Below are 288,358 nucleotides of genomic sequence, written 5' to 3' on the forward strand. Positions count from 1 at the left end.
GTGCTACCATTAAGGCTCATCCCATTTGACGGGGACTATTTCTCAAAAGATTTACATTTCTGATATGAGACTTAACTGAAACAGAAGCAACGAAGACTTTATAATTACAATACTTCTTCTTCCTCTTAATTTACAAGAACAGACAGCTGCTTTATCTAAATAGAGCAAAACTAAACCTAATACATGCAAACACCATCAGCATTTAACCGACGTAATATTTTCAAATCAGCTTAGTATCCAACTAAAAAGTTTCCAAAGCAGTCACTAGAGACAAATTTCATTGAGCCCTGCAGTAATCACTGATCTTTTATTTAATTACAGTCCCCTTCCTTTGCCTCATCTTACAGCAGCCTTCAAATCTAAATATATGTCATCAATATATATTGGTTCATCTCCTCCCCCTTCTCGATGTAAACGGCGTTCACGCCGCCGTCGTGCCAGTACAGCTCAGCGTCTGTGCGTCACACACTCAGCCCAAACGTTCTGAACACGGACTTCATGACTTATCCACCACTGTGAGTAGCATTGTTTGGCCCTCCGTGGATATTGTGTTGCCTAACTCAGACAATTCTGCCACTTTGTGTTTGGACTCTAGAGACACTATACAGCGAGGCACCTCCGTGTCAGATTATTCACCAGTTGCTCTCGCTAGTAATCTTTGTGTTTTTGAGCCCTCAGATTCTTGTAATGCTCGCAGTGATCTCCCCGAGTTAACTAATATGAATGCTTCACCTGTAGAGTTAGACTGTTATTCCACACCAGACTCACCTACATACTGCTACCAGCATGGTAGCCTCGCAGAACTGCTTTAATCAGCCTGTACATTCTGAGGTTTCCGGGAAACTGATCTGCAGTATGTCCACGCATGAAACAACACAAAAACCAGCCCAGACACAACAGCATAATTTGATCATCAACAAAGTACAATGTGCAGTAGTAGCAACAACACTCATGGTTTAGTGTTATTAACCATGATAACGGCAGCAGGTATAAAAGGCATAACATGACAGAGGTCGCCTTCCTCAGCATCGTCCTGTTATAAAGTCTAAAAGCTGCCGAGACCTCCCTGAAATCTGACCAGCAGCTGTAACCAAGTCTGGTCAACTTGTTAACACACTTGTTCTGTACAGGCCAGCTTCGACAAACTTTAACCGCCAACTTCACAGAGCTGACATTTTAGGAGATATAAATAACACAAACTCTTGCACGCCTGTTCTCTGAGCGTTGGAATGGGCTTCAATATTCTCAAAGCCCTCTTCATTATATTTTTATGGATTAATAATTTAAGAGAAAAAAAATGCTGGAAAAAAAAAATGTTTCTGTGTGAATGTTCTGGTCAGGATCCAAAGAGTTTAACACAGTGCAAATAAAAGCAACAAGTAATCAAGTGCTATGTGCGCAATTACCGATTAAGGGCTTCACCAAAGACCGTACATACTGGTGAGCTGTTAGTTTAGGTTTTCTACAGTAATATTAATAATTTCCTATCAATGATATAACAGCAGAAACTAGTTTGACATGATTTGAGCTTATGCGCCCACACCATTACAGCCACCACCTGCCGGTTTGATCTGTGCGTTCATCCTACCATCCAAATGTCTGCTGAGCCATTATGAGCCTCAGTTTCCTGTTCTTAGCCGACAGGAGTGGCACCCGGTGTGGTCTCCTGCTGCTGCAGCCTGTCAGCTTCAAGGCTTGGTGTGTTTTCCAAACACATATCCTTCTGCATACCCTGATTAAACTGTTGCATTTCTAGCAGCTTGAAGAAGTCAATCCTTTCTTCTCTGACATCAACAAGACATTTGCACCCAGAGAACTGCAGCCCACTGAATATTTGTTTCTTTCTGACACATCGACAGTTTGTGAAGGACTCAGACCAGCCTATCTGGCACCAACAACGATGACACGTTCAAAGTCGTTTAAATCTTCATTTTATTTCTCATTCTGATGCTCAGCTTGGACTTCAGCAGGTCCTCTTCACCACGTCTATGTGTCTGCATGCATGAAGTTTGCATGTTAATTGTTCAGATTGAACAACATCAAACTAAACAAACACACAAGACTACAGTGAACCACTGTAAATGTTTCATGTGCTTAAAAAGGTTTTTCACAGGCGGACTGTTTTCATTCTCTCTGGTGGGCGCGCGCGCACACACACACACACACACACACACACACACACACACACACACACACACACACACACACACACACACACACACACACACACACACACACAGAGAGAGGGAGAGCATGATTGCAGCAATTGTCTCAGAGAGCACATGGATGACTCATTCAAAGCTCCACTCTCTTGTATCTGCGCAAGCACACGCACACACACACACACACACACACACGCACGCACACACGACGAGATAATGGGATGTCATCCAGCCTCCGTTGCCCCATGTGCCCTTTCTGCAGTGACAGAACAGCTGGGCCATTTAACACACTTGTGTGCTTTTCCAAGCCTTCTGACTGGTTCAACATGGCCAAAGCTTCCTAAACTCAACACAAAAACACAACTGCTCAGTTATTGTGCTTGCCACGCTAACAAACCACTGACCTGACTGACTAATGCTGGCTTTGCGTTCTATACATCACTGCATGACGTGAGGAGACTATCAATGATGGAGCATAATAAGCATGACTCAGACTCCCTGTCTGCCTGTGGAAGAGCTGAATGGAGGGGACAAAGGTTCTCAGGTGAGGCTGAGAATTCATCTTTGTCTCTTTCCCTCCTCCCTCAAACTTCTTTTTCCATCTTTCCCGTTCCCTAAACCGCAGCTGAAATCTGATTTTGTAATTCCTGTTCCTCTTCAAACTCATCCTCTGCACTACATCTTCACACTTAGAGGAATCAGCGTGTGGCCACATCAATAAATATCTGTATTGTGTCAGTGCATTTCAGACAACAGTCAACATGCAGGACCAATGTTATGCATCATCTCTACAGCTGTATCTCAACAGTCGCCTTATGACTTAGTAAAGTTTTTTTTAATCTAAGCCACAATGTAACATTGCTTAGTCCAGACCTCCAACTACCAGTTCTCAGATTAAATGTAGTTTTACGTCACAGCACCTTGGTGGGGACTATCCGGTTGTTCAGTCTGACGTCACTAGCCGTGTCTGGACCTAAACTCCGCTGCAGGTCCATATATGAAACGATCACTATGGCATTACTGAGAGTTGAAAAACTGTCTAAAGTCTTTCATCTTTAATAAAATGATCAGCGTTCTGCTCTACCAGGTGTAACAGTTGAGTTTAACATCCAGGCATCCATGAAAACGGAATTTATGATATTTAACGGAGTTAGAAGTTAGCAGGGAGTTAGCTCACTAGCTTCTATCTAAATACAGTATAGCATGTCCTGACTGCAGGGTTTTGGAAACAAATTAAAACGTACAGCTCTGCTATCACTTCCAACATAAATGAAGACAGAAAACTAAACAGCAGTGACGTTTGTAGGGTTACTGAAGTTGGGCTAGCTGGTATATAATGATGTGCTACGTGACCGCTAGCGACACAGCTATGTTAGCATAATATAAACAAGCTAACTTTTTTTCCACTGGATGAAAGTTAACGTGAGTGTTCTCGGTGGTCAGGAACAAATGTAATCGCATGGCAGGATGCTGTAAAAGGACCAAACTTCAGCCAGGAGAACAACTGAGATAATCCATCCACAATACGAGGTTAGTCATTCATATACTGCTGCATGGGCTGGGCTGTAGTTACATCCTAAGGTTTTAAAAACTGAGCTTAAATAAATAATTAGCGGTAATAAAAGCCGAGGGAGGTCAACAGGGATCACTGACTGTTTTAGGAGCTTTTTGAGATCAAATAGAAGAAAATACATAACATTAAACATGTTAACAACACAAAAGCCATATTAAACGCAGACTACTTTAGGCCTGGAAGTAGGATTCGTCGCGTCATCACTGAACAACCGGATAGTTTTAGCCACAACATGTTAGACAACAATCTAATAACAAATAAATAAAAATAAAAGAGACATGCAACACCCTTGACATTAACCATGATCAAATGAAACATCTGAAAGCTCTGCAAGGAATTTAATCCAGTACAGTAACCCCTCTCTGCATGTTTGAAATTAAAAATTAAACAAGGCTTTTGTAAAGAATTAAAGAATGTCTGCCTCCTTCCAACCATAAAACTTTTGTGCAGTCAACCAAATGTCTAACACTATGGAGATATTCTCAGTAATGAAACTCTGTATATGTCACAGTGACATTTTGTACTCACCATTGTTCTGTAAGAAAAGGTTGGATGGACTTCAAAGTTAAACCATCTCACGTTATCCATTTATAAAGCTCTACCACCAAAGTTCAATCTATAATTCACGTTCGTCTAAACTCCCAACCATAAATGTCCTGATTTGCACACTTATCACACTTATTAAGCGAAATGGTTGAGATAAGTTTCAACTCCTCAGTCTCTTAGAGACTTTAATTATTTATTTTTTTTAACAAGCTTTGAATAATTGTGTGCTCTGTTATCCTGCATCCGTTTCTTGTTCTCGAAACTGTTCCATCACTCTCATTAGACTCTTTCGAGTCCTGAAAGCTCCAGTCAGTCACTCATGCAGCATAAATTAATGAATGCTAGCCCGACTTAATTTTAGGTTCCTGGACAGCCTCTGATGTACTAGAAGACTAGGTGGTGCAATTGTTTACCGGCAAATTGCCATTTTTTGTTTTTTCTTTTCATGTTTTTTTTTTTTTTTTTTTTTTTTTTTTTTAAAAGGAAGACATATGTAACCCATGTCAAGTATTGCGAACATATCTTAAAATAAGACAAGATTGAACAAGAACATGGGACAGGTGGGCTAATCTGATGAATATTAGCTGGCTTTAATGTTAGTGGAACACATCGACTCGATCTTCAAAAAGTGATTTACGCTGATTAAAGCTAAGCACGATCAGTTCCATGATCACAGCTATAAACAAACCCTGCATTCGATGTCGTACATTCAAGCTGTCGTTTGCTGTACTGAAGAAAGAAAGAGGAAAAAAAAAGACCAAAGAAAAGACAGCAGATGCAACGCACGACCTTTGAATCTCTCAGGAGTGAAGGATGGAGACCTCCTAAATGAAAAATTCACAGTCCTACTAAATTATTATTCTGAGCAGGACCCAAACAAAAGTAGTAAACTTTCTCTATAGCAAACTACATCTGCAGGTGGAGGCTATGTTCTCACAGGTGAAACACACGAGAATCTCACTGAGCTTAAAATTAATCTCGTAGAGCTCAGTTGAGCTTTGTTCACAGATCTGTTCAGAACATGTTCATGACCTAGGTGCTCTGTCAGTTTAGGCACATCAGAGCCTTGAGCTAACTGCCAATGTCAACATGCTGGTTATATTCTCTTTAGTGTAATGTGTTAGCATGCTAACTATTAGCACAAGCACAAAGTATTACTGTAGCTGACAGGAATGGCAGATTTTCGACTGCTAAACGTGACATTGGTGCAAAATGAAAGATCACACTTGTCAAAATTCACCATAGAGAATATAAACGTACCAGATTTTATACCAAACCATCCGATCCAACAGCTACAGAGATATTTCAGTGACAAATGAAAAGGTCAGGAGCTTCCCAAAGTCATTGATACAGTGTCCTGGAACCCTAAAAGTCTCAACAAGATTTCATAACGATGGACACCGAGACATTTCAGTGACAGAGCAACACTGTTTTCCATCCTTTCCTGGAGTCATACTAGAAAAATCTATATTTTGAACATTTTATCATCTCACAGCACATGATTTCGAAATACTAGAAGACGTTTTACTCAAGTTTTTAGGCAGATGGCCCTAAATGTCGACTTTGTTTCTATTATAGCCATCAAGCTAAATGTTAAGGACCACTTAAAGGCACCATCAAAATGTGACACAGCCACTGATAATTTGTCATATTTAACTTTCAATTGTTTAAAGCAATAAACCTCAGTGTGGCTAGAAAGTAGTGTGATGTTTCTTTGTTAAGATTTATTGAAGCATTTAATGACCTTTACTGCATAGCGCTCCTTCCATCTCTCCCTAATCTTCTGTCTGGCTCCACTCTGTATCATTTAATAAGGCAGAAATGTCATTCAAATGTCAGTTAGTGATACCTATAAGAAATGAAAAATATAAAACTAAAGGGGGTAGGGGTGGGGGGTGAAACAAACAAACAAAAAAACGACTCACCATTATATTCTCATCTGTAGGAGAAGCTTGTTTTGTTTCCTTCTTTTATTCTTCTCCGTCACCATACGGATATGTTCTGTGTTTACTTCGTTCGGGCATATAACGCTCTGTTACATCTGACAGTCAGTTCTTTATTTTTTGCATCTTCCTGCAGAGTAGTAAGAGAACATGAGGCTCCCAATACTTTCTCCTCTTCCTGGGGTAGCTTCACTACTCCAGCTGTCCCACAGAGACGTCCAAACTCAAGGCGGTGGGGGTACTTCCAAAGCCGTCCCCTGAGCGATTGCTGATTTCTGCTACTGCTCAGATCTTGAGGCTTGTGTATGATGTGACTTTGCTGAGGATCAGATGAACTGAAGTTTTGTGCAAGTACCTGGCTACTGTTGCTATACTCGTGCCTTTAAGGCAATTGGAAGATTCCAGAGTGAGAAGTCTACTGCGTGGCTTAAAGCATCAGGTTAGTGAGCATGTGTCGCCTGCTGGGTAGATTAAAGCACCAGGATAGTGAGTCGTGACTGAAAGTTTACTTCTGTTTCCTGACTATCCAGAAGTTGTGTTTGCTGAGGTATACAGTTGTCTGCCTGAAGTAGAAAGTGTGAGCTTAATGAGGGTTTTCCTTTAGGTAAGAAGCAGACCAGGTTTGTGTTGATCGGTTCTATTTAGGCCGTGAACAGGTAAGGGCTGGCAGGTGGTTACAGGTCAAAGGTCTTTGCTCACGTCACGGTTGCACTGAGATCTTGAGAGGCAATACTGGTTGTCACGGTAACAACAGCGGCAGGTCACGGGTGTATTATTGCTTCGTGTTCCAGTCACTGGGCTGGCTGTTTCAGTGGTGGAGGTAGACAGTGGGAGAGGATCCCTGAGGTAAAATGGAAAAACACTGCAATGAGAAGAAGATGAGGAACTAATCATGGAAAGTAAACGGATGTTTCTTCCTTTTCTATTTCCCTTCGAGGTAGAAAGCAGATGTGGTTTTCTCTGACTGGAACCAATGACGGGAGGTAAAACTGTGCTGTCAAGTCTAATCTTCTACACTGGTAAAGAATGCTGGTGGCCAGAGTCTGAAACAAGTCGAATCTTGCCCTCTCATTCAGAGTGGATAGGGTCATTTAGGGGCTTCGCCTATGGAAGAAAAAAAGAAAAGAAAAACAAGTTAGAGAGGCAACCACATTGTGTTGGCAGAGGAAAAGACAGGCAAAAGTCAGTAGGGTCTGGACAAGATTTCCCTCTTGATCACAGCAACAGAGGACCTCACAAAGGCTACATTTACACAGCAAAGGCCCACAATCGGTTGGCAAGTGCTTGCTGGCGGTCGCTGGGTACACAAAAAACCTCCTTGTGATTACTTTGATCCATTTTTAAAGATTTTTTTTCTACAACCTTTTTTCCCTTGCCGAAAACAAGACAGCGATTATTCTCCTAAAACCTGAACTCATGGTATGCATTTCTAATTTCTCTTTGTCGGCTTTATAGTGTTCGATAGAACAGCCGTCCCCAACCCCCGGGCCATGGCCTGATACCAGTCCTTGAGTCGTTTGGTACCGGGCCGCAAGAGTTGAGGCTCGGGTGTGAAATTTATGGTTTCGGGGTTTTTAATCAGTTTTTATCATTTAGGTTTCCCTGGGTCTTTTCCTGTGTGTTATGAACAAATTTTGGTACAGGTACTGGTTTTATTTTGTTGTATTTATCGGTGACGCCTTAAAGGCCGGTCCATAAAATATTGTTGGACATAAACCGGTCCGTGGGGACCATAAAGTCACATTTGAGTAATGATGTGCAAAACTCTATATTTGGTGTCTGAACACAGCAGAATTTTTCCTGAGCACAAAAACAACAACTGTGAAACAACAACTGTGCCCCTTTGAGCCATATGGCTCATTTGAAAGAGCAAAATTTAGTTTGTGGTCTAGACAACCCAAAATGTCATGTCCCCATATGTGGACGGCAGTCCTAGGAGGTTAAGTAAAAACACTTGGACACATTTTGCATTTGATGCCAAGAACAATACGACTCTGTATAAACCACATGGAGCAACTTTTACCGGTAAAAACACAACAAACCTTAAATTTTAGTCAAATGAATCAACTTGTGATTTAGTCTACAAGAATCTTATGATATTTTATTTAATTAACAAGACTAAAATTACCAGAGTTTAGATGACAAAATTGGTTTTTATTTTACCTTTGTTTATACAGGTAGCCCCATTTAGACTCGATGTCTCATTTACAAGAGAGACAAACGTATTAAATGACAACAAAAATACAACAGCAATTAAATAGGAAATATAAAAAAAAAAGAAGAGTCTAATGTTTACACAGTCATTTCAGAAACAGGAATACGTTCCTAGTGATGATTTTACAGGGTCATTTGAACGTCTTTTACATCTGCAAGTGAAATCAGCTGAGAGCTGCAAATCCTTCTGTAATGTTTTCCATGAACATGGAGCAGAAAAGGAGAATCCTGTTTTCCAAGTTCTGTACAAACTGATGGAACGATGAATGTAATGAAGAGACTGCAGACTATGACTAAGATGTTTATGTAACATGTAATCTGATATATAAGCAGGGAGTAAATCACAAATAGATTTATAGATTATACCAGTGAATCATCCTGCATAAGGCCAACGAGGGCCAGCCAGAAAATATAAAGTACAGTGATGTGTTAAAGGTTTACAACCAGTCATAAATCATAAAGTGTCCCGTGATAAACAGAGTCCGAAAGATGGTGAGAATGAGCAAAGGTGTTCGTGTAAATTATATCACCGTAATCTAGGACGGGTAAAAAAGTGGTAGCAACAAGCCTTTTTCCTGCGGTGAAAGAGAAACAATAGATTTCAGAAAAAGAGGCCCAACTTCAAGTTTCCTTAACAGGTGCTCAATGTGTGGCTTAATGGAAAGATTATCATCAATCACAATACGCAAGTATTTGCATGAGGTCACAGTTTCAATAGATGCCTTGAGCAGATACAAAAGAGGGAAGTGCTGCAGGCTGAAGAGCATTTAAAAGCAGTCTGACAGAGGTGAGAGTGTACACAATCAGCTAGTTGTAACTGTTCAAAAACCATGTGGACGGAGGAAGGAGACAAATTTCCACAGTCGCCTGCGCTTTTCATAAAACTAAACTTTTACTTTGAAGGCAAACGGTCTTCAGGTTCACTGCAGCTTAGAGACCAGTTTGCAAGGCGGGCAACCTCAGCAACCAGCTACTGACCAAAGCAATTGCAGGGAGGGTTTTGGGACAGACCTGTATACCTCCTTGCAACCAATTTCATGCTAGCAGCTGCAATCAACCTTGAGCAAACTCTTTACTCAAAGACCAGCAGTGCTAGGCCTGTGTGACCAGGGATTAGACAGATTATCGGGGCAACCCATGAGCTGCTGCTATGGTTGAGGATTAGGTCTGTACAGGTGAAGAATCTTCTTGGGAAAGATCACAGCAGTGATGTCACCCAATGTATAAAATGAAAAACTAGACTCAGATGTTAAAGTCACATTTTGTTGACCCAGCCATCATTTTTGACCATTTCTAAGAATTTTTTTTTGCAAAGTGCTTTAAGTCAAATGGATTTTAAAAAAAGAACACTTTTTTAAATTACAAATTAGAGAAAGATCACCATCAAAGGTCAGGACTCTTATTTGCTACAATTTGCTTTTTGCCAAATTAATATTCTCTCATGTTAAGATTTGGCAACAACTATTCAGATCGATAAATATTTGTTTTGGCTCTTGTTCGGCTGTGCATTGAGCTTGATTCTTAGAGCAACAAACAGAGCAAATCTTTTTGTCAGAAGTTACTGTGGCAATAGGCAGAAAGGCCCATTAGCAGATTCTGGGGTCTTAAAGAGGTCAAGAGTGGCTCACATGCAATTTAGCACTGCTGGATGCTTTCATTTGATTCTAGCTGAAGTGTAATATCGCACCATCCTCTGCAAGTCTGCGTGCATTACAATGAGTGTGGCCACAGGGCTGGTTATGCAAGTCGTGCAATCAGTTGCTTAGTTACTTTTTCAAATAAAGAATCCCAGTGTAAAGGCAGTGTTTCTGACTCAGTCTGTTTGGAGGTTCTATAGTTTTGTCATTTCTAATGAGTTTTTAATTTTATTTCATTTGTTTTTAATTCATTCTTCTGTCAGTTTAGTTTTTATTGTTTCAAAAGGTTTCGTTTTAGCTTCGTTTTAATCGTTTCAGAGTTTATATTTGTCTTTTTAAATTGATCTTTTTAGGGGTGGCAGTATCTCAGGAGGTAGAGCAGATCATCTACTAATTGGAAGTTTGGCAGTTCGACATTTGTGTGAATGAGACAAGTTGTATAAAATCGTCTTTGTGCTCAGTGAGAGTCGAAAAGCACTATATAAGAACCAGTCCATTTAATTGTTACTGTGTGAAGGGCCTACAGGAAAATCAGCACAGGTATTACTACTCTATTTGAAAGAAGCTGGCTCAGTCTTGTAGACATCCAGAGTCTCAAACACATCTGTCACCGACTCGGTGACGTAAAATGTATAATAATAGTTTAACCAAAGTAACAGATTTCCTCTATATTTCTATTTTTAGTTAGTTAGTTGTACTTTTTTTTCCAAACGTCTGAATGTTTTCTCACATCTAGTTTTAGTCAACTATGATAACCCTGCTACGTGCCTGTGGAGCGTATCCAGTTGTGAGCTTGAAGAGCTCCATGTGGGTGCTACAGTTACCTTTCAGCCAAAGTGTGGGGGAGGAGGTGTTACCAGTATAGCTCACAATACAATGAGGTAAAGGTACAGTAGGCTACACTCCATAACTCCAACCCATAATCCAGATAAGCACTTCATTGTCAGTTTGTGTCGGTGGCCCTGTGTAAACCCCTGAGTTGCTTGTACAGCAGGAAGGCGCGCTGGGAGTGGCAGAGTACTTCACGGAAACGCTCTCAAGCATAATCAAGACGCTTCAACACTGGCTGCATTTACATACATTTGTTCATGTCAGACATGTTAAACAAGAACAGTGATTCATGCACAGCAGAAAAAAACCAAAGCAGCAGTATGCAATGACGTGCTTCCTTACACGTCAGCGCTTCTCTGTAGTGTCGATAGAGCTCATAACCAACAAATGCATGGAGGTCATTTTGCATCTGCTAGAGCTACAGGACTTATTTAGTATGCAAAGCAGCTACTGGGTGGAAAGTCTATTATAGGCACCCCCATTTAAATGCACACACACACACACACACACACACACACACACACCCTGTTAATCTCCCTCCATCTGTGCGAGCTGGCCTCGGGTTCTCTGTCAGACACACATCTCATTGTGTGACTATCTGGCTCATTTAGACTCATGCAAGTCAACTTCATGCTAAAGACACATATCACCTCTTCTCTCCAGAGAAAATGTGAAAGTCGAGCCTCATTTTATTTTTTCTATTGAGGGTCCTCCATCAGACTGTAGCTGGATCACACATGTTAGCTTAAAGATAGCAGCACACAGATTAAAATGACAGCCTTTAATTGTTTAGTAGTATTTGTATTACCTTTATATTTTTCAAGGCTCTTGTTCACATAAAATAAACCAATTAAAGAGCGTTGTATATTCAGATACCTACACAGAAGGAAACCCCACACAGAAAAGCTCCAGCCTCCAGCAGGTTCCTCTCATGTATAAAAATTTCTATATTAGTGGTTTTCAAATATGTAAAGGTGTGCCCTGTGCATTTATGTCTGCAGAAACAATGCGATCTCACAGCAGTTCCTGAAATAAACACAGTCCCTATCTTGCTTCTGAACACAGAAACACACAGAAACATCTGGATGTTTATCTGTGTCCCTCAGTGAGTTTGTCTGTCCAGCATGGATCCACTGATGTAAATAAATAAAATCATAAATTTCTTTTTTTTTTTTCCCCCCCTTCTTTCTTTTCTCTCGCTAACTTCCCCTCGTTGGACAATAAAGTATTGAATTGAATGAACGGTGCTGTTGTGGAGGGTAAGCAGCACCAAGTTCCTGGGTGTGCACATCTCTTCTGGTCAGCAAAGCCCAACAGTCAGGGACTCTACTTCCTCTGCAAACTGAGGACAGCGAGAGCATCAACCTCCACTATCAGCAGCTTCTACAGAGATCAAAGAAAGAAAGATTTCAGAGGGGCTCATTTCACCCCCCAAACCAGATTTTTAAGTTTGAGTCATACACATCGCTGAGTTTCACCCTGCATTTGTAATCACTCTCAGTGCATTATTAATGTAAGCTGCATTGCTTGGCTAGGTTCAGGCATTAAAAACAACTTTACTAGGTTTTGAGGTCAAATGCACCTCTTGCTACATCTTACCAAGGTGTAGGCAAACACGAGATATACTTCCATCTCAAATCTACTGCTAAGAAATTTGGGAAACAGATTTGTTTTTCGTGACCTTTTCATGTACTGACAGGAAATAGCCTGCAACATGCAACAGCACCAAGTCTTCTTTAGATATACTGAAGATATTTTTGATTGCATATTTGTAGCATCTGTACCAAGCATAACACTCATGGTATTAATACTGTTGGTTCACACCAGGAAGGTCGTGGGTTCAAATCCATGATGTGGTTGGGCCTATCAGTGTGCAGTTTGCATGTTCTTCCACACAGGGTCTCACTGGGGACTCCAACTTCCTCCCACAGTCCAGAGACCGGTGTTAATTTTGTTGACCCACAGTTTTCATCAATGACCATTTTTCACCCTGACAAGAACGAGATGACAACTAAAGAAATAACAGAACAGAAACTATGATGAAATGTATTGGCACTTTCATCAGTGAATAAAAACAAAAATTTATGGTGCGATTAGATCTGTGTAGAAAAGCGGTGCACGTTTGGAAGTGAGCCGAGCAGAACGGCGAGGTTAGACGCCCGCTGATCTGCGCGGAGGAAACGGTACAATTGTTCTGATGCTTCTTGTTTCTCATAAAAACACAACCAAACGTCAACACAGGAAGAGAAGAGTCAGACAAACGCACAACACATTTCGTATTTGATGTCACGAAAAATAAAACACCTGGTAAAATGGTGGAGCAACTCCCACTCACAAACTCTTACAGTTAATTGAATCCACTCAGATTTAGTCTACAATAATCCTACAATATTTAGTCAAATGCTGAAATTCTAACTAAAACTAAAAGATGACTCAACATAAGATAAGATAAGATAAGATAGAACTTTATTAATCCCTCGGGTGGGTTCCTCTGGGAAATTCGATTTCCAAAAAAGCACAGCACCGACAGAAGTTACAGAATGTATATATATATATATATATATATATATATATATATATATATATATATATATATATATATATATATATATATATATATATATATATATATATATATAAATACAGAGACAATATAAATAAAATATACGAAGGGGATAAATAGAATAAATAGGAATTAAAAATAAATAAATAAATAAATACAATAAAAATAAAAAAAATAAAAATTTGCTGCCAACATTTGCTGCCACAGACATGCAGTTAATGGGTTTAGGTTAACTGGTGATTGTAAATTACCCACAATTGTTACTGGACTCCAGACTCCCATAACCCTGAATTGGAAAAGCATAAGAAAATGGAGATGAATGTGATTTGTGCAGGTTTAATGATAAGTTGTGTCAACACAAAAATACTGAGGCACATGTGGACTTGCTGTGTGCCTCAGCACATCAACTTGGAAACCACCATGAACTAGTTTTGCCATGGTTCATGGTCCATCGCTGGTACGCTCTACTCTCATGATGGAAGAGAGCGTTTAAAAAACAACCTCTGCTTTTGCTCACATTACTGCAGAAGGCTTAATTACCCAGCAGCAGGAAACATGAAATGAAAGAGACACCAAGATTAATCCTGTAAAGACGGAAGGAGGCAAAAGCAGGCGTGAGGGAAGAGCGAGCTGATGAGTCATTCTGTACAAAGGAGGAAAAATGGCTTCCTTCCAGCAACAGTTACACTGACAGATGTACAGTACAAACGGCACTAAATTTTTTACAGCAAAATAATGCAGGGTAAATGGGTTAATATCTCAGCGTCTGCTAGACTGATTGTGAAAGAAAAAGACAGCTGATGAAATGAAGTAGATTTATGTTTCAGAGGGAGAGATTCCCCTTTGTCTTCAGTGAGTTCCTGTCTCTTATTTAGCATCAAGAACTATTGTGGACTTAGAGTGAGCCCCAGATATACTATTCTTATTCTCTTGACTAATATTTGCTAAAAGCTACAGTACCCAGCAGAAACGGTTAAGGGGCTTTCAGGGTGAAATCCTTTTGTTTCAGTAAACAACAGGCCACATCACCAAAACTGTAACTACTTTGTATAGAAATACAGATTATGGCAAACAGAACAAGAGAAGCTTTTCCTCAAGCCATCGACTGACTGTCACAGAGTTACACTTCTACTGCTCAGAGTGTCACTGTGGCAGAGTCAGCACACCTCTTTCGTCTCACTATCTGGCAGCAGTCGGTGATAAGCTCACACTGTATTTGAGTCTTTCTCACGACTCTTACAGTTTTGGATGTGGGCGGATTTGGAGCCTAGAAAAAGCCCACTGCTCTGCCTACGTATCCTCGTGAGTGGATGTCAGGCCCCTGCAGAGCAAAATTGAGTATTTTGGTCTAATTCGGGACTGCAATCTCCTCTGCTTCACCGAGACATGGCTGAACCCAGCGGTGCCGGACCACGCCATCCAGCCAGCCGAGTTCTTCTCCGTTCACCGCATGGACGGGACACGGGACTCGGGGAAGTCTAGGGGAGGCGGCGTGTGTTTAATGGTGAACAACAATTGGTGCAACAGTGCGAACGTTGTTCCTCTCACACGCTCCTGCACACCAAATCTGGAACTACTGTCCATCATGTGTCGTCCTTTTTATCTACCTCGAGAGTTTACATCGGTCATTATAAGTGTCGTTTATATTCCACCACAAGCGGACGCGGCGCTTATTGTAACGGGGGACTTTAATAGCGCCAACCTCAAACGCGCAGCGCCGAACTTTTATCAACACATCACCTGCCCCACCAGAGGTGAAAGGACACTGGACCACTGCTACACTACGGTCAAGGACGGCTACAAGGCACAATCTCGCCCTCCGTTTGGCAAATCCGATCACGCCACCATCTTCCTCATGCCAAAATACAAACAAAGGCTGAAACAGGAAGTTCCGGTTCAGAGGAAGGTCGCGTGCGGGACGGATCAATCGGTGGCCGCGTTACAGGACGCACTCGACGACGTAGACTGGGACATGTTCAGAAACAGCTCCGATGATGACGTCAACGTGTTTACAGAAGCGGTTGTGGGATTCATCGGGAAACTAGCGGATGATACCGTGGAGACAAAGACTATCACAATGTTTCCCAACCAGAAGCCGTGGGTGGATAAAACCATCCGCGACACTCTGAGATCCCGCACCGCTGCCTACAACACGGGACTCACGACGGGGGACATGGACCCGTACAAAGCCGCGTCATATAACGTGCGGAAGGCGGTGAAAGAGGCGAAGCAGCGCTACGGGAGGAAACTAGAGTCACAACTCCAACAGAGTGACTCTAGGAGCCTGTGGCGGGGACTAAGGACAATAACGGACTATAAAGCACCAACAACCGGTATGACGAACGCGGCCGTGACTCTGGCAGACGAGCTGAACACTTTCTATGCTCACTTCGAGGCTGCAGCTAAGGTCTCCAACAATGCTAGTGTTAGCGGCGCTAACGGCTGCAGACAGGAAGATACTGCCAGCACCGGAAACGTGCTCGTCATCTCCGAGCATGAAGTAAGGAGAGCCTTCAAGAGAGTGAACACCAGGAAAGCAGCAGGACCAGACGGCATCCCAGGTCGTATCCTCAGAGACTGCGCATACCAGCTAGCTCCTGTGTTCACTGAGATATTCAACATCTCTTTATCTCAGTCGGTGATCCCCACATGCTTCAAAGAGTCCATCATTGTTCCTGTCCCGAAGAAACCCCACCCTGCTTCTCTCAATGACTACCGCCCTGTAGCCCTCACCTCAGTAGTGATGAAGTGTTTTGAACGCCTGGTCAGAGACTTCATCATTTCTTCACTACCAGACACACTGGACCCACTACAGTTTGCTTACCATCCAAATCGTTCCACAGACGATGCCATCTCTCATCTCCTCCACACATCACTCACTCACTTGGACACTAGAAGGGGGAATTATGTTAAAATGCTCTTCATAGACTACAGCTCTGCATTTAACACCATAATTCCCTCCACACTCACCACCAAGCTGGAGCATCTGGGACTCAGCTCATCTATGTGTCTGTGGATCTCCAACTTCCTAACTGGCAGACCACAGGCAGTAAGGATGGGCGGACATGTCTCAGCCTCCACCACTCTCAGCACTGGAGCCCCCCAGGGGTGTGTTCTGAGCCCCCTGCTGTACTCTTTGTACACATATGACTGTGTGGCCACTACCAGCTCCACCACCATCATCAAGTTGCTGACGACACCGTCGTGGTGGGCCTGATCTCTGATAACAACGAGACGGCCTACCTGAAGGAGATTAGGAATCTGGAGAACTGGTGAAAGCGATTCCGCTCCCTGAAGACCAACACAGAGAGACTGAGGAGGAGCTTCTTCCCGCAGGCGATACGGTCTCTCAATCACACCACCACACAGTACTGACCCACACATACAGTTCTTAAACACACACTGGACATTCTGGACATTGTTTTCACTTCATCACTTAAATCACTTTAAGCATATTTGCACTGCACAAGACACTAAATAATGTGGATTGCACAACACTGGACATTATATTCTTCATTTCCAGTTAATACTTGTACAGCTGCTGTTATTGTGTATATATATATTTATATTTCTTCATACATTCTTATATATTTCTATACTGTGTATTTTGTTGTACAGTTATTTTATTTTCAACTTTAATTTATATATTTTATCTTATTCCTTCCTTGTTAAATTTACCCTTTTTAATTTTCATATTTATTTCCTTTCTTTTTTTCTTTAGGTCACGAGCAGTTGTCTAAGCATTTCACTGCATATCGTACTGTGTATAACTGTGTACGTGACAAATAAAATTTGAATTTGAATTTGGATGCCTCCCCTGCACCCTGGTGACACACCTTTACTCCAAGGCCCTGCATGTGTGGGTGATTGTGGTGGAGCGGAAAGAGGGAGGCAGCTGGAGATGGGGAGGGAAGGGAGAGGCAAGTGACCCCTCCCTGGGGCCAGCTCCCCCGCTGACCCCAGTGGGCACCCCCACACTCTGCAACCCGCCAGCGAAAGGGGGCCCAGGCCCATTCGGACCGGGGCCCAGTTTAGCAGCGCCGCCCAGACTCACAGAGCCCGGGACAGCCCACCCGAACCCACCACAGAGAAAACTGCACCCACCCCGTCATCCACTCATCTTCCAGACTACACAAGACAACAGACGCCCAGGCTGAGATCTTCCTCCACCTCTCCTATATCTCCCACTCCTGCAGAGAGTTCCTGAAGAGAGGAGACCTCCTGCAAGATGTGACAATCTCCCCCACCAGTTGAAGAGCCCCCCAGGTGGCTCGATGCACTGGCGGCACCCTGCGCCAGGGCTGGGTCCCCATACACCCACCCGCCCACAACCCTGGCGACACACCAACCAGGACCCAAGCCCCCAAGGCCCACCCAGGGCCCCAGCCCAGAGACTGAGCACCCCCTGAACCCCACGCCCATCCAGGACCCACCCAGGGGCAGCCAGGCTACCAGGTCAGTAACCCACGTCCGTCAGCACAGATCCTCCCCTAGCCCCGCTGCACGCAGCCACGAGGAAACCGTCACCTAAGAGCCAACAGAGCCCTTAAAGGGCCATGACCGCAACTAGGGCTGCACGATTAATTGTTAGAAAATCGCGATCTCGATTCATACTTATGTGCGATCTCATTTCCAAATGACAACAATTTTTAAAAAAAAAGAAAAAGAAAAAAAGACGACGACTATTGTACTGCATTTTGATCCGGGACGTAATCTGCATGAAAACAAGCGCTCACTCTTCCTGCTCAACAAATGACAAGGGCGGAGCCTTATACCACGTGATACAGAAGCTGTGCCGTGTGATGCTAAAATTAGCAGGGAAAAAACAACGGAGAGCACGTCAGGGATGACGAGAAAGTGACAGGAGAAAATCCGTCCCAGTCAACCACCCAAACATCAATAACGGGAACCTTATACAGCGCTTCCCTATACCCGTCGAACTCCCACAGGCACAAAGAAATTACGGAGGCTATCACTTATCACCTGACCAAAGATATGGCTCCCATCAACACTGTGCAAAACGAGGGATTTAGGAAAATGATCAACACCCTAGACAAACGCTACACAGTGCCGTCCCGCAACTATTTTTCTATTGTTGCACTACCTGCTCTATACACGCAGCGTCGAGCAACGGTGGAGACGGAATTTCAAGCAGTACAACATTTTGCGGCAACGACAAAACGTGAGACATTTGTTGTTTTTATGTTTATTTATTGTTTTTATGTTCAGTCTCAACTGTTACGAAGTTGATGTGCAGTTAATAAGTGCAATAAATATTTATACTGGAAAAGAAAATCGTGAGAGAATCGTGATCTCAATTCTAAGCAAAAAAACCGTGATTCTCATTTTATGCAAAATCGTGCAGCCCTAACCGCAACCCCGGGTTGAGTCCCCCAAGGAAGATGCTCCTGGGAACCCCCCGACGCCCCAAGCCTGTCCCTACCCCCACACCAATCACAACAGCGAAGGTGGGACCAAACTATGACCCCCCACCCCCACTAGGTGATGGATGATCTGATGTGGTGGCAGAGGCTGTATCAAGACTAATGTAATCTAATAGATAAAAATAATCTTAATTCTAGAAATTATTTTTCCAGTTCATGAGGACTGTTTTCTTGGCTATGCATAGGGCAGTGAAAACCATATGGGCGATATTCTTTTCTGAAGTGACATTATCTAAGCTGCCCAACAAACACACTAAGGGGGAAGTTGGAATGTTACATTTCAGACACTTCGATAAGTCTTCACATATCTCGCGCCAAAACTTCTGAACTGGTGGACAGAACCAAAGAGCGTGGATATAATTGTCCGGTGAATTGGTTTGGCAGTGTGAGCAGTTGTTGGTAGACGTAAAGCCCATCTTGAACATCCGATGACCTGTATAGTGCACTCTATGTAATATTTTGTATTGAATTAATTGAAGACTGGGATTTCTGATTAGATGAAAGGTTTTTAAGCAAGTCTGAGACCAGAAGTTTAGGTCTAAGTTAACTGATAAATCCGCTTCCCATTTTGCAATAGGAAGTGATATTGATTCATCTGTTTTAGAAAGTGTTCTGTATATTTTGGATAGTAATTTGGGGGTTTTAAGAGTAAGAAATTGAACCACACTTGGTGGTGTTTGTAGTTCAACTTGACCTGGTTTAAATTTCTTTTTTACTATGGATTTAATTTGTTGATATTCTAAAAATCTTTTCTTGTTGATCCCATATTGTGTAACTAGTCCGTCAAATGAAATAAATTCTGTTCCTTCTAGTATATGTTCTAAATATTTGATTCCTTTACCACTCCAATCTGGAAAGTTTATCATATTATTGTTTTGTAATATGTCAGGGTTGTTCCAGATAGGTGTACGTTTGCATGGGATTAATGAAGACGCCGTCAATTTTAGAAACTCCCACCATGCTGTCAGAGAAGAGCTGATGTTGATGCTTTTAAAGCATTCATGTCGTTGGATGTTTGAGCTGATAAATGGTAGGTCTGAGATCTCTAGATTATTGCAAAGTGCTTGTTCTACATCTAGCCAAGGTTCATCTAAGAGGGTATGTTTTAGCCATCTTGGGATAAACTGAAGCCTGTTGGCTAAGAAGTAGTGCTGAAAGTTAGGCAGTTCTAATCCTCCTTTATCCTTGGTCTTTTGTAGTGTTTTTAAGCTTATACGTGGGGGTTTATCTTTCCTTGCCATTTTTTCTCTCTAACGTGAAACCCATCTCTCCATGTGCCGCCTGACAACGGAGGTAGTTTTTCCTCAAGGTGACTTCTGGGGGAAGCCCATTGAAAATAAGGAGGAAACAACTCATAGGTAGGAGTGTTGGGGTTGAATTCAGAAAGGTACACAGCACCTCACCACCAACTGAGCATATCTCATAACAGGAAGCTACATTTCTGAGGAATTATGAGAAGTCAGTAAAGTTTCCATTTCAACAACATTATTAGAAATGTGAAAACTGATGCCCAGATAAGCTGTGTTTTTTATAATAACAACAACAACAACTTCTTTCAAAAACTGTCCAAATACTTTTGGAAGGTAGTGTAACCTGCTAGACTTGTCATTTCTAACAGTGCAGCGATGTATTGTGTAATTTCTGTCATGGACAGATTTATACATGGAGTGTACAAAAGGATTACTGAACTAATAATCACTGATAACGTAACCTTGCATAGACTCAAACTCCATTATTTGCTTAGACTGTAATGACAATTCGTTGCTTACATTCTGAACCAGAGTCAGAGGTCAATATTTGCTGAGTGACGAGTTTTCATGCAGACAGAAAGCTGGTTTCACGTAGCTTTCTCCATCTGTGCCTCCATTAGAACAGAATAGTTATACAAGCAGCCCAAAGCAGGACAAACATACACGCGTACAGTAAGGGGACAGCCACACACAGATGTGTGTGCTCCACACCATTATACACATATACTGACACTGGGCCCCTCGTCAAACTGAGTGTAGTGTGTATGATACTGGATGCTTCACCAGCATCCAGATCAAAACAGAGAGCAGAGCCGCCAGGCAGAAAGATGAGAAAGGAGGAGAGGCAGGAGAGCCAAAGGATGGGCGGATCATTTGGCCCTCCTAACGGGAACAAGAAGAAAACAAGCAGTACATGCCTGGAACAAGAAACAGAGGTAAGGATGAGGAGGACGAGGGGGAAAATAGAGTGGACATAGATATAAAATGTATATGAATTAGCTGGAGAGGTTCTTCTAATGGTTGCATACAGTGGGGCAAAAAAGTATTTAGTCAGCCACCGATTGTGCAAGTTCCCCCACCTAAAATGATGACAGAGGTCAGTAATTTGCACCAGAGGTACACTTCAACTGTGAGAGACAGAATGTGAAAAAAAAATCCATGAATCCACATGGTAGGATTTGTAAAGAATTTATTCGTAAATCAGGGTGGAAAATAAGTATTTGGTCAATAACAAAAATACAACTCAATACTTTGTAACATAACCTTTGTTGGCAATAACAGAGGTCAAACATTTACTATAGGTCTTTACCAGGTTTGCACACACAGTAGCTGGTATTTTGGCCCATTCCTCCATGCAGATCTTCTCGAGAGCAGTGATGTTTTGGGGCTGTCGCCGAGCAACACGGACTTTCAACTCCCGCCACAGATTTTCTATGGGGTTGAGGTCTGGAGACTGGCTAGGCCACTCCAGGACTTTCAAATGCTTCTTACGGAGCCACTCCTTTGTTGCCCGGGCGGTGTGTTTTGGATCATTGTCATGTTGGAAGACCCAGCCTCGTTTCATCTTCAAAGTTCTCACTGATGGAAGGAGGTTTTGGCTCAAAATCTCACGATACATGGCCCCATTCATTCTGTCCTTAACACGGATCAGTCGTCCTGTCCCCTTGGCAGAAAAACAGCCCCATAGCATGATGTTTCCACCCCCATGCTTCACAGTAGGTATGGTGTTCTTGGGATGCAACTCAGTATTCTTCTTCCTCCAAACACGACGAGTTGAGTTTATACCAAAAAGTTCTACTTTGGTTTCATCTGACCACATGACATTCTCCCAATCCTCTGCTGTATCATCCATGTGCTCTCTGGCAAACTTCAGACGGGCCTGGACATGCACTGGCTTCAGCAGCGGAACACGTCTGGCACTGCGGGATTTGATTCCCTGCCGTTGTAGTGTGTTACTGATGGTGACCTTTGTTACTTTGGTCCCAGCTCTCTGCAGGTCATTCACCAGGTGTGGTTCTGGGATCTTTGCTCACCGTTCTCATGATCATTTTGACCCCACGGGATGAGATCTTGCGTGGAGCCCCAGATCGAGGGAGATTATCAGTGGTCTTGTATGTCTTCCATTTTCTGATGATTGCTCCCACAGTTGATTTTTTTCACACCAAGCTGCTTGCCTATTGTAGATTCACTCTTCCCAGTCTGGTGCAGGTCTACAATACTTTTCCTGGTGTCCTTCGAAAGCTCTTTGGTCTTGGCCATGGCGGAGTTTGGAGTCTGACTGTTTGAGGCTGTGGACAGGTGTCTTTTATACAGATGATGAGTTCAAACAGGTGCCATTCATACAGGTAACGAGTGGGGGACAGAAAAGCTTCTTACAGAAGACGTTACAGGTCTGTGAGAGCCAGAGATTTTCCTTGTTTGAGGTGACCAAATACTTATTTTCCACCCTGATTTACGAATAAATTCTTTACAAATCCTACCATGTGGATTCATGGATTTTTCTTTCACATTCTGTCTCTCACAGTTGAAGTGTACCTCTGGTGCAAATTACTGACCTCTGTCATCATTTTAAGTGGGGGAACTTGCACAATCGGTGGCTGACTAAATACTTTTTTGCCCCACTGTAGCAACTATTTGAAAACAGAGCTCAAGCTGCCAAAAGGGGAATAACATACAGCTCTCCTTTCCAAACGCTCAAAGGCAAAATAATTCTCCCAAATGTGCAACACACACACACGTTAGCTTGCACATGCAAATCCTACAAAGCTTCCAGATGTGGATGAAGACAAAAAACAAACATATTATGACCATCTACCAAATATTGTTTCTTTGTAGACTGGAATTTTTCTTTTGGAAAGTGAAAAGATGCTCAGTTGGATTGAGATCTGGGAATTTGGAAGTGAAGTCAACACCTCAAACTCGTTGCTCTGCTCCTAAAACCATTCCTGAACATTTTTGCTCTGTGTCAGGGTCCCTTTACTGCTGAAAGAGGCCACAGCCATGAGGAAATACAATATGCATGAAAGGTTGCACATCACCTACAACAACACTAGGTGCTAGGTGGTAACAAAGCAACATCCACAATTCTGTGTTATTGTCGAAAAAATATATTGTTTTTGTGCTTTAAAGTGGTATAAAAATTTGATCCAGACATACAAGGAAATTACAAAAAGGGTAAGTATGAACTAAAGCTGTACTACTTTAAAGGGTTGCTCACTCACCTTTATACTACAACTGCTACTACCAGTACTGATTCATTTCTCATATCCATTGACCTGTTCAGACCTCATACTTCCCGGCTGAATGCTGGGATGACCTTTCCAGGTAGCTTTGGGCTTAAGGGGTTAAGGCGTGTACGAAAAGTTATCTCATTTAGCTCTGAGGCAACATCAATGACGTTTTATTAAATGCAAATATGCCCTTCTGTAATTTACCAAGTGGAACGTGGCTGTGATCCTCTCGAGAGCCAAGGCTGAGTTCCACTCAGCCAGTCATTTTCTCTCCACAGCATAAATAATGGCAAGGAGCGGGTGCCACATCAGTCTCGTTTGTGGAACATTTTTTGCTTTAAATGGGTTTTTAAAGTGCCGTCGCTTTGGTGTGAAGAAAAAAAATGCATAAAGGGAACAGTTAGAAGCCCTCAGAAAGAGGCGGCTTTTTGACATGCCCGAGATAATGAGACTGCACTTTGTAGGGTGGGAGCACTTCATCTCTGTCTGCTTCTTAAGTGTCACTCTGACACTCACACAGCCGAGGGGAAAAAACAGCCACAAAAAGTCTCACGTCGAGCCATGATGAAAGCGCTTTTAGAACGATCGCTCATCAGATCTGTTCCCATTTTCCGAACGGATCAAGCCACACTGAAATCCATTTTATTTTCCTTGTTCTGCGCTCGGTGAAGCATTCTCTCCACAGGAAGCTCATTGAAGTCACACAAGGTGTCAAAGCAGTGTCACTATGAAAGCTCGCTGCTCCTGGTTAAGCCATCATTTAAAAAGAAACATAAAAAGGAAAAATATAACCTTAACTTACCCTTTCTTACCCTGAACAAAAAAACAAACTATCAGATTCTTGAATCGTGCACACCGGCCAATTTTGTTCTTGCTGCTGTTATGAAACAGAATGACTCCGCTCTTACTCTGTATAGAGAAACATGCTTAGCTCCGAGTGGATGATGGAAATAAGCAGGAGACATTGTGACTACAGAAACTGAAACAATAATCTCAGTCTTCCACAGCATGTCTTCATCCTGTCTTCCTTCTCTCACCCCAGCAGTCGCAGCAGATGGCCCCGCCCCTCCCTGAGCCTGGTTCTGCTGGAGGTTTCTTCCTGTTAAAAGGGAGTTTTTCTTTCCCGCTGTCACCAAAGTGCTTGCTCATAGGGGGTCATATGATTGTTGGGTTTTTCTCTGTATGTATTATTGTAGGGTCTACCTTACAATATAAAGCACCTTGAGGCGACTGTTGTTGTGATTTGGAGCTGTATGAATAAAACTGCATTGAATTGAATTGAATACCAGAGATGATGGAATGGCACAATAATCATTAGTGAGACGATCTAAGTGGTTACAGAGTTAAGCTCCTCTCACTGTTGATGCAAGCAAATGAAGTGAGCTACCTACCAACACAGCTTCCCCCTGCAATGTCTACAACTGCCCAAGTTTCAGCTACAAAGCAATGCACAACAAGAAAATCTCTTCATATGTAGATGGGACTTTAGTTTAGGGCTCTTGACACGTTACTGGCTGGGTTTATACCTCTCACCAACCCTGAAGCAGTTTCCCATGGCATTTGCAGAAATGACCTGGTAGTGCTATATGGAAGGGTGCAATTGACTGAATCATTTGGGAAAAGTTCAAAGACGATGAGCTCTTTTAAAAATAATTGCACTTTGATAGGTAAGAATCCAGAGTCATTAGCAAACAACAGAGTCCTTAAATGGTCACCTTAATGTGCTTTGACCTGAAGCTCAGTTTAATGGACATGGCAGTTTCGTAAGCAAATACCAGCACTGTTTCAAAATGGAAGCACCAATAAAAACTTTTTCACCTTCACTTAACTCATCAAGAAACCAAACCCAAAACCTCCACACCATGATCTCCATTTATGCAGAGTTCAACTAACTGCTAATCTGCTGCCATAAAATCCATAAAAATTGTATTTAAAATCCAGATGAAGATCATATCCCTTTCCATTCTCAGACACCATTTTCTGTTTTGTTTATCATTTTTAGAGCTGATGGCAAACAGGAACAGTCACAGACATTACTCTGATTACAGAGTCAGTATAATGTACTGTATAATACAATGGAAAACTGCAGTGATAGCACTGCTGATACAGCTGCTGTCATTAATTCAGTGACTGATTAACTTGCTGTCACAGATAAGGTGCCCTGAGAAAAATCTTCAGTTAGGCAGCTTTACATAACATTACTGAGGTCTTTTTGATACTGAGCTACATTAGAGGGCGATATCTGAAACATCAAAGCAAATCAAATCTTCTACTTCCATCCAATGCATCTATGTCAATGTGTTCGATGACTTTTCTCAGCAAGCCCAGGGAACTGTTCATGAAACAGGGCAGCTTCTCTGTCTCTTGTCATGTCCAATCTCTCACAAGCCAACTCTGAAAAATCCTATTCAGGACCGAGCAGTGAAGCGTCAGTGTTTTCAAACAGCCAATGACCCACTTACGATGTCTGACTTATTAGCTTCACTACTCTGTGTGTTGTCTTTTCCACCTATGAATGCGTCTTTAACAACAGCACAGCAATACGTCTTTGTTTAACGTGACAACTCAGCCGAGTTTGATACTGTCCAAGCAACTGTCCAATCACAGCTGGACAGATGTAACCAGAAAAGGCATCAATATCAACAATCAAAGGTTGACTGCAGCCTGATGACATATTCTCTCTGATAGCTTAAGGAAAAGGAAAAATAAGTTTAAAAAAAAAAAAAAAAGAGATGCAAAAGCTAAAAGGAGGACAGTTCTCATGACAGTGATTTTTTCTTTTCTTTTAGGGTTGGGGGCCTTACCCTTAGATGGGAACAAGGCTTTTCTTGTGGTGCACTTCACCCGTATCATCTGGGCTTTAAGCCAGTATCCAGATCTACCCCGCAGCATTTTATGGTTTTGTAAACAAGGCCTGGAACAGATGAGCAGGCATCGCTCAAAGACACTGGATACCCAGATCTGCTTCATTAATTCTTCATGCTGCTGAATGTTTTTTTTTTTTTAAATGAGCTGGGCTGTTTGTTGTGTTGTCAAAGCATTTGGCGCCTCAGTCACAACTCGTCCAAGCGCAGAAAAATATGGCACGATGAGTCTGATGAGCACAAACGTTTTAAGGGAAACTACGACACGTGACGACGTAAAGCTGTCGGTTCTTACTCACTCACAGGGATATGGAAGCAAAGGAGCATGACATCTCACTGAGCTTTTATTTATCTGCAAGGTAAATGTCAGTGTAGCGGCTTTGAAACAATCGCTGGCTGTGCTTAGATGGTGCAAACAGACTAAGGTTACAGGCTCAGCAATAAGAAGCATAGACAAACATTTCTTTCAACTTTCATATATTTCTGCATGATATCAAGAAATGCAAATAATGTTTCATCTTGTCAGCACTCATCAATGGGGGTTTTTAAAATCCCCTTTTCTTAAAAAAATTAATAAGTAAAAAAAAAAAAAAAAAAAAGGACAGTCAGCGAGGAAGTGCAGAGGATTAGAAGGTGGTTGGTCCAGGTGGCATGCCTTCAGAGGTATCGGGTGTCTAGGACAGAGGACAGTGGACAGAAGGAGCTGCACTGTGTATTTGTGGATCAACAGAAAGCGTATGATAGGGTGCCAAGACAGGAAGTGTGGTACTGCATGATTGGCAGAGAAGTATGTGAAGGTGGGGCAGGACGGATACACTGGTGAGGCGTGCGGTAGGAGTGACTGATGGATTCAAGGCGGTGGGATCACATCAGGGATCGGCTGTGAGCCCCTTCTTACTTGCAGTGGTGATGGACAGGCTGACTGATGAGGTCAGGCAAGGCTCTCTGTGGACTATGATAGCAGACAACATTGTGATCAGTGAGAGTAGAAAGCAGGTGGAAAAGAGCCTGGAGAGGATGGGGTATGATCTGGAGAGAAGAAGAATGAAAGTCAGTAAAAGCAAGACAGACTACAGGAGTAAATAAAAGTGAGACAGGTGAAGCTGTAAGGAGTAGAGACAGAGTGGGTGGATGAGTTTGTACACCTTAGGACAACTGTCTAAAGTAACAGACTGTGCACAATAGAGGACAGGAAGAGTGTGAGCAAGGTGGAGATGAGTGTCAGAGGTTTATTTGTGACTGAAGGATGGCAGCAGAGTGAATACGAAGGTTTGCAAGATGGTGCTGAGACCTGCTGCGATGTGTACTTTGGAGACTGTGTTGCTGACATAAAGACAGCAGGCCGAGGTGGAGATGCTCAGATTTTCATTGGCAGTGAGAAGAATGGACAGATTTAGAAATGAGTACATCAGAGAAACCGCTCAGGGTGAGCAGTTTGGAGGTAAGGCTGAGATGCTTTGGACATGTGCAGGGGAGGGATGGTGGATATATCAGATACAGGATGCTGAATATGGAGCTGCCTGGCAGGAGGAGAAGAGGAGGGACTCAGATGAGCTTTGTGGATGTAGTGAAGGAGGAAATGCAGAGGAAAGATGGGACAGGGCAGAAGCAGATGATGTATTGTGGCAACCCATAGTCAGCTCAAAGAAGAAGAAATCAGGAAGGGCTAAATCCTTTTTCATGGCACAGTAAATGTACTTCTTTAATTTGATACACATTGATAAAAAAAACACATGATGTTATTATAACGCACATGGAAAGTTGTATTCCATAAAATAATCTGTTATGGAAATATTCTATTATCAAAATCTAATTATTTACAGCTATTAATGTCGGTACATGCTGAAACACAGTACCCTGATTAGCATGTGAATAAAACCTCAATGGAACAACGTGTAATAGACTGTAATTGTATCTAATTAGTTATTATGCTAATGCAATAGCTAGCCTTCCAGACTAGCCACTGCAGACATGCATATTCTCTCATTTTCACAGCTCGGCGTTGGCTCTGGTGCTACTCAGTGCTTCTTTTAGAACAAACGCAAAATAAACAAAATGACAATGAACAAAAGTTTCACACCTCAAGCTGCTATTCCACTTTATTTTCACATTCATGGACTGTTTATGCTTATTAATATTTGAGACTCCCCAGATACCCCGAGAAAAAAGCAACTAGCCAGAGAAAACAAACAAGTAGGGCTGTTTGATATAACGATATATATCAGATGATGATATAAAAACGTCTATTGTTTCATTTTACGCTATCGTTTGTTTCGTGGTGTCGCAAAATAAACTGTTTACGATATTTTTTCATCGTTCTGATGGTCACTGCAGTGGTTATATTAATGTCTTAAAGTTCTCTCCTTCTCTTATATTTAATATAACCACACTACGGACGGACAAGCACCTGTTTTTATGCGCTGTCGTTAGCAACAGCGACGGTGACACCTTTGCGTGTCCGCTTGTTTATGTTCCACACAAACCTTTCACAATCAAGCTCAAGATCCTGTTGAGACTTTTCAAAATAAACTGAATCACGTGAAAGAGCAGATTATTTACAGATGAGAAGTAAAAAAAGAGCCGTCAGGTGCTAAAAAATAAACCTTAGACTCAAACGTTAGAACAGGCTTTTCCCCGCAGCACGCCGTGTAATAAATACAAAGAAAACGGCGGCCGTTACAACTTATGTCTAAAAATGTGTCGTTTCATGCATCGGTTAAAACACTCGACTCCAGCTACACGACGCGCAGCTGGAAACACTTCACGCAAGTCGAGCTGCCCGAGATTCACAGAATTTACAGAAAATGTTAAATTTTTGTGATTTATATCGTTATCGGACGATAGATGTCTGATATCGGGATATGAGATTTTGGTCATATCGCACAGCCCTACAAACAAGCTCATCTTTTTTAATTTGCTAATTGTTTCTCTGGGTTCATCTCAATCTCACACTGAGATTGCACATGCTGACTAACAGCTGAGATGATTAATATTTATGAGGCAGCCCCGGAAAAAAAAAAAAAAAAAATCACCGACATGGACATATCAAGTGGCAATACTGTCAATTTCACAAGCGGCAGCCCCTTCTGATATTCTACGAGACCAACAGGTCGTCTTTTCCTGTTCTCGGGTCTCTGGTGACAGCAGATCATTTATATTAGAGCCACATGCGCTGCTCTGTTCTGGTGTTTGCCAGCTGTTTCCAATTTCACAAGCAACCAGGAAAATGGATCCAAATTGTAGCAATCAAAGACGCGCCTGAAGCCGCAAAAGTCACTGCTGAGGATTTAGAATGTGGAGAGATGGAAAGGACTGTCAGCCTGAGTCAGATAGGCTTTCTGATACGCAGCCATGTATCTAGCAATGATCACAGTCTGTCGCTGCAAATAAAAACAACACCAAGAAGCAAAGGACAAAAATACCTAAATACAAAACAACCCCAAAACCCAACCTGTTTCAACGAAGTTTCCATTGGTGTGTTGAAAGATGTAAAATCCATCCAAAAGACAAACATGCGTCTACTCAGAAAAGCACAAAGTCTGATGCTTTTGTTTTACACAGCGGCTGTCAAACGCAGTTTAGGGCCCATACAGCCCAAGAGTGTCGGACCAGTAAACCGCCGTAAAGCCCCCACTCCTCAAAAGGACAACAAAAAGTTGTTGTTTTTCCAGTGGTCCAGCTTGACTCCTTTACTGACCTGATTCTGGCCCCCGAGCTTCAGACCAGTCCCGCGGCTGAACTGGAGTGCCAGTATAAGATAAATAAGGATTATTTTGAGCCGTGACTCATGCAAAGCTACTCTAGTAGAGTTCAAATGTTAAAAAAAACAAAACAAAAAACTTACAGCCAGAAATGAGTACAATAGGTCCTTTTCCATTGCTCATTAAGTCAAGAACTAAAATTATTTTCCTTCCTGGAAAATAAACATTTTTGCTCTGTTAGGACCCCCACGGTGTGACCCTCCCTCCCCCACCACCACTCTAAAAGCATGCTGGGAGAAACCAGCAGGTTTCCCCTGAGGATATTCTGATGCACAGCTGGGGTAAGGCCCTAATCACATCACACACTGGAAGCAGAGAAATGTGAATGAGGATATCACCCATGGGCAGAAGCTGTCTTCAGCGGCTCTGATCTCCTGTGTGAACAAGTGTGCAAATACGCGTTTTGTTCGAACGATTCTCTGTTGAGATTGTTTTTATTTTTGTTAAAACTGCTCGGGAAATGTGAGGGATTACTGAATAACACACCAGCTCATGCAACTGAAATCCCTCAGGTAAAAAACGATTACAGGGATTCTGTTCAGCGGTTTCACGCAGAATGCTGATGTACTCTGGAGCTGCCTGTGAATGACAAAATAGTGAGAAACCCCCGAGATCTGTCAACACAACAAATGGTTTTCCTGCAACTGTGGTGTGATGGAGTCAATGTGGCTGCGACAAGGAGTTTTTCTTTCCCCTGTTTTGGCAGCAAACTGGATCAGATTTGGATAATGAGGTAAATAAGATGCACAGATAATAAAAACAAATCTCATATCTACTCTTTAGCCAATCAGCTGGCGATGGGGGGCATCATCACATGACCTTTGGATGAACTCATACACAGCACACAGTCTGCTAAACATATTAGGCTAAATGAACAATACATCAAACATGCTGAAGTATACCAATTCTCACGAGTGTGGAAAAAAAGTCAAAGTCTTATCATAATGAAGTCAATTTGCAGTTGTACAGCATGTAAAATCTTCTCCAGCTTGTGCAGAAAGCACCCTGCTGATATTTGGCATTCATGAAAACGCTTCAAAGGCATTACCAGCTTCCAGCGAGTGACTGTAAAGCTTCATCTAATTTATGTCCAATGTGAGAAAACCCAGATGGATTTTAATCAGTCTTCTTTGGTAAAGCTATACGTGGTGAAAGGTGCAAATGAAAAATGTAAATGAATCAAAATTTCAATCTAAATGAGAGTCATGCAAAATGGCTACAGGGAAACGATCAGAGTATAAACAAATCACACCATCAAGCTGATCTCCAAGTTTGTTTTACATTTCTTTAGTTTTGTGAGTAAAGACAGATTATTTCAGACTAAAATAATTCAGCATCTTTGACATTTATATATTTGTACAACAAATTCAAAGATAACCGGCTTTAACTCTCTCTCCCGGAAACACAACATGTAACAGCCTCCCCTGTTCCCGTTCTGATACCTCAGTATTTGTCAATAAAGTTGTGGTTTGTTGACCATTACTCATAGTTTCTGGATTTTTCCAAGGGTGGCTGCATAGGCAGAGACCAGCCTCACTAATTTCTAACAGCTGATACAAACCCAGTCATGTTGTACTATGAGCAGGTCTGAAATATGACAGCAACTGTTTAGCTCAGAAATCAGCTTCTGGGGTTACTCATAGTAGGCTTTCAAGGGGTAATGAGTTAAACCCCATCAAAACCAGTAAACAAAATGAGAAATATAGCCACAATTACAAAAGCCCCGTCCATGCCGGCATACAAATTTTATATGTCACATACACAGTACAACATATAGTGAAATGCTTGTGTCCTGAACTGCGGACAGGCTGCAGACATACAGGCTCCATTCCAGGGCTGTTTTGTTTTTTTGCATGGGGGGGTCTAGCCAGGACCCTTACTGGATACCAGGTGGGAATCGAACTTGCGATCCTCGCTCCAGAGGCGTGTAGTTTTATCCAGCCGCATGATGCAATATATAACTCTGCAGCAGCTGCACTTAACAGACAATGAATTCTGTCTTTGCTTCACTGTGGATCAACTAAAAGTATAGAAAGCCGAGACGGTCAGAGGGCAGTTTAAGTTGTGAGCAGGATGTGCCCCCATTAGCAGGCCATTATAGGTGGAGGCTGGGCAGCATGGGTGAAGACAAAGAATCTGAAGAAGCTGTAAAAAGGAGCACCTGACAAGCTTTATGACGTACTCTGTGAGTAATGGGTTTTTTTAATGTAAAAAACAACAAAAAAACTCTTGCAGTGAGCACTTTGTGTGGAAATGAATGAACTCTTTGACATCCAGGTAGTTAAAGGTAGTTCTAAGGTAGTTACCATGACCATTAGAGAGCGCAGCCGTCTGCATATGTGGTGACCTTCAAAGGTTTTTGAAACATGTGCCTGAGAGTAAAGTAGGCCATGCTTTCATTTCTCCACACTTGGTAAAACACAAAAAAATGTCATTATGAATGTGCAGTAGCACCTGTTCTTTGATATAGGCTGAAGTATTTCTGTCACTGGGTCAGGGTCTGAATCCTCACAACCAAAATACGCAACACTAAAGGACACTGGAGGTTGAGAGCAGAATAAATCTTACAGTCTGTGTTTATAGATGACAAATTTGAAACTACCATCTGTCAGCATCATAAACAGTGTAGAACTAATTGTACTGTGTTTCTGTAGTATAGGTTTCTTAAATATAGACCAACTTGTTATTGATCTAGCTTTCTGAGCAAGCTTGGACTGATATCTGATCCAAATGTCCCTACAAATAACATTTTTGCTGTTATGTTACAAAAGAAAAACTTGCAGACAGTTTCCTTAACTAATCAGCAAGAAAGGTCCGTCTATCCTGTACCTTTGGTTTGATTGAGCTCAGGATGCAAAAGACTGTCACAGCTTTAAAAGCATTCACAGAAGCCTTGCTGCTCCCCCTGATGTGCCTCACTCCCTACTGTGAGAGGTGCAGGCAGCTGGGCCCCACCTACTTTGAATACAAACACCAGTAATTCTTATTGTAAACTGTTTCAAATACAGCAAGTCATTTGGTGAAAAGTCTTATTATAACTTATACTACACACTGATCAGGCGATCAGGTGAATGGAATAACAGTGATTATCTCTTCGTTGAAGCACCTGTTAGTGGGTGGGATGTATTAAGTGAACATTTTGTCCTCAGACTTGACGTGTTAGAAGGAGAACAAATGGCAAAGTATGCAGATTTGTGCGAGTCGGGCCAGATTGTGATGACTAGGCAACTGGGTCAAAGCATCTCCAAATCTGCAGGTCTTGTGGGGTATTCCCACTCTGCGTTGGTCAGTATTTATCAAAAGTGGCACAGTGGTGAACCAGCAACAGGGTCATGGTGGAGCAAAGGCTGGCCTCTGTGGTCCAATCCAACAGACGAGTTAGGCTTCAGACTACACAGCACATCAGAGTTTGTTGTGTATGGGGTTGCGTAGCCGTAGACCAGTCAGGGTGTCCATGCTGACTACTGCTCGCCACTGAGAGCACCAAAAATGGGCACATGAGCATCACAACTGGACCACGGAGCAATGAGGGAAGATGGCTTTGTCTGATTGAACACTCTTGCTAACATCTTGGTGCCAGATACCACAGGACACCTTCACAGATCTGGTGGAGTCCATGCCTTGGAGGTCAGAGCTGGTCTGGCAGCAAAAGGGTGACCGACACGACATTAGGCAGGTGGTCATAATGTTATCAGGGTATATTTAAATTGAGGCCTACTCTGTTCTGTGCTGGGGCCTTGCTCACCCTGTCTACTGCTTTCAATGCATGCAAACAAAACCAAAAAGAAACAACCAACACCATCACACACACTTTATATGTCAACTGTGGCTTTGCTTGATATTTATAAATGTACTTGACTGTGGTGCTTCCCTGTTCAGCCAGTCCAACTGTGCCTTAAAGGGGAAGAGTTCCAAACCACATCTGCATGACCACAGTGCAGCAGGTTCTGCATAAAGCATGAGCCACACAGCTGGGTTGCTGTTACAAGGTGGTGAGTGAGCGTTTTCAAGGCCAACCCTAATTACATTTGACTCCTGAATAACGCTGGCACATCAGTTGGTTGAGATTTTGGTTGCTTGTGAGGAAATTAGGATAATGAGAAGGCAGGAAGGGCTGAACGTGTGTTGTAAATGTGCATCATGGGGGACTCAGTGGTGTGAAAATGATTTGAGGCTATGTGAGAACTAAAATTAGAAATCACATCAACTACACAGTATGTCAGATCACAATATGTCCTGTTGTGGGGAATCGCATCAGAGAACATCTGGCTGAGTGTTGCTGCTGCACTGCTCTCTGTGCTTTGCCTTCCCCACAGTCACTCAGCAGAGCTAACGAGGAGGTACAAGAGCAGGCGGAAATTTACAGCACACAGAGAAAGATAAGGAATCCATACTGTGTAGACTCTAACAGTTTGATTACCTTCAACCTTTATATTATTGTATGAGTTGTGTTGCACTGCAAAACACCTTTCCTCTTATCACAATTACAGTCTCTCTTCCTTTTTATCACACCTTAAAAAAAAGTTAATATACAGATTTGAGAGTTTATTCTTGTTTAGCAGACATTCACTTTTTAAAGAAAACCTATTCTGCTTATTTGCCAAAAAAGCTACAGTGTATGCAGACAAGCTAATGTAACAAATGTAACAAAGACTTTTTTGGGGGGAACCAAATGAAAAGCAGCTGAGTTTGATTTTGCTTTGTATGTTAACACTGCAACACGAGCATGCTCTTTATGCTGCAGCAGATTCTGTCCTCATTATTGCAGAAAAGAAAAAATCTCCCAAACACTAAAAAGGCAAAGAATCTCACAAAAAAGCACATCTCACAATCTAATGAAAAAGTTCTCTCTGAGACCTTTCAGTGGCAGAAACGTTTCTCAGTTGTAGTCTGAACATGCTCAGCCCTCTGCCCTGAAGGCGTCACAGGGCAGAGCTGACCAAAAAACCCTGAGTTCACTTACAGGTTCTGCTGGAAACCACCAATCATAGCAGCAGCCTGTGTCACAGATACAGGCGACATAAAAAGAGCTGCTGACAATTATGTGTTTTATTTAAACGTTCTTTAACCTGCTTTTCCTTAGTTTTATGCAATTTCACTCCTGAGCCTGGGCTCTGCAGCATACATAGTAGGAATGACTTTAACATCCAGGTGCACGGTTTGAGAACATCTTTAACATTATAAAGAAAACACTTCAACAAAATTACAGAACAGCACTGTGTTGGTGCAATTACTGGCACACAAAGTATGAGTAATTAAACCACCTGCATGAATTTGAGTGAACGGTTCAGCTATGAAGACGAAATAACAGATAACCCACCTGGTGCAATGGAGGGGGAGGCCGGCTTTCTTCACCAACATATTTACTGGAAAACATCATGTGGCAAAGCGTCTTCCTTCACAGAAACTCTGGGAAAAAAAAGAAAAAAAAAATGCGTTAAACAGAAATATTTCAAGATGATTATTTCTATTAACAAATATTATACAACACCAGTCTTTATGCTTACATTTATATAGGACTGAATCACAATAACAGTCACCTCCAAGGTGCTTTTTACTGTAAGGTAAAGACCCTAAAATAATATAGACAATAATACTGTCGCCAAGTAAGCACTTGGTGACAGTAGGAAGGAAAAACTCCCTTTAACAGTAAGAAACCTCGAGCAGAACCAGGCTCGGAGCGGGGCAGGTAACTAGTTTGGCCAGCTTAGTCTTCTTTGTTTCAGTATTTCCAGATGGCTTGCTTGTCATTTCTGAGGCTAGCAGGAGAAAAACTCTTCGCTCGTGAAGTTCTAATATTCTTTGCATGTTCTTCGGGTAAATTACCTACCATAAAATGCACAATAATGATCAATAATAAGAGAAGCACATACAGGGATGTCCCCTCTGCTGGCACTGACACTCCCGCTTTGCACCAGCCTGTTTTGTTTTTACCACCACGCATGTGTTAATGAATTAGAATCATTCAAAACAAACAGGAAATCTGAATACAACCTGCATGCTTCCAACCTTCCAATGCATACTTGTCTATATAAGGAACAACATTTACCTTGAGGTGAAGTGGCGAAAGCAGTGAGTATGTTGCAAGTTCAATTGTTCTTAATAACAACTTAGCATGTCCAGTGTTCCCAATCAGCAAAGACAAACCATAAGGCAGGAAGAAGACGCCAAAATGCACCAAACATCAGACAGATGAGTCCGTCCACAACACGAGGACAGTCAATGATATTTTGCAGCATGGTTTGAATTACTTGCAGTGAAGAAATCCTGATCTTTCAAGAGTTAAAATATTTGGTGTCTGGGACCCCGTAAACCCACGCTGGGTAGAATACACCGTCAGTCTTTTCACAGACTAGTTTAAAGTTGTGCTACACATGCATAGAGATATAAAAACCTTATTATTAGCTTACAGTATTATGTTTAATGCTATGTAGGCCAGTAACAGACAGCTAGTGTCAAGTTACAAAAAGCAGTGAGGCTTAAATACTTTCAGTTTGACGTTTTCTTATGTGAAACTGAGCCGTTTGATTATAATTTGGATTTTTTTAAATCACTGAATTTACCAGAAAGCACTGCCTCTAATTAAGTTTTAATTAAGTTTCATTAAATTTCTGTGACTCTGGAGAAAATATAGGTCACCACTGTGTGTGTGTGTACACGATTAACTAAGCTGTTTTTGTTTAAAATGGAGAAAAAAAGCCTGATCCATTGATCATCTGGATGTTAACACTCTTTATTACAGGTTGTGCCTCAAGCCCGATAACATGGCTCTGATATCAGGGAGCATTACCAGCCACCTTAACACTTTTCTCCTGAGTCTTCCCTTTGAATAGCTGCTGCCGGCGTCGAGCCAAAGTGCTTAATGAAAGCGGAAAAACACATTGAATCTACAAACGGGTGAACTGGCAGCAGCTCAATATATTGCATAGGTGAGAAGACGTGCAAAGCTGCTGGCCTATGGCAATTCCTGAACTATAAAGACAGCACTGTCAGGCTGAACAGCCAGACTGTTAAAATACTACAACACACTCCTTTTAGTGTATAATAACTGAGTAAGATCAATGTAAGAACTGGTGGACAGATGGAACCAAGCACAGCAATGACTCTATGAATGATCTTTGAATAGAGCTGAAATAATTAGTGACCCTAAAATATCCATCAGTGTTCCTATGGTGCAGCCGATAACATTCACTAAATCCAGCAGAGTACAGCAGTTCTTTGAGTTGGGGCTGGAAATAGCAGGGGAGCTACCCCAAATCCTTCCAGCACTGTGGATCCACGTACAGAGCACGATCTTTCCTGCACTTATTTCATCTCCTCCCATTTTGATCTCCCAGCTGTGCAGTCAGTTTCTCTCTCTCTCTCTCTCTCTCTCTCTCTCTCTCTCTCGTTGTGTCTCTGATATTGAAAACACCAAACTTCCTGAAAAATATTCTTTCAAGACTCACAGTGTGAACTTTACTGTATAGGACTGCTCAAACCCTCAGAGGGAGGAGCAAAGGCCTCAGAGAGTCTTGTACTGTTGATCTAATCCCTGGGCAACTTCCTGTTGTGGCCACTCCTGACACCATTCTTTGTTCCAGAGAGTGAATGTGGGCGTGTGCATGTGGCACAAAAGACAAAAGCCGGTTATAAAATCTCTCTCATCTCACTAAGATTTTGTCTTTCTTCTCTCCCCTGAAAGAATACAAAGCCCTTGAGAGCTGCAACTGCAAGAAAGAGCAACTGTGCTGCAACAGATCCAAGGATGGAGGGAGAAGACTGATCACAGAAACAGGCCAATCAGAGCAGTTCAAAGGGGAACAGAACCGCACTGGTGATCGGGACTGTCACATGACAACTGGACGATGAAATGAATGACTGACAAAAATGCCCCCGTCTGACCAATCACTGTGTAACAGCAAATGTGGAAACACACGGACAAGATGCATGATTTCCCCGAGGCTTCAGGTGATTAAAGTGAGCAAAATATTAGGTGTGGCACAAAAGCAGACAAACATTTGTCGTGTTCAGCTCCTTCGTGGCTATCGGTGTTGAAAGATTTAATCATAATTGACCTTATTAAGATCAGATGGTGGCGTGCTAAATTATAAGCCAAAACTAGCACGTTCAACCATTAGCTGGATCCATGTTTGCTAATCAGTACAAGGCAGCACACTAAATAGTAGAATTGTGTTCAGTACCTCGTAGCAAACCATGTTTGTGTCAGAAAATTACAAAACAAACCCCTAAAAAAGCTTCAAAAGGCAGCATCACAGCAAACACGGTTAAGAGATAAAACTTAGCAGACAGAACTGTTTTGTTCTTCTACAAAACCATAAAAATGTACTTTGATGTAAAGATTTAATATTGGCACTGACTCACTCATGGAGCCAGTCACCAGTGGCCATTACAGGAAGTTAAATCTTCTTTAGCACTACCATAATAAATAGGTAATTGTAACACAGTCTGAACAAAGTACTATTTATAAAAGCTGAAGCCTTAAATATAAAGGGTCGTTCTTGAAAAATCTTAAAAATCTTTGGTGCAGGACAACCAAGGATGAAGGTTTCTACTCTGAGTCTTTAATAACCTTTAACCGTTTTCTATAGTTCCAAATTAACAAGTGAAAACTATTTAGGAAAGAATCGTCTTCTTACTGGGGCGCACTCTGGCGTCAGTTTGTGTTTCAACAAACTATTGTGTGATTGCTATGTGACAGGTTCTGATTTCCAAGCTAAGCTAATCCAATAACTCACTACACACCTCTCTGTGCTGACAAAACTGGGTGGTTGTAAACCAAGTAAACACCAATAAAGATTAAATCAAGGTTCAGCCATTTTTATTTGGGAGCAATTCCCCTGGGTGCCAAATACTGTAACATCGGGAAAGAGTATCCATAACTAACAATAAGTCCCTTTTTTAAGGTTTGTGTTAAACAACCCAGCTTCATACTACTGTTACACCCCGGCCTAGGCAACCGGAGTGCAACACGAAAAAAGTAAAAATAAAGGAAAAAAAAAAAAAAAAAAAAAAAAAAAAAAACACACAAAAACCCCCCACTAAAGCTCACCACCAAAATCCCGAAACGAAAGTATCGACAAATCTATTTACAACAAACTATTTATTTACAACAAAACACCAAACTATTTACAACACGGGGGAGATCGCGACCATGACATACTGAAACACAAGGCTTAAATACATAGAAGGAGCAATCAGGGAATGGACCACAGGAGGGAAACACAGCTGGGGCAAATTAGACCTGACGAGACAAGGAAACGTAAACTGAACACACTAAGATAACACAGACTTTCAAAGTAAAGCAGGAAATACATGACAGTCACGCAAAAAAACAAAAAACTGACAACACCGAAACGTAACATTTCCCCCCCACCCAAAAATCAAACATGTAACCCCAAGTGAAAAGTTTGATCCAGACAGATGAAGCCGATGAAGGCTGGAGCGGTCCCACGGACCCTCCAGCAGACGATGAAGGCTGGAGCGGCCCCTCGGACCCTCCAGCGGAGACGGACGGCGGAAGCGAAGGCAGACGAAGCTGATGAAGGCTGGAGCGGTCCCACTGACCCTCCAGCAGACAACGAAGGCTGGAGCGGTCCCTCGGACCCTCCAGCGAAGGCGGATGAAGGCTGGAGCGGTCCCACGGACCCTCCAGCAGACGACAAAGGCTGGGGCGGTCCCACGGACCCTCCAGCGACGGCGGATGAAAACAGACAAAGCTGATGGAGGCTGGAGCGGTCCCACGGACCCTCCAGCAGACGACGAAGACTGGTGCGGTCCCCCGGACCCTCCAGCAAAGGCGGATGAAGGCTGGAGCGGTCCCTCGGACCCTCCAGCAAAGGCGGATGGCTGAAGCGAAGGCAGACGAAGCTGATGAAGGCTGGAGCGGCCCCACCGACCCTCCAGCAGACGACGAAGGCTGGAGCGGCCCCACCGACCCTCCAGCAGACGACGAAGGCTGGAGCGGTCCCACAGACCCTCCAGCGAAGGCGGATGAAGGCTGGAGCGGTCCCTCGGACCCTCCAGCAGACGACAAAGGCTAGGGCGGTCCCTGGACCCCCCAGCGAAGGCAATCCCGGACGAGCCCCCATATGTTACACCCTAGCCTAAGCAACTGGCGTGCAACGCAGGAAAATAAAAATAAGGAAAAAACACACGACAAAAAAACCCACTAAGGCTCTCCACCAAATTCCCAAAACGGAAGTGTCTCAAAACGAAAGTATTGACAAAACCCATTTACAGCTATTTACAACAAACTATTTATTTACAACACGGGGGGAGATCGCGACCATGACACACTGAAACACAGGGTTTAAATACCTAGAGGGAGCAATCAGGAAAATGGACAACAAGAGGGAAACACAGCTGGGGCAACTCAGAACTGACGAGACAGGGAAACGTAAACTGAAAAGACTAAGATAACACAGACTTTCAAAGTAAAACAGGAAACACATAACAGTCACGCCAAAAACAACACACTGACAACACCGAAACGTAACAGTTCCCCCCCACCCAAAAATCAAACATTTAACACCAAGTGAAAAGTTTGATCCAGACAGACGAAGCCGATGAAGGCTGGAGCGGTCCCACTGACCCTCCAGCAGACGACGAAGGCTGGAGCGGTCCCACGGACCCTCCAGCGAAGGCGGATGAAGGCTGGAGCGGTCCCACGGACCCTCCAGCGACGACAAAGGCTGGGGCGGTCCCACGGACCCTCCCCTCAGCGAAGGCAGACGAAGCTGATGAAGGCTGGAGCGGTCCCACTGACCCTCCAGCAGACGACGAAGGCTGGAGCGGTCCCACCGACCCTCCAGCGAAGGCGGATGAAGGCTGGAGCGGTCCCACGGACCCTCCAGCGACGACAAAGGCTGGGGCGGTCCCACGGACCCTCCAGCAGACGACGAAGGCTGGAGCGGTCCCTCGGACCCTCCAGCAAAGGCGGATGAAGGCTGGAGCGGTCCCTCGGACCCTCCAGCGGAGACGGACAGCTGAAGCGAAGGCAGACGAAGATGATGAAGGCTGGAGCGGTCCCACTGACCCTCCAGCAGACGACGAAGGCTGGAGCGGTCCCTCGGACCCTCCAGCGAAGGCGGATGAAGGCTGGAGCGGTCCCACGGACCCTCCAGCGACGACAAAGGCTGGGGCGGTCCCCGGACCCCCCAGCGAAGGCAATCCCGGACGAGCCCCCATATGTTACACCCCGGCCTAGGCAACCGGAGTGCAACACGAAAAAAGTAAAAATAAAGGAAAAAAAAAAAACACACACACACAAAAACCCCCCACTAAAGCTCACCACCAAAATCCCGAAACGAAAGTATCGACAAATCTATTTACAACAAACTATTTATTTACAACAAAACACCAAACTATTTACAACACGGGGGAGATCGCGACCATGACATACTGAAACACAAGGCTTAAATACATAGAAGGAGCAATCAGGGAATGGACCACAGGAGGGAAACACAGCTGGGGCAAATTAGACCTGACGAGACAAGGAAACGTAAACTGAACACACTAAGATAACACAGACTTTCAAAGTAAAGCAGGAAATACATGACAGTCACCCAAAAAAACAAAAAACTGACAACACCGAAACGTAACACTACTAGCACCTAGTTTCATTTATTTATGTGTTTCATTACAATAGGCAAAAAGGTGGGCTGTGCTCACATTTTTCCACAGCTAACACCACTGGTACTCAACTCACGGTGAATAGCACTGGTATAGAAACTCCAGTTAGAGAGAGTTTCCTCAAACAAAGGTCCAGACTATCATAAAGGCCAACGTGCATTTCATTTCAGTGCAGTATATTTTGTATCAGTATCTTTATGGAGTCAACAACTGGTTGTCAAGCACAAACAATAAAGCAGAGTTCAACAGTGGGTGTTTGTAGCTTCTGTTAAACAGAAGCTGCAGGTTCCTGCTTTAACAGAAAAGTATGACTTCAAAGAAAGCTGTGGAAAAGCTTTCTTTCTTTTCAATAATCACCAGAGTCTGTGTGTGAACACCCACAGAACACAACGAGAACATTACAGCTATTTTTGTAAAAGGTGCGCTCACACTAACAAGTGCTTACAGTTCTTATATCATAGGACAAAACTGAAGACTTCAAATCCTCCATCCATCCATTCGCTTCCACTTATCCTTTTCAGGGTCACATGGGGCGCTGGAGCCTATCCCAGCTGTATTAGGGCGAGAGGTAAGGTACACCCTGGGCTGGTCGCCAATCTGTCGTGGGGCTAACTCATAGACGGAGACAACCAGTCTTGCTCACATTCACTCCTGCATTCACACCTATGGGCAATTTAGAGTTTCCAATTAACCTTTCCCCACTAACTGCATGTCTTTGGACTGTGGGAGGAAGCTGGAGTACCCGGGGAGAACCCACCCAAACACGGGGAGAACATGAAGACTCCACACAGAAAGACCCTGTTTTTGACTTCTTAATGCATTTCAAGTCCAAGCAGAGCTGGACCAAACACATCTCCACACTTTGTAAGGCCTCTTTGACCAAAACGCAGAGCAACGCCGTGTTGCAGTCCACAATTAGCAACCTCAACTCACCCAAGATGACTTGGGCGGAGCTGAACCACAGGGTTTAAGAAAAGCACTCATCGAGAGCTCAGACTAAATGGGAACTGTTGGGAAAGAATTCCAAGGTAATGACATGTTAAATTTATTATCCTGGGAGAACCCGGTAAGGGTCAAAGGTGAAACTGCTCTACTTAGAAGGCTCCAAGTCAACACAAACATGCCTTCTTTGTATACACACTTTGTGTACTACATTTCATATTTATCATTGTAAAGTCTTCACTGCTGTTTTACCAAAAAAAAAATGCTTTGAATAAACTTGTGTCCAAACTTTGGACTGTAAATGCACCAGTCAGTCAGGATTTAAGATTAGCAGATTTATCAGTGTTACTGTACAAGCTGGTAAATAAGCAACAACAGCTGCAGTACAAAATGCCAAACTAGGATTGATGAAGTTTAGAAAAATGTTTCCACACAGATTTTTACTTGCGCTGCTGCCCAGGTATGATAATGGCTGCCAAAGTTTATTTGGCAGCCCCTTTTTCCCCTTTATCCTTCCAAGAGAACGAAGCCATCTGCAGTATGTTAGTGTTTCCCTTCAACAGGTTTGTATGAGAAAGTTAAGCTGGAGGTTTATATGGTTTCTTATACGAGGGATTAACATTCTGCGTATTAATCGTCTGACCGTGTCATGTTACACTCCTTTCTCTGAATACAAAAACAGCTTACATGTGAATGCTGCTCCATTACAGCAAGGAACATAATCACATTTATTCTGGTCTATATTCAATTCAGTTGTTTTAAATAATTACTTATTAACATTATTTTTATAAACATCACAGAGTAAAAATTAATAAATCGGCCCGAGTTTTGCCTTAATCGTGTGTCGTGCATGGTGAAGTATACGTGGGATAACGAGACGCGATTAACACCTCACGACCAGCAATCGTATGGTTGCAAGAAAATCAAACCTGTTTGAAATCCTGTCGCCTGTCGTGAGGGTGTCAACGCAACCTCTCACACTGCGCACGCGCAAACACAAGAATGAAAGTGAAAAAGAGAGCAGCACTGCAGCGTGTGATCTGGACACAAGCGATGGAGGCACAACTTGTAGAACTTTGGCAATTTCATCCGAGCCTTTTCGATGTGGCCTCACAAAATGATCACGACCACAACAACCGTGAAAATAGTTGGATGGACATTGCTGCTCAATCACAGCTGCCTGGTCAATGTTTTCGTTAGCAATTTAGCAAAGCTGATGGTGGTGGTGTGTCTGTGTGAGTGAAAGACAGAGAGGAAGATTTTGGATAAGCTTCATGTTATAGACGCACAGTTTGAGCACTCAGGTCACATCAGAGCATCAGGTCATATAGAGCGAGACTGCATCGTGACCTACGAACTTCTAACCCCTGCGATTCAATTGTACAGTTTCAGCAGGAGCTGAATAACGCCACTGAAAAAAAACAAAACAAAAGCTCGCAGAGTGTATGCCCAGCTTTAGGAGGTGATTTGGAAAGATCTTGGTGGTTCTTGTTGATCAAAGTTCTTGTTTTTTAGCGATTCCAGCTGAAGTAAACCACTGACAACTTTTGGGGTTGAGAAAAAGCACGCTGCTGTAAAGAAATGGAAGCATTTCATTTATTGACAATAAAACATACAAAGAGCTTTGCAGTTAAAACGAACTCCAAAGAATGATTGCATAGGTGAAATTGGACTTTATCAGCCAGCTGTATCTGCATGTACGTTTAGACTGAGGACAACTGAAACATTCACGGTCTCTAAATAAAAGCCCACAAATGCTTCTAGAGGTCCCAGAAAGAGTACACTAAGAATCAGAGCTGCTAATGACTAACAACGGCTGCCAAGGAGGTTGTGTCTTTGGTACGTGTATGTCATTCTGATCAACGTTGTACGGGTGTGGAGTGGGTCACGGTAACAATTTGCCACATCCACCAAGCTCTTCATGATCGACTTATTTATTGATCAAATATCGACAAAAAGTCTTAGAACTTGGAAACTGTGATTCTTACAAGTGTGGTGTGTATCGTAAACATACAGAACGCACTGTATAAAGATCTAAAATATGTCGCCTTAGACCTCTCACCTCTCCTTCCAGGTGAATACACTGACCTGAAGGTTAAAGTGACCATAATGCTATAGGGAGCCATTTAAAACAGCTTTAGTGCCGCTGCTTGCACTAAAATGTCGACAGAGAGTTCCCAGAGAAGACAGGCTAGTTTACCCAGGTTGAATTACAATTGCAGAGGGCAAAACTGGCTCAAGTTGTCACTTTTTCTTGACATTTTCTTGCCTGAAACACATCAGCCACCCAAATACTACTTGCAGTGAAATTCTAAATGTCCATCTGATTCTAAAAGCACTTAAACAATAGTTCTGTGGTCCATGTTGACACTTAACCCCACCCCTCCAACGCACACGCTCGTCTACATCTGTGTGATGCGAGCGTGCCGAGGGACCTCTGAGGACTGGGGCAACGGCTGCCTCCACACATTATGTAACCAAGCTCAGACAAACACACTCAGCAACCCTCACGCTGAGCCTGGATCAGTGGGTGAAGGGTTGACGGGCAGTGGAGGGGATGCCACTTTCTCCTCACCCTGCCTGCACCCCATTCTTGCTACACATTAACTCTGAACCTCAGAAAAGGACGCAGGCCTTGCATTAGAGGAGGGAGAATGAGGATGTCAAAAAGAGGTCACCTGCAGCTGCTGGCAGGGATTAAAGCTTTGTATGTGTACGCATGCTTAAAACCCCTGGGGCAACCTGGGACCATTTCGTGGCCTTTGCGTTTTACGTTTCCACGCCATTTCCACTGTGTTTAATGGAGTATAGCCAAACTTTCTAACATGAATTTTTTTCCCATTTTATTTTGAAATTCAGTCGGAGTTTTTAAAATGAGCTTAAATGGCTGAATAAAAGGCATACATCCACTATCGAACCTCGTGGCCGATTTGTGCCCCATTGAAACCCTTTATAAACGCTATTTTTCACTGCAGGATTTATACCGTTAACATCTGGGTGATGGCTTAGGTTTCGTTTTTGTTTTGGAGAAGAGGCCTTAGAATTGTAATTTTTTTATTTGTCCACCGGGTGGTGCCCTTGCTCCACATTTGACCCGGGGCTGGAAAACAGCGGGCTGCTTAAAGAGACCTGCGGGAAATGACGCCTCTTTTCCGGCGTGCTGCAGCGGCTTCGCCCGCTGATCGGGCGGGACAATTTTCGGCCCCAGGACCGTTTGAGGTTGGATTTTTTTTTTTTAATCAACAGGAAATGACGTATTTGTTGTGACGTGGTACCGGATGTGTGTGTTGGAAAAAGGGGTCCGACGCAACATGCCCCGGTCATCGTCGCGAGTCAACCCGGGAGCATGCACCGATTCCGGGCTAGAGGAGAAGCATTTGCCGCCTGGAGACCATTTTCTGGTCCTGAAAAAAAAAATAAAAGGCGATCGAAATGACTGTTTGTGCCAATCTTTAGTCCATCTAAAGGCCTAATTATAATAACAATCAAATATTACTTCAAATGTTTTTTTGGGAAAATATTTAGTTTTTTAGTTTTTTTTTTAGTTTTTTTGTAATTTAAAGGGTTAAAACAACGAAAATATAATTAAAACTTTATATGAATATTTCAGGGAGAAGTAGTTTTAAAAGACTGACCAATTTAAAGTGAAAAAAAAATTAATATTTAATATTTTTATTGCACTTTTTGGGCGTGGTCGATAGTGTGCATTTTATGAAATGCGCTCCTGGAAAAAAAATAAAAGGCGATCGAAATGACTCTTGGTGCCAATCTTTAGTCCATCTAAAGGCCTAATTATAATAACAATTGAATATTACCTCAAATGTTTTTTTTGGAAAATATTCAAGTTTTTTGTTTTTTGGGGCTAAAAAAACAGGGCGCTCATGTAATAAAACTGGGATTTAAAGGGTTAAAACAATGAAAATATAATTAAAACTTGACATGGATATTTTAAGCAGAAGTAGTTTTAAAAGATTGACTAATTTAAAGTAGAAAAAAATATTGATATATAACATTTTTAGAGCACTTTTGGGGCGGGACCATTTTTTGGTCCCGAGGTTCACGAAAGGGTGGGATTTTGAGGTTGCCCCAGGGTTAAACTTACATGGCCTTTCTTTGCTTTGTAATTCCTTCCATCCACTCGTTCATTGTAATTCCCTTACAAGGACTAAGAACAGCAATATTCCTTAAAGAAAAAAACAACTCTTTATAAAATGAAATCCTCTGAGTTGCCTTGTACACAGAAAATATATATGAAAGGCACCCTTGAAATGATTTATTAAGCTGTGGCACTGAGGTTCAGCTAGAGCTGAGGGGAAACTCTTAAAGCTGAATACATTTTCAAACGGCTGCTGAAAACTAATAAAAAACACCAGCTACCAAACTCATAACTTAAGGAACTCAAGAGTGCTTCCTATGTAATTGTATGTAGGTCTGGATTTTGCACTCTGGGGAAATACTAAAGGGGGGGTCCACATTAATTTGTTTCATACGCAGCTGTGGCTCTGACAGTGTTTTATTTAAAATGATAAATGAATAAAGATGTGGGGAAAATGTCTCTTTGCTTCCATTTATTCATCACTACACACTGAAGGAGTGTTCTGTGCAGACTCTCGATGCTGGACGAAATCTTACAAGTAAGGAAACTTTCTTTGCCAGAACCCTGAAGCCAGTTTATTGGCTGCTGTTGCTCAGAGTTTTTTGTTTTTTCCCCTATAGTCCTTCAGTCCTTCATCACTGTCTTTGTACAAGCTCCCATTCAGCCCTACAAATTTATGAAAATGGACGCAGACACAGAAGTATCTGCTGTCACACACATGAAGTTGAGAGACATCCTATTCTTAATCCACAGGGTTTAATATGATGTCAGCCCACCCTTTGCAGCTATAACAGCTTTGACTTTCCACAAGGTTAGGAGTGTTTTGTGGAATTCATAACCATTGTTCCAGAGGTGCATTTGTAAGGGGATGACGAGAAGGCCTGGCTCACAGTCTCCACTCTAATATATCAAAGGTGTTCATTCAGGTTGAGGTCAGGACTAGGGATGGCACCGGTTCTGACATAAACGGTAGTAACCAGACCAAAAAGCAGCGCACATTTCGGTGCTTTATTTCGGTGCTTTTTTTTCCTGAGCTGTGATACACTTTAGATTCTAGCCAATCATTTTACGTTTCTGAGGATAGTAGGCGGAGCCAGGTACGTACGTTCTTTTAGAGCAGAGCTACAGATTAAAAATGTCCAAGGCGAAGCGGTCAAAAGTCTGGCTGTACTTCACAGCAAAAGATGCAAACTCAGCAGCAACAAGTGCTTTAAGCTGATACTGTGATACTGTCAAAGGAGGTAACACCTCAAATCCCATGAAACACCTGACGACGCATAGCGTTTTTTTAAAAGCTGAGAAATGCGCCGTATTTAATAGCTTGCTGCAAGACCTCACACCGAGCACATCTACTGCGGGTGGGTTGCCAGTTATCGGACCCGGAGTTCGCAACATCCCCCAAGAACCCGAAGAATAGAGTCGTGGCCCCTAGCCCTGCCAGTGTAGCAGAAATGATGAGGATATTGATGGCAGCAGCCGTTCTTCTCTGCGTGAGTAGCTTCATGTTGTTCGTGTGTAATTTACGTTGAGTAGGCTAACCACGTTATTACATTAATGCATGTAAGGTGAACTAGCAAACATCATCATAGCTACATGCGGCTGTCTTCTTGTTTGATGGCAGATACTCCCTTCACCCTGGCCAGAAGGGCTAAAATGACCAAAGAAGAAGTGGAAAACAGTTAAACATGAGAGGTTTTGGACAAAGTTTGCATTTTTTCCATTGATTAAGCACTGCTTCCAGCCAAGAGTGATACCATATATGCCCCATAGCTGCAGAAAAGGCTAACATTGTTATCTTTTTACAAAAACCAGCTGAACATGAGAGGTTTTTGGACCAATTTTGTGTTCTCCATTCTTTAAGCACCGGTTTGAGCACCGGCACAGTTTCAAAAGTACCGGTTTGGCACCGGTATCGGATAAAACCTGAACGATACCCATCCCTAGTCAGGAGTCTGTGCAGGCCAGTCAAGTTCTCCTACACCAAACTCACTCATCCATCTTTATGGGCCATCCCCAAACTGTTCCCACTAAGTTGGGGGGATGAAATGAAGCATTAAGAGTTACTTTCACTGGAACAAAGGGACCAAAAAACAACCCCACACCATAATTCCCCCTCTACCAAACTTTACACTTGGCCTAGTGCAGTCACACAAGTATTGTTCTCATGGCAACCGCCAAACCCAGACTGCCAGATGGAGAAGTGTCATATGTTATTCCAGAGAACACGTCTCCACTGCTCTAGAGTCCAGTGGTGGTGTGCTTTACACCACTGCAGCTGACGCTTTGCGTTGTGCTTGGTGATGTAAGGCTTGGATGCAGCCGCTCAGCTGTGGAAACCCATTCCACGAAGCTCTCTAAACACTGTTCTTGACCTAATCTGAAGGCCACATGAACTTTGGAGGTCTGTAGCGACTGACTGTCACTGAGTGCACTGACCGGACATGTTGCACAGTTAGCATCCGATCATAGTACCACACTGGATTTCACTGAGCTCCTTAGAGCAGCACATTCCTTCATAAATGCCTAGGTGCTTGATTTTATACACCTGTGGTCGAGGAACTGGAACACATGACTTCAATGATTTGGATGGGCGAGTTGATTAAATATACTGTAATATGATTTTAATGATGATATTATGGTGGAGGAATATCATCTTAATTCTTCCACTATAACAACCTCAGATGCTTCTAAGACATACACATTTGGATTATGTTAAGGCTTTAAGTCAGAGGTGGCTGCTGTGATTGACAGTTGTGCCAAAACAGGCAGCTGTAGCCAGGAGCTTCTGCTAGGCACTGAATAGTCAGTGAAGCAGGTAACTTTACAAAGTTATGAATCACTGAGTAGCTCAAGGTGGATGTTAAATTACAGATAGAAGAATAATACTGTGCAAATGTGTAAACCACAGTGAAGTAGTTTATACATTTGCGAAACAAGTAAAAGATCCAGGAGGAGACAAATCCCCAGAACGGCATCTGGCTAAAAAAGAAGAAGAAAAAAAGACCTCACACATGTGGAGCTACCTGCTGTGCAAGCCCCTTATGAATCAGCAAGCAGCCAAAAATCAGCTTTTACTGAATTTTTCAAAGATTAGGATTACAATTTATTAAAAAACTAGAGCCATGTATCTGTATATGCCCTAGTTAGTTGCAGCACTCAAACCAGGGGTATCAAACATACCATTCCAGCCCACCATAAAAGCTTTGGAAAATGTAAAGGAGTGCATAGATTTTACACTTTTAACAGCATTTACATAAGTATGACAGCCCCCCCCCCCCCCCCCCCCCAAAAAAAAAGTAATTAAGTAATGGATAAACAACAAAATAACAAATAAGTTCCTGTTTTCCATCATCTGCTATAGAATTAACTGTTTTCTTTTAATAGTGAGTCCACAGTTTGTTTGTTTGGAAGAAAAGGGCATTTTCTTTAATTTTATGAAACCTTCCTATTTTCAGCTGCGAGTACTCCAGTTTCATCATGCAGGCTGTAAGTGGCAAACGATAGAAAAGGAGTTTGACATCCCTGACTTAAACCAAGGTGTCTGGAACTACAAGTCTGGACAGAAAATGAATGACTGAGCCCCCCTTGACTGGTCCACATGCTTAGCAAACACTCAGTCATATGAATAGGAATGGCAATAAGAATTGTGAGGCCGTACATTAACGACACACCCACCCACACCCTTACTGCAGAGAAGTACAACAGACTGGTGCTAATACCTATATGTGCAGCTCAGTGCATAATGGCATAAACTCATATACTAGGCCTCTCCCTATAGAAGCAGCTATTGGCTGGGAGCCACATTTCATACATGACACCGCCCTATGACACAGGTATGACTCTGAATCCTCCAGCAGCTTTTCAGGCAAACTTTGGCACGCAAGCGCCCACGGACAGACCGACCTATGGGCACATGTCACAGCAAAGGAGCGAGCAGTGACGGTGGAGATTACACTACAGACACACACAGACACTACATAGTTGTCACATCTTCCCTCGTTCACCTCTGACTGCAGAATGTAGAGTAACTCGTTTCACACAGTGCGGTGGCAGTAAGAGGAAGCCGGTGTAGGTGAACCTGGGGACGTCACAGAGCTGCAGTGCACCGGCCACACGACGACGGCGTTTCCCTGTAGCTGGAGTACAGCAGGCCGGCGCAGCGCCGGGGTTGACGTGAGGACAGCGCTCACCTTGCACCGGCGTCCCCGAGCAGAAGCTTTCAGCCTGTTTTCGCTGAAAGTGTCAAACTGTCTCACTCAGCAGCACTCCACCGCTCAAATAAAAGCGCCTCCCGGTAGCGTCCACGTAAAACCGCTGAACGAGGAGCGGCAGTTATCTCGTGAAGAAACAAGCTCAACAAACACGTTAAAAAAATCAAATAAAAGCTGCTTTACCGACTCGAGCCGGCGTCAGCTAATGCCTCTCCCTCCGGTGTTAGCCTCCTCTACCGGTCCGCTTTCAGGTGCCTGGAGACGGGAGAGCAACGTCCGCTAGCCGGTACTGTCAAAGTCATGGCCACGGTGTGCACAGGGAACCCCACGGCGTTTACTAGTTCTCTATGCTCGGTCCTCCCCCATGCCTGTACAGTACGGGTGAACGCGGGTCCGCAGCCTACGAGGGTGGCTCTACACCGAGGGTCTGCAGCACCCTCTAGCGGACGGATGTGAACATCCAGCGCGGAGGGTTATATATTGCACAAAACCTGGATAACAATAATACTGTTTTGTTTTTTACTTCATTAACACTAAATAAAGTATAAACGTCCGATAATATCAATATTTCTGTTTTGTTAAAATCAGCCCTTGTTCTCAATGGAGGCACAGTCATACTGAGAGGAAGAACATATATCAAAACTTACAAAAAGCTTGAAAACCAACACCAACTTACCAGATCCACTCCCTGTAAAGCTGAATGATGAAGGTATTTCTTTTAATTTGACACTTATTTCAATTTTTAAAAAATCAAGAAGATCATCTGCACTGCAAACGGAAAGACAAAAAATGTTTGCATCCCTGTCACAGTTTCTGTTTCTTTCTCCAACCTGACAGCGCATGCTGCCTTTCTCCTCCCCTTTAGGGTGGAGTTGTATACTTTCCCGCTCCTCAGTCGTAGCACCTGTTTGCCATCAAGTTTATCCACTTCAGTGCAAACAGACCAGCTGCTAGTGTTGCACCAGTGAGCTACATACTGAGCCGAGAGGATAGAAACTAATGCTCAGTTCCGATTTTTTTTGTCTGCTTGTTCACACTACAAATAAAATGTGACAGCAAACGCGCGGAATCAAAGCGACCGCATGCGCAAAAGAAGACGTCACGCACAACGCGCTCTGTTTAGACCCAGATCAAACAGTATTGTTTGACTGATGGCCTTAATATAAAGACTTGTTTCGGACTTTAAGTTTACCAATTTTACTTTAAGTTATAAAGTTATTTTGTTATTTACATATGGCCTAATGATGATCCTTATTGCTGTTTTAGAGAGGAGCAGGGCTTCAAAGGAAATGTTCACGTTTTCTTCAACGCTGTCTTCCCAACATCTACACAGGATGGCCAGGAAGCGTTCGCGATGTCTTCTCGGGCGCTGATAATTGGCGTCTGTCTCGTGTCAGTGACGTAAAAGATGGATTTAATGCGACATGACCATCAAACAGCAGTCGCTTTCTAAAACATCAGATATGTATCGGATTCAGTACCACATACGAAAGTGACCCAGATCGGATTTGAAAATATCGGATTTGTGCCGTTCACACTGTCATAGCATGATCGGATATGGGTCGCATAGGGTCAAAAAAGTCGGATTTGATGCGCTTTCGCCTGGTAGCCTAAGTATTGATATTTGGATCGTTCTGTCCACGTCTACACCTGCTAGTGGTAATCAGAAATAATTGTCCGTGTCCCTGTGTTACTTACCTTCATGCTTAGTTTTGTGTGTAAATGTAAAGGCTGTGAAACTTGACACCAGTCTCTGTTGGTTTTGCGTTTGGGTCCACCTTTGCTGACTGGCCTCACAGCCTTGACAGTGACTGCTGACATATTCAACTAAGAAGTGCATCTGCTGCATCAGACTAGCTCAGTTTTGAATTACTGCTTGGCCTTGAAAATTCAGTTTTTTGTAGGTTTAGCGTAAAACAAAATAGTTTTACAGCAAATTCAAAATAAAAAGCTTTAAAATGAATTTCCTTTTAAACAATCCACACACTTGCTTACCTTATAAAAAGGTTTGCTATTAATATACATTGTTACTATTCATTCCTACAGGCAAAGGGCTGGCATTTTTAAAGCACTTTCAGTTTTGGGTTTAATTTTGTTGTTTTTTTGGCCTACTTGAGGTTTGACTTATTTCACATCTGTACATAGAGCCGACTTCTAATCATGGAGACCTCAGGAACCCTTTTCATATGAAGTAACATTGCTAAGACACAAGGCAACTTGGCAAAATATACATTTCTCATTCAACTTAAAGGAAGCAGTAAAACCTTCTTAATATAAGCAAGATAAATATTTCCTGTTCTGCCCAAACACAGATTGCTAGACATGGTGCATGGACCTTAAAAAGGTGAACTTAGTTATCTGCAGGTAGTGGTGGCTGTAGCTCAGATAGTAGAGCAGGTCTCCTACTAACCGGAAGTTTGGTGGTTTGATCCCAGTCTGCATGCCAAGTATAGTGACCCCATGTTGCTCTCTGATGCATCCGTCGGTGTGTGAATGTTAGACAAGAAGTGCGTAGAAAAAAAAGAAGTCCATGGGTAAAGGTGCAAGTTGTGTAAAGGGCTTTGAGTGCTCAGAGTAGAAAAATGCTATTTAAGAACCAGTCCATTTAATAATTAGCCTTGGATGATACAAATCTGTAGATTGTATCAATATTGACAGTAACAGACTTTTGCTGTTGTTTTATTTTAGACTTTTAGAGAGTGTACCAGAGTGCTGAAGACCGAAGAGGACCAAGGATTTATCTGACATGAACTTCCTTCCCTTGTGTCTCGGCCAGTAGCTTAAAAAGATATGCTAATCTGACTGCACCCTATTTAAACTGAATGAGTACCAAATATAACACCAACTGTAACAGCAGGTCACATTTTTAAATACACACATATAAGAAAATTATTGATACATTTAGTTACAATTCATCAGTTTGGAGACTCTTCAGTGCAAATCAGTGGGGAGGAACTCTCACTGACAGGTGTGAGAACACAGGCCACTGTAGCTGTTCACTGCTGGGCTTGGCCTCTGCTAAGCCCAGCAGTGAGTTACTGAACTGGGCTGTTGGTACCTTGTGGAGCATGTTAACTGAATTATCCATGATGGATAACAGTTCCACTACCTCACAAGTGTCCAGTTGTCAGCCAGTCACAGAACCAGCCATCCTAATCAGTTTAATCAGTCTATTGGTGTTACCAGCTCTGATGCTGCTTCCCCTACAGACCACAGCAAAGTATACTTCCATCAGTCTGTCGCACTCACCACGTGTCTTTGTTTCTGCGTCTGTAAAGTTTATAGATACTAGCCGAGCAAGCTACTGTTAGCTAATAACCTAGCATTTCACTCGTTGGAGTAAAAGTGGTTCTGGCTTAAATAACAAACAAAGCATACTAGCAAAAAGGTGTGACGTCCTGGAGAAACTAATACATAATGCAACAGTGGCTTTGTCCATCTTTTATATACAGTCTGTGTTTTCACATATATTACAAGTCTGTGACAGTGTAGCTGAGGACTCTTTCTTACTCAGCTTGCACATTTTAGTTTATTTCATATTCCAAGTTCTATTATATTAAGTATGTTTTCACTTCCCATTGATTTAGCTAAAGTTTTGTTTGTTTTTTGACACTTTGGCTTAGCAAATGTCTAACAATTCCTAAAATTTATAGTGCTCAGCTAAATAATTTGGAATTATTGTAAAGATGTTTCTTTTGTTTGTTTTACAGATATTATAATGCTTTCATAACATCATTGGTCTTTACAGGAAGCCAATTAGTTGAATGAGTTAGTAACTAATCACTGATGTCTGCTAATCCTGTCGTTGACATTTAAGCCAGAATATTCTAAACTACGGAATCTTTAGTGTCCAATTATATGTGAACACAGAAGGGTAGCGCTGTCTCATACGCAGTCATTTCAATAAAAATATAAACATTTTATAGTAATTTTCATGTAATATTCACTTTGTTAATTCAAAATGCATCTACAGGATCTCAGAGCCTTTTGTTCTGGACGGCACATAGAAAAGAAATGACACCATTTCCTGTGCATATGTGCTCTTTTTTTATTGCAATATCTGCATGTTGACATATATTTACACTCACACACGCACATACGCTCACGATGCCAATGGTCAAACAGAACAAGAACTTTTTACTTTGAAGCACTGAACACATGACATGAGAAAACAAACGTAGCAAATTAACCAGCAGCTTTCTACACTTCACATGCAGAGACTGAAACGCACACGCACAATCCCATTCGACACTCCACGCACACACTCACACGCGCACGAGTTCCCACAAAGGACCACCAAGAGACGTAGTCAAGGTCTGGATGTTCAGAGTGCAGGATATATTTATAGATTTGTTTTTAACACTGATGATGCCAGAACTATAAGAGCTAAACTGAACTGTACTGTACACAACACAGACAGGCCGGCCATCAATCCAACATTTACTTTCACTATTACACTAATCTGGTAAAGTCAACATCTCCATAGCAACAGGGAAGAAGAGTGATACTGATACATTTTGAAGTAGTCTTAAGTTCATGATAATCTTCGTTATATCTATGTATACTATTTACAGAACATAAACATACTTTATATTTAAAGGGATTACATTTACACATGGAACATCATCTTTTTTTAACTACTATTAAATATTCACTAAAAGCCTCTTTGTGATCACATCTTGATATTCAAAAGGCTTCGGCATTTTTGCATGTGCTCCGTTTGATACTGCTTGTGAGGATACACATAATAACAATAATTACCTGCAGCCAGACGAGAGGTATGCAACAAATACAACAAAGACTAGCTTAAAAACATAGATGACTTAAATTCTTAACTCTTCTTTTTTTCTTTTTATACACACAATTCACATAACACCACTTTTTTTGTTACAATGATCTATTGATTTTTCAGGTTTTTGTTTTTTTTACAGATAATATTTTTTAACAGTACGACTTCCAGTGTTTTACTCTGATATGTGTACTTGATGATGAGAATGCCGAGTAGGAGGGAAGTGATTCTGTGGTATTGCCTACAGATACATGCCGAGTTATAGAGGAACCTGTTTGTTCCTCTCTTGGACCAGGTATGTAGTTACATAGATAAATGCATCGATGGATTCGAGGAAGATCTCTTCTTTTCCTGCTCTTCTTCCTTATTTCTGGGTGGCGTGTCTATTGTCGTGTGTTTGGTTTGCTCCTCTGGTTGGCTCTACTCATAGAAGCTCCGATCACTACAAAAGGGAAAAGTGGGAAAAGAAGGCAAGCTGTCTTACAGGTTGGTTTGCATCCATCAACACACTTCCCATTTTAGACTGAACCGTTTTAGCAACCCCCACCATAACACTAGAGTCGTTGTTTGGTATGAGCAGGCTTTAACAGGGTCCTAAACAAGAAACTGTCAGTGAAAGATGGCGGTAGCGTACGCTCCTTTATCTTCTTTCTCAGCTTCCTTGTAAAGACTGTAATTTACAAAATAAACATCATAATGTATTCGATAAGCTGAGCTGATAAACCCAAGAGGACAGTGTTTACTGAGGTCATAGATTAAGTGACTTGGTTTCAACGTAACTTTATTCTTTCATGAGTTATTTACAAGTTTCTCTTTGTTCACAGCCATTGACATGTCGAAGAGGTTAACACGTGAGGAGCGGATCGAAATTGTGTTGATATCTGGTGAACGCAGTAACCGGGTCATTGCAGCAGATTTCAATGCAAGACACCGAGACCACCCATCTCCCATGCTACAGTTAGCAAACTGTCAAACATCCCTTCAGCGGATATTAGCTACTCACAAATGGCACCCTTACAAACTCCAGCTACTGCAGCATCTCAACGAGGATGACCCAGATCAGCGCGGAGAATTTGCAGAATGGGCAAAACAAAAATTGGAACAGGACCCTCAGTTCACGCAGAAGATTTTGTTCAGTGATGAGACAAACTTCTATGTGAGTGTTGAAGTTAATAAACAAAATCACCACTATTCAGTTTTTCAGTTTTCAGTTTTATTTGTCATATGGAAGTTAGCACAGGGTCAACATTGCAATGAAATGTATTTGATGAGCAGCAATCACTCAGCAGCATGATACAGTAGGAGAAAATATAATAAAATAAAATAATAAAGAAAATAGAAAAATAGTAAGGAGCAAATATTAGAGAGACATGGTAAAAGAGAAAAGATGACTAAATATATATGTATCTATAAATATAAATATATGTACACTAGTGATTAAATAAGAAAATCTTGAAAAGAAATATGACGGGAGGGCAGATGGGATACTGCACAGGAATGAGCAGCAGAAAATTACAGTATTGCACTTTTAAATATAAATATCAATGACAATAAAGTGGAGTGACCAGTGCAGATTAAACAGAGTACTTGTGAAGCTGCAGGGTAGCTTCTGAGTGCTGTGTTGTGTGTGTTTAAGTGTTGTGGTTGAGGTGTCGTATGGCTTGGTGGTAGAAACTGTTTTTGAGTCTTGTAGTCTGAGCAGACAGGCTCCTGTAACGTCTGCCAGATGGTAACAAGGAGAAGAGCTGATGTGCTGGGTGGCTGTGGTCCTTGATGATGCTGTGTGCTTTACGGAGGCATCGCTGGAGATAAATGTCCTGAATGGCAGGAAGCCTCGTGCCAGTGATGTGCTCTGCTGCCTTCACCACCCTCTGTAGTGATTTACGGCTGCTGGCAGAGCAGCTTCTGTACCAAACTGTGATGCAGCTCGTCAGCAAGCTCTCGATTGCACACCTGTAAAAATTTGAGGTGATGTTGGAGTTCATGCCAAACTTCCTCAGCCTCCTCAGGAAGTAAAGCCGCTGGCGAGCTTTCCTGATAGCAGCGTCTGTGTGAAGGGTCCAGGAGAAGTCCTCAGTGATGTTGATTCCAAGGAACTTGAAGCTGCTGACCCTTTCGACCTTGACACCGTTGATATGGATGGGCTGGTGTTCTCTGACTGGGCGTTTCCGGTAGTCCACTATCATCTCTCTAGTTTTGCTGATGTTGAGAGTCAGGTTATTTTCCAGGCACCACTCGTACAGCGCCATCACCTCCTCTCTATAGGCCGTCTCATCGTTGTCTGTGATGAGGCCTATGATGGTTGTGTCATCCGCAAACTTGATGATGATGTTGGACTCTTGTTTAGCAACACAGTCGTGTGTGAGCAGGGAATATAGGAGGGGGCTAAGCACACAACCCTGTGGCGTACCTGTGTTTAGGATGAGTGATGAGGAGGTGTGCTTAGCAACTCTCACCACCTGGGGCCTGTTTGTGAGGAAGTTTAGAATCCATCTGCAGATCGGTGTTCCCAGCCCAAGGTCGACGAGCTTCGTGGCAAGTTTTGAGGGGATGATGGTGTTAAATGCCGAGCTGTAGTCGATGAAGAGCATCCTTGCATATGCATTCCCTTTCTCCAGGTGAGTGAGGGTGGTGTGCGTTGCCAGGGCGATGGCATCCTCCGTGGCTCTGTTTGTCCGATAGGCAAACTGAAGAGGGTCCAGTGTGTCAGGGAGGGAGGAGCAGATGTGACCTTTGACCAGCCGCTCCAGGCACTTCATGATGACGGATGTCAGTGCAACAGGACGGTAGTCATTCAGACAGGAGACCACTGATTTTTTGGGAACGGGAATGATGGTGGATGCTTTGAGGGACGTGGGGACCACTGACTGCCTCAGGGAGAGGTTGAAGATGTTGGTGAACACCTCTGCCAGCTGGTCGGCACACACTCTGAGTAGCCGGCCTGGGATGCCGTCTGGTCCTGGAGCTTTGTGAGGATTGACCTTTTTAAAAGTCCATCTCACAGCTTCTGTTTTCAGAGTTAGAGTTGCAGCCTCACTGTCCTCCTGAGGGTAGAGGATCTGCTCTCTGTTGTCTGCGTCAAAACGAGCATAGAAGTTGTTGAGCTCATCTGCAAGAGATGCAGCGGGCTGAACACTGCCTGTGTTGACCTTCTTGTAGTCAGTGATGCAGTGCAGTCCATTCCACAGTCGCCTGGTGTCAAAGCTGTGGTAGCTGGACTCCATTTTGTCCCTGTAGTCCTTTCTGGCCTTTTTTATGGACTTTCGGAGGTCGTACCTGGCTGCTTTATATGCATCAGCGTCCCCGGAGTTAAAGGCAGAGGTCCGCACTTTTAGCTTGGCGCGAACGTCTTTATTTACCCAGGGTTTCTGATTTGGATATATGCAGACAGGGGTTTTTGTGATGGTATCATCCATGCACTTTCCAATATATCCAATGACAGAGTCTGTGAGTTCATTGATGTTGCCATCAGCTGCATCCACAAATATCTGCCAGTCAGTTGTGTCAAAGCAGTCCTGCAGGACCTCCTCAGCCTCACTGTCCCGTTTGTAAATAACCCTGGAAGCTGGTTTTTCCTGTTTCAGTCTTTGTCTGTATGCAGGCAGCAGCAGTATGGAACAATGGTCTGCCTTACCAAAAGCTGGGTGGGGGAGGTGTTTGTAGCACTCTTTGAATGGAGTGTAACAATGGTCCAGTGTTTGATCACGTCTTGTGGGGAAGGAGATGTGCTGATAGTATTTGGGGAGAACCTTCTTCATGTTGGCTCTGTTGAAGTCTCCCAGCACAATAAAGGCAGCTTATGGATTTTTGTTCTCAAGTCCAATAATGATGTCATACAGTTCGTCCATAGCTTTAGCTTTATCAGCATGTGGGGGAATGTAAACAGCTGAGAGGAGAACTGAGCTGATCTCCCTCGGGAGGTAAAAAGGCCTGACTTTAATGGTCAGCAGCTCGAGGCTCTGAGAGCAGTAAGTTTTTAAGATACACACATCTCTAGCCCACAACGAGTTAACCATAAGGCACACCCCTCCTCCCCTTTTCTTGCCTGAGTCCTTCGTTCGGTCTCCCCGGTAAACAGTGAATCCATCCGGCGTGATGGCGCAGTCGGGGACGCTGGGCTCCAGCCATGTCTCTGTGAAGGTCAGAACACAGCAGTTCCTGGTGTCTTGTTGGTGTTTAATCCGTGCACGCAGCTCGTCAAGTTTGTTGTCCAGAGACTGGAGATTCGCGAGCAGGATGCTGGGCAGAGGTGGCTTGCTGTTTCTCGGCACAAAACTCCAGCGCGTTTCCCCCTCTTTGTTTTACCTCGACGTCGCGCAAGTAAAGAAAGGATCCCAGACAGCAGAGCGTCCACGGAGTCGAAACCCGCTGTAAAGTCCGAACTGGCTGACGAACGTAGCTCCAGAAGCGTTTGTCTGTCATACCGAGTGTATGATCGCGCTGTGCGCACAGAAATTGAAAGCAGTACAAAATAAATAATAACATTTTTGCTGAGATGACTGGGAGCTCTCGTCGGTGCAGCCATCTTACGGCGCAACCGGAATTATGAGTCTGACACTAACCTACATTGGATGGATCCCTCCAAGACTGTTGGAACAACAAAAGTGATGGTTTGGTGTGGTATATGGGGTACAACAATAGTGGGTCCATTCTTCAATGGAAACCTCAAGGCCACTGGATATTTGAAATTGCTACATGATGATGTGTTTCCTTCTTTATGTGTCACGATCCTGGGTCTTAGGAGCCAGTGTTTTGAGTTTTAGTTCATTTTGATGTTTATAGTAGAGATGGCACGATACCACTTTTTTATGTCCGATACCGATACCGATATCATAAATTTGGATATCTGCCGATACCGATATGAATCCGATATAGTGTTTTTTAATCAACAAAACAGTTTTTTTAAATATCTTGCTGCATTTTGTATAAGTTCATACTCAAGTTTAAAACAACAACTACACTAAAGCTATTCTGTTATACCTATATGCAAAAAAAAAAAATATTTCATAGTTCAGCAATACTGATCAATCTAATAAACTTAAACCTACACCATCCTCCCTATTCTGGTATTTTAAAGAGTACTTAGCATAAATATTAAGCAACCTAACTAATAGGGTTCCAACTCCCAGCAACAACAAAAATAAAAAAATAAAAAATAGGGAACCACCCCTCACGCTCCACCTCATGATGCTTAATCGACGTAATCAACCTTAATTTGATGCAGTGTGAAAAAAAATACACAGAAATCAATTATTTTTCAAGAAATATTAAATAGATTCAACATCTTTCTTCAACAAAATTGCAGACTGCACAGATGGTACCTTCCCAAAGGAAAAAGTACTATAGCTTACTAGGGTATATATATTAGACTTAATAGTTACTATATACAGTAATTGACTTCTATTCATTTTACATCAAATTAAAACTTTGGGTGTAAGATTCGGATAATTATTTATTAAAAGCTCGACATTTTAAATGAGAATAAGAAAGAAAAGTATGTCTTTGTGCCCCCTTTTCCCTGTTAATGCCCTATCGGCCCCCCTGGCTAAACTTTGCTAGATCCGCCCCTGCACAGTTACCAGCCGTCAGCTATGTAGAAAAAGATCCTCGAGTAGAAAGTAATAATAAATAAATTCTAACAACAGCTGATCAAGCTTAAACGTGCTGCTGTTGTTCAGCCGCTGGTTTCCTCTTTCTGGTGCAAAGTGGGCCAAAAACAAAGAAGAGACACGGACTCGCGACAGAAAAGCCGATCAGCTGATCATTGATCAGTTTCATGATTGAAGTAGCAGCCAGAAGAGGCAGTCGCTCCATATATCGTTTGTTAAGCTTAACGCAGGAATGCTTTACAAACATTCAGAGATGGACTTACACACTTGCTTTACTTCTCTCGGGGATAACTTTGTCGGAGATGAAATGCCGGGTTGCTAGCGAAGCTCCACATGCTATCCAGACCACCGACAGGTCCTGCATGCCACAGCCGCTCTATCACGTGATGCATACTGCTCCAACGTGCTAACGTTCTGAGGTGAGTTACGGCGTGTTGCAAGTTTTGTGAGGTGCTTTCGTGATATTTAATGGATCGGATTACATTTTTTATTTTTCTCCGATATCCGATCCAGTAATTTAGGTCAGTATCGGACCGATACCGATACGTAATATCGGATCGGTCCATCTCTAGTTTATAGTATGTTAAGCTCTTTAGGTCTCCTATGTTCATTTGCTTATTAGTTCCCCCTTGTGTTTCCAACCCATGTTAAGTCTCCCCTGCTCTTCATGTGTTTCATGTCTGTGTCTTACGTTGTCAAGTTCTGGTTATCATGTCTGCGTCTCACTTTGTTTCCTATTTTATTTGGAAGAGATCCTGTGCTTTTATATCATGGTTTATGTTTTGAGTCCTTTGATGTACTGTTTCTTGTTTCCCTGGATCTCAGTTATGGTTATCTTAGGTTTAGCTCTTTGGCTTTGCTATATGGCTTCCCTGTGTTCCATGTTATGTCCACTGTGATGTTTTGTACCATGTTTCAGGTTCCTATGTTCTGTCTCCCCAGTTGCTGTTAAGTTTGCGTGTTTTAGAATTCAGTCAGTGTGTTTCCTGTTTTACTTTGAAGGTCCATGCCTCATGTGAGTGTTTCTAGTTTTGCGTCTGTTTTTGAGTTTACGTTTTGTCTCCGTGAGTTTGCGTTTGGGTCCTCTCCTGCCTGCCACACAGCCGAATCATGACATTATGCACTGAAGCTGGCACGTTCCCTGAGTTTTTCCAGCAAGATGGTGCACCACCACATTATGGGTGCCAGGTCCGAGCATTCCTAGATGAACAGTTTCCTGGAAAGTGGATTGGTCATCGTGGGCCAGTTGAATGGCCCCCAAGGTCTCCCGATCTGACCCCCTTAGACTTTTATCTTTGGGGTCATCTGAAGGCAATTGTCTATGGTGTGAAGATACGAGATGTGCAGCACCTGAAACTACGGATACTGGATGCCTATGCTGGCATTTCTCCTGCGGTGTTGCTATCAGGATGTGAAGAGTGGGAGAAGAGGGTTGCATTGACAATCCAACACAATGGGCAGCACTTTGAACACATTTTATAAGTGGTCAGAAACTTGTAAATAACTCATGAATAAGAATAAAGTTACGTTGAAACCAAGCACACCATTGTTTTTCTTGTGACATTACCAATAAGTTTGATGTGTCACATGGCCCTCTTCCTATTGAAAAAACAAACGTTGTATCCAAGATGGCCGACTTCTAAATGGCCACCATGGTCACCGCCCATCTTGAGGAGTTTGCCCCCTCACATAATATCAGCAACTATTCCCATGTTATTACAGTGTATCCATATAAATGGCCCACCCTGTATAAAAACTAAAACATGCAAACAAACTTAAACTCTGAATCAAAGATTAATAAGCATGAACTAAGGCACCATGGGATAGTGAAATAAAATAAAGGGGTAGTAAAACTTCATGCATGACATTTAGAATGTCATGTTAGGCTGATGAGATAATGTTTATATATGTGGATAAAAAAAATGACGTGCTGATGATATAATGAATGAAAAATCGGGAACATTTTAAGTTAAACTATTTAATTAACAATAATTCCTTTTCTTTTACAAATTACAACCTTTAATCCATTATAAATAATAATCACTGGGAGCTCTCTTCTATATCTTTCAATATATTTTTTATGTTATGTCTATATGTTTTTTTTGGTTTTACAACAACCTTAATATAGCCAATTTTAGCTAAAATAAACTATACATGCTAATGTGAATGTTGTAATATTTGGCCATTAATTACCATTTCTATGTAAAAATGCTAATACCTTATTAGCAAGCTACAGCTTCATATTCTAGTTTCATCGCTTTGTTGTTCACCTTACCAGTACACAGCGAGAGCGACCAACAGCTTATATTCGGATTTGGTCACCTTCATTCAACCTGGTGATTGCAGAATAAAGCCATTAGTGTTAGTAAGTGTTGAAAAAGGAGTAGCTGATTGTTAGCCTTTTTGTGCTACTGGCACAATAGGAGCATCTACTATATCTGTTATATCTGGGAATACAAGATTGAACCTTTTAAAACAAATTGTGTTCTTGGCTATTGTAAATTAGATGTGTTAAGTGTACTCTTTCAGTGATGCTACCAACATCCTGATACTCTATTTTAAAAAAGGGGTAAACATATGAAAGGAAAGGAGATAATGATAAAAATAAGAAGGTTTAGGCTGATGAGAGATGATGGTAGGTAATGAAAGTTAATGAAATTGTTGCAGAGCAGTTGTACTCACGCCCCCTCGTCTCTAAGCAGAGACAAGAATTTGGTCACTCTGTAATCTGGATCCATCTAGAGACAACAAAATAAAGACGGAGAGGAACTGAAGAGTGGTAGAAATAGAAGGAAAAGGTTCACACTGAATCATACAGTCACATCTCATATTTCCTAACGACATTAGGCAGTGACACTAGGATGCTCCATTACATCCCTAGAACTCTTTCTAAGGCTCTAGTCACTATGCTAGTCAATTCTAGCTTGATTGTATTTGTAATAACCTGATAAATACTGAACAGTTAAAATAGTTTTGGGCCACAAATTGTCTCCAGGAATGTCATCTTTTGGAAAATATAGCAAACAACACAATTTAGATGGGTACACAAGCCCTCTCAAGGTCTAGTAAATGGACCAGTTAGAATTTCTATTGCTAGTTCCCAAACTACTGCCTATCACCAAGCAAACTTTAAACCATCAGTCAACTCGTCTGTCACACTACAGCTCACACACAAAACTTTTTCAATATGTCGCCTTGCTTCTCTACCTGCATTGACATCTCGATGAGCACGAGGAGTTTCTTAATACCTATCCAGACCCGCTTTCCTTTGAGTTGATGTGCGATGCTGGCCCGCTCTTTGTCTGTGAAGCTTCCCAGTAGCTGCAAAGACAATAAAGCCAATTCAAGCAGCACTTAAAGTCTCTGGTATAAGTTATGGAAAAACATGCTTTTATTTCAGCTTTAGCAGCTAGGCTTTTATTTTCAGTTAAATAGGTTTTTCACCACAAGATTTCTTGTTTTTGTATGCGCATGCATTTATCCTTTTGGGAATGGGGTGGTTATGTATAATTCAGCACCTTCACCTCTGAGTGCTAGTTTAAGTGCACAATTATGATTATTTTTATCTTTAAGCAATAAAACATGCATGCTGACCTATTCTAAAATGAACGTGATTTTTTTCTGTTGTCTGTACTGTATGTTGTGGCCATTTGTGCGTCTGAAACGATGGGGCCATCTTACCTCTAAGGCATCGATTAGCTGGTCCCCAGTAGAGATGTTGGGGATATGGATGGTGGTGCTAAAAGCATCTAACATCTCCATCTCCTGTAGGACGTCCTTCCTGCTGGTGGTGCCGATGATGAGCAGCTTCCGGCCCTGCAGGAGGTTTAAATTACTTGTTTCTGTAGGTTGATTACAACATAAATTACGGCAAATTATCCAGTTATTTTCTGTGCTTATGAATGATTAATTTCTTCATTAAAGGTCTTACAAGCCCTGTGTGGACTTTATTTTTACAAAAGGTTTTTCTTGTTATTAGTAAATTTACTACCATATCTCATGTCACAAAACTTTTCAGAAAAACAAACACAGTTATGTCCATCAGTACCTACAGAGAGCAGGGCGATATGACCAAAAATATTTATCACAATATATATTTGAAAATTTGCGATAACGATATAACTGACGATATAATTGATGCGAGACAAAATTCAACTCCACAACTTTACTAGCGCAAAAAAACATCCATTTATTTTCACTTAAACAAGCAGCTGTTTTTTAAGCATTAAAGCTATATAACAATTTAACAGTGCAAATGTAAATTCCTTGCTGAAAGTTTAACCAAAAGGCATTTCCAGTCGAAATGGGCTGACATATCCTGAGTATAACCATGTATAATATCTACTGAAGTTAAAAAGAGGTGCTTTGCTACATTAAACTGCAGTGTGCCAAATAAAAAAGTCAAATACGTATTTCTCGGACCATAAGGTGCACGGGATTATAAGGCACATTAAGCGAAACAAAGCAGTCAGATAAATCAAACTTTATTCAACTCATTCTTCTTGCTTCCTCCACTTCCGTACCATTAATTCATTAATGCTGTATTCTATCACAGCTGCTCTATTCCTTCAGTAACTCTACAAACGTCACTGCTGTTTAGTTTCCTGTCTTCATTTATGTTGGAAATGATAGCAGAGCTGTACGTTTGAATTTTTTCAGAAATCTCTTAGTCAGAACATGCTATATCATGTTTAGGTAACTAGCAAAACTAGCGCGCTAAGTTCCGCTAGCTTCCTGCTAACTTCTAACTCCGTTAAATGTAATAAATTCTGTTTTCATGGATGCCTGGCTGTTAAACTTCATAGCCGCACCTGGTAAAGCAGCAATGCTGATCGTTTTATTAAAGATGAAAGAATTTAGATAGTTTTTAACTCTCAGTGATGCTGTGTGTTCGTTTGACTTTGGGGCCTGAAGGGGCGGAGTTTAGGACCCAGTTTACTCCCAGATTTACGAGCACCTTAGTTCGACAAATACGGCAATCCGGTTGTTCAGTCTGACGTCACTAGCCGTGTCTGGGTCTAAACTCCGCTGCAGGTCCATATATCAAACGATCACTGTGGCATTACTGAGAGTTGAAAAACTGTCTAAAGTCTTTCATCTTTAATAAAATGATCAGCGTTCTGCTCTACCAGGTGTAACAATTGAGTTTAACATCCAGGCATCCATGAAAACGGAATTTATGACATTTAACGGAGTTAGAAGTTAGCAGGGAGTTAGCTCGCTAGCTTCTATCTAAATACAATATAGCATGTCCTGACTGCGGGGTTTTGGAAACAAATTAAAACGTACAGCTCTGTTATCACTTCCAGCATAAATGAAGACAGAAAACTAAACAGCAGTGATGTTTGTAGGGTTACTGAAGTTGGGCTAGCTGGTATATAATGATGTGCTGCGTGACCGCTAGCGACACAGCTACGTTAGCATAATATAAACAAGCTAACTTTTTTTTCCACTCGATAAAAGTTACCGTGAGTGTGCTCGGTGGTCAGGAACAAATGTAATTGCATGGCAGGATGCTGTAAAAGGACCAAACTTCAGCCAGGAGAACAACTGAGATAATCCATCCACAATACGAGGTTAGTCATTCATATACTGCTGCATGGGCTGGGCTGTAGTTACATCCTAAGGTTTTAAAAACTGAGCTTAAATAAATGATTAGTGGTAATAAAAGCCGAGGGAGGCCAACAGTGATCACTGACTGTTTTAGGAGCTTTTTGAGATCAAATAGAAGAAAATACATAACATTAAACATGTTAACAACACAAAAGCCATATTAAACACAGACTACTTTAGGCCCGGAAGTAGGATTCGTCGCGTTATCACTGAACAACCGGATAACGACGGCCGCTTGCATGTTCTACAAAAAATGTGCTTTGTTTTGTATCTGACAAACACCAAACCAGTTCCACATCACTGATCTTGCACCATTTTTACAAACCAAATTCTGGTTCATCCGTTTCACTCAACAATCGGCGCGTTTTACTCATATTCTATATTCTATATTTATCTGTTCTTTGCTAAGCTGTAACCTAGCTTAGCTTAGCACAAAGCCTATTAATGGGGGAAATTAGCTAGCACTTCTATTGAAAACTAATCAAATCCACATGCCAGTACTTCTCTTGCTAACTGGCAAACAATGAATTTTAGAAGGATAAGTGGCATAAAGTGGTGTAACCTACCTACTGGACAGCGACGGACTCATTTTTACTGCCCGTTTTTGAGTATTTATGCTAAACTAAGAAAATTAGCTAGCTAGCTGAAGATACAGATGAACTTTTCTACCTGTATGCACGAAACTAACTAATTTCGCTGACATTGGATTTGCTTTATATTTTTCTTATTATCACCAGAATATCATAGAAAGACCAGAACTACGTATAAGGAAACATACATGTTGGTGCCACAAAGACTATAGACAATAGAGATAATGTCACTCCATTCTTTATAAAACTAGAGATATCATTATTGTAGTATTGCAATAAATAAATATTGCGACATTTGATTCACAGCTTATTTCTTTGCTAGAACAAGTGGACAAGAATCACAAGTAAGTGTAGTTTTGTTTGTTCTATTATTTTCAAACTAATAATAGTAATAATGCACATTTGGTGCTTTAGTGAAATAGTTTGGGGGGTTTTCTGGGGGGTTTTGGCTTGCATCTCCTTACACTAAAGCTGCTGAAAAAAATGGGCTTGTTGAAATCTCAGGGGGTTTTAAGTTATCCACAGAAGGATACGGTAGCTAATCCATCACAGAGCTAAAACATATAGACATACATATAGAACATATATTTGTTCACAACATTAAAGTGTGTATACAGTTTTCAGATGAACTCTGACCTTGGGTGGAGCTTTCTTGAGTAGCACCAGCAGAGCTTGAAGGACCAGATTTGAGAAACGTGGACCGATGGGCACATAGTCCAGCAAACGCTCAATGTCATCCACCACAACACAGCTCAGCTGAGACTTATAAGCATCATCAAAGACCTGAAACAAAGAGAGGAAGAGTGAAGACAGAAAGGCATTAATGCATGAGAAACGACAAGAAAACCTACAATTTTAAATGTAAACATCTGATTATTTAATGAACTGGTGTAAAGTCAAAAAGACACTGCTGCATTTACCTTTTTGATTGCCTGGCACTTGGAGATCTCTGAGTGTCCAATCATCTTGTCTGGAGAGCAAATCTTAATGAAGGGGAACTGTGAGTCCTCTGCAATCTTAGCTGCCAGGGCTGTCTTTCCACTGTGGGGTGGGCCTGTTGGAATGCAAAGGGGAAGGTACAGTTTGCTACTGATGGATGGACATTTTTCTATTAATACTCCTCGCAGGGGTACTAGCTGGACGTGTTTCTGACTAATTACCCTCCAGTAAAACAGCAACAAGTGGTGTGCGATCACTGTTCTTGGTCTGCTGTACCAGCAGCTCTCCATCATCCAGAACATGAGTGACTGGGTCGCCCCATTTTATGATGCCATTCATGATGTAGCTGGAGTAGTCCTCCTGGTTGGTACCAAATGCCTTAGAAAATTTAAAGAAGAAGTATTAGGAACATTGTTTTGCCTTTTTCATATCACTGGATTGAACTGTATTCATAACATAAGCTCATGACATCATCTCTGAAAACAGCAGAGACATACTGGTTTGATGTCATTGTTGAGGGATCCCATGAAGTCATCTCTGGTGACCTGCAGCTTCTCTGCCCTTTCCATGTCCACCTCAACTGTAGAGGTAGCCTGGAGATGAAATCATCACATTTAAATTATGACAAATTAATGGGGCAATGTCAATTCAATCCCCTGTCACTACTAATCTGAAATATCTACAAAAAACAAAAGTCAGTAAGTTTCAGATGAGCATAAAATCGACTAAGGAAAGCAGAGGAGCTAGTGTACAGCTGTCGATTTACTGGTTGATCTATGCTCCTACCCTCATCTATGGCCTTGAGCTGTGGGTAGTAGACGAAAGAATGAGGTCACTGAAATTAACCTCCACTGAAGTGTGTCTGGGCTCTCCCTTAGAGACAGTAATATATATGCATTGGGTGATATAAACAATGCATTGATGCCCTAAAGCAGGGATGTCGAACTCCAGGCCTTGAGGGCCGGTGTCCTGGAGGTTTTAGATGTGTCCTTGATCCAACACAGCTGATTTAAATGGCTAAATTACCTCTTCAACATGTCTTGAAGTTCTCCAGAGGCCTGGTAATGCACTAATCATTTGATTCAGGTGTGTCGACCCAGGGTGATATCTAAAACCTGCAGGACACCGGCCCTCGAGGCCTGGAGTTCAACACCCCTGCCCTGAAGTGCATCAGTTGCTGTGGTTTGCAGTAAACTGCATTTCTTGAACAGAGATGCGCAGCAGCAAATCAGTAATTAAAATGAACTAATGAGAAAGAAAATCATAACTACCTAAATTGGCAGAAAGCATATTTGTGCCATCCACTAACTTGGAGGAGGCGGGGTTTATGACCTATACTGCTGCCAGGCACCAAAACTGACGTGACATCTTTGCTTCAGTTTTGGGGAGATGCTGTTGTCCATGGTTTTTACAGCCACTGATATTTAAATCTGATATCTGATCTGTGTTTTAGATGAAAACTATTCACGTGGATGGTGTTTCTGCTTCGTCATTACACTGACACAGCGCTATGTATGCTTTGTGTATTAGGAAGTGCCTTGTGACCTTGATGTGCCGGTTCATGGCGGTTGACTGCGCAGCCCTGACCAGACCCTCCAGCTCTGCACCGCTGTAGTTCTTAGTTTCTGCTGCCAGTTCCTTGACGTTGACGTCGGAAGCGAGAAGGTTGAAGCTTCGCATCTTGTTGGTGTGGATGTTTAGGATCTGGACGCGTCCCTTTTCATCAGGAAGACCTAGAGATTAGAATGAGGGTTAAAAAAAAAGAGTAGGAAAGTTCATTAGCATACAGGCTTCTATTCAAAAACATTCGAGCTGAGCTTCCAACTAGCACTAGCCGTAGACAGTATAAAAGATGGATATAGCTTCTGGGTATTAAAATGGAAGCCAACATTCAAATCCCTTAAATGTGTATTATTTGCTCCCACCAGGGAGCAATGTCGGAGGTTACAAGAAGAACTGCAAGTCTTTGGGAGAACAACCTTCCTACTGAGTTCATGGTCTCAGTCACTCATACTGAATTAAAAATTAAGTCGGTTTTATAAGTCTTGGTCATACTCTTGTTACATCCAAGATGGCAACAGTAACAATACTCATTTTGTTGCTTGAGAAAGGGTCATCAAAAACTAGTGGGTGAAAGCACAGTAGCTACTGTCTCTGGGCACTAGCTTGCTTTATGTGCTAATATTAACTAGCTAACAGAAATGCTTTAGCTACTGATTAGAGACACTTTAATGAAGCTTATGCCCCAAACTTCATATTTTTTACGGAGCTGACTGAATTACATGGGTGCTACTGAGTACCACTTCACACTAAATCCATTGGTATCAAATTTTAGCAGCAGAGAGAGTTTGTATTTTGCATTAGACCCTGTGCACGAGAAAATGCTAACTTCCTGTTTTAAGACCGGATGTAGGGTTGTACATTTTCGGTAGCTTTATTTTGCAGTCAATCGCTACTGCGAAGGTGGACTCCAAAATCATGTCCAAAATACGAAAACGGAAAGATTACGTTAAGTTACAAAGAGCAGAGGGTGGGAACACTCACCATTGCTGTGTCATAAAAAAATCGAATGATCAATTTTGATGTTTGAAGAGCGTAGGTCGATTGTTTGTTTACATCAGCGGTCTCCAACCTTTTTTGCGCCACAGACCGGTTTATGCCCGACAATATTTTCACGGGCCGGCCTTTAAGGTGTCGCGGATAAATACAACAAAATAAAACTAGTACTGGTACCGAAAAAAAGAAGATTTATTCATAACACACATGAAAAGACCCAGGAAAACCAAGTTAACGATAAAAACGATAACAAAATAACGCTGAAAACCGATAAAAACCCTGAAAACCAAACATTTTACACCTGAGCCTCAACTCTCGCGGCCCGGTACCAAACGACTCACGGACCGGTACCGGTCCGAGGCCCGGGGGTTGGCGACCGCTGGTTTACATCACTCAACACAAGCAGAACTGCATTACTGCATGCAGAAGACACATCGTCCACATTCAGGAGCACATCTCTGTATAGTGACAGTTCTTATGATTTAATCAGGCAAATGTCCAGCATTCAAACTACAGGTGAACAATAGTCAAAGCCATATGTTTCCCCGTTATATCGATATCAGTACACACCTACACAGCATGTCAACAAACTGGACATGCTAAAGGAAGGTAGAAGTTATCGTTTTTTTTTGTTTTTTTTACCATACCACACAGGTGTGTGTGTGTATATATATATATATATATATATATATATATATATATATATATATATATGGTGCATTGAGGTGCAATTAAGCTTAAACTGTCATTATTATTTATAGAAAAACAAATATACTGTAGGTTTATTTCTCAAATAAATGTTTGGAACTGAAAACAGGTTTTGATCTTTGGTTTCATTCTGTAATAGACTCTTCTTTTTTTTTTTAACGAAGGTTTGAACTTTGAAAGAGTTTAAACAAGAGAGAAAAGTGTGAAACTGTTCATGCATGTCTAAGAAAAGTGTATAAAGTGTGTAGTGATGGGTTTTAGTCTTAAAACATCTAAAATAATTGTAAAAAATAAAGCTGGCTACTTCGCAGATTTCACCTGTCGCTGGTTATTTTTAGAACATAACACCTGCGATAAACGAGGGAACTCTATATATAAAATACCAAGAAATTTCAATCCTTTCTCTCTTTTGCTCTGAGGCGCGAGGGAAAAATATCGACAAGTCGATGAACATCATCTATAGATATATCCGGTAAATGCTCAAGACATCTTGAGAAATGTAAATTGCCGCTTGATTCGTCCATTTGGTTGACTTTTTTTGGAAAACCCCACGGTAAACAAGCTGCGAATATCACACCGGAAACGGAGCGCCCTACAGGAGTTTCCCCACCGGAAGTAGCATATGCTAAGGCGCACATAGTCTATTGCTCAATAAAAAAAAAAGGTAAAAAATTAGCAGCAGAGTACATCTGAGTTAAAGGGAGAAAGAAAGGCAGACCATGTGACATCACTCCAGGGCAAGCTGAAAGCAGTCTCACGTGTGGTTACACTTTTCAAAACCGAGTGTGTAGTGCAAAATACGAAAGCTGACCATGGCAACACATCTAATCTGTGGAAACACTGAGTTCACCGAAGGACCTGCTGCTAACTGTAGTATGTCTGATGCTAACTAGATTTATAAAGAGGGGTGTAGTAGGATCATGGCCATGAGCTATAGACAGGAGAAACAGGGACTACTTTTTCTGGATAAAGTTGTTCCATTTGGCATGCACACTGTGTTCTGTGGATTGTTCAGAGTAACAAAGACGCTGTTTTTTGGAAGAGGAGCTGCGGTTGGATTTTCAAAATGTTATTCAATTAAATGGAAAAAAAAAGGGTATGTTAACGTGGCATGCCTCTACATACCATCAGGAGAAAGCCAGGACAGTACGCTTATTTAAAGAAGAAACATTTTTTCCAACACTGATTTTCCTGACACAATATGTACTTTGTACTGTGACGTCTTATAGGCCGAGTATAATAAAATGTGTTTGTGTCATTCAGAAGCTTAAAGGTGGTTGCCTTATTTTCCATTTACCTCAATGATTGGATAAGCCCGGGTTTACAGTAATACCACTACTGCAGCCTCAAAACTACAAACTCTGAAATAATCCACGTGTAATCCAGTTTATATGCCAGAAAAATATCACCATGGTTCTGCTGTGGAAATGATGCTATTTGGATTTAGCTGACATTTTAATGGTTTGGATTAATGGTGCCCCACCTTATAGCAAGCCATTCAAACGAGCACACTGCATCACATTTTATTCCACGTGTGCCTGAGACTTGTACCCAAATGAGGATCAAGTATTTAGAGAGAAAATGCAATCTCACCGATTTCCATTTTCACCTCAAACCTGCCGGGTCTCATCAGGGCGTCATCTATCAAGTCAGGCCTGTTGGTCATACCTGGAGAGAAGGAGCGAAGGCAAGATAACTGTGAACCCAGAAGAATTCATGCTGTTAAAGATGCTACACTGCATTAACTAAATTTATTGTTTAATATGGATAAAATGGTTTTCCCAGCTTTCATGGAAATAAAAAAATGATTGTTGTTGACTCATATAGGCCTCTTATGTGTTCGAACGTAAGGGACTCCTGCTCTCCAACCATTACATATATTTTAAAGCTAACAATGGGTTCAGTCATTTCCTCTGATGCTACTTACCAATGACCAAGATGTTGTTAAGCTGCTCCACGCCGTCAATCTTGGACAGAAGCTGGTTGACAACAGTGTCGTGCACGCCTGTGCTGCTGGCGCCCGTTCCTCTCTGCTTGCAGATGGCGTCCAGCTCGTCAAAGATAATGATGTGAAGGCCACTGTTAGCGCCCAGCTGAAAGTCCGAATAACTTTGTAAGTTGTGTATTTATTTTTAGCTTAATACAAGTACAGAAAAAAACACCAAGTATTACTTACCCTCTTCTGTTCCTCCTCAGCCTCGGCGAACAGTTTGCGGATGTTAGCCTCAGACTCTCCCACGTACTTGTTCAGGATCTCTGGGCCGTTGACGACCTTCGGCTCGCGGGCGTTGAGCATCTTGCCAATCTGCCTGGCCATCAGCGTTTTGCCACATCCTGGTGGTCCAAACAGCATGATGCCCTTCACGTGCTTGCAGCCTGGAAGAAGGAAAGTTGACGGCATGATGAATGTTAAAGGGACAGAGGCAGAGAGGAAAAAGGAAAGAAGAAGAATCAGAAAGAAGAAAAGGCAGACGTAAAATTAAAGAAAAAGATGGGGCAGGAAAGACAATGGGAATGACACTGAAGATGTCAGATGATGCCAGACATGCTATGAAGTTGTCCAATGTGTTCAGTGCCACAGGGAGGAGACTAGATTCATAAAATGGGCTGTAAAATCAATATAAATGCTTATTTTCTGTGTGTATCATGAATAAAATAAAGGGTATGGTACAGGTACTGTGGCTTTGTTCTTTCACTCTGTTATTGCAGTATATATTATTTTTATTAGCATGGGGAATACACACAGTACATACAACATGCTGAGGTTTTCCCAGCAATGTTTGATCCATAACAAGTCACAAGCTGCTTATGTTGCATTTTTTAGGTCTTGCAAAAACAATAGAAACAGATACATTTTCTCACCATCAGCCCATTAAGGTATGGGGAACAGAGGTTAAGATGCAAGAAATACTCCAAGAAAGACAATCACTCTAGCTTAGTACAAATGAGAGAATGGTTCCTCACCCATCTGCTCCACAATGTCAGGGGGAAAGACTCGGGAGGCAAAGGCTCTGCGGAAAATGTCTGAGAATTCCTTGTCCAGACCACCAATTCCCATCTTTTCAAAGTTCCAGTCTGGGTTGATGATTGTCTGTCGTGCCTCCTTGGTCTTTGCCTTGCCTGTTAAAACATAAAGTGGAACGATTCTCAGATATAAGGAAAAGTCAGTGAGGAAAAAAAGCATTGAAGCTTTTCTTGTGGGCAGAGGTGCTGCATAGAAAATGCTTTTTTCCGAGAATGTGTTCTTGCTGCCATCTTGTGGAGCACTTGTATTTATACCGACATGAATTGTTAGTACAGCTTGAATTTGCCTGTGTTTGCAAAGCTTTTTTTTTGTTCATGCTTGCTATGAGCAGACTACAAGACAGAACGTACCGACTAGTGTGAGGGATGAATTCTCAGCCTTCTCAAAAATCACCTGGCTGTTGCCGACCATCAGACCGACGTCGATCTGTCAGAGATCAGAGTTAGGGTCAATACTTCTTATGTGAAAATTGGCACATTATAGGAAGCATAAGGATTCGCTTGTATTTTAGTCACATGCTAAATAATCATGGTTTCACAAACTAGAAGATGTTGCTTTTCAAATCAACTGCTGCCTCTAAATTTTGGTTGGGGTAGGGTTAATGTCCACTGTTTTTAAACAATTTTGCCTATGAAGCATGTGGCTTAACTGTCTGAGGTCTAAGTAGTCATCAGTGATGCTATCAGAACATATTATTTAAACTCTTTTTAAAAACTCCTGAGTTTTAGGGTTACAGTTGGACGTTAGGGCTGGGGCTGTTACTGATGCCAATGCAGACCTTACAAGTTTAAAAAGCTATATTTCGATTGGTATTAGGACATCTGCCAGGATAAAATCTTGATGTGTTGTATTTATTTACTTTTCAAATCTGTGGTGATTATTGACACAAATTGCCATCCATTACCCAGAGATCACTCTTCTTCCATTTATCTTTTACATTTTCTGATAATACATCCGTGCCTCTCCTCCCATTAAAACAGTAGCTGGGAGAGATCTCCTGAATGTCAGTATTCTGTGATATCCGGTGGAGACAACATAAGAGCGTAAAAGCACAGATACAGACAGATAAATACAGCAATTACAGCACATAAAAGACATCATACAAACAATAAGTGGATTACGCTTCACATGAATCCAAACAGGAAGCCAAAGTCAAAGAAAAAAAGTCCTTATTCTTTGTTATGTTGAGTTACATGCTTGATAAAGGTCTAACCCAGGGGTCGGCAAGTGTATTTTATTTATGTTAGTTCTTTTTAACTTGTAGTTCTAAATTGGGAGATTATTGTGATTTTGAAACATAAAAATAAAATTATATTCTATTATTTTTTCATTGCTCAAAATAAGCGTCACACTCGCGGAAGCCGTTCAGGAGCAGAAGTCTTATTGTAAACATATCACGGCAGACCTGACGATGTTTGCATGAACACGCTTTTCAGCATCTCTATATTAACCACTTTTCACACACGGTTGCTGTAGGCATACAGCCGGCTGTAGCTTTGCAGCTCACAGCCCAACACACACCAACGCAACAGCAGAGAGAGCACAGACGTTAAAGCGGCGAGGCGTGATTGCGGGTGCCGCTCAGGTGCGTCCCACTCCCCTGCAGAGGCGCTGCAGACCACGCCCCGCTACACACATTAACCTGGTAAAATACATATTTAGGCAGAATGTTGCAAATATCTATTTTTAATTTTTTATCAGCATAGTGCTTTTTTTTCCTAATATTTTTAAAAGTCGGGTCAAGGCTCCAAAAGCACAAAGGTGATATAACAGTTTTTGTTTGCTGGATCATTTTAGTTCAGCATCTTTCCTTTTGTTATATTTCTTTAAGAGTTCAAAATGTGTTAATTACATAAATAAAACGTAATTTTCTCTGTAGCACTTCATGGATTTCATAAGCAACACACCTTAGTTGTTCACACAAAGCATAAAAGTAAAAAACAATATATACAGTGTTATCTTCATTTTAGATGTCAGAAAGTATTTGAGGCTCCCAGTGTTTTCTTTTTCGGCTCTTTGGGTGTTAAAGGTTGCTGACCCCTGGTCTAACCATGAGGTAAATTCATGTACCTGCTTTGTGTACCAGCGCAAGCGTTAGCTAACAGGCTTAGCTTAGCGACCATAGCCTATCAGTAACATAGGACAGCGTTAACAGTTCAGATCATAGGGAACTTTATTAGTTTCATTTTTGAACTTGCTAGCAATTCTGTGGTTGTTGTACAGGTTCCCACAAACCTGCCCCAGTGATTACATATAGTTTTACCTTCGGGCACTATCAAAACAACTTTGTTCTAGAATTGCTTTTGTTTTTAAAAGATGTACTTTCCAAAAACACATGTAGTAAATGTGCTAAAGGTAGAAGCCATACAGCAGCTCTCTTGTGTCTTCAGCAACTTCTTGCTTGCACTGGTGCATTTTTTCAGAGTCACTGTGGTAACATTTATTACAATATATCTTCATATCTAATGGTTTCCTGTCAGAGTCAGATCTTTAGCTTTGACTCTCCAGCACCTGTAGCTACACTTTATCTCAAAGACATGGAGACGTGATATAGAATCAGCTGGATTCATGCATGTTTTACTTTGCCTCCCTCCCTTTATTCCCAACCAGTCATGACAGATGGCTGCTGCTCTTTGACCCTGGTTCTGCTGAAGGTTTCTTCCAGTTAAAATCGAGTTTTTCCTTTCCACTTTAACCAAGTGCTTGCTCAAAGGGGGTCGTCTGATTGTTAGGGTTGCTTCTGTATTACTGTAGGGTCTTTACCTTGTGGTAAAAAACCCACCTTGACATAACAGCTGTTATGATTTGGTAATATATAAATAAAACTGGATTGAATATAAACGTCATGTATATTCACTCAGAGTCTTATGACATCAAAAAAGATCCCATTACAAAAACCCTGTTGGTGACAAAGGTCGGGAATGACCATGTCTCATTTTTTTCCTTTTTTTTGCATTTCCAAATAACAACAGTGGAAGCTCATTTTCCTCCTCAGTCACCTGGTCTATGAGCAGAGCTACTATGGCAGCGGTAAGTTCCAATTTGGGAATAATCACAGGTTTGAGTTTATTAATTGCTTAACTCTTCAAGGATCTTTGTGTCCCATCCAAGCCTCATTCATGTTAGTTTTTGTGGGATTAGCTTTAATGTGGATGACAATGAATAATAAATGGAGCTCACATCAAAAGTGAACTCTCCTGGCGAGAGTTTTGTCTCTTAAATTGAATTTAAATTGAAACAGGTTTGTTTCAGTATATCATTGTATGGCTGGAGATCTTTCAACAGGTCTGGCATCCCCAAGTCCAGATACTTGTTCTTCTTTATTATCGTCTCTTTAGGTACTGAAAGGTTAATGGTTCTGCTTTTACTGAGCAAGGTGTTTAACTTGAAATCATTGTTACAACACAGTGTTAATCGTGTGCAAGTTTCAGTTCCTCCCCTTCATCCACTACTTATTTATGAAGATGCCCAGTTAAAAATGATTTAATGCTTTTCTATTTATTCAATCCACACTGTCTTGTGCACATTACAGGGAAAAGGTCTGCACACTATAAACAGGACAGGATATGACACCAGAGCTGCAGCATCTTCTACTTTTCTAACACACAGTTGTGATCGCCACAAGAATCTGAGAAGAATCTGGGTGAGTTGTATGGCTTTGCAATATACTTCAGTCACTATCTTGGGGCAATAGGTGCAGCTGTGGGGCAGTAGGTGCAGTGGGTCAGAGTGTTGTTGGGGAAGAAAGTCGACCCAATATTGCCCCAGTGTGTCACGAGTGTGAACAGGTGAATGTGACTTGTAGTTTAAGACATTTTCAAACCAAAAAGTCTAGAAAAAAAAGTAAAAGAATTTAAATGCACTACATTTAATTCAATAACTGCTGTTCTGCAGAAACACTTTAATTTTAAAGCTTTGTTTAGCGCTTTGTTTTCTCTCAGTGAGATCCTCTTTCATTTCATGGAGGGTTTGGAATATCATGCAAATCTTTATGTCCCTAAATAGCCACTCCTGCTGTTACAGTTTCCAGCTCAAGTTGTTACTTCTTAGCTTTTAGAACAGCTTTTTCAGAACGTTTTGGTGTAAGCCTGGCAGCTTGTGACAGTTATTCAACCTTTGACTTGTTTTGCAGTAGTAATGCAAGACCAGGAAGATTGTGATGGCCTCAGTGAACACAGTGAATCATCACTCTTTATATGTGAAATACAGCTTTGAGGTGTAACATTCTCTCTAATGTGTTTACAAAGGAAACTCAACAATTCATTTAGACACCTTATCCATAAATTCTCGCAGCGCTGTCACTGCGGGGTTTGACTACAGCTTGACGAGATGAAGTCCCCCATCTTTCTTGGAAATAAAGTTAAAAGGGATTTTTTTTGCATAATTTGCAAACAACACAGATTTTTGATTAAAACAACAAACTTTGCACTTCTTCATGCTTTCAGTCTCTGCACAATTCAGTTTGTCTATTCTATTTGTCTAACTATATTTGTGCACACTGTATTAAGATAAAAGTACGTAAAAAAATCATCATTCCAAAAACATAACCTCCTTTGTAGAGGAGGAGGTAATATTATGAGTAGGGCTTCATTTCTCAAATGCAAATCAATTTCAAGCTTCCTCCCTGGAGTTTAATTATGAAAGCGTAATGCGTTAGTCCAGCACAAACAACAAAGTCCCGCAGGTGCCAGGACTGACTCACATCCAGACTCCCGTCCCCACTAAACGAGCCCTAACCGCAGGCACTTCCAGTAACAACCAGGCTGTTACTGCTCAGTTCCTGTTTTTTACCAATGAGCGATTTCCAAGCTGTATAACTCAGAGCCTCTACATCAAAACCCTGATTTACTTTACTTTCCCTGGGATAATTTGGCTGATCTTGTTATTGTGACTCAGTACCTTTTGCGGTTTCTTTCCAGACGCTGGTTCTCCTTTGAGGATGCTGGCATCCATGGCCTCAATATCCTTTACCACCAAGCCAAACAGCTTGTCACAGAAACTAAACACTAGCTGAAAGACAGGAAAGCAGATGATGGTACATCAAAAGTCAAATGTTATGCCTCTGAATATCGATGTGTGTGTGAGTCTGACACTTTGAGGCATGGAAATAAAAACCTGCTGGGTGACAGAGAAGGCCTGGTTGTTGAACTGCTGGATGAACTCGGCGGCCATCTTGTCTGAGTCGTAGGGAGAGGAGTCAGTACTCTTCTTCTGCAGGAAGTCGATTTCGATTGTCATGGCGCCAATGCACTGCTTGGACTTGTCAAAATTGTAGTTGGCCACTGATTGGACAAACAAGGCTACAATTACTATCATATTTAGGTTAATGAGTCAAAATCTGCTTTGGATTTTTATAACAAACCCTAAAAAACAATGAATCTAAAAGTAAAAGCTGTAGATGTATGTAACACATGAGGATATAAATGAACAACTAATAATAAACCATTACAGAAGAGATTCTAATAGATCTTTTAAATAGGAACAATTTGCAGTATTTGACATTATTAATAGTTTGCAAAGCCCCATCCTAAAGGTAAACTGTCCAATTTTAACTGTAGCAATTAAGCTACATGCTTAGGCATTAAAGCCCAAGTGGCCTGCACAAGAAATTAAAGCAAAGATTTAAAAATGTATTCGTCTTATACTTCTCAAATATGGGAAAAAAGCACAAGAAGTTAATGAAAGTTTTTCATTTATTTTTTCAACACGTGTCACAGTTCTTAACTGTTTATCTTTAACAAGCTAACAGGCCAATGCTACTATATAACTGCCTCAGTGATTTCTAGAACTACATAATAATAATAATAAATGCAAGAATATCTGTAACAATCTAATAGGACAACTGCTATTAAGCTAACATTATTAGCTCTGGGAGCTCAAGGAGCTTTTAAAAAAAGGACGTTTAACATCACATGCTTCTAATTTCAGCATAAAATACATCTTAAGGAACTGCAGTGCAGACACCACCCTGTCCTGCACTTTATTGTGTGCCTGAGATTACTTACATTACCCGAGAAAAGTCTGCAAAACCAACGTAGTTCATTTGAAAATGCAATATGTAATCTTCGTGCCTAACATATTATATTTGAATAAAATGGAGTTTTACATTAATGACTCGCTGTCTTGAAAAGTCAGTATTTATCACAGAAAGTAAACTGTCTTAATTTACGAGTGCATCTATATGCAGCAGCTGAAAGCTTGAAAACAGTAACTACAGAGGTTTTGAGTTGGTATTCTTAAACATCAAAATCAGCAATCAGAGAAGCGCATTTCATACCTTCCACCTCCTGCCCTATGGAGAGACCAGCCCATTTCCTCTACAGGAGAGAAAAAACCAAGAAGAAAAGCCTGAGCATGTGGCTAACACGTACTTAACAAGTCTGTGAGTTTTTGCATGTGTGTACCTGTGGCAGGCTGAAGGCGATGCTTCCTGCAGCCACAGTGTGGTGGGTCTTGACTGTAAACACAAACTTGTGGTTGGGTGTGGTCTTCACACTCACATGTCTGTGGAGAGAGATTGGATTACAATTTTTATCTTACATTACATGTTTATAGTTATAGCTATAGTTTATAGTTATTGCTCAAGTTGAAGCTGAAGGTGTCTTTAAGGTTATTTAGATTTTTTGAGATAGCAACTCTGAGATAGCAAAAGAATGGAGCCCATGGCCTCCAAGCCTGGAGGATCCCAGCTCTGCCACCTCACATGAACTTGTTAACAGTCAGACATTAAACGGTGCTGTTAGGACTGTGGGCTGGTTGGAGCTTCTCTTTCTCTTGCAGCAGGTAGAACTGTGGGCAGAGCTGTATTTCCAGTGCTTGCTCCCGCACTCCTGTTTGTCATTCTCCTTTATCCCTACCGGATATTTAAGTAGTGGCTGTGGCAGCAGTTCTCTACAAGATCATTGTCTCCATTACAGGGATAACTTGGCCAACCTCAGTGTGACTTAATCCTTTTTATTCCCAGCTGATCTTCTTAATGGTTCTTGGACTTCTCACCTTCACGTGAATTCTTTCTTCACCTGCCCTCTGGAAAAACTGAGGCACTGCAGGATATCTACTTACCTTGGAATCCTTTGGATCATACCTGTCTGCCCACTCTCCACCGCATTCCTTCAAACCTCAGCCTGTTCACCTTCAGTCAACCCTCTCCTGTGCCCTTGGTGCTCACTTATACAAGCAAGCCTCTATTACGATGACTATTGGCTGACACATTGCATCCCTTTACTCCGTCTATCACTAAGAGCAATCTGCCCTCTCAGTCTAAACCAGCCAAGCGCTTTTCTCTTGTGCATTGTAAATAAATAAAGGTTGCAGATGCTGAAATATGCAATTATTGTACAGTGGGATGCAAAAGTTTGGGCAACCTTGTTAATAGTCATTATTTTCCTGTATAAATCGTTGGTTGTTACAATAAAAAATGTCAGTTAAATATATCATATAGGAGACACACACAGTGATATTTGAGAAGTGAAATGAAGTTCATTGGATTTACAGAAAGTGTGCAATAATTGTTTAAACAAAATCAGGCAGCTGCATAAATTTGGGCACTGTTGTCATTTTATTGATTCCAAACCCTTTAGGACTGATTATTGGAACTCAAATTGGCTTGGTAACCTCAGTGTGTCATGGTCCTGGGCCATGTGGGCCCAGTATTCTCAGTTTTTGTGTGTTTTGTATTTTATTCCCTAGTTATGCCTTGGTTCCTAGGATTATTTAGTTAAAATGTTCCTTATTTGGTTACCTCCTGTGTGCCCCTGTGTATCTGTGAGCCCTCGTCTCTCCTTGTGTTTTATTCTGTTTTCCCCAGCCTGTTATGTCTGTGTTTTCCCCGCGCTCTCTCTCCTCCTGTCTGAACCTCTGTACTTCCTGTTTTACTTTGCCCGTTTCCCGTCAGTGTTGCGTTCACTCCTGCCGTGTCTTGTTATGACTATCAGTGTCACCTGTGTTCCCCGTGTGCTCCAACTTCCCTCGTTAACCCTCTGTGTATTTATGTCTGCGTCTCCCTCAGTTCTGTGTCGCGTTCTCCCTCATGGCCGTGTGTGTTCCTCAGCGAGCTTTGTATTTAGTTTCCCAGTTTAGTTTTGTATTTCCTACGTTCTGCCTCTCCAGCATTAAAGCTGTGATTTTTGAGTTCATCCCCGAGTCTGTGAGTTTTGCAATTTGGGTCCTCCTCCTGCCACACAGCGATCCATGACACAGTGACCCCTGACCTACATATACAGGTGAACAGAGTCAGTTGTAAGTTTCCCTCCTCTTTTAATTTTCTCTGAAGAGTAGCAACATGGGGGTCTCAAAACAACTCTCAAATGACCTGAAGACAAAGATTATTCACCATCATGGTTTAGGGGAAGGATATAGAAAGCCGTCTGTTTCCACAGTTAGGAACATATTGAGGAAAATGGGAGACCACAGGCTCAGTTCAAGTTAAGGCTGGAAGTGGCAGACCAAGAAAAATCTCGGATAGACAGAAGCGACGGTGAGAACAGTCAGAATCAACCCACAGACCAGCACCAAAGACCTACAACATCATCTTGCAGCAGATGGAGTCGCTGTGCATCGTTCAACCATTCGGCGCACTTTACACAAGGAGATGCTGTACGTGAGAGTGATGCAGAGGAAGCCTTTTCTCTGCCCACAGCACAAACAGGGCTGCTTGAGGTTTGCTAAAGCACATTTGGACAAACCAGCTTCATTCTGGAATAAGGTGCTGTGGGCTGATGAAATGAAAAGTTATTTGGGCATAACAAGGGGTGTTATGCATGGAGGAAAAAGAAAAACACCTGCTACCTACAGTAAAATATGGTGCTGGTTCCATCATGCTGTGGGGCTGCGTGGCCAGTGCAGGGACTGGGAATCTTGTCAAAGTTGAGGGACACATGGATTCCACTCAGTATCAGCAGATTCTGGAGACCAATGTCCAGGAATCAGTGACAAAGCTGAAGCTGCGCCGGGGCTGGATCTTTCAACAAGACAATGACCTGAAACACTGCTGAAAATCCACTAAGGCATTCATGCAGAGGAACAAGTACAACGTTCTGGAACGGCCATCTCAGCCCAGACCTGAATATTATTGAACATCTGTTGTGTGAGTTAAAGAGTGCTGTCCATGCTCATAAGCCATCAAACCTGAATGAACTAGAGATGTTTTGTAAAGAGGAAAGGTCCAAAATACCTTCAACCACAATCCAGACTCTCATTGGAACCTACAGGAAGCGTTTAGAGGCTGGAATTTCTGCAAAAGGCGGATCTACTAAATATTGATTTCATTTCTTTTTATGTGGTGCCCAAATTTATGCACCTGCCCGATTTTGTTTAAACAATTATTGCACACTTTCTGTAAATCCAATAAACTTCATTTCACTTCTTAAATATCACTGTGTGTGTCTCCTATATCATATATTTTATATTAGGGCGATCCTGGCTCAAGAGTTGGCAGTTCGCCTTGTAATCGGAAGGTTGCCGGTTCGAGTCCCGGCTTGGACAGTCTCGGTCGTTGTGTCCTTTGGCAAGACTCTTCACCCGTTGCCTACTGGTGGTGGTCAGAGGGCAGCCTCGCCTCTGTCAGTGCGCCCCAGGGTGGCTGTGGCTACAATGTAGCTTGCCATCACCAGTGTGTGTGTGTAAATGGGTGGACGACTGGATATGTAAAGCGCTATATAAATACAGGCCATGTACCATATTTAACTGACATTTTATTGTAACAACCAACGATTTATACAGGAAAATAATGACTATGAACAAGGCTGCCCAAACTTTTGCATCCCACTATATATGTCAAAAAGCATAGTATGATTCACTGGTATCTAGCTTATCTGTATGTGGTTTGTGATTTTTTTTTTCTTTAATTTTCTTTTTTTTAATTTATTGCTTCTGCTGAACTGATCTGCTGTCTCTCACTTTAAAATGCCAAATGCAGCAAGAATCACATGACAGGCGAAGGGTTGAAATGCTTATCAAGAAGTGCAAAATGATGCAAACACACACAAAAAATGAATATAAGGAGGACTGTGAAGAATGCCTCAATGCCACCCAACAAGACTGAGGTGAGTGTGACAATAAGAGACAAAATTACGCACGAAACAACGCAGCTGTATCTGCTGTGTTTGACACTCGACATTCCCACTGTTGTGGATTTCACTGGCAATAATTACAGACCCCAAAATACAAAGAAAACCTCCCCTAGTTTCATTACGTGGTCAACAGTCATTGACAGAGAAGAACTTGGACCATAAATCAGGGAGCATCACCAGCTCCAGCGCCCTGGCCTTTACCTTCCATGTTCTCACACTTTTAGGTATCTCTTGATAGAGCAGCCTTATTGGTTCACCACACACAACCAACAAATGGGAAGAGTCTTTCATGTACTACAGATTCTTCATTGTTTTACTTATGAAGCCCTGCGACAGACTGGCGACCTGTCCAGGGTGTAGCCTGCCTCTCGCCCTAAGACAACTGGGATAGGCTCCGGCCCCCAGCGACCCTGAAAAAGGATAGGGGGAAGCGAATGGATGGATGGACTGCGGATCACATCAGATGTTACCCTTTTTAAAAGCAACACAATGAACCGTGTATTAGATGTGTAGATTTTAACCTTCTGAGTTCTGAGTCATCACAGGGTTGGAATCCACACCTATGATAACCTCAGAAGCTCCAGGATAGCCCCAAAGTGAAGACCTGTACAGGATGTGACCCACCTCTTGCCCCATGGCAGACAACAGAATCTTCAGTTTGACCTGAGTGCAGATTTTCATCAGATTCCTGCAGCTTTACTTATCATTGTTCCATAATAAAGTGAAATGATAATCATCCGCTGCAAGTCACTCCATCAGATCACCGACTGTCGTCTCCAGGATGAATAATGGGTGATAAAGTGGGCGGTCAGGTGGGTATTTGGAAAACTGATTGGAGAGATGCCCGGGTGTGTGCTCAGATTGATAAATGCGACGGTGATTAGGTAATAGGAAGTACTCACTGTCCTGACTGCAGATCCTTCTCACTCACCACGGCACAGTTAGTCAGCGACAGCTCGTCTGTCGGGCATCGTGCCGCTTGCATGGTCTGCAGAGAGAAAGATAGCAGAGGAAGGACAGAGATGCAAAGAACCATAATTGTTTGAGAGATACTGGGAATGACCACACACATTTTATTCCAGTACACTTTTTTATATTCTTTTAACTTGGGATTGTTATAAGAATTTCCTCCTAGCGGGCACTGAGCCTGTGAAATGTCATGTAAGGAGGAAAAATAAACACAATGTATTATAAACTGAATTTTTGAAATATAGGACACTGCCGTGATATTTTTCTATTCAGTTGTAACATTACTGACATGATAGCTCAAGTAGATGCATTCCACCTGTTAGAAACAAGGTGGTCCAACCTGAGATACCCACTATTAGATACACAAACAAACTTTATTTGTCACGTACACAATCATACAGAGTACAACATGTAGTGAAATGCTTGTGTCCAAGATGAAGACCTAGCTGCGCCATTCCAGGGCTTGGTTTTTTTAGCATGGGGGATCTAGCCAGGACCCTTACTGGATACCAGGTGGGAATTGAACATGCGATTACCACTCCAAAAGGTGTGTAGTCTTACCACTACACTATCCAGCTGCTGAGACACCGTGCTAATACCAGGTCGGACACCCCCTTTGCCTTCAGAATCACCTTAATTCTTCATGGCACAAATTCAAACATCCCTCAGAGATTTCGGTGCAACATTCTCAGATGATTTGAGCTTTTTGACGTGGGACATTATCCTGCTGGAAGACGATGGGTCCACTCTTTTCATAAATTGGTGGACGTGGTCAGCAACAATACTCGGGTGGACTGTAGTGTTTAACTGATGCTTATTTGGTCCTAAGGGGCCCAAAGCCCCCACATCATTACAGCCTGAACTGTTGGTGCAAACCAGGATGGATGGATCCTTGTATTCACATGTTTACATGTTTCTGAATTCCCCATCTGAACATAACAGCAGAAATCGAGACTCATCAGATCATTTTCTATTGTCCAGTTGTGAGCCTGTGTGAACTGCAGCTTCATTTTCATCTTCTTGGCTGACGGGAGTGAGGAGGAGACAGAGTATAGGGAACTGTTGGACCACACTGTGCAGTGGGGTGGTACCTCCTCCAAAATGTGGCAGAGACAAAGGAAATGGTGATAACTTTTAGGACAAAGTGAACACATTTCCATTCTGGGAGAAGACGTAGCATTAATGGAGAGCTACAGATACATGAGCATTCACCTCAACAAATGACCATCTTCGTAGGAAGAGATAGCTGGTGTTGTCTTAAGTTGCAATGCATCTGACTTCTCACATTTCACCACAGACATCATTTAAATGTCACAGCTTACCTGAGTGTTGTTGCTGACCATGTCAATTTCTTTCTGACTTCAGTATACCCATTTTCTGATGGATGCTTCCAGCTGGACAACACACCTTCCCACAAAGCTCCAATCATCTCAAACTAGTTCTCACTCAAACAGTGAATTCGAGCCTCTACAGTTATGAAATCCCAATATTCTGTAGAACACCTTCAGGATGTGGAAGAATGAGAAATTTTGATTTGCAACCAACAAATGAGCACACGCTTTTCTTTTTGTCTCATTTTTCTTCACAATATTCATGACAGCCAGTCTCATCATCGTCTAAGGGTGTCCTGCTGCTTTACATTCAGTCCATGTCAAATCTCAACCAACCTTCCAACTCAAGAGAGGAATTTTCTGAGTATGAATCCCTTCTTTCAGTTCATCCACTTTTCCACTGACACAGCAGCGAACACACTGACACACTCTCATTTGAACACAAATTGAAATCCTTTGCAGAACAACCACGTCTGCCACACTGAACAAAAGTAGGCAGATAGAGAAATTCCATTGCACATTGCTGCAGCATGACCACATGAAGTGGTAGCCATGGTTACTGCATTAAGTGACGACGGAGAGTGATAAATGAGTTTTGCTTTTCTGTAGGGGTGGGTTTTAATAATCGATTCATCGATTAAAATCGATTCTGGCTTGGATAACGTGATATCGTTTCATTAAATCCTGAATCGATTTTTTTATATATAAATGTATTTTGCCCAAAATTCCAGAATCTCAGGTGAAACGTCACAAAATTTTGACAACCACCAAACATTTAAAACAGTAAATGAGAGCAGGAGCACGGCTTCTGCACAAAGACGTAAACACAAAGCGCGGACCCGCCGATGGATCAGAATCAGTGAGATGTCGCCTTTCTCACCCGACGGCACGGACACGGTCGGGGCTGAAAGCTGACAGCTCGCTGATTCTGATGTTTCGGCGGGTCCGCGCTTTGTGTTTACGCCCTTCTGAACAAATTTAAACTTTTTAAAATTATACAAAATGCAAAACGCTGTGTCTGTAATAAAACTGCTGTAACTTCAGAGGTGATGTTCATATGTTGATTAATGGTTTTCTTTCGTTTTTGATCTACTGCAGAATATTTTTTATAAAATCCCAGAACAGGAAAATCACCTTCATGTTTTTCTGTGTTTTATCTTCAGCTACTTTGAAACAAAAGCATCTGCTGTGATGCTCACACCTTTGATAAAGTCTGGAAAGTGTCAGCTTCCTTATTATAGATACAAAAATATGTAAATGTACTGATCTGAATTATAATATTTCTGACTGTCTGAGGCAAAATTTCCCAGATTCAAATCGAATTGAATCAAATTGAATTGAATCGATTCAGGACCTTGTGAATCGAATCGATTCTAGAAGTCAGTGACGATACCCAGCCCTACTTTTCTGCTATGTGAATCCCTCGGCGGGAGCACAGGCTACAGATCTGCGCTCACTGTGAACACATGCTTTTTGTTTTTACTGAAGCTCTTCATTCTTAGAAGTTTGTGACGTATGCTGAGGAAACTTGGTCCTTTGAAGCAAATATCCCAGTTTCAGTGGTGAGGTCTTATGTTCAGATGTCTATGGGAGCCATATTTTGTGGACAGCAATGGGTACCTGGTACATTTTAAGCTGCAGAAGATTTAAGGAGACACCTTTGTCATCCATCACGTCTTGGTGCTTAGATCAATTTTGGTTGCTTTTTGCCAACTGCAGTTAACAAGGAGGCTGACAAATCTGAAAAAGAAAATTCAGGTGGGTGGGTGCTATGCTGCTAGCAACGTAATGTGAGCAGCTGCAGGGACCCAGTGGAGAGGAATGAAACACAGAGCGTGATGTGAGCTGGTTTAAGACAGAGCATTTTATTGTATTATTCCCCCTTTTCCTTTAATGTAAGAAGTGATATAATCAAGTGGCACAAAGAACATAAGCAATATTAGCATTTCAAAATTTCAAAGTCTTTCACTGGCAAAGAAATCACATTTATGCACACGGGTACACTGTACTGCCAAACATCTTAAACTCTGGCCACGATTTCAGTCGAATGATTGGTTAACAGCATTTTCCTAAAAAGGGAAAAGTTGAATTAATAATTTACTGTCATAGGAGCATAAATAGTGTCCTCTGGTTACAGGCAGATATGGGCAGTAACGCATTACAAATAACACTTTACTGTAATCCAATTACTTTTTTCAAGTAATGAGTAAAGTAAGTAAGTAATTTGATTACATTACTTTCAGTGCCACAGTGCCTATAGCTGTCTTTAGCTGTCTGTGAGTACACCAGGACTTTGGTCTCAGTGGATGGACATAAGAGTAGTGCCACACCCCAGTTCTGAATTGTACAGAAGAGGATTAGGACCAATAGGGAAAAAAAAGTGTGTGTGTGTGTTGGGGGATCAGAATTGTGAGAAAAATCAGATTTCTGACATTAATCTCAAAATTCTGGCTTTCTTCTCTGAATTCTGAAAGATGAAATCCAACCCCCCATTTCTCTTTCCATAGTGTCAAGTTCTCTTCTCTAAAACTGTCTTGCAGCAGGCTGGGAAGCAGATACAATTGGGTATTGTCAGCATAGTGTGTGTGTCGACCAACCTTTGAAACTTCATAATGTTAGGAAGAAAAGAGGACCCAGCAACAACTGGGGTGTCCCAGAGAAAATCAAGTGAAGTTTGGCAAAGGTTTAACCACAGTAGCCTACTACAAGAGGATTTGATGGCCCACTATGTCAGTGGTCAATAATTGATGTAATAATCAGGCATTCATAATAGTCATCCACACAGCATTTATATACATGCACATGGCAAAATATGACAGGGACTTGTCTGTGAAGGTTCTCAGTCATCCAGGTCATCGTAGTCAAAGGAGCTTGTAAAGAAAAGCGTCTGGACTTCTTTAAGTTGCTTGAAGATGTTTCACCTCTCATCCGAGAAGCTTCTTCAGTTCTAAGGTCAAATGGTGGAGAGTCCCAGATATAAACCTAGTGGGAGTTTCCCCCCACAGAGGGACAAAAGGACCCCCTGATGATCCTCTAATCGCCTGAGCCAAGGTGTGAAACTGGGCGTGGGTCCCAATCAGCCAGAGTTTCGGGTGTGTTCATTGTGAAACCTGGCCCCACCTTATCATGCGAATTCCTGAGATCAGATGGCCCAGGATGTGAGTGGGCGTTAAGGCGTCTGGGAAGGATCTCAAAACTGGATTATAGATGGCAGAGAGTTGGTGTCGTAAACCCCGCCTCTGTTCAAAGATGGTCGCTCACAGTGGACATAGATGGCTTCTTTCACTCCTCTTTCAAACCATCTGTCCTCTCTGTCCAAAATGTGGACATTGGCATCCTCGAAAGAGTGTCCTTTATCCTTAAGATGCAGATGGACCGCTGAGTCTTGTCCTGTGGAGGTGGCTCTTCTGTGTTGTGCCATGCGCTTGTGAAGTGGCTGTTTGGTCTCTCCAATGTAGAGGTCCGGGCATTCCTCACTGCACTGTACAGCATACACCACATTGTTAAGTTTGTGTTTTGGCGTTTTGTCTTTCGGGTGAACCAGTTTCTGTCTGAGCGTGTTGCTGGGTCTGAAATACACTGGGATGTCATGTTTGGAGAAAACTCTCCTGAGTTTTTCTGATACACCGGCTACATAGGGGATGACAATGTTGTTGCGTCTGTCCTCCCTCGCTGGTGTCTGGTCTTCTTTTCTGTGCCTCTTTGCTGACTTTAAGAACGCCCATTTAGGATAGCCGCACGTTTTGAGTGCTTCCTTTACATGTGTGTGTTCCTTCTTTTTCCCTTCAGGCTTAGAGGGAACATGTTCTGCCCGGTGGTGTAGGGTCCTGATTACTCCAAGTTTGTGTTCCAGAGGGTGATGGGAGTCAAAGAGGAGGTACTGTTCCGTGTGTGTGGGCTTCCGGTAAACTTCGATGTTGAGTTTGCCGTTCTCTTCAATGTGCACAGCGCAGTCCAGGAAAGGCAGACAGTTGTCCTTTGTGTCTTCCCTGGTGAACTTGATGTTCTTATCCACAGCGTTAATGTGCGCAGTGAAGGATTCCACTTCTTGCGTCTTGAGCACTGGAGCACTGTAACAAAAAATAATTTCCCCCAGGGATCAATAAAGTATTCTGATTCTGATTCTGATTCTGATTGATTTTGACCCAGGTGTCGTCTACATATCTGTACCAGTGGCTGGGTACTCTTCCTTTGAAAGAGCCAAGAGCCTTCCTTTCCACTTCCTCCATGTAAAGGTTGGCTACAATAGGTGACACGGGGGAGCCCATGGCACAGGGATAACTGTTTGCCTTTCCTGGACTGCGCTGTGCACATTGAAGAGAACGGCAACCTCAACATCGAAGTTTACCGGAAGCCCACACACACGGACCAGTACCTCCTCTTTGACTCCCATCACCCTCTGGAACACAAACTTGGAGTAATCAGGACCCTACACCACCGGGCAGAACATGTTCCCTCTAAGCCTGAAGGGAAAAAGAAGGAACACACACATGTAAAGGAAGCACTCAAAACGTGCGGCTATCCTAAATGGGCGTTCTTAAAGTCAGCAAAGAGGCACAGAAAAGAAGATCAGACACCAGCGAGGGAGGATAAGAAGGACAGACGCAACAACATTGTCATCCCCTATGTAGCCGGTGTATCAGAGAAACTCAGGAGAGTTTTCTCCAAGCATGACATCCCAGTGTATTTCAGACCCAGCAACACACTCAGACAGAAACTGGTTCACCCGAAAGACAAAACACCAAAACACAAACTTAACAATGTGGTGTTTGCTGTACAGTGCAGCGAGGAATGCCCGGACCTCTACATTGGAGAGACCAAACAGCCACTTCACAAGCGCATGGCACAACACAGAAGAGCCACCTCCACAGGACAAGACTCAGCAGTCCATCTGCATCTTAAGGTCAAAGGTCACTCTTTCGAGGATGCCAATGTTCACATTTTGGACAGAGAGGACAGATGGTTTGAAAGAGGAGTGAAAGAAGCATCTGTGTCCACTGTGAGCGACCATCTTTGAACAGAGGCGGGAGTTTACGACACCAACTCTCTGCCATCTATAATCAGTTTTGAGTTCCCTCCCCAGACGCCTTAACGCCCACTCACATCCTGGGCCATCTGACCTCAGGAATTCGCATGATAAGGTGGGGCCAGGTTTCACAATGAACTCACCCGAAACTCTGGCTGATTGGGACCCACACCCAGTTTCACAGCTTGGCTCAGGCGATTAGAGGATCATCAGGGGGTCCTTTTGTCCCTCTGTGGGGGGAAACTCGCACTAGGTTTATATCTGGGACTCTCCACCATTTGACCTTAGAACTGAAGAAGCTTCTCGGATGAGAGGTGAAACGTCTTCAAGCAACTTAAAGAAGTCCAGACGCTTTTCTTTACAAGCTCCTTTGATGACAGGGAGTTGTTAATTTGGCTCATCTGAAAGATTGAAAGCAACCTCAGAGTAAAAACATCTTAAACTGGCGTCTTCATCGTCCATAATTAGTTATATTCCAGTATCATAAATGATAGATAAAAATAAAAGGTACCCCTGACTTATCATCAGCTATACTTTTATGCATCCACATCTGGTATTTATAGTGCAGGAAGTGTAAAGCGGATGCTTTCACAACACAGAGAAAAAGTGAGACTGCTGTGAGTCTTTTCTGGTAAATGAAGCCTGGAACACTTAGTGATGAGTTACCAGCTGCCCTAAATTTCACTGAAATGCTTCATAATTAATGCTCTAGAGATGGAATTCCTTCCACTGCTTGCAACGGCAGATTTAGGAGTCAGGTAAGACTCACTTAAATTTCTGTAACTTGTTTTTACATTCATCACTTTTGCATCTGGTAATTAAGAGATGGTATTAAAAAAAGAGCAGCATGCAGCTCGAGTGTTTAGCCTCCTCATCTGGAAAATAGCTGTCAACAGAAAATTGTTGCACTGGCAAAATTCCATATTCAGATCACTGAGTAACAAAACAATCTTTGCTTTAATCTGTTCTCCAAAATTCTGCCAAATCCAACTTTAATCTCAATGGGATTTAGGTCCAAGCAGAAATATGACCTCACAGTTAATCGCATATGGATTACAAAGTTTACATGCTCTTTTTGACTCTTTCACGTCCACTAGAAAATATAGACAGGCGACATGTTGCTACAATGGTCCGAGTCCACTTAGAGGGAAGCGTCACTGCAAATCCGAGCTTGTCTAGAGCCACCTTTATCCCATGACAGACTTTTCAACCCTTACTACGATGCATTAGCATGCATTTTTCTTTAGTTTGTCATTTTCTGTATCTGAATGTGTGTAATACTGCAATACTGCACATTCTTTGTGTCTTTAAATGACAGCAACATTATAAAGAGAAAACACATCTTTTAATATTAACTGTTTGTTGCATCTAAAATGAATGAAATGCATCAGATGTAGCACGATACTGGTAGGAGAGGCAAACACTGCAGTGTTGGCACTGTGCCCACATCACCTGCACCTCAGCAAGTCTGAGCAGACAGAGGTGATTCAGAGCAAGACCGCTGTGTCCAAGACCCTTAAAGGGGCATCTCACATCATCAAAATAAATGGCCTCTGCTTGTTTCTAGTCATTTCTATGGTTTGCCGTCATGTTTTAAAACTTACATAGCACCAGTCAGTGTAGCTTTATCGCATACTGTACACTGTAGTGCTCAAATATAAAGAGGTACATGCAGGAAAACCCACAACACACAAAACTGTGCATAGTGACTGTAGTTTTTAATCAAAGCTAATCAAATGTATGTATAAATATTTCTGAGGATTTCTGGTGGTCTGTTGATTTAACGCTACATTTCAATTTACTACTATTTCAAAAGAAATACGAAACACAAACTCTCTCACCTTTACTGATGTTAATAATATAGATAGATTCAATAAATACAAATATTTAAGGCATATAAATTATGCATGATGTTTAAGGCCTCGATAGAAAAAGAAAGCTATGATATTATGGTAGCTCTGGATGAATCTTCCTAGCACTGCCCTACTTGTTGATATAATCTATTCCATTAGTTCAATGGAAAAAAAGGCTTTTCCCCTTTTGATTCAACCAGTGGAAGATGCCGCTGCTATAAATCCACGTGGAACATTTTTTGTTCTATCAAAAACGTTTTAAGTATATTATGAGCTTGTTTATCGACTGTGCTTTCTTCCAGACCCTATGTGGACACAACAACTAAAGCAATGGGAAGTTTGTTTTTTAATTATGCCAAAATAAAAAAAGGAAGTGCTACACTGCTGCAGCTGCAGTTGTAGTTCATAAAACTAAACTCTGAGCTCAAAGATACTGTAAATTTTGTGAAGCCAAGAAGAAAAGACCATTCTCACTCCCGAGGCGTAATATAGAGACCATTTGTCAAGTCCCGAGCCGTTCCTGAGGAACGCAACAGGTGACCTTCCGCGTTCTTATATTATGGATGAAATCCATAGAATGACGCGCCTCGGTAATACACGTTCCAGCCCTGTATTCCAGCCCTAACCATAACCTTAACCAGCACTTTAATGACATTAGAGAGTAAAACAAACGTACATGTGTAGATTCATTCCAAATGGCTCTCATGTTTCCTCATTTTTGCGATCTCGTAATATAGGCATGCGTTGGGTGCCCGGAAGTGTAATATACTGACGATTTGTCACCTAGCGTAAAATGTTACGCTTTGGAAGTGAGAACGTGTCGAGGAGAAACTCGTAGCTGAGTGAAAACCTTTGGTGGGGAAGAAAAAGGAGTATTTCATTTTTTTACAGTTATTATTTATTTCTACAATAACTCAGATGTCCTAACTTGTTCAAATACAGGCGCACTTTACATGCCATATATTTGATGATATAGTATACAGTTTGTAATTTCTTCGATTTTCTTAGATTTCAAAAGATGCTCTTTCAAGTACAAGTAAGCCTAGACTATCCTCACTAGTCCAAATGTGCACAGAGGAAGCATGATGCATTAGAGTTCATTTGCAAATCATCACAGACCAACATCTAACCATGGGGGATCAGAGAAAGCCATTTTCTAGTCAGAAGGAATGAAAATGAATTAACTTTCTGGAGCAGAGTGCAATTGATGACAGATGCGGTAACGCTGATGCTTTTAGCAGTGGCAAAGAAATTGATGCGTGTGATGCTGTAAAAAGCAAAAACACTTGGAACACAAATACTGTACAAGTAGGGGTGGGTTTTGATTATCGATTTATTATTGATTCTCGCTTGGATAACGTGAAATCGATTCATTAAAATCCTGAATTGATTTTTTAATATAAATTTATTTTGGCCAAAACGCCAGAATCTCAGGTTAAACCTCCCAAAATTTCAACAACCACCAAACAGCTAAAACAACACGGATTCTGCACAAAGACATAAACACAAAGCGCGGAGCCGCCGACGCATCAGAATCAGTGAGACTTTCTCACCTGACTGCACGGACACGAGCTGAAAGCCGACAGCTCGCTGATTCTGATGTTTCGGCGGGTCCGCGTTTTGTGTTTACGTCGTTTTTGCGCTGATTCTGAAGCTGCAGGTTTTTCTCTCTCCAAACAATATTGAGTAAACCAGCAGCAAAAGAAGATCCAAACTACGCTTCACATAAACATCGTCATGAATTCCCTCTGATTGTTTTGCTTCCACCACGATAAAATCACACTTCATGCACAGCTCTCTCTCTCTCTGTACTTCAAGAACAGTTTCCCGTCTAAAAACCTGTTTTCTGCATTATTCGCTTGCTTGTTACGCACAAGTCTACGGTTGTTTACAGCCTGTCAGACACTGTTTTTTTTTCTTGTACTTCCGAAAACAAAGCCTCATTTCTGCCGTTCAATACTGAACAAATTTAAACTTTTTAAAATTATGCAAAATTGCAAAATGCTCAGCTGTGTCTGTAATCAAACCTCTGTAACTTTGCTCTGCTTCATGCCGGCAGCATCAGGTAATGTTCATATGTTCATTAATGGTTTTCTTTCGTTTTTGATGTACTGCAGAATATTTTTTATAAAATCCCAGGAAAGGAAAACCTTCATGTTTTTCTGTGTTTTATCCTCAGCTACTTTGACACAAAGGCATCTGCTGTGACGCTCACACCTTTGATAAAGTCTGGAAAGTGTCAGCTTCCTTTTTATAGATACAAAAATATGTAAATGTACTGATCTAAATTATAATATTTCTGACTGTCTGAGGCAAAATTTCCCATATTCAAATCGAATTGAATCGAATCGTGGATCGAATCAATTCGGGACCTTGTGAATCGGAATCGAATCGATTCTAGAAATGAGTGACGATACCCAGCCCTGTGTACAAGCTTGCCAGCTGCATCTCATCCAGGCTAACCTAGAAAACATCTTATACACAGTGAATATTAAACAGACTATTTATAACCAAAGGCCATGCCTCTGATCTAATTAATTTTTAAAGGCTGTCTGTCAAACATTTGTGATAAAATTCACTATGATTAGAAGAGGTGAGTGGGTTGTCTTATGCATACTTCAACATATAAAGTGGAGGTAAATGTGGGATGTGTTGGCCACTTGCTTTAGGTGTGATATCTTCAGGAGTTTCCAAGTCTTTTGCCCAAATAATACTAGATAAAGATCATTTTTATATTCAGAAATTGAGCATGCACATATCCAGCATGGTGGCTGAATGTGCTGACATACAAATCGTTGCAACGGTCCAGAACTTTCCATTGAGAGAGAGAGAGAGCAACTGCTAGCCTGTTGTGATTATATTAACATTGTCTGAAAGTTAATTTATGAGTCCATGTATCACATTTCCTCATTGTGTAAGAGTCTGTCTGCATGTAAATTCTCGCCATTTTATTTTTAACCTCATGGCCAAATGATTAAGGTGCATTAGGGGTAGTAGTAAGCTGTCGCTGCAGTACTTCACCAGGGTATTTATGAGTAAAAATGAATCAACTGTGAAAAAACAACTCAGATAATAAGCAGGGCATATCAGGCCATCCTCATTTGGATTTTGCACTGCAGGCTGTTTTTCACAATCCACTAAATCACTCTGATGAAGACCGTGGATGCACATTCCCAAATTTATTTCTTGCTTTGGAGAACATGAATGTCTGCAGGGATCACCAAAGTCATTAGGAGTTATCCAGGAAATTACGACCAGCTAATGATAGCAGGTTCCTTATTCTCTCTGTTCACATTCTGTATCATGAACATCGCAGCAGAAAAATGTGTTTAAGACAAAATATCGAGAGGAAAAAGAAAACTGCCACTCCTGGTGCTTCCCTGCTTCCCTTTGTAAGTGTTCTCAGTTTTACAACATTAAGGCCTACCCAGAAAACTGACAGATGTCCTGAGTATATATAGCTACCATATTCTGATGACTCACCCAGTCTAAAGCGTTTTCAAGCTATAATCCATGTTCATGTATTATTATTATGGTTAACGCATAGCAATGATGTATAAAGCTTTACAAAACACAATACCTTGAAAAGAACCCCTTTTGATGTCCATCTCTAGCACAACCCTTTGTCTTTTAGCTCTTTTGACAGCTACAGTGCATTTCAAGTACATTTTCTAGCTTTTGTACTTTGGCCCAAGGTCAGTGTTTATATTTTATTTTCATCCTTCTGACAGAACAACACAATCAGCAACTGATTTAGTAGAAGTCATACCTCTCACTCATTCATTTCTAACCAACCTGGCCTGGCAGCTACCCAGTCATTCCACGGATGGACAGACTCCAACTTCACCTATGAGTTGGAACAGTAAGAAGAACTTGTTCATATGTAACTACTGAGCTCAACAATATGCTAAGCCTAGGATCATAGTCATTAAAATCTTCTGATGAAATGATACATTAATCATAGCTAAAGCCAAAAACCTCTTCACAAATGTTAAGGAATGCCAACTGTTCACTTTAGGATTTTTGGTGTCAGCAAAGTTAGCTAAGATGCTGTAAAGCTTGGATCCACCTCACAGTATTATATATTTCTGCAAACTATCTGCCTGCTGAATCAAAATGGTAAGTTCCTAATGGAACACATCCATTTTGTTCTGGAGACTTGCAGTTTCACAGGGGAGTTGATTAATGGATGCTCAGGAGCTAGCATTTCCATCCAATCAACATGTGACACCAGCTTGAGTTTGCTGCCAAAGACTCGGTGGTTGCCTCACATCTCTTGAGGTTCGAGCCAGATATCCAGGCAGCAGCGGGAGGCTGACAGCAGTGACGCAAGCAAGCTATAGAACCGACTCTTCGGTCAGAGAGTGAGCAGAAAATAGCAGATATATCCCACATAAAAGAAGATGGCAGCTCTCTTTGAGAGTTATACACCCATACATACCTTGAAAAATATTACGACCTTGTGGGCGCCAGTGGAGGCAAGCAGAGAGGAAGGACAGAAGACAGCATTTGAGAAGGAGGGGGACTCAGAGCAGCAAGCTGCTGGAGCTAAGGTGCGAAGCTGTGGTGGCTGCAGACAGGTGCACTTAAACTGCATTCACATGTATGGAATGACTCATGCATGTACATATACAGATTACCTGGGGTGGTGAGGGGTTAGAAGTGCATACAAGCCAGAGTTGGGGTTTGCTTAGACTAAAAGACTTAGACTTACAAATGTCTGTAATGTTCTTTGGAACTTTTTCCCAATAAATAAACCCCAAGTCTGGTGGGCTCATGCACAAAATGTTATGCATGTCACAGGACAATATGTCTTCCACACACTGGAGACAAAATGACAGCTGCAACACTGTGGTGAGAGATGATGGACAGAGAAAGAAGTCAGCCATTTTTTCCCCTGATTTGTGAATATTCATTTATAATGGATGGATTGTGACATGGCATTAATGTAATCATACTGGTAATGAAAACTTTCACTGCAGTGTGTGAAATGACAACAACTTCACATCCAATTTTGTCAATAAACAAGTCAATCACGAGGCAAAATTTTGGAAAATGTAACATCTGAAAATTTGATTAGAATTGCTCCAAAGCAATTGCTTTGTTCTGTTATGGCTGCTAGCATTGTTAGCATCAGTTAGCATTAGCCAGCATGCTCAAACAGACAACATATATCACAGGAAGGGTACCAAAGCCACAAGCAAACAGATTAACAGGTCTTTAACAAGCATCATTTGTCTTCAATTTTGCTCTGTGTCATCAGTAAACCTGTGTTTGCCTCAGTGCTCTGACCCCCCTATGACAGCTCTTTTAACACAGTAGGAACAGCAAAGGGATACAACCTGCACAAAAAACATGTGAATAACTTTAAAGGAAGCAACCTTGCGAGAGTACACAGGATACACAAGATCATTTGATTTCATATCTATCTATCTATCTATCTATCTATCTATCTATCTATCTATCTATCTATCTATCTATCTATCTATCTATCTATCTATCTATCTATCTATCTATCTATCTATCTATCTATCTATCTATCTATCTATCTAAAGCCTTTCAAAGGCTTCATTGTGTTGTCAGTCTCTAACTCTCACTGTGAGACAGAGACAGACAGACTCACTTTGGTCTCAGTAAGTATGCTGAATTTTGGACCTTGCAACTGATTGATTTATCATCATTAAAAGATCAGAAACAGCGACTCAACTCTTATGGGAAGGTTTACCACAAGGTTCAGGAGTGTGTTCATGGGAATCTTTGACTCAAAGTCTCCAAGCTAATTTATCCCAAAGATGTTCTCTCAGGTTGAAGTCACATTTCTGTGCAGGTCAGTCAAGTTCTACTAATCCATGTCTGTATGGACCTTGCTTTGTGCAAAGTCCCGAAAGTGGTCCACAAAGCTGGGAGCATGTAATTGTCCAAAATATCTTGGTATGCTGAAGCATTAAGAGTTCCTTTGACTGGAACTAAGGGACAAACCCAACTCTTGAAAAACAACCTTAACCACCCACACCATAATCTCTCCCCCCCCAACCAAACTTTACACTTGGAACAGCTCAATCAAACAAGAATCGTTCTCCTGGCAACTACCAAATCCAGACTTGTCCATCAAATTGTCAGACAGAGAAGCATGATTCGTCACTCGTCAAGTATATAACAGGTATATTTTACTTATATATAATTTTTTTTATAGTATCGGGGCGATCGTGGCTCAAAGAGTTGGCAGTTCATCTTGTAACCGGAAGGTTGCCAATTCGAGCCCCGGCTCGGACAGTCTCACTTGTTGTGTCCTTGGGCAAGACACTTCACCTGCTGCAATATGGCAGCCTCGCTTCTGTCAGTCTGCCCCAGGGCAGCTGTGGCTACAACTGTAGCTGCCTCCACCAGTGTGTGAATGTGAGAGTGAATGAATAGTGGAATTCTACAGTGCTTTGAGGGCCCCGAAAAGCGCTATATAAATGCAATCCATTATTATTATTATTATTATTAATTCCCCTCTCGCCTCTGAAGGCAGTCTAGCCTTCAAGCTTGGGTTCTCTACCAGAGGCCTGGGAGTTTGAGGGTCCTGCACAGTATCTTAGCTGTTCCTAGGACTGCACTCTTCTGGACAGAGATCTCTGATGTTGTTCCTGGTATCTGCTGGATCAGGGCAACATCCGAGCTGGCATGACTTCATATTTATCTGTTTTGCTCGTGTCTGCGGTAGGCATGCTTAGCGTGGGGGTACTAGCCTTTGCAGCTGATGTACTCTGGCGTTCTTTCCAGTTTTTCTCACATAATTCTATGAGCAAAGGATCCCAAATCAAATAAAAAGATATAGTATTTTCTACATGACTGCTTCTTGTTGATTGTTATTCAGTTATACTGCTTGAAAAATAATGTTTTGGTGCTGACCGTAGCGGTCTGTTAAATTGCCTTTCATTTTCCTTTGACCATGGAAAGCTCAAACCAAGAATTGGCAGAACACAATGACTTGCCTCAAGGCAACAGGCAAAGTCACTCGTGGGCTCACCTGAACACTACCAGCCATAGCCAAGGCTAAGTTGGTAGGTATGGTTGGTGCAATCGACCCATCAGTTAGAATCAAGCTTATCAAACCACTTGGTAAAATCTGTCCTTGGAATCTCTTGTTTGCACTAGTACAAGACTAGAGACCTTCCAATATTTCGACCTGAAACCATATATATAGATATTAAATGCCAGGAAGGCCTAAACTGTCTCTTCAAAGACGCTAGTATCTGGGGCCTGGATCTCCTCCATACCTGCTTCATACCCTGGGGGACGGGGCTATGGCTCCCCACACTCCCTAGCAGATCGTTACATGGAGAAACCTTTGGAATACAAGCATGCTGATCCACACAGGTGTGCACACAGGTGTACACACGGGTGTTCACAGACGCGGACTACACCTTTCTTGGCTGCTGCCTCAAAGCACATGGTGCGCTGTCTATCTTGCGTGCTGCACAATATCGTTTATTATTTAGTATCTACTGATATCTACTGCTAGCTAGTTTATTGTGATGGTGCTGCTTTTTTTGAAAATAAAATAAATTCATAATTATAATAAAGGTCAATCAAATGGACCAATATGGCAAGGCCATGATGATCCACTTGGTAAAATAAATCCGCTTGGCATCTTTCTTGGCCTTAAGACAACAATTCTGTCAAAAAATGATTTAATATGAAGGCAATGGGCAGAGAGTTACAGGCATAGCTCTAAAGAATGTAGCCTCATGGGCAGTGTAGTCCGTGCTGCAGGGAGAATGGACTGCCATACCCGTTATGTGACTGTGAGTGTGAGGAAGGGAGAAAAAGGACAGTCGAAAAGTACGAGTTGTCACCGAGCAGAAACGGAAGCAGGAAGCATGTAAATATAATAATAACCACTGCAGCCAAACAGAGTGCCTGACGAGCCCAGTTGTAAGTAAGCTATTAAGACTTGACTGTACGCTGTATTTGTGTTTTCCTCTGAAAAAATAAGTTCCATTGGAGCAGCCTTTCAGCGCCTCTCTCTGTCTCTCGCTAGCAAAGTTGACCCAATCAACAAAGTAAAGCTAGTTTTCAGCTACGAGCCCGACACGAACCCGACGTATTAGTCAGAGGTTCCTTTACTACGGTTCGGAGCCGCAGACCTGTTTTATATAAGCGTGAAATAGTTTTCTATACGAGATCGCTGCAAAAAGTGCAATCTTACCTAATGTCCACATACTGTTACTCATTTTATATTAAGATTTAAAAATCTAGTTGGTGTTGGTATGGCGGGTAACCTTCAGTAATAGTAATAAATCACACAGCAATAGTACATTCATGTAGTCATGAAAAGGATGATAATATATTAAGTAATCCAAAGTATTCAGTGTCAAATGACTTTGATTTCACTGCACTTCCCTCATTTAATAACTCTGCATTCACTCCAGCATACATCACAACTGTGACAAAAATTCTTTGTTGACTAATTATTTAATAACCCAGATTTTTCTCCACGTTTTTAATAAAGCCTGAATTAATAATCTGCCTGTGTCTCTCCCATGAGACAACTAGCCAATTGGCTGCCTCCAGGTTCCTTGATTTTTTTATTCAGAAAGCGTTCTTCTCTTTTGGCAATGTGCCGTGGAAGCAGGGAGTGGCTGAATTACTATGCGGTCACTCCCTGCATCTCCCTTTCATTCTAAATATTTTTCTAATCCCAGCATCCCATTAAATTATTCATCCAGTCAGATGTCTTCTCTGGCAGTCGATGGGTAATGAAGCTGCATCTGCAGTGCCCAAGATAGTGACTCATTAGATAGCTTCGCATCTGCTGTTCCCTGTTGAGCTTGGCTAAGCTATACACTTTCCCACTTAGGGTTTTTCTGTACTTATCAAATAGCACATGCGTCTGAGACATTATCATATTTTGTGTCCAAGGGTTCTAACCTCATTGGTCATATCTTTCATCCACATCTTCTAGTTAGCTTATTTTTAAGGAAAATCCAATCTGTGGACTTTAAATTGACTTGTTATTACAGTTTTTTTTCCTTTACCATTATATGTTGTTCCTCTTTTACGATCATCTAAAAATAATTTCCAAAAGCTGAACAGATGTTGATAATTCTGGTACCCTAAGCAATTTACGTAGTAAATTTAATCCAGATTGATTAATTAGAGAAGTTAGTGTATTTATGTATGTCTGTTCTCTATGATCAAATAATACGATATATACTGTCTATCCCAGCTATCAGAAGGCAAGAGGCAGGGTGCAAAACAGGTAGCTAGTCTATTACAAGGCTTCCATTCTCTCTTATGGCCAATTTAGAATTACCAGCTAGTCTAATATGTCTTTGTAATGTGGGAGATGTCGAAGCATCCAGAGGGAATACACGCTGTGTTCTTCCATTACAAGAACCTAGCCCTAGTTATGATCTTTAATCTTCAGTCTTAATCATTTAAGCGTATCCCTATAAACCTGTCGGTTCAGTAAACAGTACTTCAGAAAAAAAACGTTTGTTACATTTGCTTCCCTGTAAGGGAATCAGATGGATATTTCTTTCCATCCAAGTGAAAGAAATATCAGTGAAGCCCCACAGTTAATTCCATCAGCCCTGCAAGCATTTTAAACCTTGTGTTTTGGAATTCATAATATATACAATACACTTGCATAAGCTCTCACTAACATGCTGGAAAATCATCTCTGTTGGAAGCAAACAGAGACAGAGGCAGAGACAGATGTCCTCACTTCCACACTCCTGCATACATTTATAAAAATGTTCTCTTATACTTGAACTCAGTCTTAAGGTTGCTCCCATTTGGTGTAATCGATTTATAAAAGATGCTTCAGGTTTTACGTAGGTTTGTCAGCAATACAATACACTGGTTATAGTCGAACATGTTAAAAATGTAATAATAAAACAAAACTTGTCCCACATACCCATCATTATGGTGCAGGAAGTCGTTGCAGCTCTCCTAACACAATATCGCCACATAAACTCTGATATAGGAGGAAAGGAAGTCAAAAAAATTTTTTTCCACAAACTCTCAGGTTTTCTAGCATCTCCCTCTGCCATTAAAATGGTGTTAAAAACGGACACACTCACGTCTTCAACCCAGCTGTGGTGCAAAAACGACCGGTTGAAGTGCCACAAAAACTGTGTTGTACAAGTATGTGCAAGTATGTGCCATTAGACACCATGCTTTTAAGGTTATAAGAGCTGGGTGCAATAACCTCAATTTTATCTGAATTTAGAAGCAGGAAGTTTCTGGAAACTTCTGCCACTTGTATTGGCAATCTCTGTTTAAGTAATAATAATAATGGATTGGATTTATATAGCACTTTTCAAGGCACCCAAAGCGCTTTACAATGCCACTATTCATTCACTCTCACATTCACACACTGGTGGAGGCAGCTACGGTTGTAGCCGCAGCTGCCCTGGGGTAGACTGACAGAAGCGTGGCTGCCATATCGCGCCATTGGCCCCTCTGGCCAACACCAGTAGGCGGTAGGGTAAAGTGTCTTGCCCAAGGACACAACGACCAGGACAGAGAGCCCGGGGCTCGAACAGGCGACCTTCCGGTTATAGATACGCTTCCCAGCCCCCTGAGCCAAGTGAAAGTGAAGGAACATATATTGACAAGTAAATCATCAGCTTTGCTTTGCCTTTACCACAGCAGACCGATACAGTGTCCACATCAACGCTTATGACTCATCAATCCATCTCTTGCTCCTCTCTCCCTTCACTAATGAACAAGACCCTGACATCCTTAAACTTCTTCACTTGGAGCCGTAACTCATTCCTGACCCAGAGTGAGGCTCAACATTTTTCTGGTTGAGGATAACAACCTTAGACTCGAGAACACATCTGCTAAATTGCCCTAGTGCATGCTGGAGGTCACTAGCTGGTGAAGCAAGAAGAACTACATGTCCACATGTACGAAGAACATGAACCTGAGGCCACCGAAGGAGAAATGTTCTCCTACTTGACTGTGCCAAGAAATTGTACCCATAAAAGTTATAAACAGAATTGGTGACAAATGGCAATCCTATGGAGTGTAGCTCTCACTTTACTACCAGCAATGCAAACCAATCTCACTACAGTATTACAGGGACTTTATTGCCAGTATAGGCCAGTCACCATGTCTCCCATAGGATACTCCGAGGTACACGGTCAGTTGCCTTTTCCAAGTCCACAAAACACATGAAGAGTAGTTGGGTAAACTCCCATGCACTTTCTCATAACCTTGAGAGGATTAGTCCAGTGTCCCACAACTAGGACGGAAACTGCTTTGCTCTTCCTGGATCCAAGATTACACTAGTGGACAGATTATACTGGCATAGAGCTTCCTGGAGAGACCGAGGAGTGTGTTTTCTCTGAAACCTCTTGAAAATGGGGACCAAATCACCTGGTCTGCCAGTGCAGAGGCAATATCCCCAAATTCCACACAGTGCTGCAGAGGTGTGTCATTGAAGACAGCCCTACAACATCCAGAGCACTGTTTCCTGGTGAGGGAACAGTGAATCCCTTCCCTCCCCAAAGACCCGTCAGCATAGAGGTTTTTGACCATTCCAGTGACCTCACCCACAGTGATGGGTGAGTCTAAGCATTTCTCCCTAGACTCAGCTTCCACTACACAAGATGTGTTAGTGGAATTGAGGAGATCATCAAAGCTTCATCCCCTTTCTGAGTCGCCTGACGATATCCCAGAATTGCCTCAAGGCCAACCAGAAGTCCTGCTCACAGTCCTGCTTTAGCTAGTGCTAGGGCTGCCTTTCACTTGGCCTGTCTACAAGAGTCCCACAAGCCAGCCAAGTTTGATAGGGCTCCTTTAGCTTTATAGTTCTCTTCATCTCTGGCATCCACCATCTGTTTCAGGTATTAGCACTACAACAGGCACCAACCACCTTGCAGCCACAGCACCTTGGTTTGGAACAAAGTCCACTTGGACTCAATGTTTCCAGCCACCCTTAAGCTACTTTGAAGCTCTGCTGATGGTGGAATATGAAACTCTTGCAGACCAGGGCCTTCTCCAGATGCTCCCAACTCACCCTAACCACATGTTTGGATACACCAAGTCTGTTCAGCATCCTCCCTTGTTACCTGACCCAACTCACAACCAGGTGCTGATCAGCTGACAGCTCTGATCCTCTTTTCACCCAAGTGCCCAAGACATACAGCTACAGGTCTGATGATTGCTAGACTCTTCATCAACCTGTGACCTGGGGTGTTATGGTGAAAAGTGGACTTGTGTACAGCCTTATACTCAAACATGGTATTTGTTGTTGCCCATTCAAACATTTACGTCTCTCCTTCAGCAATTTAAAACTATATCTCTTATAAAACCTATAAGAGATATAGTTTTGATACACTATTATAGCAAATTATACCTTGTAAAACTTTTCCTTACTGTGTACCAAACTTGGGGTTGTTTGGGGTGTGGGGGCCTGTAACCCCTATAGACATGGTTACTAGTATTTTCTTGTTTTTACCTGGTATTATTATTTCCGACACCCCTTGAACACACTTTGATTTTCCGTAGTTCAGTGAATGCAACAAAAGCACGTTGCTGCATTAAGCTAGGCAAAACGGAGCAAGACACCGAGAGCAAATAACAAGCTACACAGTGAGTCTTTCGGTATAAAATAAGTGTTATAAAGTATTTTCAACAGTCTCTAACTTAAAGTTATGTACTTTTCAGAGGCCTTTATGTGTTTTACTCTCGACCAAAACCAGGCAGAGCGTGTATTTGTTTCTTGGGAATTCCGGTGAGTTACTAGAGATGATAAGTTAGCAGGAAAACTTATGCTAATTTTACATGTGGTAAACACTGCAACAGTGCGAATTCCGTATTGTCTAAAAAAAGCTAAAACCAGTCGGAGTACTTGAATCGTGTGTGAAATGGAATGTCGTATTTTATTTTATTGTCTATTTGGGCATCTTCACAAATGTGCAAAACTAATGCAGGATGCACTTTTCTTTTAGCCATAAATGTTGTCCAGTGCCTTTTCTGCACTTTGTCATTTCAGTTATAGGTTAATACATGTAAATAAGTTATTTAAAACTAGTTACGTTACAAACATTTCATGATGTGATTACATATGCCTTAAAAAGGGGTATTTAAATACAATTGATTGTAATGCTGTAAAGCAATACAAATGGAATTCATAGAGACAGAACAATGTTAAAACGACAGTGTACTTGATTTTGAAAACTTTATGAGATCTCATGTTATTTAGAAAAACTGTTAAGAACTATTTTGTTTATTGCTCTGTACTGTATGTGCAGACTGGTTTTTTGTGATCCTGGATCTGAAGTGGTTCTGGATATGGATGGCGAGCCAGACCCTGTGAAAACTCTTGGCGAATCCAAAAGCAGTGTGGCCAGCTGTTCTGGATGCAGGAGTAGAGCTACAGTCTGAATTACTTCGAATCGCAGGATTTCAGATAAGCAAGAGCAAAAACTGCTTACTTCATACGGATTGTTTCTCTGGGAAACTATTGAACTCCCAATATCCTGCTCATCAGGAGTCAGGTCTAAAGAGACTACTTATTTTATTTTATTTTGTTGTTATTTTCAAAAGAGCGCTCTTCTCTGTTGATCTTCTGTTAATTTTCTATGCTGTTTACATTGGATTATTGCACCACTGTAACATTGTAATAAATCTGCCGGCTGTTCAACACTCAATTCTCTCAAATTTATTTTACTCCTCTCGAATCTAGTCTATAAGTTTAACCCTACTATACTAAGCAGGTGTTACAGGGCCTATCCCTCTTATTATAGTACAAAGAGCTGGGTCCACCTGAACCAGTCCTCAAACTGGTGCATCACAAACCCAACACAGTTACAGATACACTCACAACTCATTGTTTCTAAAGTTCATTAAATTCCATCACAGGTTTGGACTCACTGATCCTACGTGGACAAAATTGATTTTTAATCACACTTTGGTAAACAATTATATTGATTATTACAGATAATAATGAACCCTTAGTAATGCTGCAGTTTATGTCTGTGTCATTAGTGTGTTTAAAGAATGTGCTAAAAATTATTATATACAGATAAGACAAATGAGAGTGTTACCCTTTGATGCCTGATGATGGTAACTAGTTTCAGTCTGGACACACCTTTACAATGGCTACTCACATTTCAAGGAATAACAGAACAATGGCATAAGCACAGAATGGATAATAAGAGTTAAATATTCCAGCAGTTACTGCAGTGCAATTATTTTTTTCAGTTCATCCTGGGTATACTTGTCAACCTGCGCATTTCCAGGTGTGTATGCCCCAGGACAGCTGTGGCTACAACTGTGGTTTGCCTTCACCAGTGTGTGAATGTGAGAGTGAATGAATAGTGGAATTGTAAAGCGATTTGGGTGCCTAGAAAAGCGCTATATAAATGCAATCCATTATTATTATTATTATTATTATTATTAGTGTATGTATGTGTTTCTCACTGTTTGCACTGTTGTGCATCCATTTATCAGCTGTGTGCTTTAATGTGAGTATCTGTGTGTTGCTGTGTTGGCTGCCCAACAGCAGAAAGCAGCTATCTAAATATAGCTGCAGCTCAGGGCTCACAGAGGAAGGCCCTTCACACATCCAGGGATTAACCATTACTCTGTCTGACTCACACAAAGACACGCACTTAGACACTCCCACTCTAAACACAAACGTACAAGTATTTGATGCACACACAGTATGCATAGAGAAGACATACACATAAGTGGCTGTCACACTGAAGGACTGACGTTAAGTAATTTTATAATTTAGTTAATTAATATGTAGATAAAATGAAAAATATTCCAATAATGAATATCTACGAGGACCAAAATAAAAGTGCTAACAGAAATGAATGTTAAAAATTAGGTTTATAAAAAACAGAAGACCATCTTTTCCTCTTTACGTCAACAGTGTAATAGATTACACTCAAGGTTAATTTGAACAAACGAGGGCTATATATTAAATTAATGTTTTTAAAATTGATGATCTAGAAGGTACGGCAATAGCAAGGAAGAATGGCAACATCAGGTAGTAGTGAGAAACATCTGGACAACACCTTGGCATATTTAGTAATGCTAGAAGGAAAATACATCTATCAGTTCTTTGGCTTTACATGTGTATCAGGACATAATAAAAATAATTTGGTCTTAAAATGATTTAGATACATCAGATGAAAAACTGCAGATGACTAATTACTCAGTCTAATAATTTAATATTTAATATAAACTAAGTCAAACACTGATAGAAATTCAATTGTCCATTTGCTGCTGTGCTTGTCCAGCTGCATGACCCAATTTTAGCCAAGCTTTAGATGTCAGACAGATGGGCTCACATTTGACTCTAGAATACTTTGGAGTCTTGTGACTGCAAAACAAGCCCAAATCATCACCCCTCCACCGTGATTGAGAGTTATGATGAGGTGTTTGAATTCATGCTACTGTACATTATGGCCAAAAATTCAGTTGAATTTAATTTTTATTTATATTGCGCCAAATCACAACAACAGTTGCCTCAAGGTACTTAAGCTAGTAATAATAATACAGAGAAAACCCCAATAATCAGATGACCCCCTTTGAACAAACACTTGGCAACAGTGGGAAGGAAAACAGGAAGAGATCTCTGGCAGAACCAGAACCTAATTCCTATAGAACAGTAAAGGTTTACTTAGTTTTTACACACACTGTTAAATAAATAATGACACCCCCATCACCCTCCTCCCCCTCCCTTTCTCCCTCCTCCCCACACCTGAAATTCACTGAAGAGATGATGGAGCGGGTCAATGCTGGGCTCAGATCTACCCCCCGGCCCAATCCCTCTTTGTCCCCCATAAACCCCCCACCAAAGCAGCCAAAGGTTCGCCACCGAGCCCCACCCTCAACAGAGCAATCGAAGTCACATTGCCCAGCCTCGCCCCCCTTAGTTCCTCCTTACCACCTTCATGCTTTGTCTCCGCAGTCTGATGTGTGATGTGTGGAGGGTCCAGGCTGCGAGGATTATGGCAGTGGTGACTTTTCCCAGGAGAAGCTGGGACCCTGTTTACTAGAAGGTTTTAAAATTTCTGTACTTTTAGGTGACAGGAGACATGTGGCCTGGTCAAAACACAGAGAGCTGCACTCTAAAAGATCTTTAAATATAGTAAACATACCTCGTGTGCCACAGACTGCTCCCAAACACGAGGGGACAAGTAATACCTCTAAAACACTTAAGTTGGCTTTATTAAACGTTAGATCTTTAGCTGGGAAAACATTTTTAATTAATGATTTAATTACTGAGCACAGCCTTGATTTTATGTTTTTAACTGAAACTTGGTTGGACCAAAATAACAGTGGAGCTGTTCTCATCGAGACGACCCCTCCTAACTACAGTTTCATCAGTGAGGCCAGGGTGAGCAGGAGAGGAGGGGGGGTTGCTGTCTTATTTAATGAATCATTTCAATGTAAGCAGCTATCTCCTGGAAGTTTTCAGTCTTTTGAATATGTGGCTTTACAGCTGAAGGCCCCATCCAAAGTTGTGTTTCTTAATGTTTACAGGCCTCCCAAATACTGCACAGACTTTTTTAATGACCTCAGTGAACTGCTGTCTGTGATCTGTGTTGATCTCGACTGTGTAATTATTGTTGGGGATTTTAACATCCATGTGGACAACCCTCAGGACAAAGGGACTAAAGACCTGAGTAACACTCTGGGCAACTTTGGGCTGACTCAGCATGTAACAGAGGCCACACATAATAGAGGACACACTCTCGACCTACTGATCTCCAAAGGCCTGAGCATTTCAAAGGTTACTGTGTCTGATGTGGGCTTATCTGATCATTACTGTGTTTTCTTTGAAAGTAAAATCTCAGCCCACACAAATATATCAACAGCAGTGATCACAAAACGGTGTATAACTGAAGACAGTAGTGAGATCTTTAACCAGGTCTTCCCATTAACACCTGACCTGTCCAAAGGTTCAGTCAATGAGCTCGTCAATAGCTTTAATGCAAAAATGTTAAATGTAATGGACACTATTGCCCCCATTAAGGTGAAGGTTATCTCTGGAAGGAAAAAGTCTCCATGGAGAAACTCCACACTAGTGAAAAATGAAAAAAGAGAGTGTAGGAAAGCTGAGCGCAGATGGAGAAAAACAAACCTCCAGGTTCATTATGACATCAATAAAGAGAAAATTCCATCCATTCGCTTCCGCTTATCCTTTTTCAGGGGCGCTGGAGCCTATCCCAGCTGTCATAGGGCGAGAGGCGGGGTACACCCTGGACAGGTCGCCAGTCTGTCGCAGGGCCAACATACAGGGACAGACAACCATTCGCACTCACTTTCATTCGCACCTAGTGACAATTTGGGTTATCCAATTAACCTATCCCCACTAAGTGCATGTCTTTGGACGGTGGGAGGAAGCCGGAGTACCCGGAGGGAACCCACGCAAACACGGGGAGAACATGCAAACTCCACACAGAAAGACCCCGGCCTGATGTTGGAATTGAACTCAGGACCTTCTTGCTGTGCGGCAACAGTGCTAACCACCGTGCCACCGTGCTGCCTAAAGAGAAACTTCACAATTATAATTTACAACTGAGGAGTGCAAGAAGGTCCTACTTCTCTGACATCATCACTAAAAACAGCCATAATGCTCGGGTCTTATTTTCTACAGTTGACAGGCTAACAAACCCTCCTGTGTCAGTGGCAGCTGAACTTCATTCAACCATGGCCTGCAATGACTTTGCCAAATTCTTCACAGACAAAATCCAAAAGATTAGACAAGCAGTTGGTACATCAACAGCAGATCCAGGATATGTACTGTGTCCACCGAAAAACTGTTTAAACACCATGAAACAGTTTCAACCTATTAACAGCAAAGACCTGGAGGACATCTTAGGTCAACTGAACTCCTCCTCTTGCTGTTTAGATGTCCTGCCAACAAGTTTTTTCAAAAAGGTCTCAAAGACTTTAGAGTCAGACCTGTTACAGATCGTCAACTTTTCTTTATTATCAGGTGTGTTTCCAGAATCACTAAAAACTGCTGTAATCAAACCTATACTGAAAAAGGACAATCTTGACAAGACACAAATGAACAACTACAGGCCGATCTCAAATCTCCCATTTTTAAGTAAGATCATTGAAAAAGCAGTTTCTCAACAGCTCAATTACTTCTTAAAACAGAATAACTGCTACGATGCCTTCCAGTCAGGTTTTAGACAGAACCACAGCACTGAAACCGCTCTGACCAAAGTGTTTAATGACATATGTCTGAACACAGACAGTGGAAAAATGTCAGTCCTAGTTTTACTGGATCTCAGTGCAGCATTTGATACAGTTGACCACAACATATTACTCAAACGACTGGAGAACTGGGCAGGTCTTTCAGGAACTGTACTAAACTGGTTCAAAACATACTTAGAAAACAGGAAATACTTTGTATCAATAGGTAACTTCACATCTGAGCAGACAAGTATCACATGTGGAGTTCCCCAAGGTTCCATCTTGGGACCCCCTCTGTTTAACATTTACATGCTCCCACTGGCACAGATTATAAAGAACAACAAAATAAACTACCACAGCTATGCAGATGACACACAAATATATATCACAATGTCACCAGGAGACCGAGGCCCTGTACAGGCTCTTGGTAAATGCATTGAGGAAATCAATGACTGGTTGTGCCACAATTTTCTCCAGCTAAACAAAAACAAAACTGAGGTAATAGTCTTTGGCGCCAAAGAAAAACGATTACAGGTCACCAGAGAACTTCAATCTATACATCTAAAAACCACAAACCAGGCGAGAAATTTGGGTGTAGTGATGGATGCAGACCTAAACTTAGAAAAACACATTAAGACAATAACAAAATCAGCTTACTATCACCTCAAGAATATTTCAAGGATAAAAGATCTGATGTCTCAACAGGACCTGGAAAAACTAGTCCATGCATTCATTTTTAGTAGGCTTGATTACTGTAACAGCATCTTTACAGGTCTACCTAAAAAATCAGTCAGACAACTACAGCTCATTCAGAACTCTGCTGCTCGAGTCCTCACTAAGACCAAAACAGTGGACCACATCAGTCCAGCTCTGAGGTCCTTACACTGGCTGCCTGTCCGTCAGAGGATAGACTTTAAAGTTCTGATGCTGGTCTATAAAGCTCTGAATGGTTTAGGACCAAAATACATCAGTGACCTCCTGACCCAGTATGAACCTTCCAGATCCCTCAGGTCATCTGGATCCGGTCTTTTATCAGTTCCCAGAGTCAGAACCAGACACGGAGAAGCTGCATTCAGCTTTTATGCTCCTTATATCTGGAACAAACTCCCAGAAAGCCTCAGATCAGCTGAAACACTCAATTTATTTAAATCCAGGTTGAAGACTCACCTATTCTCAGCTGCATTTGAATAAAGCACCAAATCCACACTTTTAAGCTTAAATTTCAAAACTTACACTAACTACTGATCTTATCTATTTCTGATTTTATCTGTTTTGATTTTATATACTGTTTTGTTTGTTTGTTAAGCTTAAATTTCAAAACTTACATTAACTACTGATTTTATCTACTGTTCTGATTTTATCTGTTTTGATTTTATATACTGTTTTGTTTGTTTGTTTGTTTGTTTGTTTGTTTGTTTGTTTGTTAAGTGGGTTTAGAGCTCTGGGTAGCTCCCCAGCTGGGTCTAGACTGGGTCTAGAGAGTATTTTAAATTCAGAGAATTTAAAATAGAAAGTAGCTCGTCCACAGAAGGACTGGTAGCTCCCCTTACGATAAGGGTTCAGATCGCGCGAACAGGTGTGGGATTAGAGCTCTGGGTAGCTCCCCAACTGGGTCTAGACTGGGTCTAGAGAGTATTTTAAATTCAGGGAATTTAAAATAGAAAGTAGCTCGTCCACAGAAGGACTGGTAGCTCCCCTTACGATAAGGGTTCAGATCGCGCGAACAGGTGTGAAATGTGTGTGTTTAGTTTGTTTGTTTGTTTGCTTGTTTTAATCAATTTTAAATCATGCTTTTTATTTGTTTTTGTTTCTAATGTCTCTGTAAAGCACTTTGAATCACCTTGTTGTTGAATTGTGCTATACAAATAAATTTGCCTTGCCTTGCCTAATATATCATATTACAGGCTTCATCTGAGCTTGTATTTACCTAATATTAAAACCTCCTAATGACCCGATTATTATTATGTCCTGAGACATAAAATCTTAGACTTTAATTAAGGTGTAGCTTCGTTTTACTATAACTGTAAATATGATGATGTAACATAAAATGTTTTAAATCTCTGGCAGTGTTTTGGTAAGTGCTGTAAATGAGACTGTAAGCTGCTGTAAACATAACTGTTATAGGTGAGCTGTTCCACAACAAGCATTACTGTCTGGCCTAAATCTCACTGAAACCACATTAATATGAGTTTCTGTTTGAATTAGCATGAAATTCTATCATCATGAGTAGATATAGAAATTCAGTTGTGATCATTAATAAAAATAGATCATTATAGCAATCCGGTTGGGAAAAATGCGGCCTCATTAAAATGCTGCTTTCTTATCAATTGTAGAAAGGTTTACCGTGTTTCTCAATTTACTTTCGATGCCATTACATTCAGAAGGAGAGTTTAATTTTGAAAAGGTATCTTTCATTCCTATTGATTGCCACTTGCATCAACATAATTTGCTCATTTAACTCAATCTCCATAACATGGCTCCACAAGAGGAATGGCCAGGGATGAATAATCTTATTGCAAGACTTGACAAGGTGTAAAATGATGAAAGACCCAGGAATAACCAAGCTGTGCAAAATCAGTCATAGTTCTACCAATCAGAAATGCAGTTCCCATCCCAGATTAACGCTACAGACTCTGAAAGGCAAGTTCCTTGGCAGCGGGATCATCTGGATATGGATGGCATCCCAGATGGATGTCCTCATTTGCTGTTTGGCACAAAATGTCAAGATTATAATTTGTTAAGAATGTTATAATTCAATTCAATTTTATTCATATAGCGCCAAATCACAACAAAAGTCGCCTCAAGGCGCTTCATAGATATAGAGAAAAACCCAACAATCATATGACCCCCTATGAGCAAGCACTTTGGCGACAGTGGGAAGGAAAAACTCCCTTTTAACAGGAAGAAACCTCTGGCAGAACCAGGCTCAGGGAGGGGCGGGGCCATCTGCTGTGATTGGTTGAGGTGAGAGAAGGAAGACAGGACAAAGACATGCTGTGGAAGAGAGACAGAGGTTAATAACAGATATGATTCAATGCAGAGAGGTCTGTTAACACATAGTGAGTGAGAAAGGTGACTGGAAAGGAAAAACTCAATGCATCATGGGAATCCCCGGCAGCCTACGTCTATTGCAGCATAACTAAGGGAGGATTCAGGGTCACCTGGTCCAGTCCTAACTATATGCTTTAGAAAAAAAGGAAAGTTTTAAGCCTAATCTTAAAAGTAGAGATAGTGTCTGTCTCCCTGTGATGGCATGCCACACATGGTAAGCTCCACACCTCATCACCCGTTGATTCACTTTAGTTTAATTTACAGTCACTACTTTAAAATATTCTATTTATTGTTCAATATCGTTTCTTTATTAAATGTATTCATTTTTCCATCACACCTTCCAATGTTTATATGGCGTGCACACATATTAACCTTGCAAGGTCAAAGTTCTGTTTTATGTTATATTAATTAGTGATGTGTCCTGTGTGTCGAAGCTTCGAATCGTGCGTCGGGTAATCGCGGGGGCGTTTTTCTGAAGCGCGTATCGAGGCTTGCTTTGATTACGTATGCAGTGATGTTCGAGGCCTCGCGGGCAGTCCGTACCACGTGACTGATTCAGGGACTGGTTCACCGGTTCGCGCCAGATTCGAAATAACATGGGCAGGAAAACAGCTGATTCCCCATCACACCGTGTTGTGGAATTGGATTACGTATGTGCTACATAGTTACTTGTGCATTTCTTCTTCGATGGAACCAGCAAGGAAGAGATGTTTTTTTTTTTTTTTTTTAAATTTTGTCTCTCCTAATAAAGTATGCACACAGTAATAAATATCACAAATGATAAACACCAAAATATAAATAAACAACACTACACATCCTATAATCTGATTTCTGTCTTTTAGTTTATTAAAAAGTGAAGCACCAAACACTAGTTTGTGTCATTATCCAGATGTACATAAGGTTTACACATCATTATAATCAAAGAGCCCGCTTCACTTGAATTGTCCACTTGATGGCGCAGTAGAGCAAATGAATCATCACAATGCTTCGAACCATGAGTCGACCAATTGGATGGAAAGCTTCAGTTCATCATGAGGCTTCATCTCACCATCACTAATATTAATACATCTTTCTTTGTTTGAGTTACCTGGGGGTTGGTGTCTCCTCCTGTCTGGCAAAAGGTGTGGCAAAGGGCTGGGAGACCTGAAGTACTGCTGACAGCCTAATTGGATTGCACCACATGCTTCATTGCCTGGGGGGTGTTTCATGTTTGTTTAAATGTTTTGTATTAGTTGGTTATATGGCAGCCATCTTGTTTTCCCCCGTGTGTGTCATTTGGTTTAGCTAAACCAGTATTTAAGTCCCCCTGTGTGTCATTTCAGCAGGTCAGTTTACCATATGTTTGTTTGAGGTTTTGTTAATTATTATCTTGAGTTTAGTCTGTTGAGTTGACCTCTTTTATTGGTCTGCCTGTTTAAGTTTTGGCTTTGTTAAATATATTTTCATATTTTTGGGTCAATAAAACCCGTTTTTTGAATTAAAACCACCGGTGTCCTTTATGCTTTACTGCTTGGTCCCTGACACTCCCGAATCCAAACTGGAAGCTGGTTCCACAGAAGAGGGGCCTGAAAACTGAAGGCTCTGCCTCCCATTCTACTTTTAAATACTCTAGGAACAACAAGTAGGCCTGCAGAGCGAGAGCGAAGTACTCTAATAGGGTGATATGGTACTACAAGGTCATTAAGATAAGATGGGGCCTGATTATTTAAGACCTTGTATGTGAGGAGCAGGATTTTGAATTCTAGATTTAACAGGAAGCCAATGAAGGGAAGCCAAAACAGGAGAAATATGCTCTCTCTTTCTAGTCCCTGTCAGGACTCTTGCAGCAGCATTTTGGATTAACTGAAGGCTTTTCAGGGAGTTTTTTGGACATCCTGATAATAATGAATCACAGTAGTCCAGCCTGGAAGTAATAAATGCATGAACTAGTTTTTCAGCGTCACTCTGAGACAGGATATTTCTAATTTTAGAGATGTTGCGCAAATGGAAGAACGCAGTCTTACAGATTTGTTTAATATGTGCGTTGAAGGACATGTCCTGGTCAAAAATGACTCCAAGGTTCCTCACAGTGTTACTGGAGGCCAAGGTAATGCCATCCAGAGTAAGAATCTGGTTGGATACCATATTTCTAAGCTTTTCAGGGCCGAGTACAATAACCTCAGTTTGATCTGAATTAAGAAGCAGAAAGTTAGCGGCCATCCAGCTCTTTATGTCTTTAAGACATTCCTGTAGTTTAACTAATTGGTGTGTGTTATCTGGCTTCATGGACAGATAGAGCTGGGTGTCATCTGCACAGCAGTGAAAATTTATGCTATGTCTTCTAATGATACTGCCTAAGGGAAGCATGTATAATGTAAACAGAATTGGTCCTAGCACCGAACCCTGTGGAACTCCATAATTAACCTCAGTGTGTGAAGAGGACTCTCCATTTACATGTACAAACCAGAGTCTGTTAGATAGATATGATACAAACCACTGCAGCACAGTACCTGTAATACCTACAGCATGTTCTAATCCCTCTAATAGGATATTATGGTCGACAGTATCGAACGCTGCAGGACAAGCACAGAGATGAGTCCACTGTCAGAGGCCATAAGAAGATCATTTGTAACCTTCACTAAAGCTGTTTCTGTGCTATGATGAGCTCTGAAACCTGACTGAAACTCTTCAAATAAACCATTCCTCTGCAGATGATCTGTTAGCTGTTTGACAACTACCCTTTCAAGGATTTCTGATATGAAAGGAAGGTTGGAGATTGGCCTATAATTAGCTAAGACTGCTGGGTCTAGAGATGCTTTTTAAGTAAAGGTTTAACTACAGCTAGCTTGAAGGCCTGTGGTACATAGCCGATTATTAGAGATAGGTTGATCATATTTAAGATCGAAGCATTTATTAATGGCAGGACTTCTTTGAGCAGTTTTGTAGGAATGGGGTCTAAAAGACACGTTGATGGTTTGGAGGAAGTAATTATTGAAGTTAACTCAGAAAGATCAATTGGAGAAAAAGAGTCTAAATGAATATCGATGGTACTGAAAGTAGCTGTAGATAATATTACATCTGTGGGATGATTATTGGTAATTTTTTCTCTAATGATAAAAATGTTATTTGTGAAGAAGTTCATGAAGTCATTACTAGTTAACGTTAAAGGGATGGTTGGCTCAAAAGAGCTCTGACTTTTTGTCAGCCTGGCTACAGTGCTGAAGAGAAACCTGGGGTTGTTCTTGTTTTCTTCAATCAGTGATGAATAGTAAGATGTTCTGGCTTTGCGGAGGGCTTTCTTATAAAGCAGCAAACTATTTCTCCAGGCTAAATGATGATCCTCTAAATTTGTGACACACCATTTCCTCTCCAGCTTACGAGTCATCTGCTTTAGGGTACGTGTTTGAGAATTATACCACGGAGTCAGGTACTTCTGATTAGAGACCTTAGTTTTCACAGGAGCTACAGTATCCAGAGTCGTACGTAGTGAGGAGGTAAAATTATTAACAAGATAATCGACCTCTGTTGGAGCAGCGTTCAGATAGCTGCTCTGCTCTGTGTTGGTACAGGGCATTGAAGATGATAACAGTGGGTGGATTGTATTCTTAAACTTAGTTACAGCGCTTTCAGAAAGACATCTACTTTGATAAAGTCTACTCTCCACTGCTGTGTAATCAATTATTGTAAATGTAAATCTTATCAGGAAATGATCAGACAGGAGAGGGTTTTCAGGAAACACTGTTAAATGTTCAGTTTCTATGCCATATGTTAAAACAAGATCTAGAGTGTGATTAAAGTGGTGGGTGGGTTCTTTTACATTTTGAGAGAAGCCAATTGAGTCTAATAACAGATTAAATGCCATGTTGAGGCTGTCATTTTTAGCATCTACATGGATGTTAAAATCACCCACAATAATTATTTTATCTGAGCTCAGAACTAAATTAGATATAAAGTCTGAGAAATCAGACAGAAACTCTGTGTAAGGCCCAGGTGGACAAGTAAGACTGGTTTCTGAGTTTTACACAAGGCTAAGCATCAGGCTTTCAAATGGATTAAAAGTCTGTCTGGGTCTTTGGTTGATTAATAGGCTGGTGCGAAAAATTGCTGCCACACCGCCCCTCGGCCTGTGCTTCGAGGTTTCTGGTAGTTAGAATGACTCGGGGGTGTTGATTCATTTAAACTAACATAATCATCCTGCTGCAACCAGGTTTCTGTAAGGCAGAGTAAATCAATTTGTTGATCAATTATTAAGTCATGTACTAACAGAGACTTGGAGGAGAGAGACCTAATATTTAATCATCCACATTTCACTGTTTTACTCTTTGGTTCAGATGTGGATACTTTATTGTTCTTTCTTTGTAATTGTTTATGTTTAAGTTGTTTGTTGCTGGTTTTTAGCTTGTTTTTTGTCTGTTTGGGAGCTGACACAGTCTCTATGGAGATGGGTTTTTGGGGGGGTAGCAGGAGGAGAGAAGCTGCAGAGAGGCGTGTAAGACTGCAACTCTGCTTCCTGGTCCCAACTCTGGATAGTCATATTTTGGGGGGTTTAATAAATTTGTCCATATTTCTAGAAATGAGAGCTGCTCCATCCAAAGTGGGATGGATGCCGTCTCTCCTAACAAGGCCAGGTTTCCTCCACAAGGTTTGCCAATTATCTATGAAGCCCACATCGTTTCTGGGACACCACTCAGACAGCCAGCAATTTAAGGAGAACATGCGGCTAAACATGTCACTCCTGGTCTGATTGGGGAGGGGACCAGAGAAAACTACAGAGTCCGACATTGTTTTGGCAAAGTTACACACCGATTCAATACTGATTTTAGTGACCTCCGATTGGCGTAACCGGGTGTCATTACTGCCGACGTGAATTATGATTTTACTGAATTTACGTTTACGCTTAGCCAGCAGTTTTAAATTTCCTTCAATGTCGCCTGCTCTGGCCCCTGGAAGACAATTCACTATGGTTGCCGGTGTCTCTAGCTTCACGTGTCTGAGAACAGAATCACCAATTACCAGTGTTTGACCCCCGGCGGGTGTGTCGCCGAGTGGGGAAAAACGGTTAGACACATGAACGGGTTGGTGGTGTACCTGGGGCTTCTGCTTAGGACTATGTTCCTCCTCACCGTGACCCAGCCGCCCTCTTTCCCCAGCTGCTTGGGGTCTGCCGGGGAACAGCTAGCGGGGCCTACGCTATCTTCGGCTGCACCAGCTACAGGGGCCTGGCTAGCTACGGGTGAATGAAGGGTGCGAAGCCGAGTCTCCAATTCAGTAATCCTGGCCTCCAGAGCTGCAAATATGCTACATTTGTTACAGATATCATTACTGCTAAAGGAGGCCGAGGAGTAACTAAACATCTGACACAATGAGCAGGAAAGTGCAGGAGGGACAGATGAAGTAGCCATGGTGCTAACGAGTCGGCTACGAGCTAAGCTAAGCTAGCGAAACAGTACAGAGACAGTCAGTGAATACTTTGGGTATAAATTAGGTAGTGAGTACACAGAAAGTGTGCTTCGGATAAAGCACGTGAAGATTATACTATGAGAAAAGAATGTATTTAAAAGTTTTTAATTAAATTTCTAAGCAGATAAGCTACTCAGAAACACCACTGTGTTTGAGCAGGAACAGGAAGTGATACTCTACCACAGAGCGAGCAAACACCAAGTGACAGCGCCACCAAGGAGAAGAACTGGTGACTACAGAGAGCACAATCCTCTAAGAGATGAGATCAAAATATGTTTGTTGTCTGTTTGGCTTTGTTTATCACAGTGCCTCCCAAATGATGTATCATAAGGAAAGTTTGGGTGTGCCTTGTGATTTTGTTTGGACCATGCATTGGTACTTCAGTGTACAACTGCACAAAAAGTAATACATGGTAAATTGACTTGTTCTTATATTGTGCTTTTCCAAAATACTTGAGCACTCAAAGCACTTCTAACGACTGCATCGGGAGCAATTTGGGCTGCAGCAGACTGGAGCAGCCAAAGATCAAACCACCAACATTCCAATTAAAAGATAACCTGCTCTACCTCCTGACACATTTTTGCCAAACAAGCTAAAGGAGCAAGTCCAATAACTGTCTGAAGAAGTCATCAAATTGTAACATTGTGGCAAACAAGCTGAAGAAGGTCCTTTTAATGCCAAACATCTGCTCTGAGAGAAACCTGGCCTACTTTAAAAGACCACTGGGTCTGAATCATAGGCAGCAAGAGTATTTGTTGGACTGAGTGAAGGTGTGTAATAAGGCCAAACAGGCGAGTTATACAAAGTATAACTCATACAACGTAACTTATACAAAGTAAAGTGGTCGCCCCATGATCGGAAGGTCGGCGGTTCGAATCCACTTAACGGCTACCCTGAGGTACCCCTGAGCAAGGTACCGTCCCTACACACTGCTCCCCGGGCGCCTGCTTAGTGGGCTGCCCACTGCTTCACTGAGTGAATGGGTCAAATGCAGAGAAAAACAAGTAACTTCCCCATGGGGATCAATAAAGTATCCATTATTATTATTATTATTATTATTATTATTATACGCAAATAGAGTTTGTTTCAAAGGGGGAAAATGCAGGCACCGAGACAGCTGGCTACATGTAACACACGCTTATAATGAGAAGAAGAACTTGCATGGCTTGCACTTAAAATGACTGGCTGAACAATCCCGGTGTAAATTTGACCAGGACTCCACACAGTAAAAAAATACAGGACATAGAGGTTATTTATAGTTGGCACATCGGATGTTAAGACTCCCAGTCTCTACCATCCTGAAATAAAAACATCCTTCCAGTGTAAACTGTCAAAATGATACAAGAACTACTACAGAACAACACAAGTTGAAAAGTAAGACTTCAGACCAACACAGCACCTATTTTACTGTATGTAAAAGACAGAGTAACACAACCCCTCCAGCAAAAACCCATCTCTGTGAAGGATAGCAGAACACCTTTTTCCTATCCTCGACACAGAGGAAGATTCAGGCATCCAAATAAAAATAAAATAAAATAAAATAGAATAAAATATTGAGCTGCATTTTTAATGTGGTAAATCTATAATTTTAGTACTTTAGGGTTCAAATTGCAACTAGTGCATTTACTGTAAGGTGATGCTGTGATATTGCACAGCAGTGTCTTTTGCGTTGCTCCCTGTAACTAGAAGAAAGGAGATCAACTGGGTGCTGCATCTGTTTTCTTTAAAGTGGGCCAAAGGTTGTAAAGCATAACTGTTTGATCAGTAACCTAAAAAAAATCCCAGATGAAGACATTTTATGCAGAATGTGACAGAGGAAGTCTTTGAGGATCCCACCTTAATGATGTCTGCTGCTTGGGTGTAGGTGCTAAAAAAAAGTTGGGAGCAGAGGAACGAATAACAGACTGTTGGGAAATGTCTTCAAAGCAGAAGATGAGTGGGGGAAATTATGAAGGAAACAAACAGCTGATTAGGTTGAGAAGGAGACGGAGACCACTGGGAAGGAGATGCACATAATAGATGAGCTGTCATCTTCTGTAGCCCACTCACTTGTTCAGCTGCACTAGTAGGTGTGCGTTTCTTTCTTCCCTTCATTGACTGGAATCAATTCAGCTATTGATTCTGATACAATTAAATCAGTCCTTGAGAGCACCTACTCAGCGCAGGCTGGAAAGCAAGAATCAGCACTGGCAGCAACAGCTAGATTTTCAATTACATACGCAAAATCATGTGTGAAGGGTTAAATTGAGTTTGGTGCTACAAATCATCCGTCCAATTTCTTAACCATTCCAACTGCAGCATATCCCAGCAAACAGAGGCACAATACACCCCCATCCACACCTACGGCTAATTTAGAAGCAACTATTAAGCTAACAAAGATGAGAAAACCAAAGCACTGGAGGAAACCCACGCAGGCACAGACAGAACACGCCAGCTCCACACAGAGAGGCCCCAAGATCCGTGCTCTTTTAACCACTGCACTGCCGCGCTGCCTGATGATACGTGCAACCTAAGTGTTACAGTATCACCCTGACAAATAGCTTCCATAGCATGAACATTACATGTCCAGGTCAGGGCTGATTCAGGATCAGCTGTAAGAAAAGCAAAACACAGTCAGACGATTCTAACACACACTAGCTCAAATCACAAAGCACTATGAGAGTGCAAGGCAGCTCACTCTCTGAGCAGGATTGTATTTTGTAACAGTAATAGTCCTGTATGTTGTTTACATTCATATTCCTATATTGTTTATAATGCAGTGAAAATCAGACAAGAGTAGCATGACAGATATTTCGTTTGATTGCACAAAGGGTAAGTGATGGATAACAGCTCGTTTTATAAGGTTTTAAAGACATTTTTTTGAAAGTTTGACCTTATTTGCCCTTGAAGATGAGGCCAGAGGTCCAAAGTCCCCATATATCATTCCCTATATGCCTATATGTTGTCAATTCAAATGATGGTGGGAAGAAACATAGTTTAAATGTCTCAATATTATCACTTTGACCTTCAGATCAATCTGCTGACCTTGAGGTCAAAGGTCTAAGCCTTTTGTCAGTTTTTGACCAGTAAATCAATAAATATGTTGACACTGAAGTCCAAGGTGGATGTAAGCCAAATTTTAATCAGCTGTTAGCATGACTCCACTCTGCGCACCTCCAAAGTTTTATCAGAATTAATTGAAAACTTTTCGAGCTATTGTCTTTATAGACAGAATGACACGCACGCAAACACTATCAAAAACCTAACCTACTGTATTGTAAAACTGACAATAGTCACATATCATGTTTGGATTAAAATTTCCCTGATAACGGTTTTCCATCACTTTTATGTCTTGGTGAACTCCTGGCCCATGCTCATAATCGCCTACATTTAGTTTAAAAAAAGTCGAGATGAGAAAGTAAAAAGTGCGTCGTCAGCGACGTTCTGGCCCTCATTAGCTGATATGGTTTCAGGATTTTATCCACAAGCTCAGCATAATTCTCTGCTCTGTGATTGCCAAGAAAATTCTGGACATCTCGCACCAATGCATTCCCCGTGCTGATTTACTGAACTCCTTGTCAAGAATCAGTTTACCAACAAACATTGGATGTGGTGTCACTTTTCATAAGACTGAACTTATTTCTTAAATTCTGAATCTCACTGACATTTCTGTCCAGTCATCCTAGTTGTCCAATCCTTGGAACATAAAAGCTAAAAATCAAAAATGGGACATGCTAGACCAAAACGGTTTATACAGTAAATCAAGCAGTATGGTGCATTTACAGTAACTTTGGCTTTAAGTCTTGAGCTTGTGCTCTCTAATCCAGAAGGCTTTATGAGGACCAGATGGCTGGTGAGACTGAATAGTGAGCCAAAGGTCATTAGTTCAATCGGCAAAGGGAACCCAAGTGTCTTACTAAACCATTTACTTCTCTCCAAACATAACCTGACTCGCTGCAAATTGGCACGAAAGCTATTACGAGGCAAAGGCAGAATATTCCCACATGAATTCTAATTTCAGTTTAGCATTTAACCTCAGATCAATAGTCACTTACTGCCTCACCATACTACCCAGGGTCGACACATCTTGTTCTTAAAGGTGATGTAAGGTTTATTATAAGCACTTTGACTGTGGTTATTTATTATTAGTGTAATGCACAACTCTGGGTCCTGCTGCTGACTGGTATTGCCGGTAGTGAACCCAGAGGAAAGGCTCCAATGAACAGCTGTTCATTCATTCCTGTAACCTGTTACAGACTCTGTTAACAAGCTGTATTTTATGGAGAGTTTAAAAAAAAGTGGGCAAACTCAGTAAGTGAAAACATAATGTGGGGTTTTTGTGATTTTGGAGGTCTGGTGTGGATGCATAAACTAAACCTGTATGATATGGGCAAAGGTATTGAGCCACACTTTCTTTTAGTCTTTACACACCTGATCTGTATTGTCAGGCTAGCAGCTGTGTAAACACTGTGAGTTCAGCATCACAGCGGGAAACCCATAGTTGTATCTTTTTTTGTCATTCCCGCCTCTAGAGCAAAGCCAACACAGTGTCAGAAACAGGAGATGAATGCTGGGCTTTTACAAATATGCTAACTCGTGCCGACATCTGGTCCATTAAGGATTTTTCTCTACTGCCTTCTACCCTCAAAGCTGGATGCACTTGAATAAAAATTGCTTGCTGACAAGCCACACGAGCTTTCCACGTTCTGGGCTTAACGCGTACATTTTGCTGGATGACTGTGCACACTGTAAACTGCTTTCATAGACTTTCTGAATGTTTCGCAGACAAAATCTTTAATGGTTTCTGGCTGATTATAAACAGGAGATGTGGCATTCATGGACTCCTGAACAGCAATCCATCGGAAAACTCCAAAATGCTACAGGCAGCATTTTTCTACCCTCAACAGCAAAGAATCAGAGAAAAGCTGAACCAAGAAAACATATGAGCTGATGTGTTGCAGTGACAACAGTGACAACAGTGATAACAGTGTTGACAGTGCGATCTTCCTATATTATGGTTACCATAGTAAACATGTGAGATATTAGAGGGCATAAGCGTTCTTGTTTTTATTGACTAATCGTATCCATATCTCAAGTTTGCATGTACTTTTATTGAAGTATTTATTTGTATCTTGGTCACCAGTGAAATAATAGTTAAGGCTCTTAGCAGACCTAGCAAGTTTCTTTGATAATTTCATGCTTGCTAGCTTGTGTGGTAATATGCTTTAGAACAGGATTCTCTTGCTGAGACTGTTGTTGATGCCAGGACCGTTTCAGTTTGGGGAACTGTTTGCTTTGTCCTGATATCCTCTGACAGATGACTTTATGCCCTGAAACAGTACAAACTGTGCTGGGCACTTCAGAATGAAGGGTATACGAGTGAGTGCCAGCTGGGGACATCAAAAATCATGCCTGTGGACACTTCTGACAAGCTGGGTGACCAGGGGGGAGGACATGCTATCTCACACACACACACACACACACACACACACACACACACACACACACACACACACACACACACTGCACACAGACTTGGGGAAATGTGATACATTACTAAGTCTGGTAAAGGGAAACATGATAAGCTTTGTATTCATTTGTGGAACATGCTCTAATGCAAAGACACTGCTCAGTGCTACAACAAAGAGGTAGAAGATAATGAATGCACAGTAATGATTAGAATGTAATATAGACAGCAGAATGTTTTCAGTATTAGAGCACGGTCATTGATTTCCTTTATCTTGTAAAACTAAAGTCAAAAAATTGTGAAAAGTTTAAAAATTTTCTGATGTGAATTTGAGGCCCAACGTATATATACACTGGAAGCATTAGATGTTTGTGAATAAAAACATGCACTGTAAAAAGATGATGATGCTTCTAAACAAGAAAAGAAAGAAAGAAAAGATTCTGGGTTCAAACGATTCTCAGGAGAAGACAGCAGCAGGGAGAATTTCAAGGTTTCCAGGAGTTGAAGCTTTATCGGCATCTAGCTGTGTGTATGTGTCAGGTACAATAGTATCTTAGATTATTGCATATTCAGTACTGGTGACCATTTTCAACTCAGAGTGCACTTGTTGCCAAATGCAGTGGTCTGATTGGTCAGATCTGTTTATTGAGCTGATAAAATAAATACTGCAAATTGGTCCTTTAAAGTTATGTGTTCAGTGTAAATGGCTGATAAAGAACAGGTGAGTTGGCAGAAAAAAATCTAATGCACAAAATATTAATACAAATTTTATGTGTCAGGTCTGTGAAGGTCTTAAGATTTAATTTTTTTTTTTTACACTGAAATGTAAGCTAATTCTTCATGGCTCGAGAAAGGAAGACATTTTTCCTAGTGAGAGAGAGCTAGTTTCAGTCTTTTAGCATGATTTTAAGGATGTAACTCTTTTACTTTATGCACTTCTTTTAAAAATAAATTAATTGGAAACATCAAAAACTCAGACAGATGCAATCTTGTTTTGTCAGTTTACTTGGAGAACTGAGGTTAGCACAATTAGCTTGCTAGCTAATGTGAAATAATAAGCTGCTTGTTCCCTTAACAGATTTTTTTTTAAAAAGCATTGCTTCATAAAAACAGCTAAGAACATGGAAATTAAACTAGCCTCTGTTGTCAGAGTAAACTCCAAAGAAGCTGTTTGACAGGGAAAGGTTTCTCTAAGTGTTAAAAAAATCTTAAGAAGCTTTGATTTCTGCTCCCTCTAAAAATGTTTTAGAAAAATTTCCATCTTGAATTTTTATGGTCTTCATGGCTTGTCAACTTCATTTGTATTAGTTTGCGTTGGTTTTGAGTCTTTGTGCAGTTTTATTGATCCTTTGTGCTCATTTTGTGTCTCCATAGTCGTATAGGCTTGAATAGTTTGTATGAGCCTCTTTGTGATGATCGTCCATGTCTTTTTGTTCTTTTATGCTCTTTTTGTCTCTGTGCATACAGGAAGCTTTGGCCACACAATTATTATTAAATGATGCGTGGGTCTAGCTCATGTTAAGTTGTTAAAATATAGTACTATGAATTGTTGTTATATACAGCAATATAATGACAAAAACACATTAATAACACGCAGGCAGATTCCTCATCTAAATCATGATAAAAATAAAACCTGTGGTCATTTCCATGCAGTGTTGACTGAGCTCCCTTGAATGCTGAACCTCATAAATCAGGCAGCAGTTGGAATGTAAAGACATGCTGATAGAGTAAAACGACTGCTGGAGTATCAGAAAACAGTCCCACTGAGGGAGGAGGTGCTTCCACTCTAAGTGTGATGTAGCAGTCATGTTTTCCACTGACACATGAAATCCGGGCACACGCAGCTTGATGCTCGTTGGATAACAGCACCAAGCTAATGGTGTGTGCTTGTGCTACTCTCCAGCTTTAGCATGCAGAGAGGTGATCAAGAGGTTAAAGAGGTTATGTTAAAATACAGTAAATGTACCAGCACAAGGCACACCCTCAATCAGAAGCACACTGGGTTTCACTGTTTTTAGATGAGCACAGTGAGAAAGTTGTTGTGTGGAATGCTAAGGCTGTTAGCACCTTGCATCATGACTCGGCAGACCACCTGCACTTTTGTGCTGATGAGTCTGTCTTCAACTCAAATTAATACAAGCTCTGCACTGGAAATGAAGCTGCACTGCACCATTTACATGGTGACGTGGTAGGATGGGCTTTTTTCAGAAAGCCATTGTGTCGTAGACTTTGTAAGTGACTTGTTGGTTTGATCCATTTGCCTTCTGGCCAATGGTGACATGAGAAGGTTTAAACCTTTCTCATATTTGTGTAGTATGTAGCCAACAGCTGATGTGCTTAGCTCAGCACAAAGCCTGGATGCGGAGTTGGAAAAATGAGAATTGTCCTTTTAAGAAGAACTTTGTGCCAGGCTAAAGACCTATTTCATAACATCCATTTGACATTAAAAATAGGTGTTAACCATACTAATTAAAGTTCTGCACCTAAATAAAGCTGGACCTTCATTAATGCAGTCGGTAACACCACTGTTTACCTAAGATTTCATGTTAAAACAGCAGAACCTGAGACATTAAGAATCTCCAGGCAATAACTAATAAAGGGGACTTCTTATATTAATTTCAAGTTCCATATTTTATCATCTGTGTCTACAGAAGTTGCTTATTTATCTCACTGAGGAATCATGTGACTGCTAACTGTGTCATTAACTTGCCCGCCATTTTGGATAAGTGACAATCATGGTGACAATGTAGAGTGAGTGCACAAAGTCCCAGAGTCATGCAGGCCTACAGACTGATCCACAACCATCTGGCAACCACTGTCGGTGAGGCAAACACCTCTCTGCAACTGCTTTGGGTTGCTGGCAGACTGGTACAGTCACTGGAACATGCTGGGAATCTGTGATTGCCTATTAATGTTTGCAGACAAATACATGTCTTCCATCCAAAGTAAAGCTGCCCCAGCAACCTTCCATATGAATGGAAGACATCAGTTTGTCTGCAAACAATAATAGTCAAGCGGAAGCTATCATATATAAATCATAAGGAGGTTTTTGGTACAGACACTCCAGCGACAACTGGTGACCGTCAGGAACCACTCTCCAATCAGATACACATTTCCCCTTGTAACTAGTAGTTGTATCACATCCTATATGGTGGAAAGCTCTTGTGTAAAGTCCACATAATGTTGCATGAAAAACTTCTATACTGGGATGCGATGCTGCTCCTCAGTTCAGTGTTTCCTGTAGGGTAGGGTTTGTGCTCGGTCATGGACACGTAGCAGCGTAAGAGAGTGCGGACAAATAGTCATTACTGGCTTTTCAAGTCCACTTAAAGTTTGCCTGAAGTGAACATGTGTAAGTTAGCATCATAGTGTAGTATCTTGTAAAAAGGTCTTCGCAGTTACAAAAAAATGACAGACACGCATGTATCTAGTGATAAAATTCTGTCACTCTGAGACAAACTGACTTACATGATGCCAGATGTCAAATTTATCTTAAACTGGAGAGCTGGTGGGACAGACTCAATGCAAATAAGCTGTGGAACACTGAGAATACCCATATGGAAAAGAAATAGTAAAAACTTCTATGATTTACTCATGAAAGTGGCCACTTTCTCATTACTTTCATACATTGTTTTAGTAAGTATCCAAAACATACAAGTTTCATTATATAATTTTTCAAGGGATCTTATATCTGTTTTCACTCTTGTATGCTTTTCATACAAGTTTCACACAAGACAGATACAAACTTTATAAGATTTATATATATCTTTTCCATATGGGTAAGGAGTGAAACTCAGTTAAATGAATTTCAATGTTTGGGTTATTTATGACACTGCTGATCTTAATTTCACAGAAATTAACTTGAATTATTTTTTGTAATTGAAACTGTGCGGCGCCTGCTCAGGGCAGGTAGAAAACTTTCCGATTCGCAGCATGTAGGAGAAAAAAATCCCCCAAAGTTGATTACATGCAGACAGCTTAATATTGCCATCGCAATTTATACTCGATGGTTACGATAAAGCCATTTTAACCATTGTACGTGGACAAACGAACACATCGAGTACATTCGATATATTGCCCTATAATTCACCATTATAACAGTGTAGTCTTGGCACTTTCTTTTTACACAGTGAAAACAAATGTGATAAAACGTTATCTGGTAAGCTTTAGAGAAGAGCTTAGTCTGACTTGACTAACCATGTCCACTGTTTGCCTGTTTTATGCTAAGCTAAGCTGAGCAGCTGCTGGACGTAGTATCATAGTGATAGCAGGTGTCAATATGTTTCTCCAAAGTCATACATGGAGTCATGGAGGTAAAAGAGGCCTGGAATAATGATATATATACATCCGCAAAAACGAGAACATCTGTCAACTGTCGATATTTATCTTTTGTGTTGGCTAAAAGTTCAGAAGCCCTGCAAACAGTATTGTTTGTTTACAAAGATTTCTCTGTTGGCTGAGGACAAAGGGCTAATAAATTACAACACAGACACAGAGGTGTTGGTGCTAGCTTTTCTCAGTATATGCCACCCTAGTGACCAGGTTGCTATTTACTGCGTTGCATAATAAAGGCAGCAGTTTGGGGGTATCAGGGTTTAACCCAATAATTCCTACTGCAGTACCAGTCCTGGTGTTATTGCCAGGTGTGACCTGTATAACTGGGGCTGTGTGAGAATGACACCGGGCCACTAGGGGAAGCTGAGGCCGGTTACCTGACATCATCCTCCCTCCTTTTCGACAGGTTGCACGCAACATGTGCATATGTAGGTAGGTTACAGCCCACCAGTCAGCCGTGCTGCTCTGCTGCTTCACACCGCATCCAGCGCTCCCTAACGCCAAACACACACACACACACACACACACACACACACACACACACACACACACACTGGAGCACGTAAGGCTGTTTTCACCCTTGTCACCAAAGCACCACTCTGCGCGTCCCACACAACACCGTGCACCCTTCCACGCATCCACGAAGCTTCTCAGTGGTCGCTTTTCACGCAGTCGCGTCAAGGACAAGCAGAGCCCAGGATTAAGCACCGAAGCAGCTGTAACGGGGTGGGGGGGTGGGGGGGCTGGTGGCGAACACACCGTCCTGTAGCAAATTGCTGCACAAGCTACGCGTTATCACACGGTGTGAAATAAACACCAGAGTCCGCAGTCGCGGTGACATTCAGGTGCTCCGTGTACCGAGACCCCTGACAGTCCGCACATACGGCTCGTCCGACATTTTGCTCTGCGGGTGCGCTTCTTTCATTACCAGCCACGAGCCGGACTGAGAGCGATTTGTTACAGGAATAAACGCAGCGCACGGAGCTTACCCGGGTCGCCATCTTCACGGTTGCGGTAGATCAGGGGCTGCAGTTTGAGTCAGCGGCACACAGGACAGCAGGGACGGTCAGGGCGAAAGGATCGACAGCAGATGGGCTTATAAGCTGCGGCGCACTCGGCTCTGATTGGCTGATTCGAGCGGAAGCGGAGGGAGACGTCACCCTACTCGTCTGGCTCTTTGAGCAAAAGTGGGTCTACATTGTTAAGGGTGGCATCCCGGTGGATAGCGTTTGCATATTTGGCACGCGCACATATATTAGACAGTTTCTTTTCCCTTTTTCTAATAACAATAATGTGAACTCTCTAAATTCTAAAGTGACTTTCAGTGCAGTAAGTGTCATCCCGCCTCCATTCATCGGCTTTTTATTTTTTGGTAAATGAAACCAGAGCCTCAGATTTCTGCATGTCAGCACCACGGACAGCGCTCTGCCCCACACGCTGCTGAACTGCACCACCCCACGGCTGAACTAATTCAGCACCACGGACAGCAGCGCTCCGTCCAGGCTGTATGTTTGTTTGATCGCTTAAAGGTCCTGACAGCAGCTGAGACTTGCTAAAGCGTACAAAGTTAGAGCAGGAAGAAGCAGGAAGCTGAAGAAAGTCTCAGGCAACGATGATCGGCTAACTTCTGTGTTTACATTAAAGAATCATATTGACACAACAGATAACACTCTAACATAAACTGGACATTAATGTAGGGGTGTTTTTAAATGATTATTTTTACTCTAATATTATTCCTGCAAGATCTCTTAGCTAACTAGCAAAAGCACATTGAAACTTAAAACTTAAAAGCATACTTCTATTCTATTCTGTTCTATTTTATCAAAAGTTGGGAAGTTGTGTAAAATGTAAATAAAAACAGAATATAATGATTTGCAGATCTCAAAAACCCAAAATCTTTATGACAGAAAGCAAAGAAACCACCTGGGAAGGGACCATTGATGCTCAAAGGTCTATATACAGATTTCATAGCAACATCTGCTCCCATCCAGTGACGCCTCTTTAAGGGAAGGCCTTGAATATGTCAGTAAGACAATGCTAAACCAAACACTGCATCTATTATAGCAGCATGGAACAGCCTGCCTGCAATGCAGACTTTTCACCAACTCAAAATATTTGAAGTGTCATAAAACAGAAAGCAGAGCCAGGACTGCTGAGCAGCCAGAATCCTCCATCAGACAAGAACGGCACAACATTCCTCTCCAGCAGCTTCTCTCCTCAGTTCCCAGAAGTGGATGTGCTGTTGTTGAAAGAAGAAGTGATGCTGCACAGTGGTAAACATCACCCTTCCCAGCTTTTAGAGACACGTTGATGCAATCATATTCAAGGTGATCTCTCATTAAAACAATTAAACCCTTTAAGGCAGTGGTTCCCAAACTTTTTTTGCTAAGCCCCCCTTTGCTTTACAAGAAAAATGTTCGAACTCCCCACTTTTCAGTTCGACCCCCCCCCCCCCCCCCCCCCCCCCACACACACACTCATATTTTGCTCCATTGCTGTTTATTTAACACCTCAAACATTTAGTAAACAATTAGGCAAATACAAGTAATTTGCAATAAATCACAGGCAGTAATAAAATAAACTACTAACTCTTTTACGCTGCGTCCGCACCTACACGGGTATTTTTTGAAAAAGCAGCTGTTTTGTCCACAGGTATACGGCATTTCGAATCACCAAAAACGCAGATTTTTTAAAACAGATTTTTGCGTTTACGTGTGGACGAGGAATACAGAGTTCATAACACAATGTCAAAGGTATGTGCCTTTTTCACGTCATGCTGTGGCCACGTTATTGTTTACATGAGATGAATTGCAGAATGGCAGATAGAGACAAAATACTGTTAATCTGACTGTCTGCAGGTTTTACACGCTTACATACACACACAGTTACTGTCCCTCCATTTACAAAGGCAGAGGCGTCACAGTGTGATTATTTTACGTGTAGTTGTTTTTTCCTGTGTAATAATATTCAACATTGCTGTCAATACATTTTTCAAAAAAATGCCTCTCTGTGCAAAATGGGTTTAAAAACATAAACAGCTGTGGGATCCTGTTTGTCCGGTATTTGAACCGGGGAACAAATCGTGGCAGGACCAGCCTGATATTATTTGTATCCCACTGTAACTTTACTGTATAAAGAGCTAACACCTCCAAAATGTCAGGAGTAGTTAGTCATTACAACAAGTGTTTGTGAACTAAAAATCAAGAATGTGAGATTCTGTGCTGCTCCCAACACAGGGAAAACCAATTCTGCAGGGAGACCTACCTCAGCACCTGTGCAGGTGAAACCAAAGGGAAGATTTGCTTCACCATATTTTCTAGTCTTTGGTTTAGAATGAAGTTGGTTTGGAAACATATTCAGCGATGCTTCATCTCCTGCTTTGCGTTTGTGTGGGCGCCCCAAGCATGTCCAAGCATTTGTTTGTTTTGGGGGTTTTTTCTTCCCTTTTCATACCGCGCCCCCCCCCTGCAATGGCTCTGCGCCCCACCTAGGGGGCGGCCCCCACACTTTGGCAAGGTTTGCTTTAAGGGAAGAAGTAGAAGATTGTTACTGCACTTTAATTACTTCATTTCAATCTTTAAGTTTCCAAAATTTTGAGTTTGACTCTAACTTTGATCAAACATGCGTAACTTCTTCAGCTGTTGAGGTGGAAGGTTAGCTGACAGAGTTCAGTTAAGTTCAGTTTAAATGTACAGAATTAGACTCGTCTATATTCACTAGTGTTTGATTCAGATTCAGACAACTCCACACTTTATTTAGTTATGGTGATTTATTGTTAAAAAAATGGAATCACAAAGTTATTCCTGCCAGAGTGGGGCAACTACACTGGGAAAAGCAACTGATTGGGCTCCTTTGTTTTCCAAGCATTCAAAGGAAGCAGGTCAGAGGTTACATCAGCTGACTTATGTACAGTCATATTGTGTCATATGAGGTCTGTTCTGTAAGTCTGCCTCGTTCTTCTCTTTTCGTCTGTTTCTTAGTCATTTTCTCACCATGCAGGATCTAAGGACCAGTTTGGGCCTCCATCCTGGTGGTGTGAAATGTTCTTCTTCAAAGATGGTTGGATGGTTATCCTCTCTGGTTCCTGTAAGCACAGAGGAAAAATAAACTCTCACGAATAACAGTTCACCTGCACTCACGACCAGCACCTACCTGCATCTCGCCTACCTGACCATTCTCCACTGCCCTTCTTCTCACTTCTTGTTGATTATCTTGGCCTGCCTGCTACCCCACCATCACCACCTTAAAGAAACAAACTATATTTCCATTTAGGCTCTTGTAAATAATCTATAGACTTGCTATACTCACCAGACCTAAAGGTCTCTTTCTGTGAATTTCATAGCCTCTTTAATAAAAGTTGCAAACGCTCCCTGGTGTCAAATCAGGATTGAAATCAGGATGCTGTGCTGTGTCTCTTTCTTAGACAAGTCTCTGGTAATACCTTGGGTCTTTTGTCCCTTCAGTTTAGTGTAAAACTAGGTCTGTAGAAGGACTGTATGTACTATATCGTTAGCTTCATAGCATAATTGCCTAAGTCATTTGACTAAGTCAATGACTTAGGCACTTATGCTATGAAGCTAACGATATGCTCAGAAGCCTAGCAGCCGTTGTTTTTTTGTTTTGTTTTGTTTCTCGCTTTTTATCAGACTACAGAGGTTAGTATGATCAGTTTTTCAATTGAATATAAACTCATCAGAAACTACGATTAAAGTTCAAGTATTTAAGTGTTTAGCATTATCAGTACGTTTCTCTTTATGTCAGATGTATAGAGCAGAATAATCAATGAATTGAGGGATTTGGTATTAAAATTTTTATCACCAATAAAAATTAAACCTGCTCTTAATGACTCTCAAGTGTCAGGTTAGGGAGCTAGTGAGCAGTAATTGCATTTTTTCAAAATTATTATGATGCTCTTCCTCCCAGCTCCTCTTCAGCTGCCTCAAATGTGCAGCTTCAGAGACTCTCTGCTGCCTTTCTGTGGTCCGAGTAAGAACTGTCTCAATGTCAGTCATAACACCTGAACAAAATACAGAACACCATGCTTGTAAAGGTTTTTATATAAAGTACCTGTAACAGTTGATCAAAGTATTCTTAATTTCTCACATACATATTCATACATCCACATAGTAACAGATTGCAGCATCAGCACTCTAGTAACACTAGTAGCCTTGACTTTGTTCACCAAAGATTCTTGTTTACACAATATGATTCACAAATGAAAAGGAAGGAAAACCAACTTCATCATTAGAAGCATATGTCACACAATAGTTTTTTTCTTTTGTTTTTTGTTGTTTTTTTGTCTTGTATGTCTCGCAAGATAAAATATGGCACATGGTTATGAGTTAATCAATGAGAGCATGAATCGGAGGGGGTGTTATCAACTCATACTTTCATTCTCCATTGCAAGAAAAAGGTTCATTTAGAGGACGGCTTTCCTTTACCTTCAGTTTTCTCTTTCTTTGTTGTCCCTGCACAGCTGACAGGCCTGGAGCAGGTGGAAAGTGGTCATAAATATTTTGGTAATTTTACACATTAAGAATCATCACTCCTAACATCAGTGTCAAAATCTGACACTACAAGGGTACTGAATACAGAAAATAGAATATTCAGTGTATCAGAGAACGAGTAGCGCTGACCGCTTGTGAAAAATCACGGCTTGTTTAATGATTGTTCAATCACAGCTTAGCAACTGTAATGCAGCACAAAAGGTCTTTCAAGCTTTGGGTTTGTTCACAATGTGGAAAGACGTATTTCCAGAGTTTAAGGTGGTTCCTTATTGGTGCCATTCCATGACAAATGAGTTAAGGTGTGTTTCTCATCGCTAACATAAGATACAATCATTAGCTTAACCAACAGTTGTTACCTAAAAGGCCAAGCAGCTAATTTTTTAAATAATGCAGTGCCCCTTTTATCACTAGCACATCCACTTAGTTGTATATACACTATCTGTGACGTTGATCCTATCAGAGTTTAAGCTAGTGTTAGCAGTGTTGTCCATTAGATCCAATAACATTTACTGTAGCAACCCTAGCTAGCATCACCCAAGATAACGTCACATTTAACAGACATCTTACTGTCCTAGCATTAAAAGGAAGAAAAAATAAGAGTCCTATTGACATTATTCCCTATAAGGTATGAACTGAACAGACTAAGTTGATAAGACCAATGTTTTTATTTGGTGAAGAAGCTAACTTTATGCTTGTTAGCTGTAGCCTTTGTCTTCAAGCACGAAGTTGTTTGTAGCAACCAGTTGCTTCATTAAAAGCCTTTTCATATCTCTCTAATAAATCAATAACTTTTTGTATCCGCTTGAGTGTGTCTGTTCTTAAAACTCTTGATAAATGTTCATCTACTTCACCCTTACTTTTGGTGTGTTTTGCTGAACATACTTTGGTTAAAGGTTGTTTTGTAAGAGACTACCAGTGACGAACAAACACTGGCAACCACAGTGACATCTAATCCCCATTTAACAGAGCCATGGGTGTTGGACAATTACATCTCATTAGGAAACCTGTTGTTTTGCTTTCCCTGTTTCAATTTAGCTGTTTATTAGCAACCATATATGCACACTTTATCCATTAAGTGTCAGCGATAGGGTTTCTTTAAAAAAAATACTAGCCACTAAAGCAATAGCTCGCTTCAGCTACTGGTTTATTATAGTGACACAAACAAGGCAAATGCTATTGTTAGCATTCACAGTTCACCTCTGCATTTTACAGACAGAATTCATTCCAACAAGTAATTTTGACATGACTCAGCTATGGTTAATAAAAAATAATTTAGAGAATATTTTAGCTAATGTTTATGTCAAATAGCCATCAAGTTAGTTAGCCTTTAACTGTTGTTCTTTAAGCCAGTAACCGTTGTTAGCTAGAAATGAGAAATTTGTTTAATGGAATTCTTTTAAGTAATGAATTAATTATTTACTTTTGGATCAATTACAATCTAAGATTTGCCACCACACCTGCTGCCCTTATCAATGTAAGATTAGACAACTAAAGGCCTGGCCTGTGTTGTGGGGCTAAGCAAACCTTTACCCTTTAATTGGAAAACTGTGTCATTCTTCTATTAAATCTGTTAGATACTGAAAGTACTGACATGAATAAAAATTGCAAATTCTTGTATAACATTAACTTATTACAGTTCACATACATCTTGTTATGGAGTTGATGATTTGTAACCATTTGACCTTTCTTTTATCCTTTTGCCTGCAGAGAGAGATCCTTCTGGATCGTCAAGTACAACAAATTACAAACAGGATTATTCAACAGTCATCTTGTGAATGCCTTTGAGGAATATGCTACTTGTCTACTATTCAACCCATCAGAAACAGCTAGGAGGAAGGACATGTAAACAAGCATGTTTGCCATGGATTCATAGAGTGCATATTTGTCTCATGAGGTCTGACTCTGGAACAAGGCTACATGTTTTTCTTCAGAGCATGAAAGCGCTGCAGCCCAGTTGGTAATCATCTGAACATGAAACATCTCCTGCTTTGTGAAGACACGAGTCTGGAAAGAGGCATGACATTCTGTTTGATTAAAAATCCATTTCCTCATTTTTAAAAGTAAAGTCTTCATTTCTGTGTTTGTTTTGTTTTTTTCATATTACAAGGGAAGGCCAAATATTATTATACACAAATTAAACTGAATGTTGAATGCTCCAGTGTTGGATGACTCCAATTTTGGCATACATTTTGCAAAGTGACACACACAACTTCTCTGTATATTGAATTTACAAGCTTTCCATTTTGGCATGTATTCCTTACCATGTAAAGAAAGTCTTTTTCTTCTGGTCTACATGTCGGATGTACAATGCAGCAACATTATGAAAAGCTTACTCATGACAACTTTATAGTCTTTCTTGGCTCATGTTTTTTTGTTTTCTTTTTCTTTTTGTATGAAATAATGAGTCTTAGAATGATATGGCACAAGACCTCCGCCCTGCCGACAGGGCGCAGGTTTTCAAAAACTGAAAACATCTTATTGGCCGTTGTTAGACTTAGAGATATGACATCATCAAGGATAACACTCTCACCTCAGGGGGACATGTATAGGATCAGTATATCCATTTATCCATCATAATGTTTTGAAGGACTACCCTTACAATGGTCCTGTAATGGACCATCAAAGTTTTCCATAAATTTATTGGTGACACAGACTGAAAACTCTTCTATAATCTCTCTTGTGATTCTGGAGGAGCTTTCCAAAACCGAATCATAATTCCTTTGAGCTTCTTCATAAAATTCAGTTTTGGGCTTGAAGCTTCTAACAAGAAAGACCCATACAATCTGAAGATGTGGGGTCTTTAAAGGTGGACTTTAGGTGATTTAGGAAGAAAAAAGCACCAGATTTAAGCACATTATGGAAATTGTTTGATCACGCATTTTTAGACAGGAAGTCTGGAGATTTTATTCTGCCTTTTATAAGTTTTCAGCCTGAAAACATGGCTGCTTACCAAAAGTCAGAACTATTGTACTCTTTACCCTCTGAGGCCTAAGTAATCACCCTATACTATCAGAATATGTAATATTTGTTCATTTTTTCTAGCAATAAGGGGACAAAGAACATATTGGTTCTAACCGACACATCAAAATGTGTTGACGTTTGTCAAAAAAACCCCTGTTTTTCTTGTCTACAAAACTTAGGGTTTGGGGCTTAGATCTCAGATGGTTAATGTACAATAGGTTGCTGTAGAGCCACATAGGGGTAGGATTAGGGATGAAATGCATTTTAGCAACATGCTCAACAGGTATAGTTGCAGAAACGAGATGAAATTACCTTCTAAATCAATTCTTACTAAGATCGCATTTACGTTTGATCCAAAATGTAAAACATTTTGCTTTTACAGTTCATTAGTTCTCAGATTTCTCTTTGGACATACCAAATAAGTGACCAAAGAGACATAGAGGCTAATCTCGGTGGGCTCTTTTAGTCCTCTGTGTACATGAATACCAAAAACCTGTTTTAAGGGCAAGTGTTTGACCTTGCCTTGACTGATGGATTTATAGTAATGGCATGTCCACTTCTAACCTTTCACATATTGTCCTCATTGGATCGTCCTTGCGCCTGGATGTCACATCGCTCAGTCTAGCTTTCAGCAGTTCAGCATAGCAACTGCTCAGTCTCTTTCGTAACATGAGGCATGGCATGCCCAACACAAAGCAGCATGCTAGGAAACCTATAGAAGCACACATGCATGTCAAACAACTCCGTGAATAAGTAAGCCATCAGGTCAGTGGACCAGAGAGTCTCTAAATATGGGACAACTGGACTGAACTGCACCAGACAGGACACGACCGGTTCAGACCAGACCGGAGCGATCGAAATGAGAGAGAGAGAATCTGTGTTGATTTATTTTGTCCATGTTGCTGTGGAAAGCCATGAGCAGAAGAAAGAGGGGTGGGTGTTGGGACTTCAAACAGCAGCCGAGGTCTCTGGTACCAAGTGGTGACGGCAACATCAAAGTGTTGTTGTGGAAGAAAAGTCACATCTACAATTGTTGTGTCTGGCTCTGCACTTCCACAGCTGGAGCATACTCACATTTACTTTTGATTACTAATGTGTGTAGTCATTGGCCGAGAAAGCGATCACATGATCTGCTATAAGAACATATCCTCCATGACCCATCACCACCAGTCATTCACACAGTGTGATGCACCCAACACGAGTGTAGTCGTTTAAAAGTATTCTTTCTTTCTTTCTTTCTTTCTTTCTTTCTTTCTTTCTTTCTTTCTTTCTTTCTTTCTTTCTTTCTTTCTTTCTTTCGTCAGCACCAATATGGACTGCAGGAGAAAGTGCAGGGTAAGAGAAATAAATGAGCTCATTCCCTGTGTAAAATGTGCCCTGGAGGGGTCAGTATTGCATTTTCCCACGTATTTGTAAACAGCTTACACAAGGGCTTGTTTAATAATTATTCATCTGTGCCAAAAGGTTTAGCATGTCATCCTCTTAAAAATAGACAAATGGTCTCCTAATTCCCAGAATATTTGACTGGATAAACCCAAATGTTCCTTTAAAACTACAGTACTTTATATAATATGCGGATGCATGAATCCACTTCAGTACAATAAATAGGAGTGCCAATTAAACAATCTGGTTGACTTGATCTCATCCACGCTATGCAAGTTAATACTCTTTATGTTATGTGAATGGACCTTGCAGAACCACTTTTGATGAGTGCAATAAAGCTTGGGAAGGACTTTAGGAATAAGGTAAAGCGGAGTTGGCAATAAGCAAGTGGTCATGTGCAAGGACATATGAAGTGACCTCATGCAATGGTTCAATTCTCTATAGATAAAAATGCCTCAATGCTAAATATATACTGTATACATATACAGTATATATATATATTTATATATCCAGCCTCAGTAACTAAATCTGTGTTGTCTGGCGTCTCTAAACCCATTTATGTTTCTATTAACTTTCACAATAAAACTTAGTCAGGACTTTATTTCTTAACATAAAGGCCAGACTGACAAATTTCTTTACACCCAAGGTAAAAGGTAAGTACAATGGATCTCTTGCTCTCTCTATCATGCTGTTAATGTCACATCATGATCTCTGCTAGTCATGCTTTTGATGAAATATGACTTTCCTTTTCTTCATTGTCAGATATATTGTTACTGGGAATCACCGAATTTCCCAGAGGAACCCACCCGAGGGATTAATAAAGTTTTATCTTATCTCCTCTTATCTTATCTCAACAATTGTATCTCAGCTTTAAAACTTGTTACCCTGAGCTCAGGGACCTGGATGCTGAATGCCAACAAGTAGCCTGTTAATCTTGGGAATCTAATCAGATCCAGTCAACATGACTGGCGGTTTGAGAAACACCTCAGCAACCCTGATTTTATCTACTTTGTTGTTTAACTGCAGCCTTCGGGTAAATTTATCATCAACACTGTTTCATACAACGAGCTCTATCTTCTACATTTGAAAAGTTGGTTAATCACCACCAGTAGAGACGCCAGACAACATTACAGCTCAAAGGTAACATTACACTGGATTACATTAGTCTTCCTGTCCTTAACATATTCACTGTCTATCCTTCCACCCCCACCCCCCCACTCCCGGCGCCCTCTTATCGGTCAAGGCCTATGAGGAGCTTGGTCTTCTCTTCCTCTTTCTTGCTCTCATTTTTCAGATCAGCAAACACCTGGGTAAAGAAGTGTGGGTCGGTGTTGATCTGGAGCATCTTGCCACTCATGCGGTTGATGATGTCCAGGCAGCGGTCCCAGAAGGCTTCTTTCTCTGCTTCCACCAAGAAGGGCTTCAGTGGGTAGGAGATCTCGTTGCCCATGTAGGAGTAGGACAGGTAGAGGCAGGTAAGCAGTGAGGCCTGCAGCTCGCGCTCCGAGGCCACCTCAGCTGAGACCACGTCGCGGCACAGCATGTAGAGGAAGACCACGTTGGCTGGAGTAATGAAGCCCTGATCCTGCCAGCCCTGAAGAAGGAGGGAGCGGTCCACACTGCGCAGCCAAAGCACTGGATCTGTCGGGGATAGACGCTTTAATCTGTAACACCGACGGCACAGGAACTCGCCCAGGCTACGCATAAGTTCACTCGTGGATGCCTGTGTTTAGGAGGGAAGGAGAGAAGACTTGATCAAATTATGCATGCGTGAGTTTTTAGTTTTCCTTTTGCTATAGAGTGAAGGTTACCTGAACAATGACTCGTTTTGGCGTTCCAGCTGCAGTGGAAGGCTGGATCCCAGAACCTGTGAGGGAATTCTTTTTGGCAACGACAGTAGCTACGTTAGCCAAGGTTTTGGAGGCGGGCAGGTGGGAGGAGGTAGTGGTAGTGGTGGCTGCTGGGTCCTGGCTGGATGAATAGGATGAGAGGTTAGCACAGGACTGAGACTTCTTGAGCTTCAGGCTATTGGAGGCTGAGTTGGTGGTGGCGGCTGCATGACCATCCGGAGAGCTTCCTTTCCCCCCATCCCCGCTGTCTGACTGTAATTTCTTGGACCCCTTCCTCTTCGCTGATACAGCCACTATACGTTTCCATGGGAGCACACTGATGATTGAGGGACGTTTTAGGGACTTTGCTGCTGCAGCAGCGGCATCCTTGGCATTCTTGCTGTTCTGGACGGCGGTGTAGTGGCCCACCGTGGCCGGCCCATCCTCAAACAAGGCTGCCTTGCGGTAGCTAGGAGACAGCGATAACACTGTACCCATGATGTCTGGTTAGAGTTAGCAGCAGAAACAGGGTACAGTGGAAAGTAGTGGGGGAAAGCTCTTTGACTAGTCTAGACAAAAAGCTTGGAAAGGGTCAGCGTCTCACTTCTGGAGGAGTTTGAACCTGTGAACAAACAAACAACAGAAAAAAAAGCAGCAATATTAGTTCGATTTCATTTCAACTGATGAAGTTTCATCAGTCTTCTCTCAGTAGAGAATGAGATGTAGATGTGGAGTGGTTTATCAAAGCAAAGAATAGACCTAGACGCTAAAGTTTTGCACAACCATGACAACTTAACACTCCACTCGCTGATGAATATTGAACACGAATGATGAATATTTTTTGCCTGTTTGCAAGACCAGAAGTGACATAAGACACTGACTCAAAAGAGAATATTTATCGTTGGGATGGTGAACTTTCCCCTAGAGCGTTCAGTCTATCGCCTTCCTCTGCTAAGAGACTTTCCTCACTATGAATTCAACCATCCAGTTAGATAATTTCATGAGGTTGCTGCTGTCAGCCTTGTCAAACATGAAAAATGAGCTACAGTCTCTGAAAAAGATCCTGGGATGAAAGAAAGGCTCGTAGTAATCGTAGTATGAGTTAAGTTTTCTTTTTACTATTTCAAATGCTACAATCCTCACGTCTGAGCTTTGGCTTGTTTTGGTGAGGAGAGAATGAGGAAAACCAAGAAACATTGTTAAAATCTCCCCAAAACATCTGTAAGTGGACCCTGAGTTAAATGGGTTGGGTTATACACAAACTAGTTTTCCAAGAGCAGAATGAACCGAAGCCTACAGCCATGACAAGGTATCCAGATGAAACACCCCAAATGGCTGCCGGACTTTCAGATAAGACTTTTCACAGTTTTCTCGCACAGGACTAAGGAGAGTTTTTACTTCTCCTTTTGAAAAAAGAGTAAAGAAAGTAACCATTGAGGCCCATTGAGTTTGACTACTGTCGGCTCCAGTCAACCATGAAATGTGGTTGAAAGGCTATTTAAGTCCAAAAAGGACCGCACACACTTTGGTGCTTGAGGTCTTCACACTAGTCTAGAAATGACCCCTTACCTTCTTTTAACCATAAAAAGTGACAAATTTGGTTGAGAGTCCAAAGATATTTTGATATCTTTAAGATCAGAAACATTCTATTTGTTTTAGTGAGGGAAAATGGGAAAACATGAGAAAATGTTTGGGAAAACCTATCAAGATATACTTTCTATTTGTTCCTCTTGGGTTTCTAAGTAACAAAGACCTTGAATATGATTTTAGAAAGTGAGGTTAGTTTTCGAAACCAGAAAGGACACTCTGGTTCCTACTTTGTGAAAGCAAAAGCAAGTCAGATGAAAATGGCCCAAACAACAGTTCTCAAGGTCTTCTTGCTAGTTATTCCTCCAAAAATTTAGCCAAGCCTCAGCTTGGCTAAATTTTCTTTTAACGAGGAAGTCAAATTCATGACATTTCAGTATCTCTTTTGCAAACAGCATTCAGACACTTTTTGTTTTCTTTTGATGGAGGAAGAAATCCAAGCTCCTGGAGAAAACCCAGTGGACAAACATGGTTTTCAAGCTACAGGAAAATTTTGTTGTGATGCAACACTGCTAGCTGCCTGCTAGCTGCAGTAACATACAATAAATATCAATCATATCAATGTTTACAAATCACACATATATCATTGGTGATCATTGGTGAAAAACCTGGATTCTTATCTGCTAGACCATGAGAAACAACCTGTAACCGGCCAGATAGATATTTACACAGTGAATCTGCTGTCCACTTGTAACAATGACAACTGAAGAAGCTCCTGCCTGGAGGAAGAGCCTGCAAATGCAGATGAAAGCAGGTCACAAGACCAGCTTCCCCTTTCAGAACACGTCAATAAGATGAGTTTAGGTTAGGTGGTGGGAGTGGGTTTTTTTTTTTTTTACTGCGCAAATCTCTGCTTCCAAGGTCCACATTGAGCTGTTGGTACTGTATGTTCATTAAGTGAAGAAAAGCACCCCAGAGCTTATGGTTACAGCAATATACCAACGAGAGAAAGAGTCAGCCAACTGCATTAGGTGTCTGTGCAGAAACTTCATAATAAATCGTGCAGCCACACAAATAGCTGGCATTCCATCACAGCAGTCATGTATAAATGGCGCACCTCCCCACATAAAGCTGCATATGGACGGCACTGGTAGCCCCAGCATGGGCCTACCAGTGTTCACCAGCATTATATAAGAACCGAGATAAGGCCACGGAGGCAGGGAAAAGAAATGTGCGCAAGCATCCATCTTAGCTTCAAAATGGAAGCCTTGAACACCCCCCCACCCCCGAACACCACCAACACCACCAACACCAGGCAGCATCAGAAGCACACACCGAGAGGCAGCCCTGAACATTAGGAGAAAATGCTTTTTTCTCTCTTTTTGAGCAGGTGGCTGTGTACTGACTGATCCTGCGTTTATCTGAGAATTATTTGAGCGTCTTTAATATTTCATCACCTCACAAGGCTGGTGTTACAGGGAAAAACACGTTTCCTACCTTCTAATTAATCTTCTCTTCTTGTGAAATCCATGTATCCCACCTTGACCTCCCCCGTACCCTCGCTGCTGGGTAAGATCAAAATGTGAAAAGGCTTTCCGCCCACGGAATCCACAACCGCCGGCACGAGCTCGTCCAGCCAAACGGGTCTCGCTCGAACACCGACAGGTCTGCTGCCCGCGCCCCTTCCCTTCAGAGCCTCATTCAGAAAGAGTCTCTCGCTCCTCTGCGGGAATACACACGCAAAGCGAATATGTGCCGCACTCCTTCGCTCGCAGCGAGTGGAGAGATGTCTTCCATTGAGAAGCCCAAAAAACTACACGGTGGAGGCTGTTTGATGCTCACAACTCGCCCAGACATGAATCAAACAGCACGCCGGCCCGCTGGTCTAAAAACCTACATTAACACAAAAAAGCGGCGACAGAGAGAGAGAGGGACAGAAAAACATGGCCACGATAAAGTCCAAAAATAGACGGCAGCTTATTCCTTCAGTAAAGCAGCAAAGCAAAGAGCGAGCGAGACAGGGAGAGAGAGAGAGATGCGGGCATCAGCACTTATTCGGGTTGGATGTGCGAGAGAAACGGCGCTCTCTCATTGGCTGCTGCCTGGATGCTGCTGCCGCCGCTGAAGTCGTTCAGCCTATCGCTCTCCGAGGTGCTGAAGCAGCCGGCCAAACGTGTCGAAGCTGCTGCTGCCGTGCTGTGGTGGTGGAGGTGGTGGAGGGTGGCTGCTGAGGATCAGCGCAGTGATTTTTGTGAATCACTTCATCACAGCGAGTGAGGCCCCGTTAACACCGTGTTTGCTAACAAAAATAGCAGATTCACAGGCGAATCCACCTCTTACAGGTACAACCCCCCCCCCCCACCAACACACACAAACACACACACACACACACACACACACACACACACACACACCCCTTCCCTTCCATCACAGGGCTAATACTGAGGGATGTACTAGTTGCTCTCTGATGTGTTCACTGAAATATGAATGTGTGTGAAGGTTAGACAGAAAGAACTTATGTTGTATAAATGAGTGAAAGGGGTTGTATAAAGTGCGCAAGCTGAGTAGATAAGAACCATTTAGTCAGCTGACTCAGTCTTAACCAGCTCCTCTCTCAGAAAGATGTTAAAAAATTATTTTCTCCTTACATACACAATCTACATAAATGTAGCGCCCTGGGACTATATTTTCTATTTAACATTCTTAAAGAGACAGAAAGCTACATACATGTTCCCAGTGTGTCCGCGCAGGTTGTGGCTGTCCAGGTCAGGGCTTCTTTGAGTGGTTGAAAAAAGGAAGTCAAATGGACTTCATCCAAGAGGTTTCTTCAGTTCTAAAACCAAATGGTGGAGAGTCCCAGGTATTTAACTCCTAGTAGGGATTGTTCCCATAGTTCCGAGGGTCACTAACCCTATTAATCATGCGAGTCATCACATGAGCCAAGGTGTGAAAAAAGGCGTGGATCTTTATCATCACCGGGATTAAGGGTGAAACCCCAGTAAAGAGATGAGATCTTCCCCCACCTCATCCTGCGCCTGAGAAGGGACCTCAGGACTCCTTAGGTGTTTTGTCCTTGTTTACTGGGATCATGATTTCCTCAGAGCTGAAACTTCCACTCTGATCCTGAAACCACGACTCCTACATTCCTGCTTTCTGAACCGTTTTATCCGTAAGCTGGTTGACATCACTACAACAGCAGGGATGACGTCTCACAATCAGAACCTGGCTAGAAAGCTGAAGCTGGCTCGGTTCACACAGATATTGCTGGTACATTTATTTACTTATTTTTTACAATAAAAACCATGAAGAGCGTGCTCTTTCCAACTGTGTTACATTGGCCACCCTTTGATTGAATCACAGCAATCTGGCAGACGGCTCAGAACAATCAATGCCCACACGCACAGACTGAAAAACAATTGCTTCCTTAGAGCTATGGCCTTCATCACAACCCTCCTGCTCATCAAAGCACTGATTACTGGAAATACCCCCCCCCCCATCCACACACACGTTGCACTTACACATACAGATCTGACGCCGCTGCTCTTTTTTGGCTAAGGAGAGTGTTCACCTAAAATGTCATTTAACACTTAAGTAGCATTAAACGATATCTAAAATTGGAAACTATTATGAAAATAAACAGTGACTTCAGTGAAATTAGGTTTAAGGGTCTGTCAGCACAATTAATCAAAGAAGGCATTATTTTGATGAAGTCAGTGAACAGCAAAATGCTTTTAAAAAAAAGGAAAACTAGTGTAACTCTGAAAGAAGATAATGAGACAATAATCAGTTTGTCAGTTCAGCCAATCACTACCCAGATATTTCCAAAATGTACTTAGTTATGACATTATTTAAAAATGACAACCAGCACTGATCAGGAGGAAAATCACAAACCCTTTTGCAGCCACTTCCCTGACACTCTGCAGCAGACACCAAAACCCGATGCTTCCCGCAGTCTCTCTCCAGATGAAAGTCAGTGTAAAATCAGCCTGTACAGCTGTTTTCCAACAGCAGTAACACTTTTTCATCCATGATCCAGACTCCGTAAAAAGGCAGTGAGCTGGAAAATGGATTTATCTGAATGGCTCTCTTCCCAAATACAGCTCTACCCACGGGCAACAGAGGCCACTGAGTGCACACGAGGAGGGACTTTTGTAAAGCTTCTTAAAGAGGAAGCTTTATCTAAATCCTGCAAAGAATAAGATACACAGTAAAGCACAGCTGATGGGTGACTGTATGAATATATGACAAATAAATCAATATTCAGATTTATGGATCAGATGCTTAATGATTTTCAATATTCTTAAAGGTACAATGAAGCACAGTGGGGATACAGTATTGATCAGCAATCAGTGCGTTGCTGTTGAGCTTATGCTTTGTGGCATGATGCATTCAGGATGCCGAAACAAAGCAGTATTCAGGCTCACCTCTTGCACCATTGTGTCAACTCTCCCTGGTCCTTTGTCCTGTGTCTTGTGGTATAACCCTCAGCTTATTCCACTAAGGTTACAACTTACAATTGTCTTTAATTACAGTTTGTTCAGTGAACAAAACTTTTTTTAAATTACCAAACTGTTGCCAGATACATTTCTGCATCCTGGTTGGTTCCCAGTTGGCCCAGCGACATCTTTTTTTCCTTTCCTGTGGCCCCGTAGTTAACCTGGCAATGAGCAGAAGTAATTTTAGGATTTAAATGAGTGTAGGAGACTGAGGATGACACAAGACTGTGTGTCAACAGCTGAATAAATCAAATCACTTTTATTGTCACATCACATGTGCAGGTACACTGGTGCAGTACATGTGAGTGAAATTCTTGTGTGCGAGCTTCACAAGCAACAGAGTTGTGCAAAAATACAATAACATAAAACAAGCAAAATTTAAGAATGGCTAAATCTAAGACTAATAAATATATGTACAATATATAATAGTATATGCATTACTGTATAACAGATCAGGAAAGCTTTTAAAAATTTTAACATTTGATTGTTTTGCTTTGTTGAATTAGAAATATTATATTTAACTTATTATTGTTATTATTATTTATTATTTCAGGTGTAATTTATTAATTTTGTTTGTGGTATAGTATCTTAAAGGGTCAAAGCACCCCTCCAATAAAACCTCTGAAATATCGTCAGTTTCTTACTACAGTAAAAACATGTCTTTATATTCGTTTTTTGGTGTTTTCTCTCATAACATCTATCCCATAAATGGTGGTTTGGACACAGTTTAGAAATCTTTAAAGCAAGGGTGTCAAACATAAGCCCTGGGTGCCATAATTGGCCCGGCAAAAGCTCCATTCTGGCCCTGCTGCATTGGAAAACATGAAGGAGGAAAAATTACATTTTTGGACTTTTAACTGTTTAAGTTTTACAGCTGTATTTATTTATTTTTACTAATGTTACACCAAAGTAATCAGGAAATAGATTTAAAAAAATACACGAAAGAGGAAAGTTCTTGTTTTTTCACTTTTTCACAGTGACTTAACCCCCCCCCCCCCCCCCCATTCAATTTTAGAGGCGAGTCACTGAGCTACACCTTCCAGAAGTTTTTCTAAAATTTGACACGTTTATTTCCGTACAGTTTCTTTATCATGTAGAAACATTGAGATGCTCTGTAGAAATTATACTTCTTATTATTTTAATGTATCTCAGGGCTTAAATATGCAATTAAACCTCTTTATGCTGATAGAAGATTAAAGTGGGATTTGCGTGGTCCATGAAGTAAAATCAGTTTGACTTTCATAAATTTTAATACACTCGTGTCTAATCTATAGATATAATAGATATAGATATAATTTATTTCGAACATGCAAATATAATTGAAATAATAACAGAAAAAAACAAAAAACAAAACTTAAAAATCATCAAGTTTTCATGAATATATCTTTGTCTACAGAATGCGTATGCTCGAAAAGGAGTAGATGAAGTTTACACTTTTCTTGTTCCTACCCCCTTATTTCAAATTTCATTGCTTACAAATCCATATCCAGGATTCAACATTATTTGATCATATATGGTTAACTATGTACAAGTCTAACACATTGAACATACACAAATAAAAACCATTTTCAGCACATAAACCAGAACAACAACAAACTACATTTTTACATAAACGAATCACCCTGTCTATAACACCCGCTTAATCTCTGAGCTTGTTTTATATCTATGTGACAAACACCTTAATGAACACTTAAGGTTGGGTTACTCAGGCCTTGATCTATATAAAACAAAAAAATGAGGACACAATGAGACAACTCAGTCACTGAGAGGAAGATTTCTTATATTCATGCAATTTATTATTTTTGAACAATCATGTGAATTTTTGTATTGATGTACTTGTCTTGATTTCATCTGTACAGGTGTTCCACACACTAACTCCTCTGACTGTAATGCTCTGATATTTTACATTTGTCCTTACTACTGGCCTGCTGAACACAAGGATTCCTCTCAGGTCATGAGTATTTGGTCTTATTTGGAACAAGTTCTGAATGTTGTGGGGAAAAGATTTATTTGCTGCTTTATACATTGTTTGCACTTTAAATTTGAGAATATTTAATTTGATAAAAAGTGGATTTGATGGTTCCCTTGAAGTAGCTTTATTTATTATCCTTATTGCTCTTTTTTGCAGAATGTATATTGGATAAGTGTGTGTCTTATACGTGTTTCCCCACACTTCCACACAGTATGTCATGTATAATAGAACAATAGAGAGTATATAATGATGTTTGATTTATGAGATCCTTGACCTTATAGAGACTTCGATATTTTGCCTCTGATATGAGTAATGTGGGGAATCCAATTATTCATTACCCATATTATTTCAATTCTTTAAAGCTGACAGGACTTTTATTTTATTTATTTTATTATTTATTTATCTATTGTTTTAGTATTTTTCAGTCAAAAACGACATAACCCATCATGCAATCCGGTCCAGTACACGTCAACTTCCGGGTGGCGGGGCGTAAAGCCGGAATGTTTTGATTTTGAAGTCTTCTCCAACTTTAGCCGGTTGTTTCAAAGAGCAATTGTAAACGGACATCCTCCACAGACGGTTGATGGACGCTCTGCACAGGCACCGCTCACTTTATAAAGGAACGACTCCGCCATGGAGAGAAACATATCGCAAGGTATTGCAAGGTGTCGGAGAGCTAGTTAGCTAGCGTGTTGCTAACTTTTTCAGGCTATGACTCTAACGCTGCAGTGCGATATTTTCTTGTGCTTTTAAGCGCTGTGTAGACAGGCTAAAAAACAGTCGGGCCAGGCTGCTGGAGAAATACCGGCAAATGGGGGAGAGCCAGCAGTGTAGCAGCTCCGGGGCCTCCATCATCGTCCAGGAGGTGATGGAGGAGGAGTGGAGCGCGCTGCAGTCCGAGGACCAGAGACTGCCCTCACTGTGGGGACCTGCGGGCATGGCAGAGGTCTGTCTCTCCCAGCATATCCTCATTTCTTATTAGGAATGTCTTCTGTGTTTGGATTTCGTTTGTCTCTCATTATTTGGTCATTTTTAGCTGTTAATTTAGATACAAATCTTTATAATGTGAAAACTGCTTTGGCGTTCACACTGTGCTGCATGTAAAGGCTTGATTACAATCACTGAGAGCAGACGAGAGCTTAGTTGGTGTAATCTGAAGGAGAACTGGTCTGACACTTTTCTTTACAGATGTTGGGTGTAATGAGGGAGTACGATGAACTGGCGGTGCTTGAGGAAATCCAGCAGGAGCTCATGTCTGAAGGTAACACGGGTATTTTCAGTGGAGATCCAGCCTGTGTGATCCTGTTGATTCTGAGCCTCTGTGTTTCTCTGTGCTGCAGAGATGTCCATTATTGAAGAGTACGAGAAGAACCAGCTGTTTGAGCAGCAGTACATATCATCTGTCGTGGAAGGAATGGATGAGATGCGTATTATTTGCCCCATATGTCACACGTGAGTTTGGAAATCAATCGCTTTAAACACGTGACAGCAACAATTGGTTGTTTCTCATTTCGCGATTTCTAACTGGGATTTAAAGCGGTCGACTTGCCTTAAAATGTTTTCTGTCAGAGCGGTCGCACGCACACTTTCTTCTTTGTCACAAATAGAATCTGAAGGCCATTTCACACCGAGTGTGTCATGAAACACTGACATGAAATTCAGAATTTTTGGCATGCGATCCTGTCAGTCAACCTGAGCTTGCTTCTTAATCTTACAGGAACAACTTGAACCTCAACAGCTTCTTTATCTCCTGCCCCTGTGGAGTTTATATCAACACTAAGGTTTGTCTGCTGAACTCTAATCTATTAAAAAAAACAACTCATTATGAAGGCTTCACTAACTTTAGAAATCATAGCTGGTTGGCACTCTGTTATTGTCCATGATAGCCTTATTTCTGTCAGTTTGCATCGTAAATTCAGTCTTTGTTCTCCTCCTTAATAATTTGACACAGTTTCGTAGGCCTGTGTGTTCTTCCCCTGTCCCAGCAGCCGTCTGTCCCGAGTTTAGATTTAGGCTAAAATGCCCCAAAAGTGACAACCTGCTCCTCTCTGTGTGTACGGGCACACAGTGCTGTGTCAGCTCGATTGCCTTAGTGAGGACATTCCTTCACAGTGTATTCCCTAGCCTGTTCATCCTAACCACAACAATTATGGTTGCATGAAAAAGAACAGGCCATTATAAAAACTAAGCTTTTAAAATGATCTAAATACAACTACAGAACCTTGCAAAAGCACCTTTAGCTGCAATAACCTGAAGCCATCATTTCCTGTATTACCACCAGAATTTTGCTCTTAAGTTTCTACCACAACATTTCAGTATTTTTTCTTCTTCTGAGCCCTTCTGTTGTTGTTGCTGTTCTTGGATCATTGTCCTGTTGCATGATCTAGTTTCAGCCCAGCTGTAACTGTTGGACTAATGTCCTCACATTTGACTCTTCAGATGTGTGACTCTGTTACTGCAAGGCGCCCAAATCATGACCCCTCCTCCACTGTGCTTCACAGCTGTTATGGCCAAACATCTCCACTTGTAGTATTAAAAGGAATTTGTTCTTTTGGTTTTCCTTGTAGTTCCTTCATATGCAGCCTTCCAGACCTAAGCTGAGCTACTGTGTTCTTTTTAGAGACTTGGCAAACCTGCTGAGGACCAGATGTTTTATTTGAAAACTTTCTTATTAGAATGACTGTACGGACTGTCTTGATTTGAATAAAATAAAAATAGTGTACGTGGCTAAAATATGCTGAAAGCCTGTGAAGGTAAAGGAAGAGGAGAGAAAGTGGAAACATGATGAAATGTCTGCATTGTCCTTAGAAGCAGAGCATCACTCCTGATGTCCTGCAGCATCTTCTGGAGTCCAGGGTGTCGGAGCACATGGAAGACTGTCTCCACAACCCGGTGTTCTCTGTAGCTCCTAACATAGAAGGCTCTCCCAACCTCATGATAAGCTGCAAGGTATGGTGCCCGTTCATCCACACAGCTCGCACGTCAAGTGTCATTAACGTCTCAGAGTTTGAGGTGCTGTCGGTCTAAAACATCCAGATGTTCTCGTTTACTCTCACTTTAGGTTTGTGACTACCTATCCATCGTCCTGTGAACGCAGATGGCTGTCATGAGTGACTCCACTCGTGAGATTTGATTTTGAGTTTTTTGTGCTCTTTGTATATTTTATTAAATAAAGGCAATTTTGTATATTAAACGGATGATGACGTTTCTTTTCTTTACTTTTTTAGCTCGGTAGAGTCGAGCTCTGATTTTCTCACTTTATCTCAGTCATGATGAAAATAAAATCAAGAATAAAACAAAAAATATACACAATATATACAATTTAGACAGTTTAACATTATTACGCTTGTCTGAGTTTACACAGCATATCATAAATGGCAAAGCTGTCACTGCTAAACTTCACCAAAAACTAGGAGCAAAACAGAAACAGTGTTGGTTTTCTAAACAATAATCGTGCTTGAGTTTTACTTTTTTTCTTTCTTTCATGCTTGTAGAACAAAATGACTGGTTTTAAATCAGAAGTTAGTCAAACTGGTCTCTGCATATACAGCTACCACTGGAAAAACCCAGAAACGATTCTAATGGTCAAATCACGTCTTTATTGATATACTCAGATGGCAAAACTCACCGTTAAGGGTAAAGTGGAAGCAGTTAAATGTTGTCTTTATGGGGAAAAAGTTAATATTTGCACCTTTACTGTATGTAAAGGATGTAGCTACATTCTGCTAACTCCCTGGTTTGGAAAGTCCCTTTGTAAAACCTGAGTGGTGTAGTTTTTTGTGTAAATGAGTGCACTGCACGGTACCATCATTTAGAACATATAAACCATGCTGTGTTCAGTATGAGTTAAAACTGAAAATTGAGCCCATCAGCAAAGTGTTTATTGAGGACACTACTGTAACACGTGATGTGTTTTTTGCACAAGAGAAAGGGGTTTAAAGCCCCGTCGCATTGGTTTGAAAACTGGAATATGTGTCCATCTTTAATATACAGTCTTTCCCTTGCTGCGTAAAAACCCATTCCTCAGCATTTTTATAAAAACCTGTCACAGAAATGGCCTCGTTGAGGCTCTGCAGCCCCAGTCATTAACGCTCTGCATTAATGACTGGAGGAAACATGTATGTTAAAAATTGTTAAAACATAATTAACAAATGAGACAGTTAATGCTGTGCATTGCTGTTAGAGCTTAATATGCCGTGAAACTTTTCCAAGCGCCGTTTCCCAGCGTAGTACTGGGCGCGACCTGTAGAGGGAGACATTGTTCCAACCCTGTGAACGACCTGACCGGAAAACCACCAGCCAAGTGGAGCGGAGGCAGGCAGAGGAAAGATGGCAGCCGCGGCAGTGGCTGAGTTTCAGAGAGCACAGTCTCTTCTTGGAACAGACCGGAATGCCTCTATTGATATCTTACATTCAATAGGTAAATATATTCCGCAAAACGTGGCGCTAGAGAGAAAGTTATTTCACGAGTAGACACAGAGCCTTTTACTTTGCTCCATCAGTCCTGGAGCAGCTCAGTTAGCCAGGCTTGCTCTTTGCTCGCTAGGTAGCGGCTAAGCTAACGCGAGCTAGCTAGCTCAGTGCTGCCCGTGTCTTTTTGCCGACTGCTTTGCACAGTGAGTCAGCAGCAGCGGGCTAGCCGGCTAGCAATATACCGGCTAGCTTATTAGACAAGCTAATGTTAGCTACCCCGCTCATTCATTTGACAGTGACTTGGGTGACAGCTGGCTAGTTAATGTTAGCTAGCAGCCAGCGTTGTTAGCAGCTATCCCTTGTCTAGTCAGATGACAGGCCGACAAAGAAACTTAAGTGAAAATGAGTTTGTTGCCTAATATCACCGTCTTAATCATAACGCATGTCAGTGCGGGGTTGTGATTCTTTCTGTCGTTTGTAAAGGCTTAGCGGTTTAGTCGCCAATGCCGTTTATTGTTTCACTGTGACAGCTCCGGTATTTCGCAGCGTCTGGAGCCTCTTGGCTGCTCGCCACCCACCTCATTCCGCTCATGATAGCTATATCTTGTAGCGTTAAGAGACGGAGTGGTAATGGGACATCTGCATTTTCACTGTTTGTATATCGCGGTGATTCACGTTAACACGGATCAGATGACATCATCATTATGTGTGTTGTAGTGAAGCGGGACGTCCAGGACAGCGATGAGGAGGCGGTGCGTGTCAAAGAACAGAGCATCCTGGAGCTGGGGGGGCTGCTGGCGAAGACGGGACAGGCCGCAGGTAAACACAACGCAGTGTCCTGATTTTTAACACACTGTTTATGATTTGTTTACATACGTTGTGAATGTTGAGCAGCTAGACCAATAGGAAACCAACTTTAACCAACTCTTGTTTGGGCGTCTTGATGAAACCTTTGAGCAAACTCCTGAAAAACCTGATCAAGTACGATTGTTGTGTGTCCTAGGAGTTTGTTCTGGTCTAGGGGTTTGGTTGAATCATCAGGTTTGCTAAGAAAGGTTCATAAGTGAGTGAATGAAGTGAACCAGAAGTTAGGAAAGGTGTTTCATTGCTTCCTTCATTACCCCCTTTAGTTATGGATTCACTGGACCACTGAAAGGCAAAGAGACTGGATGAAAAATTATATTTTTGCCCTCTCAGTGTGAGCAGGACTGGAATGACCAACATGTTTACAGGCTTCCCGGCTGACATGGGCAGATGCCAGATCTCTGGACATAATGGTGTCACACAGGTCACAGCTAGGTTTGATAAAACTCGCTGTTCAGGGAAGCAAATAGGCAACACTACTGAAGCTTGATTTAGGCTTCTGCGGGAAACAATTGGGTTCGAATTTTAATGTAAGCTGTGATGTAGATCTGATGCAGAAGTATAATATATAAGTGACGAAGACGATCATGTCAATGAGTTCTGTCACTTCCTAGTATACTGACAGGCCTGTGTCTTGAACACCCACAGCTGAATTCTGAACCTTCGTGAAATCAGCTTGCTATGAAATTGTTTGGTATTGTATTAAATATGATGGTGGTGGGCTCTGTAGTGTAAATGTTTACATTCATCTAACACATGACAGGTCCTGGGTTCGAGACCAGGAGGAGTTATAAATACCTGCGAGGGTTGTGTCAGGAAGTGGGAAGAAAATCATGTCAAGGATGTAGATCCACCTGCTGTGGACGCAGCAACTGAAAGAAACTTCATTTGAAACGATAAAAGTGAAATTTTTGCCATGTTTTAGGGTGATCATTAATTAACTGACTGCTGAGATAATGAAAGCCTTTATAAGAAAAAAGTTCATGTGGCTAATGGTAGCAGAAAAGAGATTACGTGAGCAGCATTTCTTAATACAGCTGTTTGATTTGACTGCTAATGAAGTGGTATGTTTGAGTTTCCTTGTTTGTGTAACCAGAATAAAACACCGACTATGATAATATAGGCATTGAAACTGTGCTTTTTGTAGTTCGACATTGGGACAAAGTAGTTTGAACACTTCAGACCCACAACATCAAAATTCACTGTCCCCTGTGAGGCTTTCTTTGTCTAAAGCCTTTAAGGAGAACCTAAAATCTCCTTCACATCTGTCATTAACTCCATGACGTTTTCACAATGAGGTCAACATAAGGTGACTGATTTTTGCCATGAAATCTGCCATGACTGATCCAGGGAAGAACATATGGAAGAGGCAAATGAAAGGAAACGTGCCAGGAGCTAGTAGAGAGGTGGGCTGCAGAGGCTTTGCAGGGTGCTCACTCTGCAAAGTCCTAAACCAACTGGGCCTAACAGGAGTGGCTAGGAAGAGCGCCTTCTGGTCTGTAGGTGAAGCCACAGAGAAGGCCACAAGGTGGCTGTGGATAAAGAGGACTGATCCATGGGTGGCTGCTGCTGGGATGCAGGCTGGGGTCTGATCAACCTTTGCTGGGTCGCCTGGGTGTAGGTGTCCGATGTTGAATGACCTGAAAGACCTGAATGCTGACAACTGCTGAGGACTTTAAAGGATCGAGTTTGTATTTTTATTGGCAGCAGTGAATGACACAGGCCATTCTTTTAAGTTGTCGGTTGAGTCCAAAGACAGAAAACATTGAGGTTTGTGACTTACAGATGAATCATAAGACATGTGGCTTTATTGAAATCTAAAAGTAACAGACTTAGCTTTTTCCTCCATTACTGAGAAAACAGTTTGAAGTTGCCTTTTTCTGAAATTGCAGTTTGTTTTTATTTGCCCAGATAAATAATTTTTTTCTATTTATCCTCTTCTCAGAGCTCGGGGGGCTGCTAAAATATGTCCGGCCCTTCCTCAACTCCATCTCCAAGGCCAAGGCAGCCCGGCTGGTCCGCTCCCTGCTGGACCTGTTCCTGGACATGGAGGCTGCCACGGGTCAGGAGGTAGAGCTCTGCCTTGAATGCATAGAGTGGGCCAAGGCTGAGAAGAGGACCTTCCTCAGACAGGCGCTAGAGGTGAGATGTGCTGCCGTTATGCCTCAACTGCACTGATCACTTTGTTCAGTGGCTGGGTCTTTACCTTTCACGTTTATTTGGGCGAGCAGTAACGCTCTGTGAACAGGCGGATGTGTTTAGTTCCCTTTTTTATTATAGTCTAGTCTTTTCTTGTGGGAAAGAAAAAGTGAGAAGGAAAAACTCCCTTTTAACAGGAAGAAGACCAGGATCAGGATTGGAAGACACCCAGAGAGTAATAATAATAACTTAATTTGTACAGCACTTTATTTTTTTACCCATGGGAACCTAATAATAACATATAGCAGAGCTACAAACTAAATCTCAATAATCTGGATTGTGAGCAGCAAAGGAACCCAGCTCATCACCCTTTACATATCCCAGGATGTTCTTATCAGCAGAAATTAACAGTTTTTCAGGTTTACATTCAGGGGGAGAAATAACCTCTCCTCTCTCCTCAGGCTCGACTCATCTCACTGTACTTCGACACAAAGTGCTACCAGGAGGCTCTGCAGCTTGGTGGGTGAAAATCTCCTCACATTTCAGTTTTTAATTTGCCTGACAAGACAAACCTTGTGTGTACAACTTGCAGAAAACATATTAGTGTTCTATAAAACTATTTTTTAAAACAGTTTTAGTCCTTATTTAAGGACTCCAGGTTTTCCGCCTGTCTGAAGAAGAATCTCACGCTGAGATCTGACTCTACTGCATGTCTTCTTTCTCCAGGCTCCCAGTTGCTGCAGGAGCTCAAGAAGATGGATGATAAGGCCCTGCTAGTGGAGGTTCAGCTGCTGGAGAGTAAGACATACCACGCCCTCAGTAACCTGCCCAAGGCCCGCGCAGCCCTCACGTCTGCTAGGACAACCGCCAACGCCATCTACTGCCCGCCCAAACTACAAGCAGCTTTAGACATGCAGTCAGGTACCCTTCGTAAAAGCAAGAAACAAATCAAAATGCGCGTCTGTGCAGCGTTGCCAGCTTGACATTTGTATGTGCTCACGTGTTTCCAGGGATCATTCATGCAGCGGAGGAGAAAGACTGGAAGACGGCTTACTCCTACTTCTACGAGGCCTTCGAGGGCTACGACTCCATCGACAGCCCCCGAGCCATCACAGCCCTCAAATACATGCTGCTCTGCAAAATCATGCTCAATGCGTAAGTGCTCTACATCACTGGGGCCTTTAGAGGTTAATACAGCTACTGGAAATACAAAACTCTGTTTCCAAAGGGGTCGCCATGCTGTGTCTGACATATCTGCTTCTCTGCCTCAGGCCAGAAGATGTCCAGGCCCTCATTAGCGGCAAGCTAGCTCTGCGGTATGCCGGCAGACAGGTATCACTCTTTGTTTCAACTTTTTATTTTACTTAAAATACAATAGACTTTGCCTGGAACTGTTATTTCTATCCTAGCCAGACTTCAAAAAGGATGTGGAGCTTTGGATTGCTCTGTGCATGGTCCTGTAATCCAGATAAAGATGGACTAAGGTCGTGTCCAAATTCATGGGCTGCATCCTCCTGAGGACCCGGCCTTCGCGGTCTACATGGGCCGGGTCCTCAGAAGGTTGGGTAGGCCGGAAGTAAACGGCCGTGAAATTGGACAGTCTAGCCTTCTGATTAGCGTCCCCGCTGTCTTGGTGGAGTTTAATAAACTCCGCCGCCTGCTCCTTGCTGTCTAAAATATAACGGTACACTGGAGTAAATTCTCGACTGTCTCATACTTCTGTTTAATAAGTTTTCTGTTTGACGTTTAGTCAGCTGTGTAAAAACCAAGGAGGAACCCACCTGGGGGATTAATAAAGTTTTATTTAATCTAATCTAATAACTTTAATCTCAGCCAAACTGATTTACTCACAAACAAACAAAACACTGAAAAAAGCCCAACAATAACATTTTTAGGTTGTCTAAGTGACTTATATATTACATTTAACCCGAGCAGCGATAGTCCGCGATGATCTGAAAATGATGTGCCGGGAGTTGTGCCGTTCTCGGCCGCATCAGTGACCCTCGAGCTCCCGGCTAGCTGTCGAGCTGGTGGGTAGCAGACGCCTCCGAAAACGTCGAAGCACTTTTGCAAATATGGGATATCTTGATAAACCGAGCAGATATTTGATGTTTACACAACTACTTTCTCGCCTGAAAATATGTTAAAAGTTTATTTTGTGACCCAGAAAGATTAGTATGAGTAATTTTAAAACTTAGTAGCGGCCGCCATTGTTGGAAACTGGAGTTTGGCATATCCCAGAATTCAGTTGTATGAATTCTGGGATATGGTAGGCCACGAAGGACACACCCGACCCATCCTTCAAATTCGGGGAAAAGGAGGACGCATTTGTCGGCTGCATTCGGAGGAGTCTACGAATTTGGACAGCCTTCGGCGCGTCGCTGTGACGTAATCGGTCTACAAATGCGGCCTCAGGAGGCCTCATGAATTTGGACACGACCTTAGTGATGGGCTAGCATTGCTTAAGTCTGCTTTTGAATTACTTTCTTTTGGAGCCAGAAGTGACCCAGTTAACCGTGTTTGTGGTTGTAGCACAAACACATGTAAATAAGCCTGGTATTTGTAGCATCCACATGTTGCTGCTTAATCTCACCCCAGCTGAACACCTGTTGGAGGTTTTGGACCGATGCGTTTGCACAACAGCAAATGAGGGAATGTGTTTTGGAAGCATGACGTTCCATCCCTCCAGTAGAGTTGCAGAGACGTGATCTTCACTTTGCACCATGAGCTGCATAATATGCTGTGTGAGAATGGGCGGCCGTGGCAACAGTAACCATTTTACCCCAAATGGACGGCTTTCTGCAGGATTTACTGTATATTTGTGAACACTTGGTTGTTTTGTGTCCAGTATCTGTCAGTAAAAGCTGTTCGGTCATGTTGACTCTACTGTTATCCATCCCTCTCTTTCTCTCCCACAGACAGACTCGCTGAAATGTGTGGCACAAGCCAGCAAGAACCGGTCGCTGGCAGACTTTGAAAAGGTGAGTGTATGTAGAGTTTGATGACTTTTTCCTTGACATTGTGGTTAGTAGACTGGTTTGTGTGGGTTACATTTTCAGTTGTAATAATATTTGAACCCCCTCCTGTCATTTGCCCTCTACTTCCCCTCCCCAGGCACTAACAGAGTACAAAGCAGAGCTGCGGGATGATCCCATCATCAGCACCCACCTGACCAAGCTGTATGATAACCTGCTGGAGCAGAACCTCATCAGGGTCATCGAGCCATTCTCCAGGGTCCAGGTAATCCTCTCCAGTCACTTCTGACAGATATGAACATGGCTCATATAGAATAACAGCTACCTGTGTAGTGCGCTGATTACTGCTTGGTGTTTATAAGCACTCGTATTCTCTTCTCTGACAGATAGCACACATTTCCTCCCTCATCAAACTCTCTAAGGTAAGGTTTTGCTCTTGCTGGTTAGTATTTCATTTTCATTATGCACCAGTTGCCTGCTTTAAGTATTTCCAAAAGGTTTATATTGTGATCGCTGCACTCATGCTGTGTCTGTCTTGCAGGGAGACGTGGAGAGGAAATTATCACAAATGATCTTGGATTCGAAGTTTCATGGTACGTGTGAGCGTTTTTTGTCAATGAATACTTGGGTTGTGTACATGATATGGGTGGTGTAATGTCTTAGGAATGAAAGGATGCCACATGGTTTGATGGAAATAAAAACGATCAACCTACACAGGGCTGAATTCAAAGACACAAGTAATAAATGATGGAGTGGGCTTGTCCATTTTGCCAAAATGCCACAATAGTATCTCAGAATGGTACTGTAGATGATGGATGGTGTCCAGCAGAATCTCCTCCCAGATCTGGACCAGGGCATCACTGAGCTCCTGGACAGTCTGAGATGTAACCAGAACATAATGTCCCAGAGGTGTTCTGTTGGATTTAAGTCAGGCCAGGATGGAGGCCAGTCAGTGGTATCAATTCCTTTATCTGTCAGGAACTTCCTGCATCCTCTCACCATATAAGGCTGGGCATTTTCGTGCACCAACAATAACCAAGGACCAGCATGGGAGTAGGGTCTTACACTGGGTCCAAGGATTCTATCCTATTGCCTAACAGCAGTCGGGGTGTCTGTAGAACTATGTGTGTCCCTCCATGGATATGCCTCCCCAGACCATCACTGACCCACCAAACTGGTCATGCTGAACGATGTTACAGACGGGATACGTCTCCATGGCTACTCCAGACCCTTTAACGCCTGTCACAGTTGTTCAGGGTAAACCTGCTCTCACCTGTACAGATTGCTATTGTCAGACCTTCCAATTCTGCTGTTCTACAGCAAATGCAAGTCGGAGTCCAGGGTGTCGGGCAGTGAGCACAGGGAAAACTAGAGGATATCGGGCCCTCAGGTCACCCTGACAAAGTCTGTTTCTGATTGTTTGGTCAAACAAATTCACACCTGTGGCTGCTGGAGTTCACTTTGAAGCTCTGGCAGTGCTCATCCTGTTCCTGCTTGCACAAAGGAGCAGGTATTGATCCTGCTGATGTGTTGAGGATCTTCTACGTCCCTGTCCAGCTCTCCCAGAGTAACTGTCTGTGTCCTGCAGCCTCCACAGTCTCATGTTCTTGAGACTGTCCTGGGAGACACAGCAAACCTTCTGACAATGAGGTGGCTGTAGCTCAGGCGGTAGAGCAGGTCATCTACTGATCGGAAGGTTGGTGGTTCGATTCCTGGCTTCCCCTAGTCTGCATGCCAAATATCCTTGGGCAAGGTAGTAACCCCAAATTTCTCTCCGACGCATCCATCGGAGGGTGAATGCTACTTAGAACAATGTGCTTGTGTGAATGGGTGAATGCACAAGTTGTGTAAAGCGCTTTGAGTGCTCAGAAGAGAAGAAAAGCGCTATATAAGAACCAGTCCATTTACCATTTACCATCCTGGAGTAGTTGGACTACCCGTGAAGGGTTCAGGTATCGCCTCATGCTACCAGTGGTGACGGTCACCTTAGCCAAATGCAAAACTAGTGAAAGATGAGAAAGGATAAAATGTCTTCCAGCTGTAAAACCAGTCCTGTTTTGAACGTTGTCTCATTGTTGCTGTTAATCAGCTGAAACTCTGCTACTTCACATCAATGTCCCACAAGTTTAACTGACTTGATGCTACAAGTGTTCTTTGATTCTTGAGCGAGGTATATAAAGTGGATATCTGATACACTAAGTTTTCTTTGCTTAAGCAAAGTCCTTGGGACAATATTTTAAGCTACAGGTAGAGTAGCTCAATAACTGTTGACCTTTGCATATGTTTGCATATATATAACAACTAAAGCAGTTTTACGAAAGTTTAACAAGAAGCCCGCAAATATTCCGATCAGCTGACGGCTGTCTATTTATGTTCAAACATTAATTGTCCCTGATCAAAGGTCTTTTTTAAAAATAGAATTTAATTGTGCAGTATGGTTTATAACGTTCACTCACAGTCCCAGTCCTGATGCAGGTCTTCTATACATCACTGTGTACGAGTGTTTTCCTCTTTAAATAATGATGTTTTGTGGCTCTTTCCTGCTTTCACTCCTTCCTACTCCACAGGTATTTTGGACCAAGGTGAAGGCGTCCTGATTGTGTTTGATGAGCCGGTGGTGGATAAGACGTACGAGGCGGCACTAGAGACCATTCAGAACATGAGCAAAGTGGTGGACTCTCTCTACAACAAAGCCAAGAAGCTTACATAAGGTGAGTCTGATTGAGATCATTCACATGCACTGTAGAAAGATGCTTTTACTTCATTCCAGCAGTCTTGAGCAGTGATGAAGTAACTACACAATAAAGTGAGTTACTCTCCAAAGTATGAATTTTATTTTAATTTCTAAATATTTTGAATCCATGAATCAGTAAAATGTGTGTCTGGCTCTGCAGATTTAAAGGAGGCCAAGACCAATCCTGTAAAAATGAAACCTCGGAGCTTATTTGTGGTGACTCTGACCTGTTTACTGTAAGGTATAGAAAACCTCCGTCAGCCTGTTTGTTACTGAATTAAAGATCAGAACCAGGGGTTCAGTTAGATGCCGCTGCCGTCTCTTTCTGTCACATAACTCGTATTCACCTGCCAACTGTGAGTCTGGGTGTGGTGTTTGCCTTCAGCATGATCATTATTGACTCACAGCGAGTTGAAGGTCCTGTAGTTAGCGGTTTAGTGTGAGTGTTTACTGCCTCACCTCCATCTCATCGCTGTAAACTGAGCCTCTTTGGAGTTTTGGACTGATGGACGACGAGATGAGATTTAAAGGTTTTAAAATGTGTTTTGACAGGTAAGATTGGGAATCGTTTGAGTGAATAGTTCTCCAGGATTTAATGATTTCATCAATTATTCTGGTAGCTGATGAAAATTGATTGAATAATTAATTAATGTTTTGCGGGTTTTTCAGTCAATACAGACTGATATGCGACGCAGCAGGAGAAAACACGGCTAAAGTCAAATATTTTTTGATGATTTCCTTTTTTTATGTTTCCTAAAATGAACAAAAAACCAGGTTTCAAAACACTTTGTACACGACGATGTCAAAATAGTCCATTCTTTGAGTTATTGTAGTTCAGTAATAATACAAACACGTAAATACACACTTATAGAACGATTGTAAATTTTTAAACTTGTCATTAAAAACTGCTGAAAAAGCAAAAGTCACCAGTGTCACTAACTGCAGATTTATGCTTCAGCAGAAAATCTCTACCTCAAGCACCTTGAGACTACTGTTGTTGTGATTTGGTGCTATATAAATAAAGTTTTGCCTCATTGTGAAAACACACAGCGATGCAGACTACAACTATTGTTGTGTTGATTCCTCGTGTGTATTACCGGCTACTTTTTCACTGCAGTTTTTTAATTTATCACAGAGAGAATAAAAATCACTGTCTCAGTATGAAGAATAATGATCCTTGCACTCATAAAGAATAACAAATGTCAGCAAATTCCTGGAGGGAGATATATGAAGAAGGTACACGGTGGTGTGGCTGCGCTGAGCCAGGGTTTCCTCCTCATGGCGTACAGGTTTGCTGAACAAGGACCTGGGTTACAAACGTGCTTTGTTTATTTGCAGTTTATTCATCAGAAGCTGTTCAAATGATATTTTCAGACATATTTTTGAGAGATTTTTTGCACACAATGAAGTTAAGATTACAAAATATTTGAAGGTCTGCTTGTTCTTGATTGTGTTTTTTTGTGTGTGTTTGTGCAGCCAGGATTCTGGTTCTGTATCTTTAGCTGAGTTTTTGTGTACTGGGTCACGTGTGTGACAGGTTGAGCACAACTCCTGCTGTAACAGGTCCAGAGGTTTTATAAATGACTTTATCATTGGCACAATAGTATGTAGGTGACAGGTTAAAAAGCGTGTGTCCGTCCTCAATCCTTGTAGGTAGCTGTCTGATCCCTCCATCACCCGACGTGCCCAATCCAATGTTCAGCACGTAGCACAGAAAAAAGAAGAGCGGTTTCTGTCTGCTCTGTAAATCAGAAGCAGCTAGCCTGGTCCCGAGTGTGGTGTGTCCTGCTGCCTGTAAGGCAAACATAAACTAACCTCATCCTGGTGTCTGTTGATCATTTTTTCTGTCTTGTTTGTCTTTATGGTTCTTCTCAGAGTGACACCATCTGTCCTCCTGTCTGGAGTGACGTGGGCCAGTCTGACCTTTGTCGATTGCTTCACTTCAACCCGGGAGGGACGAGGGGAGAAGGATGAGGAGATCACAAAACACTCAACAACCCAGCAAGCAAAACAACCAGCTGCCCCACTGAAGATGACCCAACAGAACAGCAAACTGACAGGGTGGACTGCCCGCTCCTCCTGGCCCTCCCTCAGCCCTCTGCTCTCCCGCCCCTCCTGTCACTGTCTCTTCCTTCCAATCTAATTGGGGTTGATCAGACACAAAGTGCTCCTCCCTATGGACAAATCCAGGCACTGCGCCTTTCTTCTTTTCTCCCACCACTGATTTTTACTGTATGTAAAATTGGATGAGCCTCTTTTCCTTTTCCCTTTTGTTTAGTTTTTATTTTGGTTCCTGTTTCTCTCTGCGCTGGCCATCAGGGAATCTTGTAAAATACCAGTAAAGAATACATATACAGCACTTATACATAAATGTATTATAAACAGACACACACGCACACACACACACACAAATGTTTGATCTGTTCTCAGAGTGTAAAAAAGGGTGAAGGTGGGTTGGTTGGTAGGTAGATCTGAATTCTACCTGCTCTGTTTAATTTTCCAGCCAACCCTGAAACCGAACATTTGAATTTTATCTGTTGTTGTGAAAAATGGACCCCGTGTTGTCCACAGGACATCAAACAGCCCTTCTTTCCTTACCACAACTTTTGCCACCCTCTCCCTTTAACGTTTTCACCCTAAGTGTGCTCATTCGCTCACTCACAAGGCATTCTGGGATTTGTGGACCATACAGGGAATTGCTCTTCTGTCCACTTGGGACCATGCCACAGGAAAAGGGGAGAACAGTCATCACACCATGCTGGGGTCTCCAATACCCCCTCCTCTCTCCTCCCCTCTGCACTCCCACCTCCTGTTTGTATATAACATTGCCAAGCGCCTCTGTTCATCCCAGGCCTGATGATGTATTCACACTGTTCCCCTTTTTTTATAATCCATAAGAACAGAGTATACCTTGCCACTGAGAGCTCGGTCAGTCACATGAAGAGCTTTTGAGGCTTAAGATATGACTTGATGGTGAACTCTGTGTTCTGAGATATGATGAGTCGGTTGTGCAGAAAAGGGCAGGCTTTGCTGAAGAAAATAAAGCTGTACATTTCTGGGAACTTAATTTTGCAAGGACTCAAAGGTTTACCATATATGACATAGAGAAAGAAAAATGCTAATAAAAAAGTCAAACCTGCAAGCGGTGTGCTTTTACAACACTGGGAATAATCACCCATTCACTCTTTATTGTTCCAGCAACTTTGGTAGTATGTTGAAAATGACATTTAACTTGTTTACTTGCCTGTAGTAAACTAACTGTCAACCAGTGATATTGATAAGAACACAGTTGTTCAGTTAATTATAAGGGGAGTCTGCTGAGCATCTTCTGGGTGAGCCATGTAAAAGCTAGCATGTGAAGAAGGCTATACAATCAAAGGCAGTGGTTACAAAATCTGCTTTTACTAATTCTAATAAAGAAATGTATAATTAGCTAAAGGTAGCTGATACATTAATAGCAATGAATATGGAAATGGCTACAGTAGCTTCAATTCAGGTTGAATGTGTTTATGAGCAGTTAGAGAAAACTCGGTGCAAGCTCAAGTATATTTCTGTTACTAAGGAAAACCAGTAAATGGTTAAGATGTTTTCTTTAAAGCAAAGAATGGTTAACCAAGAAACATACGAATAGATACAGTAACAGTTTCAGGTTGGCAAACATGCATTCTAAAGGCGATAGTTAGCTAAAAGTAAAGACTAACTTGCTAACATAGTTAGCTAAAAAGAAACAAGTATGTGGTTTACATGTGTTCCTAAAAGAGGGAGCTTCACAGTTAAAAGTGTTAAACTTGTGAACAAATCCTGCGGTTATTGGTTAGAGGTAAGAACAGTTCTATTACATCAGGCCGGTTGTGAAAGCGTTTTCATTAAAAACCCCTGTAGTCTCAACAGCGACGCCTGGTGGTGAGATTCAGTGTTATTCGATCAAAGAACCTGTGAGGGAGATGGTAATTTGTGTATGCAAAAAGCCAAATTAGCATTCAGTTTTTAACAAGCTCCCTCTGTTACTGCAAACTATAGCACTTTGTACTGTTTCACTTCAAACTGAGGTACTGCAAGGAAGCTTTACCATTATCCTCCTGTATTGTCTCTCGGGAATGTCACATGCACTCAAAACTTATAGTAGGTTTGTTGCTGGCCGTTTCTCTCCCCCCATCCCAGGCAGAGCAGAAGCCCGGGGCCCCACATTGACACATGTAAAAGAAGAAAACGACGAGCCTTGATTAACTGTAAATAACTCCCAACGTGTTCTTAAACAGCACCTGGCTCTATTTGCATTTAAATGGGAGGCAGCACTATTACGTTAATGCGTTAACACTCCTTATCGCAACACCATTACGCATAGTTTGGTTAGTAGCTACATATTTTATCTGCTCTGCTCACGGTTCTCTATGTTAACTTGAATATATTTCGAGGTAGATAAAATAAGGACTTTTGAGTAAGTCCTGCCAGCTATTTACGCGCTCTGGTGAAGGCCCTAGGAGAGGCTTACTGGAGGTTTATGTGGGGAAAAGAAGGGAGCCAGACAGGCGACAGCGCTGTCTTGGCCTCAGGGCAGAGGCAGGGAACGAGCAGGCGAGCCAATGAGAAGGAGAAATCCACTCCTCTCTGTCCTGCTCGGCTTGGCTCAGTTCGGCGCGCCCTGTAATTAGGGGCTCTAGTTGGGTTGGGCGCCGCCACGGTGGACAGCCTGGCTGCTGCGTCAAGGGAGTTTGGGAACGCAAGCTTCAGACTGTGTGAGGAGTTTCCAAACAGTGCTGCTTCGGAGCTCAGAGCAAACCCGATCTGAGACGACAACAGCGAGATAAACGCCTGAAAATGAACGGGCAGTCCTCACCTGTCTTCGAGGAGAAGAAGCCCTCCATCCCCGTGGCCGGTGGTTCCATCTCGGCTTCCAAGGATTCCCCGACCATGCCGGAGTCCTCCTCCACAGATATGGGCTTCTATAGCGGTCAGAGCGCGCTCCACGGCTCGCAGGATTTCTACCCGGCACAGCAGCCGTACTCCGCTCAGCACATGAACCCGTACGCATACCACCACTACAGCCTCAACGGAATGGGTCCCGGCGGTGCCTACCCCGTTGGGAAGGCAGAGTACCCTTACCCCCATGCAGCATACAGGGAGCACGGAGCATTCAACAGGGAGGTTCAGCCAAGTCTGCAGGACAGCGGTAAGTTCACCCGTAACGGAAAATTTTTAAAAAAATATGAGCATAAATGTGATAAGCACTGTTGCGTAAGCTGCTCTCCATCTTTGTCAAAGCCACACTGACCACCTGAGGCTGATGTATGGCAAGAGCTCATGTCTCGCCACATGAACCCAATAATTGCGCATGAGTTTTACGCACGAGAAAAAAAAGAAAGTTATTTTTGTTTTTCATTTTTCCACTGCGTCCAACTTTCCACACATCACATTTCATAGATATGTGGAAGCATTCAACGGATTCTCAAATAACTTTCTATTGTTCATCACAAGAAAATGATTAGGCAGGAGCAAAATCCCACACACAATGGTGCTGGGCTCCGGGGAGAGGCGCTGGCTATCACTTTGTTGAGAAATAACCTTGTAACGTGTCTGTGTAAAGAAAGAAAGAAGACTCACAAAGATATTATGAAGAGTAGCTGTTCTTCAACTCTACAAAGTAAAAAAAACAAAACAAAACAACCATGTTCATATGCAGCTGATGGAGTGCTACAGTTTGTGTTACCTTGTTTTAAAAGTCCCAAACGTTTTAAAAAAGGAAAGACAAGTCTATAAAAATCTAAGCTTTAACGTCGATAAACATATCAATGGGAAGCTTGTCTGGGATATCACAAACAATTAAGGCATCAGTGTAGTTTCTATGAGGCAGGATGACGTGATGGGTATATATTCCTCGAAGAAACGGGGATCATCACCGGTGAGCTTCAGTCACTGCGAGCAGAGCCTCGGTGCAAAACGCTCCTGTTTATCATCACTGCTTTGAACCTGATTCAGATCGTATTTTGATAGGGAAATGACGAGCGGGCCGAAGGCCTTTGGATGGGAGCCACGTTCCAGCTCTAATCAGTGACTTTTCAACCTCACCGGTATCAGCAGCGAACGACTCATTTGTTAACACGCAACCGGTTCACAGTGGGCTCAACGTGCTGATCCCGTGTCGGTATTATAGCACAGCAACGTCAACATTTTCAACAACAACCATAAAGGGAGTTCTCTGTAACTTCCCTTTGAGTGCAAAACAAACAAACAAGAAAGATTTCTCTTTGGGCTCCTTTTTAGAGCTTGGAAGGTGTGCCGGCGCAAACTACAGGGAAAAAACAAGCTTGACAGACTGGTGTACTGTTTTTGGCATTCCAGTTGGGAGTTCACTCCTGGAAACGGCCCCGGGGGACTTTGGCCCACAGCCACGTACATCAGGTGTCACGACTTGTCAGTCAGCCTTGGCCTTTGAATCATTCAACGTGCATGGTTCCTTATCACGCAAAGCCTGTCGCCACGCCCAGAAAAATAAATAAACAAACAAAGGTGCAAATATGTAAACCCTATCATCCGTAACCAAACGATTAATGAATTTGAACACAGCCCAGAAATGTAGACCTTTTTTTTAAAGTATAAACTGGTTCTTTAAATACATTTTATTCTCCTTTATAAATCCTTTAAATTCTCTTTCAAAAGTACGGAGTCTAGCACATGACTTTTTAAACAACCACAGTGTGTGGGTTTAATATAGAATATAAAAGTTTAGCATAGAATAACTCCCACTTTGGCTACAAAGCCTGCAAGAAAAACACTGGAGTGGAATGTAATGAGTCTCTTTTGGAACTCTTACACGTGAAAAGCAATTTCAAAATGATGTTTTTAAGCCTATTATAATTAAAATAGCTTGTAAAAAAACTGTCAACATAGACTGCTTTGTAAATAGTTGCCTTTCAGATTCAGGCATGCATGCAGTACTTTACTATTGTTAAAAAGCTGCTTTATTCAATGCACCTGTACAAATCACACACACTGATGATGCAATGGGGATTCATTTAGCATTGATTATTACTACTCACTTGTCGAACACTGCAGACCGGAGGAGCCGAAGATCAATTTGCTGACTTTCTTATTACTAAATAACTCACACTATGTCCTGGACCAGAGCCGCCCAATGCGTTCTTCCAATACAAACAACGAGGGGTTGTATATTTAAAGACAGACCCCCAAAAAAGGATACAAGAATAACAACAGGACAAATGAGCGGCGTTGTATACAGTCAGGCCTCCAGGCTACATGAAAAGCACCTATAAATCTCTGTCTCCCTCCCCAGCTGTGGGAGACACTCAGACCAAAATTATAAGCTCAGAGTGCTGGCGGAATTTCTTTGAAATTTCGGGGTTTGCAGTGGCTCTGGCTATTTTTGTGCTAAAACTTCTCTGCACCAACTACCCTGTAGTAAAACAATGCAAGTTTAGTTCATTGTATGAGAAACGTAGGCGTGAAAGGGTAATACGTCAGTTAAAATATTGCAGTATTTTTACTTCTTTTTTGTTTTCCCTCGCCACCACTGCAGTGAAAGAAGAACCAGACGTGGAAGTTAGGCTGGTCAACGGGAAGCCCAAGAAGGTACGCAAGCCCCGGACCATCTACTCCAGCTACCAGCTGGCAGTTCTGCAGAGGAGATTCCAGACAGCCCAGTATCTGGCCCTGCCAGAGCGGGCCGAGCTGGCTGCACAGCTGGGCCTCACACAGACGCAGGTGAGACTTTATGGGTGATAACTTTGCAGTTCAGTCATGACTTGCAGAATTTAAAAGCATCGGAAGTACCGGCCAAGTGGAAGCACGGAAAGGATGTGAAGTGTCCTGTGAAATGGATGCACTGATAGTATTTCACATTCAAATTTGGCTTCCTAAGGTCATTTTATATGTAAGCCAGGGTCTAAACTGAAAAGGCCCTAAAGCAGTGGAACTATCAGAGACGTGAGAAATGAAAGCAGCTGAATGGACAGTGATGCTGGCTTTTTAGCAGCGATGTCAGCTGAATGCAAAGATTCACAGCGCAGAAAGCTGAGGTGTTTGAGGTGTACTCTAAAGTTTCAGAGGTCTCAAAACTTGAAGATAAAGATGCTACAATATATAAAATTTACAAAAAACTGAACTGGAATCACTCCGAAATAAAAATGTGAAATGTATAAAAAAAATCACGCTTTAAAACTCCCCCAGATGAAAATAGAGGAGAACACAAATACACTACACTGAACGTCTGACCTTGACTGTAGGCAGCGCTGCGAGTTGTTGCAGTGTGTCAGTCTGGTTTTTGCTGTCGTAATCTCCGTGCCCTGATGATTTACTAGCAGACGTATTATCTGTGCTTGAGTGATAAAAGACAAAACTTGAGGTGTGAGTTGTTTTATCACAGCTGTTGTAAATCATTGCACTGCGTCATGCTCGGGTAACATTCCCAAGCTTTAAGCAAACACAGACATGAGCACAGTTCCCTTCAGCTTGAAAAAGCATGAAATATGATTTGAAGCATTCACTGACAAATAAAAGAATAATAGGGTTAACAATCTCTTTAAAGTCCACATTAAACAAGAATTAATATGCCTCATTCTTTTTTTAAAGCTTATTTATTGTTTAAAAATTAGCTGCATCAAGATTTATTTGGTAACAGCTGTTGAATAGGTGTGTTTTAGAAATGACTTTGAGATGAGATTAAGGCAATGATACAGACATTTAAGTAAGGCAGTGAGTTTTCAAAAAAATTATATAAATCTGTATTTCTTTAAAATACTGGTTAATGAAATATAACAAACATTATAATAGACTTGGAATACTTTGTCTTGGCCACATAATGGATATAACTCAGTTTTTGCCTCCTCGGCAGCTAAATGCTACATAGCGTTTACTAGCTAGCTGCTAAACTTGTCTGTAATTCATACAATTAAGACAAATTGCCTGAAATTAGATTATTTAAGCTTTTTACTGCATGTTTTGGCTAGAAAGCCTGAGAAAACTCACATTTATGCAGAGAAATTCTACTTGATTAGCAAAACAGTGCTAAAAAGAAAGAAGAAAATAGGTACATTAAAAACTGACGGTAAGCTAACTAGGTGCTGGCTTTAGCTATAGAGTTAGCATAGAAAGTTGAAGGAAGAATAAGTTTATCTTCAAACTCTCCCCATTCTGCTTGTGGCTTAGATTAACACTATAATGCACCCATATCTCTGACTAATCTTACCAGTCAATTATGCGTAATATAGGCAGCTGGTTTTGAAAAATATGAATAGAAATTTCTCACATAAGTTTTCCAGTAGTCACGTGGAAACCGGTCATGGAGGAACAATGTGTATTCCACAACTGTCACAAGGTGCATGCACTTAAAACCACCTTGTGATTGCCTTGGTCATGAGCAGATTACCACAATCGCCTGTAGTTCTTGTGGAAGATGCCGACTTGTCTGCAAACATTCACTGCTAGTCGATCGGAAATACAAGTTTCAACATCAAAAGTTGAACCTCCCCGCTACAGCAAACACAAAAACGGCTATTGAGGGAAACTTCAATAGCTCTGTTTCTGTCGTAGTTATTTTGATGCTTTTTTTAAAAAGCATAAAATAGATGATTTTGCATGTGAAGGCAAAAATATACGAAATTCTAAGATGGAAAAAATCCAAACCAAGGTGACACCTTTATGGTATCAATCCTAGTGAAATTCCAAACAAGAAGCCAAATAAGGATATTTTACTATTTCAGACTTTATAGTTACAAACTATGCTCAAACTATATAGTTACAATATGTCACACACTAGTGGCCAAAAAACAAATCCTAATATTTAAGTTGCTTCAACATTTTATCTTCTTCCTCTCAGGTCAAAATCTGGTTCCAGAACCGTCGCTCCAAGTTTAAGAAGCTCTACAAGAACGGAGAGTTTCCGCTCGGTGATATTCCTCTTGAACACAGTCCAGACGCCAGTGACTCCATGGCCTGCAACTCTCCTCCATCCCCAGCTGTGTGGGAAAACAACAACAGTAGCAATGGTAACAATAACAGCAGCAACCACAGCAGCGGGAGCGGCAACAACCCAAACGTCAGCAACGGTAGCGTCAAAAATAGTGCAATGCTGGATCCTACCAGTAGGGGGCAGGTTCCCTATCAGCCTCCGGTGGATTCTCCACCTGCCTATATGGGGGAGTACACACACCAGAACTGGTACCAACAGCAGGGTGCACACTTAGGTCTCTCACAGTCAGGCCAAGTGCACCACGCACCACCAACTGCTCCGTCGGCCACACAGAGTATGGGAGCCGTCTACTGATGTAGAAAAATGGACAACATTTCGACTGGAGTCCTGGGCTTCACCTGGGGCTTTTTTTTTTTTTGGATGATTCTGAGCTGTGCTGTGTGCAGAAACACCTGACAGTGATCATCAAATCCGAGTCATAACTGCAAAAACCCGAAACACATGTTGTCACACAGGCTGCAAATGTGGATTGAAAACAAGTGTCGGCCTCATTTACCCTCCACCGCCCACAAGGTGAACTCACAACACTGTGGGAGACCGGGGTGATTCAAATGGGTTTTTTAGTGCAGAGACTGACATTTATATTCAATATCACTGATAACAGTTCATGTTTTGTTTATAAATATTTGAATTCTGATTATATTTATGCAGAAAAATATAGAAATGCTCAGTATTTCCCTCACACGTTTCTTCTTTCTGTAAGGGGGAGTTAGACAGACTTATTCCACTAAAACTGGTAATACTACTGAAAGTCGCCCATCAAAAGAAAGCCTGCCACACTATTTCAGCGCAGGGCTTGGAATTGATATAGAATAAGAATATGACAGCTTGATGACCATTACACGCATAACATATCAACGCAACAGCGAAACAGAGGAGAATAATTACCAGCATGTAATTTCACATTTGCTGGAATGAAACTTGTTTTCCTCTGTGGAACAACAAAGCGGACTTACCAACACAAGCAAACAGGTGGTTTTGGTTTGTGTGGAAGTGAAGAGCAAAGCTTGTGCTCTCAGTTTAGAGGTTTGGCTTAGACTAAAAGTGATCCCCCCCCCCCTTCAGATAGAGCCGCACCTCTTGTTCCAGTATTTACACCAAGGGTTAGGCAGGTTAACCAGCTGCTGGTTGTAGCTACAAAGTCAGCATCTGAACATGAGTATGAGCAGTGTATTAAACTCACCTCTGGGGGCTAGTGGCTAAAAGCCAGAATAGCTGCTTCTAGCCAATATAGTTAGTTAGAAACAAAGCTAAACTAGCTGAAATATGTTTTAAAAACACTTAAAGATGCTCTTTTAAAAAGTGGCTCATATTCAATCCACCCCATAATTTCAGTGCATGGCATGATGCAGTCTGCCATATTGGTTGTGAAAAATATATAATCCCCATCTGGTTGGCGAATGAGTCCTGGAGGTTGCTTGCAGCCAACGGGTGAAATTGGTCACAAAGGGGGTGTTGCATCAAAAACCACTTTGTAATTGCTCCAATCAAAAGCAGAGTGCCACAGCTGCCTGTAGTTTGCATAGGAGACGTGGACTTGTTTGCAAATCATACATGGGATAAAAGATGAGTCAATTAAAAAAATTAAGACAGAAGAGAAAGTAGCTGGAAGCGCAGAGGAGGAATCGGCAATACTGGTCTCAAGTGTCAGTGCAGGTGGCGCTGATCCGAAACATAGTTGTATTTATAAGGAAGCACACATCAGATTATGGCGTAAGTTGCAGTGTAGGGTTTTAAAAAGTTTATAAGAGCATATAAGTAGAACTAATCTAAGTTAAGATAGGCTAAGCTAACTAGCTGCTAACTGTTGCTACACAGTGAACACACATACTTGAGCGGAGTTTGACTCCTCTGCTGGAATCCTCCACTCCCGGTCACAGAATATGCGTTGCATATCCAAAGACAGACATATTATTCAGTTAATCTTTTTTTTAATAATAAATGCCTCCAACAGAGGTTTGGTGCGCAGCTACAAAAAGTTTAAGGGCAGCTGAGCCTGAGCCAAGCTGTAAAAATGCTAATGCTTAAAATACAACCTACAAGTGCCGTAATTCACCACATTGTAGTATAAATTCCCACATCTTTTAAACATCATAGCCCGGCCTTTCTTTAAATCTTAAACCGAGATAACCCTGATTATATCACTTTAGTTATTTCCTCACACTTTTAAAGCCTTTTGGTGTTTTCGCTAGCTCAGTAATACTTTTTTTATTTTAAAAAACAAAGCTAAACAAAATCCCCTGGCCTTTCACTTCCTAGCAAGTTGGTGCTAAAATATTTTTAAAAACAAGCTGTTTATAATCTTTCAGAAGTGTGCTGTGCTCAGGTTTTTTATTTATAGTGTCAAGTGTAGATATGAAGTAGCACAACAGTTTGTGCCTTTGGAGCTTTTTTTTCTGTAAAGTTGAAAAAGCAAACCGAAAATAAAATGTACTATTTTGTGTATTTCAATCTGCTGCTGGTGTTTTCATTTCTACCCGTGTTTACGCGTGAATACACCAAACACACAAAGGCGTAGTGCTGACGGTGCGCTCTTGGTGTGCCTCTCGGAGTGAGTCAGACAGCAGATCCAGGTTGCGCCCATCTATATATTTTACACACACAAACAGGCAGGGTGCGTGTAAAGGAGGCTGTGGGAGGTGACAGCGCAGCAGACACTCTGGAGTCTCTGGATGCTAATAACACACCGCTGACACTGAGAGAGACGGGTGTACGCCGCTTTCATGTGGCACACACTTGAAAAGGGGAGGAGAAATGTTTGTGTGGCAGAGTTAGTGTGTGTGTGTGTGTCTGTGACAAACAAGCTACACTTAACCAACCAAACCCATGGGTTAGCTAACAAAAAGAGGGTGTGACAAGGAAGAAGAACACAGACTTGCATGCTTTCAAACAATGTTACTAGGAAGAGTGAAAACATGACATTGTGTCTTTGTCTGAAATACCACGACATTAAAAGGAATGGCAAGGAAAGTTATGCAGAGCAATGTAACCTCCCACGAAATAAAATAATCTTCCTCCATTGTTCAACACCATTAGTTCAAATGCATTTCTAGATTTTATGATGCCTGTCTTGCATTCTGTTGTGCTCAGCATTGGCATCTTCATATTTCTGCACTCCTTCCTGGTTACCAAATGCTTAGATTTTACTACTTCTAAAGTCACATGGAGGAAAATGTTAGAACTATTCTTATAGTCTAAAACAGCTCAGTATACATAAAGCCTCAACATATACATTAGGAGCAACTGTGACTACATAATTTCCTCTGGGATTGATAAAGTATTAAAGCAAGACTGGCGACCTGTCCAGGGCGTACCCCGCCTCTCACCCTATGACAGCTGGGATAGGCTCCAGCGCCCCCCGCGACCCTGAAAAGGATAAGCGGAAGCAAATGGATGGATTAATAAAGTATTCTGACTCTGATTTATCACTAGCACCAAGTGCATTCATCAGGACCTGAAGTGGGAACCCACCATCACCTCCGTCATTAAGAAAGCCCAGCAGAGGATGTACTTCCTGAGGCAGCTGAAGAAATTCAACCTGCCAACACGGACGATGATGCAATTCTACACCGCAATCATCGAGTCCATCCTCACCTCCTCCATCACCGTGTGGTACGCTGGAGCCACTATCAGGGACAAACAGAGACTGCAGCGTGTTGTGCGCTCTGCTGAGAAGGTGATTGGCTGCAGACTCCCATCTCTGCAGGACCTGTACACCTCCAGGACATTGCGGCGTGCAGCTCGGATCACAGCTGACCCTTCTCACCCTGGACACAGTCTGTTTGACCTGCTCCCCTCAGGCAGGAGGCTCCGGTCCATTCACACCAGAACCTCTCGCCATAAGAACAGTTTCTTCCCCTCTACTGTTGGACACATGAACAATAAACGTACGACTGTTCCCATCACTAACACATGACCCTACGCTGTGTTCACTGCATCATTCCATGTTTGGCACTGATCACCACCTGCACTCATGTATATATCATGTATATATCTATCCACTTAGCACTTTTAATTCTTATTCTTATTTTTATTTTAATGTCTATTTTAGTGTAATTTATGACAGTATGTTTGCACTGAAGCACCGCAGCAATTTCCTGATGTTGTAAACCTGCTCAACATTTGGCAATAAAACCTTTCTGATTCTGATTCTGATTCTGCATACAGGCCAACCTAACCAAATACAAAAAGTGCTGACTGAAGTAACACACTGAATATATCTGTGGGCTTACAGTTTTGTGTGTGTGTGCATGTGCTTTTAAGTATGGAAGCCCGTTTCTGCCACAAAAAAACCCTATCCATAACTCGAAATTTCGAGTTAGCTCTGCCAATCTGTAATCTACGTAAATGACGTCATTTTCTTGTTACCCAGAAGGATATGGTGCAGAGGAATGCACACTCAAAACCAGACTGCAACAAACTGACGCTTTCGAGAGTACGTGGCTGATCGTAACGCCATGTGATTCAGCTAATAACACAAGGATTTCAGCATTTGTGAAGCCTCACTGAAAATACTCAGCAATCTGTGCATTCATGACTGGCTGTGATACTGGTAGCTTAGCTGTAGCATTTGTAGCTGAGGGCTTCAGCTTCCGGGTAACAAGGAAATGATCTCATTCACTGATTGGAAGCGCTAACTCGAAATTCTGAGTTATGGATACTTTTTTTTCGTGTGTGGCAGAAACGCTCTTCCATAATTATGCCATGTTTAACACATCCCAACGAGTATGTTGTATGTCATTGCTATGTGGATGCTAATCCTGGACACTAAGTCACAGGCTCGTGTCAGCAGTTTTTGGTTATTCTCAATGCTCAAAAACCGCTAATCTGCCCTTCTGTACTTGCTGTTTGTTCTCTAATGTGAACCATTCAAATTTCATGCATTTTATCACATCTTCATGTAAACATATAATAAATGACGCCTGAATTGCTGTAAAGCAACACTGAAAGCTCAAAAACTTGGATCAGGCATTCCTTTGGCCAATAACGTTTGTTTTCAAGATTTTATCTAAGAAATCTCATACCTTGCTAAGGCAGAGGAAAATGTGAGAACTATACTTAGATGTCTACATTTGCTTGACACGTTCCCCTGAATCCATAAGTGTGCAGGGTGTGGACCCTAAACCATAAATCCACTAAAACATCTTCCATGTTTGCTGAGGTGCTTACCTTCCTGTGCTGAGCCCTCGGCTTCCAGGTGTCAGGTAGGAATGTACCTGAACATCACAGGGAGACAGACAGTAAGGGCAAACAGAGACTTGTAGCGACCTGTGACTGGTACTCCATTGTGGGTTTTTGCCTGACAGATTACAGTTTTAACAAATAATCTTCAGCTTATATTCATGCAACCAAAGACAACCATGCCAAGTTATGACTCTTTTTTTTTTGTCATGAATGAGTTTTACAAGCATGTTCACTCACTTGGAGAAAATGAACATCTTATTTGCGCAGTGTGTTTGGAGGGTTAGCCGAGGTGGCAGTTAAAAAAATTCTTTAACATTTGCAGGAGGGCTGAAAGGGTGAGATGAGGTGAGAAGAGGTGACGGCATAACCTGATGCAAGCCAAGTTGAAAAAATCCGCAGCAGAAGAAAGGTTTATGACAGCTTCTTGACAGACTGGAAGCTGACATTACTTTCCTTTCCCTGCCTCGAGGTGTAATGTGTGTGCTGACCTTGGAAAAATATGTGATTTTGAAATCTGATACTAAAGCCACCATCTTTATTCCGTCTGTGTCCATTTTGAGATATTGCCTTTTATGTTACAACAAAAATAAAATACACGACAAACCAAATAATAACAGAGGGATGTTCTTTTCTGAAGAATGCACTTGCTGAAGAGTCAGTTGACCCATTTGGGGGGGCGATCGTGGCTCAAGAGTTGGGAGTTCGCCAACAGGAAGGTTGCCGGTTCGAGCCCCGGAGTCTCGGTCGTTGTGTCCTTGGGCAAGACACTTCACCTACCGCCTACTGGTGTTGGCCAGAGGGGCCGATGGCGCGATATGGCAGCCTCGCTTCTGTCAGTCTGCCCCAGGGCAGCTGTGGCTACAACTGTAGCTGCCTCCACCCGTGTGTGAATGGGTGGATGACTGGGTGTGTAAAGCGCTTTGGGGTCCCTAGGGGAGACTAGTAAAAGCGCTATACAAATACAGGCCATTTACCATTTGAGCCCATCAATTTGTTTAAGCCAATTCAATTTCATTTATATGGCACCAGTTTACAAAACAGTCATCTGTTGGTACTTTATATTATAAGCACAAATCCAGTAATATTATAGACAGAACTATCACACCATCCCCTATAAGCAAGGACAAACAGGAAGGAACATACTATAAGTGCAATTTATGTCTCTCAGTAATAACATAATGTAAACAAATGGGTGCTACAGATAATGCCTAATAATCAAAGCTACATGTATCTGCGTATTTCTATAGTAACTAACTGCTTGTGGTTAACAGCTCACGATTTTGCAAGGAGCAAATCACAACAACAGTTGCCTCGAGGCACTTTATATTGTAAGGTTAAGACCCTACAATAATACAAACAAACAGAACAGCAGCAACAGCAAGAAAGTCCTCGGTTTGAATCTGCTAGCCAGCCTGAGTATACATGTTCTCCGTGCCAGTTTGGCTTCCAACAGGTTTTTCCTCCCACATTACAAAGACATGTTTGTTAGTGTTGTTAATGAATATTAATTGAATGCGACTGTGAGAGTGTGTGGTTGCCTCTTTGTGCTAGCTTTCTGATGGACTTGGGTGAAATTCCTTGAAATAGGATAGGCTGACTTGCTCATGTGCCCAGATAACTATAAGTTTTGGAATTTTGATATGGGCCAATGTATTTGGAGGAAAAAAGTGGATAAAACAGTTCTATAAAAATAGGAAACCAATTTGGTTTCCTATTTTTCATGACCAAAACTAATACTGGTTATTTTGGATCCAAAAAATGCATTTAGACTGAAATAAAATGTGTACACTGTATGACAGTTTGCCCATACCTTTACCCAAGCGAGCCTTATTCCAGTGTATGTCACTCAAACAAAGCATATTTGTATTTGGTGTTGTTGTAACACTGCTTCTTGGCAGTAAGGCTTATACTGTTGGAAAGCCTGTTTTAACACTTACTTGCTGCCACATTTGTAACGAAAATGCATTTTTGTGGGTTGAGCAGCAGAGTTGATTATGTGGGTTGCGCCCATGAAAAACTTGTCAAATCTTTTCTTTTGGTGCCAGACAGGTTATTCTGCTACTGACTTTTTTTATTTTTTGTTTACTGGATTAGATGATTTAAGTCTGAAGAAACAAGACATACTGGCTATTTAACAATTTATTCATTTAACAAACAGGGGCTTCAGGAGCAAGCATTATTATCTTGGAGATCAGAGTTTGGTTGCGAACTGTGTTAATATGCCACTGGTTGCAGAATCTCATCTTAATATCTCTGTGCATTGAGATTGCCCACAATAATGACAAGTCTGTCTTTCTAATGAGGGAGATGCTCTGCCACACCATCATGTAGCCTCCACCAAAAGCCGTTACCCTATTGGTGCTGCCATCTCCACATCTTCTGCGCTGAGAACTGCCTTAGGCTAAATCTGACCTCAACACTGAGCATAAAGTTCTTCCACATGTTTAGGTTCTAGTGCGCATGTTGGGCCTAATGGTAAAGGGCAGTCATGACAGGCCAGGGATTTGCTGTGTGCATCCTGTTCCAGATTGTCTGGATAAAGGCCGTATAGTCCTGTAAACCTTGTAGAACACTGCATACAGTACAGAGGAAACGGTCTTCTTGTGGTGTCAGCTCCCGGGGATCTTAACTTTGCAGCTTGTCTTTGACATTCGATTATATGAAACTTGGCCTTCAATTTGGTGATGGTACTAGGGCTCACTCTAAAGAATGTTGTTATTGGTTTTGTGGAACTTGTGCAGCTTGAAGTCAACCAGTGGCATGTCTCCTACTCCCTATGGTGTGCTTTGAGCAGACGCAAGTTCAAAACAAGAGTCAGAATAAGCTGTTTGGTCCAAGTCGTTCATTGGCGCTACCCACATGCTCAACTCTGCTACTCAACCCACTAATGCATTTTTTTTGTATAAATGTGGCACCATTTAAGGGGAAATAAAAAGGCATTCCAATAGTATAAGAATTATTGCTAAGAAGTATTGTTACAACAAAGAAAATATCAACCAAACAGAATTACCTTAGTTTTTGTGCTATGTTATTTTTGGGACATTTTTAATATAAATTCAAAGATATGTACTTCACCAGTGAAATCAGAAAAAAGGGATTCTTAGTTCCAAGTATTGCATATCTGTTGATATATCTCATAAATTGCATTATTATTTTTTTTTACTATGTTTCTGTAATGAATATGCACTTAGAATGCAAACAGTAGAAATGGCCAGTGCAGGGTTTTACATTGGTTGATTGTGCATTGACCTATTGGTAATTTCTCCAAAAGGTGGAAAGGTAATTATCATAAACAAACTCCTATGCACTTAACATTTTACTCGTAACTGTTAATTCATGGCTGTTCAATGTGATAGAAAGAGGTGGATTATTGACTCTATTGTGTTTGGGAGTTCCTGTCACTGTCTAAGCTAGTGTTGCTTTTGTCTGAGCATATTGTTGTAGCTATTCTGTAGTATTTGCATTCCAATTAGCCATTGAAAGGTTTATAGTGCTTAGAACTTAATTTCATCAGTTTAAAAAGTCAGTTAATGTGTCAGCTAAAATATATAAGTTAAAAAGATCTATTTAGTTCATGTTACATGTAATGATGAAAGTAATGTCACTCAGACCCAAGTTGACTCTAGTGGACGCGGAAAGTAAAATGTAGACTTGGTAGCAATGACTATAACTCGAAGTGAGCACAGACAAATGTAGTCGAGAGCTGTGTCTTCTCTTTATTCATTTCCCGTCATTTTTTTGTTTTTGTTATGTCACCGTTTAAGGTCACAGCACATTAAACAATTAAATTTCCCATCTAACCCCTTCCAGCCTGTCTTCATTGTGTATCCTGCACTGTAAATACATTGTCCTTATGTAACTGATTTTAGTGTCTGTAATTGTATTATTTTATCTGTACATTTTGCCACATCCTGAGCAGTATAGTAAGTAAAGTATATAACACTAATGGTTACCATCAGACCTTAATTTAGTAGAATTTGTGGTCATTATTTCAATAATTTTATGTTTAGAAATGTAATCCTTGTGTATATGAAAGGAATTTTTTAGTGGTTGTCTGGCAAAGAACAGTTGACACTACATTATTGATACAGGAAATGTAGGAGATGATTGAAACCCCTGGATGACGCGATCGTCTGGTATCGGTCGATATCATTGTGCATCAGTGTCAGGCTTATGCATTAGCGCATTACAGAAACCTTGAGATGTGCACACACACACACGAAGCCACATTCTCATACACTTGGGCAAAAACAACCAAGGTTCTGCAGTATCTCCGTTGCACTTAAAATCTAAGCATGCATGTGTTTCTGCACTGCATGGGTCAACTTTAACAAGCAAATAAAAAGTGACCCCTGCTGCTTATTACTTGTTTTAATTAATGTGTTTTTTTCTCATCTCGCTCCCTCAATATGTCTCATTCATGAATCCCCCTCTTTATTTGCTTTCTACTCTCTAAGGGGTCACATGCTGTCATCTGCCCAGTAGCAAGTTGTGAAGGCTTTAGTTTTATAGTTTTTACTTTTTAGTCCTCACGCAAGAAGGAAAATTTCTCCCCTTTATTTCCTATTCATCCTGCACATGCCTGATGTCTTCTTATACCATAATGTACTGTGGAATACCATGTTGTGAATGTATATGAATATTTGGATGGGAAATTACTTAAATATAAAAAAAGTTGATGATAAAAAGACTTGATAACAAGTCCAGATAACTTAGTAAGTTGCTAGGAAGTAGCAGTTTATCTAACTTGCTGCTGGCCCATCTGCTTATTTATGGTTCACTCGGTTACAATATTTTGTAGCCACACAAATGGCTGGTGCTAGTTATTAGCTAGGTGAGTCATATATATCCATTAGTAGATATCTTAAGTTCCAACATTTAAGCTTGTGAGAGGACAAGCATACTGAGAATTTAATTGGTTCTTGCAGTACTGATTGTTTTCTGTTCATTCACTGTAAGGTTGTGCTTTACAAGTATTTGCATTCTATATTTATATTGCATCAAAGTCCACAATATACATGGAAAAATGAACTCACCTAAGTATATTATGTAGTAATCTGCCTATTAGGTTTAATTACTCATGTCAGAATTGCAAATCATTCTAGCTCAATTTAACACAGAGTATACAGAGTATGTATCTTTTTTCATCTTTAAAAATTGTCCTCCCAGGTCTTGGCAATCAGGGGACAGAAAATAATTATTCTAAATAAAATCAAAAATATCAGAGGCTCCTCTCGTTTCCCCCAAAACATACTTTCTGCTCGGCTTCTAAACAGAGTGTAAAGGTACAGAAGAGGATTAGGGCCACTGGGGAAAAAATTGCCGTTTTTTTTAAATCAAGAATTCCAAGATAAAAGAAAAAGCTTTTTTTTCCTTTTTCCAGTGCCCCGAATCCCCTTCTGTATAAATGTCTTTACACACCAGACGCCCTAAAATTCTTTTTCAGACTCATTTGTTCTTACTGTTCCAGTTCACTGGACAAATTTGCAGCATTAATTTTTTTTTAACCAAGTTCAATTGTTTATTTTTTGAGGTTCCAAATGAACTGATTTGACCAGTCAGACAACCGCATTTGGCAACAAGTGCATTTGTAGCTCAACACATCCTCCAGTACTGAATATACAATGAAATGGAAATAATAAGATACACAGACACACAGCCAGATGCTGCTTTGGGTCAATCGGATCTCTGCAATGATTTCTCTGCCTCCTTAGGTGTGGTCCAGACTCTGCCAACAAGAGCTCAAACTGCCTCACTGACATCCGGAAATATGTATGAAATCGATTGTGATACAACTTCAACTCCAGGATCAAACTATGAACTTCTCCCTTTATTGTGGGTATTTTTCAGTTTTCTAAATGAGCAAGGAGGAAACAAAGAATGTCTTTAGGTGTTCCTCCTCCTTTTTTTCTCCCTGAAGAGTGTATTGAGTTTATGTTGGTCTGGACCTGTGTAAGATTACCGTCCTCAGCCCTCCTTTCCTTATAAATGTGACATACCACATTGTAGCTGAAAGTGCTCAGTCATTTAGTCATACAGAAGGTTTGAATCCTCTTGTGTACTGACTGTATTCAAAAACAATGTGAACATGCTTTTTAAACATAATCCTCAAAGTTTTGTCTGTTATTAAGGGAATAAGAAAAGGACTTTAGGAAATATCAGAAATGCTCCTGTGTTTCGGGCTCTGTGTTTTATCAACAGCAGCTGGCAGGCTAAGCCTGGAGGCTTGGAGAATAATAAAAGGCAAAGTCAGCACACAGGATCTGTACCTACATGTTATGAGCAGATAGCAGTTGTTAGTGGTATTGAGGAGTTAGGAAAACAGCAGCATCTCACTGGACCCAAGTGATATTTGCAGGTATGTGGAAGCAAGGCTTCACATGCAGTGCAGGGAATAGACTAGAATTACCAAAGTGAAACTAAGGGGCATTTTAATTAAAATAATTCAAAGAGTGTATATAAAGATCAATCTTAGTCCTTAAAGTCATCATCATCCCCTCAAAAGTGTTCTCTTAATCAACAACCATCATATCCGCATATCTAAATGGCTGAATAGGTCTCCCTCCAGTGACTTCCAACATACTAAATGAGTGTTTGTAGAAATGACACAAAGTTCAGGGACATCTATTTGGCCACAAATGGTGAAGATCTTTACCACAAACAGCAACATGACTATGAAGTATTACGCTAACTGTCCATTGTTGCAGTCCCAGCAATGAGACAAGCATGGCTATGCTCAGAGCTCTTAATGATTGCACTTTTCTTAAAAAGTCAAGGAAAGGCATCCAGCAAACAATCAGGTATCTTTCGTCATGCTAGCATAATGTTTGTTTTGGAACAAATTTTCAACGTGACTTATAAATACATCTTTATTCAGTCAAAATGTTTTTTGGGTTCGTGCTTGCAAACTTTGACGCAAACCTAAATCACCTTTTTGTTAAAAGGTTTTTGGAAAAACAGTGTTGGAAACGCATAACAAACAAATGACTTTTACCCAGGAAACTGGGATTTGTACCTTATACATGACCATTATTTTAGAGTTAGGTAGCTGATTCATTAGGAGATATGATCAGTAGTAGTGACAGCAGCTCAATATAACCACTTCAGTAAATCTGGCTAGTCTCATGTTCAAGTTGATCTTCTCAGGTATATCCACACAGCTTCCACATAGCTGTTTGTTTTTTAGATCACTTGTTGGTAGTCCCCTTTAAGCAGTTTCAAACACACCCAATTTCATGAGGAGAATTATTCAGTATAAGAACTATGTCTTCAGCTGTGACTAAGCAGTTTTTTGCCATTTTTAATTAAAAAGTGCAGAGTTTCGTAGTTTGAAGGCAGCACACCAGATGAGCAGCTAAACCAGAAGAATGCTTCTCCTGTTCTTTTATCCAGCATTCATGAGGTTTTGCACCATGACATCATTCCCCAGGGATACTGTTAATGGAGAGATCTATCGAAAGGTTATCGACATTCTGAGGAAACAATGAAGACCGAGTTGAAGGAGCATAGTTTTGCTATACTGTACTGGTGCAGGGGGACACAATAGAACTTCAGAGGCCCAAAAACAACAGCTGATTAAAGGCAGAGATTAAAGGCATACAAGGCGAAGATGATGGCCAAATTTAAATCAGGTAAGGCATTTGATAAATACAGAGCATTTCTAATTTTTGTAAACACAGACTTCTCTTCCATTTTTTTGGTTACCATGGTGAACTAATAAATGACTGGTTGCCTGAGGATGAGTGGGTTTTATCGACATCTGGTCTTTTTAAGCCCCTAAAGCAATCAACTGAAACAGACTCTTTTTGAAAAATGTGAATGGTTGTTTATGTGTGTCACGTGGAATGATACTTTTCTTTGTTCCCTGATTGCTAAGAACTGAGAGACCAATTTAATCAAAACAAAAATTAAAAAACTACATTTTGATTGCCAGAGGTGAGAGTTAGTGTTGGAGTTGTCACACTTGATGAATTGGTCCTCGGAGGGTTAAAGGTCTCTGCTCCCACCCTGCTCTATCTGCTATTGTGTATGTGTGGCCCTTTGGTTCGCTCTCAGTTTTTCTTGCCTCCTTCATTTGCCAACACTTCAGCAGACACCGTTATGTTGCCATGGTTCCTCAGCCTCCAGGAGGCTTCCGTCAGTTCATTAGGACAATCCGACATGTCTGAAGTATTCCATAAAACTCTATGGTGTGAACTCTGCCAGGGGCAACAGGATGCTGCTCTTGGTAGCAGATTAAATCAATTGAGGTCTCCTAAAAATTTCCAGTGCGGGCTTTCTTTTGTTCCAACGGCTGTTTGATGGTTGGGAGAAAACTACACAAGAAAATGCTTGTAACTTCCACTCCTCTTCCATACGAATCGAGGGCTTTTAATGTAAATAAGTCCATTAGACTTCTGGCGTGAACAATGCATAATGCTCAGGTACTCATCTAATATGTGTTTACTGTGAAAAAGACAGCAGTCAACTGTCTCGATTTAAGAGGAAGAGGAAGAAAATTGTCCAGTGGTGTAAAATAATTTACTGTTGCAGTTAAATCGCTTCCTGAAAAATCAAGCCCCTTCATGCTCAGGTGCAAATGACTCCTTTCTCTGCTTCTTCATTTAATGGCACGAAGGGTGCAGTGTCATTAATAACGGATTATATTTTCCTGTCCCAACCCAAAATTACACATTTAGAAGCACTATACGAATGATTTCAAGCATTTGTTATTATCAACCTTAACTCTTTATATGATGTGATATAAACAGATGGTTTACACTGGACGACTCAGTTTAATTCATTTTAATGATTTGAAAGTATTTCTATTGCCTCATTTCACAACAATGGCACTTCACTGTGTTTTCTACTGTAAAGTAAAGACCCTGGGATATTCTAAGGTCTGATGACAGTCTGTGAGGAACAGTAGAAAGGAAGAGCACAGCTCAATAGGCAGTTTGAATGTGAGGGGGAAAGAGGACAGGATAAAAAAAAAACAGTGGTGGCCTCCATTATGCCACCTTGGCACAACTTTAAATTTCACAGCTAATGTGTCATTTGAACAGAATCTTTGGTTTACATGATAAAAGAAACGAGTAATTTTCTTCTCTACACTATTTATAAAATCACGTTTAAAACACCGGTCAATCTGAAGAACAATCTTCCTCTGAAGCCGCTGGTCTCACCGTGAGAGACCACAGCATTCAGCTTAACTGGACTTTCACCTTATATAAATGCATAAATGTTAGTTTTAGAAGCAAAGTATTGTTATTGTGTGTCATTAATAAAAACAAAAACAATGTCATATTGTTAAAAATCTAGAGAGAAGAATAATGAAGTTCTTTGAAAATGATTTTACATTCACAAACTGTCATGAATCGCTGTGCGGCAGGCAGGAGTTGGACCCAAAATGCAGGCACTCAGGCACGAGGTTTAAACACAAAGAACTCAGCTTTATTCGCTGGCAGGACAAAGTCATACAACGCAAACTAACCCACAGGGAGATCCACACAGCATGAGGGACGACACGACACTGACTCAGAGAAACACAGGGTTTAAATACACTGGGAAGTAACGAGGGGAATGAGACACAGAAGGAGGGCACAGCTGGGAGAAATCAGGACTGACGAGACAAGCAAAGCAGGACACATTCACATAAGACACGGACCATCAAAGTAAAACAGGAAGGATCACACAGAGACGCGAACTTGACACAGTGGAGACAGCAACTAAGAAACAGAGACATAAACCATAAGGCAGAGGACTCTAAGAACCGAAAGACACAGAGGGGAATACTCAGCTGGGAACACAAGAGACTAGACTAGAGGGAGTAACAAAAGACCAACCATGAGAACATAATGCACAATGCAGAGTGACAGAAAACAAGAAACTCAAACATGCAAAGGCACAATTACACAGAACAGAGGGGGCACAGAGAAACATGAAGGGCAAGGGATCAAAACTAGAAGCCATAGAATAAATCACACACAAGTACAATAATCACAAAGAACTAAAAACGCTGGGTCAGGGGACCCAGGACCGTGACACAAACGTTTTTATTTATGTTTTTACTCTGTCATTATGGGATAATGTGAGTATAATTTTGAGGTAAAAATTGAATGTAATGCATTTTACAATAAAGCTGTAACATGACAAAATGTGGAAGAAGTGAAGCGCTGTGAATACTTTGTGGATGTAGTTTCCTCTTCCTGACATGTCTTCCTGTTAATAAAAGGGAGTTCTTCTTTCCCACCATCACCAAGTGATCACAGAGGACTGAGAGCTGATTGGAGTTTTCCTACTATAATAATGTTGGCTCTTTACTATAAAACCGTTGAGAGGATTGTTGTTGTGAACAGGCATTTCATACAGTAAATAAACTTGCACTGGATTGAGTTTCACCAATTACTATATTACAACAATGGAATGCACTACCTTATAATGCCCCTTCCTGACTTCTTGTTTTTTTGCATATTGTTTGCAAAAACATTTTTAGTATTTGACAAAAATAATGTACAGATAAAAAGATAGTAAACACAAAATACCATTTTTAAGTGATAATTTAATTTATGAAAGGATAAAACCGTACCTGGCCTTACTGTATGAAAAAAAAAGTAATTGCCCCTTAAATGTAATAACTGCTTGTGACATCCTTGGCGCCAAAAACTGCAATCAAGTGCTTGCGGTAACTGGCAAGGAGTCACATCTCTGTGGAGGAATTTTGGTCCTCTCTTTCTTAATTCAACCACACTGGTTTTTTTTATTTTTATCATGAACAGCCTGTTTAAGGTTATAACATCAAAGCATCTCAATCTAATTTAAGTCCCAACTTTGACAACCAATCAGAGGTGGACTTACTGGTTTGTTTCAGATCAATATCCTGCTGCATAACCTGCGTGCACTTCAGTTTCAGGGCACAAACTGATGGTCGGACATTTTTCTTCAGGGTTTCTGCTACACAGCAGAATTCATAGTTCCATCAATTACGGAAAGTCATCCAGGCACTAAAGCAGCGAAGCAGCTCGAGACCATCACACTACCACCACCATGCTGACTGTTGCAATGATGTTTTTTTTAATGAAATTCTGTGTTTTACAGCAGATGTAACAGGACTCAAGCTTTCCAGTAAGTGCAGCTTTTCTCTCATCAGTCCACGGAATATTTTGCCCCAGAGTCTTGGGAATCATCAAGACTTTGGTCAGCAGTGTTGTTTCCTTGGATCTCTCCCATGGGTGCCATTTTTGCCGTCTCTTTCTTATTGCAGAATCATGAAAACAGACCTTAACTGGGATAAGTGAGACCTGCAGTTCTTTAGATGTTGTTCTGGGTTCTTTTGTGACCTCCTGGATGAATCACCAATGCGCTCTTGGGACTATTTTGGTCGGCCGGCCACTCCTGCGAAGGTTCAGCACTGTTCCAAGTTTTGTCCATAGTTCATAATGACCATAGTTTACTGGAGTCCAAAAGCCTTAGAAATAGCTTTCCAGCTCCTTCCAGAATGATAGATGACTGGCAGACTTTGTTTCTCAGTCGTTCTTAGGTTTCATCTTCTAGATCGTGGAATGATGAGTTGCTTTATGAAATAGTTTAGCCTTTGTCAGACAGGTTTTATTTAAGAGATTTCTTTATTTAGCATATCTGGCAGTAAATAGTGAGGCTAGTGAAATTAAATTCAGCATTCCAATTTTTTTTTATTAATCTCAGTTAATTAATAATTTAACAGAGAAGGGAAGTTTTTCCACACAGGGCCAGATAAGTTTGTATAGTTTATTTCTCGTCATAAATGAAACTGCTTTTGTATTTATTCATCTTACCTTGTCTAACATTAAAATGTATTTGATGATCTAAAACGTGTGAGAAATATGGAAAAAAACTAAGAAATTAGGGAGTTTATCACGGCACTGTAGGGATTTGCTTTTTCTGGTCCGAAGAAAACATGAAACTCATGTTTTCACGCAAATCTTCAAAAACCGTTCAGCAAATCAATTTGATGCGAAAGGATTAAGCCTCAGTAATCCAGTTTGATGCAATCCACTACTTCCTAGACTTCTCCCTCGAGGGCTGGAGGCAGAAGGATATTCCCTTGACTGACAATTACAGATAATTACAGCGTCAGAGTGAAAGCTTTATTTAACAAGCTGTGTCCTAAATTACCTATAATTGACGTGGTCATTTTATAAAATCATTGACAATGTTTGACGACTCTTTTTGCATTTCCAGATGTTTGCAGGGGTGAAAGACGTGACTTGCTTCTTCTGATTTACGACTTTAAAGAAAATGGCTTTGGGCCACAGGGACGCACAAAGAACTTAAACTGAGGAGGGGATGTGTTATTTTAGCAACAAGTTACTGTTGCCAGAATTCGATATTCTATCAAAGGTGCAAAGACAAATTACATCCACCTACGGATTTAGGTTAAATAAACAAAATCAGCGATAGGTTTGATTTATTTCAGATAACAAAGGCTAACCTAAATCTGCTATTGGCAAACTGATAATTTGGGATTTTAAGAGGTCGTTGAGTTGAAAAAAAAGAAGTTTGGAATTTAAAGTTGAAACTTATGGAGACGGTCTTTGTAATTCATTGGTGAAATAAAATGAAAAGTTCATAAAAATGTAAATCAGCCTATTATTTTCCACCAAACACCCCAATCCCACTAAAGCTTTCTGAGGAAAGAAGTGAACAATGAGTTGAATGGAGAGGAGCATGAAGTCCAATTATTTTAATTTAGTCAATTTTTCACTTATGTGGATTATAAAAATGAAAAAACAGTGAGCCAAAAAAAAAGAAAGAAAGAAAGAAATGAAAGGCTTTTACGAAACACCCTAAAATGACTCTTTATACTGACACTATATACTATATAAGTGCTATTAGTACTTTTTTATATTTGCCTTTTGCACTGGATCCTACACAGAACACAAACACACAAATGTCAGCATCACAAGAACGTTTGTTTTCATCTGTGTTTTAATTTTATCTGTATTTAACATTAAAAAACCAAACTGTTCATTAAAAAATATTTATGAGGACGCCCTCTTTTTACACATGTACCTGCCCGAGTGTAAACCCAAATAAAAGGCAAAGAAAAAAAGAAGCCTCCGGAAAAGTCCGGAAGCAGTGGTGGCATTAGCTTTGAGTTATAGTGTTAACTTGTAGCTTTATCAAAATGTCTTAGCAGGCAGAGCTGCTCTGGAGGCAGAACTAGGCTTTTTTTTTTAACTTAGGTAAGGTTATTTTAAAAAAAATATATTTAAAGCTAAATTCCTCCTCATACAAATGAAAAGCTGAGTTCTACTGCTACTGTAAAGCTACATTTGACATTTACCATATTTATACTGTAACTGAGACTTCCTGGACCCGTGGTCACCAGTACAAATGCAGTCTCGCTTTAAATTGGAGTCGGATACGCGCAGTTTGATATTAGGCAACTGGCAAAGTAAACACCAAAAACATGACAGTGAAATACTTCAAACAGGTATACACAGTGCTATGGCTTTGTGTAAGTACCGAACACTTACTGCTCAGCCTGGTAGATCTGATGATTCACTCCTCATAGCTGAGTCTCGGAGAAGTTTATCAATATTCATATCTCGCTAGTTATATTTTACAAATGAGACCTGAGCCACTTTGTCGATCCCTTATTCCAAGGCTTATCAGACATCATCAACACACCGCTAACAGCTAATAGTAAATTCAACTCGTCTGAAAATTGTACTGATTGTAGTATTTCTTTCTGTTATAATATTGTGTATTTTACAGCTATTTTAGCAGTTTCCCCTATATCTGTCCACTTTAGTTTTATTGCATAGCTGCTGCTTATATTTTTGCCTCCAGAGTGGCTCAGACTCTAAAAAATGTCCTTGTCTCTTAGAGCTTCAGTTCAGCCTGCCGGAATAATTCCGCAATTTGTCCCGGAAGCGTCGCATCTCCCCGTCTGTCACATCATCTGAGTTCTTGGCATGGGTTCCTGCTGGTGTCCGGGATACCAGTGTCCAAAATTGTTCACATATCCTCCTGAGTGCACCGGTGCACCTTTGGCAGCCATGCTGATATCCCACAAGGAACACGGCGAGGAGGAGGCTGGTGGTGGAGGGGCAAGGTGTTCTCCCTCGGGTCCACAGGGCCCATTCTTCATGATCTTCTTGTATTTAGATCGTTTATTTTGGAACCATATTTTCACCTAGAAAAAGAAAAAGTACAAGAGTTAAGAGTCATACAGGAAACGCTGTGATTGGATTGAGTGATTTATTACAAGATAAAGACCAAAACTATCATAAAGTGACTGTTTTATTTTAAGGTCATGGGCTCAGTAAATAATTTTATTTAAAAGAATTATTCAGCACCGTGTTCTTATTTTGTCCTCTTTTTTTCTTCCTCGAGTTTTTAAAAAATCAGTAACCAACACAACAGTGGGTGAGTCTTTAACCATAAATATACATCTAAAAACACTTTGTTCACAACTAAAATCAAATCAGGTTAAACTCTCATTGCACCCTTGTGGTTGTATACGAATACCAACAAGTCAAGTTGGAGTTTACAACTGTCTTTACCAAGGCACATATAATATGTGCTTTATTAGCATCGTCAGCCCAGCAGCCCAAAAGAACTGTACAATCACCTAAAAATCAAGGTGGGTGTTGTCACAATCTCTCCTATAATTTTGCCATTAACCACAAAACTAATCAGTTTTTCCTTGAGTTCAAATGGAGGGTTTTTTTTGCCAAATTTGAAGAAATTCCTTCAATGTGTTGCTAACAGTGGATCACAGTAAAATCTAATCCGATCATCCTTAAGCCTGAGTGAACCCTCCTTCACCACAGTTACTGACAAGAAGAAAAGATTTCGATATAGATGACCTGATAACTGAATCATTATAAAGTCATTGCTATCTAGCACTAACAGCTGTGATGACCAAAGGTAAGTGATGTGCATGAGCAGATTAACATTAGCTTTGGGCTCCTTAAATCTAGGTGCTAGCTTAGGTGCTTCCTTTAAGTTGAACTCAGCGAGGAAGCAGTTTTTCTCTGCACAACTGTTTCTGTTTTTAGTTTTTGGAAACATTAAAAGGTTTAGCACATGTTAGCAATGATACCTAATGATGTAGCGGTGATAATGTGATACCTGCGGCAGGCAAAAACAAAGCAAAACAATAAGGCAGTGTAAGGTTACATAAACCAGGCAACAATAGGCAGCACACGTAAGATGTGCCTATACTTCAATGCGGTACTAACAGAGAGTAAGCTTGGAGTAATATTACAGGGAAACTATAGTTAGCTCCTACAGCTAAAAACACCAGCACATGATAAGGTACTTGAATCACACTGTCACACCCACATTACTCTGCATACAGCTCCTTTAGGGTTTTAAAAACTATCTTGGTGTGACACATAAAGCTGTTTATTGGAACGCCTGCATCTTATAGAACGACGGGTTCAATGGAAACTGATGGTCAGCATATTACCCAATCCTGTGAGTATATTAGCCAGCAGGTTCATACAAAAATATTAATATGTGACTACAGGCATCATATAATTAAAATATCTCAAAGTATTTAGATGAATATCACTTCAATCATTTATCAGTGGTTACAGATGATTTAGTTACGTTGTTAATATAATTGGCATTTCTTTGTTTCCAGCATGCTTGCAAATTGAGCATCAAATTACGCAAATATGCCTGTCGGCCAACCTGTCAGCTTAGCGGGAACGAGTGAATCATGTATAATTGTACAGAGCCAGTGAAGGATACTTTTGTCTGAAATGGGTTTTAACTGTGCTGTAAAGGGGAAAAAACCTGCGCCCATAGCACAGTTCTGGCTAGCAACAAAGGAGAAGAAATATAAAAGAGTGAGCAAAAGAAAAGAAAACACTCTTGGCCCTGAAAGTGTTTTCTTCTCCAGTCCTAGGAATTATTACCCGGGGAGTTTATGGGTATTTATGAAGACTGTTGTGAAGTGGTTTTATGGAAGATATTTTAATCTATAAAAATTCTAATTTCAGAGTGCTGTAATTGATTTGGAATATGTGGAAAAAATTATCCCTTTCCCAGTAATCCCAAAATGTCCAGCTTTCACACCCAGCTTTTGAACTGAAACAGCCAGAAATCATGCCGAGTGAAATTTGACATTTAATTTAAACTCTATTGTTCCAATATATCCACTGACGCCAGTCACCAGCTGTGAAAAGCATAGACTCCATAAATATACGATATAATATATGAAAATTAAAGGCGATAATGCTGCTTTTCAGAAATTAAAACTAATTAAATTGTAAATTATCCACTTTGAATTCTTCAAGCTGCAACATTTAGGAAGGTTTTAAATCATATTAAAGTTCAATTATTAAATTAATATAATATTAATCTTAATATAAAAAGTGATAGTCACACACTGCATTGAATACTATATAATAATCCCCTGCAGTATTACACTGTGGATGAAAACCTGAAGGATTGGAGTGTAGCTTAAGAGGCCAGGAGTCAATCAACAGCATCCTCAGTGAGAGCATGTCATCTGTAATTATTGGTTTCATATTCCAGCAGCAACACGGAGCTGACAGTTTTCTGAGTGTGTGGCTAATGACTCTGACTTTAAGGGAAGACGGTGGCTGAAAGGCAGGCAAAAGACCACTGAGGGACACAGAGTGTGTGTGAAAATTAACAAACTTAATTGTCTGCATATACTAAAGTCCTTGTCAAAAAAGTTTTTTTTGTCCAGATGTCTTCCATTTGGAAGTTGTATAGACGGTGTGTATGTGTGTGTGAGAGATGGACAGAGATAGGGAACGTTTCGAGGAAAAACATTAGAACAGTGCTACGTGCCATTTCTCAGCTGCGTTGGGAACATTATTTTTCGATGGAAAGTGGTCAGTCGCTGGCTGGCAGCCTAATGGCATGATCGCTATCTTCAAGTGTGTGCGAGTGTGTGTGTGCGCGTGCATTTACGTGGCCGTGGGTGAATGCGTGCACATAAACTACGTATGTTTTCCATGAGTGTGCCCGTGATCAGAAAAGCTCACCCGTGTACCCGTGTACGTGAGGAATGCACAGCAGACGCCAACACATATAAGCACACAGGCTAGATGCAGCTGACTGTGGGTTTCAGTAGGACTTGTTCTGTGTCTTCTATTAATTATGTCGTAAAGAAGCCTAAAAATATAAAAAGTTGCTTTTTGTTTAAAATTACTGCACATATTTTACCTGCAATTCTCTATATTTACAGCAATACTGGTTAGCCTAGCCTAAAACATCAGAGGTTTTTATGTTTCAAAATCATTTGACCAAGAAAAAGGAGTGGAAAGTAAACAAAATAGAAAGTATTTATTAGAGAAAATGAAAGAAAATAATAAAATTTCAAGGATCGCAGGGTTTTAGTTCTACATGACCAGTACATTAATAATATACATTATTAATATAAGCCAATATTCATCCTCAGTTCCTGATTCAGATAATTTTTCAGTGCATGACATGATCTGACATATAAGTACAAGGGGAAACAAAGACAATTATTCTAACTGACACAGCAAAAGCTCTTCACTCTTTTCCAGAAAAGTCATTTTTTTCCTCCCTAAAAATATAGGGCTTGGGTTTGGGTTAACACTGAGGATGACTTTGACCTCAGAGTGTTAAAACATTGTACCTAATCTAGTTAATCTCTTGGTTTGTTTAATATATTTGTTCCCATCTGTCTATTTACTGGCTAGTTGGACCCGTTTCCATTACTGTTGCCACATTCCGAAAAATTAAAGTTAAATTTGCTAATAGAACCAAGAATTGGATGAAAAATAAAAATCAAGGTTGAAACGTACAGGCAAGGCAACTCTTGATTAAAGAAGCGGAAGACTGTGTCAAAGCTGAAGGCAGTAAACCTTTTTATTTATGAGTGTCTTGCCCAAATACTTTTGATCCCCTGAAAATAGTGGGCTGTGTATACAAGATGCTGAAGTTCAACAACGCTTAAGTGCAACATTTTTCCCCAACCACATCACCACATCAACTGTACCGTGTACACCAACTGTACTATCAACTGTAAGCTGGATATGAACATTTCACAAAAGGCACCATCATCTTCAACATGTGGCGTTGTGCATAGGGTGTATTTAACGAATGCTGCTTTTTTCGTTCTATTGTGGAATTTCTGAGTGTGTTATAATGGAAACATTTACACATCAGGAACTGGACATTTAAAAAATCCAGATAAAAGGACAAAAAGTAGTGAGTTATTTTGTACCTAGCCTACAGAAATGCAACAAATGTAACAAATGGTATGTGATACTAATAAAAGTAACTTCAGTAACTTTGTGCCGTGTTTCTGAAATGGGAACTCAAAGAAAGAAGACTCCCACACGCTAAACATCACAATCCAACATACAAATGTGCTGCCATTCCTCAAACTACCATCACATGTGCGCTCATTGTACTCCACAACCAGCTGAATCATACTGTGTTGATCCGTACAAACTGACTGCCTTTGATCCAAAACACCTTGAAGAACAAGGAGCGAGTTCAAAAATGGTGCTTCTCAATGAGCATACATGTGAGTATGACTTGTAGCAGACCACAATAAAAAAGCAAACCACTATACCACTACAAAAGATGAAGACAAATGAATGGATCATCTCTTACTTCTAGTGTAAACATAGCTGCTGCAGTTAATTCATATGGGATTAGGACAATTCAGCTGATGATCAAATGCTGATGGTTGCTGAGTGTGCACACACATGCAGGCGAGCATGGATCGTATTTCAAATATTCCAAAACAGTGTCATCTAATGTTTCCCCAGTTGGACACCTGCTGTCTATTCAAACCTTTATTCTTCACCTTTTGGACAGGCGCAATGTATCTGTGATTATTCTACACAGAGCCTACAGTGTCATAAGCCCATGGAAGTAAGGCACTGCTATAATTTGTTGTTATAGATTCCTGTTATCCATAAATAACAACGACTCTGCTGACTGACAGAGTTGGCCACTTTGTCTACAGTCTACATGTACCAGTTACTCACAGGGACAATACTTCCTGTTTTCCAGCTCTGCACTGGTTTTCCCAAGAGAAACAAAATGTTTAATAATATCACTGTCAGACTCTGTCGTTGTTGGCTGTGCTTATGTGAAACTTCCACTTTTTCAGTTTTCATTAACTAGAAAATAGCTGAAACCAACTTATTTATCATATTTAAGAAACTACAGACAATGACTGACTCTCCTCTTGGTAAGTCAGTTTGCTTAGTGCAGATGAATTTGGTAGTAAATACATCCTACCATGAGCTACCATGATGGCAAAAACACTAGCTCAACTCAAATAATACATCACTAGTTCAAGCACTTTAACAAGCGTTTGGACATCACAGTGTTAAACTAAGTTTTAATTGTATCAATTATATGAAATTATAAACAAAGTTATTATTACTTTATTTTGAATTGATGAATGAATTACATTAAGTTGGCAATAGAGGTGCAACAAAAGAGACGACACAGCCATGCCTCTTACAGCCTTCTCTTGCACTGAGTCAGTATTACACTAGCTGACAGCAGTGGATCACTGGAGCTAAATATCAACATAAAATTTGTCAGTAATCTGGATTTTCCAGCGTCACTACCTCGTGACTTCTTGGCACCTCTCAAATGAAGTTTTGTGTTGAACAATATCAGGAAAACTGCCCGACAAAGCAAATCAGAATCAGCAATCAGCTTAAATGAGCACATTGCTAATTTAAGCAGGCCCAGTAATAAACACAGACACTGACAAAATAAAGCAGTTAGTAAAACACGTTCCACTGTTTTTCTTTGTCAGTTACACAGATATAGAGATTTATGGCTGATGAGCCCCAATGAAAAACACAACAGTTTTTCAGTATCATTAAAAAGGATTTATTCAAAGAAAACACGCTGGAATGGAAAGCATCTCTCTGGTCTATGAGTGTGTTTTCTTCATTAGTTCTGTTACGATTATGTCATTTGCATTGGTAAGTTTTAAAAATGTTCATTATGTCTCATAACGAGACCAACCAGGTGTCACACTTTGTTTTTTATCACTTGTCCCATAAAGTTGAGTCTCACAAAAAACACGTGCCTTATAAAGAAATGTGAATCTACCCTCCCCCCCAAAAAAGTAAATAAATAAAATAAGATATATTTGATCCTAAAATGGTCAGTGCCAAATGTATATAGTGCTACATTTTTTGTATTTGTTAAATAAATACTACAAAATCTACCTTTAATCATTAGCAATGTGTTCCACATTGTACTACACAAGCATGCTCCATTCCCCACAATTAGTTTCATGGGGTCCAGTCATAATACTCAAAGCAGTGCATGATGTTAGGTGAAATAATCAGCCTATACACGAATCATTACAACCAACTACACGTTTCTTTGTGGATTCCAACTGTACATAAAATATTTTTGTATTGAATATATAGTTAGGGCTCCTATTTCTAAAGCAGTCCATGTATTTTGCAAAATGTGTAAGTTACTACATTTCGTATTTTGAAGAAAATGCACCTTCATTCACACATTTGCCTGTTTTTCTAACGCTATGATAAAACTGAGGATTGGGGGATTTGATCTGTAACGTAAAGATTCAGAACAGCAAATATCGAAGTGTTGTTGACTGGATAAAAGCTGGATTGCTGCTGGCTAACGTGGTTCAGCCTTTATGGACATTTATAAAAAATGTGAATTATAAATAAATGTTAAAATATCCAATTAAATCATTTTTACCTAGACGCCACAACAACACGATGCAGCTTCACAGACAAAACAGCAGCTGTTGGGATTCGTTTGCTGGTGTCTCCACATGTGTATGAGTGCGCACACACATTTCAAAGAGATGCAAAACAGGCAGAAAGTCCCAGTGAACCAATTTTGAACCTGTTCTGGTGACACGTGGAGACAAATCTGCGCAAACGGTTTCCAGCACACTGCTCTGCATTTTCAAATGTTTTCTCCCATCTCATGCATTTGAAGATTTCATGACAGAGTTTATGCCATATTGCACTTATGTTTGGCTACATCAATGTCTAATTTACAGATGAAGGAATGTTGGCATCAGTCGGCATGAATGTACCAGCGCTCGTCTTGTTTGGGCTTAGCAGAGAACAAAGAAAACAATCCGAGGTGTGATTGAGCTCGGTTAAGAAGTAGCTCTAATTTTGTGTCATGCATACTTTGGAAAATAGGGTGAAATTGCAACTCACACCCTCTATTAGAGTCACTTCACACTGGAAATGTTTTCAAATCTTCACATCATAGGCAATAATGTTTTTACCTTAGACAGGTTAATTATATTCCTAAAAGTGTCATTCCATCCTGCTCACATTTTAATGCCTAACATATTACGAATGTTCAAATTTAGGGACCGTCTACACTGCTTTATTGTGCATGCTTTGTCCATGTGTGAATAGCTCATACCAACCTGTGTCTGCGTGAGGCCCAGTTTGGCGGCCAGGTCGGCCCTCTCGGGCAAGGCGAGGTACTGGGTTTGCTGGAAGCGCTGGTTGAGAGCCTGTAGCTGCAGGCTGGAGTAGATGGTCCGAGGCTTCCTGATCTTTTTCCCTTTTCCATTGAGCCTCACTTCTCCATTTTCTATCACCGCTGTGGGCTTCTCATGCTCTGCGTTAGAAGGGAGGACAGAAGGACGGTGTTCAGAAAAATGTTAACAGTGGGATTTCAAGCTGGGCTCTTCTATGTCACAAAAAGACTGTAGAAAATCATTTTAACATTTAAATGATTACGAGATATAAAATATTCATGTGTGAACACTGAAAATTGATGTTGGACAAAAAAAGTGGTTTATACTATAATGTTTTTGACATAAATTCTTTTTTAACCATTTATTATATTAGAAATTGTACAAAAAGTATAAATAACACTGAAAAGTATTTTGTGAAAACTGTCCCAACATCTACAATTCAAAGATAAAAAAAGAAATCTCTACATGTGTTGATTAAAAAATTGGCATTCAAAGATTTTGGATTCAAAATACTAACAACAATTAATAATAAGCTCCCCTCTAAAATTGGATGGTGCTGTTAAAAATGGATATAGCGCAGAAGCAGTAGTTAACTTCACCCAGTACTCAAGGCTAGAAAAATCCAGGAACCTGAAGTAACACTGGAGGAAAATAACCCGCTGATACTGGCTAAAACTACTACAGCTACAGTAAATCAACCCACAGCAGCTCATTTTTACCCAGTGATATTATGTAATGATTAAAGATCAGGTAGCGTCACAACTATGACATGTGCAATGATAGTGAGTGGTGGTTCTTTTCAAACCATGTTGACTTACAGTTATCCAGACATCAAAGCAGCTCAGCTTTTCTTTGTGTTTTTTGTATTTGTGTATTTTTTTCAGGAAAGCTATATTGTGCGTACGTACACCCCCTCTGATCTTTGTTATGACATGAGCTCACAGCTTGCAGTGGCAGGAAAGAACAGTTGTAGAAAAGCCAAGGCCCCACAAGATGCTTGCATTCTGTATCTGAGCTACGCTCTGAGCTGACGCGCAGCAACACCGGGGGACAGAAACACAGTGGGTGCTTAGAAACGACCTGACAGGGGAAGGTTTCTTTTAGAAAGAAAACGCGCTAGTGTGTAAAACACTTATTAGCTCAATCTGGCTCACATATCCATATATAATAAAACGTATATGTATGTTTTTAAGGTGTGACCCTTGTTCCAAGAAACTGGACATTTCATAAAGGTGACCAAAGTGTCCAAAAAGAACTCCATGTCAACAAGCCCTGCAGAGTCCCTCACAGACCAAGATTTGTACAACACAGTTAACGTGTAAAGTGATGTTTAACTTGTATGTATTGGGTGAGTTAGAGCGTGGTGTAAAACTTCAACAGCAAAAGTCCAAGAAGACAGATTTTGGGTGAGCACCAATGAAAATCTGTCGTATTTATTTGTGTTTTTGTAACTGATCATTTTCCCTGCCACTGATTCCAAATCTGCTTTAAAAATGTATAAACTGCAGTTGCTGTGAAAGATTGTGAAATGGGCCTTGAGCTGATCCATCTGTTCGTCTGTCGATGCGCATTTACAGAAGCAGAATTTATTTATAAAACCAGTCGAGTAAACCTGATGAAAGTACTGCGTCATGTTCACCTGCGTCATGTTTATGGAGAACTTTTTTTTCTTTTTGAGAAAACATAAAAACATTGTGTACTTTTTCAGAATTTTATTTTCATTTTTAAGCTTTTCTGCCATTTTTTATGTGTATCTAATACAAGACGGCTGTTTTCTGTCTCTCTGAGAGTCTCTGTCAGCGTTCCTGTCATCTCAATATTTTGTAAACTGGTGAAATAAGTCACCAGATTTTAAGCTGAATATATGCTGAAATGACCGTAAATACTGCATGTGAGGCAAGGACATTTTTAGTATAGACAAAAAAAATAATCCTATGTAAAGATTTAGTTTAAATGAACGTGTTTTTTATGTAATAGTAAATTCTTTAAATAATAATGATGAAAATAAAAATATAAAATTAAGAGCAAATTTTTTTTTAAAAAAGTGAAAATGTGAAAGAAAAGTGATCTGCACTGGGATATTATTTAAAACAAAAGAAACAGTCGTAATCGTCCCGGTATCTGTTAACTGCTCCTGCTGCCAAATTCTGACGAGACGTTTTCATCTTACGTGGAGTTTTATTTTTATTGGCGTTTATTGTTTTTTTCGTAGCTTTAATCTGTCATATTACACAAAATAACTGCACGTCTTTGTCAATGAAGCAAAGACATAAATAAGAATATGAAGTAAATGTATCAGGTTTTTCCCTTTGGGTTGGATTTTAGTTTTGTTACACTTTGAAAAAAAAAAAGCTCAAATCTATAAAACACTTTTTTTTCGTTTAAAATGACATTTTCGTTTAATTTCGTCCATTTCGTATTTAGTTAATTCTGTTTATTGTGGTAGTGTGATAAGTCAGATCACAGGCTTTGGTTTCTGCTCAGAGGGAAACGTGACGGCTAATATTTGGAGCATGAGGATGAGGCTTTGGGTTTTGGTGGGGAGCGCGGGACACCACAGGGCCTGTGCCGGAGAGTCACACAGTCTGCGCAGGCCTTAAACACATCTCCCGGCCAACCCCAAAATACGCTAAACACAACGCTGTGGCCGACCTGTGTGTGGATCCAATTATTGCGTTCCGCTGCGGCTTATTTTCATGTTTCTGTAGACCCACTTCAAGAATTTTAATGGTCCGAGTTCATCCGCTGTGATTATCCTTATTAGTTTTGCATGTTTTATTCTTTTAATGTCCTCTGTGATTAATTTCAGACTGAATTACTATTAAAAATGACACATCGAACTATTAATAATGTATTTTAGCTTGTTGTCGGATTTATTTATTTATGGCATCTTTCAGCACATTTAAACTGACAAATAAATTAAACTAAAATCCCACGAACATATTTAAAGACCAAAGTGTAGAAACAAGGAAATGAGCAAACATTTATTCATTTCTGTGCGTAAACCTACCCGCATCGTCCAGTCTGGTGTGTCCGAGCGCGCCGCTGTGACCACCGTGCTGATAAGGCAGGTAGGCACCGGGGTGATGCGCGCTCACTGGACTGTGGTAGGGTGGGTATCCCAGCGGGCGACCGTAAGAGGAAGCCCCGGAGGAGAAGGGCCCATCGTGCTGCGAGGGTCCGACAGCGTGCAGTCCGTGGACCGGATAATGGTTGTGGGATAAGCCTGGCGAAGGTTGTTGATGTCCAGGGTAGCTGTGTCCACCGAACTCCAAAAACGCGGATTTGGACGGATCGGACGTTACTAAAGTGTCTGATATGGAGCTCATAGTCATCATTGGGGAGAGGGGCAGCGATGTGCAGGGGAGAGAGGACGACGGGTCGGCTATGACCTACAGATGAGGGTCATGATAAGGCAACTGGTTTAAAAAGAAACAAGAAAAACACCCCACAAGAAAACAGAAGACTTTAAGAAGAAGCAGCTCTTTAAAAACAAAGCGTCTCTGTATTCCCGTGGAGTGACTTTAGGTGGGTCTGCCCTCCGCTACATCCCAGCTGAAAGCTCCACAAACATCACGCTCAGTGTTTAAAAGCATTAAGTCCAACAGTAGAAGACTGGACGAATGGCAGGGAAACACGCAGACCAACAGGGGAAGTCAGCGAACAGAGAAAACAAAACAGGAACTCTTAACCAAGCAGCAGGTTTAATTACGAATATCCTTCGACGTCCTCCTACTCTCGGGCCAAAACAACCAGGTTCCCGCTCGATTCCCCGTTTGTTGTAAAGAGACTCCTGGCAGCGGAGAGAACTGGAGAGTGTTCCGAACCTGAGAGCGCACTGCGCGTCTGCTCTGACCCCCTCTCTGCCTCCATTTGGCACAAGCAGCGCGCTCATTGGCTGCAGGGCTTAACCGTGTCACACAAATCACAACCGGCAGCGGCGGGGCAGCCGGCTCTTCCCGGAGCTTGTGGCGGAGAGAGGGCCTTAAGAATGCCGAAAGAAGCCTTCAAGTTAAGAACGGCCATTAAAACATTTTTCCGCAAGTGTGACAACATGTACAAAAATAAATAAATAAAAAACTGCAGACATATTTTCCTTTCATGAGGTCAACAACTGCTTGGATCACAACAGTTTAACGAAGGCATTTTATTAATACTGACTGACGAGCTTATTTTTGGGTTGATGTGTATTTATTACTGTGAAAACGATTCGCTTCTTTAATCTGCGAGGACCTCTGGTGTTTAACGGAATTGGTGCTAAACTTTTTAAAGTACATTGTATTAACAGGAATTTATTGTACAGGATGTTCGAACCCTCTGGCAGAAATAACAATAAAATGTATACATAACCTATTTTAAAGTCATTAGTAATTCTGAGAGCAGCAGACAGATCGCCTCATTAAACTCCTTCCCAAAATAAAATTCTTCCTGTTTGCCAGAAAGCCAAATAAGGCGGATGAGGATGATTGATATTTATAAGATGCTGGCGAAAAGTTGGTGTTTTTAAATGTTTTTATTTTATAATATTTTTTATTAAACACACTGTCAGAGCAAAAAAAAAGTTCTCAAGTTATTGCTCTATTTCTTTCATTTTCATTTAAGCAAAACGTTAATGTAGAAACGACACACACACACACACACACACACACACACACACACACACACACACACACACACACACACACACACACACACTGACTGCGGCCCCACACCTGGAGGACAATCATAACAAACACTGCCCTTCCAGAGAAACTCAAAACTTGTGATTTTGGCAGAGCAGAAGCTCGGACACTGTAATTTCGCTGAAGTCATGGTCATTATGCTCATCTGCGGTGGAAATCCCGGACTGTGGGCATGCTGCTAATTAAACGAAAAGAAAAAAGTAGAATGACGTGAGATAAAGTCAGCAGGATCGTTCGATTGTGATCAAATTTTAAAAAAGGGGGAATTAAGCGTAATAATGGAAATTAAGACCTAGTACTGTATCATGACGTATAATCACAAATTCCAGCTGTTTGCAAGCTCTGATACAACATGCTTTTAGGTTTGAATGAAATTTACTGATATATTGAGAATCATCACTGTATTGATTACATTCTCTTATGATGCAGAAATGAAAGGAAGCCCACGAAGTGTCAGTGATGACAGTACTGGTAATAACAGTGATGTGTCAGCTAAGGTATTTTAAGTAGCTGATTACTCAGGTCATTTGGAGCGCTTCTTATTTGTAAAGGCAGGTTTATAGGGCAGGGACATTACAGGAGAACAATGGTCTTTATTGGGGTTCTAAACATTTTGACTTTGCGCTAATCCCAGCTTTACTGAAAAGTTAAATTTAAATAATCATTTTGAAATCATCAAACTATTTATTGTGTGTTGTGTCTCTATTTTGACACTCAGGAGGTGGAGCAGGAACAAATGTTTTCAGATGATCTCAGTTGCACAGATTACTTACAGTACATTCATATGTGTATTATAAACATTTCCACTACTCTCTTTGAGTTTGGAGTTAGGCCATATTAAATGATTCCAGAGGAAGTACTTGGATATTTTACAGCACTCATATATGAGAAGTAGATGTTTCGCAACATCTGAGGCTCAACATTTGAAACATTGTGTAAAAATATTATTATTGGTGAGCTGAATAAAGAAAATGGTTTTTCAAAAGTCCAACACTTTTCTAAAGGAATGGGTTTCTACAGGTGTCACATAAATACTGTAAAATGAAGTAAAATGTAAAACATTTCCTACTGAATTTAATATAGACTAAAAAGTAGCATAAAATTAAAATACTCAAGTAAAGAATTAATGTATGTTAAGTAAATTTACTGGGTTACCGCCTGTGTATACTTTCATTTTGCCCTCCCAAAGCCTCTGTCTCCAAGACAACCAACATATTATTGGCAAAAATATAGGTCGTTATCTGAACCTTTAAGTCAGGTTGAAATATTGACTGTTACTGTAACAGGCTGATCAATATGCTGACAATGGCAAACTTTCAGATACGTCTCCATCAGTCTGAAAAACAAAGGCCATTTGTTAAAGCAGTTATTAGACACCTAACAGTCGTGTGAAAGTGTGTGCTAGTACTGGCAGCTTTACACAGTGAGGATGTTGCACACACTGAACTTGGAAACTGGAGCTTTCTAATGTGTTAACATCACAAAACACATATTTTACCTGATCGTTTTCCCAACTTTAATCAAAATTAAGAGAAAGCGACAGTAAAGTGAACCGTAAAAGTTGACTTGAAGTCAAGGCTCCAGGTTTATACTTTGGCTGTGACTTGCCTTCCTCCAAATGTCGACTCATCTGCCTTTTTGTGTGCTTTACACCTTTGTGTATTTAGGGAGATATCAACATAAATGTCTCAAGATAATTAAACAAAACAAAACAAAAAAACAGGATCAGAACAAGATGATTCATTTGGTATAAGCAATGTTTTAATGTGTCTTTTTTATTTGAATGCCAATACAAATATTAATAAAACAAATCTAATCAAATATATCTGTTCTAAGATAACAATATTTAGATTTCTTTGTAAGTAGCCTTAAAATATAATGAGTATAAGTTGCAAAAACGAGCTTCACCTCGAGCAGCTACTGCAGTAAACACAACAGTGTAGTACATCTGCCAGGTCTCTCTTGAAAATGAGATTTTTTACCTGGATAAATAAAGGACTAATAACAATCATGGGCACATGACATTTTCCTTGCTAAAATATACTTCAGCTGGCTGATAAAACTTAGGTCCTTCTATGGAGTTTAAAATGCTAGAATATCTTGTTTAATACAGTAGATTTACTGACACTGATTCTCTGACGTAACACTTAACAGTTAAAGAACTAGAGAATTAGAACGATACCGATAAAAACAATTGAATTCATTTTCTTTTATTGGAAGTTTTTTGTGATACCAATAAAGTTGGCTGAATTGAATGTGAAACATGAACCAACAAATATCAAATAATGTTGTTGAAAAGCTCCCATTAGAATGAAACTGTACTGTTTTGACAATATAGCCTTTGCCGTGCCAGCTGGAAAACGCAATAATTTGAAGGTACTGCAGACAAATACAGAAAGACAGTAAAGAGGAGGAGGAGAGAATGCATCCAACTGAGAGATGTCTTGGCATGTATCTTTCTCTTTTCTCTTCTACTGCCTCTAGGATCCGGCTTATTATACCAACAGGCTGATATGTGGAGACTTATTACACATCCCAGCCTGTGCTCCAGCTTTCATCTACAGCCAACATTCCTCCCTTCCCTGATTTCACCTCTCCGAGCACCAGGCACACCCACCTTCGCTGTGTCAATGCTGTTATTTAGTCGTACAGTCTTGCTAAGTCGTCAAATTTTCTTTCTTTCTTCTTCTTCTTTTTTCTTTGTAATGCAGACTCAAAGGAAAGGTAATGAGTTGCCAGGACTGGATAGAGGTGCAGTTATCCTTTAAAGTCAGTTGTGCAAGTCTGAAAGATAAAAGTTCTTTTAGTCATCTAGTTGATTTCAGTGGAAGTCTAATGAAAATTTTATCATGTAACCCAAAATTGAGCTATGCTTTATTCTGGCCACACTGTATACTATGAAGTAGATGTGAGATGAATTATAACTGATCTACTCTGCCTGCACCTTTTATTCAACAAATAAGACAGACCGATAACAGCTTTCAAGCACCCACATGGATTTGATGGCCTGAAGGAAGGTAATTTGTCATCGATTGTCAGGGAGAGATGAGTTGCTGTCCGCCAGACAGACAGAGACTCAAATGAGGCAGCTTGTGGGGACATGAGCAGGTCAGTTTACCCCTTCAGGGAGAAAGAAAATCAAGACGAGTGAGATAAACTGACACTATTTTACTACAGCACATCTTCACATCGAAATACAAAAACTGATTGCTTATGACAGTCTGTGAGTGTTTTCAGATTCACAATACTAATACTTCTGTTGAGAGACTAAAATCAGCAACAAAATCACCACTGGAATATAAAGGGTGGGGTGGAACAAACACATGGCTTTCTTCCTGTGTGAGTAATCAGTTGTAGCCACTTGTGGGCAGCAAAATTTCAAACCAAAAATTTCCATACACTTTCCTCATGAAGTTAATCATTCTGTTTTCCCTGGACTAACATTACTATTCATTTGTAGTTCCAGTCGTCCGTTCACTTTCATTGTAATTGTGGTATGGTCTCCAGCAGCTGCTATAATACTGTAAGGCTTTTGGCATTATCCAAGAGAGGTCAAACATCCCAAAGCACACCACATCATTCAATTCAATTCAATTCAATTCAATTCAATTCAATTCAATTCAATTCAATTCAATTCAATTCAATTCAGTTCAATTCAGTTCAATTCTTCTTCTTCTAAAATGCCCCTGATCGAGGTACATCTGTTGTTGAAATATGGCTATGTGACAGACAAGTTGTAGAAAAGCTAGAGGCACAGCACAAATGATGATCTAGTTTGAAATGTTGGGTTAAAACTCATGTAAAAGATGTTTACATGAGTGTAGCCCAGTGTTGGAAGTATTTTTCTTTTCAAAATAAGGTTGTCAGTCACTAGGCAGTACAGTCTTCTTGCTGCTTATAGGGTCTACATCACCTTGAGGCGACTGTTGTGATGATTTGACGCAGTATAAATAAAATTACATTGAATCGAATGCTTAGATAAGAACCAAGACTAACTATGTGCTTCCTATTAAGTGTGTACAAGGACAGTGCAAAGATACAAGTGGCATGGATTGTGTTTTTATGAAGAGTGGCTTTTAAAAAAGACTAAGCTTATTTCAGTTCAAGCACATTATTAATATATTTATATATTTAGCCAAATCTCATATTTTTTCAACTGCAAAACAGATGTGCCAAAAATGTTACACAAATGCCATTGTGTGCTGCTGGCATAGTTTGATGTGCTGTAGTGGCTGAGAAGTAGAAATGTAGAAACAGCTAGAACCAAGTTTGTTTCATTACACACTGGCTGTCCCCATTAAGTTGGTTTAAGATGACATCTTACTACCATGTCACTGTTTCAATGAAGAAACCAGAGATTCAATGGCAGAAATGGCTCAGCATATTTCTCATGCCCCCCTATTTCCTGCTTAAGGCATAGACTTCACCAGTTTAAAAATATCCTTCTCTCCTTTAAGTTTTATTTCTTTGAGTCTTTGCAAAATTATTTGTTTTCTTAACATCCACCAGACTAATTCAGAGTTACATTTTTATTTTGAACTTTGAACTTTCTGAATTTGTTTTTGGAAATTTTTAGCAGTTGTGAAGGTCTTTGACCTCTCATCCTAACAAGGCTGAAGAAGTCTATTGGATATTAGATGAAACATCTTACAAACAAGTCTGATTACCTTCTTTTTTAAAGCTCTCAAGATGAGCCGGATCACTGAGAACCCACAAGCATTCTCCACCATTGTCCTCATTTCTACACCGTGCCAAAAAAGTTAAAGGAATAATTTGAAAACACATCAGATCTCAATGGAAAAATGTCATGCTGAATATCCATACTCATACGGAGAGCGTCATGTGTTAGGAATGAAAGGATGTCATGTTGTTTGATGGAAATAAGAATGATCAACCTACAGAGGGCTGAATTCAAAGACAAACCAGAAATCATAGTGAAAAAAAAGTGGCATTCTGGTCTGTTTTGCTGAACTTTCATTGTATCAACTTAAAATGGTACTCCTGACTGTCAGCCCCCACCTGCTTCTAGAGGCATTCAAACCAGTGACCTGATGGAGGCCTATTGTAGCTCCAGCAGTGCTCATCCTGTTCCTCCTTGTACAAAGGAGCAAATACCGGTCTTGCTGGATGTATTCTCCTCCATGCTCTTGATGTCATATGTGATGTCACTGTCATGTGCCATCCTGGAGGAGAATGACTACCTGTGCAAACCTCTGTAGGGTCCAGGTATTTCCCTAATGCTACCAGTGGTGACAGTGATATTAGCAAAATTTAAAACTAGTCAGGAAATGATCAACTACCCAATCTCCTAAAATCTTACCAAGTATATTTGTCTTATTTCTAGTCAAAATTATCTCATTACACTTAAAATAAGACACAATCAGCTACAGGGCAACATTTCAGTAAGCTAAAGGAACTTGTTTCAAGACAGTGAATCTTGAAACTAGAGAAAAACTAGAGATTTTTCACTTGTTCCATTGGCAGATTTTTTCACTTAATACAAGATATTTTAGCTTAAAATAAGTGAAAAAATCTGCCAATGGAACAAGTGAAAAATCTCTAGTTTTTCTCTAGTTTCAAGATTCACTGTCTTGAAACAAGTTCCTTTAGCTTACTGAAATGTTGCCCTGTAGCTGATTGTGTCTTATTTTAAGTGTAATGAGATAATTTTGACTAGAAATAAGACAAATATACTTGGTAAGATTTTGAGTTTTTGCAGTATAACCAGATTAATATCCCAGGCGTTGCTTCACTCTGTTTAAGGCTAGGGGGTGGCTGTAGCTCAGGTGGTAGAGCAGGTCATCTACTGATCGGAAGGTTTGTGGTTCGATTCCTGGCTTCCCCTAGTCTGCATGCCAAGTATCCTTGGGCAAGATAGTAACCCCTAATTGCTCTTCAATGCATGCATCGGAGTATGAATGTATGTGAATGCTACTTAGAACAATGTGCTTGTGGGAATGGGTGAATGCACAAGTTGTGTAAAGCGCTTTGAGCTCAGAAGAGTAGAAAAGCGCTATATAAGAACCAGTCCATTTACCATTAAAAAGCATTCCCTTAATCTTTGCGAGCAGTGTTTACTACACTGTAATAACAACTTTTGAGTGTGATTATCTAGATATGTTTCAGCTTTTAAAAATTATTCTGCTTAAATTATTTTGTTCTTGCCAACGTATTTTGGATTTCAGCAACCATCAGAAAAAAAAAATCTGCTTAAAGGTCAATTTAGGGTCAGTTTTTACCAACTCCAAAAAACCAAGACTTGTGGGATCACTGCAGCTAGATTTTGGATGATGTTCATCATGCAACATACATTATTTAAAGGATGCTCTAATCTCCTGGGGCCTTCTATAACAGGGAACATTTAAAGCTTATGTAGACTTCATATCTTGGTGGAGTTGATTTGGCTGCAAAGAAAATATCAACAACGTTGGCAGGTATAGTGCTAAACTTTTAGTTCATCAGTTTAGGTACAATAGATGTCCAGTTTGAATTACAATTGTGATGCCATCATCGATAAGCCAATCATAAAGACGTATCAAGAAAAGACGTATTAGTGATTAGCGTGCTGAATGTTTGAGTAATTTTATCCTTTCATGCCGTGTGACTTCTTTAAAAGACTGTGAGAAAAAAAAGAGCTGGAACAGGACAAGCCTTAGCATTTTCCAATAAGTAAGTGTGAACTCATCTCAGTGACACACAACACAAACGTACTTGTTAACAAGAGTTCACACATAATAGAGGCGTTTAACTGCACGTGCCTGTGTTACCCAGCAAGGTGAGGTGAGGCAAGGGGTAAGGTAGATGGTGCCTGCGTATCTTTTCTGCTAAGACTGTAATTATGGCATGCCATTATGGAGTGCAGAACAAAGGCGAGCCCTGCAGCTCTGCAGCAGCCGGAGAGCTGGGGATGTACTGCCGCCTCTATTCACACTGCAGTTAATAACAATACTCCTGAATGCACTGCAGACAGCCCGGCGTCAACCCTCCCACGTGTGTCTCCTTAGGTGTGTGTGTGTATGAGAGACTGGAAAGGGGGGATGCCGTGTGTGAGACAAGGAAAGAGAAAGAGAGACTGTGATGGGTTTGCATGTTTGTACATTGCGTAGGTTGCACATGTATACAAGAGAGTTTGAAGAAGGGTCAAGGTTTCAAGCACACCTGCATGTATCTGCTACTGTGACCATCCAGGTATGGTTTACTGAGCCAGGCTCACCATCGTGATAAACAGAGATAAAAAGGATACATCTCCCTTGTTCAGGTGTGCCAGGGTGGCTGTATGTTTAGTGTGTATTTTGTTGCTGAGTAAGAGGTGGAATGGGTGGCCAATAGATCATTTTCACAGCAGATGTTTTGACTTGTTGTTGCAGAAAAAGAACAGGTGTTCCTGATAACATTAAGGTAACTCTTGTCTTTGCAGGAGTTCCAGTAACTCATGATGGTGTCACAGCGTACAAGAGTGTATAACATGATGATCATAAAACTGAAGCATGTAAAGCCACCATTATTCATCTATAACTGTGCTTTTCCTATTATCACATGCCAGAAAGGCTTAAGAGTATTCTTGAGAGATGAAGCTGTCTGTAAGGGGTACTCCCTACAAACACATTCATAATGGCAATGTTGCATTAGTTAGAATTTGGCAAAATGTAACATAACTGGTGACATGTGGTTACAGATTTTTATTGTATATTATCTCATTTGATCACTTTTGCTCCAAGTGATCATTCCATCATAACGGTATAGATATGGAGGAATAAAAAGGGGCACATCAATTCAATTCAATTTAGGTCTATTTTTATATATAGTGCCACAACTCAAGTTAAGTTGAAGGTAAGACAACAACAATAATAATATAATAATACAGAGAAAACCCCAGCAATTAGACGGCCCCTATGAGCCACCACTTGGCAGCTGTGGGAAGGAAAAACTCCCTTTTAACAGGAAGAAACCTCAGGGAGGTTGCACTGCTAACTGTTTAAGACAACTGCTTGTTGTTGTCTAAATTTTGTATGACCAACTGAAGTGCCAAAAATTAATTGGAAATATGACCTCATTATTTGAAACTTTGGCTACGTGTTGTGTTAATATCTCTAACAGTAACAGTGTATTTAGCAACATATCATATATAATAACAAAGTATCAACCACAGTGGCACAGAAGTTTCAATAGTTACATTTTACTTGCAGTACAGCATTTCCACAATGCTGCATTGTTTTGTTTACTTAAGCAGAGGAACCTCTTTCACCACTGGTTGTCACATTTAATTACACTGACTGTGATTTGGGTGCTGCCATAATGCTTCCTCATGCACTGTAGAGTGAATGGAGAGAGTTGAGCTCTCCAGCTAAAGAGGGACAGACTGACACAATACACAGTTGAATATTGTTATGGTTGGCATATGGCACATTGTTTATATGTGTTTTGCATATTGTTAAAAAGTACTTTCACAATTCACTCCGGTCACACAACAAACCTGTGTGCTGTTTTTTTTGCGTACTGTAAACATGATGTTGACACTGAAAGAAGTTATCATAAAATTTCAGAACACAGCAGTGAACCAAAGGAATACAGAATATGTTTAACCATCCAAGTATGCTTTTACTAGACGTTTCACCTAAACCACAGCAACAACAGCCCAGAAAAAAGATCTGCTAGAAATCTGCCAACCGCATGAGCTTACATTAAAACTTTCAAAGACATCATCATTATGACAAAATTTAAAGTGAAAACCCTGTGAGGGATTAGATGCTATTACCGAGGGTTTACTTTGTATAGCTGATACTCTGTTTAGATAGCCGGTTAAATTCTTCTGGCATTTAATCCCGTAGAATTGAAACATGAGCTGATGGTGTTCAGGTGCCAAAACAAGTAAGGGCAGTTTGCAGCGTGAGAAATCCATTCCATCTTGTCAAGTCAAACATTTAGACTCTCCATTTAATTAGAATTTACAGTCTACTGTGTACAAAGCCAAAACCTCTACAGTAAGAAAGAAATCCATGATATTTAGCAAAGTCAGTACTGTGACATTACAGTTACTGTACCAAATTTTCATTTGGACTTTCTGAAACAGTTTGACCATTCAATGAACTTAACAGTGCAGACAAAAAAGAATAAAAAAAATACTGATGAAAGAACATATGATAACAACCTCAGCAGCTGTGTTCTCAGATCTTGCCCCTATCCCCCAGCTGACCCCCGGGTATTTAGGAACCAATTTAAACTAGTCTACTAAGAGTGTTTCTGAGGGAAAGCATGTCTTAATTGACAAATGGACCAGATGCAGGGACTCTTTCACAGAGAAAAGCAGACTTTTCTGATGAACAGCCAACTTTTAACTGCTAGAAGAGCTGTGTGTTGAGCCGAGTAGCCACAGTTCATCTGTAGCATTAGCCTTACATTAAAAATTGTGGGTAGCTGTATAAAATGGAAATATAAACAAAATTATGTGATTTTCAAATCATTTGGATTTATGATTCATTTAAGTTGACAATTCAAATTCAATTTCAAATGAGCTGAGAAAGCAAAGGACTTGAAGATTTATGTAAAGCTAAAAATGTGAAACATTTCAGGGTTAAGATGAGTAATAACATGATTGGGTAAAACAAGAACATTCCACAGTGGACGAGTCAATTTACAAGTATCATTCTTCAAAGTAAACATTTCAAAGATTTGAGACATTTCATAATAACAGATTCAGAGAATCCAGACAATTTACTGTACGAATGACAGCAATATCAGGAAGAAGGAACACGAGAAGCTGGAGAAATACCAAGGGCTCAGAGAAGAGCTCGAGAGGATGTGGAGGGTGAAGGTAACGGTGGTCCCCGTGGTAATCGGAGCACTAGGTGCGGTGACTCCCAAGCTAGGCGAGTGGCTCCAGCAGATCCCGGGAATAACATTGGAGATCTCTGTCCAGAAGAGCGCAGTCCTGGGAACAGCTAAGATACTGCGCAGGACCCTCAAGCTCCCAGGCCTCTGGTAGAGGACCCGAGCTTGAAGGATAAACCGCCCGCAGGGGCGTGCTGGGTGTTTTTTTAAATTATATATATATATTAGGGGTGCAACGATACTTGTATCGATATTGAACCATTCGATACAGTGCGGTACGCATATGTATCGAACAATACAAAATTTTTAATTTATTTTATCGACTTTCCTTCTGACGATGCTGTCTGTGTTGAGCGCTCAGTGGATCTGCGCTCGACAGTGCAGCCTAGGCGGATTAGTCAAATGCAGATTCACTGAGCGCAGGGCAAGCTAGCCAGACAGAAGTTAAGCTCTCGTTGCAAGTCCGGAGGTCCCATTTTGACCTCCGGACTTCCAGGCCATATTCGGCACAGATGTTCCTGTACACTATGCCGGCCACTTGGTTATGGCGTTCCATGTATGCCTTGTCTGCTAGCATCTTACACCCTGCTGTTATGTGCTGGATTGTCTCTGGGGCATCTTTACACAGCCTGGGGTCTTGCCTGGTGTGATAGACCCCAGCCTCTATGGATCTTGTGCTCAGAGCTTGTACCTGTGCTGTCATGATTAGTGCCTCTGTGCTGTCTTTCATCCAGCTTTGTCCAGCCACTGGTAGGATTTCTGGGTATCAGCCACCTCCGCTATCTGCCGGTGGCACATACCGTGCAGGGGCCTGTCCTTCCATAATGGTTCAAGAAAATAGATTTATTAATCACATGGGACAATAAGGACTACAAGCTAGCTGGGGAAACCAATGAGCATTGGTATGTAGGAGAGTAAACGCAATAACTAAACTAAGCTAAAACAGACCTTTGATGGTCTGTCCCCTGGACCTGTCAAATAATCCAAGAAGACGCTAATATTAAAAAAGATCATAGCAAAACTCCAATTACTTTAAAACTTGAATACATGAAACATTCTTAGTCCTGGCTCTCCACATATTAACACTTGGTGAGGGCAGCTTCTAGTGTGATGCTTTGACTTCACTAGAAATAGATGTAAAACCCAACATTTGATCAAAAAATACTGATTGAAATTGTCTGTAAGTATCTTTATGTGAAGAGAATTTAATGATTACACATTAGTCAACAAAATACTTTTGACGTTTTCCATTGTGCACGAGTCCATGTTTGTGCTCGTATCACTCAGAAAAAGTTGCCTGTAATTGACCTCGGTTAAACTGCTTTATCACTTCAAAATGAAATACCTCATGATCATAATTATCACTTTTTTGAAGAGGTACTGGGAACAAAGCCAGAACCGTTTGTTAATACAGAAACCCTCAGGCCGGCCTGTATTTACTGTTTTTCTTAATGACACTTCAGTCGACTCGGTGGTAAGTCCGTATATGTTAACATATGTGGTTCAAATCTGAGTCTCCACAACTGGGTGTACAAATGTGAGACCACAAGTAAAGAAAATGTCACATACATTTTGAATCTTGTTAAAAAATCTCATTGAAAAGTCCAATATTCTTGGTGTGTGTTGAGGTGTGTTTGGGCATTTTGAATCCTCCTCTGTAAAAATGCAAATCAGAGAAAATAGGCAGTTGCTTTCACTGGGGCAGAAAGAAAATTCAGGAAACAGACTCATACCTTTTGTGAAACTTTTATCGAGACATCCACAGTGAAATGCTGGTAGTTCTTTGTCCAAATCAAATGTTTCATCACGTTTTCCCTCTGAGGAAATGGTTTAGAGATGCTATTTGTTCTTTAGCTTTACAAGTTTTAATCGCCTGATTTTTTTTTTACTAATCTTCCTTGGGATAATTTGTTTAAAGAGCCTTTAATTCCTCAGTGGGAACCTTGAATCTTATTCTGCTTCAGGTGCAACAGCACCAGTTTCCACATGAGACAGCAGTGTGTGAGCTGCTATCATGTATGCTTTGGAGAGTATTCTGCCCTCACTGCTACACTGGATACAGTTATGCAGATAGATAAACTCCTCGACAACTGACAGGTGTATCGTCCCTTTTATTGACGCTGCCTTCAATTATCAACAGAGTGAAACTACAAACAGAAGAAATAAGCAATATTCAGCCTATATATTCACACGATAATGCAAATCAGTTGGCTAAACTAGCTAACATTGGAAAGAAAGTAAATCTGAATACAGTACACCTTTAACCATAAAAGTGCATAAATAATAGCAAATATAGTTGCATTAACTCTTGTTCAACTTAAATACTCACAAGCGATGCTTTCTGTAAAACAACGAAGAGGATGGATGCAGATGTTTATCTGAACAACATGCTGAGTCAGTCTTTTCTCAAAGTGTGCTGCATTACTAACTCTACAGCTAATAACAAACAAATCTTGGCATGAAAGAACTGTAGCGACTCTTGCTGGTGGGAAGAAGAAATACACCAGCACACTCCCCGTCTGACATCTATTGGATGTCATCACCATCTTTAAGGATCAATGTCTCTATTAGTATTTCGCAGCAGGAGTACAGTCTCTGTCACTGGTCTTAAGAAGGTTTTAGATATTCCTCCAGAAGTGACCTTTACCTCAATCTTTCTGACATGTCCGTCTTGGCTAGGAAAGGTCTCAACAACCACCCCCATGGGCCAGTGGTTTCTTTTAGCTCGACTGTCCTTTAGAAGAACTAGATCTCCCTTTTGAAGGTTTTGACTCACAGATTGCCATTTTCTTCGCTCTTGGAGTGTCGGCAGGTACTGTGTTTTCCAACGGTGCCAGAAGACATTTGAAAGATGTTGCACTTGTCTCCATTGGCGTCCGAACATATCTTTATTGTCAAAGTGTCCGGGTGGTGTAGGTGGTAATCCAGTTTTCTGCGAAAGGAGGGTAGCAGGCGTAAGAAGAAGGGGGCAATCTGGATCTGATGAGACTGGTAGTAGCGGTCGAGAGTTTACAATAGCGATTACCTCTGCTAGAAGGGTAACGAGAACCTCATGGGTCAACAGGCAAACTGAGTTGACAGTTAGCATAGAGTCCAGTATGCGCTTCACGATGCCGATCATGCGCTCCCAACTTCCTCCCATATGAGAACTATGAGGAGGGTTGAAGATCCATGTGCATTCAGTCTTGGATAAAAAGTCTTGAATTTCCTGGTTGCCGCAGTGTTTTGAAGTTATTCCGAGCTCCTTGCACGCTCCCAGAAAGTTGGTCCCACAGTCGGACCTCAGCTGCTTTACTGGTCCTCGGATAGAGATGAATCGTCTCAGAGCATTGATAAAACTAGACGACTCCATCGTCTCGATGACCTCAACATGAATGGCCCAGATGCCCAAGCAGGTGAAGATGACGGCCCAGCGTTTGCTGCTAGCAAGGCCTCCTCTTGTTCTCCGAGAGCTTATTGTCCACGGTCCAAAGACGTCAACTCCGACGTAAGTGAACGGGGGGCAGACTGTCACACGATCGATGGGTAAGTCTAACATTTTTTGCGTTTCTGTGTTCCACCTGAGGTTGCGGCAAATTACACAGTGGTGGATGACTGAACTGATGCTCCGTTTCCCACCAACAATCCAGAAGCCAGCGGATCTCATGGCTCCCTCTGTGAAATGGCGCCCCTGGTGCTGCACCTGTTGGTGGTAGTGTCGGATTAGTAAAGTAGTTAAATGGTGGTTGCCTGGGATGATAATGGGGTGTGCTTCGTCGCTTTCCATGCTGGCTTGTGAAAGGCGACCACCAACCCTGAGACAGTCTGCATTGTCTTTGAAAGGAGAGAGTTTTCTGAGAAGGCTCTGTTTTGGAATGTCTTTTTGGGCTTGAAGACATGTGAAGATGTCAGGGTAAACCTCGTGTTGAAGACCACTCAGAACAACGCTCTTTGCCTTACTGTAATCTTCTGGACTAAGACTTTTGCAGATATGCCAGCCATGACACCCTTTTGGGGGAGTGCTATTCCTGTAACACCTTGCAATATGAATGAGCCTTGCTATTGCTCTTAACAGTGACCCCCAAGTAGAGAAAGACGCAAATCGTCTCGTTTCGAGGAAAGAAGCCACGACATTGGTTGAAAGTGATGTCACTGTTGGACGGATCTCAGGATCTGATTCAGGATTGACTAGTTCAAAGGTATGTTTAGTCACTTCAGGAGTTGCTCTCAGTAGGTAATCTGGTCCTTTGAGCCATGTGCTTGATGAGAGTGCACTAGCTGGGATTGATCTTGAAGCTATGTCGGCCGGGTTAAGCTCTGTTGGAACGCAGTTCCACTGCTCTGGGTTGGACGATTTTCGAATCCTCTGTACGCGATTGCATACATAGACGTAGAATAGTCTGGATTCATTCTGTATGTATCCAAGTACCACTCTGCTGTCTGTGAAAAATCTTGTAGAATGGAAGGGAACATCAATTTCCTCTGTGATAATGTCAGCAATCTCGACAGCAAGAACAGCTGCACATAGCTCGAGCCTGGGGATTGTTATTTCTTGCTGCGGTGTGAGTTTTGCTTTGCCAAACATGAATCCCAGTTCATTGTTGCCTTCTGAGTCTGTTAGCTTGACATAGGCTACTGCAGCGATTGCTTTTGTAGACGCGTCACAGAATATACAGAGCTCCCTTTTTTCTGCACCATTGAAGGATATAGAGGTGTACATTCTCGGTATTCTGACTTCTTCGAGAAGTTTCAGGGACTCTTTCCATGCACTCCACTCTTGGAGCAACTTTTCTGGGAGTGGATCATCCCATTGACATATGTCTGTGGAAAGTTCTCTAAGGAGAGCTCTGCCTTTGATGCTGACCGGAGCTGCAAACCCGAGAGGGTCAAACAGACTGTTGACAACTGAAAGTACCCCTCTGCGGGTATAGGGCTTCTCAGCAGTGGACACTTGAAACGTGAATTTGTCTGTTGCAATGTCCCAGCTTATTCCAAGGCTTCTTTGCATAGGTGGAATGTCAGCTCCTAGGTCGAGGTCTTTTAGACCTTTGGCTAGATCGTTTTTGTGGAATGCCTTCATTACGTCCATGTCATTGGATGCAATCTTGTGTAGCCTCAGATTAGATGAAGCCATAGTGTCTTGAGCGTTTTGCATAACAACAATGGCATCAGTACTTGATTGGAAGGAGGCAAGACAATCATCTACGTAAAAATGTCGTTCCACCAGATGTTGTGTAGTGATGTCTTGCTTGTCTCGGTCCTCTGATGCCCTTCTGAGTCCGTAAGTTGCAACCGCGGGCGACGGGCTGTTGCCAAAGACATGTACAGTCATTCTGTATTCCACGATCGGTTGATCCATGTCATTGTTTTGGTGCCAGAGGAATCTCAAAAAGTTCCGGTGGTCCTCCCTGACCACGAAGCAATGGAACATTTGTTTGATATCGGCTGTGACTGCCACCTTTTCTTCACGGAGTCGCATCAACACACCCAACAAGCTATTGTTGAGGTTGGGCCCAGTAAGAAGAACATCGTTGAGGGATACTCCATTGTGTTGTGCGCTTGAGTCGAAGACAATGCGTATTTGTTCTGGTTTGCGCGGGTGGTACACGCCGAAGAAGGGGAGGTACCAGCACTCTTCTTCTTTAGTGAGTGGTGGCGCTATCTCAGCGTGGCCATTGTCAAACAAAGTTTGCATAAAGTCTGTAAACTGACCTTTTACCTGAGGGCGTTTGTTCAGCATGTGGCGTACCGATGTAAGGCGTTGCATAGCCTGCCGCTTATTGTTCGGCAGCCGTGGCCTGGGTGAACGAAAAGGTAGTGGCGCGACCCAACTGTTAGCACTGTCCTGGTAGACTTCCTTATCCATTATCTGTAAAAAGGCCCTTTCCTCCTGTGAGTAGCCGAGGCTCTCGTCCAAACTTGTTTGTTTGAAAACTGTTTCTCCAATCGAAGAGTGCTTTCTTCGCATTGGGGTGTTGACCTTGTTGTAGCCTTGCGAGTTGAAACTTTCCTTTACCTGAATGGCATTTTTGCATGGAAGGAAGTGACTTGGACGACCATTGTCTAAGATGTTCGTTTTGAAAATGTTAGCACGCACGGGTTTGTGAGCTCCACCCAGGCAAACGTTGCCAATGATCACCCATCCAAGAGCTAGCTTCTGTGCAAATGGCGCATTTGGAGGTCCATTGCGCTGGTCGAGAACTTTGTGTGTTGAATAACGTCCCTTCCAATGAGCAGCAGGATCTGAGCACTCTGGTCGAGAGCCGGGATTTCGGTTGCGATTTCCTGAAGGTGGGTGTGGTTTCGAGCAGCTTCAGCTGTGGGAATCTCACTGCGATTGTCGGGTAGCATATCACACTCGATAAGTGTCTGGAGCTCAAGACGTGACGTGCAATCTGCCGATTCCACAATGAAGTTAAAAGCTCTCCTCCCTGTCACTTCCTCCAATCCAGCACAGGTTCTCAATTTATATGGAAATGAGTTCCTTGTGATGCCAAATGTGTCAAAAACCGATGATTTTGCGAGTGACCTGTTGCTTTGGTCGTCTAGGATGGCATAGGCCTTAAGTTTCTTTTCAGGTGAGTTCTTTGGGTAAATGAACACAAGGCAGATCTTGGCACATGAGTGACTTTCAAATTCACTTCCACATACTTGTGTGCATGTCGAGATAGCTGTGGGCCGTGCTGCATTGCGCTCCCCGCCGTCAACTGTTACCGGCTCTGCAATAGTAGCTGTCGCAGTAGTCGTTGATGCCAGTCCCGGATGAAGAGCTGTAATGTGTAATTTTGAATCACATTCTGTACAATGTATTTCTGACTTACATGTCTTTGCCTGGTGGTTTGTAGAAGCACAGCATCTGAAGCATATCATGTTTTTCTTGAGATAGGCCTTTCGCTCCTCCAGTGGCATTTCCCTGAATGCTCTGCATTTTTTGAGAGCATGAGGTCTTTTGTGGATAGGACATTCCTTATTTGGGTCCTCAATGTTTGTAGGAGTTGATTTCGGCTCCGTACTGACAACTTCGGTTCTGATGACTGAGATAGGTTCTCTTTTAGCGTGTTTTTCGTAAAGTTTATTCGTCTTTGAAAGGGCAGGAGGAGGCGGCACAGACTGCCTAAAGCTGGGGTCGTTGCGCATTTTTGCTTCTCTACTGATGAAGGCCACAAATGCAGAGAATGGTGGAAATGACACACAATGGTCCTTTTTGTATTTAGAACCATAGTTCATCCATTTTTCTTGCATAGCATAGGGGAGTTTTTCCACCACTGGATTAATGCCTCTCGCTGTATCGAGGTAGAGTAGACCTGGAATGTAACCTTCACTCTTTGCGGCATCTATCTCTAGGAGCAGGTCCTGTAGTTCTCTCAACAGTTGTGGATCTTTGTATGAGATTTTTGGGAAACGGTCCAATCTGTCGAGCAGTGCGTTCTCTATAGCTTCGGGGGAGCCGTAGCACTCATTTAATCTTTCCCACACCTTAGCAAGTCCTTCAGAGGGATTGTTAATATGCACAGCTCTTAAACGATATGCATATTGCACTGATTCTGTGCCAAGCCATTTAATCAGCAAATCCAGTTCCTCACTGGCCGTTAGGTTTAAGTCACAAATTGCATTCTCAAACGAAGATTTCCATCCCCAGTAATCTCCTGCCTTGTCACTGAACCTTCGGAGGCCACCGGTGAGTAAGTCGCGTCTTGCAAGAAACCTGGCTATGTCAGAAATGTTTCCTTGTTGCATGCTCACCTTATGTTCAAATCTCGGTGAAGTACCTGGTGACATTTTCTGCATTAATTTCGGAGACTGGGAAATGTTTTCTCCTTTGTCAGTACTCAGAGGTTGAAGGACATATTCCTTTAAGGTGTCCGACCTGGTTGGCTCTTGTTTTGGCGTGAGGAATGTGACATTTGGTGCAGGCATTGAATTATACTCGGTATGGCCAATTGGGCTTGTGCTGTCTTTGATGATGAGCTGGTCTTTCACATAGTTAAAGGTGCGTTCCAAAGTGTCAACCCTTTGAGGTACACTCACGTGTTCTTCTTCAAGATCATTGACTGCTGTTTCAAAAACTATTGCTTCGGCGTGTGCCGCTTCCGCGTCACGTTCTTGTTGGAGGGCTTGTAATGTGGCCTCTAGACGTGTTTCCTCTACTTTAAGCTCTGCTTTCTTAACTTGCATTTCGATTTCCTTTTTAGCATATTCGGCTCTTTTGCGTGCTGCTTCAGCTTTGGCTCGAGCGTTTAGGGCGGCCATACTGGCAGATGACCTACTTGTACCTTTTGACCCATATGATTTCTCTGAACGGACAGATGATGCTTTATCTTGTCTTGCTTCAGACATGGTTGATGTAGCTGAGTTGACGTAACATCCAAAGGTTGTCTTGTAGAAGGACGCTTTTTCACTATTCTGCCCTCACTGCTACACTGGATACAGTTATGCAGATAGATAAACTCCTCGACAACTGACAGGTGTATCGTCCCTTTTATTGACGCTGCCTTCAATTATCAACAGAGTGAAACTACAAACAGAAGAAATAAGCAATATTCAGCCTATATATTCACACGATAATGCAAATCAGTTGGCTAAACTAGCTAACATTGGAAAGAAAGTAAATCTGAATACAGTACACCTTTAACCATAAAAGTGCATAAATAATAGCAAATATAGTTGCATTAACTCTTGTTCAACTTAAATACTCACAAGCGATGCTTTCTGTAAAACAACGAAGAGGATGGATGCAGATGTTTATCTGAACAACATGCTGAGTCAGTCTTTTCTCAAAGTGTGCTGCATTACTAACTCTACAGCTAATAACAAACAAATCTTGGCATGAAAGAACTGTAGCGACTCTTGCTGGTGGGAAGAAGAACTACACCAGCACAGAGAGAGTGGCACTAACAAAACGGAAAGCGCAGGAGTAGAGCTGAAGATGTTAAGACTTTTACTGGGAGTCAGCAGAATGGTCAGGATAAACAATGAGTATATCAGGGGGACAGCTCAGGTCAAGAGGGATAGTAGATGTATTGGGCACAGGATGTTGACTATCGAGCTGCCAGGCAGGAGGAGAAGAGGCCGAGTAAAGAAAAAGAGTTTCAGAGTAGATGTCCTACTAACATAGCCTAATTCTGTAAGGAGAGGTCATTTCGAAGAACTGAACATGATTTATTCAGAAATAGAAGTAAATTTAAAAACTAGACTCCGATTTCCCAACATAGAAGAACAAATGCCCAGCAATGATAGGGATTAGGACAGCACTTCCTGGAGTCCAGTCACTGCTGATAGTGGAGATGAAGATGGAGGCTCTGAACGACCAGGATGAGGCAGAAATGCAGAGCAGGCAGATCACACAAGATCTGAGAGTGAAAAAAAGCAGAATAACAGAAGAGGAAAGAAGGCTGATTGGATTGGGGAAGCTGGTCTAGGATAATTTTGTTAGAACTGAGTTTGACAGTGTGGGAATAAGGAAGAGCAGACTTACAGCTCAAAAATCCAGGAATTCAGCCAAAAGTAAAAAAAAGATCTTCCTTTTTAAGCATAGGCTTTTCTGTTCGTTTTCAGCATCACTTGAGTCGCAAGCAAGCATTGTTGGACAAAATTTATAACGTTAGAAATCAACCCTATCTTTGACACATCTGGTGCTCTGTCTAAAGGTGGGCAGGCACATATTTAGCCTGGTTTTAACCCTGTATTTGCCATCCCCAACTAATTTAAATATATGTAGCTCTATTTAAAATCTGAATGATCACAAATCATGTGAAATTAGTTTTATAAAATCTAAAAGATGTGCATGATTATTTTATGTTATCTGTCCATTAGAGTCCAAACACCCATCACATCATAGCAAACCATCTAAGTGTTGTTTTATTTATTTATATAGCTTTAATACACATAAAAAAACAGCTGCTTGTTTAAGTAAAATAAATGGATTTTTTTTTTTTTGCGCTAGTAAAGTTGTGGAGTTGTATTTTGTCTCGCAGAAATGATATCGTCAGTTATATCGTTATCACAAATTTTCAAATATATATCGTGATAAATATTTTTGGCCATATCGCCCTGCTCTACCTCTGACGGTCGGTTTCTGTTGGAATAAATGTGATCAAATCCATAAAATCAGTGTGGATTCAATTATTACATTCACTGTGAACTGACTTTGTTGACAATAAAATCTTTTCTGTCTCCACCCACACCCACACAATATCACAACAGATGCTACATTGTTTCCTGGCAACAGCAGCAAACTGCTGCACTTTGATGAGAAAGGCATTACTTAGAGCACGACTTGGAACAATTAAAAGCCTTACCAAACATCTTTTTTGTTCACTTTTAAATGTGTGGCAGGTAGGCCATGAGTTATTTTCTCATCATATATAATACTCTGTGACGTCCTTGAAGAAATGTTCTGGAACACAGTGATCTTTGGCTGGATGTCACCTCACGTTTCCCCTGAGGCCAAAAGTCGAGAGATACACTAACCCAGTTTGTTCTGCAGGAATTTCTGTAATTGTCTTTGATGTATTTCAATTTCATTTTCCACACCCTATGTTCTTCTCAAGGTGTGTGAATGCAGGCTGCAGGTGTGTTAGCTTTGATGTTTGTAGGTGTGCGTGTTTCACTGGGTGGGAACGTGTTTCTATTTACAAATTCTGTGAGTATGCGTGGATGTCAGAATCAGGATGGTTTCTGGGTTTGGTGGGCTGGTTCACTTGAAGGTGCATTTAGATAACTGATATCACGGGCAGATTAAAAGAAGAACACAGGTCACACAGAAAGAGGCAATGCACAATAGAGGTATATATTGTGAAGTTACAAATGATCCCCTAGTACCAAGAATATGGAGAGGGAGAAATCCCCTTTTATAGGAAGACTTCTTCCACAATAAAGTTCATGGATTGACGGTGAAGGGATAGAGAAGGCAGAAAAGAGGAGCACAGGGAGACCGCAAACAGCAAACAAGACAAACACAAATTACAGGAAAAAAATCCACCAACGTTAATGGCATGAGAAAGTAGCACATAAAGGAGACGAGACAGGAAGTACTAAGGTAAAGTCCCCCAGCAGGCTGAGCCTGTAGTAGCAGAACTAAAGGATGGTTCAGGGCAACCTGAACAAATGTAAAGCTCTTGGAGTCATCTTTTTTATTTATTTATTTATTTTTACATGCATTCATTAACTGGATAGTTAAGTTTGGGAGCTACTAATTCCTGCAGCTGTTCATCAAATGAATAGTTAATGGCTATTAATTTGGGGCATGCTTATGCACATGCATCGTGTATAAAAAAAGAAAACAGTATCTTGTTGGTTGCTTCCAGGTCCTCCTGTCATGTAAGAGCTGTTTTGATGTTTTAATGTGGATGGCATGTTTGACATGTGCCATTATGTCGTCATTACAGCTTGTCAGGGTTTTCCTTGTGATGTCAGCCTGGCACTCCATGTTAGGGATAAAGCAGATTTATGCCAACTTCCTACTAATGTTCTCAGCTTACTTCATTTGTTCATATTGACAGACTTTACTGAAATGTTTAACTGTAAGAACACTTTATAACACCGGGTCCCGTTATGCTCTAAGGGCTGTAAGGAGGACTCAGCCTGTATTCAGCTCCAAAAAATATTCTTGAGCTACTTTTTCAAACAGTTCCATAAGCAGCTTTTTCCCCAAGAAAAACATTCTGCTAGACTTTTCAAATATCAGCTGGATCGCCATTTGGTCTGGGCTTCTGCTCCAACAGGCGTTCTGGCCCATTTCAACCCCTAAACATTACCCTTTGTGTATACACCAGGATGTACCTGATGAATTTGTGATATAGTTTAGTGAAACATGCTAACTAGTTTCTATGAAATGATAAAAATCAACCCGATGTTTCTTCTGGTTTGATCAAATTCGCCTTGGTCACTTTACATATAACACTTGTTTGTAAAACTTTAGTAAAAGTAGTAATTCATTTTTCCCTTAAACATTAAAATTATGAGTATTAACGTTTGTATATTATAATTTCTATGTATTTTCATCATAATTTTTTCTGAATTATAAGTTGTTTTCGACATTGTGTCATTGCTGACATCATTTAGCAGCAATGATGACACTGGCACACAAACACGTTATAGACCCTTTAAACATGTATTTGTGACCTGGCGATAACAATGATCAGAATTCTTCAAATGTACCATTTCACAGCCATATCAGGTTATTACTATTTCTACTGCTAAGTGAGTAAAATCCATGCAACAAATATCTGTAACTGAGTTGGGATTAGTCAAAATAATAAACAAATTTATGATATGACCCCTTTAAAATTTACTTATAAATTTATCTGAGATGTTGTGAATTACTTTTCTTATTCTTTCCAGTTCATACTGGCTCAGCAGTCATAAATGTTGTTTTGAATTTATCATCCTCTTACTCGTATTTCAGTGGGCTCTGAGAGAAATGCTGAAGCCTTTTAATCCCCAGCAGAGATTTAAAATGCTGAGTAGCTAGTGCTGGATTAGCAACAACTGCAGTATATATCCAGCTAAGTCATTAAAGATCTCACAATTTCATAATTTTACTTTTTGATCACTCCGTTTTTTTTAAATGTTTCTTCTTTCTTCTTATTGTCAGAAGAATTCTAAGCAGCGCTCATCATAGTCTTTATCATTACTACTATGCAGTGAATACATTATGAATGATCAAAAATTCACTATTAGCCTTGAGAAATGTGCTAAATAAAGGTTGAAAAAAAGAAGCAAACATAAAAACAACAACATAAAAGTCTTTGTTGAACTGAAGATCACAACAGACACATTAACAGGTGCGTGTCTGAAATCAAGCAGTGCTTATAACTCCACATGTCCTCCACTGAGACACGAGGCCAAAAGCAACAGACTGAGTCGACATTTGTTTCTTTCTCAGTGTTTCTCGATTTCTTTCTCGTTTTTGGTCTCCTTCTTCCTTTTTCTCTTTTTTAACTGTCCAAACATACACGCACAAGCATAAACAAACACAGCTACATGCATGCGCCCTGCCAAAGAGAGATGATGAATACCCTAGGCGGATGGACCGAATTAAAAACAACATTAATGAAAAAGCTCTAATTGCAGCCATTTATCAGCCTGTCCAGTGTTGAACTCCAAGCCTTACAGATACAAATCAGTGTGACTCCTTAAATTGTGTATGCGACTGAGCAGTGTGAACATTTTCCACACTGGAATTTATGTGCACTCAGTTTTTATGCAGTGCAAAAAACGCCCCCAAAAAACAACAACAAAACCCCACAAAAACTACCAAAAAACACAAGTTTAATTCAATTCAAGCCAGTTCAGTTTTATTTATATAGCACCAAATCACAACAAAAAAAAACATATTATATGTACACATTATAAACTTATATTAACTGTGGCCAAATGCTACAAATGCTGAGCATTTACAATGCTCTGTTTCCAACACTTTGCACAGCATGATGTCACCTGTAATGGTCCTCTCAGGGACAGCCAGGTGACGTCTTACCAAATCGAGTCCTGTTACGTGAACTTTGAGTTTCATAGGCTGTCTTCACAAGATTGAATTAATGAGTCACCATAGAGCTGCAGCCAAAAAATATGAATTTTATGCTTTTGTCAACATATTTAATATAATTCAGCTCACTTCAATTCACCAAATCACAACAACAGTTGCCTGAAGGCATTTTATATTGTAAGGTAAAGCTTTAAAAATTCTGTAAGCTAACTCTAAGTTCTCTTTAACTGTCAGACCACTTCTTTGAAAATCAGCAGCTCTTGAAGTCAATGAAAACATTTGAATTGTTGGACAACAATACACTTGCACTTACCACAGCCTGTCTTAGCAATGACAGAACCCTATATCCACCAAATAAATCTAGAAGTTCCCTAAAAATGAGCATCAAAGTTTATCCAACTATTTTAAGGTGAGAAAAATAAGATGACTCCAGCCCATTTTGCAACAAACCAGTTATAAAGTAAAAAACTTAATTAAGAACAAGAAACAAACAATGTGATTGTTTCATGGTTATAAGGTGTTTTAGGTGTTGGTCAAGTTAGATGGTGAAGCAATGCCACTAATTCAGATTGCGCTGATAACTATTTACTTTGCTTTTGGTGATTTCGTGTATGGAAAAGTTTCCTGGTTGTGTCATATGTGGATATTTTTCTTACTGTTTCTTTTCTGTTGGCAGAACACAGAGAAAATGTGTTCTCTGATGAGTTTTCCAGTTTGAAGGTTTGATACAATCAAAGCATCATTTAATCTGGAGTTGAGTTCATCAGATTTTGCTACCATGCCATATAAGTTTTGTTTTTCCAAATTAATCTCAGAATCTTAGACAAAGGCTCAGAGACTGTTTCCTTAAAACGTGTTTATGCGCCCTCGCAAGTAAGTGCATTCACCTTTAAAATTAAAGTAAAGGGTGGGGAAAGGGATACAAGACTAAACTTGCCAGAGGAGCAGTCAGAATAGCCACAATCCATGAGGCTTTTATATATCACTGCTTTCACAAGACATTTCAACATACAAGAACCATGCAGTGTGAAAAGATTTAGTGAAATCTCCTATTCACAAAAATTTCCCTGCTAAGTACAGGAAAAAAACTTATTTTTTTGATGATGCCACTGCAGAGAAGCTATAACATGATGAGATCGTGAAGAAAGATCAAAATTTGGCAGTTGTGCTACTTTAGTAAAACTGTACAATGGGCATAGGTTATCTGTAATCACACACTATATTATTTTATAACCTTGTTCACGAGTGACAGGAGAAGGGAGCGAGAGATCGACAGACGGATTGGTGCTGCGGCCGCAGTGATGTGGACGCTGTGCTGCTCTGTTGTGGTGAAGAGGGAGCTGAGTGTAAAAGCAAAGCTCTCAATTTACCGGTCAATCTACGTTCCTACCCTCACCTATGATCACGAGCTGTTTGTAGTGACCAAAAGAACGAGATCGCAGATACAAGCGGCGTAAATGGGCTTCCTCTGAAGGGTGGCTGACCTCTGGCCATCCGGGAGGGTCTCAGAGTAGAGGTGCTGCTCCTTCACATCGAAAGCATCCAGTTGAGGTGGTTCAGGCATCTGACAAGGATGCCTCCTGGACGCCTCCTGTCTGAGGTGTTCTGGGCATTTCCCACCGGAAGGAGGCAGACCCAGAACACGCTGGAGAGGTTATATATCTTGGCTGGCCTGGGAACGCCGTGGTGTTGGTTAACTTCAGATGGATGGATATTATTATATAGAATTTTACTATAGGTATTTTGCTTTGCTTTGTTAACTTGTTTAAACCATGTATTTAAAATTGCATCTGATTAATAAAACCAGGTAAATAAAAGTCACAAATTATAAAATCTATTATAACTTATAATATCTAAATCGGTAATGGCTAACCCTGGGGTAGCTGTAGCTCAGGTGGTACATCACCTCATCTGTTATTTGGAAGGTTGGTGGTTTGATCCCTCCCATCTGTACGCAGGATACTAACCCCAAATAAATGAGCAGCATTTTGTAACTCAAGTGACAAACAAATAATGATTCTTACAGACACAAATAAAAAATTATAAATTGGTTGTTTATTTTTTAAAGTCCTTTATTGCTTTTGTCCAAAACATAGGGTTAGAGTGAGTAAGGATTTGGGGTTAGGATGACTTAGACTTCAGGGTTACCCAGATGGACCTATGCAGGCCAAACACTTGATCCCTCAGTAAAAACAAGCTGCACTTGAAATGCATTATAGGGCAAAATGTACTGGAGATACGCGCTACACTGAAGCTCCTGGTGCACAGTTTTTGTGCAGATGTTAATGTCAGGGGAGGTTTGGAAATCTGCACTTACAGAGTCACCAGAGTGTTGGCGACTTTCACACACTTTGTGCCTCTTAACTCGATGACCCTGCTCTGTAATTTCATGTGGTCAGCCCATTCGTGGCTGAGTTGTAGTGGTTCTTAAAGACTTCTGCAATAAAACCCTTTACTACCAGGAGAGAAAAGAATTTACAACTGACTTGTGCAACACTGGCATCCTGTTACAGTACCATCTTTGAATTTGGTGAGCTCTTTTGAACAACCCATTTTTTTCACAAATGTTTGTAAAGGCAGATGTGCTTAGTTTGAACTAGAATTCAAACTGAGCGTTGTGGCCTAGTATATTTGTCCATACAGTGCATTATGTCAGCCAAAGTCAACTTTAGACACAGTATGGTATCGACAACACGAGTTAATGGCGAGCAGTTATCCAAGCTGCTGCTGGTACATGCATTTGTTCAGCTTTGTTCAGAAGAAAAGGAGGCAGAAAAAGGGTTTCTTCATCTAAATAAAGACAAAATTCAGGTAGGAAATGGAAGTTTTCATTTTTACAATGCAGAACAAAGCTGAAACGGTTCCCATAAATGTTGTGCACTTAGCTAGCAGTCATGTTTGAACACCTTAATCCACAGATTCTCTCCGGTAATCTCATCTTGCTTACTTTAATCTCTTAATTAAACAGTCTTTTCGAAGAGAGAGAGTGAAAGACAGAGTGAGAGAGATTTCCTCTCTTAGCCTTTCACCTCTTACTCCCTCAAGCTCTGATTTACACTCTCCTTTAACACAGGTTAGTGATTGGCTCTCAAGTAATAGCTGTGAATGCCAACAAGACTGAAACCCTGATTATAGCTCCTCCTGAATTATATCCTGAAATCTGTCAGGCTCCTGGCTCTTTTTGTTTAACTGCTAAGTCCAGCATTCAAACTGTAATAAGAAATGTGTAATATTTATTTTTTCTATGGGGTGTCATTTGTATATAAAATCTATGTCTTGCTCCTATTTCTTTCATATAAGAAACATTTCTAAATGTGACAGGTGAGACCTGATTCTGGGAACCGCCCCTGGTAGGCGGAGCTGGTCTGTGTCCCTTTTATAAGCTCAGGTGTGGGCAATTAGGTATTCTCTAACAAACCTGAAGCTGCAAGTGCTTGGTCCAAGTCGGGCAAGTTGGCACTTTTAACTTCTTTCTATGAAAGTTTGATGCGGGCCCCCTAGCCTTCTGTTAGAACGGTAGGTTATAGAAAAATGTACCACTTGACTTCTGGCTGTTTGGCAGAGATTTACAGTTATTTGCACCCTTGTAGGTGGGAAACATTGTGTCAGAAACGTGTAGTGGACTTCATCGCCGCTGACCCACATTTATTAGGGTGTGACGCAAACTTGTGGACAGGTACCGAAAACAATACAGTTGGAGGGATACTCCCGCTGCGTTTTACTGTCCAGCGTAAGTCATCTCCTGCCTATATTTACAGAGTACCGAGCTGCTGCTTTGCTGACTGGATTTGTGGCTGCGGGCAAAGGACCCGACACATCAGTGTATTTTAACTTGTGTATTTTAACTTGTGTATTTTAACTTGTTTTAAGCGGTGCGCGGTGGGCCTGAGTGAAGACGGCACTGAAATTTGCCTTTTTTAAAAATTTTTTATAGTGCCCATTTGGTGTTCTGTGTGAGTTGCCATTCTTTGTTAACGTGGTGATATGTGGATTTGTTCTTAACCGGTTCCCCGCAGCGCTTATGCTGTCTCACGGGCAATCATATAATTTTATCGTTGTTTTTTTTAAAATCATATTTAATAAAGTAGAGTTTTTAATTGTTACACGGTTACTTTTATTTTGTATCAAAATTAAACCCTTTTTAACTGACTGTGCGCCTACGGCTCTGTCCTATTTTAAATAGGTACCTACCACAGGTCACATAAAGTACAACATAGTCTTTGGCTGAAAAAATAGTCATGTAACTGTGTCATGTGTTGTGTTTAGATTCACTTGGAAAAAGCATGAAATGTCTTTCATGAATCCAAGTCATACAAACTCTGCACCGAAACGATTAACATGTTTTTGCAAGAAAGCTCACATCACTTCTATTTTATACTCTTTCCACTAACTCCCAAAAGATTTTAGGATTTGCTTTAAAATTTGTGTTTTAGCACTGACGGAGAGCTAAATGGCCAGGCTCCATTTAGCTTTTGGCACTTTAGCTTTTGGCACTTTTGGCACCACACACTTAGCACTTAGTTCCTCCTACGCTGGCGGCGCATCGGGCAGCTAGTGATCTCCATCGATGTCGGTCAGCAGCGACTGCTTCGAGCTTCGTCCCAGGCAATGTCGACAGTTCTCAGATCGTCCATGAATGTTCGACGCCATGTGGTCTTTGGTCGGCCTTGCTTTCGCTTGCCAGTGTGTGGACGCCATGTCATGGCAATCTTAGCTGGGCGATGAGGGGGTAGGCGTAAAATATGGCCCGCAAAGTGGAAGCGCCTTTCTGCAACAACATCGGCTACTGGGCGGGTGCCTGCTCTTCGTAGGACCTCTTCATTTGTTATTCGGTCCCGGTAGGAAATTCTCAGGATTCGCTGCAGGCCACGTTGTTGAAGCACGTTCAGGTGTTGAATAATTGCACTTGTTGAGCGCCAGATTTCACTAGTGTAAAGTGCAGTAGGGAAGACGATAGAGTTCAGTAGTCTGATCTTGACCCTAACATTCAGGGAGGTCGAGTTCCAAATAGGTTGGAGACGTCGCAGGACATCAACTGCCTTCCCTACTCTGGCGTCGACATCCCGATCAGAGACCCCGTCATTCGAGATGATGCTGCCAAGATATGTAAAATTCTCCACCTCTTCAGCACGTTGTTGGTTGATCATGACAGGAATGCAGGCACGTGCATAGCCAACTCGGAGTACCTTGGTTTTTTGGCGCTGATTCAATTCAATTCAATTCAATTTTATTTATATAGCGCCAAATCACAACAAAAGTTGTCTCAAGGCGCTTAATAGATACAGAGAAAAACCCAACAATCATATGACCCCCTATGAGCAAGCACTTTGGCGACAGTGGGAAGGAAAAACTCCCTTTTAACAGGAAGAAACCTCCGGCAGAACCAGGCTCAGGGAGGGGCGGCCATCTGCTGCGACCGGTTGGGGTGAGAGAAGGAAGACAGGATAAAGACATGCTGTGGAAGAGAGACAGAGGTTAATAACAGATATGATTCAATGCAGAGAGGTCTGTTAACACATAGTGAGTGAGAAAGGTGACTGGAAAGGAAAAACTCAATGCATCATGGGAATCCCCGGCAGCCTACATCTATTGCAGCATAACTAAGGGAGGATTCAGGGTCACCTGGTCCAGCCCTAACTATATGCTTTAGCAAAAAGGAAAGTTTTAAGCCTAATCTTAAAAGTAGAGATAGTGTCTGTCTCCCGAATCCAAACTGGAAGCTGGTTCCACAGAAGAGGGGCCTGAAAACTGAAGGCTCTGCCTCCCATTCTACTTTTAAATACTCTAGGAACAACAAGTAGGCCTGCAGAGCGAGAGCGAAGTGCTCTAATAGGGTGATATGGTACTACAAGGTCATTAAGATAAGATGGGGCCTGATTATTTAGTTCTTAATCCAACTTTCGTCGCCTCCCTCTGCAGGGCCGCGGTCAACTTTTGGAGGCCTTCCTTAACTCTGCCATTGCCGGTCGCAAGCCTGGATGAGGGTTGGGCGTGGGGCTAGCAACCTCACCCTGTAAAAACTCCAACTGCTACGGAAACAGCAAGTGAATCTCATTATCGACTGAATCAGGGCGAAGATGATCGGCGACCCTTAATGACGGCAGTGGAGAAAAGCCCTCGGGTCGTCCACTGCCCGATGCGTCGACCAATTTTCGACCCAAAAGAAACTACTCGTTATGGAATATGGAATGTACGGACTCTGTACCAAACAGATAAATTGGCCCAGCTTCTATATGAATTTGACTCGTACCGTATGGACATCTTGGGCATCTCAGAAATGCGATGGGCAGGAAGCAGGAAGATGGTTAGTGATGGAAAGATGGTGCTCTACTCTGGCCATGCCCAAGACCATGCACGCGGCGTGGGCTTCATCCTCTCGCGACATGCAACAACATCATTGCTGGCCTGGAAGCCCATTTCAGACCGCCTAATCTTGTCTCGCTTCCAAGCTAGGCATGTGAAAGTCACAATTCTTCAAGTATACTTTTGGCACCATACTGCCAAAAGTCTTTGCAGCTAACAGCTTCAACTCTGATGTGAAGGCTTCCTACAATATGTAGAAGAAACATATCTGTGAGGTCAGACACTGATGTTGAGCAAAAAGGCCTGGCCACATTCTCTGCTCTAATTTATCCCAAGGGTGTTCTGTCGGGTTGGGGTCAGGACTCTGTGCAGGCCAGTCAAGTTCTTCCACACCAAACTCACTCATCCATGTCTTTATGGACCTTGCTTTTAACACCGATGCACAGTCAAGCTGGAACAAGAAAAGAGCCATACCCAAACTGTTCCAACACAGTTCAGTGCATGAAATTGTCCAAAAATGTCTTGCATACCTAGGTGTTTGATTTTATACACCTGTGGCCAATAATTTGCATTCTCCACTTATACTGTAAAGAGTTGGGGAAACAAGGATTTGAAGCTAGTTAGTTGGCGTTATTTAAGTAGAACAGAAATTTTACCAAGTGCAATTGGGATCTCTATCTGGGTTACTTGCTGTCTGACCTAATAATCCTGCAGCTGATCCGTACAAGCCCAAATTCATATTGTTTTGAGCACCCCTTGACCTATAGAGACCCAGCAGCCATGTTAACATCAGGTTTAACTATACAGGAATTATCCTTTAGTTATTTTGAATTGTCCAGTTGAAGTTCCTCTTAACGGGCTCTTTCCTTGCATGTTCCTGTACATCTACAATTACTTTGCTAGAAACAGCAGGGACAGTTAGGAGTTACTGTATTCCCCCAAGTAAAAGTCCTTTTTTTGTTGCTGAGACGTTGTGATTATTACACTGTGTAGTGTTTTTTCTTTAAAGTTTCTATGGCAATGAGTTATTTTGGAGTAAAACAGAAAAGAATTCAGTGTATCCATGAGGTGGTTCTGCAGCTGACACGGTCATTTTGATGTATCCCTATACAAACAAACATCGGGTTCATGGCTACTGTGCCTCATTAGCTGGTTGTTGTTTACATCTGCATTGCTTAATCTATTGGCTGACCACCCAGATGGAACACACACAGAAACACACATTTCATTACTGACACAAAACCTCATACGGCACAAACACAAATGGTCAGAACGAAGTGAACTCTGAAAAATACAAAACACACACATACAAACACACACATACAAACACACACATCCCTCCAGTCATAAAGTCAACAGACCAAAACTACACCATACAGCAGAGTTGAGATCAGACTCTAGATGTGCCGTGCTGATCCTGCTTCTTGTTTGTGTGTGTCTGTGTGTGTTAGTTTAATCAAATGCTAATTAACCATTCATTTGTGTTTTTACTCTGTTTTACCAAATGTTATTAAACAAGTACAAATTGTGGAACAATGTCAGAATAATGTTCCTCAATGTAAAATTGTGAAGACTCGAGAGAATTTGGAGAAATTTTTGTGCAGAAGGGAGAATCGTGAAAATCTGTATTGTGATCTGCATTAAAAACAGATGTGACTGTGTCATGTAAATCACTTAATGAGCTCAGGAACACTTCTGGGATTCACTGTCTGTGAACGCAATTCACTGTGCAATCCACAAATAAAGATTAAAGCTCTGTCATGTAAACATGATCCAGAAACACTGGATTGGGCCAAAGCTCATTTAAAATGGACTGAGGCAAAGTGGAAAACTTTGGTCAGAAAAATCTATATTTGATTTAGATTTTTGGAAAACATGGAGAGGGACTTGTTATCAGCACTCAGTTCAAAAGCCTGCATTTGCGATGGATGGATGAATGAATGGATCTCAAACCAGACAACACCCCAGGTGCAGGCTGTGTAAAGATACCCCTGGCCAGGTGGCCAGCATTGTATACAGAAACATCTGTACCAAATATGGCCTGGAAGTCCCGAGGTCAAAATAGGAGACGCCCCCAAGGGTGGTGGAGAATGACCGAGCTAGGATCCTGTGGGACTTTCACTACTTATGGAGGGAGTGAACCTTCAGTCTTGACCTGAGCGTTGAAGTAACCATGTTACTGAGATGTGTCTGTTGCCTTTCAGCCTTGCCAATTACTTACTTGTTCCTCTCTTCTGTGCTGAAGCCCCAGAGTTCCCCTTTTGAGAGAAATCTGTGTGAGAGAGAGCAGCTGAGGAGATTCTGTCCCTGTTCATGTGTGACTGGAACTCTGAGCTCATTAATGGACTTTCCTCTCCTAGGACCTTGTAATTAGAGATGTTGGATTTGTCGCCTCATGAAGATTGTGTAAATAGTCACTTTTCATAAGCACTGTAAATAAACTCACTCAATCTGATCTGCAACATCCTGCATATTGAGTTTGTCTCATTTGTTATGGTAATTTTAACAAATTTTTGAGCTTTTTCCTACTGACGTTGTCATTCATAGAATTATCTATTTTTATGGTGGCTCCACAGTAAAAGAATAAATAACAAAATAACGTAAATGATTAGCCAAAACTTTTATTATTACACTACAGTCTGAGCAATGAGCTACCAGAACTTTTTCTGTAATTTTCCACATTTATTTCTTACAATTACAGTTTAAGTCCAAAGTGTCATGCTGATGGATTTCTTCTAGAGTTGAGTGGATTGATCCCAATGTCGGATCCAATACCGATGCTGGTATTGGCATTGGACTGATACTTTGTCGTAGCCCACTGAATTGTGTTAAATAAAGTTTAAATGTTCATTTTGTAGCCTAAAGCACATTTAAGCAAAACAGTGGTTGACCCAAAGCGTTTTAGAGACGGACACATTTACATTCCAGGTGTCCAAAACCCCAGTTTCAAAATAAATAAAAAAGGTGAAAGGTATGTTTTGTTGTGTTAACCCTTTAAAGCCGGTCGGAGCGGGCACGCTCCATTTTGCGCAACTTTTTTAAAATCCCGGTAGCACTGCAACCGCTTAAGCTAGCGCAATAATCTTTTTGCATATGAAACCAGAGGAGTTGTACTTACATCTTATGCCATCAGCTTGTCCTCGGTCACGGTTTCCTTCCACATATAGCTTTGCAAAAACTGCATAAAAAGCACTTGCAGCAACAAAAACATAATATTCCAGAAACACGCTTTGCCGATCCGATCAGCTGTTTGTAACACTTCCTACGTCCATCAGCGTGAACTATCGCATGACCGCATGACCTGCCCGAAACCGGAAGTGACGTCATTTTGCGGAAATGTAGTTTTTTACCATCGTGGCCTTATGAGCCTATACTGGTGTTTTTAAAAGTTATGTTTGACTTTATGACTTTCTGTGTCGTTTCTGGGATGCTGAGGACTCATATTGCACTGCTGGAAAGTTTATTTTGATGCACATGCTGTTATTTTGCAAATTTGCACTATAATATATTTTTTCGTTTTTCCTGCAGTATATGAAATTTGGTGTATCTCAAAAATAAAACTATGAAGACACTTAAAATAAATTTCCTTTGGTGGGAAACTAGTTTGTGCAACTTTTTTGTATTTACAGTTTTGAGGGATAAGCCTCTTAAATTTCTCTAACTACAAATATATGTTAAAAAAGCAAAAACGATTTTCAATTTTTTTGTAGTTTATTGCACTTTTTTGCAATTTATGTAATTACTATGCACTTAATGCAGACATGTTATTAAAATGTGGGCTATAATGGTTGTATTGATGTATAGCAACTTGAAATGCTCCAAAAAATGGCTCCACAGCATGTAAAAATATAATATAAGCTCTGGCGGACTTGGATCTATGGTAGGTCTTAAAGGGTTAACTAAGTATTGTGGAAAATGATTTAGTGATCATTAAAATATGTTCACACTTTGCAAACTGATGTCTCATAAATCATGACACACTGATCTCCCCGCTGCCTCTGTAGGTTGAAAATATCAGTATCACTACTGGCAATATTGGTCTCATATTTACTTGGATTACTACAAACATTTTCAGTATTGCACAGCACAGATTTTTTCCCATTAACTTCGGCAGCATTTCCCAAAAGGTTGATTGTGTTCATCTGGATGTAGCGTTTGTGGGAGAAACGTTTCGTCACTCATCCAAGTGACTTCTTCAGTCTCAGCTGACTGCAGGTTTCCCCAATCTTATAAACGGTATATTTGCATAATACCTGAAACCAGCGCACTGAATGAACAATGGGCTGTGAGGTCAGTTAATCATCATTAATCATCATTAATATGCAAATTCTCATGACCATTGATCAAAGACCATTGGTCAACAGTACCATTCACGGAAAGTTGGGAAATGGCTGCAATCACAGCATTGTAAGATGGTGACAGCTGTACCCTCCTTGATTTAGAGATGGTCTTTCCCTTTTCACATAAATGGCCTCCTTGACTCCAGCGTTCCTCCCTGTCCAGGATGTTACATCCTCATCCTTGGAAGAGTGTCCACTGGCCTGTAGGTGTAAAGACTGCAGAGTCCTGGCCTCACGAGGTAGCTCTTCTGTGTTGTGCCATCCTCTTAGCCAGAGGTTGTTTGGTTTCCCTGATGTATAAATCCTGGCAATCCTCCTGGCACTTAACAGCGTACACTATGTTACTCTGTGTCGGGGGACCCGATCAATGGGGTGGACCAGTTTTTGGCGCAGCGTGTTTTGGGGTTTAAAGGGGCTTATAAGGTTGGGGAAACCTGCAGTCAGCTAAGACCAAAGAAGTCACTTGGATGAGTGATGAAATGTTTCTACCACTGAAAACGCTACGTCCACCTTACCTGGATGATTGTCATCAAGACATTCAGCAACATTTCTTTATCATGAAGAAAAACTGAGAAATACTCCTGTAAGTGCACTTATCTGAAACATTCAGTGTGTAATTAAACACTAACAGAAATGTTTGCTGGTCTGGCCCTTTCAAGGTAAAGAGGGCTGTATGTCACCCACAATGGAAAATAAGTTTGGCTTTCCAGATTTATAGTTTAAAACAGTTTTGTTTTTTTACCATGGTTAGAAAAATAAACATATAGTATCGGTTTAATCGCCCCAATCTCTTCTCGCTTTCCTTTCCATCCACGCTCAGCCCCCTCCTGTAGCTCTAGCTTAATGGCTAGATGCTGAAGATAAGTACCACAATGCAGACTTTATTGACATCTCCAATTTATCTTCCCAATACTCAAAGAGCTAGCAATGCCTATGGTTATACCAAACACTGAAAAGCAGACACGGAAGCAAATGATTTTTGATGATTGCAAACAAAGCTGAAGTGTTGTGGATATTCCACTGACGTAATCTTAGCCTCTGTGACTTGCCAAAACTCCACACTCAATACGCACACATGCACAAACTTCTGCACATGCTTTATATTTTGACTTTTTCCTTCCCTGCCTTGTTTCTCTTTCCTCATAGTCGTCACAAACAACAGTTGCTGATTTTTCACTGTCTGTAATATTGTTCTCCAGCAGCCTTAAAAGACGCGCCTACAGTGTTTGTGTGTGTGTGTGTGTGTGTGTCTGTGGTCGTTGTTGGCACAGCATATCTGCAGTGGAAAGAGCTGCGGGGAAATTTTGACACTTTTCCCTCCATAAAAGAGGCTGTGAAACCTGGAAGTCTCTACTCCCTCCTGAGGTTCCACTGAGCATGTCTGTCTTTTATCCCACCTCTGCAGAGTTTCTTCTAGTTCAGCTCCTCACAAATCCTCACAATATACTTAGATTAGTTTTCACTGAAAATGTTTCTTCAGTGGAAAGTTTAGTTCTAGTTACAGCTGATCCCCCTCAGTACTTAAGTAATTAATTCTGTCGTTACCATTAATCAAAGAGCAGCAAATTGTTAGACAATACACGTTATTTACTATATTAGGTTCAGTCATAAGTTTTTTTGAAATGATTTACCTCATCATGGTTTTCTCAAACAGACACAAATTCAACAAGGTGCAGGAAGCACTCCTCTGAGATTTTGGTCCATATTGACATAAAAGCATCAAACAGTTGCTGCAGATTTGTCAGCTGAACATCCATGATAGGAATCTCCAATTCCTCTGACTGTGGAGACCATTTGAGTGCAGTGAAGTCACTGTCACGCTAGTTGCTATTTTGAGATGATTTCAGGACTGATTGTGGTCTGTGAGAGTAAGGAGCAGAAGACAGAATGCATGTGTGAATAAGAAGGAGACAGGTGTAACAGTGAAGCTGCAAGGAGTAGAAACTGAGATGGAAGAGTTTAAATATCTGGGGTGAACTACTTCAAGCAACACTACACAGGTGAAGAAGAGAGTGCAGGCAGGGTGAAGCTGGTTTAGTGAAGGGGGTGATAGCAGCAAGAGTGAAAGAGAAGGTTTACTGCAGAGGCCTGCTGTGATGTGTGATTTGGAGACACAGACACACAGCACTGACAAAACAACAGGATTAGAAATGAGTACATCAGATTGACAGCTCAGGTTGAGAGCTTAATAATTTGCAAATCTTCGATATAGTCAGCAGCATGGTGGTTAGCACCGTTGCCTCACAGCAAGAAGGGCCTGAGTTTAATTTCATACTTTTAATGACTTTTAACTTTAGGTTTTACAGGAAGCAAGTGAGTTGGTGATGTGAATCATGTTTTGAAGTTTATTGTAGGTCTTTACCTTCACAATATAAAAAGCTTTGAGGCGACTCTTGTTGTTTATTAGCACTGTGTAAAAAACAAATAAAATTAAATTGAATAAAACTGAATTTTCACTTTTATTTTAGTTTATGATGAGCTAGGAGTAAAACTATAGGTGATCAGTAATACTGATCACTAATAGAAGGTTTAATACAAAAACAAAATAAAATGAATCATTAATCATATAGTTTAACACAAAGTAACAGATATAATCATATTTTCAGCCCAAAATTATAGCCAACGTCTAATAACAACAGCACAGTGTGCTTGTTTAAGGCGTGCAGGTGGTGAGAAGCAGCGGGGGGACCAGAGTATGTGCTAATGGGCTGCTCTCAGCACAGACAATAATAACAACAACAAAGTGCAGAGCTGAACGGGCCCCCTTCAACCGTTTCCAAATGTCATTCCAGGCCTGGGTGTAATGAGGCTCAGAACAGAGTTGAATGGTTGGTAATTGCTGAACAGGGGAAATGGTTTGTCACCATAGCTTCCTTTAGTTTCCCAGCTTCCTCTGTCTGTGAGTATGTGTGTCTGTAGACATCTGTCCTCTCATGTGTCAGATTTCTATCACCGACCTGTAAGCCTCTTGACCTGATTGTTGGCATGCTACAGGGAATGGGCACAGTGCAGTTCCCCCTAAACGATAGCAAAAAGAAAGAAAAAAGAGCTTACGCATAGTTTTGCAGATCAGACCAGCAGATGTCTGAGTTGTCCTGCAGGTGCAGAGGGAAGATATGTTTTTGGCGAGGAATGATGAGGAGGAAAGATAAGAGGAAAGGTTAGAATACTTATAGTAATAAAGTAGTTGGATAAAGCATGGATCACTGCTGCCAGTGGTCACCGATGGTATTGCAGTAAAGGTGACTACAGATACCCAAAGAAAATCTTCCATATAGACCTCTAAACAAGGTCAATATATTATTTTATTTCATGCATCTTCTCTGATAAAAAAAACATTCCCACATTTTCCAGGATGTAAAGTTATGGGATGAGCAGAAACCATCAAATATGTGACGATTAGTCTAAAAAGAGAACCTTCATAACAAATCCCTTCTGCACTGCAGCCTTGTCAGAAAATCTTACATTAAAAAGACGGAAGTTCTGTTCCAAAGAATGAAGACTGCAATACCAGCTCAATGTTAAGTTATTGCTTGTCTTGTTTTTTCCACGTGTGTAACATGACGTTCATCAGCAGAGGTAATTTGCAAAGCATCTCAAGGTCTCAAGGTTCTTTATTTGTCACATGCATAGTTATACAAGTATAACACACAGTGAAATGTAGCCTGACACGCTCCTCGACATGTGCAAAAATTGGGGGGGGGGGTGTAGAGGAAGAACATTATATATATATATATATACATATAGTATATACACTGGGTGAATGTGCAGTAGTAGCAGCAAGCAGGTGAATTCTGTACATTAATATGAATAGACATCTGACTATTTTACAGGATAGACAATATAAACATATTTAAAATTAAAGGAATTGAAATGTACATTGTGCCTTGGTTTAGAGTGTCTGGAAGAGTCCTGTCTCAGTCAATTATATGGTAAACGGCCTGTATTTATATAGCGCCTTACTAGTCCCTAAGGACCCCAAAGCGCTTTACATATCCAGTCATCCACCCCTTCACACACACATTCACACACTGGTGATGGCAAGCTACATTGTAACCACAGCCACCCTGGGGCGCACTGACAGAGGCGAGGCTGCCGGACACTGGCGCCACCGGGCAACAGGTGAAGTGTCTTGCCCAAGGACACAACGACCGAGACTGTCCAAGCCGGGGCTCGAACCGGCAACCTTCCGATTACAAGGCGAACTCCTAACTCTTGAGCCACGATCGCCCTGATAGGTGATGTGAGAGGGCGGGTGTGTGTGTTTAGGGCACGGATGGCTTGGGGATTTTAACATTTGCTTGTACAGTCAAAGGTGGAATTACTGGGACATCCGACTCTCAAAAGGAAAAACCGCACTAATTCAAAAGACTAGCTTGGGGATAGAAGCTCCTCTTGAGTCTCTCTGTCCTTGCCCGGAAGATGCGGAACCTTCTACCAGATTGCAGAAGTTGGAACAGTTTGTTGCCAGGATGGGACGGGTCCTTCAGTATCTGCGCTGCTCTAGTCCGGCATCTCCTGGTGTAGGTGTCCTGAAGCGGGGGGAGAGCAATCCTGCAGCAGCGTTCTGCTGTACGGATCACTCTCTGGAGAGCTTTTTGGTCCTTCACACAGCTGTTCCCAAACCACGATGTCATGTTCTGTGTGAGGATGCTCTCCACAGCGCCTGTATAGAAAATCCTGAGGATCTTTGGAGAGACCCTGAACTTCCTCAGTTGTCGTAGGTGATACAGGCGCTGCCTAGCCTTTTTGGTCTGGACCTGAATGTGGGCAGCCCATGTCAGGTCTGAGGAGATGTGGACACCAAGATACTTGAAGGACTGCACCCTCTCCACTGGAGCTCCATTGATGATGATGGGCTTGTAGTCTCTGTGCTGACCCCTTCTGAAGTCCACCACCAGCTCCTTGGTCTTGCTGACGTTCAGCTGGAGGTGGTTGTCCTGGCACCACGATGCCAGATTCTTCACTTCATCCATGTAGGCCGCCTCATCGTTGTTGGAGATGGCACCCAACACCACTGTGTCGTCAGCAAACTTCACAATGGTGTTGGAGCCATGGGTGGCCACACAGTCTGAAGTGTAGAGGGAGTAGAGCAGTGGCGAGAGGACACATCCCTGAGGTGCTCCTGTGTTGATGGTGATGCTGTTGGAGAAGCACCTGCCCACCCTCACCACCTGAGTTCTGCCAGTGAGGAAGTCCAACACCCATGCACACAGACGGCTGTTAAGTCCCAGATCCCTCAGCTTTGCGAACAGTCTGCAGGGCACTATTGTGTTAAACGCTGAACTGTAATCAACAAACAGCATTCGCACATAGTTACCCTGTTTCTTGTCCACGTGGCTGAGAGTGGTGTGTAGGACGTGGGCGATGGCATCCTCTGTGGATCTGTTGGATCTGTAGGCGAACTGCAGCGGATCTGTGGTGTCTGGGATGGAGGAGGAGATGATGTTCTTCAGCAGCCTCTCAAACACCTTCATTACTACTGAGGTCAGTGCAACTGGCCGGTAATCGTTCCGGGATGAGGGTTTGCTGTTCTTGGGCACAGGGATGATGGTGGATCTTTTGAAGCATGTGGGGACCACAGACTTCGCCAGGGACTCGTTGAAGATGTAAGTGAACACACCTGCTAGCTGGTCAGCACAGCAGCGTAGCAGACGGCCGGTGATGCCGTCTGGCCCCGCCGCTTTCCTTGTGTTCACTCTCCTCAGTGCCGCTCGGACGTCATGCTCCGCGATGCTGGTCACCGGTCTCTCGCTGATGACGTCACTGTCCTCGGTAGTCAGGCGGTAGATAGCATTAGCCGCCTGGCTAACCTCGAAACGGGCGTAGAACTGATTCAGCTCGTTGGTGAATGCAGAGTCGGCGTTGATCGGCGCAGTGTCCCTGGCTTTGTAGTCCGTAATGGTGCGTAGTTCGTGCCACATACTCCGTGTGTCGCCCTGGTGGAAGCGGGACTCCACACGTTCCCGGTACCGGCGTTTGGCATCTCTCACCGCGCGCCGCACGCCGTATGAGGCCGCTTTGTAGGCGCTCATATCGCCAGTGGCGAGACCCGCGTTGTAGGAGGCGGTCCTGGCGTTTACTGCAGTGCGGATCGATCTGTCCATCCACGGTTTCTGGTTTGGGAATGTGGTGACTCTCGCAGTGGGGATAATCTCCTCCGCTAGCATATTGACGAAGCATACTGCTACTTCCGTAAACTCGTTGATGTCGACTGCGCATGCTCTGAACATGTCCCAGTCTACGTCGTTGAGTGCGTCCTGTAGCGTAGCTTCTGGGCAGTCCACCGTTTTACCTCCCTCTTGGTCACGTCTTCCCTCCGTATGCTTTGTTTATACTGGGGAATGAGGAAGATGGCGTTGTGGTCAGACTTCCCAAAAGCCAGGTGTGAGACAGCTTTGTAGCCCTGCTTGTATGGCGTGTAGCAGTGATCCAAAATCCGATCCCCTCTCGTTGGACACGAGACATGCTGGTAAAAGTTTGGCATGACTTGTCTGAGGTTCGCTTTGTTAAAGTCTCCTGCTACAATGAGGGCTGCGCCCGGGTCCTTGTTTTGAAGCGAGCTCAGCACATCATGTAATTCGGACAAAGCCATACCTGTGTCCGCTTGGGGTGGGATGTAGACCGCCGTGGCGATGACTGAGGTGAACTCACGGGGCAGATAGAAAGGGCGGCACTTAATGCTCAGGAACTCCAGATGTGGCGAGCAGCCGCTGGAGAGAGTAGAAATGCTCCTGGCATCACACCACTTTCTGTTTATCATGAAACACACTCCCCCACCTTTGGTTTTGTTCGACTCTGCCGTTCTGTCCGTGTGGAGCACAAAGAATGAATCCGACGGAGTTACGGCCTGGTCCGGCACGGTGGGGGTCAGCCATGTCTCTGTGAAGCACAGAATGTTGCAGTCCCTCATGTCACGTTGGAAGGTGACCCTTGCTCTTAGGTCATCGAGCTTGTTCTCCATGGATTGTACATTGGCCAGTAGGATACTGGGCAGTGGTGCGCGATGCGCCTGCTGTCTCAGTCTGTTCCTAATACCAGCGCGTTTTCCCCGGCGCTTCTTTGTTCTGCGCCTCGGATGAGCGGCCCGTCCTTTGTTGTTCTCCGCGCCGCGTAGAATCTCTGGCGGCCAGGAAGGGTCAGGTTTAAAAGTGTCCAAGATTAGATGTGCAACCTTGGCACCGATGTTTACAAGTGATCCACTGTCGTATACTATAAGACTAGAGGATTTTGGGATGTAAACCAGAGCAAAAAATTGGTAAAAAACAAGAAAAGTGGATAGTCGGAGCGGAGCGGTCAGGAAGGCGTCCGGACGTGGCCGCGCCATCTTTCTTCACTTCTCAGCATGCGGTGCTGTGTCACAGTGTTCCCAAATATCCCTGTTTGTGTGAAACCCCCCAAAAAACAACTTCTTCACACTACTAGACTGATTCATTTTCTGAACAGACGTTGTCCCATAGACTTTACAGCAAAATAAAAAAGGTAAATTGTGGTTTGTGTGAGGTGCTGATGTGAAACTGGAGGTTTGTAAAGAAAGGTGATGTAGAATATTTAATCTTAGAGCTTTGGTATTGTAATGAAGTCTCTGCCTGGGTGGTGTGTTTGTAAAGAGCAATTTCCATGTCATATTTGATCAAATGTGATGTTGTTGAAAGAGTGCTTCACTCGCGTCTCGAGTGTCTTGGCTGCCTTACACTCTCTGTAGTAGCTTCCCAGAAGAAAATCAAACAGCTTAAGCACATGTCAGCGACATCAGCACATGTAAGAACCATATTTTTTTGAAAATGGATATGCATGTTAAAACTGGCAAGAGAGTTTTGCCTGTGTGAATTGGATGTATGAACTCAACATATGTGCTTCAGTCTCTACAACATTTGATATGCAGCTTAAAACACCACTGAATACTTTTGTGTAGTAAAATGTAGCCAGGGGGATGTTAATGTTAAGACTTTCTCATAATTCAAAAAGGCCTTCGGATCTCCTCATCCCATCTATCATCTGTCCGTTGTCTTTACTGCTTATCACATTGATTGTGACCGTGGCTGGGCCAAGAGGTGGAGTACACCCTGGTTTTCTCACCTCTTTAAGGAAACAAAGTATTGCTAATTTCACTGAACAGAACCTGCAAATTTACCAAAGTGCAGGCAACAAAGTTAATGTTCAAGATGATAAACAAAGTTGACTAATTAGCACCTAAAAGTGATCTGGTTGAGACCTTCAGGAGACACTTTCAAATTACTGCTTAGTGTCCCCAACTGATTGCTGAAGGTTGCAGGCTGTCACTGTGAAATCAGTCGGTAAACCTATATTTACACAAATCTACAGAACTGGGTCTTATGGTACTATGTATCATTGTATATAAAAAAAATATATAATGTCATTGGTTGTTGACAGTTGCATGATTTAATATTATTTATAATAACAAATAAAAACAAAATATATAAATAAAATTACTGCAAAAGGTGAGAAATTGTTTTTGAACTCTACAGTCGAATGAAATGAAGGCATCCACTTGTTTTTCTGATAAGATTAAAGTAGTCACTGTATTTGGAAACGTAGGTTTTGTTTGTTATTAAGAAAATGAGCGCAAGGCCATAATTTCCCATCCAATTGGGTCTATTTCTCTGGTCTTAGTTATTTTGTATCCGTGGCTCTCTTCTTCCCACTGTCGCCAAAGTGCCAGATTTTCTCTGTATTACTGTTCGGTCTTTAGCTAACAATATAAAGGTCCTCAAGGCAACTGTTGTTGCGATTTGGTGCTATAGAAATAAAACTGAATTGAATTGTTAGCTTTAGCTTTTTAGCAAGAAATTATACAAACCCACCATGTGCTTTTTTTATATGCAAAACTGAACATTTAAAAGCCAGCTGGAAAGATCCTCTTCAATCATTCTATGCATGTAATGTTTGGATATGAAAAAAGCTTTCTTTCTGTGAAATCTGTTTTCATTTAAAAACTTGTATAAATACACAGAATCTAGCCCCAGTAATACTGTAAACTGCATATGTGCCTGACTAAACATGCAACATCAATTACTTGACTTTCAGTATCCCGAAATTACTGATATGTAGTTTGGTGTAAGATCAGTCTGCATCACGTAGATCTGTCTGTCCAGCATATTGTTATTCTGAGCCCGTGTAAAAGAAGGCAACAACTTGGCGTATGAGAGAGTTGCCCAAGCACATCTGGTCTTGTGTGTTATTGCAGGTTCATACACGTGTTGGGTCTCTGTAGTCATGGCCTGTGTGTGTGTGTCTGGAGCAGAGCTGCAGGTGAACGCCAAAGGCTACCATAATCACAGGTCAGGGTCATTACGTTTTTTGGTGTGTGTGAGAGAGAGGGAAATAGACGAGGGTGTTTTGAGGGTGAACAGGTGGTGAGCTGGTGTTCAAAAGCAAAAGAGAGAGTGTCCAAGAGACAAACGGTGCTTAGCTGCAAGTATACCATGAACTGGATCAGATTTTGGTGGTTCTAATAATAATTAGTCCTTTGCTTTTATGTATTTGTTTTTTTGCTCTTGCCAATGAATTGTGACAATATGTGCTACAGTAAACAGATAAACCTTTTGCAGGTAGCCCCATGAGATCCTACTTTTGTAACACCTCCGCCCCATTCATGCTTTAGCTACCTCAGTGCTCTAGTGCCACAGATTAAATCCAATGTTACTTAGAATCAGTCTCACTGGAGACCACAAGTGCAGCTCTTTGCAACACTCCTCAGCAAGCTCTTGAGACCAGAAATACCTGGCACTGTGTCTTATGAAATGATTGTTTTAGTGTTTGGTGCCATCATTCTTTGTTTTCTCTCTTTCATCTAATTCAGTTCATTTTCTCTCACCCTGGATCAAGTACGGCCATTCATCAAAGCAAACTGGTGCATGACTGTCCTTGGAACAATCTGCTCAATAACTAGCAGATATAGAGGCTGGAGGGGTCGCAGTAGAAGGTATAAGTTTGAATTTGTCAGCCAGACGACTCTGCTTCATGTCCTGTTTGGGAACTTTGCTTTTAACTTAGTTTTGTCTCCAGTCATTCTTTTTTTCTGCTTTTACCCACTAGTAAGATAAAGATAAAGGCCCCACAGTAAAACAAAGAAAACCCAACAATCACACGACCCTCTATGATCAAACACTTGGAGACAGTAGGAAGAAAAAACTCCCTTTTAACAGAAGGAAACCCAGCAGAACCAGGAGACATGACAAAAGACACGCTGTTCGAAAGAGCAAGAGATGAATAAAAACTAATGATTAAAAAAACCCTGGGAAACCCTGAGCAGCATAAGCCTAATGCAGTGCAACTAAGGGAGGATTCAGGGTCATCTGATCCAGCCTCAACTATAAGCTTTATTGAAAAGGAAAGCTTTAAGCCTGAAGTAGAGAGGGCGTCTGAACCCAAACTCTAAACTCAGGGCTGGTTCCATGGAAGAGAGGCCTGAAAGCTGAAGGGACTGCTTCCCATTCTACTCTAAAAACCCAGGAGCCACAAGTAAGCCTGAGACTGAAGTGCTCTACTGCTTTTGTAAGTGTGCATACGTGAAGAGTCTTACCATTGTGCATAATTTGGGGATTCCAGGGGATTTGATAAGTATTTACAGTGTTTGACAGTGTTTGACAGTGTCAAATGTTTCAACTAGATGCAATGTGTTTAACAAGAATGAATGATGATGAATCAATGCTTGTCAGTACAGCGAAGTAAAACAGAGCTGTGCTATAAAACTATAAACTGTCTCCTACTCTCCAAGGAATGCTTCTTAAAACGTTAAGGTGGATGGAACCCGTTGTAAATCTACCTAACCTGCTGCATTTCTAAAACAGCGCAGCCCATGCAGATATACTGGTAACATTTGGTAAAGGAATTCCAGTAAGGCCATTTGCAAATATGGCAGTTTACCCTTAAGACCCATATGGAAAAAAAATATTACAAACTTATATGATTTACTCATGAAAGTGGCCACTTTCTCATTACTTTCATATATTGTTTTAGTAAGTATCCAAAACATACAAGTTTCATTTACATAATTTTTCAAGGGATCTTATATCTGTTTTCACTCTTGTATACGTTTCATACAAGTTTTACACAAGACAGATACAAACTTTATAAGCTTTATATATATCTTTTCCATATGGGGACCTAGCTTGAAAACTGAATTTGATCTGAAAATGAGTGCAAGGCCATAATAAAATTGGTGTATACAAAAAGAAGGCAAGACATATTAGCAGGTTTACCTTGCACATTGTTGTCTATAATATCTAATCCACATGGTTACCTTTGGTTTAATTTTTGTGTTTTTGGATGTTGCTCAAGCATTTTTTTTCTCTAGGGGAGTAAAATGAACTGCAAATTTACCACCAATCAAATACAATAAAAGATAGTGTGAAAAATACCTAACTGTGCTTTTGCTTGAAACAAAAACAAAACACTCTCTTTAAGATTCAGGTTCAAGGTTGGGGGAAAAAAAGAACCACCTGCTATATTTAGCATCAGGACCAATGCCGCCAAACTTTGACCTTTCTGACCCAGGGCCAGGTGTCAGGGGTCAAATGTCATCAAGCTGAAATGACGGTTTATTTTTAGTGCAAACAAGACTGCTATTTAAGGCTACATAAAGAGGCTGGTCAGATAATTATACCACCGATTGGTCGGCTGCCATTTATCCACCCACCATACAGGTCAATTGCAGCCATATGTGGACAGAGTAGGGGGTCTGCCCCACTGCCACCATCTCTGTGTGTGTGTGTGTTTGCATTAATTTTCTCCTGTGTAAATGTTGACATCTTTCCTGTGTTGCAAATGCACACAATTATCGCATCGTCTCATGGATGTATATATATATATATATATGGCTGCACTGTGTTGATGGAACCATTTCTCTTAGGCAACCTTGTATCACAGTACGTGTGTGTGGTTTATCCGTATAAATCTTAGTATCTCTCAGTTGCTCTGTTGTTATTGCAGCTTCAGCTAACGCTCTTCAATTTGGCTTCAGAACTCAAAACATGCTGTCGACCTTGAGGCAGCTGTCCTCCCACTGTGGTGGAAATCAAATCTCTCTGAAAGGTTTGTTTACGCCGCGCCCTCTCGAACCACCCAGACTCTGGGCTGACGATGACAGTTTACAGTATGTTCCAAGGTAGGATACGGATTAAACTGTCCGCCAGTGTGACTGAAGAGCATGACAGCCACATGAAAGAAAGCACATCAGTATGTCACTCAGTTTTTGAAAAGTGCATTTCATAAGCAAATTCAAAAAGAAATACAGGGATGAGTGAAGAGTTTCAGTATCGATGTAACTGCATAATTTAAGAAAACTTTCTCACCTGTGAAATAACTTGAAACAGCTACAACAGCTATTACTGACAAAATTATTAAATTATGTCACAGTTTCTTTTCACAGGTTTAGTCTTCAATTCAATTTAGACAAAATAAAATTGCTACATGTAACATGTGAAAGGCCACAGCCGGAGAATGATCAGCAGCAGTTTCAGTTCTGTCTCATTACAGTGATTTTTATATAAATGCTCTGATAAAGTCACAAAGTTAGTAACTTAATGTCAAACACAGAATGAGCCTTGCTGAGCTAAAAAACTCTGAAAATGAATCCAAATAAATGGTCACGTTTCTATGCTTTCAAAAAACCCACCTTATTAGTACATTTTAGGTTTGTACATTGCATAGATTGATCTTAACTCTGGTAAGATTTTTTTTAACTTTAATTAATGGTATTAAATGCGACCTTTCCAAAAAGGTGCACAATTAGCTGCATTGTATTGACTAAATTTTCATTCATAAATTTAATAAATAAACCCGTGCCTCAATTTATTGTACTTACAAGTACCTACGAGTTGGAGGAGACACAAACCAAGCCTTAGGGAGTTCTGGTATAAAATTTGCACAAAATCAACATGTGGATCCATCTGCTGTGCAACACCTCGGTAAATAAGTGAACAGCTAAAAGTGCCCACTCTTACTGCCCATGCAGAGTTTGATCTATTTTACATAAAGATGGATTTCAATTCAGTTCCTTTCAACGTTATTTATATAGCACCAAATCAAAACAATTGGTTCAAGGCACTTTGCACTGTAAGAGAAAGACTCTACGATAATACAAGCCCACAGCTAACCAACCAACCATAAATCAAATAGAAAAACTTGTCGATGCATGAAAGGTTTTGCTTCAAGTTGGATTAAACAGTCAAAACATAATAATCAAAGAATAAACTAAATATGTCACACAGTTTCTTTCTTTTTGTTTATTTATTTTATGTTTTTTCTGGATCATCATAGCCCACCTCAAAATCTGCTACGGGTGTTTGAGTTTTACAGCTCGCAAACAATGGCTGTCAAAAAGGCACACACACACACGCATTGGCACTAGAGGATACACTGGTTTAGACTTTTACTCACATTTCTGAGATGACATTGGAAGTGTAAATGAGACTACTAGTTAATATTAGCTTGTTTGCTCAGCCAAACTGGCAAATATTTCTACATTTTAGTCTTGTAGCTTGGTCTGCTATATCTAAGTTGCTTCACATCCATTAATGGTGTTGTACCAATCCATCCATTTCATCCTTAAATTGTGCCTCTAGATTAAATATGAAATGGTTGTACTCTCTCCTTCTTAAAGACTTCTTTGTTGAATCACCACAGTTAAAAATCACATATTAGTCAAGCAAGCACAGTTTCTTTATTAAATAAAGTAATGAATAAATAAAAGACATTGTATACACAGTGTAAAAGTAAATAATAAACGGTCATATAACTGAGTATGCTGGAATAATGTGCGCTGGACAAACAACTCTAAGGTAATTTTCCAAGGCAGGAGAACCTTATGCTACCTATGAGGCATGGTGATAGAGGTGTCATAGTTTAGGGTTTGTTCACTATCTCAGGGGCTGGACCGTTAGCACTCATGGATTTAGCTACTGAAAACGCATTTGTAATCCATTCTTTCAGCCGTTTCCATTTACTAAGAATCCGTTCTTGGGCAAGAGAAGGGATACACCCTGGGCAGACTGCCAGTCTAACAGAGGGCTCCATTTAGGATCGGTGCATTAACAAGATAAATATTCTTTAAATAAGCTAGTAAATCAGTGCAAATACGCAGCAGCAATATACTTTTTCCTGAACCATGAATTAAGTTTATATAATAATATAAGTACAACGCATACAAATGATTCGCCGTGTGTCCTGGATAAATCTCATCTTGTAATGTATGCTGACAACTCCACCATGTTTTATTCAGCCAGTAGCCACTCTCAATTGACAAGCATATTACAACTAGATTTGCTGAACGTGTTTGATTGGATAAGTAAAAACAACATGATTTTAAACGTGTCTAAATCCAAATCCATGTTAATAGGAAGTAGAGTACGCTTAGTCAACAGCCCACAACTAAATCTTTCCATAGCTGGATCGGTATTAGAACAGGTCACCCTGATTAAATTACTTGGTGTTACCATAAACCACCACCTTTCATGGTCTCAGCACATCAACTCTGTTATTAAGAAAATGGGACAGGGCATAGCTATAGCTAGGAAATGCTCTTTTTATATCACTTCTTCAATTATGAAAGATGTCATTAATGCACTAGTATTATCTCATCTAGAGTACTGCTCAATCATTTGGTCAGCAGCTAATAAGACAGATCTGAACAGACTTCAGTTAGTCCAAAATAGGGCGGCCAGATTAGTGTTAAGGTGTTCATATTATACAAGTATTGATAAAATGCACGATAAACTTTCTTGGCTTTCTGTACAAGCTAAATTATACTATGGCTTACTTGTATTTTTAAAGAAAGCAATACTGGTAAACACACCACACTTTTTTTATGCTCAGTTGCAGCATCCAGATGAAATACATAATCATGCTACACGATTCTCAACCACAATTTAGTAATTCCTCGAGTTAAAAGAGACTTTTTGAAAAACTCTGTTATATTTAATGCAATTAGAGAATTGGCTTCTATTCAGAATTTTAAAAATCACCTAAAAGCCTATTTAGGCAGTTTTTAATTTATTTGTAAAAATTGTAGAGGGTAATGTCACTTGTAATGGAAATTGTGTATTTTGTTTGGGTGTTTTTTTTATAATTTTTAATATTTACATGTTTACATTTTCAGAATTTTAAAACCTTATTGTGGATGTAAGAGCCAAATTATGTGGACAATTTACATCCAACTCATTGTGTAACATTTTATTTGGTGGTATTTGATGGTTTGGGCCCCAGGAAGACTGGCAACCACTGTTGTGGAAGCTAATGGGGTTCCTTATAAATAAACAAACAAATAAACAAACATTATATATTTTTTAACATATATATACTGGTTTTGTACTAGTTTTTATTTAATCTGATCATGAAATATCCCAAATGGAGTAGAGCTGATTGGGATTCAGTGATACAACAAAAATTTCACCTTTCCAGAAACACTCTTTATTTCTCTGGACAATCCATGGCCTTTGAACCAGAAGTGGACTTTGCTTTTAATGACACTTCTTTCTACTTGTATAATTTTGTAAAGTCTCTGAGCATAAACCTCACTGGACAGCGCCTCTCCCTCCTTATGAATTCCAATGAAATCCCAGAGTTCATCCATAATAAATGTGTAGCTGTATGGTATACTTGCAAAATGTCTTTCCAACTCAGCCAACTTGACTATACTGGTTTCTCGTCACAGCTCAAATTTGCATATTTGCAAACTGCATCATCGACCCTGAGCAGTGAGGCTATATTGGACAAAAAAAAGTATGGAAAACACCTAGAAAACACATAAACACACAGAAACACAGAAACTCCTTAGAATACCAGAAAGAGCTGCCTGACTGAAGTCCCACAACACTCTAGAGTTGAGTCATAATTTTACTTCACAGGCTTTGTAATTTTGGTCTTTCTCTAATTTTGTTTTCTTTGGTCAGTCTTTATTTCATTCTCTTTTCCGTTGTCTCTTTCCCCTTTTAGTTACATCTTATTCATTTGGTTTCTTGATTCTCGGTTTCACTTGTTGCCTTCACTCTCTTTACGACCGTCATTAGCTATAACTGCCATTCTCAGTGTATAAATCAGCAGTCAGTTTCACACCAGAAACACAATAAGAAGAAATGTTGCTCTTATAGTGGCAGTTTAGTGATTCTAAATATAGCGGAGGACTGTCTCTCATTAATGACAATGATGGTTCTTTTGTATTAAAAATATAAACAGATATATGACAGCACAGAATTATATTAAATGGAAAAGACACAAATAAGTGAGTGAAAAGGTTGAAATCAGCTTGTTAGATCTGCTATTATAGACAGAATATTGGCAGCTTCCCCTTTTAAAATATATATAATATAAATCTATATATTTGTAATATTTGACCCCTGCTTTTTAAAAAATACCTGAGTAAAGGTACCTCTCTTTTCTCTAACAACATCTGAACCTGATTACAGTTTGAAAGAATAACTTTTAGCACATGACAGCAGGGTCACTTTCAGCAAGAGTGTCTCTGACATGAAAATGAAAAGCTCATAGCCTTAGTGGTGTGTTTTAATCGTTCTACAACTATGAACCTGATGGTCGAGCCTCGAAAAACTAAATAAACCTCACTGAAACTCAAGTTATCAGCTCTGCCAGCGCTGCAAGTATAACCTCATAGTGGAAGAGATACTGCAGATGAGTCATTTTTTGATACAGAAAGACAGGTTTTGGAAATTACTGTTGTTATTTTAAGGCTCTGACGGTTATGGAAGCAGAACTTTGATCACTGAAGCACTGAACTGAGGGGCTTACACCCTGCCAGCATCAAACAGGGAACAGGGACTCTAAATAGAAATAAGCAGGTGGCCATTGGGTGGAGGTGGTGAAACTTTGTTTGCATGCAGCACAAAAAGGTTTGTCAATAACATCGAGAGTAAAAAGAAAGTCTCTATTACAGATTATGAACATGAAACTTTTTTGTGACACTACACATGGCAACTCCAGTTTAAGCTTTAATATCACAAATGAAACAAATACTTATTCTTTTCTCATGTCAGTACGTACACAACTGATGATTTGTTTTCACACGACTCTGTACAGTCTTTTAAAAAACTAAGTACAGCCTTAATGCTTCAATCAAGGAATCTAAAGTGTCATTAAATCAAATGCACCTGATTGACTGATCATCAGCAACTGAGACCACCTCCACAAAAGCAGAGGTTTTGGAAAGTTGCTGGTCTGAAGCATTCAGGCATTTGTATTTGTTAGCACAAAGACATAATATTCCCAAGAGTGGACCTTCTAGCAAATTTACCCAAAGATCAGACTAAGCAATGGTCAATGAAATGGCAAAATTCAGACTTTTAAGTCTTACTTTTATGTTAAAAGTTCCAGACAGTAGGCTACAAATATAAAAACACTGATCAAATCTCTCTAAAATCAACAACAGTCAACAGGATAGCTTTCTCTAACAACCAGAAGTTTTATGGCAATGCACCCAACTATTGGTGAGTAACATTAATTACTCTGTTAGATCAAAGGCACCTCACTTCTTAAATTTCTACCAAATGTTAGCTTTGGGAATAAATTGCACACTGTCCCTGTGGAAAGTGGGCTGCAACTTGAAATGCAGCAGAAAATTAACACATATATGTCTTTAGTATACCATGGCTGCACTTTAGAAATGCTTGACTATACTAACAAAGTATGGAGCCATTCAAACATGTATTTTTGTGCTAGAACTGGCAAAATTGTAAATTGTAGTTTGAACCTAATTTGCAAATGATCGTAGCTTCGTTTTAAAATGGTTTGATTTCAGTGTCAATGTACAGTGTAGATCCTGGCTCTTCAAACTCCATCCACTATGGCTTGTGGTTATGGTTATGTAAACAGTTATAATGACATTAAAAAAAGATCTTTGTTTGTTCATGCTCCATAAACTTTAAAATGACCTCAGTTGCAACAATGAATGCAACAACTTATTGTCATATTAACTGACTCCTTTAGAGGCAGTGCAATGTCGCAAGTTTAGGCCAGGGTGGCAAAAAATGATGTGTTTGTGCAAGTTCAAATGTTTGTGCTTGAATGAAACTTTGGGTGTATCCTTTGGCTTTTGAGAGTTCTGATATTAGTCAGAGGCTGAACTAAAGATAAACGGCTACATGGCTTGCTACAGCTAAAGTTGGTACAGTTGATGGATTGATGGAAGCAAATAAACAAAAATAATCCAGATGCCAAATTCTCACAAATGGTCCAAGGCACAATAATAATTAAAACTGCCTTCATTGAACAGCTTTCTATTCCATCTTGTACCAAAAGCCTCAATCTGCTGTAGCAGAATCTCCAATAAGAAAAACGAAGTGTTAAGAGGGGAAATACAAGTTTGTAATAGTTCCAAAAATATTTTGAATCAAAGAGGAAACTGTTGTATGTTGTGTTCTAAGGTTGTGCTGAGTTCTACTTTGCCCACTGATCCCTATCAACCAAACAGACGGCTGGCGCTCAGTAGCTCAGCTTCCGCAGTAATTACTGTGTCCCCCGAGACACTGGGAGAAACTCAGAGCATAGGCAGCGTCTCACTGGGTGCACGAATGAGTGAGTAAGAGTGACTGTGCATGGGAGGAGAAGGTTGCTATGTGTAGATAAGATCCATGTACATCCTTACTGTATGCTACAATAGGAATGCGTGCTTGCACTTGTGTGTGTATCAAATGTGCTTCTGCTCTGAAGTGAAACCCCAAAGAGACTGTGCCAGAAAATTGAACCCACAGAAAACTGAAAATACCCATAATTCCCTCATTTGCCCACAGAAGGTATTTAGTTTCCCCTTTACAAACAGCCCCCAGCTCCCTGCCATCTGAACACTGAAAGCTGATACACACTGAGGTTAAGCCAGTGAGACAGTAACCAGTGTGACAAATATCTGATGTGTCATAATTGCGCTTTCTTCCATTAGCCTTGTAAAGTAGGTGGGGACGACCTGAAGGGCAAAGCAGGCCGCGTGATTGGTGGATTAAGGTTAAATAGCTTGTAGAAATATCTGTCATTGGATCTGCATCCAGTCCAGCGTGTCTTAGTGAATTATATTCTGGGGTTTTAATAAATAAATAATGAATGATCAAAATATTTTGCGACATAATACATGGTATGTAGAGTCTGTGGTTTTGTGAATCTAACATAAGTCATTTTCACAGAAGCCCTGAACTTTTCACCTAAAAGAGGTGCACAAGTGAGAAGGCGTATGTGTGATACGGTTGGATTGCACATTAGTCAGTTTTTAACCTGCTGGCTCCTTAGTGAAGAGTCTGTGCCATGTTGTATTGCGCCAGTGTGCAAATAGCACAACTAATCGTCCGTTTCATTCACCGCTAGCGTCATGTGCTTTGCTTCCTGCACTTTATCCGGGCAGCTCCCTCGCCTAAATCACACAGAGTACTTCGAACACGTCTGAAGTGAACCGTTTCCAGCTGTGTGCTTCATGTGAGAAAAGGACTGCAACAAAAATATCATTACCCGTTTTTCAACAAAATGACCAAGTTCATGCTATAAAGTACTCTGATATTTTATGTAATGTGGAAGCCTCAGTACCTAACAACAGAAATACTCCATTGAAATCAAATGAAGTACTTGTTATTTCCACTGTGAATCAAAAATCACCATCCATCCATTTTTGTAACCATTAGTTAACTGGAATTGCAGGAGTCTGGAGCCTTTTCAGTTTACATTAGGCAAGAGGTGGGGTACCTCTTACCTCCAGGAGAGGCTGCCAGTCTATCAGAAGGGCAACACAGACACAGACAGCCATTCTAACTCACATCCACACCTACGGCCAATATAGAAACACCAATTAAACACGGACATCTTTGGACTGTGGACAGAAACTGGAACACCCGGAAAAACAGAAAAAGAACAGACATACACAGTAAAATGTGGCAGCTGTGGCTCAGGAAGTAGAGCGGCTCTGTGGTTTGATCCAAGGCTCCTCCAGTCTGCATGTCAAGGTGTCCTTGGGCAAAAGATTGAACCCCAAATTGTCCCTGATGTATCCACTGGTATGTGACTAAAGAATAAAGTGCCGTATGAGTTTGTGTATGTGAATGGGTGAATGTGGCTTGTACTGTAAAAGTGCTTTGAGGTCACAGAGTCATAAAGCTATTTAAGAAGCAATCCAAAACATACAAAGTGGACACAAAAACTGGCCAGTGCACTCAGATAGAACTTCTAAAAGAGTGTACATCACTACGTAATTAAGGTCTCCGTATAGTTGTAGAGCAACAGCATAATGTGACAGTCAACGCAGACATGAATGAGCCTTCACACTCAGCATAGAAAGTGCTTCAAGAACTGAGGTTTTGGGAAGAAAACGATAATTTGATTTAGCTGGATTAGGACTAAATCACAGGTTATTAATTACCCAAAGCAAAAAATTGTGAAATCATAAAATCTAGTTTTATGTTATGCTAACATTTCTGCTTTATACAGAGTGTCGAGATGGAAAACTAACTTTTCTGTGCCGGCATGCAATACTGAGTGTGTAAAGCCATACGCAGAAACGTGTGTGAAGCGCAACAGTGCATGTGCACTCATCAAAGTGTGTTTCTCTTCAACTAATTGCCGAGAGCTTGGAGTCAAGGCTCAAGGATAAGATAAGATGGCAGAAACCAAATGCTGCTGCTGTCGGTAAATAACCACGCAACTGCAGCTTTCCTTCCTCAGAATCCAAGTTTTCCTGTTGGTCCGTGCATCGAGTGAGCGACCGACTCTGAGCTATTCTGCAAAAAAGAAAGAAAGAAGATACATTATGAAATTTCAAAACTGAATTGGCATAAACTGAAGCAAAAGAAAGCATTTGTGAGGGAAGCATTTCCTTTTCCCAGTCTTGAAAGATAGGCTGACTTTGTGCAGATACAGGGTTTTTTTGGGTCCGACAATGGCGAGAAGCATCTGGTAACACTTCTGTGTAATTGCTGCTGAGAAACCCTGAAGATCTGAGAGGAGAAGAAAATTCCAACATGTTTTTCCTCCGTCCGTCTCCTGCCCCATTCGCCTTGTCTTGGAATTTCACTGGAGTTTGGGCAAAAACAAAAGAGACGGGTGTTCTAAGTGGAAAAAAAAAACTCTTGGATTAAATACAAGGAGGGTGTTTTTCAGCAGCTTTTCAGGGTGTGTGCACTCAGGAGGAGATTTACAAAGTGCAGCCGTGACAAGAATTAAGTTGGTACCAATTTCTTTTGTTGCAGTCACTGCTCCTTCTAGAGCGGCGCTAACTGAAAACAAATGATTTTTAATGAATAATCGCTCAAACTTGAACTGATGTCTTTTTGTGTTTCGGCAGCACTGTGATCAAGCAAAGTTCTGAAGTTTCATTACTACCTACAAATTGGGTACTTTTAAGATTTTTGAGTGTACTTTTCAAAAATATGGTTACATATCTTGACAAATGGACTAAACATAAGAAGTGAAAAAATGTCTGCTACTCTTGTTTAACTGCTCATAAAAACAACAATTTTTAACATTTTTGATCAGTTTTTAAAACATATATAACAGTTTTTTGTCAGTATATTATAATGTTGTTGCATTGCATTAATAGTTGAGTTTCACAGAAAGTCTCCTCATCCACAGAATGATAAGTGTTGTGCAAGTTTTGCAATATTATATATGCATTAGATTTTTTTCCCGTTAGTCGTCGTGCAAACCTTGTTTAAAACTAGCAAACTAATTACCTGTTTAAACTAATTACCTGTTTAAACTAATTACTGGTTTAAAGAGCTTCAGTATGAAAAGTCTTCATTATTTATTGCCCATGGTGGCATTTACACATTTAATTAATATTGTACTTTTTTATACTTAAGAATTCATCCTCTGATGCTGATGGGTGTGTTGAAGTCCTCAGACTGAATATTTTCATTTGTTCCCACTGACCCATTTAATCAATCCTGAACCAAAGTACATGGTTTTCACTTCAGTAATATTAATTTTTGTCGTTGTTGTGAAGCACTAATTACTAATGTGCCTGCCTTCCTGGGTGTCGGCTGCTGTACTTCACAGTGCTTTCCCACGCTGTCAATCTCAATACTGACATCATTACTCTAGTCCAATCATCTTCTCGCCCGCCTTCTTTGAGCCAATCAGCCTCTGCTTCACGTGGTTTAAATCTGTGCTCTTCATCATGCTTCCTTTCAGACTCTCAGACTTTCAGACTCTCTGTTCTATCACCGTTGGGATTTTCATTCTGCTGTGATGGGTCATTGGAGTCTAATCGCCAAATACATTCATTTCTCTATCTCAATAAATCATCTTGAATTCTTCCAAGTGATCTCTCCTTATAGAAACTGCTGGTTAGGATAAATATAAATGAACACAGTTGTTCCTTGAATCCTTGCCAATGATGATATACCTGTAGATATAGTAATATTTTGAATTTTTATATATTTATTTATTTTATTTTTATTAATTTCATTAGATATTTTTTTCTTAAAACTCTTATTTTGAAATTAGCCATAAAGCATTTACGAGAAAGTACCGCCAGGTTGTAACTCAGGGGTGGGCAATTCCAGGCCTCGAGGGCCAGTGTCCTGCAGGTTTTAGATCTCACCTTGGGTCAACACACCTGAATCACATGATTAGTTCGTTACCAGGCCTCTGGAGAACTTCAGGACATGTTGAGGAGCTAATTTAGCCATTTAAATCAGCTGTGTTGGTTCAAGGACACATCTAAAACCTGCAGGGACACCGGCCCTCGAGGCCTGGAGTTGCCCACCCCTGTTCTAACTAGTCACTGGTCCATTTTCTTATCCGGGTGCCGGTCACAGGAGCAGTAATCTAAGCATCTAAAATCAGAGACACACAGATTTTCTTTTGCCCTAGCCACCTACTTTAGCTCTTTTGAGCCTAGGACATTCCCAAGCTGGCTGGAAAGACAAATTCATCTAGGAAGCACCCAGATATCATCGTGCTCAACAGACCCCCGTAACTACAGCTCTGCCTGTCAATCTCTCACTCTGTCTCCTACCTTGTGAACAAAAACCTGAGATACTTAAAATTCTCCATGTCCTTCCCTCAGCTCCTTCCTGACACTTTTCCAGCTAAGAGCCATGGCTTCAGACTTTGCTACAAACCACCCCAGTGTGAGACGGGGGTCCAATGAAACTAAAACCTTGTAGACTTGTAGACAACTAGAATAATCCAACTACAAGAACTCAGGATCACAAATGAGTGCGCAAAGAAACAATGTTAAGCTCTAGTTTCCACAATGACAGCGCTAAGACTGTGCAGTGTATCCATGGACTAATGTAATTAGTCCATTGCAATAATGTAATGTAATTACTGAATTTAAGAAAAAGGAAAACTTTAAAGGTCTTGCTTAACAAACTACAGAAAAAACTGTGCATATGTCAGTCAAACATTTCTGCAGTTTTATAGAAAATATGATGTGAAATAAAAGACAGCACACCAAAAGCAAGAAATCGTATTTCAATTTGGATGAGTTCCACTTTAAGGTAATCTTCCCGTGTAATCTGCGCTGCTCCCAGCATGGCTATTTATAGGTCTTGCTGTGGAAGTTCTAATTCACGTCCAGTATGCACGATGGGTAAGGCACAGGAAGAAATGCTATACATTTTTGTATCAATCTTATACCAAGTAAATATTTTGCCAGTACCAAAGCTGATACTTCTAACTTAAAAAGGCAGGTTTAGGGGAGAACAGTGTGTCGTGACTTATGAGATGAACTGTCTGCAAATTGTGAACATATTTAAATGACCCCTAAATCACTGTGATTTTTACTTTCTATAAAAACAGAGTTTTTTGGAGACCTGGACTGTGAATGTGCCTATCTCTAAAGGACTTCGGGTCAACTTTGGTTAGAAAAGCCTCGATCCTATTGTGCTAGTATCACTTCAATAATAATGTCACCATTGGGGTTTTTTTGTTTCTTTGTTTGCCCTCAGTAAAACTTTAAGATCCTAACCGAATACAACCAGTTTATGCAATTTTGGTGTTTTTAAAGAAAAAACATTTATTCCATTGTTTCATTCCATTTCACTAATACCCAACAATAAAACAGAGTGGGGAGATAGGGGTCTTTTATACTGTGGTGTAAGATATCCTGTGACTCGATCTGACGGGCTGTTTAGCTCACAATCTGCCTCGTAGTGACATTTTAATCATGAGATCACACGGTTGGACAAAGACTAGACCTCCTTTCAACACACACACAGACACTGACCACACACACACAGATACAGCCCGCAATCACCAAAATAAATACTTTGTGCCCACACCTAACCACATTTCACCAACATAACCAACCACACCAATGAGCCCACCCTGACTCTGCATCCAAATCTGCCAGCCCAACTGACTCTAATTTACTGTTTCATGTCTCTGTGTGGCACCAGGGTGGCAGAGTGGCAGGGTGGCACCACTGGGGATTTGTGGGTGTCTCCGTTGCTGCAGGGGGGGAGGGCGGCATGTGCCCACAAGCTGTCTGCCAGGCATCAAAGACCGCTTTCATTTTGTTTGGTGAAAAATGCTGATTTTTACACACTGTCACTTCTACTGAGAGCTTTGGGAATTACTGTTTTTAAGATGGGGTTTAACCCGTTATCACTTTTGTTGTACAGTTGCCAGAAATCTGCATGAATGCTGGCAAGAATGTGGATACCTGTTTTTTTCCTTTTCAAAATAGTATTTATAGCAATGGAAATGCTGAGAGAAGAAAAGAAAAGGGTGGTCTTTGGAAGAGAGGCCGCGAACCACTCAAAACTAACAAAGAAGTATCTCTAAAGTTCTTATCCAAAATAGTTAGTTTACCAAAATGACAAAAAATGTACCTTATCCTCCAGAGCACTAAAGGGAATTTAGTGCTCCGGCATCCGGCAGGATGTACGATTTAAAACTTCATACAGAAAGAAAAGAGAAAAAAGAAGAAAGCTGCTGTTCATTTCTGATATATGCACATTGTCTCCATTGGTGCTGGTGGCATGATATAGCAGTATAGGATCCCAAGAACATATGGCCATGTTTAAAAATTCAGACAAGACCGCATAAGGAGGTAGAAACTTCCTAAGATTACTAGAAGATTGTAATTTGTGGACCTTTTACTAGCACTTGGGGAAACTTTGAATATACAGTGGGTCGTATATTTGTGACAGGACCAAAAGCTCACCCCATCTGTCAGTTTGACATGTCGTAATGTCAAAATACTAAACCCAAGACAAATAAGGTACTGTATGCATGCTATAAGGAACAGTATGAATGTGTGTTTGAATGCAGCTTGTAGAGAGAATATGCTTTTGAGTCTGTTTACCTTGTGTGTTGCATTTTCTTTGCTTTTAAATACAGTTTGGTTAGATTTAGGAAAAGATCATATCTTTTGTTGACCTTTTTTTTTTTAAACTCTGGTTAAAAATATAAAGATACATAAAGGTGCATTCAGATGACAAGCGTTCCTGATCAAGAGTCCATATGTTACACACTGGGAGTTAGACTGGACTCAATATTGGTGAGGCAGCAATAGTTAGTAAATCTCAGGTCTACTGAATCCCAGATTTACATGTGAATAGTGGAAGTATAGATTGGTATTGGATTTGATCATCACCAGGGCCTCAAAAACTATGAGTTAACTCTGAGATGAGGGAAACTAAGAGTTTTCTCTTCCAGATAGAGACTCGGTGACTGGGGTAAGAGACCCTGTCAAACTAACCTACCTGCTGTTAGTTTCTCTCTGACTCCTCCACTCCTGCTGCACCAGAACAAACTGACAGCCATTTAGCGTTTAATTTCCTCAAACAAACAGTCAATGTCAAATCACATATCTGACTGCATAATTATCTCATACAAACACTAGTCACACTATTGAAAACGGTGGTTGGAAAGCACAGCATGATCAAAAGTTTTGGAAATATGTGCGATTAACTTGCAGTCTTGTTATCTTCAAAGTGGTAATTCGAGGATGGGGTCTGCGAGACAGCTGCCATCATCAAAGCAACTTATGGATCAGTAATGGATAAAATGGATCAGTTTGCAATTGAATGGGGTCAAGTTGGCAATTACATCCAATCTTTTTCCAAATCACAACAAGGTACTTTATATTGTAATGTAAAGACCCTACAATAATCCAAATCCAGGCTAACAGATTAGATGTGATAATCTTCAGAAATCATAACATTTCTCCACAAAGATTGATTGATGTAGTTAGAATGTAACTTCAAAGTAACATGAACACTGTATAATAGACACAATGCAAACACATACAACCAAGCAGCAATTGGCTACTGGCCAAGTTCCCAGTTGCAAAGTGATGCATTGGAGACAAGTTGTGCTCAGTGTTGCAGTCCGACTCAGATTGTTAGCAACATGTTGGCAATCTGTGTTAATACATTAGACAGCAGTTATTTGCAAACTGTCACCAATCCGTGTGAGAACGATTGCAGCCAGTATGAGTTGGATCATAAGTGTTTGAGGACAGTGTGTTCGACCTTTGGGTGACCTTTTAGGACTAACAAGTCCCTAAAAGTACTTGGAAACTGTTGCTGAATGTGAAAAATTCAGTGCAGTCCTATTTTTACTGTAGTGTCACTGAACCATTGGCTTATTATTTCTTAGCATGAATTTTTTTGGGCCATCAATTTGTCCTTAATGTGACAGCAGAGCTGGTGAATATTGCAGATTTTATACTGACTCCAAATAAGATGTATAGATTGTATATTTCTAACTCTGTGACTCTGGAAAGTAAAGCATTCATCAAGTTGTCCACCAGTTCATAAATCACTGATCAGTCAATAATTTATTGGTTAAGTTGTAATCGCTTGGATCTCTAGTGATGGAAAAATATGTCACACTGTAAATATATGATGTTGAACAGCATTTAATCAATATCTACAAATGTAAAGTTTCAACGTCATATCTGCAGTTGTTGTCACCTGCCGCCTGTCTCCGTCCAATTACAGCTGAATGGTTTAAATGTAAACCATTCATCTTACTAAACCAAATGAAAATCTGGTTGGATTCCAGCTTTAATCTGTTAAAGAAAATTCCACTTTTCATCTCTCTCTCTTTTTTTAAAGATATGATGGTCAGCACTGATGGAGATTTACATTTCAGTTCAGCTGGATTCAAATTTTGGCTCTGCTCTTTACTTCATTATAAAATCCACGCACAATATGCACAATATGCATGTGCTTAACTGAGAGTAAACTTTCTGTAACAGGGCCCTATATAGTTTGTCAGTTGGTGCTGTAACAGTTTAAACATTAATGTTAGTTTACCATCTTTAGCGTGGGTTGTAATTTTGATATAATTAAGTTAGTTGCCATCTGTTCCACTGTTTAGGTAGCACTAGCTGTGGGAAATTTTTTTTAACCTTTGCTACTGTTACAGTTGTGTTTTAACAACGCTGACCTTCATCTTTTACACAGGGTGACTGAGCAGGAGTTGATAATTCCCTTGATTAGAAAGACGGGTAGGAAGCAAATAGTTTTCACAATAAAAGCATGACTGTACTAATTAATTACTGCTGTATAGCTTAGCTTTGAGTGTATATGCTCTGATGCCAAGCAAAATATTAAAAACAACCTACGAGCAATATGATTCCACAACAAAAACATTACAGACACATATACATTTTCAGTGTTGCTGTCTTATCTCTAAGAAATGTTTTCTGTTAAAATTGTACGAATGTCTTGATTGGTGTGAATTTATCAAAGCACAAATTCACTTAGTTCCAGTGATTTAGAATTATGAATATTCCAAAAATATAAACTGAACTTTAATTATGTTTTTTTCTTTGTTTGTTTTTTGTACCCATTTGTAATTTCCATTAAAAGACCGAAATCTGCTTTTATAACCTGAGAGTAGAACCAGCACCCGATGATTTCAGCTACCGAAAAGTCACAAGTGCATATGTTTTTTTTTTTCCTTTTTCTCGTTTATTAGCAAATGTTCCTTAAACAGGAGCAAATATTTGACTGTTGGATGACTTTCAGGTGTAATTACTAATTATCTTTTGATCACTGATTAGCATTTACAGTACCAGGATGTAGAGTTAAAACAAACTACAGAGTGTGCGTGTGCTGATGGAAATAAAGTAACACGTCACACTGCAAGATCTGGCTTCTTCAAGTGTTTTAATGTTTTTGTGAGCTCAATGGTATATTAAATTATATATTGGTGGAAACCTCAGATTCTCTGAAATTTCAAAACTGTTTTCATGGCTTGATATTAGTAAGGGTAAGAGACAATGTAAGCTGGAAAACTCAACCTGACATTTAAAAATTTTAAGGCACCCAAACTTAGTAGTTTGCTCCATTGACCAGATATTTCAAATTATAAAAACTTTGTCTGTTTTAAGCTGAAATATGTTGATTTTTCTTATTTGTCTGTGCTTTGGATGATACAGTTATTTAACCACGACCGAGTCAAAATTAATACATACTTTTAATTACATTATTTTAAAAGAACTTTATGATCAAAGCTTAAAAAGATATTCAAACTCATTAATAATTACCCCTGACACGAATAAGATTTTAGATCACAATTAGCCATTTAGAATATTAATAATAACACACTTGTGTTAGCTCTATATGTTATACTGGAACATATTTCTCTTGTTTACAGTCTAGTGTGTTTAAGGAACATGAAACTGTAGTACCGAAGAGAAATTGCCTCATTACACCCACTGTTGATGGATCTGTACACACACAAACTGCTGCCTGTCTAATCAGAGATGCTCTAAAGCTCTAATTTTATCTGCCCTCTCGGCCTCAGAAGGATGGAGGACCACTTGCACTCTGTGATTAAATGACTGCCCACACAAACAGACAGACACATGTGCAGTCAGGCAGACAGGTAAGAAACAAGCAGGGTAAGCATGCAGGTGGGCAGAGACAGACAGGTTTGGTCTTCATTACTACAACCGCAGGCTTTTGGGGTAAATTAGTGTTTCTGTGTGCTTGCACAAACAGGAGATCTTTACCTACAGTAACTGGAGGATTGTTGCAGTGAAACGTGTAGGGTTGTACAAAGGTTCAGAAAAACCTTGTTTTCTGGATCAGTGTGTTACAGATAGAAAAGGTGATGCAAATATGGTGTATGGGCAAAAGTACTGGGCCATACCTCTTAATCACTTAATTAAAACAATGCCACTGAAGTTGTTTTTTTGGAGTTGGCCTGATTAATTGGTTTCAAGTTTCAGTGAAGGGAAACTGTAATGCTTCAGCTTACCAAGACACTTGAGATAATTCCACGCTTCCAACTTTTATGGAACAGTTTAGGGAAGGCCTTTTCCTGTTCCAGCATGACTGTTCTCCCGTGCACAAAGCACTTTATAAGATAAGATAAGATAAGATAACCTTTATTAGTCCCACACGTGGGAAATTTGTTTTGTCACAGCAGGAAGTGGACAGTGCAAAAGTTATGAGGCAAAAATTAGAATACAATAAGAATAAATACAGTACACAGCTGTACAGAATAGAATAAAATAAAATACTATATACAGTAGAATAGAATAAAATAAAATAAATATACAATAAGATAAAAATAGAATACAAATACAAATACTATATACAACTGAGTAAAAATACAACAATGACAGAAAGGATTATTGCACTTAGTATTATTGCATATGTATGGATGTGTGTGTTTGTTCAGTTAAAGTCTTTATTATGGAGTCTGACAGCAGTGGGGAGGAAAGACCTGCGAAATCTCTCCGTCCCACACCGTGGGTGCCGCAGTCTCCCACTGAAGGAGCTGCTCAGTGCTGTCACAGTCTGCTGCATGGGGTGGGAGATGTTGTCCATCAGGGATGACAGCTTAGCCGCCGTTCTCCTGTCACTCACCACCTCCACTGGGTCCAGAGGGCATCCTAGAACAGAGCTGGCCCTTCGGATCACCCTGTTCAGTCTCTTCCTGTCCCCAGCAGAGATGCTGCCGCCCCAGCAGACCACACCATAAAAGATAGCAGAAGCCACAACAGAGTCATAGAATTTCTTCAGGAGTGGGCCCTCCACTCCAAACGACCTGAGTCTCCGCAGCAGGTACAGCCTGCTCTGCCCTTTCCTGTAGAGGGCGTCTGAGTTATGAGTCCAGTCCAGTCTGTTGTTCAGATGAACACCAAGGTACCTGTAGCTGTCCACAGCCTCAATGTCCATACCTTGGATGTTCAGTGGTTGCAGTGGAGAATGCTTGTGCCTGCGGAAGTCTACCACCAGTTCCTTGGTTTTACTGGCGTTGATCTGGAGGTAGTTCAGCTGGCACCAGTCCACAAAGTCTTGGGTCAGACCTCTGTACTCCTTGTCGTCCCCATCAGTGATGAGGCCGACTATTGCAGAGTCATCAGAGAACTTCTGCAGGAAGCACTGGGTGGAATTGTGGGAGAAGTCTGCAGTGTAGATGGTGAAGAGGAACGGAGCCAGAACCGTTCCCTGTGGGGCCCCCGTACTGCAGACGACCCTGTCCGACACACAGCCCTGAGTCCTCACATACTGTGGTCGGTCGGTGAGGTAGTCCAGGATCCAGGTAGTGAGGTGATGGTCCACTCCAGAGTTCACCAGCTTGTCCTTTAGAACCGAGGGAAGAATGGTGTTGAAGGCACTGGAGAAATCAAAGAACATGATTCTCACAGTGCTCCAGCGGTCTCCAGGTGAGCGAGGGAACGATGTAGGAGGTGAATGACGGCATCATCCGCTCCAATGCCAGGCTGGTAGGCAAACTGAAGTGGGTCCAGTGATGAGCTTATTAGGCGCCGAAGCTGAGCCAGGACCAACCGCTCCAGGGTCTTCATCAGGTGGGATGTCAGAGCCACCGGCCTGTAGCTGTTGAGGTCCTTGGGGCGTGAAGTCTTTGGCACTGGTACAACACAGGAGGTTTTCCAGAGCTGTGGGACTCTTCCCAACCTCAGGCTCAGGTTGAAGAGGTGCTCCATCACCCCACACAGTTGGTCCGCGCAGGACCTGACGACCCTCGAGCTGATGCCATCTGGACCCGCTGCCTTCTTGCCATTAATCCTCCTCAGTTCCCTCCTAACCTGGGTGGTTGAGTGTGTATTGGATGCTGCAGTTGGGGGTGGGGGGGAGTGAGCAGGGTGAATAGAGGAGGTGTGAAGTGTCTGAGGTGGAACAGCAGCAGTGGGGGTGGGTGAGTCTGCAGCCGATGTTGCAGACTGTCTCATGGCTGAATCAAATCTGTTGAAGAAATGATTCAGTTCATTTGCCCATCTCACATCCCTCCCAGGCAGAGAGTTCTGCTGTTTGTGGCCCGAGATGGTTCTGAGGCCTCTCCAGACTTCACCAACGTTGTTTTGTTGAAGCTGGTTCTCCATCTTCTGCCTGTAGCTCTCCTTCCCATTCCTTATCAGTCCCCTCAGCTCTCTCTGCACCCTTTTCAACTCCTCTTTGTCTCTGGATTTGAAGGCCCTCCTCTTCTGCTTGAGGACGGTTTTAATTTCTGGGGTAATCCAAGGTTTGTTGTTGGAGAAACACCGTACAGTCCTGGTAGGTACAGTGTTATCCACACAGAAGTTTATATAGTCAGTAATGCATGTAGTAAGGCTGTCGATGTCCTCTCCGTGGTCATCACAAATCACCTCCCACACAGTCGACTCAAAACAGTCCTTAAGAGCCTCCTCGCTCTCCTCTGACCATCTCTGTACTGTGCGGGTGGCTGGTGGCTCCCTGCGCACTAAGGGCTCATACACAGGGACAAGGTGCACCAGGTTGTGATCAGATCTGCCCAGGGGAGGGAGAGGTGATGAACTGTATGCCTCTTCTGCATTGGCATACAGTAAGTCCAGTGTTTTATTGACTCTGGTTGGGCAGGTCACATACTGGGTGAAGGTGGGCAGTGTGGAGTCCAGTGAGGCATGATTGAAGTCCCCTGATATTATGAGAAGGGCTCTCGGTGATTGTGTTTGCAGTCTGCTGACCACAGAGTGGAGAGAGTCACAGGCTGCATCCGCGTTGGCCGAGGGGGGGACATACACTGTTATCGCGATAACATGCGAGAACTCCCGGGGCAGGTAGTACGGACGCATGCTAACGGCTAACAGCTCAATGTCTCTGCTGCAGAGTTGCTCTTTTACAGTGATGTGCCCAGGGTTACACCATCTGTCGTTCACAAAAACTGCCAGTCCCCCTCCTTTCCTCTTACCGCTGTCTCTGGTCCTGTCCGCTCGCAGCAGCTGGAATCCCGGTAGTGTCACGCTTGTGTCCGGAGTTAGCGATGTTAGCCACGACTCCGTTAGCATCATGATGCTACATTGCCGGTACTCCCTCTGTGACCAGGTTAGCGACGTGAGCTCATCCATCTTATTGGGCAAAGATCTTACGTTTCCAATAATTACAGAAGGAAGAGATGGTCGATATACGCTCTGGAGCCAGCCAGTCAAGTTCTTCCACTTTGGTATAGAATAATGTTGATTGGCCAGCTCAGAGCTCTGACTTAAACCCATCAAATACCCTTGATGTGAGCTAAGACAAAGATTGGTGTCAGTCCCTCCTGGCCAGCATCAATGTCACTCACAATCTCCTGGATGAATGGGCAGATTCCCACAGAATCTTATAGAAGGCCATCATAGAAGAATCCACCTGGAACATATGCAAGAGAGGGGACCAATTCAGACTGGGATGCCAACAAACTCCTGTAGGTGTAATGTCTAGGTGGCCCAATGCATTTTTCCATCTAGTGTATTTTGGATCTTTTTAGGTTATATTCTAGGATTAATCTATTTTCCTCCACAGAGGTTCTCTCACAGTGGGATGAATGTTTAATTGAGTCAGTCTCAGTCTGAATACTCTGCATGCATGCACATCAAGTCAAAGGGTCAAACTTGTTTGGACATGAACTATTAAGAGGAGAGCTTAAGTACAACTCCCAAGGACCAGTTTAAACAACCTTGGTGCCAATGAAGCAATAATGAGACTTAAAAGTCACTCAACTAAGCTGTTAATAGCAATCTATTGACTCCCTTAGCTGCTATTTTGGGAAGTAACAAAAATGCAGAACATTGTTTAGTTAACTTTTACCCAAGTTCCAGCATTCGCCTCCTGGAGTTTGTGTTTTTTCCCTGTATGCTGATCCCCCAATTATCATCAAATCATCAACAATATATCACAGTGTTTCAACCAATCTGCCAAGTCAAAATAACAGAAGCAGGGGGGGAGTTTAAGCCAAAGAAATGGTGAACTTGTTGGTGACTACCAGTATTTCAGGTGGTTTTGCTAGCAGTCCTTTACATGAGTTTTACGTGGGAAGTCTTTACATAAACCTTTATGAACAAAACATCCCCACAAACAGTCCTGATGTAGAATTTTTAAGACCGGTGTTCGACCAATATTTGATGATTTAATCAAATATTGGTTAAATCAATTGGCCAACATATCAATTGGCCAGTTGATATGTTGGCCAATTATTCTTCTCTTTAAGACACACAACATACACACAAATTTCCCTAACATTTCTTATTAGCACATATTTATACGTCCTTACTAGGATATTATGATACTACAGTTTAAAACCAATCCTGTTTCATGGTCACAGCAAGTTGAAGCATAGCATGGTTGAAGCATGGTTGAAGGGTGTTTCGCCAGTCTCTTCCTCACTTTTCTAATTTTCATTTACAGGTAGTTTTAAATATTGATAGCAATATAGAGCTAATGTCGCAAATATCAGTTAATCAGAAATGATGAAGACGTCATTGTTTGTGACAGATTATTCCGTTTTTCTACAGTCAATCATAAAGTTTATGAAAATCCAAAAGAGGGGTGGAGGTGAAATGGGAATATAATTAAGGTGTTAGTTTGTCAAAAAAAACCTTAATGCATAAATGACAAAGAAATCAGAAAATCAGATTTTTCATCTTTACAACAATTAGTTCGTTCAGTTCATATTTTAACAGATTATATATTTATATTACTATATAAAGGTTTTTCTATGGCAATAAAAACACAATTGCTAATCTAGAGGAAGAGCTGAAGGAATATGAAAGTTATTTGACATTAAAAATATTGATCACAAACTCAAAGGGACATTACAAATGATGGGGTCCTATTTATTAATCATTTATTAATGAGGGACTGTTTTATGTACCTAAAAAAAACCCTAAATGCACATAACCTTAAAAGTGGTGCACAAGTTCTCCACTGCTAATCAAGTGAAACTAGTTATGATCACATGAGGATTAGTTTATTGGCAGTTTATTAACCAGTTGTTATTATTTTCTTTATTATAGGCTCGTCTGGCTTTAAAAAAAACTATAAAATAAGAGTTCACAGAGACATCATCACAGTGCTTGTTCTGTTTTCAGCCAACGGCTCACAAACAGCTACCCATAAAAACTCAGATTTATTAAGTTGGAGCAAAAAAAGTTGGCATTTTTGCATCGAAATGAACCAAACCACTCAGGTTATTTTCTGTAATAAACACTTAATAAATTGAAAGATCTACTGACATATTTCTAACATATTATCATACTGTAGAAACTCTTCAAATATTCTGTATCCACAATGGAGGATCCAGCTACCTACAAAATACTAAATAGTAATCTTCCACCAGGAGTTGAAGTATATTTATTTGGCACATTTGTTTGATTGAGCAAGCCTTGGCTACATCCCTGCTGAGCGATTTGAGCTCTGTGAGCTTTAAATTGCTGACAGAACCAAACGTTTGTCATTTTACAATTCTTCAAAAGCAAAACAATTTTATTTTAGCGCAGAAAAAAAAAACACATTACAGTTTTGTAGTTTTATGAAAAGATTTTAATGATTTCAAGATTCTTAGTGAAAACACTCAGCTGTATGAACAATGATGAATAGACTGAGAGTTCCACACTTGCCCTCATCTAGACCTAATTATAACCTAAACCCCAAACTTCAAAGTGCTCCTCAGAGTAAGGGCAGAGATGTGAGAACCAGATAAAAATGCCTTAAATGCCCACAACTTTGTGTCTATTCTATTCTATTCTATTCTATTCTATAACCAGCCACAGTTTTTCTGCCACTGGATTCAGGGTGTTACATTGATTTGCATTCATTTTAAAGTAACTTTACTTCACACAACCTCAAACTTTAAACCTTAGTCTCCATATTAACACTGAAAAGTGGCTCCCCTATGTCCCCATGACAATAACAGAAGTACATATGAACAAAAAATTACACACACACACACACACACACACACACACACACACACACACACACACACACACACACACACACACACACACACACACGCACATTAATTTTATAGATTTTACTTAGTTCTAACCATAAGCACTATTTGCTCAGACTTAATTTTTACACATCAAGTCTCTAAATGATGGAATATTGATTTCTGCCCAAAAAGGAATTGTGGTCATCAGTGTCTCCATAGCATGTGTAGTACATACACATACTACAGCGCTGGTGTCTACTGCCCTCTACTGTTCATTCCAGTAGTTACATTGAGAAAAGACAACTACCAGTAAGGACAGTTCAATTCAGATGCACATTGTTTTGATGAAGCAGATTCATTTTGTTCAGTATCAGCATGTTTGATGAGTTGGGCATAACTAGTACTGGACTCCATTAGTTTTTGAGTATATGACCCAGTTTCAGTTAATTGTCTTTAACTTATAGCTTTAGTAATTTAAGCTGTTTCTAGCTCCAAGAAAATACTGTACCACGTTAACCGTTATCAAAAAAAACCTTTTAATATGTACGTCGATCTTTGCTGTATGATGCATTTTTTTCACTTAAAATCATGGACGTGGTACTGCAAATAGTAAAATGCAATCCTGTAAGTTCAACTTCTGCTACAGCTCCTCTTGTTTAAGGTTTAAAGCAACAAGTTCTTCACTGTGATCTTCATTTAATCCCAGTGAAGAATCTGATGATATTTGCGCCTTGAGGCAACTGTTGTTCTTTGGGGCTATATAAATAAAACTGAATTGAATTGAGCTGAATTTGGTAGAGGCTAATCCACTATGTAATAGATCAGTGGAATTCAGTGTGTTTTGATTCTTATACCAAAAACAGTGGGAATAATGAAAAACACATTAGTGTCTCATCAGCATAAACGGTCATATAGTCATACGAAACATACTTAGCTGCAATGTAGAAATATGTAGGGATATGGATAGTCCCCATATTATAGAAGATTTTAAAATAAAAAGAAAGATATAAAGGGAAATATAAAAGTCTGATATTTAGCATTTAATATAACTGTATTTTATGGCATTTTATAGTTTTTTTATTTACAAATTTCAACTATTCAGTACAACGTCTATACTCTAAAAAAGTAAGAAAATGTAATACTGCATATAAGCTGCATTCAGTCACACAATGTTCCTATGAATTGTTATAAGGGAAGCATGAAGGAGGCAGAACTGCCCACTTAAAATACAAGTATATTAATACTTGAATACAGTCTTGTAATACACATATTTATTTCCTTTTTTACCCTTTCCAACTGCTACAAAGACACTATATTATAACAAAAATGTTTATTTGTAGCAATTTAATGACTGTTCCCTATCAAATTATGTTATCTGTTAAAAAAAATGTTTCCAAGCAACATTTTTTAACAAAAACAAGCACATTTTAAAAACAATGTTTAAATCCGGACCTTTTTAAAAAGATGTTTTGGTGTCCGTTGTGTAGAAGAACTAGAAGAGTTACACATGAGGAAACTGTCCATCCTTCACCCTGAGGGGGGACAGAGGAAGGAATGTTTTCCCCTCATACAAAACCTTTGATCTCACACCCCCTAATCACTTCCTGAAGATTATACAGTATGTGCACCTCTGCACTGCCCACACTGTGCTTGTGTGCGCAGCGTGTGTTAATGCCTGAAGGCAACCAGGGCAGATGTAGTCTTCTAGCCTGATGACAGACAGAGATAGGGAAGAAACAGAGACAGAAGAATGATGTCATCGTTCATCAAAGAATGAAAACCAGGAAGAGTTTTAAACACATTTAGCAGCCGCGCTGAAGTGCATAAAATGTGTAAACTAAAACTAAGAAGAGTCAGCACATTTTTAAGCCACAAACACTTGGAAAAGAGTTGGAAGTGCTGGCAAAGTCATTTATCCCAGTCGTCAGTATGACTTTGGCAGGTCTTTGTACTATTATGGTTTGTGGGGGCAGTGAAGGCATCTCAGGAATAGCAGAGTCAGAACTGAGGATGCAAAAGTTAGTAGGACCTTTGCAAACTCCTACTGTGGCTATTATCTGTATTTAATTTAATTTAATTTTAATTACTGTACAGTACTCTGTTTTTGGTAACTATCGTCCATGATGTAAATAGATAAACATTTGTTTCTGTTTCTGTTCTGTGTCCTGTGTACAGTTTTTTTATATGTGTTTTTCTTGCTGTTGTTACAACCAAATTTCACTTTATGGGAAAATTAAAGGACTATTCTATTCTATTCTATTCTATTCTATTCTATTCTATTCTATTCTATTCTATTCTATTCTAATCTAATCTTTTAAAGCCAACAAAGGTCTATTAAGAGACACAAAACACAAACAGAAGTACTTTAAATGATATCAAACCAAAGCAAAGCAACCACAAATATGTGCTGTGTTCAAAAACTAGTAAAATAATAATAAAAAAAATTATATATGATATAAATTTGGTTGCTATCCTCTTTTCTATCCTCTGTGCAGTGGTCCTTCCAGGGTTTCTGTGCCAGAAACTAACCAGCAAGTGAAAGTAAAAGCTAAAACTGAGTGACAATGATATTAGACCCATGTTTTTACACAGCAAGTGCAAAAACACAGGTCCAAACCATGCAGAGACTTGACATGCCAGGCAAAATTTGAATATTTTCATAAAAATATCTAGAGTAGACGACCAGTATTTGAAAGTTATTTCCTTAAGAAAAACATATCAAGCAAAACCCTAACCCTAATCCATGAACTGTTCACAAAAACCTCTCCGAAATGTTTGCGATGGTAGGGGGAACTCATTCTTAAGGAAAGGAAACAGAGCAAAAAGGCAGCGGTAAGACAAATTACACATGAACTGAACTGAAAATCAGTGACAAGATTCATGTAGTGAGTAATTCATGTTGGAAGTTTTCAGTTTAAATTGTCACCAGTATGACCAGAAAACAATGCTGCCCCTGCGACCTGGATAAACTGGAGAAAATGAAACCTGAACAGAAACCCAAACTTAAAAATATAACTGTGAATGCAAAACTTTCATACCAGACCCAACAACCATGGCAGATGTGAGCTGCCTTAATAGGAAATGGCTACAGGTCCCTTGAAATTGTCATACTTTATAACCTTCCTCTGCTGTGCTTGCAGAGAAGAACATCTGGAAGCAGCCCTGACTGAGTTTGTCGTTCAGAATAAAGTGACACAGGGGCAGGTCTTAATAGATGCCTATAAAACTTCTGTAGCAAGCAATGAAACTATAGATAGGCACATGTAACTCTTTTTCTTGTACTCAGGGCCACAAAAAAGTGACTGCTTCTTTTTATACAGCCTCATATGGAGTTTACTTGCAGCCATTATGGTTGCTTTATAGCCTTTCTAGATAGGTTGTGGCTGTTTAGGACATCACATACCACATCATTTGAGCACAAGAACTAAACTGGATACTGGTGGATGCTGTAGCTCCTGCTCATAGTACTCAAAGACATCAACCACACTGTTGCTAAAGAGTTGGGTTACAAAACACTACTGTGTATGTATCTCTCCTCAGAGATTACTTTCTTTGGTCTTCGTCATCTTCATCCTCCCCATCCTCCTCCTCTTACTCTCACTCCTCTGGCTCTGCCTCTTTTTCCAACATTGCCGTCCATTGCTCCAAAACAGAAGAGCTAACCTGTTGCCCTTTTATAAAGCTCTGATTTCTTAATTGCAATTATGTGTGAAAGGTGTTTAGCAATGTGATGAGTTAGCATGCAAAATAGGGCAACTGACTTTACAACTTTGAATGAGAGTGTTTCTTGCGAAAACAAGAGGTTTTCTTCATGAAAATTCTGCCAATTGCAGAGGCTTGTGTGTAGTGTTTTGACAAAAGCGCGTTTTAAAACTGCTATTTGAGTGTACAGCAGGAATTGCCCTTGTGGTTTAGCAGAATTGGTTCAGGGGATGGTGCATCAGTTACATGTTGCAGTCATTGTGTCTGAAGTACAAGTAACTGTGTAAATAATTGGGAAAAAAATCTTTATTTTTATATTTGTCCACCAGGAGGCGCTACTTTCTACCATTCAAAGCATGCAGCAAAATTTCAAACTTTTTTCTGTTTTTTGCAAGGGTGCTACTGAAATAAAATGGCAAGTGTGTGCTGCCATTAGGTACTTCCGGTTGCGGCGTAAGATGGCTGCACCGACAAGAGCTCCCAGTCATCTCAGCAAAAATGTTATTATTTATTTTGTACTGCTTTCGATTTCTGTGCGCACAGCGCGATCATACACTCGGTATGACAGACAAACGCTTCTGGAGCTACGTTCGTCAGCCAGTTCGGACTTTACAGCGGGTTTCGACTCCGTGGACGCTCTGCTGCCTGGGATCCTTTGTTTACTCGCACGACGTCGAGGTAAAACAAAGAGGGGGAAACGCGCCAGAGTTTTGTGCCGAACGCGACAGAGAAACAGCAAGCCACCTCTGCCCAGCATCCTGCTCGCGAATCTCCAGTCTCTGGACAACAAACTTGACGAGCTGCGTGCACGGATTAAACACCAACAAGACACCAGAAACTGCTGTGTTCTGGCCTTCACAGAGACATGGCTGGAGCCCAGCGTCCCCGACTGCGCCATCACGCCGGATGGATTCACTGTTTACCGGGGAGACCGAACGAAGGACTCAGGCAAGAAAAGGGGAGGAGGGGTGTGCCTTATGGTTAACTCGTTGTGGGCTAGAGATGTGTGTATCTTAAAAACTTACTGCTCTCAGAGCCTCGAGCTGCTGACCATTAAAGTCAGGCCTTTTTACCTCCCGAGGGAGATCAGCTCAGTTCTCCTCTCAGCTGTTTACATTCCCCCACATGCTGATAAAGCTAAAGCTATGGACGAACTGTATGACATCATTATTGGACTTGAGAACAAAAATCCATAAGCTGCCTTTATTGTGCTGGGAGACTTCAACAGAGCCAACATGAAGAAGGTTCTCCCCAAATACTATCAGCACATCTCCTTCCCCACAAGAGGTGATCAAACACTGGACCACTGTTACACTCCATTCAAAGAGTGCTACAAACACCTCCCTCACCCAGCTTTTGGTAAGGCAGACCATTGTTCCATACTGCTGCTGCCTGCATACAGACAAAGACTGAAACAGGAAAAACCAGCTTCCAGGGTTATTTACAAACGGGACAGTGAGGCTGAGGAGGTCCTGCAGGACTGCTTTGACACAACTGACTGGCAGATATTTGTGGATGCAGCTGATGGCAACATCAATGAACTTACAGACTCTGTCATTGGATATATTGGAAAGTGCATGGATGATACCATCACAAAAACCCCTGTCTGCATATATCCAAATCAGAAACACTGGGTAAATAAAGACGTTCGCGCCAAGCTAAAAGTGCGGACCTCTGCCTTTAACTCCGGGGACGCTGATGCATATAAAGCAGCCAGGTACGACCTCCGAAAGTCCATAAAAAAGGCCAGAAAGGACTACAGGGACAAAATGGAGTCCAGCTACCACAGCTTTGACACCAGGCGACTGTGGAATGGACTGCACTGCATCACTGACTACAAGAAGGTCAACACAGGCAGTGTTCAGCCCGCTGCATCTCTTGCAGATGAGCTCAACAACTTCTATGCTCGTTTTGACGCAGACAACAGAGAGCAGATCCTCTACCCTCAGGAGGACAGTGAGGCTGCAACTCTAACTCTAAAAACAGAAGCTGTGAGATGGACCTTTAAAAAGGTAAATCCTCACAAAGCTCCAGGACCGGACGGCATCCCAGGCCGGCTACTCAGAGTGTGTGCCGACCAGCTGGCAGAGGTGTTCACCAACATCTTCAACCTCTCCCTGAGGCAGTCAGTGGTCCCCACGTCCTTCAAAGCATCCACCATCATTCCTGTTCCCAAAAAATCAGTGGTCTCCTGTCTGAATGACTACCATCCTGTTGCACTGACATCATGAAGTGCCTGGAGCGGCTGGTCAAAGGTCACATCTGCTCCTCCCTCCCTGACACACTGGACCCTCTTCAGTTTGCCTATCGGACAAACAGAGCCACAGAGGATGCCATTGCCCTGGCAACGCACACCACCCTCACTCACCTGGAGAAAGGGAATGCATAAGCAAGGATGCTCTTCATCGACTACAGCTCGGCATTTAACACCATCATCCCCTCAAAACTTGCCATGAAGCTCGTCGACCTTGGGCTGGGAACACCGATCTGCAGATGGATTCTAAACTTCCTCACAAACAGGCCCCAGGTGGTGAGAGTTGGTAAGCACACCTCCTCATCACTCATCCTGAACACAGGTACGCCACAGGGTTGTGTGCTTAGCCCCCTCCTATATTCCCTGTTCACACACGACTGTGTTGCTAAACACGAGTCCAACATCATCATCAAGTTTGCGGATGACACAACCATCATAGGCCTCATCACAGGCAATGATGAGACGGCCTATAGAGAGGAGGTGATGGCGCTGTACGAGTGGTGCCTGGAAAATAACCTGACTCTCAACATCAGCAAAACTAGAGAGATGATAGTGGACTACCGGAAACGACCAGTCAGAGAACACCAGACCATCCACATCAACGGTGTCAAGGTCGAAAGGGTCAGCAGCTTCAAGTTCCTTGGAATCAACATCACTGAGGACTTCTCCTGGACCCTTCACACAGACACTGCTATCAGGAAAGCTCGCCAGTGGCTTTACTTCCTGAGGAGGCTGAGGAAGTTTGGCATGAACTCCAACATCACCTCAAATTTTTACAGGTGTGCAATCGAGAGCTTGCTGACGAGCTGCATCACAGTTTGGTACGGAAGCTGCTCTGCCAGCAGCCGTAAATCACTACAGAGGGTGGTGAAGGCAGCAGAGCACATCACTGGCACGAGGCTTCCTGCCATTCAGGACATTTATCTCCAGCGATGCCTCCGTAAAGCACACAGCATCATCAAGGACCACAGCCACCCCGCACATCAGCTCTTCTCCTTGTTACCATCTGGCAGACGTTACAGGAGCCTGTCTGCTCAGACTACAAGACTCAAAAACAGTTTTTACCACCAAGCCATAAGACACCTCAACCACAACACTTAAACACACACAACACAGCACTCAGAAGCTACCCTGCAGCTTCACAAGTACTCTGTTTAATTTGCACTGGTCACTCCACTTTATTGTCATTGATATTTATATTTAAAAGTGCAATATTGTAATTTTCTGCTGCTCATTCCTGTGCAATATCCCATCTGCCCTCCTGTCATATTTCTTTTCAAGATTTTCTTATTTAATCACTAGTGTACATATATTTATATTTATAGATACATATATATTTAGTCATCTTTTCTCTTTTACCACGTCTCTAATATTTTGCTCCTTACTATTTTTCTATTTTCTTTACTATTTTCTTTTCTTTTATTATATTTTCTTCTACTGTATCATGCTGCTGAGTGACTGCTGCTCGTCAAACACATTTCATTGCAATGTTGACCCTGTGCTAACTTGCATATGACAAATAAAACTGAAACTGAAACCATTAGTGTAGAATAATGGTGTGTGAGTGTGTGCACATGGGTGTACATGTGTGTAATCTTCACCTTTGATGATTGTGCACTATGAGTGTGAAGATGGTGCCTAATCCTCCTCTGTGGACTCTGAGGCTTCCTCCATGTCCGCCTCAGAGGAAGAAACAGACCAGCTGGTGCAACTCCAGTGACAGGATGGACTTTTCCATGGGGATTACCATATTTTGGTCGCAAAGACTGCAAATTCAAATTCACATTTTTTTATTTGTCACGTACACAGTCATACACAGTACGATATGCAGTGAAATGCTTAGACAACTGCTCGTGACCTAAAGAGAAAAAAAAATTTGCTCTGCTACATCCCAGCTGCCACAGGTTTGATTCCAGGACCCCAAATCCTGGAGCAAATTGTGGCCATGACAAACCTGCACCACGTTCAGCGGCTTATGTGGACACAGAGGAACTGCAGGCTTATGTAGGCATGCTCATTTTGGATGGTTTACAGGTCAAAAACGTATCCAAATCAGCTGCAAGCCCCTCCAACCAGCAATTGTGAGGGCAGTGTGACTTGCTCAGACAGAGAGAGAAGAACTGGCCTCTGCACCACCTCAGCTGGAGTCCTTCTTCTTTAAGGTGTTAAAAGCAAAAAACTATAATTAATTTTTGATATTTATATTTCAGGCTGAAATAGTTTGAAAAGACTAAGCCATTAAAAGTGGAAAAACATAGAGCGAGAGTCATTATTGTTGTACTGTAACAAGGCAAGCATGTCTAGAATCTATTGCACATGCTACATTGTTGGTTAAGATACAACATGGCTAGAGGTTAAATAGCGCCATAACAATCTGATAGTCCAGACAGTAGGATGGCTGTAGCTCAGTAGGTATAGGAGGCCATTTACTAATCAGAAGCTTAGTGGTTTGATCCCTGGCTGCTCCAGTCTGCGTGCCAAAGTGTTTTTGGGCAAGATACTGAACCTCAAATGGTTCTCTGATGCATCCACTGAACTGTAAATGTTAGACAGAAAAACCTGGGTGAATAACACATGTTACATAAAGCACTTTGAGTACTTAAGTAGAGTAGAAGAGCTGTATAAGAACGACTCCATTTACTTTCAATTAATGGGTAATTACGACACATGATGGGCAGATTAGTGCATTGTACGGAGTCTCAGTATCTTAGGAAGACAATTAAGGATTGCTTAGTCAGTGATATTTTGGTAGGTGACAAAAACTGCAAGTTACATTTTATATGTATTGTTCTAATTAGCCTTGTGTGAGATTGGTGCCTGTCCAGGGTGTCCTACCTCTTACCCTATGGTATCTGGAATAGGCTGGATCTGTGGATGATATAGAACATATAGTATATGTTATGTTTTCTGACATGTTGAAATGTCCTGTCGACCAAAATGAAGACAGTTTAGCACAGGTTAGTTTGCAGTATTGTGGTGAAGTGTACAGTAGTGCATAATGCACCATGGACTGGTGCAGAGCAGGCTATGTGGTCAAAGTGAGGTTACATCAAGGTAGCAGACATCAATTTAAATGTAAGTTGATAATATTAGTTAGATTCACTCAGCAAATTTCACATTTATACTGTCTTGGGGCTGCAAATCAGCCATGATAACTCAATGTACCATCTGCATATATTTTACTGAATTCCAGAGGTGGCAAAAGTACAGACATGTACAGATACTAGTTTTGAAAAATACTACAGTAAAAGTTGTACTAAAAATGAAATGTACTCTTTGCAGCTCTTTGGAGGACCTTTCTACCAGCTATTTTGTGCAAAGCTAGCTGAGACTGCTGTTTTTCATGCAGTCTTTAAACCATAAACCTTTACCAATGGAATCCCTTTGATATTTAGCTTGACTTCACGGAAAAACGCGACAAAATAATTGTTGATGTCCAAAGGTGGGACATAACAATGCATAAATAATTCATTACTGTTCTTTAGTAGGATTCTCAGGTATTCTTCATTGAGTATTTATTTTTCTGACAAGGTTTTACTTTTTCTCTTTCCATTTTTATACAAGCATCAGTACTTTGTACTCCTTACATTTTCAAAACAGGCTGGTCATTAATAGCTCTTCAGTTAAAGGGAAGTTGTGCAGGTGTTTAGAAGTTGTGATGGCAGTACTTCACCATCGAGCTAGCACTGAATTCCACCTTTATACCAGATGTATAGGTCTCGTATAAAGAGAGTAAACAGTATACTGGTGAACTGCTACAAAGGATCTTAGGATTCCCCCACCTGGAGCTGGATTTACCCTCTACAATGTAGGCAACTGAAAATAGTTCAGATTAAAGCTGAGTAAATTCATTAGAATTAGAATTTCGATAAGAATAACATTTGTTTTCTCATTCACTACTAATATTTTTGTATTATGGTAAATGGCCTGTATTTATATAGCGCTTTACTAGTCCCTAAGGACCCCAAAGCGCTTTACATATCCAGTCATCCACCCATTCACACACACACTCCAAACTGTATTATGTTAATATAACACACGATTCAGTTACATTTGCATGAAGAGCTGGTATAAATGGCGAAGACGCCATCGCCACAGCCCTCCACGCTGTGCTGAGTCACCTAGAGCAGCGCCAAAGCTACGTCCGAATGCTCTTTGTGGACTACAGCTCAGCCTTTAATACAATCATCCCGGACATCCTCATCACCAAACTGGTCACTCTTGGCCTCCCTCCTCTCACATGTGCCTGGATAAAGGATTTCCTCACAAACTGGCCCCAGACTGTAAGACTCGGCCCTCATCTCTCCTCCACTCGCACACTGAGCACCGGCTCCCTACAGGGCTGTGTGCTGAGCCCCCTCTTGTATTCTCTCTACACCCATGACTGCAGTTCGACCCACAACAACACTCTCATCATCAAGTTTGCTGATGACACCACGGTAGTCGGACTCATCTCGAAGGGAGACGAGGCAGAGTACAGAGAGGAAGTCCTGAAGCTGGCAGCATGGTGTTCAGAAAACAACCTGGCACTGAACACTAAGAAAACCAAAGAGCTCATTGTTGACTTCAGGAGACACAGCACCGACTTGGCCCCCCTCTACATCAATGGGGAGTGTGTGGAGAGGGTCCACACTTTCCGGTTCCTTGGTGTCCTCATCTCTGCTGACATCTCCTGGACAGGAAACATCTCAGCGGTCATCAAGAAGGCCCAACAGCGGCTGCACTTCCTGAGAGTCCTCAGGAAGTACAAGCTGAACTCCAACCTGCAGCTGACCTTCTACCGCTCGTCCATTGAGAGCCTGCTAACCTACTGCATCACGGTATGGTACGGCAGCTGCACCAAAGCAGATAGAGCGAGGCTTCAGAGTGTGGTCAAGACAGCACAAAAGTTCATCGGCTGCCCTCTCCCCTCCCTGATGGACATTTATTCCTCCTGCTGCCTCAGCAGAGCAGCAAACATTATCAAGGACAGCTCCCACCCTGGCTTCAACATGTTCAGCCTGCTTCCCTCAGGGAAGCGCTACAGGTGCATCAACACAAAAACTGACAGACTCAAAAACAGTTTCTTCCCCAAAGCGATAACCACCCTGAACTCACACATGCACAGATAACACAGCCCCCCACTTCCCAATTCCTCTATGGACCACCACTGTGCAATACCAATTCTATGTGCAACAACTCAACTGTATATACATAACACTATTTATTACATATTACTTACGGCTTGTATATTGTACATTTTATATATATATATCTTTTCCCTATGTAAATACTGTCCATATGTACATAGCGCTGCAGAACTGTACCCCCCCAGCATGTTTACACTGAGTAGGAGATGCTCTGTATCTCATTGTACAACTGTATAGTGACAATAAAGGCATTCTATTCTATTCTAAATGTCCTTTAACCCTTGTGTGGTGTTCATATTTTTGTTACTCAGCCAGTGTTCATGGGTCTGGTGGACCCGCTAGAGTTTTGGCTTTCCAAATTAACACTATCAAACAATTTTATGTTAAATTACTCAACAGATGTTTACTTCATCCCAATTACAAGCCATATGAACAGCAAACATGGTTATTTTTTCCCTTTACCTTTGTTAGATCACATTTATGAATGAATGTGCTTCTCGTTTTTTTTTTGTTTTTGTTTTTTTTTTATAAAATGTTATAAAAAAATAAATCAGTTGTAATCAAGTGGAGTGAGTGGAAAGACAACACATTTACACGTGAAGCAATATGTTTCACAACTAAATGGGATCAGCTGCTCATCAATGGTGACATTAGGCCCAGGGATGTAAAACAGGGGGAGGTGGTGCACACACTTAAATCCCACACTGTCCTGATGGCAGCTAGCTTGTCTCTCTGCCGCCGAGCTGGTCTGTCGTCTCGGTTATCAAAACGGATAATCCTGGAAATTTTGTGGAGGTTTTCCAGAGACACTGATGCACGGAAAGGTTCTTGCCGGTTTCTGCATCCCACAGGGATTCTGTGGATTCCCCTTTGGACCTCAAAACTCCTGCAAGGATAAGAACCCCAAAGTAGGCCTTTGGGGTTCTTAGATGAATTTGGTCCATCTCCTTCCACCTCTCTCCAAAAACACACCTTCCTTCTAGATTACTGCAATCCAGAATAATTTTCTGGATGGAATCTGGGATGAAAAGCTAAAATGAAGACTTGATGTCCTGCACATGAGTAACTGTCAGCCGTGTTGGCCCTGGCTTATCACAGTAACAGCTCTGCAGGGTGGCTCATTTCTTGGCAAGAAGACCATTCAATTTCACCAGTTATTGACATCCATATTTCTTCACTTGCTGTCTGGTGGGCTTGTTCTGGTCCTGGAGCTGGCAGCAGATGGGGTGCTCGTCTTCGTTTTGTTACTAAATGATGCTCAACCTCATCCTCTTCTTCAAAGTTACTGTCAGACTCAGAATTTTCAGAAATGTGAAATATTCTGAAACCTCTTCGTCAACATCATCATCCGAAGCCTCTCTCTCTTCCAAAATCAATTGGACGGCCCTCGCAGCAGATAATCTTTTGCCATTTTGATCAGTTGTGATAAAGAACCACACTGGCAAAGTCTTATTTATAGTATTATGCCCCTAATTTGCAGGTGGGACAGGGTATGAGAAAATAAAATTTGGATCCCTCAAGAAAGAGGGTAAAATGTGTGGGATGTAAGAGCAGACAGTGTTGATAGTTGAATTTTCAACAATGCTGCAACTTTGTGCGGAGCAGGAGGGGAAGAAAACACTATCAGCAGCACCAGAAAGGAGGAAGACAGAGTGTGGGAACACAGGACCTACACTTTCAACACTTTTATTAGACCTGGGTCCAGTGGACCCGAACACCTTGTATGTAATGTAAATGCGTGGGGGGAGGTACAGTATGAGGTCATTGAAAATTAGTTCGGATTTATGTTCTTCACAGAAAATAAGCCAAAGCCAATGAATTTCAGATTGAAAAAATAATTCATTGTTTAATTTTTCTTTTGAGAAAAACTGAAAACGGGTCTCACAGACCCGAACACCATACAAGGGTTAAAGAGCAAATTTTACTTTCTCACTCTAAGTGCATTTCAGTGCTTGAACTTTAACTTAAGTATTTTTTTAAAAGTCAGGAATCTGTACTTCTACTAAGGAAAGAATGTCTGTACTTGTCCTGAAATCATTTTTGACCCCAGAGGAGGAAAGGAGTATGACGGTGGGAGGACATAACGAGGATTACTGTACCTTTAATCTCACACAATTACACCGATTTCTGGCTGTATGGAATAGCCAGCGGACCAGCTTAACTCTGTGACAGTGAGCCTTTCATGACCCACAGCGGATAAATGTCAGTGGAAAACATCCCAGCAACTCCACCGCGTGTTGGGGTCTGATGCAATCTGAGAAGTGTCGACTCAGCAACCACAGCGCGGTGAGTGAAATTTGGCTGAGCTTCCGGTGCCGCTCAGCTCCAGCCGTTACCGCCACCGTCAAATTACGACTGTCAACATGTCGAAAGTGAACAGGGGTTCTCATGGATGCCGGGCCATGGTAATAGCAAGAAAGTACCTATCGGGTCCGTCCTCCCCGGTCCTGACGCGGAGCTCCAGCCAGCGTCAGCGGAAAATGCTGAGCCGGCAGCACCGCATGGCGAGCTGCAACGCGGCCGGTACCGAAGGAAACCCCGCGGCGCTGGCCCAGCAGGAGCACCTGGGGTATTTCTCCACCGGTGGACGACACGCGAAGACCAACCTGAATCTGATTTACCGGGACGTGAAAGCTTTCCTCAGTGAAGTTGGTGGAGATCCCCGGGAGGCTCGGTACTGGTTGACCCAGTTCCAGAAAGCGACTTCGGCTCATTCTCCCGCCTTTGCTGTTCTGGAGGTAAAGTTTTACTCACCAAAAGACAAAAACAAACAAAGATATTAGAATAGGTTTCATGTTTGTGGACATTCTTGTATTTTGCTCGTTTGTGTTGTTGTGTTTGCACATCTCTGTTGCTTGTGGGGCTCGCACACAAGAATTTCACTCGCATGTGCTGTGCCAGTGTGCCTGCACATGTGATGTGACAATAAAAAGTGATTTGATTTGATTTGATTTGATTTGAACTCCATAACGAGGAAAGAAATCACCAATGATACGTGATTAAATTAAAGATAATTATCAAATTAAATAAACTGAAGACAAATACATAGAGTTTGTACCTGCATAGTTCTTACCTGGCAGTTAGTCCATACTCAGTATACACTACAGTATACACAGTTTCATGAACTTTCTCTCTTTCTCAAAGAAAAAACAGAAATCAGGTGGTTTAAAAAAAAAAAAAAAATTCTAGTACACTACCTAAACAAAAAATGAATAAATACAGCCAAAAATATAAGCATGTACTTAAATAATCAACAAAAAACTGATAGCTCTGTAAAAAACCTATTCTTATTAGACTGAAGCAGATCCCGTGTCAGCCAACTGGATTAAATTCTAGACTCTAATACTCAAACACCGTGTTTTTCATTTTGCACCAGGTGGACAGATCAGTGTTTGACAGCAGGGAGATGGTTCAGAGCCTGGCTTTTGGCCTGTCCTTCCTGCAGCGGATGGATATGAAGCCTGTGGTGGTTATGGGCTGGTCAGATCACCTGGAGACAGGGCTTGCCAAAGCAATGTTTGGGTCTGAGTGCATGAAAGGACTAGTGAATCGGTGCCAGCAGCTGACTGAGGCGCTGCAGCAGCACACTGCCAGCGTCCTGCCATTCTTCTCTGCAGAGTCACTCCTACTTCTGCATGAAGCACCGCAGGGAAGCAGGTGAGAACTGAGAGATACCAGTTCAATCTAAGGGAACTCTTGCTTATAAATTGTGAATTT

At 41.2% G+C, this 288,358-nt stretch overlaps 8 protein-coding genes and 1 long non-coding RNA gene across 12 annotated transcripts in view; 5 read left to right on the forward strand and 4 right to left on the reverse strand.

Moving 5' to 3' along the window:
• LOC146710630 (thyroid hormone receptor alpha) overlaps window positions 1-51,287 on the reverse strand; it is a 112,930-nt gene extending 61,643 nt beyond the window's left edge. For both annotated transcript variants that reach the window (XM_085453225.1, XM_085453224.1), the window contains exons 1-3: window positions 50,695-51,287; window positions 35,339-35,427; window positions 6,207-7,328 (exon numbers count right to left, since the gene is read on the reverse strand). The gene's annotated coding sequence lies outside the window, so the exon portion shown is untranslated. The remainder of the gene's footprint in view (window positions 1-6,206; window positions 7,329-35,338; window positions 35,428-50,694) is intronic.
• A 3,648-nt stretch (window positions 51,288-54,935) lies between these two features.
• On the reverse strand, window positions 54,936-131,542 carry LOC146710631 (vesicle-fusing ATPase). 2 transcript variants are annotated; one of them, XM_085453229.1, is made up of 21 exons: window positions 131,408-131,542; window positions 98,421-98,438; window positions 85,703-85,788; window positions 81,135-81,234; window positions 81,008-81,047; window positions 79,846-80,012; window positions 79,630-79,740; window positions 75,081-75,156; window positions 74,670-74,825; window positions 73,882-74,081; window positions 73,633-73,798; window positions 73,299-73,373; window positions 69,987-70,174; window positions 68,939-69,034; window positions 68,663-68,819; window positions 68,423-68,556; window positions 68,139-68,285; window positions 64,981-65,115; window positions 64,507-64,620; window positions 63,982-64,037; window positions 54,936-56,132 (listed from the first exon to the last, which is right to left on the reverse strand). In XM_085453229.1, the coding sequence occupies exons 1-21, from the start codon at window positions 131,417-131,419 to the stop codon at window positions 56,111-56,113; spliced, it is 2,256 nt and encodes a 751-aa protein (XP_085309355.1). In that variant the 5' UTR covers window positions 131,420-131,542; the 3' UTR covers window positions 54,936-56,110. The 2 variants fall into 2 exon arrangements, with proteins under 2 accessions (XP_085309355.1, XP_085309357.1); XM_085453231.1 differs by lacking the exon at window positions 98,421-98,438.
• On the forward strand, window positions 106,402-107,634 carry LOC146710632 (uncharacterized). Its single transcript, XR_014920266.1, has 3 exons — window positions 106,402-106,573; window positions 106,649-106,715; window positions 107,236-107,634. It is a non-coding gene; the product is annotated as an uncharacterized LOC146710632 (long non-coding RNA).
• A 3,915-nt stretch (window positions 131,543-135,457) lies between the features above and the next one.
• Window positions 135,458-145,634, reverse strand: LOC146710633 (cyclin-dependent kinase 5 activator 1-like). Its single transcript, XM_085453232.1, has 3 exons — window positions 145,123-145,634; window positions 142,081-142,720; window positions 135,458-141,992 (listed from the first exon to the last, which is right to left on the reverse strand). Exons 2-3 carry the CDS (start codon window positions 142,594-142,596, stop codon window positions 141,501-141,503), a joined length of 1,008 nt encoding a protein of 335 aa, XP_085309358.1. The 5' UTR covers window positions 142,597-142,720; window positions 145,123-145,634; the 3' UTR covers window positions 135,458-141,500.
• A 4,725-nt stretch (window positions 145,635-150,359) lies between these two features.
• On the forward strand, window positions 150,360-153,290 carry rpain (RPA interacting protein). 2 transcript variants are annotated; one of them, XM_085453234.1, is made up of 7 exons: window positions 150,360-150,748; window positions 150,848-151,039; window positions 151,282-151,354; window positions 151,434-151,545; window positions 151,811-151,874; window positions 152,905-153,042; window positions 153,155-153,290. In XM_085453234.1, the coding sequence occupies exons 1-7, from the start codon at window positions 150,677-150,679 to the stop codon at window positions 153,182-153,184; spliced, it is 681 nt and encodes a 226-aa protein (XP_085309360.1). In that variant the 5' UTR covers window positions 150,360-150,676; the 3' UTR covers window positions 153,185-153,290. The 2 variants fall into 2 exon arrangements, with proteins under 2 accessions (XP_085309360.1, XP_085309359.1); XM_085453233.1 differs by having other exon boundaries at window positions 150,366-150,748; window positions 152,902-153,042.
• A 1,077-nt stretch (window positions 153,291-154,367) lies between these two features.
• Window positions 154,368-166,524, forward strand: LOC146710635 (26S proteasome non-ATPase regulatory subunit 11A). Its single transcript, XM_085453235.1, has 13 exons — window positions 154,368-154,513; window positions 155,224-155,325; window positions 157,316-157,512; window positions 157,971-158,028; window positions 158,236-158,430; window positions 158,520-158,664; window positions 158,781-158,841; window positions 160,428-160,490; window positions 160,624-160,749; window positions 160,871-160,906; window positions 161,026-161,077; window positions 163,052-163,195; window positions 165,094-166,524. Exons 1-12 carry the CDS (start codon window positions 154,423-154,425, stop codon window positions 163,192-163,194), a joined length of 1,269 nt encoding a protein of 422 aa, XP_085309361.1. The 5' UTR covers window positions 154,368-154,422; the 3' UTR covers window position 163,195; window positions 165,094-166,524.
• Window positions 166,525-167,388: 864 nt separating this feature from the next.
• On the forward strand, window positions 167,389-175,654 carry LOC146710636 (homeobox protein Dlx3b-like). The gene is made up of 3 exons (XM_085453236.1): window positions 167,389-168,388; window positions 170,753-170,937; window positions 173,051-175,654. The coding sequence occupies exons 1-3, from the start codon at window positions 168,037-168,039 to the stop codon at window positions 173,495-173,497; spliced, it is 984 nt and encodes a 327-aa protein (XP_085309362.1). The 5' UTR covers window positions 167,389-168,036; the 3' UTR covers window positions 173,498-175,654.
• Window positions 175,655-191,545: 15,891 nt separating this feature from the next.
• On the reverse strand, window positions 191,546-203,752 carry LOC146710637 (homeobox protein Dlx4a-like). Its single transcript, XM_085453237.1, has 3 exons — window positions 202,846-203,752; window positions 199,779-199,975; window positions 191,546-192,545 (listed from the first exon to the last, which is right to left on the reverse strand). Exons 1-3 carry the CDS (start codon window positions 203,171-203,173, stop codon window positions 192,303-192,305), a joined length of 768 nt encoding a protein of 255 aa, XP_085309363.1. The 5' UTR covers window positions 203,174-203,752; the 3' UTR covers window positions 191,546-192,302.
• An 82,918-nt stretch (window positions 203,753-286,670) lies between these two features.
• Window positions 286,671-288,358, forward strand: part of nags (N-acetylglutamate synthase) — a 7,667-nt gene continuing 5,979 nt past the window's right edge. Inside the window, exons 1-2 of the mRNA XM_085453239.1 lie at window positions 286,671-287,379; window positions 288,018-288,298. Coding sequence (XP_085309365.1) covers window positions 287,005-287,379; window positions 288,018-288,298 — 656 coding nt within the window. The 5' untranslated portion in view covers window positions 286,671-287,004. The remainder of the gene's footprint in view (window positions 287,380-288,017; window positions 288,299-288,358) is intronic.

Source organism: Copadichromis virginalis, linkage group LG4 (assembly GCF_057382275.1).
Source record: "Copadichromis virginalis isolate Kocher_CV1m ecotype Utaka linkage group LG4, C_Virginalis_male_GT1.1, whole genome shotgun sequence".
Taxonomy (NCBI): domain Eukaryota; kingdom Metazoa; phylum Chordata; class Actinopteri; order Cichliformes; family Cichlidae; genus Copadichromis; species Copadichromis virginalis.

Excerpts from the sequence above, each read along its gene's own strand:
- LOC146710636 (XM_085453236.1), top strand. The coding sequence starts at position 168,037 with ATGAACGGGCAGTCCTCACCTGTCTTCGAGGAGAAGAAGCCCTCCATC. Across the intron at positions 168,389-170,752 it reads GCCAAGTCTGCAGGACAGCG|TGAAAGAAGAACCAGACGTG; the intron begins GTAAGTTCACCC and ends CCACCACTGCAG. Across the intron at positions 170,938-173,050 it reads TGGGCCTCACACAGACGCAG|GTCAAAATCTGGTTCCAGAA; the intron begins GTGAGACTTTAT and ends TCTTCCTCTCAG.
- LOC146710635 (XM_085453235.1), top strand. The coding sequence starts at position 154,423 with ATGGCAGCCGCGGCAGTGGCTGAGTTTCAGAGAGCACAGTCTCTTCTT. Across the intron at positions 155,326-157,315 it reads GAAGACGGGACAGGCCGCAG|AGCTCGGGGGGCTGCTAAAA; the intron begins GTAAACACAACG and ends TCCTCTTCTCAG. Across the intron at positions 158,842-160,427 it reads TGCGGTATGCCGGCAGACAG|ACAGACTCGCTGAAATGTGT; the intron begins GTATCACTCTTT and ends TCTCTCCCACAG.
- LOC146710631 (XM_085453229.1), bottom strand. Across the intron at positions 74,826-75,080 it reads TTCATCCCTCACACTAGTCG|GCAAGGCAAAGACCAAGGAG; the intron begins GTACGTTCTGTC and ends ATGTTTTAACAG. Across the intron at positions 69,035-69,986 it reads CCATGAACCGGCACATCAAG|GCTACCTCTACAGTTGAGGT; the intron begins GTCACAAGGCAC and ends TTTCATCTCCAG.
- rpain (XM_085453233.1), top strand. The coding sequence starts at position 150,677 with ATGGACGCTCTGCACAGGCACCGCTCACTTTATAAAGGAACGACTCCG. Across the intron at positions 151,875-152,901 it reads GAGTTTATATCAACACTAAG|AAGCAGAGCATCACTCCTGA; the intron begins GTTTGTCTGCTG and ends CATTGTCCTTAG. Across the intron at positions 153,043-153,154 it reads ACCTCATGATAAGCTGCAAG|GTTTGTGACTACCTATCCAT; the intron begins GTATGGTGCCCG and ends CTCTCACTTTAG.
- LOC146710637 (XM_085453237.1), bottom strand. The coding sequence starts at position 203,173 with ATGATGACTATGAGCTCCATATCAGACACTTTAGTAACGTCCGATCCG. Across the intron at positions 199,976-202,845 it reads CACCAGACTGGACGATGCGG|AGCATGAGAAGCCCACAGCG; the intron begins GTAGGTTTACGC and ends CTTCTAACGCAG. Across the intron at positions 192,546-199,778 it reads TGGGCCTCACGCAGACACAG|GTGAAAATATGGTTCCAAAA; the intron begins GTTGGTATGAGC and ends TTCTTTTTCTAG.
- LOC146710633 (XM_085453232.1), bottom strand. The coding sequence starts at position 142,596 with ATGGGTACAGTGTTATCGCTGTCTCCTAGCTACCGCAAGGCAGCCTTG. Across the intron at positions 141,993-142,080 it reads CAAAACGAGTCATTGTTCAG|GCATCCACGAGTGAACTTAT; the intron begins GTAACCTTCACT and ends TCCTAAACACAG.